This window comes from Oncorhynchus gorbuscha, linkage group LG10 (assembly GCF_021184085.1).
Source record: "Oncorhynchus gorbuscha isolate QuinsamMale2020 ecotype Even-year linkage group LG10, OgorEven_v1.0, whole genome shotgun sequence".
NCBI classification, from domain to species: domain Eukaryota; kingdom Metazoa; phylum Chordata; class Actinopteri; order Salmoniformes; family Salmonidae; genus Oncorhynchus; species Oncorhynchus gorbuscha.
Genome location: NC_060182.1, coordinates 75,707,209 through 75,995,566, shown reverse-complemented (window position 1 = coordinate 75,995,566; position 288,358 = coordinate 75,707,209). Strand labels below are relative to the sequence as shown.

The window sequence follows — 288,358 nt, the reverse complement described above, 5'->3', positions numbered from 1 at the left end:
GATGTCTTCACTATTATTCTACAATGTAGAAAATAGTAAAAGTAAATAAAAATCATTGAATGAGTAGGTCTGTCCAAACTTTTGAATGGTACTGTATTTTGACATTGTGATTGAATGTACAGTATGGCACTGAATGCCCATGTCACTTGTTTTTGCCCTGCAGCCCTTGCCTACAAAGAGGACCAGAATGGAAACAAGTTTTTTTTTTTACCACTTTGTGCTTTTATCCTCAACAGTTTGTATTTTGTGTGTCTGTTGCAGGGAGTTCATGTATTAAATGTATTTTAAATAGTAAAATAAAATAAAATGAAATCCTTGCTTAATTAACTGATAGAAGGTGCTGTGGCTAGAGCAAGCGCATAGGCTTTGATAATAAGTGCCCCTGCTTACAGTGAGGGTTGATATGTACAGTATGCTGTTAAAGAACACAAGAGACCAAACCCACGTCAACCCCCCCAAGTGTGATGAGTGGGTGAGCAGAATACTGACTGACCAATCCCCCAGTGTAACTCCACTCTGACATCAATGGGTGTGTTTGGGGTGTGTAATTTGAGCCAGTTTTCTACAGGTGGAAAATAATCCTGCAACATCAGGAAAGTTAAAGTTAAATGAAAGTTTAATTTACATTTTTTGTAGGGGTTGATACATTTATCTTAAGTAAAAATTTCAAAGAGGAAGTTACACATTTCAGAGGCCTTTTTAAACCTCAACTACATTAGTTTTAAATTTCATGCATTGCATGACAGTTCTCCTGCAACAGGGTGATCAAATTAAGATCCTACATCTGTATGTCCCTGCGTACTGTACATGCATGCAATTGTGAGAGTGTGTGAGTGTGTTTATTTATTTGTGTGTTTGTGTGTGTCTTTTTGAGTGTGTGATGAGCAGTTTGTTTCATGCTTAATTTCCCCAGTGGGCAAAGTGGGTTCTCATAGAGATGTACCTTCCCACTGATAGGTGAGCTGATCAGTAAACAGGGACAAGATAAATGCACGAAGCACTCATGCCCACATGGGATCCCTTTTAAACTTAAAGCCAGGATAGGGGAATGGCTGTTCCCCCCTCAGCGGTCAGCCAGGGAGTGTGTTCAACAGAATGAGGACAGCACAACCTAACATTACAGCTTAGCAACAGCCTCCAACACAGATATTTGACATGCTATGACTTTCTTGTGTTCTGTACACCTTGAATAAGGTCAATTTCATCTGTCTATCGGTATATTTTGGGGTGGCAGGTAACCTAGTGGTTAGAACATTGGGCCAGTAACTGAAAGGTTGTTGGATTGAATCCATGAGCTGACAAGGTAAGAAATCTGTCATTCTGCCCCTGAACAAGGCTGTTGCCCAGTAGGTGTCAACTGACTTGCCTAGTTGAATAAAAAAATAAAAAAACATATCTCCCTAAGAGAAGGTACTGTAAAAGAATGCCAGTCTGTCCTAAATGAAGTGGTGCTGACCTTCGTGTCATTGTGTGATCTGTCACATAAGTAGGTAATACCCTATGCGGCAAGAAGGGGGGACAGGCGCTCTCCCAGCAGGCACACCTTGGGAAGTACAGTCCCCGCTGTCTGGAGAATAATGTTGAGGTCAGCGTTTGGGAACTGTGAGTGTGAGCATGGCATCAGGGGAAACCTCTGCTTGCTCTGGTCCACTGGCATTCCAGAGGACTGGCGGTAGACACACAGTACAGTAGATAACAGGATACGGACAGTGGCTTCTGTTTTTATCGGAGCATGCTGAGGCGGCCCCCTGGCTCAGTGCTGAGACCGACCTTACTCTGCCTCTTCTTCCAGTGCTCGGGCTGGGGCTGGAGCCCGGCCAACTCCCCCATTCCTCCCCCACTCCTCCCTGCTGTCTCCTGCCAGAACAGCCCCATCACTCTGGTCTGAATTATTGCACTAGGGGAGAAGGAGCAGCATATGAGGGCCAAAACCCATCGTTAGTGCCCAATGAACTCATAAATAGGGCAACAAATGGTGCATTGCTTACAGTGTTGCTGGACCGGCCCCAAATCACCTGAGATCAGAGGCCAATAACCCACAGTGTTGCATTAGCAGATTATCAGATACTGCTGGCAAGCAGAATGGTTATGCTGCTTTTTTGTCTCAGAACATGTTGTGTTATTTTATGAGACAGATACCGCCTCTATATTTGTCTGTGTTTATTTTGTAAAACACAGGTGTTTAGGTACAGACAAGTAAAAGGTGTGTTTTAGCCATGTAGAATAATGTGGTAGACACGCATTCTTTTTGCATGCAGCTACATTACTAAATGCAGCGTACCATTGCGATATTCAGACTGCAGTAAGTCAAAGTCTCCTCTCTCAAGGGGGACAGAAGAGAACAGAAGAATGTCTCCAAATCACAAACAGAACAGAGCCCATAGTGTTCCCATTTAAGAGATCATACGAATTCAATGTACAGTGCCTTCAGAAACTAGTCACACCCCTTGACTTTTCCACATTTTGTTGTGTTACAGTCTGAATTGAAAATGGATTAAATAGAGATTTTGTGTCACTGGCCTACACACAATACCATATTGTCGAAGTGGAATGATGTTTTTAGACATGTTTATAAATGCATTAAAAATGAAAAGCTGAAATGTCTTCAGTCAATAAATATTCAACCTCTTTGTTATGGCATGCCTGTCACGCCTTGGTCATAGTATCTTGTGTTTTCCTTAATTATTTGTTCAGGCCAGGGTGTGACATGGGTTTATTGTGTTGTCTTATTGTTTTTTTTGTAGGCATTGGGATTGTGGTTGATTAGGGGTGTGTCTAGCATAGGCTTGGCTGCCTGAGGCGGTTCTCAATCAGAGTCAGGTGATTCTCGTTGTCTCTGATTGTGAACCATATTTAGGTAGCCTGGGTTTCACTGTGTATTTCGTGGGTGATTGTGTTATGCAGGTGAATGAGGACCCAAAAGCGACTTGGCGAAAACAGAGTCTTTAATCCAGTTTAAGGAAATAGCAATACTCCTAGACAAATCGGAGCGGTAAATAAAGCATAGAAAACAATTCCACTCGTAATCACGAGAACTGACTGGAGACTCGATAATAAACTGCAGGTTGCCTCGGGAAGGCACGTGACCGTAGCAGACTCAGACATCTGCTCACCACGCAGCATCTGAGGGAAACACGACACGACAGGGCGATACAAAGACACAGCACGGTGAACAATATACAAGGATCCGACAGGGCAGAAACGGAAAACAAGGGGAGAAATAGGGACTCTAATCAGGGGAAAAGATAGGGAACAGGTGTGGGAAGACTAAATGATTGATTAGGGGAATAGGAACAGCTGGGAGCAGGAACGGAACGATAGAGAGAAGAGAGAGAGAGAGGGAGAGAGAAAAAGGGGAACGAACCTAAAAAGACCAGCAGGGGGAAAACGAACAGAAGGAAAAGCAAAATGACAAGACAATATAAGACAAAACATGACAGATTGTTTCTGTCTCTGTGTAGTTTCACCAGATAGGCTGTAATAGGTTTCACGTTCCGTTTGTTGTTTTCGTATTTGAATAGTTATTTCATGTATCGCTTTTTTCCTTCATTAAAGACATGAGTAACCACTACACTGCATTTCGGTCCGACTCTCTTTCGACAAACGAAGAACGCCGTTACAATGCCTAGATGTAACATAAACCCATGTCACACCCTGGCCTGACCAAATATATAACGAAAACACAAAATACAATGACCAAGGCGTGACACTAGATAAGTTCAGGAGTATCCATTTGCTTAACAAGTCACATAATAAGTTGCAGGGACTCACTCTGTGTGCAATAACATGTTGAATGACTACCTCATCTCTGTATCAAAAACATACAATTATCTGTAAGGTCCCTCAGTCAAGCACTGATTCAACCACAAAGACCAGGAAGGTTTTCCAATGCTTCGCAAAGAAGGGCACCTTATTGTAGATTTTAAAAAATTAAAATCACACATTGAATATCCCTTTGATCGTGGTGAAGTTATTAATTACACTTTGGATGGTGTATCACTACAAAGATACAGGCATCCCTTCCTAACTCAGTTATTGGAGAGGAAGGAAGCCGGTCTGGGATTTCACCATGAGGCCAATGTTGACTTTAAAAAAGTTGTAGAGTTGAATGGCTGTGATAGGAGAAAACTGAGGATGGATCAACAACAACTGTTTGCAATAAGGCACTAAAGTAACAATTTCAAAAAAAGGTTGCAAAAAAATTTACTTTATGTCCTGAATACAAAGCGTTATGTTTGGGGGAAATCCAACACAACACATCACTGAGTACCACTCTTAATATTTTCAAGCATGGTGGTGGCTGCATCATGTTATGTGTATGCTTGTCATAGGCAACGACTAGGGAGTTTTTAGGATGAAAATAAACAGAGTAGAGTTAAGCACAGGAAAAATCCTAGTAGAGGAAACCTGGTTCTGTCTGCTTTCAAACAGACACTGGGAGAAAAATGTGTCTTTAAAGCAGAACAATAATCTAAAACACAAGGCCAAATATACAATGGAGTTGCATACCAAGATGACATTGTATGTTCCTGAGGAGCCTATTTACAGTTTTTACTTAAATCAGCTTGAAAATATATGTCAAAACTTCAAAATGGCTGTCTAACTGTGCAGCGTGGTAGTCGTACATTTTTCTTTATTTTAAATGACACCGAAAATACAACAAAATACAAAAACGAACATAAAGCTACATGCAGTGCAGAAAGCAACTACACACAAACAAGATCCCACAAACTAAAGGTGGAAAAAAGGCTGCCTAAGTATGATCCCCAATCAGAGACAACGATAGACAGCTGCCTCTGTTTGGGAACCATACCCGGCCAACAAAGAAATAGAAAAACTAGAATGCCCACCCAAATTACACCCCGACCTATCTAAATAGAGAAATAAAAAGGCTCTCTAAGGTCAAGGCGTGACACTAGCAATGATCAACAACCAACTTGACAAAGCTTGAAGAGTAACACATACATAAATGCCTTAAATCATATGACACTGTACTTACTATGAAGTCAGACACCTTTGCTCATTCATAAAAAATACATAAAGGCTTAATGTAAACAAATATTAGTTAAGACTTAGGGAATAATCACTAACAGCTAAAACAAATAAAAGTAAAGACAAGTTCAAACCGCACATTTCCTTTTATTTTGACCTTTTTAAAATAATACAAATACATTAAGTTTCAAAAAGTCAAGCGATGCAATTACAATGAGCACTACACAGGGCCGTGAGTAGTTGTAAGGGGTGCTTAACTGGTGGCAGGGAAGTCAGACGCAGGAGAGTAGAACTGGGTAATAACCGGAGCAGTTTAATTATCAAAACCAACGACATCCAGAAATACAAAATATGGGTACAATACCCATCGTGCACATGTCAAAATGTGCACAAGAACTTACAACAAACAATTTCACACACAGACATGGACACGGGAACAGAGGGTTAAATACACGACAAGTAATGAGGGTAATGTAAACCAGGTGTGTGGGGAAACAAGACAAAACAAATGGATAATGAAAGGTGGATCGGCGATGGATAGAAGACTTGTGACGTCGACCGCCAAACGCCGCCCGAACAAGGAGAGGAACCGACTTCGGTGGAAGTCGTGACAATAGTGTAGCTTGTCCCTGAGCTGGTTGACAAATGGTTCTTACCTCTCTACCTGCTGGAGGTACTGCATGTTGGTTCCAACCTTAAAAGTAACAACAAAGAAAGTTAGCAGGTTTGTTAGGAAATGCCTTTGTCCCACCATTTGGACAAGGGTATTTCTGTTCTGCACCAGAAATACTCTAAATGGGCATATGGGGAAATCTTTTCGATTCGTGTTATTATATTAATTTACAAATCTTATGAAGTGACTATGAGACGTGGCAATATCTAGGGGGATTTTTATTTAGTTGAGCCTGCTAGCTAGCAAAATGTCATATTGATATACTTAGCTATACTAATTTAACTAGGCAAGTCAGTTAAGAACAAATACTTATTTACAATAATGGCCTACACCGGCCTAACACGGACGACGCTGGGTCAATGGTGTACCGCCCTATGGGACTCCCAATCACGACTGGTTGTGATACAGCCTGGATTATCTAGCTATTTAATGTTAGCTGGCTAGCAGTTGCTGTGAAGTCACTGAAATTATTTAAAATAACGATTGAGATAGCTGTGTAATCCAACTCAACGGTTAATTCCTACAAACTAATATAAATGATAAGTTATTAATTTCCGCTGACCAGTGCCACCACAAGTGGGCATTCGATTTTCTTCGATTTTTTCCAGCCCTCAATGCTGTTTAAGCATTGTTGAGAACACAGAACATCTAATGTTGTTGTTTTTCTATTTTAAAAAGTGTGAAAAGAACGGGGGGGAAACCAGGAAAAAACTGGGGGAAATCTGAAACCTGGAAAAACAAAACCAAGAAAATTGAAAACAGAATTAGTAAAAAATTAAAAAAAATAAAAAAATGATTTTGCTGAACATGACTAACTGTACTTTAGAGGGTGTGTCATCCTGCCGCACAGCATTTTGGGGAAGGTTAAGGTCAGGTCTAATATTGGCTATGCACCCATGAGGGAAAGAGGTTGGGCTATCCTAGAAATGATTTAGTTATATCCAAAGTAACTTATATTCATGTGTGCATGTTATGCTGGTGAATGAGGACCCAAAAGCGACTTAACGAAAACAGAGTCTTTATTCCAGTATATGACAAAAGTAATAATCCTGGAAAAATCAAGAAGAAAACAAAACAGGAAAAAACTTAAATCCACTCGTAGTAACGAGGACAGACTGGAGACTCGACCATTGACTGCAGGTTGCTTCGGGAAGGCACCGACCGTAGCAGACTAAGACACCTGCTCACACGCAGCATCTGAAGGAGACAAAACACGACAGGGCGAGACAAGGACACAGCACAGCGAACATCATACAAGGATCCGACAAGGACAGAAGCGGAAAACAAGGGGGAGAAATAGGGACTCTAATCAGAGGGCAAAATAGGGGACAGGTGTGAAAAGAGTAAATGAGTGAGTTAGGAGAATGAGGAACAGCTGGGAGCAGGAACGGAACGATAGAGAGAAGAGAGAGAGGGAGGGGGAGAGAGAGAGGGATAGAAAAAGGGAACGAACCTAATAAGACCAGCAGGGGGAAACGAACAGAAGGGAAAGCACAAGGACAAGACAATATATGACAAAACATGACAGTGCATACATTTTTACGTATGGGTGGTCCTGAGAATCAAATCCACTATCCTGGCATTACAGTGTCCTACCAATATGCATAACAAGGTTATAAATGCTTTGTGAAACTGAATTTAATATGATTTATAAATCCTTAATGATCGAGATTAGGTGTAATGTGATGAACATGACTTCACATTTGAGGTGTGCCATCCTTCAGCACAACATGCCACCCTTTATAAAGCACAAGTTTATGTCATAGTTGACATTGCTGGTTATGTCACAAAGTTATGCCACATTGATAGAGCATGAAATACAGTTATAGATGATTTGTGACACATTTATGTAGTGTTTATGAAGGCTTTCTGTAGTAGCATTTAATAAACATTTCCTTTAATATAGCATCACACTAAGGACAAATTGCTCAGCATACATGAAGCACTAATAACACTGACATTACTACAGAATTTGAAGAGACAAATCATATTTTTTGTTTTTCTCTCGCTCTTACTGTTGCATTTGTAAATCTTTTTAAAATCTATGTAAATCTCCTATTAAACGTGCCACAAAACATTAGGAACACTATGTATGTCTCTTACATGACATAGACTGACCAGGTGAATCCAGGTGAAGCTATGGTCACTTGTTAAATTCACAATCAGTGAAGGAACCATTCTAAAACCTTGGTGCATGTGTGTTATCTTGTCATCCTTTATTCCTCTCCCTCCTTCCGCTATAAATCCTCTCTCCCCAGCCAGCTTCTCAGATGACAGGCCAGCCAGTGACAAGCTCCCAGGCCATTCTGTGGATCTCTCTCTCTCTCTCTCTCTCTCTCTCTCTCTCTCTCTCTCTCTCTCTCTCTCTCTCTCTCTCTCTCTCTCAGCTTGCACAATTAACATATATATATGTGGACCTAAAAGAGACAGCGTCAAACTAAATCCACTCTGTGGTGTCGCCAGCACAACATCAGGACAAACACTTCCCGGAGAGAGAGATGGAATAGACATTGAGGATTGTTTTAGGATGCACATTTTTGTTTGTTAACATACTGTACAGATTAGCATTAGCAATGTTGAGTGGAAAACAATGGAAGTAGTAGGTGTAGCTACAGATACATTTCTACCTCCAATGAAGTACATTAACCCAAGTCCGAAGACTGTCTAGTTATCCATAAGATGAGGTACATTTATAATTTGGTTGAACTAGATTAGATTTAATGAGTGCTAGAGTGAATTATCCAAGGGAGGATAATTGTTGCACTACTGTGACTACAGTATGTGGCTCTCAGGGTGTTTGAGTTCAAAGAGCTTTCAAGCTCTCAGTCTGTCAGGTTGGCACCACCGGGCCTTCAGAAGCACATCCAGTCAGTGATCAATCACAAACGGGCAAATTTCTCTAACAAAGCCTCTCAAAGACAGACTGGGATACACTGTATTTTATTTTATTTTTATTTCACCTTTATTTAACCTGTTAAGGCTACCACGGTTTAATGGCCCTTCTGGAGGATTTGGGTACCCATATAAAACAGGATACATTTTTTTCAAAAGTTGCTAATATATGCATATAAAAAATATTATCGAATAGAAAACACTCTAACGCTTCTAAAACCGTTTAAATTTTGTCTCTATGTAAAGCAGAAGTGTCAGGGCATGCATTCTCCCAAAATCTCTCTTGTCATGGAAAAAGTTGCCCCAACTTTGACGTCATCTTAAACACACTTCCCAAAAGGCTACCGCTCTGAGAACAGTTTCTACGTGTTCAGCGCGAAGCCTGCTTTCTATGGGGCTTGTCATTGTGTGAATCGCGCGCTCACGAGACGTTGAGCGTGCCGAAAGGTCTTGGTCACGCCAAAAAAAAGTGCACCTGTATGCGCGCTCTGCTCCCGCTCTCTCTTTTCTTCAGGATCAATGACAAGACGTGTGTGTTTAGCTTCGTCCTCAAAATTGCTGTACACCTTTATAACATGTTAAAGCTTAATTATGAACATAGTTTGACAAGTTTACTCGACATATAATATATATTTTCGACGTTTTGGTGCGCATCCACTTGAAATTTGCCTACATTTTGACCAAAATGAGGCTATTTTGAGAACCGAAAGACGCAGACTTGAAAACTAAAGGCTGTTTTTGGTAAGTATAATTCCTTCCAGGTCTTTTGATGGAAGAACAGCAAAGGTAAGGGAATATTTATGTGTTAATTTTGGGTTTCTGTCGACTCCAAGATAGAGGAGCCAGAATGCTACATTTTGGAGCTCCGACTCCCTATTATAGCCTAGTAAACGCAAAATGTAATGTTAGAAATAAATGTAACACAGCGTTTGCATTTAGAAAAAATAAAAATAATATATGCCATTTAGCAGACGCTTTTATCCAAAGCGACTTACAGTCTTGTGTGCATACATTCTACGTATGGGTGGTCCCGGGAATCGAACCCACTACCCTGGCGTTACAAGCGCCATGCTCTACCAACTGAGCTACTAGAAGAAGTGTATCTTCCTATACATATGTAAAACATGCATATTTAGTCAAAGTTTATGATGTGTATTCCTTGTTAGCTGACGTTATCTGCCGGAGCTATCGTCATTTCTCCGGACATTTTAGTAGCATTTTTTGAACGATGCATCATTGTAAACAGAGATTTATGGATATATATAGCATATTATTGAAAGAAAAATGAATGTACTGTGTAACATGTTATATTACTGTCATCTGATGAAGATTTCAAAAGGTTAGTGAAATGATTTTTCTTTTAATCCTGCGTTTGTTGATTGCATATTTTTTCCTACTTGGCTATGCTAATGAGCTATGTCTGCGGTGGTGGTTTGACATAAATATGTGCTATGTTTTCGCCGTAAAACATTTTAGAAATCTGACTTGCTGGCTAGATAAACAACTTGTTTATCTTTCATTTGAGCTATTTTACTTGTTAATGTGTGGAGGTTAAATCTTTTTAGGAATATTTTTGCGCATTGTGCGTTATGGTAATGAGCTTGAGCTGTAGTCACGCTACCCGCACAGGAATGGGAGTCTTACCAGGTAGGCTAGTTGAGAACAAGTTCTCATTTACAGCTGCAACCTGGCCAAGATAAAGCAAAGCAGTGCGATACAAACAACAACACAGAGTTACACATGGAATAAACAAACATACAGTCAATAACACAATAGAAAAAGTATATATACAATGTGTGCAAATGAGGTAAGATAAGGGAGGTAAAGCAATAAATAGGCCATAGCTGAGAAATAATTACAATTTAGCAATTAACACTGGAGTGATAGATGTGCAGAATATGAATGTGCAAGTAGAGATCATGTATGGGTCAAGATTCTGAAGCTCTTTCAGGACATCAGCTATCTGCATTTGGGTGAAGGAGAAATGGGGAGGCTTGCGCAAGTTGCTGAGGGGGGTGCGGGGGTAGACGGGTGGAAAGCATGGCCAGCCATAGAAAAATGCTTATTGAAATTCTCAATTATCGTGGATTTATCGGTGGTGACAATGTTTCCTAGCCTCAGTGCAGTGGGCAGCTGGGAGGAGGTGCTCTTATTCTCCATGGACTTTATAGTTTCCCAGAAGGCAGTGATTCCTGAGGCAGTGAGGCAGTGATCGCTGAGATCCGGGTTTGAAGACAGCAGAGGTGTATTTGCAGGTCAGGTTGGTTAGGATGATATCTATGAGGGTGCTTATGGATTTGGGGTTGTACCTCATAGGTTCGTTGATAATTTGTGTGAGATTGAGGGCATCAAGCTTAGATTGTAGGATGTGTTAAAAACGTCTTGATGCACCCATTCCGTTAGCGGGATCATTTTCGTCAACATCCGCTGAATTGCAGAGCGCCAAATTCAAATTAAATTACAAAAAAATATTTAATTTTCATGAAATCACAAGTGCAATATCGCAAAACACAGTTTAGCTCGTTGATAATCCACCTGGCATGTCAGATTTCAAAAAAGCTTATCGTTGAAAGCATACCAAGCGTTTATGTAAGGACATCTCTCTCAGCAGACAAAACATTACAAACAGCTAGCAGCAAAGTAGATTGGTCACGAAAAGTAGAAAAGCAATAAAATGAATCGCTTACCTTTGATGATCTTCGGATGTTTGCACTCGTGAGACTCCCAGTTACACAATAAATGTTATTTTTGTTCCAGAAAGATTATTTTTATATCCAAAATACCTCCATTTGGTTGGCGCGTTATGTTCAGAAATCCACAGGCTCGAGCGGTCATGCCAAAAATTCCAAATAGTATCCGTAAAGTTTGTAGAAACATGTCAAATGTTTTTTATAGTCAATCCTCAGGTTGTTTTTACAATATATAATCGATAATATTTCAACCGGACTGTAGCTTCTTCAATAGGAGAGAGAGAGAAAATGTCTGCTCCACTCTGTTGGCGCATGCAAGACGCTGCTGGCACTCAGCCAACCAGTGACGCGAAGTGATCTTTCTCACTCATTTTTCAAAATAAAAGCCTGAAACTATGTCTAAAGACTGTTCACACCATGTGGAAGCCATAGGAAAAGGAATCTGGTTGATATCCCTTTAAATGGAATGAAGGCATGCAATGGAACAGAGATTTCAGGAAAAACCTTCACTTCCTGGTTGGATTTTCCCTCTGTTAACCCTCTTTTCCCCTCATGTCTTTGTGTGGTATTGTCTATTCTGTTTCATGTTATGTGCACGTTAGTCTGTTGCGCTGGGTTATGTTAACCCATATTGTTATTTTGTGTTCACTTTGCCGTGTGCTTTTGGTTCGCTTAAATAAAAGGCTTGGTTTGCTACCCAATATCTGCTCTTCTGCACCTGACTCCCTTACAGCCATTTACGCATTCCTGACAGAATACCACACCCATTATGGAGTCAGCACATGCAGGTACCTATGGTAGCGGAGTCGAGGATCCCGTCCAGGGGCACATAGAGTTAATTGACCATCTCGGCACCGCCATGGACCGCATCTGTCAGACGATGGATCGCTGGGAGAGACAGGGAGGTCCTCTAGTACCTCCTCCAGCACAAGAGGGGTCCTCACTACCCGTCCCTCCTGAACCCAGTTCCAGTGGGATTCGTCTCACCCTTCCCGGAAAGTATGATGGGACGGCGTCCCGGTGCCAAGGCTTCCTACTACAGCTGGACCTCTACCTGGGCACCGTTTATCCAGCTCCTTCGGAAGGGAGAGGGTGTCCGCCCTCGTCTTATGCCTCCGCTCTGGAGTGGGCCAACGCCGGCGTTGGATGACTTCAAGGGCAGTCCTCGACCACCTGCCAGAGGGTAGAGCGGGTGAATGTCTGTTCCACCTTATGCAGGGGACTAGGAGCGCCTAGGAGTTCGCACTGGAATTTCGGACCTTGGCCGCCGGAGCGGGATATAGCGACAGGGCCCTCATCGACCACTTCCGTTGCAGCCTGCGTGAGGATGTCCGTCGGGAGTTGGCCTGCAGGGATACCACTCTTACCTTCGACCAGCTGGTGGTGCATTCTGCTGGATAATCTGTTGGTCACCCGCGGATGTCCAGAGAGGGCTCTGTCGATTCCATTTCCCAGCACCACCTCTCCGGTGCCTATAAAGCTGGGAGGTGCTGCGCACAGAGAGACCGGAATAGGGGCTTTCATGTGTATCATCTGTGGCCGCAGAGGTCACACTGCCAGTCGGTGCCGGTGCCGTTCCTCACTGCTGAAGGGGGGCCTGGTGTGCTTGTAGTGGACAGCTGAGGCGGACAGGGCTTTTAGTCACCTGAGGGCTCTGTTTACCTCGGCTCCTGTGCTGGCTCATCTGGATCCCACTTTGGCGTTCATTGTGGAGTCGGACGCATCCGAGGCTGGGATAGGAGCTGTGCTCTCTCAGCACTCGGGTACGCCACCGAAGCTCCGCCCCTGTGCTTTCTTCTCGAGGGAGCTCAGCCCGGCGGAACGAAACTATGACGTGGGGGACCAGGAGTTGTTGGCTGTTGTCAAGGCTTTGAAGGCGTGAAGACATTGGCTTGAGGGGGCTGAACACCCCCTTCTCATCTGGACTGACCACCGCAATTTGGAGTACATCCCGGTGGCGAGGAGACTGAACCCTCGCCAGGCAAGGTGTTCCCCCGTTTTCCCCCATTTTGTTTTCACCCTCATTTACAGACCAGGTTCCCAGAATGTGAAGGCAGACACACTGCCCTGGCTGTATGACACAGAGGAGCGGCCCATGGATCCCACTCCCATACTCCCGGCCTCCTGCCTAGTGTCGCCGGTAGTGTGGGAGCTGGACGCGGACACTGGAGGGGAGCAGGCGCTGCACGCAACTAGGCAGGAGTTGCTGATCTATTGGGCCGGCTGATCTATTGGGCCCACATGTCACCCTCCTCTGGGCATCCAGGTATTGGTCGGACGGTGCGCTGTCTGAGCGGGAAGTACTGGTGTCCCACTTTGGCTAAGGACGTGAGGGTTTATATTTCCTCCTGTTCGGTGTGTGCCCCTTACCCGTTCCACAGTGGCCATGGTCACACCTGTCGATCGATTTCCTGACCAATCTTCCCCCATCACAGGGAAACACCACGATCATGGTCGTTGTGGATCGTTTCTCTAAGTCCTGCCGTCTCTTCCCTCTACCCGGTCTCCCTACGGCCTTACAGACTGTGGAGGCCTTGTTTACGCACGTCTTCCAGCACTACGGGGTGCCTGAGGATATAGTGTCTGATCGGGGTCCCCAGTTCACGTCGAGGAGGGAGGGCGTTCATGGCACGCCTGGGGGTCTCTATCAGCCTTACCTCACATTTTCACCTCAAGAGTAATGGGCAGGTGGAGAGAGTTAACCAGGATGTGGGTAGATTTCTGAGGTTTTATTGCCAGGACCGGCCGGGGGAGTGGGCAGCGTTCGTGCCCTGGGCAGAGATGGCCCAGAACTCGCTACACCACTCCTCCACTAACCTCTCTCCCTTCCAGTGTGTGTTGGGGTATCAGCCGTTTCTGGCTCCTTGGCATCAGAGTCAGACCGAAGCTCCTGCAGTGGATGACTGGTTCTGGCGTGCGGAGGAGACATGGGATGCCGCCCATGTCCATCTTCAGCGTGCCGTGCTGCGCCAGAAAGGAGACGCAGACCGTCATCGCAGTGAGGGCCCAGTGTTCGCACCGGGGGACCGGGTCTGGCTCTCGACCCGGAACCTGCCCCTCCACCTGCCTTGCCGGAAGCTGGGTCCGCGGTTTGTGGGGCCATTTAAAGAGGAGAGTGAACGAGGTATGTTATAGGTTACAGCTTCCCCCCGATTACCGCATTAACCCCTCTTTCAATGTGTCTCTCCTCAGGCCGGTGGTGGCTGGCCCGCTCCAGGAGTCTGTGGTGCGGGAGGTTCCTCCGCCACCTCTGGACATTGAGGGGGCCCTGGCGTACTCTGTTCGATCCAGCATGGATTCGAGACGTCGGGCGATGGGCCTTCATTACCTCGTGGACTGGGAGGGGTATGGTCCAGAGGAGAGATGCTGGGTTCCGGTGGAGGACATGTTAGATCCTTCACTGCTGCGAGAGTTCCATTGTCTCCATCCGGATCGCCCTGCGCCTCGTCCCCGAGGCCGGTGTCGACACGCTTCTGGAGCCGCGCGTCAGGGGTGGGGTACTGTCACGTCTTCTGCCGAAGTCGATTCCTCTCCTTGTTCGGTGGTGGTCGGCGGTCAACATAGACGATCTTCTAGCCATCGCTGATCCATTTTTTATTTTCTATTTGCCTTGTCTTGTTTTCCCACACACCTGGTTCTCATTTCTCTCATTATGTGTTGTGTATTTAACCATCTGTTTTCCTCATGTCTTTGTGTGGTATTGTTTATTCTGTTTCATGTTATGCGCAAGTTAGTCTGTTGCGCTGGGTTATGTTAACCCATATTGTTATTCATTTTTACTTTGCCGTGTGCTTTTGGGTTTCCTAAATAAAAGGCTCCGTTGGCTACCCAATATCTGCTCTCCTGCACCTGACTCCCTTACAGCCATTTACGCATACCTGACACAGATGTACCTCTGATGGACCTATTCAGCTAACATTTGCCCCTGACAGCTAGTGGGCCATGGCTAGCAGGCTAAAAGATGGGCGTTCAGGGGAGGAGCCTGTTGGAAAAAAACCCTCAGGCTGATTACGTCAGCAGTCCAGTCGTGATGAATCAGCAGGGCTCCGTATTGGCAGTAAAAGGGGTCCAGGACAATTGGCAAAATAGGTTTTGTAGCCCAATGAGTGGCTGTTGGACCTCTTCAGCTAGCCGGGAGATGGGCCTAGCATAGGCTAATTGGTGCTTGCTTCGGGACAGAGACCGTAGCCAGGTGGAGCCACTCGGATAGCAGCTAGCTAGCTAGCTGCGATGATCAAGGTGAAAAGGTTCAGCAGCTTGTGGTAGGAATCCAGAGATATGGAGAAGGAGATGTCCGATATGCTCTGGATTGAATCGCGTTGTGCAGACTAGCAGGAGTTGTCCGGACTAAAGGTTAGCTGATGACCGCTAGCAGTGGCTAGCTGACTACTAGCTAGTAGCAAGTTAGCTGGCTAGCTCCTGTTGGTGGTTCCAGTTCTAAAGTAAAGAAAATAGCAGATCCAGACCACATTGGGTGAGGCTGGTTGCAGGAGAGTATGTTGAAGTTGAGGGAAAATATAAAAAAATATATGCAAAGAAAAAATACATAAAAAGATATATACACAGGACATGACAAGACGAAGACAAAGAAACCTGACTGCTATACCATCTACATCTCACACACATACAGTTTATGCAAAACGTTTACGTTTCCAAATGCCTTCCTTGAAACAAAATAAAAGGGATTTTTTTGCGTGAGAATTGCAATTTTATGGAAGAGGTAGAATCCATGGTGATAGGTGGATGAGTAAGGAAAAGAGGTGTAACCAGCAACTCACCTGTATAGTGTAAGATTGCTCGATTAACTCACCTCAAAGTGCTGGGGTCAGGCTGAAATGAGGACAGTGGAGGAAGCTGATCTCTTGTCCTAACCTCTTGTTAAAACATAAATGGCTTAATTGTTTCCCCACTCTCTTCTTCAGTATCTCTGTGGTTTGGAGCAGCGGCTGTGATAGCATGTATACTGCATTGAGTCATGGCTGTTACTCTATTATCTATTATTGAGCAGGCTGTGCATTGGCCAAGTTGTGGACAATGAATAAATAAACACAGACACCTCTGGGGTGGAGACAAACCTTATGTAAATGACAAGAGATTGCTTCATTTAGAGGGGAATTAATTACTTTAACCTTGTTGAACATTCTATTGAGAGCCATGCTGGTAAACTTAAGCTTTTGTTAGTCTTGAAAACTATTGTTAAAGACTTTTTAGATATTCACATTCATTCAGGTTACAGACAATGTAACTATGCTTAGGACCCCTAGAAAAAGTGAGTACAACAATAGCCGTAGGCTAGTTATGGGATTCGTGACAAATTATGCTATCAGGCTATAATAACTATAATGTCTTACGGTACAGTACCTACTCTGAGTTGATACAAATCAACCTGTGTATCAATCAATTAGTTGGATGGATGGATATCCACCCACCACTATTCATCAAACAAAATCATGCTAAAAGCTATTATTTTTTCCCGAAAATCCTCCTCCAGTTTGTCAGTTCCGATAATTCAAGGACTCCCCCTGTGTGTTTCAGTGTTTGTGTAAATGATCACAGTATGTAGTATGTACTAGTTCAGAGTGTCCCAGCTGTGGAGCTACTTAACTACCTATTTATCTGCCCCCTATGTGAGATCTGTCCTTCTCATTCCCCTGATCTGCTATCAGAACAGCATCAACCTGGGCCTGATCTAATCTGCACTAATCAATCCCACTTTACTTCCTGCAGGCGCCTCTTTTTTACATCCCTCACAGGGTTGTCATTAGTTACCACAACCACAAAATCAAAACGGGCTATATAATAAACATTTACAAAAAATTGATTTTAGCTTTTAATTTAAGGTTAGGGTTAGGCATAAGGTTAGGGTTTGAGAAATAGGCGGATTTAGCCATTTGTAGCCACACCAGCGCGTTGGAGTGTGCTACGCTGATTTACTTACCCCTGCCTCACCTCCCTAAGGGAACTACAATTAACCACGAGGTGTGAGTATGATCCACTGCTGACAAAGCCATGTTAACACAGGGCTGACCTGCCCTTTGATTCTGGCGGTGTGATTATGTGCTGACACCCTCACACACTGTAATCCTGCAAGATGGCGCCGGCAGACATGGCAGCTCTGCTTCTTGCTCCTAAGCAACTTTGCAGTAAAAAAACATTTTTCTGTGTGTTATTTCTTACACTATTAGCCCAGAACGTTTTCTTTGTGTATCAGAGCGGTGGTAACTCACAGCACTTCGACCAGGATTATTCCTTTCCCGAATTTAATCATTTACATTTACATTTAAGTCATTTAGCAGACGCTCTTATCCAGAGTACTAATCCTTTGTTCACACCACCCAAGGCAATTTAACTTATCCCAGAGGCTGCTCCAAGACGCCGCTGGGGGAGAGAGGTATTCGGAGTGGACTTCTAGTGGACTTCTAGTGGACTTCGATGATAAGAACTCTCCGGAAAGGAGAAGGACGGTGGTGTAAGTTTGATGATTAACCACTCATGGTGTGATTGTGATAATGTACAGAAACTCAAGTCCTTTTGTTCACCCGACCTAGAATACCTCTCTATCAATTGCAGACCGTATTACCTTCCAAGAGAATTCTCTTCGGTTATAGTCACAGCCGTGTATATTCTCCCTCATGCTGATACCACAAAGGCCCTCAAGGATCAAGACAGGACTTTGTGCAAACTGGAAACCACATATCCTGAGGCCACTTTTCTTGTAGCTGGGGATATTAACAAAGCAAATTTGAGGAAAACTCAACCGAAGTTCTATCAATAAATTGACTGTAATACTTGCGCTGGGAAAACACTCGAACACTGCTATCCTCTCTTCCGGGATGCCTACAAGACCCTTCCCCGCCATCCCTTCAGGAAATCAGATCACGACTCCATTTTGCTCCTCCCTTCCATTTGGCAGAAACTCAAACAGGAAGTACCCGTGCTAAGGTCTATTGAACGTTGGTCTGACCAATCAGAATCTATGCTTCAATATTGTTTTGATCACACGGACTGGGATATGTTCCAAGTAGCCTTGGATAATAACATTAATGTATACACGGACACGTTGACTAAGTTCATCAGGAAGTGTATAGGGGATGTTATTCCCACTGTGACTATTAATTAAAACCTACCAAAACCAGAAACCGTGATTAGATGGCAGCCTTCGCGCTAAACTGAAAGTGAAAACTACCACATTTAACCATGGCAAGATGACTGGGAATATTGTCGAATGCAAACAGTTAAGTTATTCCCTCCGTAAGGCAATCAAACAGGCAAAACGTCAGTGCAGAGAAAAGTGTAGTCGCAATTCAATGGCTCAAACACGAGACGTATGTGGCAGGGTCTACAGACAATCATGGATTACAGGGAAAACCAGCCACATCATGGACACCGATGTCTTGCTCCCAGAGAAGCTAAACACATTCTTCGCCTGCTTTGAGGATAACACAGTGCCATCGGCGCAACCCGCTCCCGCTCCCAAGGAATGGGGACTCTCCTTCTCTGTGGCTGACGTGAGAAAGACATTTATGCGTGTTCACCCTTGCAAGGCTGCTGGCCCAGATGGCGTTCCTAGCTTTCGTCCTTAGAGCAGAACAGCTGGCTGGAGTGTTTGCGGACATGTTTATTCTCTCCCTATCCCACCATTGTTCTTGTACCAAAGAAAGCAAAGGGAACTGAACTAAACGACTATCGCTCCGTAGCACTCACTTATGTCATCATGAAGTGCTTTGAGAGGCCAGTTAAAACTTCTCTAGGGTAGGGGGCAGCATTCTGAATTTTTGATGAAAAGCATGCCCAAATTAAACTGCATATAAGGATATGCATATAATTGGTAGATCTGGATATAAAACACTCTAAAGTTTCCAAAACTGTTAAAATAGTGTATGTGAGTATAACAGAACTGGTTTGGCAGGCGAAAAAATTAATTCAGGAAGTAGGATTTTTTTTTGTTTAGTAGTTTTCTATTCAATGCCATTACAGTATCCATTGACGTAGGACTCAAATTGCAGTTCCCATGCCTTCCACTAGATGTCAACAGTCTTTAGAAATAGTTTCAGGCTTGTATTTTGAAAAATGAGCGAGTAAGAGCAGTCTGAATGAGTGGACCCTGCAGTGTCACAGAGCTTTTTCATGCGTGCGACCGAGAGAGTGCCTTTCTTGTTTACCTTTTATATGACATAATTGTCCGGTTAAAATTTTATCGATTATTTTTGGATAAAAACAACCTGAGGATTGAATATAAACATCGTTTGACATGTTTCTATGAACTTTACGGATACAATTTGGATTTTTTTGTCTGCCTGTTCTGACTGCTTTTGAGTCTGTGGATTACAGAAGAAAACGCACAAACAAAACTAAGGTTTTTGGATATAAAAACGCTAGCGTCCCACATACCCTAGTGGGGTTTTAAGGATCATATCACCTCTACCTTACCTGACACCCTAGACCCACTTCAATTTGCTTACCGCCACAAAATATCTAATAGCCATTGCACTGTGCACTGCCCTATCCCACGTGGACAAGAGGAATACCTATGTAAGAATGCGCTTCATTGACTATAGCTCAGCCTTCAAAACCATGGTATCCTCTAAGTTCATTATCAAGCTCGGGGCCCTGGGTCCGAACCCCGCCATGTGCAACTGAGTCCTGGACTTCCTGATGGGCCGCCCCCAGGTGGTGAAAGTAGGAAACAACACCTCCACTTCACTGTTCCTCAACTCAGGGGCCCGACAAGAGTGCGTACTTAGCCCCCTCCTGTACTCCCTGTTAACCCATAACTGCGTGGCCACATGCCTCCAACTCAATCATCAAGGTTGCCAATGACACAACCATAGTAGGCCTGATTACCAACAATGACGAGACAGCCTACAGGGAGGAGGTGAGGGCCCTGGCGAAGTGGTGCCAGGAAAATAACCTCTCCCTCAATGTCAACCAAACAAAGGAGCTGATCGTGGATTTCAGGAAAAAGCAGTGGGAGCACACCCCTATCCACATTGACGGGACCGCAGTGAAGAAGCTGGAAAGCTTCAAGTTCCTCGGCGTACACATCACTGACGATCTGAAATGGTCCACCCACCCAGACAATGTGGTGAAGAAGGCAAACCAGCGCCTCTTCAACCTCAGGAGGCTGAAGAAATTTGGTTAGGCACCTAAGTGTCATGTTTTGTCATTAATTATCATGTCTTGTCCCTGTGCTTCCCCTTCTATTCGTTTCCCTCTGCTGGTCTTATTAGGTTCTTTCCCTCTTTTTATCCCTCTCTCTCCCCCTCCCTCTCTCACTCTCTCGCTCTCTCTTCTCTCTATCGTTCCGTTCCTGCTCCCAGCTGTTCCTATTCCCCTAATCATCATTTAGTCTTCCCACACCTGTTCCCGATCCTTTTCCCTGATTAGAGTCCCTATTTCTCTCCTTGTTTTCCGTACCTGCCCTGTCGGATCCTCATCTATAATTCACCGTGCTGTGTCTATGTTTTGCCCTGTCGTGTCGTGTTTCCCTCAGATGCTGCGTGGTGAGCAGGTGTCTGAGTCTGCTAGGTTCAAGTGCCTTCCCGAGGCAACCTGCAGTTCTCGATCAAGTCTCCAGTCTGTTCTCGTCTTTACGAGTAGTATTATGCTTTTTGTTTTGTAAGGTTTCTTACTGGATTAAAAACTCTGTTTTCGCCAAGTCGCTTTTGGGTCCTCATTCACCTGCATAACAGAAGGATCCGACCAAGGAATGGACCCAGCGACTACAGACGCTCGTAACACTGCCGTCGAGATCCAAGGAGCCATGCTCGGCAGACACGAGCAGGAATTGTCTGCTGCTCGCCATGCCGTGGAGAACCTGGCCGCTCAGGTTTCCGACCTCTCTGGACAGTTCCAGAGTCTTCGTCTCGTGCCACCTGTTACTTCCTGGCCTGCCGAGCCTCCAGAACCTAGGGTTAATAACCCACCTTGCTACTCCGGGCAGCCCACTGAGTGCCGCTCCTTTCTCACCCAGTGTGAGATTGTGTTCTCTCTCCAACCCAACACATACTCTAGAGAGAGAGCTCGGGTTGCTTACGTCATTTCACTCCTTACTGGCCGGGCCCGAGAGTGGGGCACAACTATCTGGGAGGCAAGGGCTGATTGTTCTAACAATTACCAGAACTTTAAAGAGGAGATGATTCGGGTTTTTGACCGTTCAGTTTTTGGTGGGGAGGCTTCTAGGGCCCTGGCTTCCCTATGCCAAGGTGATCGATCCATAACGGATTACTCTATAGAGTTTCGTACTCTTGCTGCCTCTAGTGACTGGAACGAGCCGGCGCTGCTCGCTCGTTTTCTGGAGGGACTCCACACAGTGGTCAAAGATGAGATTCTCTCTCGGGAGGTTCCTTCCAGTGTGGACTCTTTGATTGCTCTCGCCATCCGCATAGAACGACGGGTAGATCTTCGTCACCAGGCTCGTGGAAGAGAGCTCGCATCAACAGTGTTTCCCTGCTCCGCATCGCAACCATCTCCCTCCTCTGGCTCTGAGACTGAGCCCATGCAGCTGGGAGGGATTCGCATCTCGACTAAGGAGAGGGAACGGAGGATCACCAACCGCCTGTGCCTCTATTGCGGATTTGATGGACATTTTGTTAATTCATGTCCAGTAAGAGGCCATTTGAGCCCATCAGTAAAGCGGAGGGCTACTGGTGAGCGCTACTACTCAGGTCTCTTCATCTAGATCCTGTACTACTATGTCGGTCCATCTACGCTGGACCGGTTCGGGTGCTACATGCAGTGCCTTGATTGACTCTGGGGCTGAGGGTTGTTTCATGGACGAAGCATGGGTTCGGAAACATAACATTCCTTTCAGACAGTTAGACAAGCCTACGCCCATGTTTGCCTTAGATGGTAGTCATCTTCCCAGTATCAGATTTGAGACACTACCTTTAACTCTCACAGTATCTGGTAACCACAGTGAGACTATTTCTTTTTTGATTTTTCGTTCACCTTTCACACCTGTTGTTTTGGGTCATCCCTGGCTAGTATGTCATAATCCTTCTATTAATTGGTCTTGTAATTCTATCCTATCCTGGAACGTATCTTGTCATGTGAAGTGCTTAATGTCTGCCATCCCTCCCATTTCTTCTGTCCCCACTTCTCAGGAGGAACCTGGCGATTTGACAGGAGTGCCGGAGGAATATCATGATCTGCGCACGGTCTTCAGTCGGTCCCGAGTCAACTCCCTTCCTCCTCACCGGTCGTATGATTGTAGTATTGATCTCCTTCCGGGGACCACTCCTCCTCGGGGTAGACTATACTCTCTGTCGGCTCCCGAACGTAAGGCTCTCGAGGATTATTTATCTGTGTCTCTTGACGCCGGTACCATAGTGCCTTCTTCCTCTCCGGCCGGGGCGGGGTTCTTTTTGTTAAGAAGAAGGACGGTACTCTGCGCCCCTGCGTGGATTATCGAGGGCTGAATGACATAACGGTTAAGAATCGTTATCCGCTTCCCCTTATGTCATCAGCCTTCGAGATTCTGCAGGGAGCCAGGTGCTTTACTAAGTTGGACCTTCGTAACGCTTACCATCTCGTGCGCATCAGAGAGGGGGGACGAGTGGAAAACGGCGTTTAACACTCCGTTAGGGCATTTTGAGTACCGGGTTCTGCCGTTTGGTCTCGCCAATGCGCCAGCTGTTTTTCAGGCATTAGTTAATGATGTTCTGAGAGACATGCTGAACATCTTTGTTTTTGTCTATCTTGACGATATCCTGATTTTTTCACCGTCACTCGAGATTCATGTTCAGCACGTTCGACGTGTTCTACAGCGCCTTTTAGAGAATTGTCTCTACGTAAAGGCTGAGAAGTGCTCTTTTCATGTCTCCTCCGTTACTTTTCTCGGTTCCGTTATTTCCGCTGAAGGCATTCAGATGGATTCCGCTAAGGTCCAAGCTGTCAGTGATTGGCCCGTTCCAAGGTCACGTGTCGAGTTGCAGCGCTTTTTAGGTTTCGCTAATTTCTATCGGCGTTTCATTCGTAATTTCGGTCAAGTTGCTGCCCCTCTCACAGCTCTTACTTCTGTCAAGACGTGTTTTAAGTGGTCCGGTTCCGCCCAGGAGCTTTTGATCTTCTAAAAGAACGTTTTACGTCCGCTCCTATCCTCGTTACTCCTGACGTCACTAGACAATTCATTGTCGAGGTTGACGCTTCAGAGGTAGGCGTGGGAGCCATTCTATCCCAGCGCTTCCAGTCTGACGATAAGGTTCATCCTTGCGCTTATTTTTCTCATCGCCTGTCGCCATCTGAGCGCAACTATGATGTGGGTAACCGTGAACTGCTCGCCATCCGCTTAGCCCTAGGCGAATGGCGACAGTGGTTGGAGGGGGCGACCGTTCCTTTTGTCGTTTGGACAGACCATAAGAACCTTGAGTACATCTGTTCTGCCAAACGACTTAATGCCCGTCAAGCTCGTTGGGCGTTGTTTTTCGCTCGTTTCGAGTTTGTGATTTCTTACCGTCCGGGTAGCAAGAACACCAAGCCTGATGCCTTATCCCGTCTGTTTAGTTCTTCTGTGGCTTCTACTGATCCCGAGGGGATTCTTCCTTATGGGCGTGTTGTCGGGTTGACAGTCTGGGGAATTGAAAGACAGGTTAAGCAAGCACTCACGCACACTGCGTCGCCGCGCGCTTGTCCTAGTAACCTCCTTTTCGTTCCTGTTTCCACTCGTCTGGCTGTTCTTCAGTGGGCTCACTCTGCCAAGTTAGCTGGTCATCCCGGTGTTCGAGGCACTCTTGCGTCTATTCGCCAGCGCTTTTGGTGGCCGACTCAGGAGCGTGACACGCGCCGTTTCGTGGCTGCTTGTTCGGACTGCGCGCAGACTAAGTCGGGTAACTCTCCTCCTGCCGGTCGTCTCAGACCGCTCCCCATTCCTTCTCGACCATGGTCTCACATCGCCCTAGACTTCATTCATTACCGGTCTGCCTTTGTCTGCGGGGAAGACTGTGATTCTTACGGTTGTCGATAGGTTCTCTAAGGCGGCACATTTCATTCCCCTCGCTAAACTTCCTTCCGCTAAGGAGACGGCACAAATCATTATCGAGAATGTGTTCAGAATTCATGGCCTCCCGTTAGACGCCGTTTCAGACAGAGGCCCGCAATTCACGTCACAGTTTTGGAGGGAGTTCTGTCGTTTGATTGGTGCGTCCGTCAGTCTCTCTTCCGGGTTTCATCCCCAGTCTAACGGTCAAGCAGAGAGGGCCAATCAGACGATTGGTCGCATACTACGCAGCCTTTCTTTCAGAAACCCTGCGTCTTGGGCAGAACAGCTCCCCTGGGCAGAATACGCTCACAACTCGCTTCCTTCGTCTGCTACCGGGTTATCTCCGTTTCAGAGTAGTCTGGGTTACCAGCCTCCTCTGTTCTCATCCCAGCTTGCCGAGTCCAGCGTTCCCTCCGCTCAAGCGTTTGTCCAACGTTGTGAGCGCACCTGGAGGAGGGTGAGGTCTGCACTTTGCCGCTACAGGGCACAGACTGTGAGAGCCGCCAATAAACGCAGGATTAAGAGTCCAAGGTATTGTTGCGGCCAGAGAGTGTGGCTTTCCACTCGCAACCTTCCTCTTACGACAGCTTCTCGTAAGTTGACTCCGCGGTTCATTGGTCCGTTCCGTGTCTCCCAGGTCGTCAATCCTGTCGCTGTGCGACTGCTTCTTCCGCGACATCTTCGTCGCGTCCATCCTGTCTTCCATGTCTCCTGTGTCAAGCCCTTTCTTCGCACCCCGTTCGTCTTCCCTCCCCCTCCCGTCCTTGTCGAGAGCACACCTATTTACAAGGTACATAAGATCATGGACATGCGTTCTCGGGACGGGGTCACCAATACTTAGTGGATTGGGAGGGTTACGGTCCTGAGGAGAGGAGTTGGGTTCCGTCTCGGGACGTGCTGGACCGTTCACTCATTGATGATTTCCTCCGTTGCCGCCAGGATTCCTCCTCGAGTGCGCCAGGAGGCGCTCGGTGAGTGGGGGGTACTGTCATGTTTTGTCATTAATTATCATGTCTTGTCCCTGTGCTTCCCCTTCTATTCGTTTCCCTCTGCTGGTCTTATTAGGTTCTTTCCCTCTTTTTATCCCTCTCTCTCCCCCTCCCTCTCTCACTCTCTCGCTCTCTCTTCTCTCTATCGTTCCGTTCCTGCTCCCAGCTGTTCCTATTCCCCTAATCATCATTTAGTCTTCCCACACCTGTTCCCGATCCTTTTCCCTGATTAGAGTCCCTATTTCTCTCCTTGTTTTCCGTACCTGCCCTGTCGGATCCTCATCTATAATTCACCGTGCTGTGTCTATGTTTTGCCCTGTCGTGTCGTGTTTCCCTCAGATGCTGCGTGGTGAGCAGGTGTCTGAGTCTGCTAGGTTCAAGTGCCTTCCCGAGGCAACCTGCAGTTCTCGATCAAGTCTCCAGTCTGTTCTCGTCTTTACGAGTAGTATTATGCTTTTTGTTTTGTAAGGTTTCTTACTGGATTAAAAACTCTGTTTTCGCCAAGTCGCTTTTGGGTCCTCATTCACCTGCATAACACTAAGACCCTCACAAACCTTCCCAGATGCACATTCCTGTCGGAATGTTTCACCTCCTGGCACGACAACTGCACCGCTCACAACTACAGTGCCTCCAGTGGGTGGTGTGTTCTGCCCAACGCATCACCGGGGGCACACTGCCTACCCACCAGGACACCTATAGCACCCGATGTCACAGGAAGGCCAAAAAGATTATCAAGGACATCAACCACCCGAACCACGGCCTGTTGTCATCCAGAAGGCAAGGTCAGTACATGTGCATCAAAGCTGGGACTGAGAAACTGAAAAACAGCTTGTATCTCCAGGCCATCAGACTGTTAAATAGCCATCACTAGCCGGCTACCACATGGTTACTCAACCCTGCACCTTACAGGCTGCTGCCCTTTATCCATAGACATGGGATCACTGGTCACTTTAATAATGGAACACTAGTCACCTTAATAACATTTACATACTGCTTTACTAATTTCTTATGTATATTGTCATGTTTGTCATTTATTATCATGTCTTGTCCCTGTGCTCCCCATGCTATTCGTTTCCCTCTGCTGGTCTTATTTGGTTCTTTCCCTCCTTCTATCCCTCTCTCTCCCCCTCCCTCTCTCACTCTCTCGCTCTCTCTTCTCTCTATCGTTCCGTTCCTGCTCCCAGCTGTTCCTATTCCCCTAATCATCATTTAGTCTTCCAGCACCTGTTCCCGATCCTTTCCCCTGATTAGAGTCCCTATTTATTCCTTTGTGATCCGTTCCTGTCCCGTCGGTTCCTTGTTTTGTATTCACCATGCTGTGATTGTGTTTCGCCCTGTCCTGTCGTGTTTTTTGCCTTCATCAGATGCTGCGTGTGAGCAGGTGGCTCTATCAACTACGGCCTGCGCCTACCCGAAGCGACCTGCAGTCTGTGGCCGCTTCTCTAGTTATTCCCCTCTACAGACTAGAGGATTTTTGTTATTCCCTGTTTGGATTTAAATAAACTCTGTTTCTGTTAAGTCGCTTTTGGGTCCTCTTTCACCTGCATGACAGAAGGAACCGACCAAGGAATGGACCCAGCGACTTCAGACGCTCGTTACACTGCCGTCGAGATCAAGGAGCCATGCTCGGCAGACACGAGCAGGAATTGTCTGCTGCTCGCCATGCCGTGGAGAACCTGGCCGCTCAGGTTTCCGACCTCTCTGGACAGTTCCAGAGTCTACGTCTCGTGCCACCTGTTACTTCCTGGCCTGCCGAGCCTCCAGAACCTAGGGTTAATAACCCACCTTGCTACTCCGGGCAGCCCACTGAGTGCCGCTCCTTTCTCACGCAGTGTGAGATTGTGTTCTCTCTCCAACCCAACACATACTCTAGAGAGAGAGCTCGGGTTGCTTACGTCATTTCACTCCTTACTGGCCGGGCTCGAGAATGGGGCACAGCTATCTGGGAGGCAAGGGCTGATTGCTCTAACAAATTCCAGAACTTTAAAGAGGAGATGATTCGGGTTTTTGACCGTTCAGTTTTTGGTGGGGAGGCTTCTAGGGCCCTGGCTTCCTTATGCCAAGGTGAACGGTCCATAACGGATTATTCCATTGAGTTTCGCACTCTTGCTGCCTCTAGTGAGTGGAACGAGCCGGCGCTGCTCGCTCGTTTTCTGGAGGGACTCCACGCAGTGGTTAAGGATGAGATTCTCTCCCGGGAGGTTCCTTCAGATGTGGACTCTTTGATTGCTCTCGCCATCCGCATAGAACGACGGGTAGATCTTCGTCACCGGGCTCGTGGAAGAGAGCTCGCATCAACGGTGTTTCCCTGCTCCGCATCGCAACCATCTCCCTCCTCTGGCTTTGAAACTGAGCCCATGCAGCTGGGAGGGATTCGCATCTCGAATAAGGAGAGGGAACGGAGGATCACCAACCGCCTGTGCCTCTATTGCGGAGTTGCTGGACATTTGTTAATTCATGTCCAGTAAAAGCCAGAGCTCATCTGTAAGCGGAGGGCTACAGGTGAGCGCAACTACTCAAGTCTCTCCATCAAGGTCCTGTACTACTTTGTCGGTCCACCTACGCTGGACCGGTTCGGTGCTACATGTAGTGCCTTGATAGACTCTGGGGCTGAGGGTTGTTTCATGGACGAAGCATGGGTTCGGAAACATGACATTCCTTTCAGAGAGTTAGATAAGCCTACGCCCATGTTCGCCTTAGATGGTAGTCATCTTCCCAGTATCAGATTTGAGACACTACCTTTAACCCTCACAGTATCTGGTAACCACAGTGAGACTATTTCTTTTTGATTTTCCGTTCACCGTTTACACCTGTTGTTTTGGGTCATCCCTGGCTAGTATGTCATAATCCTTCTATTAATTGGTCTAGTAATTCTATCCTATCCTGGAACGTTTCTTGTCATGTGAAGTGTTTAATGTCTGCCATCCCTCCCGTTTCTTCTGTCCCTACTTCTCAGGAGGAACCTGGCGATTTGACAGGAGTGCCGGAGGAATATCATGATCTGCGCACGGTCTTCAGTCGGTCCCGAGCCAACTCCCTTCCTCCTCACCGGTCGTATGATTGTAGTATTGATCTCCTTCCGGGGACCACTCCTCCTCGAGGTAGACTATACTCTCTGTCGGCTCCCGAACGTAAGGCTCTCGAGGATTATTTGTCTGTGTCTCTTGACGCCGGTACCATAGTGCCTTCTTCTTCTCCGGCCGGGGCGGGGTTCTTTTTGTTAAGAAGAAGGACGGTACTCTGCGCCCCTGCGTGGATTATCGAGGGCTGAATGACATAACGGTTAAGAATCGTTATCCGCTTCCCCTTATGTCATCAGCCTTCGAGATTCTGCAGGGAGCCAGGTGCTTTACTAAGTTGGACCTTCGTAACGCTTACCATCTCGTGCGCATCAGAGAGGGGGACGAGTGGAAAACGGCGTTTAACACTCCGTTAGGGCATTTTGAGTACCGGGTTCTGCTGTTCGGTCTCGCCAATGCGCCAGCTGTTTTTCAGGCATTAGTTAATGATGTTCTGAGAGACATGCTGAACATTTTTGTTTTTGTCTATCTTGACGATATCCTGATTTTTTCTCCGTCACTCGAGATTCATGTTCAGCACGTTCGACGTGTTCTACAGCGCTTTTAGAGAATTGTCTCTACGTAAAGGCTGAGAAGTGCTCTTTTCATGTCTCCTCCGTTACTTTTCTCGGTTCCGTTATTTCCGCTGAAGGCATTCAGATGGATTCCGCTAAGGTCCAAGCTGTCAGTGATTGGCCCGTTCCAAGGTCACGTGTCGAGTTGCAGCGCTTTTTAGGTTTCGCTAATTTCTATCGGCGTTTCATTCGTAATTTCGGTCAAGTTGCTGCCCCTCTCACAGCTCTTACTTCTGTCAAGACGTGTTTTAAGTGGTCCGGTTCCGCCCAGGAGCTTTTGATCTTCTAAAAGAACGTTTTACGTCCGCTCCTATCCTCGTTACTCCTGACGTCACTAGACAATTCATTGTCGAGGTTGACGCTTCAGAGGTAGGCGTGGGAGCCATTCTATCCCAGCGCTTCCAGTCTGACGATAAGGTTCATCCTTGCGCTTATTTTTCTCATCGCCTGTCGCCATCTGAGCGCAACTATGATGTGGGTAACCGTGAACTGCTCGCCATCCGCTAGCCCTAGGCGAATGGCGACAGTGGTTGAGGGGGCGACCGTTCCTTTTGTCGTTTGGACAGACCATAAGAACCTTGAGTACATCCGTTCTGCCAAACGACTTAATGCCCGTCAAGCTCGTTGGGCGTTGTTTTTCGCTCGTTTCGAGTTTGTGATTTCTTACCGTCCGGGTAGCAAGAACACCAAGCCTGATGCCTTATCCCGTCTGTTTAGTTCTTCTGTGGCTTCTACTGATCCCGAGGGGATTCTTCCTTATGGGCGTGTTGTCGGGTTAACAGTCTGGGAATTGAAAGACAGGTTAAGCAAGCACTCACGCACACTGCGTCGCCGCGCGCTTGTCCTAGTAACCTCCTTTTCGTTCCTGTTTCCACTCGTCTGGCTGTTCTTCAGTGGGCTCACTCTGCCAAGTTAGCTGGTCATCCCGGTGTTCGAGGCACTCTTGCGTCTATTCGCCAGCGCTTTTGGTGGCCGACTCAGGAGCGTGACACGCGCCCGTTTCGTGGCTGCTTGTTCGGACTGCGCGCAGACTAAGTCGGGTAACTCTCCTCCTGCCGGTCGTCTCAGACCGCTCCCCATTCCTTCTCGACCATGGTCTCACATTGCCTTAGACTTCATTACCGGTCTGCCTTTGTCTGCGGGGAAGACTGTGATTCTGACGGTTGTCGATAGGTTCTCTAAGGCGGCACATTTCATTCCCCTCGCTAAACTTCCTTCCGCTAAGGAGACGGCACAAATCATTATTGAGAATGTATTCAGAATTCATGGCCTCCCGTTAGACGCCGTTTCAGACAGAGGCCCGCAATTCACGTCACAGTTTTGGAGGGAGTTCTGTCGTTTGATTGGTGCGTCCGTCAGTCTCTCTTCCGGGTTTCATCCCCAGTCTAACGGTCAAGCAGAGAGGGCCAATCAGACGATTGGTCGCATACTACGCAGCCTTTCTTTCAGAAACCCTGCGTCTTGGGCAGAACAGCTCCCCTGGGCAGAATACGCTCACAATTCGCTTCCTTCGTCTGCTACCGGGTTATCTCCGTTTCAGAGTAGTCTGGGTTACCAGCCTCCTCTGTTCTCATCCCAGCTTGCCGAGTCCAGCGTTCCCTCCGCTCAAGCGTTTGTCCAACGTTGTGAGCGCACCTGGAGGAGGGTGAGGTCTGCACTTTGCCGTTACAGGGCACAGACGGTGAGAGCCGCCAATAAACGCAGGATTAAGAGTCCAAGGTATTGTTGCGGCCAGAGAGTGTGGCTTTCCACTGCAACCTTCCTCTTACGACAGCTTCTCGTAAGTTGACTCGCGGTTCATTGGTCCGTTCCGTGTCTCCCAGGTCGTCAATCCTGTCGCTGTGCGACTGCTTCTTCCGCGACATCTTCGTCGCGTCCATCCTGTCTTCCATGTCTCCTGTGTTAAGCCCTTTCTTCGCACCCCTGTTCGTCTTCCCTCCCCCCCTCCCGTCCTTGTCGAGAGCGCACCTATTTACAAGGTACATAAGATCATGGACATGCGTTCTCGGGACGGGGTCACCAATACCTAGTGGATTGGGAGGGTTACGGTCCTGAGGAGAGGAGTTGGGTTCCGTCTCGGGACGTGCTGGACCGTTCACTCATCGATGATTTCCTCCGTTGCCGCCAGGATTCCTCCTCGAGTGCGCCAGGAGGCGCCGGTGAGTGGGGGTACTGTCATGTTTGTCATTTATTATCATGTCTTGTCCCTGTGCTCCCCATGCTATTCGTTTCCCTCTGCTGGTCTTATTTGGTTCTTTCCTCCTTCTATCCCCTCTCTCCCCCTCCCTCTCTCACTCTCTCGCTCTCTCTTCTCTCTATCGTTCCGTTCCTGCTCCCAGCTGTTCCTATTCCCCTAATCATCATTTAGTCTTCCCACACCTGTTCCCGATCCTTTCCCCTGATTAGAGTCCCTATTTATTCCTTTGTGATCCGTTCCTGTCCCGTCGGTTCCTTGTTTTGTATTCACCATGCTGTGATTGTGTTTCGCCCTGTCCTGTCGTGTTTTTTGCCTTCATCAGATGCTGCGTGTGAGCAGGTGGCTCTATCAACTACGGCCTGCGCCTACCCGGCGACCTGCAGTCTGTGGCCGCTTCTCTAGTTATTCCCCTCTACAGACTAGAGGATTTTTGTTATTCCCTGTTTGGATTTAAATAAACTCTGTTTCTGTTAAGTCGCTTTTGGGTCCTCTTTCACCTGCATGACATATATGCTGTATTATATTCTACTCTATTTTAGTCAACGCACTCCGACATTGCTCGTCCTAATATTTATATACTTCTTAATTCTTAATTATTTTACTCTGGATTTGTGTGTATTGTGAATTGTTAAATATTACTGCATTGTTGCAGCTAGGAACACCAGCATTTCACTACACTCGCAATAACATCTGCTAAATATGTGTATGTCACCAATAAAATTTGATTTGATTTGAGGAAATCATGGGCGTCATGGCAACAGCCCTAAAAACCTGGCTTAGGCAAGGGGTGAGATGTCCTGTTGCCTGCCGCGCGGAGTGGCATCCTTGTGGAGACACCGGGACCAGGGGTGTTGAGTCATTATGTCGTGGAGGTGTTTGGATGTGGAGGGGCAAGAAGTAAGGAAGTCAAGGGAGGAGGGGGATCTGGGGACTGATGGATAGCTAGATAGATAAGGAGTGCCTAGGCCTCAGTAACTGACTGTTTAGTTACTGATTAGTTTTACACTGTGGGTGAACTGGAGAGCAGGAGGAGACCTGAACATCTCCCAGTCGGCATTGCTTAGCACTGATGAGCTCATTACAATTTGGTGCAAGATGTTTAGTCTGGACCATGGGTATCAGATAGCCACCCTATGTGTGCATGTGTGGTGCACACGTGCTAGTATATTTCTCTACACGTGTCTATGCTTGTATATATGTGTCAAAACACGTGTAGGCTTTTATACGTGTTTCTAAACGTATGTAGGCTTGTGTATGTGTTTGTCGAAACACGTGTAGGCTTGTATATGTGTGTCTGAACGGGTGTAGGCTTGTGAATGTGTTTGTAAACGTGTGTAGGCTTGTATATATGTGTCGGAACATGTGAAGGCTCGTAAGTGTGTCTAATCGTGTGTAGGGTTGTATACAGTATGTGTGTCTAAACTTGTGGAGGCTTGTAGATGTGTGTCTAATCGTGCGTAGGCTTGTATATGTATGTCTAAACTTGTGTAGGCTTGGAGATGTGCGTCTAATCGTGTGTAGGCTTGTAGATGTGTGTCTAATCGGGTGTAGGCTTGTATGTGTGTAGGCTTGTATATGTGGCTTAAAGTGTGGGCTACAGAAAGCCCTCAGGTCTCGTAATTCTCCACATACAGCCACTAAGTCAATATCCTTCTCATACAGCTTTAGTGTAGCTTTAGCAGTCAGTGCCTGTCTGTCTGTCTCCCTGTCTGCTTGCACTAAACTCAACACATGAAGGGGATTGGAGTATCTAATGATGGCCGTATGCTCTCCAGTCTTGCATCAGCTTGTAGCCTGACTGCAAATTGATACAGAGAGAGAGAGAGAGAGAATCTAGAGAGAGAGAGAGTGAGGAAGAGAAAGGGAAAGAGGGATAGAGAGAGAGGAGAGAGAGGGTAGAGAAAGAGTGAGGAAGAGAGAGAGAGAACGAGAGAGAGAGGGAGCGAGGGAAGCTGGTAAAAGAGAGAAGAGAGAGAGCTTCAGGATCCTCAGTATGGCTCCTGATGATATGTGTGGTAATGAACCTGTAGACTTTGTACATCAGAGGCTTTACGCTCTGCATCGGCTTGACGTTCTGCATTGGCTTGACTGTCAGCCATTTCAGCCACCGCCTTGTATTACCTGCCATGCAGCAGAACAAAAGGCCTAATCGCTATTCATCCAACCCAAACAGACTTTAAAGGCTCCCTCCTCAAGTTAAACCCTGCATTTGTCAGCCTAATGGCAAAATGTGTAAGGAGTTTAAATTCACTCTTCCCTGAGACATGGTGGGCAACATGTGAAGTTGCTGCAACAGAGGAGGGATTTGACTCACTTTACATAACATATTGTAGGGATCAGCTCAAATTAAGCTAGTTAGATATCCCTGCTGAGATTATGGAATTTTGTGTGAATAATTGTGAGCAATAATACACTGGTAGTCAATGTGCTTATAAATGAGGTAAAGAGGTCAATGGAACTCGACCAAAACAATGGAAAGGCCATGTAAACACTACTAAAGGACACCAATAAGAAGAAGAGACCTGATTGGGCCAAGAAACACAAGAAATGGACATTAGACCGGTTTAAATCTCCAGTCTCCAAACTCCAGATTTCTGGTTCCAACCGCCATGTCTTTGTGAGACTCAGACAAGGGGTGCTTTGCTGGTGACACTGTCAGGGATGTATTTAAAATTCAAGGCACACTTAACCAGCATGGCTACCACAGCATTCTGCAACGATACGCCATCCCATCTGATTTGCTCTTAGTGGCACTATCATATATTTTTCAACAAGACAATGACCCAAAACACATCTCCAGGCTGTGTAAGGGCTATTTTACTAAGAAGGAGAGTGATGAAGTGCTGCATCAGATGACCTGGCCTCCACAATGCCCCCAACCTCAACCAAACTGAGATGATTTGGGATGACTTGGACCGCAAAGTGAAGGAAAAGCAGCTAACAAGCGCTCAGCATATGTGGGAACTCCTTCAAGACTGTTGGAAAAGCATTCCTCATGGAGCTGGTTGAAAGAATGCCAAGAGTGTGCAAAGCTGTCATCAAGGTAAAGGGTGGCTACTTTGAAGAATAAAAAAACATTAGTTTAACACTTTTTTGATTTACTACATGATTCCATATGCGTTATTTCATTTAATCTTCACTATTATTCAACAATGTAGAAAATGGTACAAATAAAGAAAAAAACCTTGAGTGAGTAGGTGTGTCCATACTTTTGACTGGTACTGTATATCATGGTGAATTGGTCGACACTAACAATAAAAGGGCAATCAATTCACACAATGAAGTGAAACAATGAATGTGAATACATTGGCGGCAGAGAATACGTTCTGGAGATGCACCTTGTGCATTTAAGCCAAATTCCCATTTAAGCCAAACTCAACATCATCTTCCTACATACTGTAGGCCTAAGGAATACTCTCAGAAACTGTGTCAGGTCCAAAGCAGTAGCCATTTATTGAAAACCAATGCAATTTCAAAACAAATCTAATTTCACTTATTTTCTTATTTTCATTCAATTAAATACCGTGACTGCACACGTGCTTTACCTTGCCGATGCCATCCCCACGGCCTCCGCAATGGATTAGTCCACGGTGTTTGATGTGCCATGAACATTTTTAAAATGCGACAGCTTTACAAACAAAATCTGAGTCCTCTAACAGCCAATTGACCAAACAATCGACCAGTCGACTAAATGGGCTCAGCACTAATGGGTTTACACCTGGCCTGTGGCTACTCACATCTCACCTTTAACCACTTATTCTGTACCGTTGCCAGGGATATGCAACACACAGTACACTATAGTTGTAACGGCGTTCTTCGTTTGTCGAAAGAGAGTCGGACCGAAATGCAGCGTGGTGGTTACTCATGTCTTTAATAAAGAAACGACGATACATGAAATAACTTAATACAAATACAAAACAACAAACGGAACGTGAAACCTAATTACAGCCTATCTGGTGAACACTAAAGGGGAACAATCACCCACGAAATACAAAGTGAAACCCAGGCTACCTAAATACGGTTCCCAATCAGAGACAAAGAGAATCACCTGACTCTGATTGAGAACCGCCTCAGGCAGCCAAGCCTATGCAACACCCCTACTCAGCCGCAAATCCCAATAACTACAAAACCCCAATACGAAATACAACAAAATAAACCCTTGTCACACCCTGGCCTGACCAAATAATAAACGAAAACACAAAATACTAAGACCAAGGCGTGACAATAGTACAGTAGAGGTTAGCAGGCATGGGATGTGAGCACATGCATGCAAGGGCGACTAATCACATTTTGCTTTGTTATCCAAACTCTTGGTAGCCTGGCCTTATACCTTTTCCTGGTTTTAATGTCTACACATCCATACTATCACATTGCAGTAACATGTACAGACTTCAAGCACTTAGTTTGCAATTCATGATCTCCTTGTATCCTTTTATCCTTCTCCCATGATTCTTCTCCATTGTTTTAGCTTTTACATCATCCAATAGCATCTTTGGCCTACTTTCTGCAGTCGGTCACCAGAGGCCAATATCCACTGAAGTGTCCCCTGTTCCCTGGGTTTAGAGGTGGTGAATCAGAGTGTATGATATCTTTGGCCTTCCTTTCCACTGTGGCAGGATAGATGCAGTAATTAGTGCTAGAGCCAATGTCCAGGGTGGACCCTCTCTCTCACACTGGTTTTCACAGGGACTGGGAGACACTGCTGGGGGGCAAAAGGCTGAGAGGTCAAAATACATCCATTCTGATGAAGATAATGAGCTAGCTACTGCTTCTGGGCCTCACTGCGAAAATACGTCTCTTTTTTCTTTTTTCCTCCTCTCTGCAGACTTGTGCCATTGCATCAGGGTGCTCCATGGTGTAATGTCCTTTTAAGTTCATTTAAGTGTCTGTTTTGACTATGTGGAGAGGCAGAAGGGAGAATTAAAGAGTGTCACTGAGCCCTGTGCCGGGACACATTACAAGGACATACAGTTTCTCATGTATAATATATGCCGATTCAGCATATTCAGGTTAGATAATGGGGCATGAGCTGAGGCAGCTACTTATGGCAGCCCACTCACTTGGAAGCACTGATTGCATGTGCAGCTAATGTCATTTAAGAGATTATTCTCAGTGTCATGTCTAAAAAGATTCACAACACAAGCTTGCACTGATTTGAGAAAAGGCTGAACATTTTCATCTGAGAAATGACATCTTCCACAGAAGACAGTAATTCAAAGTCTCAAGGATGGTTGGCCATTAAAACACACATGCAATGTTTTAAGGGTCACGTTTTATTAGTCGTATGTACTGGATACACAAGGTACACACTGTCCAATTAAATGCTTTTGTCTCCGATCTAAATCAGGGCCTAACAACAGTGAAGTATGCCACATTACAATAAGTACCTCTATATCTATGTACTAACACGGTAGTTAGGTACAGTATTGCACAGGGGAGACCTTTGCCCATCTTTTGAAAACGTCTGTAACCCTACCTCTTTGAAGATTATTTTAAAAGGAAATTCCATCGCTGCTCTTTCACTGTATATGTCCATTAATATGTCATTATAAACTGGGTGGTTCGAGCCGATTGCTGATTGGCTGACAGTCGTGGTATATTAGAACGTATACCATGGTTATGACAAAACATTTATTTTTACTGCTCTGATTTACGTTAGTAATCATTTTATAATAGCAATATGACACCTCTGGGTTTTGTGGTATGTGAACAATATACCACAGCCAAGGTCTGTATCCAGGCACTCTGTGTTGCATCGTGCGTATGAACAGCCCTCAGCCATAGGTATATTGACCATATACCACACCCCCTCGGGCATTATTGCTTAATTATACAACGGGTGGTTCTAATCGTGAATGCTGATGGGTTAAAACCGCATTCCAGCCTGTGTTTATTTAAGCAATAATGTACGAGGGTTGTGGTATATGGTCAATATACCACGGCTAAGGGCTGTTCTTAGGCATGACACAACGCTAAACTGGTTACCTACGTAATTAGAGTAGTAAAAATAAATGTTTCGTCATATCCGTGGTATACGGTCTGATATACCATGCCTGTCAGCCAATTAGCATACAGGGCTCGACCCACCCAGTTTATAATCCACAAGTTACCACCGGCTAAATCTATGAAGTTAAAATGCCTATTGACTCTGACACGTCAATTGAAAAAAGGTCAAATGAAACAGAGTGCAGCTAGTTGGCAGTCTTTCCAGCTTCAGCTTGAAGTGATTGTGTTATCTGTGTTATTGGCTAGCTCCTCTGAATAACACAGTGTCCTGATGAGTGTGCACATTTGCTATGCCAGGTGAAATCGCGCCTCATTAACTCATTGTTAAGGATGTGTTCTATTACAGAGTCCGATCCCATCAACATTCGCAACGGTATCAACATCAAGCTCAGCACCAGGAACTAGTGATTTGTCACCTTTGCTAAATTCTCCGTGACTCCATGAGGAGCAAATAAATATACTGGAGCTAGACATTAATATCTTATCATAGTTGGTGTGTTTATAAGTAGGCTACAACTTCTACTGTAGTTTTCTCTGTGTTATGGAGGCTGAGTTGATTGTTTATGCAAAGCTTGAAGTCTAAATTGGAGAAAATCTGAGTTATTAGTAAGGCTGGGATGGTATGGGTGACTGACTGGTGTCGGTTGGGGGAGGGTATAGTGTGTAAAGGTTAATATGCATGATCTATTGACACGAGGGGGGATGAGTGGATATAGTACATTTTTTGAGTGTGTATTGATGGGGACAAAGTAGTAAAATGTTGGCAAATCACTGACTAGTGTACAGTGCTGTGAGAAAGTATTTGCCCCTTCCTGATTTCTTTTTTTTTTTCACATTTGCCACACTTAAATGTTGCAGATCATCAAACACATTTTAATATTACACAGAGATAACACAAGTAAACACAAAATGAGGTTTTTAAGTGGTACTTTTATTTATTAAGGGAAAAAAGCTATCCGAACCTTCATGGCCCTATGTGACAAAATAATTACTCCCCCCCCCCCCTTGTTAAATCATGAATTTACTCTGGTTAAATAGAACCTGTCTGACAAAGTGAGGTAGGCAAAGATCTCAAAAAGGCATCATGCCGCGATCCAAAGAAATTCAGGAACAGATGAGAAACAAAGTAATTGACATCTATCAGTCTGGGAAGGGTTACAAAGCCAGTTCTAAAGTTTGGGACTCCAGCGAACCACGGTGAGAGCCATTATCCACAAATGGAGAACATTTGGTACCGTGGTGAACCTTCCCAGGAGTGGCCGGCCTACCAAAATTACCCCAAGAGCGCAGCGACGACTCAACCAAGAGGTCACAAAAAAACCAACAACAACATCTAAAGAACTGCAGGCCTCACTTGCCTCAGTTAAGGTCAGTGTTCATGACTCAACCATAAGAAAGAGTCTGGGCAAAAATGGCATCCATGGCAGAGTTCCAAGGCGAAAACCACTGCTGGCCAAAAATAACATAAAGGCTCGTCTCACTTTCGGCAAAAAAACATCTTGATGATCCCCAAGACTTTTGGGAAAATATTCTGTGACTGACGAGACAAAAGTTGAACTTTTTGGAAAGTGTGCGTCCCGTTACATCTGGTGTAAAAGTAACACAGCATTTCAGACAAAGAACATCATACCAACAGTCAAATATGGTGGTGGTAGTGTGATGGTCTGGGGCTGCTTTGCTGCTTCAGGACCTGGACGACTTGTTGTGATTGATGGAACCATGAATTCTGATCTCTACCGAAGAATCCTGAAGGAGAATGTCCGGCCATCAGTTTGTGACCTCAAGCTGAAGCGTACTTGGGTTCTGCAGCAGGACGATGATCCAAAACACACCAGCAAGTCCACCTCTGAATGGCTTAAATAACACAATGAAGGTTTTGAAGTGGCCTAGTCAAAGTCCGGACTCGAATCCGATTGAGATGCTGTGGTATGACCTTAAAACGGCAGTTCATGCTCAAAAACCCTCCAATGTGGCTGAATTAAAACAATTCTGCAAAGAAGAGTGGGCCAAAATTCTTCCACAGCGATGTGAAAGACTCATTGCCAGTTATTGCAAATACTAGATTGCAGTTGTTGCTGCTGAGGGTGGCACAACCAGTTATTGGGTTTAGGGGTCAATTACTTTGTCACATAGGGCCATTAATGTTCGGATAGCTTTTTTCACTTAATAAATACAATTATCACTTAACTGCATTTTGTGTTTACTTGGGTTACTTGGGTTGTGTAATATTGACGATCTGAAATATTGAAGTGTGACAAATGTGCAAAAAAATATGAAATCAGGCAAATACTTTTTCACAGCAACGTATGTCCTACAGACTAATCCTGCTGCTGATGATGATGACTTTAACACCAGCTTCAGTAATACAGATCCTGTAGACCCTTTGCATGAACACTTTTAGCTGGGAACAAGATCAACATCATCTGACTCGTAAGAGGAAAAGACTGCACAGTGCTGGCAAGAGCCAAAGTGTATAGTCTGAATCCAAGGTCATGGAGGTCATGAAGTAGTGCCAGACAAGCTGCCATTGCCCAACACAAGACGAGGTTCCCCAGCTGAAGAACATTCAGGACCCTGCTTGGAACATTCAGCCAACACAACATCTGTATTCAGTTCGACTGATGTTGTAGCGTAATACTGAATGCCTAGAATGCTCACAACTGCATTGTGGTATTGATATGTCTAGCTCTTGTACATGTGTATTTAATGGAGCTTGATAAAAAATTATAATCTTTTGTACAAGTGTACAGACAAGTGACTAAATGACTCCAGCTGAATCAGAAACCAATAGTATTGACTTCAACTCCTGGATCAATTAATTGTGATATTCATGAAATGTGTTTGGAAGTAAATACTGTAGCTACAATCTTACTGCTAAAAAAGGTATGCAGGGAGTTGGTGTATTATTAACTAATTTGTTGGCAAGTAAACATGTTTCAATAAAATAGTAGATTAGTCTGTCAATGTAGCAAAGAAGTAGACATGGCTTGTAGTCAAGACAAGGTGTCACGAATCCCGCCGAAGATGGTTCACCATCCTGTTCGGGCGGCGCTCGGTGGTCCTCGGCCTACTAGCTGCCACCGATCCCCTTTTCTGTTTCAGTTAATTTTGTCTGATTAGTTTCACCTGTTTGTTGTTTGGGTTTTGTTTTGGGCTATTTAAACCCGGTAGGCCTGCCTGCTTTTGTGTGGGCTTGTGTTTCTGTTCATGGTGTGTGGATTTAAGTGGATTCCTTTAACCTGACAGTTTCGTCCTGTTTGTTGGACTTGGTATTTTATGCACTCTTGTGTTTGGTGTGACCGTTACTCTGTTTTATTAAGACCCATGTTTGAACTAACCCTGCTCTCTGCGCCTGACTCCTCCACCCACTACTCCTAGAAGCCGTGACACAAGGTTTATTTGCTCTTGAGACTGAGGTGTTTACACAGCAGAACGCAGGAACAGTAATGGAAATGTATGACATATAGTAGAAGAAAAATATACTAACAACGCCTATAATAAGTATTGAAGTTCTACAAAAGGAATACTTGCATATGGGGTATTTGTAGGGTGCAGTGAGGTGTTCGTTTGATATAAGGGGAGATTGTTGTTATGGGACCTTTCACATCTCCTCGACCCAACTTCTTTGAATCGAACATACTGTCCATTGAGTGAGGGATAAATTGCTCGAATGGCCCCAACAACACACACAGGCAAGGGATTCGGTGTACTTTAACTTCTCCCTACGTAGAAAAACTCCAAAAATAATCTGTAGGACACCAAGCGGTATTGTCTGTACGAGAAGGACAAAAATGCTATTCGATTTTCATGGGCAATTGATGTGTACGGTCTTTATTCCTACTGTAGCAGCACGATGCAGAATATTACATATATCACAGACACACATTAACTAGTGTTCTAGCTACAACCAGTGGTGAAAAAAATACCACATTTTCATACTTGAGTAAAAGTAAAAAATACCTTAATAGAAAATGACTCAAGTAAAAGTGAAAGTCACCCAGTAAAATACTACTTGAGTAAATCATTTTGAGGGGTAAATATACTTATGTCCCAAAAGTAAAGTAATTGCTAAAATATACTTAAGTAACAAAAGTAGAAATCTCATCATTTGAATTTCCTTATATTAAGCAAACCAGACGACACTATTTTGTTTTATATTCTATTTACTGAAAGACAGGAGAAGACATAATTTACAAATGGAGGATTTGCTTTAGTTAGTCCACCAGATCTTGGTAAGTGTGTGAACTGGACCATTTTCCTGTCCTTCTAAGCATTCAAAATGTAACTTTTGGGTGCCAGGTAAAATGTATGGAGTAAAAAGTACATTATTTCCTTTAGGAATGTTTTGAAGTAAAAGTAAAAGTTGTCAAAAAATATAAATAGTAAAGTACAGATACCCCCCAAAAAACGACTTAAGTAGTACTTTAAAGTATTTTTACTTAAGTACTTTACACCACTGGCTACAACACACAGGTATAGTTACTCAAAGACTAATATGGGTCATAAAGGCAAAGTTATTCCTTTACTCTTCATCATCATCATCAAATCATTTATCTAGTTTTGCTCCTAATGAGATGCACTGAGGCTAGCTAGGCTAGCTAGTTAACATTAGCAAGCTAGTTATAACGTTAGGCTACAGTACATTTTGGGCATAGCAAACAAAGCTATCTCAACTTGGCTAACTTGACTTGTAGTAGCACTAACAAGCCCTGTTATGGCCAAATGGATCCCACAATTATACTGTACTGAACAACTCTGCCTTGTGTAAAAATATAACTTAGATTGCTAGCTAGCTACCGAGGGCAAAACAACTTTTGCCACCCTGGTCAAGATGATCTAGGCTGCCTCCGCCAGTTGATCTTGGAGGTTCTAAAGAACATTTTCACAATCAATCTATCCATATGTGTGTTGAAACTTTGATGGCCTGTCACACACACACACAATCCATGGAGTCTGCAGTGGTCCTCTCCAGTAAGAACTGTCTGCGACCAAATTCCTTGCAGCACAAACATTACTTTTCTGTCGGCATGGCTGGACTGCACCAGCACCAGCATAGGCGCCACCAGTTGGAGTCTGACAGTGGCTTCCCAGTTGGAGTCTGACAGTGGCTTGCTTTTCTCGTAATTCCTGTTCTCGCTGTCTCAACTCTTCTTCAGTGTATTCCGGCTCAAATTACTAGGGCTGTATGTCCCTAGTAATAACATCAATAACCTGTGTTTAAATAACATAAAAAAGGGTTGTCGTCATCAAGCTCATCTTAGAAAGAGGAATCATCAGAAGCAGCCTTTGCAATTATTTAGCAATCTCTGATTGACAGTGCACAGTAAAATGCTGCCGTGAACAGGTGGAAAGCAGTACCGTCCCCTTTTGAAAACCCCGCCTTCGAGGTTGGGAACACAATTGTACAAGGAAGTAGGGCTGCCGTCAGGCTGTAGTGTTTACAAAGCCAGGGAAAATCAGTCAACCTAGATATCCTGTAATGTTGTGGCAGATAGGATAATTCTTAGCTGTTCAAAGGCTCTATTGAACAAGAATAACCATATCTACTCGCTGCTAGCGTCATCGTGCAATCAGTAAAACACAAAGGCCACAATAATTGCTAAAAAACTTAATTCATATTTAGATCAGAGAGCAGGCTCAATCAACCAATGATGTCATCAAATCAATTTTTATTTGTCATACACATGGCTAGCAGATGTTAATGCGAGCGTAGCGAAATGCTTGTGCTTCTAGTTCCGAACATGCAGTAATATCTAACAAGTAATCTAACATTGGTTGAACTCTCCCGGTGTGAAAATAGAAACATATCGCTTTAGTGCATAGCACCTCTTCTTCACTCATAATTATGTGGGGAGACTGAAAAACCACCCAAAATGTGTCTAGTGGTGACATTTCCCTTTAAATAACTCTCACGGTTCTCCTGACGGGTGGGTGGGCATGATAGCTCCCAGGTTGTTTAAACAGCGCAGCCTGATTACCTTGTCAGTCTGGCAGTATTAAGGTCATCACTCCAATCCCCCACATATCCATCATGGGCCTGGATTTATGATGCTATCCCCAGCCTGCCATGTTAAGGCTGGGATGCAGGCCAAAGACGGGCCCCTATCGTGGCTGACTTATGGCTTTGCCTTGATGCTATTTGGCATAAGATTCATGCTTCCTTCCCTTGGACTCTTCAATAACTGGGCCTGATGAAAATCTGCGATCAATAAGCAAATAGCAACTAAAAGAGTGGGACTGGGTCTTAATCTATTGACGTGCGAGTGGTAGATTGTGCGGTGTGAAAATCTACGTCTGGGTGTTACACTAATCCTTGTGTCCAACTGGCCTCCTGTTGTCAGAGCTGCAGACCAACTGACCGTAGCATAGCAGCTTGGCCACCCTAAAACAACTAATCCTGCACTAACCTTCAAGGACAATTTCACCCCATAACTATATTTTGTTTTTTGTTTTATTAGTCCATTGTTGAAATCGTCCCAAAATGTTTTGCATATCAACAATCAAGTTTTAAAGATATCTAACTTTCAAAATACAGACAGTATGATGTATTTTGTCAATTATTCTCATTAATGCCTCAAAGTCCCACCCCTAAAACTTAAACACCATTTGCCCAGAGTGCAATTCTATCCCTATTTTGAGATTCCTGTCCTAGAGTGGAAACTTTAATTTAGTTCCACCTCCAAGTGGAGTGGAGATAAACAACAAGAAATAGGGAATGCACTGACAGCTGTCAGTAGACCTGTTTATACGTGGTTCTAACATGCGTCTGTTGTCCTGATCGTGTCCACATTCAGATCCACATTTGCCGACGAGTGTAGACAATCAAAAGTCGCGTTGCGATCTGATTGCGATAAGAACTTCCTGACCACTTCCGGAGGTAGTCGAAGAAGCATCTTTGTACGGATATCCTTCAAGTGTGATCTTGAAAACAAACCATCCCACCATCCCACCCACCGTCCATTCTGGACAGTGCTGTGGCAATATTGAGGGAAAGCTGCTGAGCGCTTTATCAACTTTTTTTGTAATGTGAATAGTGTAATTCAGTTGTTATATCCAATATGAAAATACTACATTGGTATTATCCCACTGGGCACAGAGGTCAGTTCAATATCTCGTTTTGCTTTACATTTGGTTGAGTTGTCACCTAATGTGAATTCAACGTGAAATCAACAACAAAAAATTACCATGTCATTGGATTTTAGGTTAAAAGTTGGGTGAAAAAATATGAAATGCCCTTATGTTGATGACTTTTTGCTAATCCAATTAGTTTTCTACGTTGATTCAATGTCATCACCTAGACTGTTGGGGTTGAAATGATGTAGAAACAACATTCATTCAATGGAAATGTTAGGAAAGTTCACTCTGGCTAAATCTAAAGGAACAGGTGGAAAATGAGGCCGACACATTACACCTTGGTGGTAGTTAATTACTTTTTTGACCATGTAGCAGTGTACTGTAGCTAACTACTTACTACTTTTTTTACAAACATTTTATACAATTTGGGTGAGGTACGCAGTAATTTCCATTCTTTTTCAGCATCAGACACACCTAATTCTCATTTGAAACATTGTTTTTGTGTAAGCTAAATTACACATTCTGTTAACATATGACCCCAAAGTGATCTGTTCATGCAATTTATAGTCTATGACAGTGGTTCTTAACCTTGTTGGAGGTACTGAACCCCACCAGTTTCATATGCACATTCACCGAACCCTTCTTAATTGGAAAAATGAAATGATTTTTTCAAATTCAAAACATAGGTATATATTTGGCTGGTGCACAAAATGAACCGTGCATCAACATCACTGTGTTCAAAGAACAAAATCATCAAAACATGATTTTCACACAAAAACATAATAATGAATATTTACTGCAAATCGGTGTGACTTCTGCTGTTGCCTTTCAGAGACCAGTTCAGAAATGCGCGGCTTCAATTTGGCAAGTCATTTTCGCAACAAAGTCTGTTCCTTTTCTTCATTTTTATGTCCAGCATCCTCGAAAATGATTGCTCGCAAAGATATGTTGTAACAAACGGTATGAAAATCTCCAGAGCTTTCTTAGCAATAACAGGGTACATTACCATTTGTTGACACCAAAACGTTGAAAGCGTTGTTGTTCTGAAGTGTTGCTGTTGAACCTGGCTCTGCTGAATTTCAATGATTGCATCGAGGTATTCATCATTGACATCTGTTGTCTCAACACTAAACGTGAACGGCTGTCTCACCCATGCTGGATATGACTCTCTTGTAGGGCAGTATCCGTTGAGAGACTTTGCAAGCTCATCTAAGTGCGTGGCAATTGCTTGCTTCAGTTCCGCGGGTAAAGAAATGTCTCCGATTCCAAATACATCTTCGATCTTACTTACACAGTCGTCCAGCAGGGGAAAGTTTGCGAAGTTATTGTTCTCTGTTCGTCGTTTCCATAACGGTAGCTTTTTTTGAAAAGCCTTTTTGAAAAGCCGCTTCGATGATGTTGACTCCACCGCCCTGCATCTTTGGATTGAGATGATTGAGAGCTGCGAAGATATCGGCCATGTACGCTAAAATGAGAATGAACTCAGAATTTTTGAAGCAATCTGCATGACCATGTTGGTGCTCTTGCAAAAACAAGGCAAATTCCACATGCACGGCAAAAACACGATTCAGCACCTGTCCCCGGGATAACCACCGAACGTTAGAATGGTACAGAAGTACCTCGAGAGCCCATTTCTTTACACAGATCACTGAAGATGCGATGCCGCATAGCACTAGTTTGCACATAGTTCACACATTCCACTCCAATTTTTAATACTTCTGCCAGTTTTGGAGGCAAGGTTTTTGTTGCCAACGCATGCCTGTGCAGAATACAATGCGTAACAATGATGTGTGGTGCATCGGCTTTCACTAGCGCACCAAAACCAGACTTTCTTCCCAGCATGACTGGAGCTCTGTCCGAACAAACTGCAGAAACCATATCCCACTAAATATTGTTGTCTTTGAAGAAGTCATCCACAAGTTTCTTCACATCGGCTGCCTTAGTTGTTGTTGTAAGAGGCTTACAAAATAAAAACATATTCTTTCACATAGCGCACGAATACAGCAAGCTGGCTTAGATTGAAAACGTCTGTGGTCTCGTCGAGTTGAAGGCTGAATTTTGCCGGGCTTGAAATCAGATCTGCAACTACTTGAGCCAAGATATCTTTGCTCATGTCCTCTATTCTGTCGCTGATGGTGTCATTTGAAAGAGGAATTTGGGATAACTTAACTTCAGCTTCTTTTCCCAGCATGATATGTGCCATCTTCAACACAGCTGGTTTTATGAGTGTTTCACCAATGGTGTGTGGTTTGCCCTGCTTTGCGATCAGTTAAGCAACTTCGTACGATGCTGTGAGGATCGGTTTGTTGATGGGTACAAAGCCGAGAACAGGCAGAGTAGCCTTTTCAACAAATCTGGCTCTCTTCACCTTGAATTCAGCGAGCATTGTGTTCTTGTATTTTCCATCTCCATGCAGCTTAAGGAAGTGTTCTCTTAGTTTTTCCGGTGCTAGACTAGAATTGCTCAACTTGGCATTGCAAATCATGCAGTTAGGACACTGACTCCCAGCACGTTCCGTTATACATGTGAATCGATATTGTACATATTCTTCCGACCACTTTCTTTTTTGCTAGACATAGTAAGTATGAAGGGATTAAAATATTAAGAAAGAAGTCACAAGACGTACCATCACGACAGTCACAAGTCGACTACTGAGCGCACCAAATTCCCTGCAACACAGATAGGCCAAGCGATGTAGCGTGATCACCTCCAGCCAATGATGGCCAAGCGGAGCGTGTCATCACATCACGAATCATATGAATCGGATGTGTGTCTTGACCTCCGCCGAACCCCTGGAGTTCGATCGAACCCAGGTTAAGAACCACTGGTCTATGACATTACAGGTTTACATATAATCATTTTTCAATAAGTAGTTTGTATGTAGTGAACTAGTTTTTCAAACTAACTTTAGTTAAACCTCTACAGGATCGGTAACGGCATCCAATAACGGTGCCACCTTGAATGTCACTGAGCTCTTCAGTAAGGCCATTCTACTGCCAATGTTAGGCTATGGAGATTGCATGGATGTGTGCTCGATTGTATACACCTGTCAGCAACGGGTGTGGCTGACATAGTCGAATCCACAAATTTGAAGATGTGTCCACATACTTTTGTATACCTATTGTAATTTTACCTTAATTGCATTTTACCTTCCTTATACATTTCCTCCAAGAAAATGGGTCTTTCCTCTATCAGTACATTGGAGTTTAGCCATATTATTTGCTGTACTATTTGTTCTGCCTCTGACTCATTGACTTAAATCGTTGTGCAACATCATGGCTAAGTTCTGGGCATCGTCTTTCAGATAAAAAATGTCAAATAAATATGCTGTTGTGGTATTCTTTAAAACAGCACCGATGTAGCAACTAGTGATATTCTGTGATATTTGTGTGCGGTAAATGTTTGCCACATAGGCAGTATATAAAATATAAAAGGAGTGTAGGCAGTAAAGTATTTTAATGGCCTACTTCAAATAAAACACGTTTGTAAATGATGAAGCCTACAGTATCAGGGTAGTACCACAGCCTGCAGTATACCCACAGGTTAACGAAACAGGAAGGGAAAGCAGCCCTGTGTAGCCTATAGAAGCAATGAATATCAAACAGAAAAGATTCTACCCCATGTCTATATGGACAACATTGATTAAAACAAATAATTGGGTTCAATCATGGTTCTTAAATCAGTGTGGGGTAAAATATTCATATACAGGCATTGGCCTGATCCCCATCACAGCAAATCACTATCTGCTCACTCTCTGAAAGGAAGGAGGGAGTAGCGCCAATGTGCCGTGTGGCTCAGTTGGTAGGTAGAGTATGGCACTAGCTATGCCAGGGTTGTGGGTTCAATTCCCACGGGGCACAGTATAAAGAGCATTTGCTAAAGGATGTAAATGCTGTGCTGCAGTGCATGATTGACACACACTCAGAGAGAGATAAGATCTTAGCTGTTTTGATGTGACATATTGGTTTGATCTTTTAAATATGTGCCCTGGTCTAAACCCCTTTTCCCACTGCAGGGAGGATTCTGTTTTTGTTCACCCAGTCGCAGCATGAAAAACCCCAAATCCATACTTGTGAAATTGCAAATTGGCACACGATAAGAAGCAGGGATTTGTATGCATCTAAACAAGCATTGTGTTACTGAAGCCGGGGGAATATCAGGCAGCGGCTTGCTTCCACACCACCTATTAAGTCCCATTAATATAAAACCATCTTAACATAACAGAGGAAAACATTTGAACAAAAACACTAGATCCACTGATTAATTCACAAACTGGCTGTGTGTGTGTGTTTGAGTATGTGTGTGTTCAGACCCGCTCCTATGAAAGAGCCCTAAAATAACACCAGAATAATAATTGGAATGAACTGAAAGACTGAAAGCTCCAGAGTCCTCACCATTTTATTGGTTATGTGGGGGTGGGGGATTGATTAAAAGTAAAACAAACTGTGACAGGATTGTGTCCCTGAGAGTGACGGGTGTGGGGAATTCAGGCCCGCTATCAGTTCTCGTTATGCTATTAACTAATGTGCTGCTTCCGGGAGATCCTCACATTAAAGCTGGAGAAATGCATCACTCATGTATTCCTCTCCCTCCCTTCTGCGAGAAGCAACAAGAGCTCTCTTTCAGGTACTTCCCCTTCCCTGATCCTGTAGAACTATTCCAAAAAGTTAATGTGAGTGTGATTAAGGTTAATCGCAGGAAGGTTTGTTTCAGATCCGGCCGCAATAAAAGCATTGTAACTAACTATCATATATTTTTGAAGACTAAGAAATCTTTAGTTTTGGTGTATAAAAAATATTATAAGACCAAAACGATGCTCTTTACTTCAAAGTAATAAGTGAATTGTTCCGAGGGAAGCGGTGGGGCTGATAAAGTGAGGGTGAACAGCATGGCCTACATGACGAGATAAAGGTTATCTGAGAGTCTTTGTTACGAGGGAAGCGGAGGGGCTGAAATAGTGAGGGTGAACAGCATGGCCTACATGACGAGATAAAGGTTATCTGAGAGTCTTTGTTACGAGGGAAGCGGAGGGGCTGAAATAGTGAGGGTGAACAGCATGGCCTACATGACGAGATAAAGGTTATCTGAGAGTCTTTGTTACGAGGGAGCGGAGGGGCTGATAAAGTGAGGGGAACAGCATGGCCTACATGACGAGATAAAGGGGCTGAAATAGTGAGGGTGAACAGCATGGCCTACATGACGAGATAAAGTTTATCTGAGAGTCTTTGTTACGAGGGAAGCGGAGGGGCTGATAAAGTGAGGGTGAACAGCATGGCCTACATGATGAGATAAAGTTTATCTGAGAGTCTTTGTTACGAGGGAAGCGGTGGGGCTGATAAAGTCCACCTGGCCATGCTGCTGCTCCAGTTTCAACTGGCCTGGGCCCTAGGACCATGTCCCAGGACTACCTGACATGAGGACTCCTTGCTGTCCCCAGTCCACCTGGCCATGCTCCTGCTCCAGTTTCAACTGTTCTGCCTTACTATTATTCAACCATGCTGGTCATTTATGAACATTTGAACATCTTGGCCACGTTCTGTTATAATCTCCACCCGGCACAGCCAGAAGAGGACTGGCCACCCCACATATGCTCTCTCTAATTCTCTCTTTCTTTCTCTCTCTCGGAGGACCTGAGCCCTAGGACCGTGCCCCAGGACTACCTGACATGATGGCTCCTTGCTGTCCCCAGTCCACCTGACTGTGCTGCTGCTCCAGTTTCAACTGTTCTGCCTTATTATTATTTGACCATGCTGGTCATTTATGAACATTTGAACATCTTGGTCATGTTCTGTTATAATCTCTACCCAGCACAGCCAGAAGAGGACTGGCCACCCCACATAGCCCGGTTCCTCTCTAGGTTTCTTCCTAGGTTTTGGCCTTTCTAGGGAGTTTTTCCTAGCCACCGTGCTTTTACACCTGCATTGTTTGCTGTTTGGGGATTTAGGCTGGGTTTCTGTACAGCACTTTGAGATATCAGCTGATGTACGAAGGGCTATATAAATAAATTTGATTTGATTTGATTTGATAAAGTGAGGGTGAACAGCATGGCCTACATGACGAGATAAAGTTTATCTGAGAGTCTTTTTTACGGGGGAAGTGGAGGGGCTGATAAAGTGAGGGTGAACAGCATGGCCTACATGACGAGATAAAGTTTATCTGAGAGTCTTTGTTACGAGGGAAGCGGAGGGGCTGATAAAGTGAGGGTGAACAGCATGGCCTACATGACGAGATAAAGGTTATCTGAGAGTCTTTGTTACGAGGGAAGCGGAGGGGCTGATAAAGTGAGGGTGAACAGAATGGCCTACATGACAAAGATAAAGGCCTAGTAGGCCCTGGGTATCTCTCTTCCTTTCTCTCTCCTTCTGTTTTCTGTCCTCCCTCCCTCTCTCTCTCTCTCTAGGCTTCCATTCCTACACCCTGGGGGATTGGAGACACATCTGAAAGTGCACTCATCTCTTCCACTGAGTGCCTCCCAAACCCAGCACATCCTTCAGGCACTGACACTTCTCCGAGGAGGAAAAAGAGGAGGAGAGATAAGAGAGTAGCGGGGTAATGGCGGGGTTCCCTCCACCTAGGTAAGTGACTCACCTAGCTCCATGGGACTGATGGAGGTGGATGGACGAGCAGGTGATAAAATCAGCAGTATGTCACCCCTGGGACCGATGGAGGTGGATGGACAAACATGATAGAAACAGCAGGATGTCACCACTGGGACTGATGGAGGTGGATGGACAAACATGTGATAGAAACAGCAGGATGTCACCACTGGGACCGATAGAGGTGGATGGACAAACATGTGATAGAAACAGCAGGATGTCACCACTGGGACCGATAGAGGTGGATGGACAAACATGTGATAGAAACAGCAATGTCACCAGACAGGATGTCACCACTGGGACCGATGGAGGTGGATGGACAAACATGATAGAAACAGCAGGATGTCACCACTGGGACTGATGGAGGTGGATGGACAAACATGTGATAGAAACAGCAGGATGTCACCACTGGGACCGATGGAGGTGGATGGACAAACATGTGATAGAAACAGCAGGATGTCACCACTGGGACCGATGGAGGTGGATGGACAAACATGTGATAGAAACAGCAGGATGTCACCACTGGGACTGATGGAGGTGGATGGACAAACATGTGATAGAAACAGCAGGATGTCACCCCTGGGACCGATGGAGGTGGATGGACAAACATGATAGAAACAGCAGGATGTCACCACTGGGACTGATGGAGGTGGATGGACAAACATGATAGAAACAGCAGGATGTCACCCCTGGGACCGATGGAGGTGGATGGACAAACATGATAGAAACAGCAGGATGTCACCCCTGGGACCGATGGAGGTGGATGGACAAACATGATAGAAACAGCAGGATGTCACCACTGGGACTGATGGAGGTGGATGGACAAACATGTGATAGAAACAGCAGGATGTCACCACTGGGACCGATAGAGGTGGATGGACAAACATGTGATAGAAACAGCAGGATGTCACCACTGGGACCGATGGAGGTGGATGGACAAACATGTGATAGAAACAGCAGGATGTCACCCCTGGGACCGATGGAGGTGGATGGACAAACATGTGATAGAAACAGCAGGATGTCACCACTGGGGCCGATGGAGGTGGATGGACAAACGTGATAGAAACAGCAGGATGTCACCACTGGGACCGATGGAGGTGGATGGACAAAAGTGATAGAAACAGCAGGATGTCACCACTGGGACTGATGGAGGTGGATGGACAAACATGTGATAGAAACAGCAGGATGTCACCACTGGAACTGATGGAGGTGGATGGACAAACGTGTGATAGAAACAGCAGGATGTCACCCCTGGGACTGATGGAGGTACATGGACAAACATGTGATAGAAACAGCAGGATGTCACCACTGGGACTGATGTAGGTGGATGGACAAACATGTGATAGAAACAGCAGGATGTCACCCCTGGGACCGATGGAGGTGGATGGACAAACATGTGATAGAAACAGCAGGATGTCACCACTGGGACTGATGGAGGTGGATGGACAAACATGTGATAGAAACAGCAGGATGTCACCTCTGGGACTGATGGAGGTGGATGGACAAACGTGTGATAGAAAAAGCAGGATGTCACCACTGGGACTGATGGAGGTGGATGGACAAACGTGTGATAGAAAAAGCAGGATGTCACCCCTGGGACTGATGGAGGTGGATGGACAAACATGTGATAGAACCAACAGGATGTCACCCATGGGACTGATGGAGGTGGATGGACAAACATGTGATAGAAACAGCAGGATGTCACGACTGGGACTGATGGAGGTGGATGGACAAACGTGTGATAGAAAAAGCAGGATGTCACCACTGGGACTGATGGAGGTGGATGGACAAACATGTGATAGAACCAACAGGATGTCACCCATGGGACTGATGGAGGTGGATGGACAAACATGTGATAGAAACAGCAGGATGTCACGACTGGGACTGATGGAGGTGGATGGACAAACGTGTGATAGAAAAAGCAGGATGTCACCCCTGGGACTGATGGAGGTGGATGGACAAACATGTGATAGAAACAGCAGGATGTCACCACTGGGACCGATAGAGGTGGATGGACAAACATGTGATAGAAACAGCAGGATGTCACCACTGGGACTGATGGAGGTGGATGGACAAACATGTGATAGAAACAGCAGGATGTCACCCCTGGGACCGATGGAGGTGGATGGACAAACATGATAGAAACAGCAGGATGTCACCACTGGGACTGATGGAGGTGGATGGACAAACATGATAGAAAAGCAGGATGTCACCCCTGGGACCGATGGAGGTGGATGGACAAACATGATAGAAACAGCAGGATGTCACCCCTGGGACCGATGGAGGTGGATGGACAAAAGTGATAGAAACAGCAGGATGTCACCACTGGGACTGATGGAGGTGGATGGACAAACATGTGATAGAAACAGCAGGATGTCACCACTGGGACCGATAGAGGTGGATGGACAAACATGTGATAGAAACAGCAGGATGTCACCACTGGGACCGATGGAGGTGGATGGACAAACATGTGATAGAAACAGCAGGATGTCACCCCTGGGACCGATGGAGGTGGATGGACAAACATGTGATAGAAACAGCAGGATGTCACCACTGGGGCCGATGGAGGTGGATGGACAAACGTGATAGAAACAGCAGGATGTCACCCCTGGGACCGATGGAGGTGGATGGACAAAAGTGATAGAAACAGCAGGATGTCACCACTGGGACTGATGGAGGTGGATGGACAAACATGTGATAGAAACAGCAGGATGTCACCACTGGAACTGATGGAGGTGGATGGACAAACGTGTGATAGAAACAGCAGGATGTCACCCCTGGGACTGATGGAGGTACATGGACAAACATGTGATAGAAACAGCAGGATGTCACCACTGGGACTGATGTAGGTGGATGGACAAACATGTGATAGAAACAGCAGGATGTCACCCCTGGGACCGATGGAGGTGGATGGACAAACATGTGATAGAAACAGCAGGATGTCACCACTGGGACTGATGGAGGTGGATGGACAAACATGTGATAGAAACAGCAGGATGTCACCTCTGGGACTGATGGAGGTGGATGGACAAACGTGTGATAGAAAAAGCAGGATGTCACCACTGGGACTGATGGAGGTGGATGGACAAACGTGTGATAGAAAAAGCAGGATGTCACCCCTGGGACTGATGGAGGTGGATGGACAAACATGTGATAGAACCAACAGGATGTCACCCATGGGACTGATGGAGGTGGATGGACAAACATGTGATAGAAACAGCAGGATGTCACGACTGGGACTGATGGAGGTGGATGGACAAACGTGTGATAGAAAAAGCAGGATGTCACCACTGGGACTGATGGAGGTGGATGGACAAACATGTGATAGAACCAACAGGATGTCACCCATGGGACTGATGGAGGTGGATGGACAAACATGTGATAGAAACAGCAGGATGTCACGACTGGGACTGATGGAGGTGGATGGACAAACGTGTGATAGAAAAAGCAGGATGTCACCCCTGGGACTGATGGAGGTGGATGGACAAACATGTGATAGAAACAGCAGGATGTCACCTCTGGGACTGATGGAGGTGGATGGACAAACGTGTGATAGAAAAAGCAGGATGTCACGACTGGGACTGATGGAGGTGGATGGACAAACGTGTGATAGAAAAAGCAGGATGTCACCACTGGGACTGATGGAGGTGGATGGACAAACATGTGATAGAACCAACAGGATGTCACCCATGGGACTGATGGAGGTGGATGGACAAACATGTGATAGAAACAGCAGGATGTCACGACTGGGACCGATGGAGGTGGATGGACAAACATGTGATAGAAACAGCAGGATGTCACCCCTGTGACCGATGGAGGTGGATGGACAAACATGTGATAGAAACAGCAGGATGTCACCCCTGGGACCGATGGAGGTGGATGGACAAACATATGATAGAAACAGCAGGATGTCACCCCTAGGACCGATGGAGGTGGATGGACAAACATGTGATAGAAACAGCAGGATGTCACCACTGGGACTGATGGAGGTGGATGGACAAACGTGTGATAGAAAAAGCAGGATGTCACCACTGGGACTGATGGAGGTGGATGGACAAACGTGTGATAGAAAAAGCAGGATGTCACCCCTGGGACTGATGGAGGTGGATGGACAAACGTGTGATAGAAAAAGCAGGATGTCACCACTGGGACTGATGGAGGTGGATGGACAAACATGTGATAGAAACAGCAAGATGTCACGACTGGGACTGATGGAGGTGGATGGACAAACGTGTGATAGAACCAACAGGATGTCACCCCTGGGACTGATGGAGGTGGATGGACAAACATGTGATAGAAACAGCAGGATGTCACGACTGGGACTGATGGAAGTGGATGGACAAACATGTGATAGAAACAGCAGGATGTCACCACTGGGACCGATGGAGGTGGATGGACAAACATGTGATAGAAACAGCAGGATGTCACCGCTGGGACCGATGGAGGTGGATGGACAAACATGTGATAGAAACAGCAGGATGTCACGACTGGGACTGATGGAGGTGGATGGACAAACATGTGATAGAAACAGCAGGATGTCACCCCTGGGACCGATGGAGGTGGATGGACAAACATATGATAGAAACAGCAGGATGTCACCCCTGGGACCGATGGAGGTGGATGGACAAACATATGATAGAAACAGCAGGATGTCACCCCTAGGACCGATGGAGGTGGATGGACAAACATGTGATAGAAACAGCAGGATGTCACCCCTGGGACCGATGGAGGTGGATGGACAAACATGTGATAGAAACAGCAGGATGTCACCACTGGGACTGATGGAGGTGGATGGACAAAAGTGATAGAAACAGCAGGATGTCACCACTGGGAGATGTATCCTTAAAGCCTCTCTTATACCCTTCCACATATCACAGTTCTGCAGGTAGTGTCCTACACAGCCCTGAAACAAAACACCAGCCCAAAGGGAGGGACTACAGTACTGCAATCTGAAGAAACGGCAGCGAGAATCAGGTTTACCAAGACCAGGACTACTATGGTAACAGGAACTACGCTTACGATAGTTACCGTTACCAGGGTTACTGTTAAACATCTAAAGAGATCAGCAAATTCTGCAGGTGGTTTTATAAAGATTTACTATACAGGTTATATCTTACATTATCTTACAGCATTTGTATGCAAAGTTGGGAAATATTGTGCATAAGTGTCAAACATCAAGCAACGTTTGTATGGAGTTTGTAAGTCGCTCTGGATAAGAGCGTCTGCTAAATGACTTAAATGTAAATGTAAATGAAACACAACAATCTGAAAATGTCCCTAATTCAGCAAAATTGCTTAAACCCGCATATGTGAATAGTGATCAACATTCCGTTGTCTGTATGTAGAGCTGCTGGAACACCATGGTACTCACTTCCACAACAGACCTTGGTAACGATTGTAAGTCAATTTGGGGTCTGTTCCTGGAATTGTTTTAAGACGATCATGCAATGGATCATTTAGTTATTTTGATTTTTAATTTTAGGACCCCTTTAAATCATATCAAATCTAATCAAATGTCATTTGTCACATGCGCCGAATACAACACAAGCATTTAGGAAAGCTAAGGCTAGCTTTTTCGAAACAGAAATTTGCATTCTGTCACACTGTAAAGTCCACATAGAATAAGAGCACCTCCTCCCAGCTGCCCACTGCACTTAGGCTAGGAAACACAGTCACCACCGATAAATCCACGATAATTGAGAATGTCAATAACCATTTTTCTACGGCTGACCATGCTTTCCACCTGGCTACCCCTACCCAGTCAACTGCCCTGCACCCTCCACAGTAACTCGCCCAAGCCTCCCCATTTCTCCATCACCCAAATCCAGATAGCTGATGTTCTGAAAGAGCTGCAAAATCTGGAACCCTACAAATCAGCCGGGCTAGAATATCTGGACCCTCTCTTTCTAAAATGATCTGCTGAAATTGTTGCAACCCCTATTACTAGCCTATTTATCGTCTGAGATCCACAAAGATTGGAAATCTGCCATGGTCATCCCCCTCTTCAAATGGGGAGACACCCTAGACCCAAACTGCTACAGACCTATATCTATCCTACCCTGCCTTTCTTAGGTCTTCGAAAGCTAAGTTAACAAACAGATTACAGACCATTTCGAATCCAACCGTGCCTTCTCCGCTATGCAATCTGGCTTCCGAGCTTGTCATGGGTTTACCTCCGCCACGCTCAAGGTCCTAATCAAAATCATAACTGGCATCGATAAGAGACAATATTGTGCGGCCATATTCATCAACATAGGCAATCACCACATTCTTATCGGCAGACTCAACAGCCTTGGTTTCTCAAATGACTACCTCGCCTGGTTCACCAACTACTTCTCTGATAGAGTTCAGTGTGTCAAATCGGAGGGCCTGTTGTCCGGACCACTGGCAGTCTCTATTGGGGTGCCACAGGGTTCCATTCTCAGGCCAACTCTCTTCTCTGTTACATCAATGATGTCTCTCTTGCTGCTGGTGATTCTCTGATCCACCTCTACGCAGACGACACCATTCTGTATACTTCTGGCCCTTCTTTGGACACTGTGCTAACCTCCAGTCGAGCTTCAACGCCATACAACTCTCCTTCCGTGGCCTCCGACTGCTATTAAACGCAAGTAAAACTAAATGCATGCTCTTCAACCGATCGGTGCTCCCACCTGCCCGCACGTCCAGCGTCACTACTCTGGACGGTTCTGATCTAGAATATGTGGACTACAACTACAACTACACCTAGGTGTCTGGTTAGACTGTAAACTCTCCTTCCAGACTCACATTAAGCATCTCCAATCACAAATTAAATCTAGAATCAGCTTCCTATTTCGCAACAAAGCATCCTTCACTCATGCTGCCAAACATACCCTCGTAAAACTGACCATCCTACCAATCCTCGACTTCGGTGATGTCATTTACAAAATAGCCTCCAACACTCTCCTCAACAAATTGGATGCAGTCTATCACAGTGCCATCCATTTTGTCACCAAAGCCCCATATACTACCCACCACTGCGACATGTACGCTCTCGTTGGCTGGCCCTCGCTTCATACTCCTTGCCAAACCCACTAGCTCCAGGTCATCTACAAGTCTTTGCTATGTAATGCCCCACCTTATCTCATTTACATTTACATTTAAGTCATTTAGCAGACGCTCTTATCCAGAGCGACTTACAAATTGGTGCATTCACCTTATGACATCCAGTAGAACAGTCACTTTACAATAGTGCATCTAAATCTTAAAGGGGGGAGGGGTGAGAAGGATGACTTATCCTATCCTAGGTATTCCTTAAAGAGGTGGGGTTTCAGGTGTCTCCGGAAGGTGGTGATTGACTCCGCTGTCCTGGCGTCGTGAGGGAGTTTGTTCCACCATTGGGGGGCCAGAGCAGCGAACAGTTTTGACTGGGCTGAGCGGGAACTGTACTTCCTCAGTGGTAGGGAGGCGAGCAGGCCTCAGTTTCCTGGTCACCATAGCAGCACCCACCTGCAGCACACGCTCCAGCAGGTATATTTCACTGGTCACCCCCAAAGCCAATTCCTCATTTGGCCGCCTTTCCTTACAGTTCTCTGCTGCCAATGACTGGAACAAACTGCAAAAATCGCTGAGGCTGGAGTCTCTTATCTCCCTCACTAACTACAAGCACCAGCTGTCAGAGCAGCTCACAGTCATTGCACCTGTGCATAGCTCATCTGTAAATAGCCCATCCAACTACCTCATCCCCATACTGTATTTATTTTGCTCCTTTGCACTCCAGTATCTCTACTTGCACATTCATCTTCTGCACATCTATCACTCCAGTGTTAATTGCTATATTGTAATTACCTCACCACTATGGCCTATTTTATTTCATTTCCTCCCTTATCTTACCTCATTTGCACAAACTGTATATTTACTTTTTATCTACTGTATTATTGACTGTATGTTTGTTTATTCCATGTGTAACTCTGTGTTGTTGTATGTGTCGAACTGCTTTGCTTTATCTTGGCCAGGTTGCAGCTGTAAATGAGAACTTGTTCTCTACTAGCCTACCTGGTTAAATAAGAGTGAAATAAAATTAAAAATTAAAAAACAACAGGTAGACCTTACAGTGAAATGCTTACTTGCAAGGCCTTAACCAACAATGCAGTTGAAGAAATAGACTTAAGAAAATATTTACTAAATAAACTAAAGTAAAAAAAATCAAGTCATAAAGTAACACAATCAAATTACATAACAATAACGAGGCTATATACAGGGGGTACAGGTACCAAGTCAATGGACAGGTTAGTCAAAAGGGTAATTTGTAAAGTGAAATAGTCCGGGTGGCCAATTGGCATGGCATTGCATGCGAGGGTGTGGCCTTTCACCATCATGTCAGGTTGCACCCTCCTCAGCCTTACCGTCACACAGGAATTTGCATATTTTCACAAAATGCCGTGGGTACCGGAATAATAATAACAGCGCCAAAAGTTTTGTTGAGCTTAACCTAATGAGCTTAACTATCCTTCACACAAGGAACTAGTCAGTGAAAGATCAAAGCCCACACATCATGCACAGGAATGATTCACCAAGGGGTGCCGGAGAGGAAAAGAGAGGACAAAGGGGAAGGAGTTCAGATAGAAGAAGCTTTTAGAATGTAGCAGACCTTCCCTTACACACCTGGCCTGATCTCTATCAAATCAAATCAAATCAAATTTATTTATATAGCCCTTCGTACATCAGCTGATATCTCAAAGTGCTGTACAGAAACCCAGCCTAAAACCCCAAACAGCAAACAATGCAGGTGTAAAAGCACGGTGGCTAGGAAAAACTCCCTAGAAAGGCCAAAACCTAGGAAGAAACCTAGAGAGGAACCGGGCTATGTGGGGTGGCCAGTCCTCTTCTGGCTGTGCCGGGTAGAGATTATAACAGAACATGACCAAGATGTTCAAATGTTCATAAATGACCAGCATGGTCAAATAATAATAAGGCAGAACAGTTGAAACTGGAGCAGCAGCACAGTCAGATGGACTGGGGACAGCAAGGAGCCATCATGTCAGGTAGTCCTGGGGCACGGTCCTAGGGCTCAGGTCCTCCGAGAGAGAGAAAGAAAGAGAGAATTAGAGAGAGCATATGTGGGGTGGCCAGTCCTCTTCTGGCTGTGCCAGGTGGAGATTATAACAGAACGTGGCCAAGATGTTCAAATGTTCATAAATGACCAGCATGGTTGAATAATAGTAAGGCAGAACAGTTGAAACTGGAGCAGGAGCATGGCCAGGTGGACTGGGGACAGCAAGGAGTCCTCATGTCAGGTAGTCCTGGGACATGGTCCTAGGGCCCAGGCCAGTTGAAACTGGAGCAGCAGCATGGCCAGGTGGACTGGGGACAGCAAGGAGTCATCATGTCAGGTAGTCCTGGGGCATGGTTCTAGGGCTCAGGTCCTCCGAGAGAGAGAAAGAAAGAGAGAAGGAGAGAATTAGAGAACGCACACTTAGATTTACACAGGACACCGAATAGGACAGGAGAAGTACTCCAGATAAACAAACTGACCCTAGCCCCCGACACATAAACTACTGCAGCATAAATACTGGAGGCTGAGACAGGAGGGGTCAGGAGACACTGTGGCCCCATCCGAGGACACCCCGGACAGGGCCAAACAGGAAGGATATAACCCCACCCACTTTGCCAAAGCACAGCCCCCACACCACTAGAGGGAAATCTTCAACCACCAACTTACCATCCTGAGACAAGGCCGAGTATAGCCCACAAAGATCTCCGACACGGTACAACCCAAGGGGTGGGGGGAACCCAGACAGGCCGACCACAACAGTGAATCAACCCACCCAGGTGACGCATCCCCCCAGGGACGGCACGAGAGAGCCCCAGCAAGCCAGTGACTCAGCCCCGTAACAGGGTTAGAGGCAGAGAATCCCAGTGGAAAACGGGGAACCGGCCAGGCAGAGACAGCAAGGGCGGTTCGTTGCTCCAGAGCCTTTCCGTTCACCTTCCCACTCCTGGGCCAGACTACACTCAATCATATGACCCACTGAAGAGATGAGTCTTCAGTAAAGACTTAAAGGTTGAGACCGAGTTTGCGTCTCTGACATGGGTAGGCAGACCGTTCCATAAAAATGGAGCTCTATAGGAGAAAGCCCTGCCTCCAGCTGTTTGCTTAGAAATTCTAGGGACAATTAGGAGGCCTGCGTCTTGTGACCGTAGCGTACGTATAGGTATGTACGGCAGGACCAAATCAGAGAGGTAGGTAGGAGCAAGCCCATGTAATGCTTTGTAGGTTAGCAGTAAAACCTTGAAATCAGCCCTTGCTTTGACAGGAAGCCAGTGTAGAGAGGCTAGCACTGGAGTAATATGATCAAATTTTTTGGTTCTAGTCAGGATTCTAGCAGCCGTATTTAGCACTAACTGAAGTTTATTTAGTGCTTTATCCGGGTAGCCGGAAAATAGAGCATTGCAGCATCTCTATCTCACTCCACACTGCCCTTTCCAACCTGGACACCGGCCTGATCACTGACAATGATGAAACAGTCTAGAGGGAGGAGGTCAGAGATCTGGCAGTGTGATTCTTGTACAACAACCTCTACCACAAAGTCAGCAAGACAAAGGAGCTGTAAGGGAACAGGCTGAGCGTTTCAATTTCCTCGGTGTCCACATCACTAAGAAATGATCATGGTCCTCGTCAAGAGACTGAAAAGATTCAGCAAGGGCCCTAAGATCCTCAAAAAGTTATTCAGCTACACCACTGACTGGCTGAATCACTGTTTGGTATGGAAAACGCCCTTAACAGCAAAGCGTTACAGAGGTTGGTGTGGACAGCCCAGTATATCACTGGGGCAGAGCATCCTGCCATCCATGAACTCTATACCAGGCTGAGTCAGAGAAAGGCCCTAAAAGTTGTCAAAGACTCCAGCCACCCAAGTCCATAGACTGTTCTCTCTGCTACCGCACGGCAAGCTGTACTGATGCACCAAGTCTGGAACCAACCGGACCCTGAACAGCTTCTACCCCCAAGCCATAAGACTGCTAAATAGTTTGTTAAATAGTTAGTCAGGTTAAAACTTCTTACCGCTAGGGGGCACTATTTTCACGTCCGGATGAACAGTATGCCCAAAGTAAACGGCCTGCTACTCAGGATATGCATATTGGCAGAAGTTTCTAAAACTGTTAAAATTATGCGTGTGAGTATAACAGAACTTATTTGGCAGGCGAAACCCTGAGGACAACCCATCCAGGAAATTTTTATTTTGAGGTCACTCTCTTTTCAATGGGCTTCCCATGGGGCTCTAGAGTTCTAAGGCACTTGCTTGCAGTTCCTATCGCTTCCACTGGATGTCAACTGTCTTTAGAAATTGGTTGATGTTTTTCCTTTGAGAAATTAAGTAGGGCAGTTCAGAACGAGGGTCAAGTGAAGTGTACTATTGTGGTTGTGGAGCGTGACCTGAAAGCTCGCTCCACTTTGTTTTTATCCACTATTGAACACAGTTTATTCTGTCATAAATTTTATAGATTATTTACGTTAAAAAAATACCTCAAGTTGTATTAGGAAAGTTGTTTGAAATGTCTGGATCAAGTTTACAGGTAACTTATTAGATACTTTGTAGTAATGTTGCACGAGTTGGAACCGGTATATTTTCAGAATCAAACGCGACAAATAAATTGACATTTTGGGGATATAACGACAGAATTAATCAAACAAGATGACCATTTGTGATGTTTAATGGACATATTGTAGTGCCAACAGAAAAAGATCTTCAAAGGTAAGGCATGAATTATATGTTATTTCTGACTTTTGTGTCGTGCCTGGCGAATTGAATTATGATTTTCATGTGTATGTTTGACGGGGTGCTGTCTTTTTAAAACTCTGACACTGTGGTCGGATTAACAAGAAGTTAATCTTTAAACCGGTGTATAACACTTGTATGATTTATTAATTATTATTACGTTAACGGGATTGGCGCGCGAAGGGATCATTAAGAGGTTTTAACTATTGGTTATCTGCATTGACTCTTTTTGCACTAACTCTTTTGACTAATCACAAATGCTGCTGTTACTGTTAATCTATCCTGTTGCCTAGTCCCTTTTCCCTACCGATATGCACATACAGTTGAAGTCGGAATAGTTTTGGCAAGTCGGTTTTGACATCTACTGTATGCATGACACAAGTCATTTTTCCAACAATTTGTCACGTTCTGACATTAGTTCTTTTTTTTATGTCTTTGTGTTAGGTTGGTCAGGGCGTGAGTTGGGGTGGGTAGTCTATGTTCCTTTTTCTAGGTTGTTATATTTCTATGTGTTTGGCCTAGTATTGTTCTCAATCAGAGGCAGGTGTCGTTCGTTGTCTCTGATTGAGAACCATACTTAGGTAGCCTGTTTTCCCCATTTTGGTTGTGGGTGTTTAATTTATGTTTAGTGTCTGTTCAACTGGCAGAACTGTTTCGTTTTCTCTTCGTTATTATTTTGTGTAGTGTTCAGTTTGTTAAAATAAAAAATGATGAACACTTACCACGCTGCATTTTGGGCCTCCTCCCGTTCCACCAACGAGAAGCGTTACACAATTGTTTACAGACAGATTATTTCACTTATAATTCACTGTATCACAATTCCAATGGGACAAAAGTTTACCTACACTAAGTTGACTGTGCCTTTAAACAGCTTGGAAAATTCCAGAAAATGATTTCATGGCTTTAGAAGCTTCTGATAGGCTAATTGACGTCATTTGAGTCAATTGGAGGTGTACCTGTGGATGTATTTCAAGGCCAACCTTCGAACTTAGTGCCTCCTTGTGTGACATCATGGGAAAATCTAAAGAAATCAGCCAAGACCCCAGAAATGTTTTTTAGACCTCCACAAGTCTTGTTCATCCTTGGGAGCAATTTCTAAGGTACCACGTTCATCTGTACAAACATAGTACAAAGTATAAACACCATGGGACCACGCAGCCGCCATACCGCCGCTTAGGAAGGAGACACATTCTGTCTCCTAGAGATCAACATACTTTGGTGCAAAAAGTGCAAATCAATCCCAGAACAACAGCAAAGGACCTTTTGAAGATGCTTGAGGAAACAGGTACAAAAGTATCTATATCCACAGTAAAATGAGTCCAATATCAACATAACATGAAAGGCGGCTCAGCAAGGAAGAAGCCACTGCTCCAAACCACCATTAAAAAAGCCAGACTACGGTTTGCATCTGCACATGGGGACAAAAAAATCTTCTCTGGTCTGATGAAACAAAAATAGTTTGGAGGAACAAGGGGGAGGCTTGCACGCCGAAGAACATCATCTCAACCATGAAGCACGTGGGTGGCAGCATCATGTTGTGGAGGTGCATTGCTGCAGGGGGGACTGGTGCACTTCAAAAAATAGATGGCATCGTGAGGAAGGGAAATTATGTGGATATATTGAAGCAACATCTCAAGACATCAGTCAGGGAGTTAAAGCTTGGTCGCAAATGGGTCTTCCAAATGGACAATGACCCCAAGCATACTTCCAAAGTTGTGGCAAAATGGCTTAAGGACAGAAAAGTCAAGGTATTGGAATGGCCATCACAAAGCCCTGACCTCAATCCTATGGAAAATGTGTGGGCAGAACTGAAAAAGCATGTGCAAACAAGGAGGCCTACAAACCTGACTCAGTTACACCAGTTCTGTCAGGAGGAATGGGACAAAATTCACCCAACTTATTGCTGAAAGTTTGTGGAAGGCTACCCAAAACATTTGACCCAAGTTAAACAATTTAAAGGCAATGCTACCAAATACTAATTGAGTGTATGGAAACTTCTGACCCACTGGGAATATGATTAAAGAAATAAAAGCTGAAATAAATCATTCTCTCTACTATTATTCTGACATTTCACATTCTTAAAATAAAGTGGTGATCCAAACTGACCTAAGACAGGGAATTTCTACTAAGATTAAATGTCAGGAATTGTGAAAAACTGAGTTTAAATGTATCTGGCTAAGGTGTATGTACATTTCGGACTTATACTCAAATCAAATAAAATTGTATTGGTCACATACACATGGTTAGCAGATGTTAATGCGAGTGTAGCGAAAAGCTTGTGCTTCTAGTTCAGACCATGCAGTAATATTTAACAAGCAATCTAACAATTTCACAACAACTACCTTATACACACAAGTGTAAAGGAATTAATAAGAATATGTACATAGAAATGTATGGATGAGCGATGGCAGAATGGCATAGGCAAGATGCAATAGATGGTATAGAGTACAGTATATACATATGAGATGAGTAATGTAGGGTGTGTAAACATTATATAAAGTGGCATTGTTTAAAATGAGTTAGTGATACATTTATTACATCCAATTTTTAATCGTCAAGTGGCTAGAGATTTGAGTCAGTATGTTGGCAGCAGCCACTCAATGTTAGTGATGGCTGTTTATAAACAGTCTGATTGGCCTTGAGATACAAGCTGTTTTTAAGTCTCTCGGTCCCCGCTTTGATGCACCTGTACTGACCTCGCCTTCTGGATGATAGCGGGGTGAACAGGCAATGGCTCGGGTGGTTGTTGTCCTCGATGATCTTTTTGTCCTTCCTGTGAGATCGAGTAGTGTAGGTGTCCTGGAGGGCAGGTAGTTTGCCCCCGGTGATGCGTTGTGCAGACCTCCCTACCCTCTGGAGAGCCTTACGGTTGTGGGCGGAGCAATTGCCATACCAGGTGGTGATACAGCCTGACAGGATGCTCTCAATTGTGCATCTGTAAAAGTTTGTGAGTGTTTTCTTTTGCTGTTTCCTGAAGTCCACGATCATCTCCTTTGTTTTGTTGACGTTGAGTGTGAGGTTATTTTCCTGACACAACACTCCAAGGGCCCTCACCTCCTCCCTGTAGGCTGTCTAGTCGTTGTTGGTAATCAAGCCTACCACTGTAGTGTTGTCTGCAAACTTGATGATTGAGTTGGAGGTGTGCATGGCCACGCAGTCGTGGGTGAACAGGGAGTACAGGAGAGGGCTCAGAACGCACCACCTGGGGGAAGCCCGTCAGAAAGTCCAGGACCCAGTTGCACAGGGCTGGGTCGAGACCCAGGTTCTCGAGCTTAATGAAGAGTTTGGAGGGTACTATGGTGTTGAATGCTGAGCTGTAGTCGATGAACAGCATTCTTACATAGGTATTCCTCTTTTCCAGATGGGTTAGGGCAGTGTGCAGTGTGATTGTGATTGCGTAGTCTGTGGACCTATTGGGGCGGTATGCAAATTGGAGGGGGTCTAGGGTGTCAGGTAGGGTGGAGGTGGTATGATCCTTGACTAGTCTCTCAAAGAACTTCATGATGACGGAAGTGAGTGCTACGGGGCAATAGTCGTTTAGCTCAGTTACCTTAGATTTCTTGGAAACAGAAACAATGGTGGCCCTCTTGAAGCATGTGGGAACAGCAGACTGGGATAAGGATTAATTGAATATGTCCGTAAACATACTAGCCAGCTGATCTGCCCATGCTCTGAGGACGCTGCTGGGGATGCCGTCTGGGCCGGCAGCCCTGCGAGGGTTAACACGTTTAAATGTTTTACTCACGTAGGCTGCGGTGAATGTAGAGCCCGCAAGATTTGGTAGCATGGCCGTGTCAGTGGCACTGTATTGTCCTCAAAGCGATCAAAGAAGTTGGTTAGCTTGTTTGGGAGCAACAAAATGGAGTCGTGGTCAGATTTGCCGAAAGGATGGTGAGGGAGGGCTTTGTAACAATGATCCAGAACTGTATCTGCCCCAATTACTTCGTACCGCTGCACATCGACTTGGTACGGGTACCCTGTGTATATAGCCAAGTTATCGTTCTCGTTTGTAATTATTTTTGTCTTTTTTTTCTCTTACTGCATTTTTGGGAAGGGCCCGTAAGTAAGCATTTCACTGTTAGTCTACACCTGTTGTTTACGAAAGCATGTGACAATTTAAGAATTTGATTTGATTATTAGAATCACACACCATCCCTTATACTGTCACTATTCTCATACTGACCTTTTTCACTACCTAATACAGATATCAATATTTGAGACAAATAGAATATAGCCAGAGCTGAAAGGATATGAATTATATAAATGTGACTTGTATTGTGACACCTCATTGGGATATAATATGGTATAGGTATAATATAGCCATCCTTATAGCCAGTTCAAAGTGGCTGGCGGAGCAGATACTGTGTTTGTATCTCTGCAGGGACCATTTCTCAGCCGTTTGGAACTGGATGGGGTTGACTCAGTCCTAATTCTGAATGCACTAGCCATGTGGGGTGACAGGCTATCACGCTGAAGTAGGAGTTTTTAGAGGTTAGGGCGCGAAAGGACTTGAAATATCTGCTGTGACATCCCACAGAGGTGGATTTCATAAACAAGTCTGCTGACACCTGAGAAACGTCCACCTCTATAAACCAGCATCCATCAGGACAGACGTCTTAATTTGGAAGTCTCCCTACATCCAGGACTTTGATATCCTCTCTCTCTCCATCTCTCTATTCAATGGGCTTTATTGGCATGGGAAACATATGTTTACATAGCCAAAGCAAGTGGAATAGACAATAAACAAAAGGGAAATAAACAAAGGAAATAAACAATTAGAAATTAACAGTAAACATTACACTACCAAAAGTTTAGAAAAACATTTCAAATGCCATACGATTGGCTATGTACAGCATTGTAATAATGTGCCATAGTTTTTTATATTTTACCAGGTAAGTTGACTGAGAACACATTCTCATTTACAGCAACGAACTGGGGAATTAGTTACAGGGGTGAAGGAGCCAATCATAAACTGGGGATTATTAGGTGACCGTGATGGTTTGAGGGACAGATTGGGAATTTAGCCAGGACACCAGGGTTAACACCACTACTCTTACAATAAGTGCCATGGGATCTTTAATGACCTCAGAGAATCAGGACAACTGTTTAAAGTACCATCTGAAAGACAGCACCCTACACAGGGCATTCGGAAAATATTCAGCCTTATTCTAAAATGGATTATATTGTTTTTTTCCCTCATCAATCTACACACAATACCCCATAATGACAAAGCAAAAACAGTTTTTTATACATTTTAAATATAAAACCCCGAAATATAACATTTATATAAGTATTCAGACCCTTTACTCAGTACTTTGTTGAAGCACCTTTGGCAGTGATTACATCCTTGAGTCTTGGGTATGATGCTACAAGCTCGGCACACCTGTATTTAGGGAGTTTTTCCTGTTCTTCTCTGCAGATCCTCTCAGACTCTGTCAGTTTGGATGGGGAGCGTTGCTGCACCGCTATCTTCAGGTCTCTCCAGATATGTTTGATCGGGTTCAGGGGCCACTCAAGGACATTCAGAAACCTGTCCCAAAGAGACTCCTACGTTGTCTTGGCTGGGTGCTTAGGGTCATTGTCCTGAGGTCCTGAGCGCTTTGGAGCAGGTTTTCATCAAGGATCTCTCTGTACTTTGCTTCGTTCATCTTTCCCTGACTAGTCTCCCAGTCCCTGCCACTGAAATTCCCACAGCATGAAGCTGCCACCACCATTCTTCACCGTAGGGAGGTGCCAGGTTTCCTCCAGACGTGATGCTTGGCATTCAGGCCAAAGTTCAATCTTTGTTTCATTAGGCCAGAGAATCTTCTTTCTCATGGTCTGCGTTCTTTAGGTGCCTTTTGGCAAACTCCAAGTGGGCTATCATGTGGCTTTTACTGAGTAGTGGCTTCCGTCTGGCCACTCTACCATAAAGGCCTGATTGGTAAGGTCTATTACTTCTGTTGTTTTCGGCGCATGTGAGAAATACATTTGATTTGGTGAAGTGCTTCAGAGATGGTTCTCCTTCTGGAAGGTTCTCCCATCTCTACAGAGGAACTCTGGAGCTCTGTCAGAGTGACCATCGGGTTCTTGGTCACCTCCCTGACAAAGGCCCTTCTCCCCCGATTACTCAGTTTGGCCGGGCGGCCAGCTCTAGGTATAGTCTTGGTGGTTCCAAACTTCTTCCATTTAAGAATGATGGAGGCCACTGTGTTCTTGGAGACCTTCAATGTTGCAGAAATGTTTTTGTACCCTTCCCCAGATCTCTTCCTCGACACAATCCTGTCTCGGAACTCTACAAACAATTCCTTCGACTTCATGGCTTGGTTTTTGCTCTGACATGCGCTGTCAAATGTATAGACAGGTGTGTGCCTTTCCAAATCATGACCAATCAATTGAGTTTACTACAGGTGGACTCCAATCAAATTGTAGAAAAACATCTCAAGGAGGATAAATGGAAACAGGATGCACCTGAACTCAATTCCGAGTCTCATAGCAAAGTGTCTGAATAGTTATGTAAATAAGTTATTTCTGTTTTTTATTTTTAGTAAATGTGCAAAAATGTTTAAAAAAAAAAAGTTTTTCGCATTGTCATTACGGGGTATTATGTGCAGATTGATGGGGAAATGTTTCTATCTAATAAATGTTAAGACTGTAACATAACAAACTGTGGAAAAAGGTCCCTTTACCTTTGAATACTTTCAGTCGTCTGAATACATTCAGAATGCACTGTACATGCCTGACACAATATATAAGACAGATCCAGTGTGATTTAAACATACCTCGTAAATTATCCTTGATGAAACCCCAAAAAATATATGTGCACTTTGCATATTCAAATGTTTAAAAAACAACAGAGGTACAGATACTGTATTTCACAATCACCAATAACACATATCATAAATATAATTCATTATTAAGATGATATACTGTCTTGGCTACACAACCGTTCTCGTCAATAATTACGTTGTCCCTGGTCGTACCGACAGAGTCAATGTGAGAGGCCATGCTTTTATTCCAAATACAGATCCTGTATTTTTGCCACTGACCACAAGGATAGTGAGACAAATGCAACCACAGCGAGAAGAAATAGGATCGTATGAAATAGGATCGTCTGCGATATTAGTCTCAGCGAGGCCTTGAAAGATTCTCTTCCTGACCTGACACCAAGGAGGGGGTGGATACAGCACTCAGAGAGGGGCCATTATCTTCACCTATCCTGGGTTAGAGTTAAAAGGGGGGTAGGGTGGGTTATCACGGTGCTGCATCTTTCCATCCTTAGTACTCATTAAACACCTGAATTATTGACATGTAAAAAAAACACTGTTAGACAGGAAAATGTAGAGAGGGAATCTGCAGTGCGGTAGATATAACAAGGATCTGTTTGTGCGCCATTGCGTGCATGTGTGTGAGAGTGTGTGCCTACTGTACTTAGTTCCTCTGGGTGAATGCAGGTGTGGTCTGTGCTTGTCTGTGTGTCCCCATAGACAAGATTACAGTGAATGTCACATGGTTAGAAGGTTTCATACATAAATATCACAACCACTCATTAATTCAACCTTGAGGGCCAATGAGAGAAGTATAGCATAGGATATTTACAGTGTTTAAAATGGCATGCTCAGTGGAGCGCTGCAGGGATAAGCTAATACAACAGACGTTTTATATTTAGATGGCATTTTCCCTCCTCTACGGTTGTGTGGTGTGCCTGGTGTTGACAAGCTCAGGCGCTGTATCAAACACCACAGTGAACCAGCCAGTATTGAGCTGTCTTTTATTACATTGCCTAGGCTCCTATAGGCAGGTCCGGCAAGCCCATTAGGCAGGATTAGGCAGCCACCTAGGGTCAGCAGATTGAAGAGAGCGTCATTTTCCGAGTTAAACTGACCAAGATGCACCTCCAACAAAACATAACCCCTCACATAATTCTGCTCCAAAACAATTTAAACATATCTCACCCAGCGGCATATGGGCTATTGAAACTTATTATGGCTGCAGGGGCTGTATTGAGTAGCTTGGATGAAAGGTGTCCAGAGGTGCCCAGAGTAAACGGCCTGCTCCTCAGTCCCTGAGAACAAAACCTGAGAAGAAATCCAGGAACAGGAAGTGAGAAATCTGTGGTCGGTCGATTTTCCACCCAGCCACTATTGAATTCACAGTGGGATAAGGATGAAGTTGCACTTCCCAGGGCTTCCACTTGATGTCAATTGTCTTTAGAAACTTGAATGAGGCTTCTACTGTGATGTTGGGCTGAATGGGAGCTGAATGAGCCAGGTGTCTGGCAGAGAGCCAAGGGCTGATCATGCGCAATTCACATGATTAGTGACCTGCGTTCCAAGGCTTCTCTACAGACAAAGGAACTCTCCAGTTGGAACTTTATTGAAGATTTATGATAACAACATCCTAAAGATTGATTCTATACTTAGTTTGACAATTTTCTTCGACCTGTAATATAACTTTTTGAAGTTTTCGTCCGACGTTCGGATGGACCTGCATGAGCGTTTGGATTTGTGTACTAAACACGCTAACAAAAGTAGCTACTTGGACATAAATAATGGACATTATCGAACAAATCAAGCATTTATTGTGGAACTAGGATTCCTAGGAGTGCATTCTTATGAAGATCATCAACGGTAAGGGAATATTTATAATGTGATTTCTGATTACTGTTGACTCCAACATGGCGGATAATTGTATTTTTTTACTGAGCGCCGTCTCAGATTATTGCATAGTTTGCTTTTTCCGTAAAGGTTTTTTGAAATCTGACACAGCGGTTGCATTAAGGAGAGGTAGATCAATAATTCCATGTGTATAACTTGTATTTTCATCTACATTTATGATGAGTATTTCTGTAAATTGATGTGGCTATGCAAAATCACTGGATATTTTTGGAACTAGTGAACGTAACGCGCCAATTTAAAGTCAGATTTTTTTATATAAATATGAACTTTATCAAACAAAACATACATGAATTGTGTAACAAGAAGTCCTATGAGTGTCATCTGATGAAGATCATCAAAGATTAGTGATTCATTTTATCTCTATTTGTGCTTTTTGTGGCTCCTCTCTTTGGCTGGAAAAATGGCTGGTCACCTAACATAATTGTTTGTGATGCTTTTGCTGTAAAGCCTTTTTGAAATTGGACACTGTGGTGGGATTAATAACAAGTTTATCTTTAAAATGGTATATAATACGTGTCTGTTTAAAAAATTGAAAAATAGATTTCTGTTGTTTTGAATTTGGCGCCCTGCACTTTCACTGGCTGTTATCATATCATTCCGTTAACGGGATTGCAGCCCTAATAAGTTTTTAAGGTGAGCGCTGATGCCACCCCATGATAAGCAGTGCCCACTTTGCCAAAGGTTTATTTGGATAGTCCGGATTTTCCATCTGTAGATGCTCTACTGATTGTTATAATATCAACAAACTATCTGTTGATAAGCACCTTGGGTTAAGTTTAGAATAAGGGTTAGGGCAAGGGTTAAGGTTAGGGTTAGGGTTAGTAGATAGTTGAAATGTTACTGATAGTCCGTAGAGCATCTTCAGAGGGACTATCCAAATAAAGTGGAGATAGGAGGAGGGCAGCAATTGTTTTGTCCTGTCTAGGGCGTGATATCGGCCAGGACCGGGTCTGGCTATAGGCATTAGGGCTACCCAACTTTCTCTTTATCCCTATCACTCCACCCTCTCTCTCTGTATGCCTCTTTCCCTTCCTCCTTATACACTACATCTCCCTTTTCATAATTTCACTCCAGCTTCTCTCAGCCGCTCTACATTCTTTACCTGTTTTCTTTCCATCCCTTCTCTGCCTTTCTCAATACCCCTTCTCTCTACTGCTCTCTCACTTTTTGCAGCTCATGACTTTTGTTACCAACCGGCTCGTAGCCCGTAACAAAGAGGGAGATAACACGGAGATAAAGAAATAACAAGCATATTTATTTTTTAAAACTATATCCAAGTAACAATGGTGTGTAGTCAGTAGTGTAACTGAGTGGATGTGTGGATAGGTGGTGATAATGAGGGGTATTGAGAGGTGCCAAAACAAATTAACACAAAGTAGCCCCAAAATGCCACAACCAAAAACAGCCTGTCTGAGTGGAGAGAGTCTCCTCAATGTATGGAAGAAAGGTGTAGTTATCCCCGGGACACCCATGAGCCCAAGTGTTCCATTTCGCTGACGACCTTCCCGGCTCCGCCCACCGACATCCTATTAAACCATGAGATGGGGAGATGTCATGGAAAATTGCAAGATTATGTTATAGTGCTTGTAAGATTATTTTATAATATTTGTATTGCATTAGAATGGTTGTTTTATTCAACAGAATATAATCTGTCAAATATTGTGTGTGTGTGTGTTCCACTGAGGATGGGCCTCTATGAGATAGCACTGACAGAGGAGATTTATGATGTCTTTGGCCAATATAAACTAAAGAGCATTCCAGATAGTGAGGTAATGTTTTGGTACTATGAAGTACAAGGAACAAGATTAGAATCTCATTTTAGAGACCAAACTGAATGATAATTTATAGCTAATGCTATCTGGCTATGGGATACTCCTTTTTTAAGTAAAAGGCCCTTTGTGAAAAGTTCCTGAGAGCTGTGGTTCGTCATGTGAGTTGAGAGGGGTGTATCTTGGCTATAAAAGATACTATAATTATTTTGTAAGGACTCTCAGAGACTTCATTTATAGACACTGAATTGATCTGAGAGTCAAAGGGCTATGGTGAAGCTCATATGATTAAAGATGGACTTTAAAATATAACTCTGACTTGTGTGTGGTTTGTAAACTCTCCTCATTGAGAAATACAGGAAATTACCACGACAGGACGGAAGCTAGCTGTCCTCCGGCTGCACCATGGCGCTACACCAGACAGTGCTGTTGAAGTTGCTGTAGACCTTTATTGTAAAAAAGTGTCATTTAATCAATTACTTGGTGACATATGTATTTATTTAATATAGTTCGATCTAAAAAGGCTAACTTCTTTAATGTTTCACTATTTTTAGGAAATTACACTGAGGAGGATGGTCCTCCCCTTGGTCTGCCTCCAGTGACACACACCTGTGTTTGCATGACATTTCTGGAATTCTTGGAGTGTAAAAATGTTTCACCATTAAAAAACCTATTTCCCGAACGCTAAACCTAATCCTTAACCTAACCTTAACAACAAAACTCTCATTGTAACCCTTAACCTAACCTTAACAACAAATCCCTAATTGTAACCCTAAACCTAACCCTTAAGCTTAAAAATTGCATTTGAATAAAGGAAAACAAGTGCACGTACACAAACGTATACTACACGCACACCACTCCTGTAGCTCTATAGTTGTGACTGCGAAGAGCTGTCCAGGATTATCTAGTGTCTTAAATACTGGGAAGGGCACACTCTCTGTGAAGGGCACACTCTCTGTGTATTTAATGAGAAGACTCAGAGTTTTAAGTCAAAGCCCAGGCAGCAGCAATACGTAAAGCTCGGTCCCTAGAGGAGATGAAAGGTGAAGGTTTATTTCTACAGAAAGGTCATCATGTTCTCCTTTCTCTCTGTACTGGCCCAGGAGATGCCTCTTCTTTCCTTTCCTCCTCACGTGGGTCTCGGTAAGTAGAGATACAGGGAAGAGGGGGGGGGGAAGAGTGAGCGAGAGAGAGAGTGAGAGACAGGACAGGACCGGACAGGAGTGCAGTTTCAAGACCAAGTTAGCATACCATTGTTTTCCATTAGTCCCCTGGAAAGGACATGTCCCCCCTCGTGTCTCTCTCTTTTCCCCAGGCAGCAGCTCTCTTCTTCTCTCTGACAGTGCTATTTCAGGTGCGGTTCAGAGAGGAGCTGCCTCAGCCAGATCAATATACCCAAAGCGAACATAGAGCCTCACATTCAGCATCAGCCTCCCCACCCTGCTGCAGTGCGGAGAAATGAGAGGGACGCAAACTTCCCTTTGTCTTTTTAGAACGGTGTTGTTTTAGAAAAAAAGAAAAGGATTTCTGGTGGAGAGAGATGGGCGAGTCATGCAGCAGGAATATGATTCAGAGCTAAATATATGAGAGCTCACTATGCCCCCCCTCCCTCCACCATTATCCCTCTATCTATCCCTCCATCTATCCCTATCTCCCTCCCTCGCTCACTCCCTCATCTCAATAAGAGTGATGTTGACAGATATGCCATAGAAGCCTCTAGACTCCCAAACATGGGGGAGGCTATAGAAAAGCACACATCGAACATCCTAAGTGTAGCTGAAGAGAGAGTGGATTTTTTTAAACGGATCAGTCATCAAATGTTTTCTACAACAGTGTCTTCTCAGAGCTAGCATTGACAGCAGTGTCACTCATGCACTCACAGATAAGCTTGCTGGCGCTGTCAGCTAAGATCAGCACACAGACTCTGAGGCTGCCCGTCTGATTTTTCCTGCTCTAAGGCTTATAGCAGAGCACAGTGCAGGTGCAGCTACAGTGGACAGGAGGAGAGACCGAGAGAGAGAACGCTAAAAGGCTATGAGTCAGACAGCATAATGTGATGTGCAAGGCCTCTGAATGTACTTATAAACTCAGCAAAAAAAAAACGTCCTCTCACTGTCAACTGCGTTTATTTTCAGCAAACTTAACGTGTAAATAGTTGTACGAACATAAGATTCAACAACTGAGACATAAACTGAACAAGTTCCACAGTTCCACAAATCTAATAATGTGTCCCTGTACAAAGGGGGGGGGGGGTCAAAATCAAAATCAAAAGTAACAGTCAGTATCTGGTGTGGCCACCAGCTGCATTAAGTAGTGCATCTCCTCATGGATTGCACCAGATTTGCCAGTTCTTGCTGTGAGATATTACCCCACTCTTCCACCAAGGCACCTGCAAGTTCCTGGACATTTCTGGGGGGAATGGCCCTAGTCCTCACCCCACGCTGGCCATTGTAGAACACGGACATTCCTGTCTTGTAGGAAATCATGCACAGAACGAGCAGTATGGCTGGTGGCATTGTCATGCTGGAGGGTCATGTCAGGATGAGCCTGCAGGATGAGTACAACATGAGGGAGGAGGATGCCTTCCCTGTAACGCTCTGCATTGAGATTGCCTGCAATGACAACAAGCTCAGTCCGATGATGTTGTGGTACACCGCCCCAGACCATGATGGACCCTCCATCTCCAAACCGATCCCACTCCAGAGTACAGGCCTTGGTGTAACGCTCATTCCTCATTGTAACGCTCATAAATGCAAATCCGACCATCACCCCTGGTGAGACAAAACCGTGACTTGTCAGTGAAGAGCACTTTTTGCCAGTCCTGTCTGGTCCAGCTACGGTGGGTTTGTGCCCATAGGTGACGTTGTTGACGGTGATGTCTGGTGAGGACCTGCTTTACAACAGGCCTCCAAGCCCTCAGTCCAGCCTCTCTCAGCCTATTGCGGATAGTCTGTGCACTGATGGAGGGATTGTGTGTTCCTGATGTAACTTGGGCAGTTGTTGTTGCCATCCTGTACCTGTTCTGCAGGTGTGATGTGCGGATGTACCAATCCTGTGCAGATGTTGTTACACGTGGTCTGCTACTGTGAGGATGATTAGCTGTCCGTCCTGTCTCCCTGTAACACTGTCTTAGGCGTCTCACAGTACGGACATTACAATTATTGCCCAGGCCACATCTGAAGTCCTCATGCCTCCTTGCAGCATGTCTAAGGCACGTTCACGCAGATGAGCAGGGACCCTGGGCATCTTTCTTTTGGTTTTTCAGTGTTAGTAGAAAGGCCTCTTTAGTGTCCTAAGTTTTCATAACTGTGACCTTAATTGCCTACCGTCTGTAAGCTTTTAGTGTCTTAACGACCATTCCACAGGTGCATGTTCATTAATTGTTTATGGTTCATTGAACAAGCATGGGAAACAATGTTTAAGCCCTTTACAATGAAGATCTGTGAAGTTATTTGAATTTGTACTAATTATCTTTGAAAGACAGGGTCCTGAAATAGGGACATTTCTTTTGTTGCCGAGTTTATGACTGGAAGTTGTAAAGTTGAATGTTGGTAGCATGTAGCTACAGTATTTGGAAGTTGCTCTCAAAACTCATTGTGCTATGACTAATTAGCAACAGATTTGTATTGTGGTAGTGGGGGGGTCCTTTGGCCCTTTATAGATAATTTTAGTATCCCATGAGGCTATCTTCCTGGAGAGGCATCCGCTACAGCTTTGACTAGAGGATGGACAATGGTCACTCCTCTCCATGATTCTCCATGATTTTCACCCGAGCCAAGAAAACGCATTTTGTCTACACCTGGTTTAAACTCTGCTTCCAGCTGTCTTCTCATTCAGGTCCCATGGCGCCAGATTTAGACTGTAACGCTATTACCAGGGGAGCCTGCCTGGGTCTAATTGTGTTGTTTTCATATGCTGCCTGGCATCTTGAGGTGGACACCTGCAAAGATAAGAGATCTGTTGATAAGAGGTAATACAAGTAAAGATGAAGGTTTGACATGATTAAAGATTAAGATACATATCTATAGACTGAGAAAGATACAGTACAGTCATTGGATTAGTCCGCTGTTACAAATCAATGACAATAACGTTCATGATCAGTTTCGAGGTAATTCGTATGGCATAGTATCCAACGTGTCTTTTTTTAATCAAGCAATGTAATTAAATGGCAAATCAGAGCAATAGTGCTGTGAATTTGCATCTCTACTGAACATACTGCACCTTTTCTTATCCAGACAGTTTTTAAGCAGCAGGTGAAGATAAACAGCGAAGATACAGTTGATGATATCAGACTGGTGAATATATCTCAGAAGATGTATCTCAGGAATCTATGTAATCTCTCTGACAGGAAAGGTCCTTGTGTGGGATGACATTTCCCTGTGGAACCTGCGGGGCCTTCACGGGTCCTGTATCACTGGGCATCTCCTGATGACCTCACATGAGGTCATGACAAAGGGAATAGCTACAGGGCCCACCACCCCACCGTTTAAGGAATATCCCCCTTTCCTCTGGACACAATCATGCTGGAAACACAAAGATGGATCCTCCGTCAAGAGTTTTATCACATCCTACTATATTACAAGGTTATCCTGAAATGTCAGCTTTAATCTCACAGCACACAGTTTTATGACTACATCTCAGCTTGGACTGAAAATGTCTCCCCCCACCACAGTAAAAAAAAAACTGCCTTTTCTTTATCCTGGGGCAAATCTAGTTGGAGCAGACATAATAGCATGCAAAGCTTTGTTTATAGATTAGTCTATATTGTTCCTAAATACCACAATTACCAGCCGTAATTGATGGTTGATATGGGTGCATGCCACCGATATTAAACACCACCAAACCAATACATGGGTCACAGCCCAGACTATCAATTGTGTTTTGCTTTCTATGGGGTCATTTTCCAATGGGCTCTATCAATATCTAATTACTATAAACTGTGAGGGAAGAGTGGTGACTCATGAATGCAGTACTGGCATCACAGTGAGAGAGACGCTAATGGAGAAAAAGTTCCAGCGCCTGCTACTGCATTGCACATATGATTACAGATACATTATGTGTGAAGACATAGGTTATTTTATAGAGGACTTGATAACAAGAATATAAAGTCTGGCTCGGGGTAAATATCAATACCATTTATCTCAATAAGAGCGGCTTTGGTGAGGTTTTCATGTAGCCATAAAAAGCAGAAGATTGAGTTACACACGTGCAGTAACCTGCCCTTTCTTTGTAGTGGTGGCCTTATGTGGGAGGATGGAGTGGGTGCTTGTAGGGTGGATGGATGGGTGGGGTTGTTTGTATAGGGGGTGGGTGGAGAGATGCTGGGGGTCAAGGTTTCCTGGAGGGGGTTGGATGGTAATGTGGACACACAACGTATTTAATCTCCGGGCCCCCCCTCTCCACCACCTCCACTCCACCAACCCCTGCTCAAAGCTCCCGGGGTCGTCCTTTATTCTTATTTATGAGCATCCAATCGGACACTCTTCCTGCACTACCGCAACCACATCGATCCCTCAAGGTCAAAGACGAGCTGAGCTGTTGTCGTTTGTGTGTACAGTACTGTATGCATGAGCAACCGGTTCCGGTTGGAGCGAGTGGTCGCATCTGCACTTCGCTCCCGCGGGTAGTATAACTTTTTCATTATATTTCATTATAGCACAACGGTTTGATTTGTCTAATCTTAGCAATTTCTTCTCAGCTACTACATAGCCGTCTTTGTATCAAAGATAATTGCGTAATTATCGTATTTCGCCGTCCTAACGTAGTCTTCACTAGCCAGCTAGCTAACGTCCACTGATTAGCTGCACTGGAGAAAATATTACACTCAACTGAACGACTTGATTAGTGTAGTGTTAGCTAGCTACATAGCTGTCTTTGCTGTCTTCGTATCATCGTATCCAAGATAATTGTGTTGTTTAGGTTTAGAGTGTGTAGTCCTAGAGTGATTATCTTAATTTACCGAGGTTAGCTAGCCAGCTATTTGTCGTCCTTAACGTAGGTGACTCTGCTAGCTAGCCAACGCTAGCCAACGTCTTCTGTATAGAACTCAACATCCCGGTCGCATTCACAGGTAGTATCACATTTTCACTTCATTTCATTACAGTACAACGGTTTGATTTGTTTGATCGTAGCTAGCTACATAGCTAGCTACATAGCCGTCTTTGTATCAAAGATAATTGTGTAGTCTAGAGCGATTTTCTAGGTTCGCTAGCCAGCTATTGTCGTTCTTTTAACGCAACGTAACGTAAACAACACTGCTAGCTAGCCAGCTAGCCCCGAATAGCAACACTGCAGAAACTATTACACTCAACGGAACGACTTGATTAGTGTAGTGTCAACAACGCACCCACTGCCAGCTGGCCTACTTCAGCAGTACTGTATCATTTTAATCATTTTAGTCAATAAGATTCTTGCTACGTAGCTTAACTTTCTGAACATTCGAGACGTGTAGTCCACTTGTCATTCCAATCTCCTTTGCATTAGCGTAGCCTCTTCTGTAGCCTGTCAACTATGTGTCTGTTTATCCCTGTTCTCTCCTCTCTGCACAGACCATACAAACGCTCCACTCCGCGTGGCCGCGGCCACCCTACTCTGGTGGTCCCAGCGCGCACGACCCACGTGGAGTTCCAGGTCTCCGGTAGCCTCTGGAACTGCCAATCTGCGGTCAACAAGGCAGAGTTCATCTCAGCATATGCCTCCCTCCAGTCCCTCGACTTCTTGGCACTGACGGAAACATGGATCACCACAGACAACACTGCTACTCCTACTGCTCTCTCTTCGTCCGCCCACGTGTTCTCGCACACCCCAAGAGCGTCTGGTCAGCGGGGTGGTGGCACCGGGATCCTCATCTCTCCCAAGTGGTCATTCTCTCTTTCTCCCCTTACCCATCTGTCTATCGCCTCCTTTGAATTCCATGCTGTCACAGTTACTAGCCCTTTCAAGCTTAACATCCTTATCATTTATCGCCCTCCAGGTTCCCTCGGAGAGTTCATCAATGAGCTTGATGCCTTGATAAGCTCCTTTCCCGAGGACGGCTCACCTCTCACAGTTCTGGGCGACTTTAACCTCCCCACGTCTACCTTTGACTCTTTCCTCTCTGCCTCCTTCTTTCCACTCCTCTCCTCTTTTGACCTCACCCTCTCACCTTCCCCCTACTCACAAGGCAGGCAATACGCTCGACCTCATCTTTACTAGATGCTGTTCTTCCACTAACCTCATTGCAACTCCCCTCCAAGTCTCCGACCACTGCCTTGTATCCTTTTCACTCTCGCTCTCATCCAACACCTCCCACACTGCCCCTACTCGGATGGTATCGCGCCGTCCCAACCTTCGCTCTCTCTCCCCCGCTACTCTCTCCTCTTCCATCCTATCATCTCTTCCCTCCGCTCAAACCTTCTCCCACCTATCTCCTGATTCTGCCTCCTCAACCCTCCTCTCCTCCCTCTCTGCATCCCTTGACTCTCTATGTCCCCTATCCTCCAGGCCGGCTCGGTCCTCCCCTCCCGCTCCGTGGCTCGATGACTCATTGCGAGCTCACAGAACAGGGCTCCGGGCAGCCGAGCGGAAATGGAGGAAAACTCGCCTCCCTGCGGACCTGGCATCTTTTCACTCCCTCCTCTCTACATTTTCCCCCTCTGTCTCTGCTGCTAAAGCGACTTTCTACCACGCTAAATTCCAAGCATCTGCCTCTAACCCTAGGAAGCTCTTTGCCACCTTCTCCTCCCTCCTGAATCCTCCTCCCCCTCCCCCCCCTCCTCCCTCTCTGCAGATGACTTCGTCAACCATTTTGAAAAGAAGGTCGACGACATCCGATCCTCGTTTGCTAAGTCAAACGACACCGCTGGTTCTGCTCACACTGCCCTACCCTGTGCTCTGACCTCTTTCTCCCCTCTCTCTCCAGATGAAATCTCGCGTCTTGTGACGGCCGGCCGCCCAACAACCTGCCCGCTTGACCCTATCCCCTCCTCTCTTCTCCAGACCATTTCCGGAGACCTTCTCCCTTACCTCACCTCGCTCATCAACTCATCCCTGACCGCTGGCTACGTCCCTTCCGTCTTCAAGAGAGCGAGAGTTGCACCCCTTCTGAAAAAACCTACACTCGATCCCTCCAATGTCAACAATTACAGACCAGTATCCCTTCTTTCTTTTCTCTCCAAAACTCTTGAACGTGCCGTCCTTGGCCAGCTCTCCCGCTATCTCTCTCTGAATGACCTTCTTGATCCAAATCAGTCAGGTTTCAAGACTAGTCATTCAACTGAGACTGCTCTCCTCTGTATCACGGAGGCGCTCCGCACTGCTAAAGCTAACTCTCTCTCCTCTGCTCTCATCCTTCTAGATCTATCGGCTGCCTTCGATACTGTGAACCATCAGATCCTCCTCTCCACCCTCTCCGAGTTGGGCATCTCCGGCGCGGCCCACGCTTGGATTGCGTCCTACCTGACAGGTCGCTCCTACCAGGTGGCGTGGCGAGAATCTGTCTCCTCACCACGCGCTCTCACCACTGGTGTCCCCCAGGGCTCTGTTCTTGGCCCTCTCCTATTCTCGCTATACACCAAGTCACTTGGCTCTGTCATAACCTCACATGGACTCTCTTATCATTGCTATGCAGACGACACACAATTAATCTTCTCCTTTCCCCCTTCTGATGACCAGGTGGCGAATCGCATCTCTGCATGTCTGGCAGACATATCAGTGTGGATGACGGATCACCACCTCAAGCTGAACCTCGGCAAGACGGAGCTGCTCTTCCTCCCGGGGAAGGACTGCCCGTTCCATGATCTCGCCATCACGGTTGACAACTCCATTGTGTCCTCCTCCCAGAGCGCCAAGAACCTTGGCGTGATCCTGGACAACACCCTGTCGTTCTCAACCAACATCAAGGCGGTGGCCCTTTCCTGTAGGTTCATGCTCTACAACATCCGCAGAGTACGACCCTGCCTCACACAGGAAGCGGCGCAGGTCCTAATCCAGGCACTTGTCATCTCCCGTCTGGATTACTGCAACTCGCTGTTGGCTGGGCTCCCTGCCTGTGCCATTAAACCCCTTCAAGTCATCCAGAACGCCGCAGCCCGTCTGGTGTTCAACCTTCCCAAGTTCTCTCACGTCACCCCGCTCCTCCGTTCTCTCCACTGGCTTCCAGTTGAAGCTCGCATCCGCTACAAGACCATGGTGCTTGCCTACGGAGCTGTGAGGGGAACGGCACCTCAGTACCTCCAGGCTCTGATCAGGCCCTACACCCAAACAAGGGCACTGCGTTCATCCACCTCTGGCCTGCTCGCCTCCCTACCACTGAGGAAGTACAGCTCCCGCTCAGCCCAGTCAAAACTGTTCGCTGCCCTGGCCCCCCAATGGTGGAACAAACTCCCCCCCCCCCCCGTTAAGTTTTAGATGCACTATTGTAAAGTGACTGTTCCACTGGATGTCATAAGGTGAATGCACCAATTTGTAAGTCGCTCTGGATAAGAGCGTCTGCTAAATGACTTAAATGTTAAATGTAGCACACGGGAAAGGGGATGGGAGGGGGATGGACCTGCTAGGTGCCAGGTTGAGGGGGGTGCCGTGACTTATTTCTGTACACTAAGGGTGACAACTCATGGTGGGGGAATGTGGAATATGGCAGATGGAGTCCAGGACGAGGCTTTCCCCGCAGGCTGCAGAGGCACAGAGATACACCCCGCCTGGAGTGAACTTCTGCCAGGTTCTCTCTTTCTATCCTTTTTCTGGTGCAGATTCTCCTGCTGAACTCATTCTTCTGACCTCTTTCTGGTGCAGATAGGTCAGAGGGAGACTCTTTCTGGTGCAGATTCTCTTCCTTCTGACCTCTTTCAGGTGCAGATTCTCCCCCTAACCTCTTTCTGGTACAAATTATCCTCCATCTGATTTCATTCTGGTGCAATTTTCATTCTTCTGATGTCTTTCGGGTGCAGATTTTGTCCTTCTGACCTCTTTCTGGTAAAGATTCTCCTTACCTCTTTCTGGTTCAGATTCTCTTCCTTCTAACCTCTTTCTGGTGCAGATTCTCTCTTTCTGACCACTTTCTGGTGCAGATTCTCCTCCTAACCTCTTTCTGGTGGAGTTCCTCCTCCTGACTTCTTTCTGGTGCTGTTTCTCCTTTTTCTAACCTCTTTCTGGTGCAGATTCCCCTAGTTCTGACCTCTTTCTGGTGCAGATTCTCCTACAAACCTCTTTCTGCTGTAGAATCTCTCTTTCAGACCTCTCACTGGTGCAGATTCTTCTGACGTCTTTCTGTTGCATATTATCCTCCTTCTGACTTCTTTCTGGTGCATATTATCCTCCTAACGTCTGTCTGGTGCAGATTCTCCTCCTGACCTCATTCTGGTGCAGATTATCTTCCTTCTGACCTCTTTCTGGTGCAGATTCTCTTCCTTCTGACCCCTTCCAGGTGTAGATTCTCCTCCTAACCTCTTTCTGGTATAGATTCTCCTCCGTCTGATTTCATTCTGGTGCATATTATCTCCTTCTGACCTCTTTCTGATGCAGATTCTCCTCCCAAACTATTTCTGGTGCAGTGTCTCCTCCTTCTAAAGTCTTTTTGGTGCATATTACCATCCTTCTGACTTCTTTCTGGTGAAGATTTCCCCTTCTGACCTCTTTTTCGCGCAAATTCTCTTCCTTTTGAACTCTTTCTGGTGCAGAATCTCCTCCTTCTGACCTCTTTCTGAGGCAGATGATCCTCTTTCTGTTGCAGATTCTCCTCTTAACCTCTTTCTGGCGCAGATACTCCTCCTGACCTCGTTCTGAGGCAGATTCTCCTCTTTCTGTTGCAGATTCAATTCTCCTCCTAGCGTCTTTCTGGTGCTGATCTCTCCATTTTACCTCTTTCTGGTGCAGAATCTCCTGCTTCTGACCTCTTTCTGATTCAAATTGTCTTCCTTCTGACCACTTTCTGGTGCAGATTTCTGCATATGACCTTGTTCTGGTGCAGATTCTCCTTCTTCTGACTTCTTTCTAGTGCAGATAGTCTCCTTCTGACCTCTTTCTGGTGCAGATTATCCTCCTAACTTCTTTTTGGTGCAGATCATCTCCTTCTGACCTCTTTCTGGTGCAGATTCTCTCCATCTGACCTCTTTCTGGTGCAGATCTTCTCCATCTGACCTCTTTCTGGTGCAGATTCTCCACCTTCTGACCTCTTTCTTGAGCATATTGTCTCCTTCCAACCTCTTTCTTGTGCAGATTCTCCTCCCCCTGACATCTTTCTGCTGCGGATTCTCCACCCCCTGACATCTTTCTGGTGCAGACTATCCTCCTTCTGACTGCTTTCTGGTGCAGATTCTCTCTTTCTGACCTCTTTATGGTGCAGATTCTCCTTCTTCTGACATCTTTCTGGTGCAGAATCCCGTCCTTCTGATCTCTTTCCGGTGCAGATTATGTGTGTGTGTGTGTATATATGAATCTGTGCACAGTGCACACACCCATCATGATTGTGTGTGTGTTGTCTGTATCTTGTTTTGTGCATAATGTTTCTGCTATCGTCTCTTATGACCGAAAAGAGCTTCTGGACATAGGAACTGCAATTAGTCAATTCAGATTAGACAAAGATTTTTCAATGAGTTGGACGTGAGCGATATACTACAGACACCCGACCAGGCCCAGATCCCCGTCATTCACTGGAGAAGGAAACAGAGATTTCGCTGAAAAAGATCAGGGTGCCTTGTAAGGATCAGCCGACAAGTGGCTAATCTGCATTTGCCTCCGTCCTGCTAGCTAAAGTTCAATCGCTTGAAAATAAATGGGACGAACTGAAAGTAGGTATATCCTACCAACAGGACATAAAAACTGTAATATCTTATGTTTCATCAAGTCGTGGCTGAACGACGACATTAATTTCTTAAAAGAACATACAGCTGGTGGGTTACATACTATCGGCGGGTTAGAACAGCAGCCTCTGTAAACAACAGCTGGTGCACGATATCGAAGCAAGTCTCAAGTTTTGCTCACCTGAGGTAGAGTATCTCATGATAAGCTGTAGAACACACTATTTACTTAGTGTTGTCATATGTATTTTCATAGCTGTCTACAAACCCCCACAGACCGATGCTGGCACTAAAACCGCACCCATTGAGCTGTATACCGTAAATGCTCATCCAGAGGCGGAGTACCTAGTGGCCGGGGTCATTAATGCAGGGATAGAAAACACTGTCCAGTTTCCAAAACTGTTAAAAAGTGAAAATGTCTGTGAGTATAACTGAACTGATATGGCAGGTGAAAAACTGAGGAAAGTCCATCCAGGAAGTACTATTATTTTGAAAGGCTGTTTTTCCATTGAAAGCCTATCCACCACTTAGGACCCAATTCACGCTCTATGGCTTCTTCTATATGTGGCCAGTATTTAGGCATAGTTTCAGGCTTTTTACTCTGAAAATGAGGGAGATACAGCACTTTCAATGAGAGGCCAGTGAAAATTTCCAGACATGAGTCCAGCGCATGATCGGGAGGGCGCAATTCTTTTTTTCTCCTTTTCTATTGACGAAGCTTTTGTCCGATTGAAATATTATTTATTATTTTTGACAAAAACTTACTGAGGATTGATTTTAAACATCGTTTGACATGTTTCTATGAACTTTTATTGTACTTTTTAGATTTTTTTGTCTGGATGAGAGCTCTTTGTGCCTTTGGATTACTGAACTAAACGCACCAACACAACTGAGGTTTTTGAACATAAAGAGGGACATTATCGAACATGTATTGTCTAACATGGAGACCTGGTAGTGCCACCAGATGAAGATCTTCAAAGGTAAGTTAAGTTAATTGTAACGCTATTTCTGACTTTTGTGACACCTCTCCTTGGTTGGAAAATGGCTGTATGGTTTTCTGTGGCTAGGCGCTGACCTAACATAATCGCATGGTGTGCTTTTGCCGTAAAGCCTTTTTGAAATCTGACACAGCGGCTGGATTAACAAGACGTTTATCTTTAATCCTATGTATAAAACTTGTATTTTTCATCAATATTTATAATGAATATCTCTGTAATTTGACGTGGCTCTGAAATTTCACCGGATGTTTGTTTGAGACAATGATTACTGTGCATAATTTATTATTTTTTGAAATTGGACACCGTGGTTGGATTTACAAGAAGTTTATCTTTAAAAGGGTGTATAATAATTGTAGATTTGAGGAATTCTGTTGTTTTGAATTTGGCGCCCTGCAATTTCACTGGCTGTTGTCGAGGTGGGACACTGCCATCTGGTACCAGGGAGGTTAAATATGCAACCAGAGCTCTCCCTCGCCCTCCATTTGGCAAATCTGACCATAACTCTATCCTTCTGATTCCTGCTTACAAACAAAAATTAAAGCAGGAAGCACCAGTGACTCGGTGTATAAAAAAGTGGTCAGATGAAGCAGAGTCTAAACTACAGGACTGTTTTTCTAACACAGACTGGAATATGTTCCGGGATTCTTCCCATGGTATTGAGGAGCACACCACATCAGTCACTGGCTTTATCAATAAGTGCATTGAGGACATCGTTCCCACAGTGACTGTACATACATACCCCAACCAGAAGCCATGGATTACAGGCAACATTCACACTGAGCTAAAGGGCAGAGCTGCTGCTTTCAAGAAGCGGGTCTCTAATCTGAAAGCTGATGTGAAATCCCGCTATGCCCTCCGACAAACCATCAAACAGGCAAAGCATCAATACAGGACTAGGACCAAATTGTACTACACAGGATCCAATGCTTGTCGGATGTGGCAGGGCTTGCAAACTATTACAGACTACAAAGGGAAGCACAGCCACGAGCTGCCCAGTGACACGAGCCTACCAGACGAGCTAAATAACTTCTATGCTCGCTTCGAGGCAATTAACACTGAAATGTGCATGAGAGCATCAGCTGTTCTGGACAACTGTGTGATCACGCTCTCCGAAGCAAATGTGAGTAAGACCTTTAACAAGTGCTATTAGCATTTAGTGTAGCGCATTTGCATTTCCAGATGGCTAGATGGGGCGCCTGCGTGTCGGGTGGGCTTAAGAGGTTAAGAGGTTTTTAATTATCCGAACATACCCCAACCAAAAACACTGGATGAACTGAGATATCCGTAGAATGCTGAGTGCCCGTACGGCAGCATTAAGTGTCAGCAGAACAAACCCCGATGACTCGGTGTTCCGCGACACGTCCATGGCAAGCAGGTACAAGCTCCGAAAAACAATTAGGAATGCAAAAGACAATACAGACTTAAACTTTAATTGAACTTTGAGAACTCAGACTTGCGGACCATGTGGCAAGGAATACAGACTATCACAGACTACAAAGGCAAATCCAGCTGTGTGGTGCCCACTGAAGCCTCCCTCCCAGATGAGCTTAACACATTATATGCTCACTTTGAGGCAGACAATACCAAGCGATCCAAGAAGACTCTCACTGCTCTGCACAACCAGATGCTTTCGCTCTCTGTGGCTGGCATGAGGAAAATAGTGAATACACACAAAGCCTATATGGCATCCATGGCCGCGTCCTTAGAGTGTGTGCTGATCACCTGGTGGCCGTCTTCTCTGACATCTTCAACCAGTCCCTGTCCCAGGCTGTAATCTACACCTGCTTTAAGAAGACAGTGCACAAGGAAAACAAGGTGACATGCCCAAATGACTACCCCCGTCACGCTCACCTCAGTCATCATGAAGTGCTTTGAGAGGCTGGTCATGACTCACACCGCGGTACACTGGATCCACTCCAATTTGTCTACCACTTCAACAGATCCATGGGAGATACGATTTCCATTGCTATTCACACATCCGCAACACATCTGAACAGGAGGAACACCTACAATATCTGAGAATGCTGTTCATTGACTACAGCTCAGCATTCAACACTATTGTTCCGTCTAAGCTTGACACCGAGCTCAATGCCCTGGGTCTGGACACCACCCTCTGCAACTGGATCCTGGACTTCCTGATGGGCAGACCACAGGCTGTGAGGATTGGGAACAATACCTCGTCAACACCTCATCAGTCCTCTGCTGTATTCTCTGTTCACCCACAAATGCGTGACTTTGCACGACAGCAACTCTATCATCAGGTTTGCTAATGACACCACGGTTGTAGGCCTGATAACCAACAACGACGAGTCAGCCTATAGGGAGGAGGTGAGTGAACTGGCATTGTGGTGTCATGACAACAACTTCTTCCTCAATGTCTGCAAAATAAAAGAGTTGATTGGTGACTCCAGGAAGCAGTGGAGGGAACATGCCATGATCCACATCAACAGGACTGCAGTAGAGAGAATCAGCAGTTATACGTTCCTCTGCGTCCACATAACAGAGGGCTTGAAATGGACCAACAACACCACCACTCTTGTCAAGAGGGCGCAACAGTGTCTCTACTTTCTAAGGCAGCTGAAGAAATTCAATATGCCGCCCCGGGTCATCTCCAAATACTACCACTGCAACATTGAGAGCGTCCTGACCAGTTGCATCACGGCCTGGTATGGAAATTTCTCTGCCCACGACCTCAAGGCCCTCCAGCAGGTGTTGAAGATGGCCAAGCACATCACTGGGACCTTGCTCCCACCCATCCAGGGTTCTATGAACATTTCATGGAAAGACAAAGTAATTAAATTATATATGATGGAATATCAACAGGGGTACAGTGTTTCGGAGTCTACAATAAAAAGACGTTTAGGGATAGGATAGCAATTTCAGTACTTAAAAGTTTAGCTAGCTAGTTTTAGTGACAGCAATAACAATGATAAATAACTTAGTCACAGTTCAGGACTTGTAATGTGAGGACAACGACTATAAATACACGGACGTGTAATTACACTGACGTGTAATCTATAAACCTGTGTGTAATTGGATTTTTAATCCGCTGTGTAAGCGCTCAATAAAGGTGTGTTATGAAAACGATGTTGAATATAAATATGTCATGGAAAGAATCAAGTCTTTCTGCTTTATGTAAAGGTAAGTAATGCTGGCACAACAATAGCTCTGCCGGGTGGTGGGAAAATCAGGCTCACAACCCCAGTTTATGTTCTGAATTTAAACAACTAATTAGTGGTGTTTTAGAAGGAAAAATCCCAAAAAGAAGACATCAAGAGCCTTGTTACTCTCTTTTCAGCTGTGTGTAACACATACATTGTCCTGGACATGTATTGATCTTTGGAGACATTATGAGAAAATAAATCAATAGCTTTTACATGAATGCACAACAAGAAGTTTCAGCGCATGGAGGAGAGGGTCTGAGAGAACTATCTCCCCCACCAATGGAGTCCAGAGTAGCAGTAACCTGCTATGCCAGTTATAGGGTTGAAACACTTAAACCAACCATTCCCAATAGTAGTAGACTGACATTAAAAGTGCTCCACTCTGTTCAGAATTAAGAACCAGGGATTAAACTGCAGCGATTTGATTTCTTTGTGAGAATTAGAGTTGACAGTGATTTAGGTTCACTGTGATACAGAAACAATAAAACGATCAAAATGCATTCTCTCTCTGCCACACCCTGATCTGTTTCACCTGTTCCTGTGATAGTCTCCACCCCCCCCCCCCCCCAGGTGTCACTTATTTTTCCCAGTGTATTTATCTCTGTGTTTACTGTCTCTCTGCGCCAGTTTGTCTTGTATGTTTAGTCAAGTCAAGCAGCGTTTTTCCCCGTACTCCTTTTGCTATTCTCCTGTTTCTAGTCCTTTTTCTAGTCCCGCTGTTTTCCAGGCTTTGGTCAATGATGTGCTTCGGGACATGCTAAACCGGTTTGTGTACCTTGACGACATCCTGGTTTTCCCCCGATCTGCACAAGAACATGTTCTTTATGTCAGACAGGTCCTTCAGCACCTCCTGGAGAACCAACTGTCCGTGAAAGGATATGGGATATGTCATTGCTGAGGGCAATGTTCAGATGGATCCTGGAAAGGTGAAATCAGTGGTCGATTGGCCTCAACCAACGTCCAGGGTGCAGTTGCAATGGTTTCTTGGATTTGCAAACTTCTACCACTGTATCATTCGGGACTACAGCACCCTGACGGCCCCCCTCTCGGCACTCACATCTCCCAAGGTACCGTTCAAATGGTCTAAGCTTTCGAGAAAGCCTTTGTGGACCTGATGTCATGCAGGTGAAAGAGGACCCAAAAGCGACTTAACAGAAACAGAGTTTATTTAAGTCCAACAGGGAATAACAGAAATCCTCTAGTCTGTAGAGGGGAATAACTGGAGAAGCGGCCACAGACTGCAGGTCGCTTCGGGTAGGCGCAGGCCGTAGTAGACAGAGACACCTGCTCACACGCAGCATCTGATGAAGGCAAAAAACACGACAGGACAGGGCGAAACACAATCACAGCATGGTGAATACAAAACAAGGAACCGACGGGACAGGAACGGAACACAAAGGAATAAATAGGGACTCTAATCAGGGGAAAGGATCGGGAACAGGTGTGGGAAGACTAAATGATGATTAGGGGAATAGGAACAGCTGGGAGCAGGAACGGAACGATAGAGAGAAGAGAGAGCGAGAGAGTGAGAGGGGGAGGGGGAGAGAGAGGGATAGAAAGAGGGAAAGAACCCAATAAGACCAGCAGAGGGAAACGAACAGAATGGGGAGCACAGGGACAAGACATGATAATAAATGACAAACATGACAGTACCCCCACTCACCGAGCGCCTCCTGGCGCACTCGAGGAGGAATCCTGGCGGCAACGGAGGAAATCATCGATGAGTGAACGGTCCAGCACGTCCCGAGACGGAACCCAACTCCTCTCCTCAGGACCGTAACCCTCCCAATCCACTAAGTATTGGTGACCCCGTCCCCGAGAACGCATGTCCATGATCTTATGTACCTTGTAAATAGGTGCGCTCTCGACAAGGACGGGAGGGGGGAGGGAAGACGAACGGGGGGTGCGAAGAAAGGGCTTAACACAGGAGACATGGAAGACAGGATGGACGCGACGAAGATGTCGCGGAAGAAGCAGTCGCACAGCGACAGGATTGACGACCTGGGAGACACGGAACGGACCAATGAACCGCGGAGTCAACTTACGAGAAGCTGTCGTAAGAGGAAGGTTGCGAGTGGAAAGCCACACTCTCTGGCCGCAACAATACCTTGGACTCTTAATCCTGCGTTTATTGGCGGCTCTCACCGTCTGTGCCCTGTAACGGCAAAGTGCAGACCTCACCCTCCTCCAGGTGCGCTCACAACGTTGGACAAACGCTTGAGCGGAGGGAACGCTGGACTCGGCAAGCTGGGATGAGAACAGAGGAGGCTGGTAACCCAGACTACTCTGAAACGGAGATAACCCGGTAGCAGACGAAGGAAGCGAATTGTGAGCGTATTCTGCCCAGGGGAGCTGTTCTGCCCAAGACGCAGGGTTTCTGAAAGAAAGGCTGCGTAGTATGCGACCAATCGTCTGATTGGCCCTCTCTGCTTGACCGTTAGACTGGGGATGAAACCCGGAAGAGAGACTGACGGACGCACCAATCAAACGACAGAACTCCCTCCAAAACTGTGACGTGAATTGCGGGCCTCTGTCTGAAACGGCGTCTAACGGAAGGCCATGAATTCTGAATACATTCTCAATAATGATTTGTGCCGTCTCCTTAGCGGAAGGAAGTTTAGCGAGGGGAATGAAATGTGCCGCCTTAGAGAACCTATCGACAACCGTAAGAATCACAGTCTTCCCCGCAGACAAAGGCAGACCGGTAATGAAGTCTAAGGCGATGTGAGACCATGGTCGAGAAGGAATGGGAGCGGTCTGAGACGACCGGCAGGAGGAGAGTTACCCGACTTAGTCTGCGCGCAGTCCGAACAAGCAGCCACGAAACGGCGCGTGTCACGCTCCTGAGTCGGCCACCAAAAGCGCTGGCGAATAGACGCAAGAGTGCCTCGAACACCGGGATGACCAGCTAACTTGGCAGAGTGAGCCCACTGAAGAACAGCCAGACGAGTGGAAACAGGAACGAAAAGGAGGTTACTAGGACAAGCGCGCGGCGACGCAGTGTGCGTGAGTGCTTGCTTAACCTGTCTTTCAATTCCCCAGACTGTTAACCCGACAACACGCCCATAAGGAAGAATCCCCTCGGGATCAGTAGAAGCCACAGAAGAACTAAACAGACGGGATAAGGCATCAGGCTTGGTGTTCTTGCTACCCGGACGGTAAGAAATCACAAACTCGAAACGAGCGAAAAACAACGCCCAACGAGCTTGACGGGCATTAAGTCGTTTGGCAGAACGGATGTACTCAAGGTTCTTATGGTCTGTCCAAACGACAAAAGGAACGGTCGCCCCCTCCAACCACTGTCGCCATTCGCCTAGGGCTAAGCGGATGGCGAGCAGTTCACGGTTACCCACATCATAGTTGCGCTCAGATGGCGACAGGCGATGAGAAAAATAAGCGCAAGGATGAACCTTATCGTCAGACTGGAAGCGCTGGGATAGGATGGCTCCCACGCCTACCTCTGAAGCGTCAACCTCGACAATGAATTGTCTAGTGACGTCAGGAGTAACGAGGATAGGAGCGGACGTAAAACGTTCTTTAAGAAGATCAAAAGCTCCTGGGCGGAACCGGACCACTTAAAACACGTCTTGACAGAAGTAAGAGCTGTGAGAGGGGCAGCAACTTGACCGAAATTACGAATGAAACGCCGATAGAAATTAGCGAAACCTAAAAAGCGCTGCAACTCGACACGTGACCTTGGAACGGGCCAATCACTGACAGCTTGGACCTTAGCGGAATCCATCTGAATGCCTTCAGCGGAAATAACGGAACCGAGAAAAGTAACGGAGGAGACATGAAAAGAGCACTTCTCAGCCTTTACGTAGAGACAATTCTCTAAAAGGCGCTGTAGAACACGTCGAACGTGCTGAACATGAATCTCGAGTGACGGAGAAAAAATCAGGATATCGTCAAGATAGACAAAAACAAAGATGTTCAGCATGTCTCTCAGAACATCATTAACTAATGCCTGAAAAACAGCTGGCGCATTGGCGAGACCGAACGGCAGAACCCGGTACTCAAAATGCCCTAACGGAGTGTTAAACGCCGTTTTCCACTCGTCCCCCTCTCTGATGCGCACGAGATGGTAAGCGTTACGAAGGTCCAACTTAGTAAAGCACCTGGCTCCCTGCAGAATCTCGAAGGCTGATGACATAAGGGGAAGCGGATAACGATTCTTAACCGTTATGTCATTCAGCCCTCGATAATCACGCAGGGGCGCAGAGTACCGTCCTTCTTCTTAACAAAAAGAACCCCGCCCCGGCCGGAGAAGAAGAAGGCACTATGGTACCGGCGTCAAGAGACACAGACAAATAATCCTCGAGAGCCTTACGTTCGGGAGCCGACAGAGAGTATAGTCTACCTCGAGGAGGAGTGGTCCCCGGAAGGAGATCAATACTACAATCATACGACCGGTGAGGAGGAAGGGAGTTGGCTCGGGACCGACTGAAGACCGTGCGCAGATCATGATATTCCTCCGGCACTCCTGTCAAATCGCCAGGTTCCTCCTGAGAAGTAGGGACAGAAGAAACGGGAGGGATGGCAGACATTAAACACTTCACATGACAAGAAACGTTCCAGGATAGGATAGAATTACTAGACCAATTAATAGAAGGATTATGACATACTAGCCAGGGATGACCCAAAACAACAGGTGTAAACGGTGAACGGAAAATCAAAAAGAAATAGTCTCACTGTGGTTACCAGATACTGTGAGAGTTAAAGGTAGTGTCTCAAATTTGATACTGGGAAGATGACTACCATCTAAGGCAAACATGGGCGTAGGCCTGTCTAACGGTCTGAAAGGAATGTTATGTTTCCGAACCCATGCTTCGTCCATGAAACAACCCTCAGCCCCAGAGTCAATCAAGGCACTGCATGTAGCACCGAACCGGTCCAGCGTAGATGGACCGACATAGTAGTACAAGATCTAGATGAAGGGACCTGAGTAGTAGCGCTCACCAGTAGCCCACCGCTTACTGATGGGCTCTGGCCTCTTACTGGACATGAATTAACAAAATGTCCAGCAACTCCGCAATAGAGGCACAGGCGGTTGGTGATCCTCCGTTCCCTCTCCTTAGTCGAGATGCGAATCCCTCCCAGCTGCATGGGCTCAGTCTCAAAGCCAGAGGAGGGAGATGGTTGCGATGCGGAGCAGGGAAACACCGTTGATGCGAGCTCTCTTCCACGAGCCCGGTGACGAAGATCTACCCGTCGTTCTATGCGGATGGCGAGAGCAATCAAAGAGTCCACATCTGATGGAACCTCCCGGGAGAGAATCTCATCCTTAACCACTGCGTGGAGTCCCTCCAGAAAACGAGCGAGCAGCGCCGGCTCGTTCCACTCACTAGAGGCAGCAAGAGTGCGAAACTCAATAGAATAATCCGTTATGGACCGTTCACCTTGGCATAAGGAAGCCAGGGCCCTAGAAGCCTCCCTACCAAAACTGAACGGTCAAAAACCCGAATCATCTCCTCTTTAAAGTTCTGGAACTTGTTAGAGCAATCAGCCCTTGCCTCCCAGATAGCTGTGCCCCATTCTCGAGCCCGGCCAGTAAGGAGTGAAATGACGTAAGCAACCCGAGCTCTCTCTCTAGAGTATGTGTTGGGTTGGAGAGAGAACACAATCTCACACTGCGTGAGAAAGGAGCGGCACTCAGTGGGCTGCCCGGAGTAGCAAGGTGGGTTATTAACCCTAGGTTCTGGAGGCTCGGCAGGCCAGGAAGTAACAGGTGGCACGAGACGTAAACTCTGGAACTGTCCAGAGAGGTCGGAAACCTGAGCGGCCAGGTTCTCCACGGCATGGCGAGCAGCAGACAATTCCTGCTCGTGTCTGCCGAGCATGGCTCCTTGGATCTCGACGGCAGTGTAACGAGCGTCTGAAGTCGCTGGGTCCATTCCTTGGTCGGTTCCTTCTGTCATGCAGGTGAAAGAGGACCCAAAAGCGACTTAACAGAAACAGAGTTTATTTAAGTCCAACAGGGAATAACAGAAATCCTCTAGTCTGTAGAGGGAATAACTGGAGAAGCGGCCACAGACTGCAGGTCGCCGGGTAGGCGCAGGCCGTAGTAGACAGAGACACCTGCTCACACGCAGCATCTGATGAAGGCAAAAAACACGACAGGACAGGGCGAAACACAATCACAGCATGGTGAATACAAAACAAGGAACCGACGGGACAGGAACGGAACACAAAGGAATAAATAGGGACTCTAATCAGGGGAAAGGATCGGGAACAGGTGTGGGAAGACTAAATGATGATTAGGGGAATAGGAACAGCTGGGAGCAGGAACGGAACGATAGAGAGAAGAGAGAGCGAGAGAGTGAGAGGGGGAGGGGGAGAGAGAGGGATAGAAAGAGGGAAAGAACCCAATAAGACCAGCAGAGGGAAACGAACAGAATGGGGAGCACAGGGACAAGACATGATAATAAATGACAAACATGACACCTGAAGCATCGGTTCACAACAGCACCCATCTTCATCCATCCGGACCCCTCGCGTCAATTTGTGATGGAAGTGGATGCTTCAGATGTTGGAGTGGGGGCCATCCTATCCCAGCGATCTGCCCAGGACCAGAAGCTTCATACCTGTGCATCCCTGTCCCATCGTCTCAATCCTGCTGAAAGGAACTACGATGTTGGCAACCAAAAACTCCTGGTGGTGAAGATGGCGTTGGAAGAGTGGAGGCACTGGCTGGAAGGAGCAGAACAGCCATTCGTGGTCTGGACCTACCATACAAATCTGGAATATCTCTGTACAGCCAAGTGCCTCAACTCCAGATTTAACTTCACCATCTCCTACCGCCCAGGGTCAAAGAATGTGAAGCCTGACCCACTCTCCCACCAATACAGTTCCTCTGCCAAACCCTCATCCTCTTGAAACCATTCTCCCTACCTCATGCTTTGCTGCCACTGTGGATTGGGGTATTGAGAACCTGGTCCGCGAGGCACAACGCTCCCAGCCTGGACCTGAAGGGGGCCCGGCTAACCGGCTGTTTGTCCCTAATCCAGTCCAGTCCCGGCTCATTCCTACACGCTGACCTGTCATCCAGGGTCCCATCGTACACTAGCCTTCCTCCGACAACGTGTCTGTTGGCCCACAATGTTCCCTGACGTCTCTGCCTTCGTTGCTGCATGCACAGTGTGTGCCCAGAACAAGACTCCACGGCAAGCTCCTTCTGGCCTCCATCAGTCACTACCGGTCCCTCATCTTCCCTGGTCTCATATATCTCTGGACTTCGTCACTGGGCTCCCTCCATCTGATGGTAACACTGTCATTCTGACGGTAGTCAATTGGTTCTCCAAGGTTCTCTACGGCCAAGCTTATGCAGCATGTCTCCCGGATCCATGGACTCCCAGTAGATATGGTCTCCGATCAGGGTCCTCAGTTCTCATCTCAGTTCTGGAAGGCATTCTGCACCCTTATTGGGTTGCCGGACAGCCTGTCATCTGGATTTCATCACCAGACTAACGGTCAGTTGGTGCAAGCCATCCAAGACCTGGAGACCACCTTAAGGTGCCTGGTCTCAACCAACCCCGCTACCTGGAGCCGTCAACTGGTCTGGGTGGAGTATGCCCGGAACACCCTTCCCAGTTCTGCCACGGGACTCCCCCCTTTCGAGTGCTCCATGGGGTATCAGCCTCCACTCTTCCCAGAACAAGAGCAGGAGGTCAGAGTACCCTCGGCCCAGATGTTTGTCCGCTGCTGTTGACGTACCTGGAGGAGAGCTAGGGCGGCTATTCTCAAGACCAACTCCAGGTATCGTCGACAAGCGGACCGCTGCCAGACCCCAGCTGCCCCGCATTGGGCAGAGGGTATGGCTTTCCACTCGGGATCTGCCCCTTCGGGTAGAGTCCCACAAGCTGTCTCACCGGTTCATTGGTCATTTTCCGATCTCCAGAATCCCACTGCTGTCCATCTTGTGTTACTCTGAACCCTACATTTTCACCCTAACTTCCATGTGTCTAGGATTAAGCTGTATTGGACTTGTTAATGTGTGAAAGTGACATATTTCTAAAAAATTATTTTTGAATTTCGCGAGCTACCTTTCAGCGGAATGTTTTTGAGGGGTTCCGCAATAGGATGTGAGTGTATAAGGGTGGACAATGTGACAAGGCCTTGGGCATGGGAATGGGCACTACCACCAGGATGGCACGTCAAAGCCTCCACAAACAGTAATTATATAGTGTGTGCATGCATCTACCCAGGTTTGCTCTGCTAATACCAGCTTTGAGAGGGAGACACACACAGCTGCCTATTAGTCAGTCCACTAAGGCCTGGTAGCCTGGTAGAAGCTGTCATAGGGAACCAATGTCAAAGCCCAGCTCAAAATCCAGGAGGTAAGTCACAGTGAGCCATGGGGCAGTCAGACATAAAGAAGAGAGGAGGGGGTGGTACAGAACAAGTGTCCCAGAAGGAGAGAGGGGAGGATGAAAAAGAGTCAGAAGGAGAGATGGACAGAGATCATGACCCTTTGTAGGGCTTGGGGTCAGGGCTGAGGGCCAGAGGTGAGCCAGCATGACATGTCCTGTGCACAGGGGGAATGAACGTCTCTGTCTCAGCCTTCACTAAGACTGACAACCGACATGGCTGGGTTATGTAACAGTTGAATTCATATATGCTCATTATTTGCTTGTGTTTATGAAGGTCTTGGGTAAAATCAGAGTAATTCATGGAATTGTGTTTATTTTTGGAAAAGTTATATTTTGAAATAGAGCTCATCTCTTCCATTTAGAAAGTAATTTGTCAATTATAAGGTTTTTGGAAACCTCAGAATCTTTAAGTTTTGTTTTTTCTTTTACTTTCAGTTTTGTACACCAACTTCAACAGCTGAAAATATAATATTTTTGGTTATAGAGAATATATTTCACAGCCATTTAGATGGTACAATGATTCTCTACACTATACTTGCTCTATGCTATATTTTTGCAACCAGGAAATATCGGAGCATATTCTTTAAAACTGCTAATAACACAAATTCTTACACCCGTGTGTTAAATAGTCGTATTTAGTCAGAGAAGGAGGGGGGCATGATTTTAAAAATATCTTATTCATATTGAGTCAAAATGACTTTCTCTGCTCTTCTAGTGTTAATACATTTGGTTAGTAAAACACTAACCCCTGACATAACCTGCCACACCAGCATTCCCCTCATATCTTAATAGAACTCTAACCTATTCCTAACTACCGTGGTGGAAAAGGTAGCCAATTGTCATACTTGAGAAAAAGTATAGATACCTTAATAGAAAGTTACTCAAGTAAAATACTACTTGAGTAAAAGTCTAAAAGGCAAAGGGTGGCTATTTGAAGATTCTCAAAACTGAAATATATTTAGAATTTTTTAACACTTTTTTGGTTACTGCATGATTCCATGTGTTATTTCATCGTTTTGATGTCTTCACTATTATTCTACAATGTAGAAAATAGTACAAATAAAGAAAAACCCTTGAATGAGTAGGTGTGTCCAAACCAGTAGTGACCAGTAGTGTATCTTGCCAACCAAGCTCTCTCTTGCATGTAACTGTTTCCCACTCTGTGAGCTCTGCTACAGTGAACCACGTCGAAACACACACACATCAAAGCCTCTTATGTCTGTGTGGCAGGCAGGGTCAGGCACCAAGGTCATCCACTCACACACACACACCACTCACACACACACACACACACACACACACACACACACACACACACACACACACACACACACACACACACACACACACACACACACACACACACACACACACACACACACACACACACACACACACACACACACACACACACACACACACACACACAAGCTGCACCTCACATACAGGAGGACTGGACAGTTCAGAGGAGTGTACCTGGCAACCGTTGTCAAGGAAAAACCACAGTTACTGTTTGTTGTTGTCTTGCGAGGGGCCAATCTCCGCCTGAGAGAGAGAAAATAAAGAACAATGAGCTTTACCCCATAATGGCTAGCCTATCACCCCCCCCCGTTCTTCATTAGATCAATCTATCCTCATTAAAAGCGTCAAATCTCTCACTTCACCTCACCTGCTGCCATTATTACATGGACATAGGATACCAGCATGTAATCTATCCATCATACAGTGTGTGCCTGTGTCTCTCAGACAGCCGACCAGTGAGCAGCTCAAGGACTCCAACAGAGGTGATGCACGGCTAGCAGTCTCAAGGAACACATCAGCTACATGTACATCACCTCTGGGAAGATTGGTGGCCCCTACTGCCCCTGCACATGAAGTGTGTGTGAGGTGTTCTTCATGAGGATCTCTTACTATAACCAGCCTGCTGGTATGCAGTCAATCTGATGAGCCAACACCCTGTCCTGCTGTGTTCACACTACTCTCGCTCTTCCCCCGTATCTCTTCCTTCCACTCCCCTCCCTCCCTCTCCCCACCATCTCTTTTTCTCCATCTCTCTCCCTCTCTTACCCTTTTCCTGCAGCTCCTCCCAACCTCTCCCTCTCTCATCACCTTGTTCACTTAGAGAGGTCCTCCTCCCCCTCTATCTCACCCTGTGAGAAATAGATATTCCTTTTTGGAGCCAAGCACACATAGACATAGAGCTAAAGTGATACCTCTACTCTGAGGTTACTGCAGTAATCTGATAGCGTGTACGTGTGTGTGTCATCTTGCAAGTGCACAGCATGCGTGTCGTTGTCAACAGTGTGTGCATGTATGTTGACAGGGCCAGGTTGCAGGGGAGAATGATGATTAACAGCTTAATGGTAGATGCAGGCCAGTCAAAAAGTTGTTAGGCTCTACAGGGAAACACTTTCTCTATGGATCCTCTATGACAGGTAGCTAGATACATGATGATGGGGCTGCAGAGGTTGGAATGGCTGCTTTAGATCATTTTATACAGTGTGTACAAATAAATAAAAACATTTTGTCTGCTAAATGACTTAAATGTAATGTAATGTAATGTAAGAAAGAAGGTGCAGTATATGAAGGTTTTTTGTGATATTTGTTGTGATATTTTGCTGCAGCAATTCTGGCAATGCGCGTGGTAATATGCAATGATTTTGTCAAATTTGTTGCTAAAATGCACAGATGAGGGAAAAAGTTTGTTGACATGTGGCTTGATTCAACCATATAATGCGGAAATAGTGCTGTGATTGTTCAAATTTGCTAGCCCTCATAATATGCAGGGAATTGTTGATTTTGCAAAAAAAATTGCAATCGCGGATGCCTGGAGGGACTGGATATTGATGCTTTTGCGAATAGAATACATGGTTCTCTTCAGGTTGGTGGATAGTGATGTAAAGCCACTCTCTTCTTTGTTCTTTCATGTTTTCTTATGTTACTGAGAAACTGATGAGACCGTTGACACACACCCTCTAATCCCAGCAACAGGGAATTGGATACAATTCTGTACACTAGTACAATATGTCAGATCTAAGCCCTTGTTTTACTAATAGGGCTATGCTAATTAATCCATGACACAACCCTAAACCATATTAAACCGTTGACATAAAGCTAGAGCCCTAATGCACTAATTTCCTACTCCTCCTCTCTAACCCATGGCTACTGGGAGTCTTGACTTGAAATTAATAGTACCAAATCTGTGTTAATGACCCTAAAACCGCTAATAGGCTAGCATTAATCCTCTCTAACTGGCCTCAGAGAAGCACTTCTCATATCTGGGAAGCTCTGAAAAATCTCTGTGAATATTTTCTACATTACTGTAATCAAAACTTTGGGGAAGATTTCAAGGATGCAATACAGTCAATAAATTCACTCATTTTAATAATACTTCTCATATTTCCTCAGAGAAATCAAGTTGACCAACTCTGATAATGTAGCTGGCTTTCCTCAGACTTCCTGTCACTAATCCAATAGACGTACCCCTACAAATCAGCCGGGCTAGACAATCTGGACCCTTTCTTTCTAAAATTATCTGCCTAAATTGTTGCCACCCCTATTACTAGCCTGTTCAACCTCTCTTTCGTGTCGCCTGAGATTCCCAAATATTGGAAAGCAGCTGCGGTCATCCCCCTCTTCAAAGGGGGGGACACTCTTGACCCAAACTGCTACAGACCTATATCTATCCTACCATGCCTTTCTAAGGTCTTCGAAAGCCAAGTCAACAAACAGATTACCGAACATTTCGAATCTCACCATACCTTCTCTGCTATGCAATCTGGTTTCAGAGCTGGTCATGGGTACACCTCAGCCACGCTCAAGGTCCTAAACGATATCTTAACCGCCATCGATAGGAAACATTACTGTGCAGCCGTATTCATTGATCTGGCCAAGGCTTTCGACTCTGTCAATCACCACATCCTCATCGGCAGACTCGACAGCCTTGGTTTCTCAAATGATTGCCTCGCCTGGTTCACCAACTACTTCTCTGATAGAGTTCAGTGTGTCAAATCAGAGGGTCTGCTGCCCGGACCTCTGGCAGTCTCTATGGGGGTGCCACAGGGTTCAATTCTTGGGCCGACTCTCTTCTCTTGCTGCTGGTGATTCTCTGATCCACCTCTACGCAGACGACACCATTCTGTATACTTCTGGCCCTTCTTTGGACACTGTGTTAACAACCCTCCAGGCAAGCTTCAATGCCATACAACTCTCCTTCCGTGGCCTCCAATTGCTCTTAAATACAAGTAAAACTAAATGCATGCTCCTCAACCGATCGCTACCTGCACCTACCCGCCTGTCCAACATCACTACTCTGGACGGCTCTGACTTAGAATACGTGGACAACTACAAATACTTAGGTGTCTGGTTAGACTGTAAACTCTCCTTCCAGACCCATATCAAACACCTCCAATCCAAAGTTAAATCTAGAATTGGCTTCCTATTTTGCAACAAAGCATCCTTCTCTCATGCTGCCAAACATACCCTTGTAAAACTGACCATCCTATCAATTCTCGACTTTGGCGATGTCATTTACAAAATAGCCTCCAATACCCTACTCAACAAATTGGATGCAGTCTATCACAGTGCAATCTGTTTTGTCACCAAAGCCCCATATATTACCCACCATTGCGACCTGTAAGCTCTCGTTGGCTGGCCCTCGCTTCATACTCGTCACCAAACCCACTGGCTCCATGTCATCTACGAGACCCTGCTAGGTAAAGTCCCCCCTTATCTCAGCTCTCTGGTCACCATAGCATCTCCCACCTGTAGCACACGCTCCAGCAGGTATATCTCTCTAGTCACCCCCAAAACCAATTTTTTCTTTTGCCGCCTCTCCTTCCAGTTCTCTGCTGCCAATGACTGGAACGAACTACAAAAATCTCTGAAACTGGAAACACTTAACTCTCTTACTAGCTTTAAGCACCAACTGTCAGAGCAGCTCACAGATTACTGCACCTGTACATAGCCCACCTATAATTTAGCCCAAACAACTACCTCTTTCCCAACTGTATTTAATTTATTTATTTATTTTGCTCCTTTGCACCCCATTACTTTTATTTCTACTTTGCACATTCTTCCATTGCAAAACTACCACTTCAGTTTTTTACTTGCTATATTGTATTTACTTTGCCACCATGGCCTTTTTTGCCTTTACCTCCCTTCTCACCTCATTTGTTCACATTGTATATAGACTTGTTTATACTGTATTATTGACTGTATGTTTGTTTTACTCCATGTGTAACTCTGTGTCGTTGTATCTGTCGAACTGCTTTGCTTTATCTTGGCCAGGTCGCAATTGTAAATGAGAACTTGTTCTCAACTTGCCTACCTAGTTAAAACCTGTTATGTTAAGGCTATGCACAATACTGCCCCCTTTGGAGGAATTGCGTGCCCATAGTAAACAGAAAACAAATCTGTCCAAAATTGCTAATATATGCATATAATAATTATTATTGAATATAAAACACTCTAAAGCTTCTAAAACCGTTCAAATTATGTCTGTATGTAAAGCAGAACTCACAGGGCAGCCATTCTCCCAAACTCTCTCTGTCATCAGGAAAGTTGGGCCAACTTTGACGTCATCGCCCCCACCCTTCCCAACCAGCTACGGATCTGGGAACAGTTTCTATGTCTTCGGCGAGATGTCTCCTTTCAATAGGGGGTTTCGTTGTGAAAATCCCGCGCACTCTCACCCTTTGGCGGGCAAAAACCTTTGGGTCATGCGAAAATACATGGACTATCATGCGCACGTCGCTCCTGGAGTTCCCTTTGTTCCAGGAGTCACCACACAATGTCAGTTTGTCTGTTCGAGTTGAGAATTGTTTGCACGTTTAGAACATCCTAAAGCTTGATTCTGCACTTAGTTTGACCAGTTTATCGACATATAATATGTAATTTTGAAGTTTTGATGCGCAACCCCTCGAATTTTGGCTGCATTTCAGCCGGAATTTGTCGCATTTGATAACCCAAAGACACAGACTTGAAAGCCAAACGCTGTTTTTGGTAAGTGACTACTTCCACGACTTCTGATCGAAGACCATCAAAGGTAAGGGAATATTTATGTGGTAATTTTGTGTTTCTGTTGACTCCAACATAGCGGAGAAATATTGCTAATGTCTGAGCGCCGTCTCAGATTATTGCCTAGTGAACGAATTCTGTAACGTTAAAAATAAATGTAACACAGCGGTTGCATTAAGAAGCAGTGTATCTTTCTAACTATATGTAGAACATGTATATTTAGTAAAAGTTTATGATGTGTATTTCTGTTATCTGGTGGAGTTATCATAATTTCTCCGGACATTTTAGTAGCATTTTTTGAACATGTCGTCATTGTAAACAGAGATTTATGGATATAAATATTATTGAAAAAAACATAAATGTACTGTGTAACATGTCCAATTACTGTCTGATGAAGATTTTCAAAAGGTTAGTGAATTATTTTTCTTTTAATCCTGCGTTTGTGATTGCATCTTTTGTTCGACAAAATGGCTATTTAAATTAGCAGTGTCTTTGGTGGTGGTTTGACATAAATATGTGCTATGTTTTCGCCGTAAAACATTTTAGAAATCTGACTTGCTGGGTAGATGAACAAGGTGTTTATCTTTCACTTGAGCTATTGGACGTGTTAATGTGTGGAGGTTAAATATTTCTAAGAATATTTTTGCATTCTGTGCGCCACCTTTTGAGTTGAGTGTGGGGGGGGGGCCCTTGGGGAACGTGGTAGCGTGATGTCGTTAAATCAAGGTGAAATAAATAAATAAATAAAATGTACAGTTGAAGTCAGAAGTTGACATACACTTAGGTTTGAGTCATTAAAACTCGCTTTTCAACCACCCCACAAATTTCTTGCTAACAAACTATAGTTTTGGCAAGTCGGTTAGGACATCTATTTTGTGCATGACACAAGTCATTTTTCCAACAATTGTTAACAGACTGATTATTTCACTTATAATTCACTGTATCTCAATTCCAGTGGGTCAGAAGTTTACATACACTAAGTTGACTGTGCCTTTAAACAGATTGAAAAATTCCAGAAAATGATGTCATGGCTTTAGAAGCTTCTGATAGGCTAATTGACATAATTTGAGTAAATTGGAGGTGTACCTGTGGATGTATTTAAAGCCTACCTTCAAACTCAGTGCCTCTTTGATTGGCATGATGGGAAAATCAAAAGAAATCAACCAAAAAGAATTGTAGACCTCCATACGTCTGGTTCATCCTTGGGAGCAATTTCCAAATGCCTGAAGGTACCACGTTCATCTGTACAAAGGCCATGGGACCATGCAACCGTCATACCACTCAGGAAGGAGACACATTCTGTCTCCTAGGGATGAACATACTTTGGTGTGAAAAGTGCAAATCAATCCCAGAACAACAGCAAAGGACCTTGTGAAGATGCTGGAGGAAACAGGTACAAAAGTATCTATATCCACAGTAAAACGAGTCCTTTATCGACATAACTTGAAAGGCTGCTCAGCATGGAAGAAGCCACTGCTCCAAAACAGCCATAAAAATCCAGACTACAGTTTGCAACTGCACATGGGGACAAAGATCATACTTTTTAGAGAAATGTCCTCTGGTCTGATGACCACTTTTATGATAGGAGGAAAAAGGGGGACGCTTGCAAGCCGAAGAACACCATCCCAACCATGAAGCACGGGGGTGGCAGCATCATGTTGTGGGGGTGCTTTGCTACAGGAGGGACAGGCGCACTTCACAAAAGAGATGGCATCGTGAGGGAGGAAAATTATGTGGATATATTAAAGCAACATTCAAGACATCAGTCAGGAAGTTAAAGTTTGAAAATGTGTGGGCAGACCTGACAAAGCTGGTTCGAGCAAGGAGGCCTACAAACCTGACACAGTTACACCAGCTCTGTCAGGAGGAATGGGCCAAAAATCATCCAACTTATTTTGGGAAGCTTGTTGAAGGCTACCCAAAACATTTGACCCAATTTAAACTATTTAAATGCAATGCTCCCAAATACTAATTGAGTGTATGTAAACTACTGACCCACTGGGAATGTGATGAAAGAAATGAAAACTGAAATAAATCTCTACTATTATTCTGAGATGTCAAGAATTGTGAATAACTGAGTTTAAATGTATTTGGCTAAGGTGTATGTAAACTGACTGCACCACTGACTGGCTGCATCACCGCGTGGTATCGCAAATGCACTGGCCTTGACCGCAAAGCACTACAGAGGGTGGTGCGGACAGCCCAGTACATCACTGGGTCCGAGCTCCCTGCCACTTGGCTATGACCTAACATAATCATATGTTGTGCTTTCGCTGTAAAGATTTTTTGAAATCGGAAATCGGACATTTGCTCTATTGGACTTGTTAATGTGTGAAAGTGACATATTTCTAAAAAATATATTAATATTTTTTCAACTCTTTGTCATTCCAATATACAGTGTAAATGGGGTCGTATTGCACTTCCTAAGGCTTCCACTAGATCAACAGTCAACAGTCTTTAGAACGTTGTTTGAGGCTTCTACTGTGAAGTGGGGGCAAATGAGAGGGGATTGAGCCAGGAGTCTGGCATAGTGCTACAGGCTCTGACGCGCGGTCATGAGAGAGTTAGCTCTCGTTCCATTGCTTTTCTACTGACATGGGAATTCTCCAGTTGGAACAGTATTTAAGATTTATGTTAAAGATTGATTCTATACTTAGTTTGACAAGTTTCTGCGGGCTGGAACGGAACTTTTTGAACTTTACGTCTGGCTGGACCAGAACGCAAGTTTGGATTTGTTCACCAAAGGCCCTAACAAAAGAAGCCATTTGGACATAAATGAGGAACTTTATCGAACAAATCAAACATTTATTGTGGAACTGGGATTCCTGGGAGTGCATTCTGATGAAGATCATCAAAGGTAAGTGAATATTTATATTTATATATACTCTATTTCTGACTAATGTTCACTACACAATATGACGGATATCTTTTTGGCTGCTTTGTTGTCTGAACGCTGTACTCAGATTATTCCATAGTTTTCTTTTTTCTGTAAAGTTTTTTTGAAATCGGACACCGCGGTTGAATTAAGGAGAACTATATCTCTAATTCCATGTATAACACTTGTATTTTCATCAACATTTATGATGAGTATTTCTGTAAATTGATGTGGCTCTCTGCAAAATCACTGGATGTTTTAGAACTACTGAACGTAATGCGCCAATGTAAAATGAGATTTTTTAAAATATAAATATGCACTTTAGCAAACAAAATATACATGTATTGTGTAACATGAAGTCCTAACATAATCAAAGCATTTTTTAAATCAGACAGTGGCTGGATTAACGAGAATTGTATCTTTACAATGGTGTAAAATACTTGTATGCTTGAGGAATTTTAATTATGAAATTGTTGTTGTTTTGAATTTGGCGCCCTGCACTTTCACATGCTGTTTGGCGAGGTGAGACGCTATCGTCCCACATATCCCAGAGAGGGGCATCAAGTACTGCTGGAATGTCTACCAATGGCATGTCCATCTTTTGTGAGAAATTACACCGGTCACTCAAACATTTCTAAAGTAAAATAGCCCACACTTGTCACGCCTTGGTCATTGTATCTTGTGTTTTTGTTATATGTTTGGGTAGGCCAGGGTGTGACATGGGTTTATATGTTGTTATTTCGTATTGGGTTTGTATTAATTGGGAGTGTGTATTATTAGGGGTGTGTCTAGTTAGGCTTGGCTGCCTGAGGCGATTCCTAATTGGAGTCAGCTGATTCTAGTTGTCTCGGATTGGGAACCGTATTTAGGTAGCTTGAGTGCGCGTTGTATTTCGTGGGTGATTGTACCTGTCTTAGTGTTAGTCACCAGATAGGCTGTATTAGTTTCACTCGTTTGTTGTTTTGTATTCCGTTATGTCATGTACCATATTAGCTTCATTAAAAGTCATGAGTAACCTACACGCTGCTTTTCGGTCTGACTCTCTTCAAACAGCAGACAAACGACATTACAGAATCACCCACCACGATTCACAGACCGAGCAGCGTGTGAACTGGCAGGATCTAAAGGAGGATGCTATAGACGGCAGAAGAAGGGATTATACGACGTGGGAAGAAATCGACAGGTGGGCAGCCGACCCAGAGCGAGTGCAAGAGCCCGCCTGGGATTCCCTACAGCAATGCGAAGAGGGCTATACACGGATGGAATCGAGAAGGAAAGCATTGCTATACAGAGCGAAAACTGAAGGTAACAGGGGAAAGCGCAGAGAGAGAGTGGCTGAGTCAGGAAACAGACCTGAGCCTACTCTCCCTGTTAATCGTGAAGAGCAGTTGCAATGGGAGAGAATGCATCATTTGGAGATTTGGACATGGGAGGAGGAATTAGACGGTCAAGGACCCTGGGAGCAGCCGGGAGAATATCGCCATCCCAAGGAGGAAATAGAGGCAGCTAAAGCGGAGAGGCGTATGTATGAGGAGGCAGCACGGCGACGTGGTTGGAAACCGGAAAGTCACCCACAAAAAAATATTGGGGGGGTGCTAAAAGGGAGAATAGTTATGCCAGGTAGGAAACCTGCGCATACTCCCTGTGCTCACCGTTGGGCTAGAGAGACCGGGCAGGCACCGTGTTATGCTATGGAGCGCACGGTGTTTCCAGTGCGGGTGCAGAGCCAGCTGCGACACATACCAGCCCTTCCTATTGGCCGGGCTAGAGTGGGCATCGAGCCAGGTAAGCTTGGGCAGGCTCGGTGCTCTAGAGCTCCAGTGTGCCTGCACGGTCCGGTCTATCCAGAGCCACCTCTACACACCAGTCCTCCGGTAGCAGCACCCCGCACCAGGCTTCCTGTGCGTGTCCTCGCGCCAGTACCACCAGTTCCAGCACCACGCACCAGGCCTCCAGTGCGCCTCGCCTGTTTAGCGCAGCCAGAGCTTTTCTCCTCTCCTGCACTGCCAGAGTCTCCTGTCTGTCCAGCGCCACCAGTGCTCCCAGTCGGCCCAGCGCGTCCAGTGCGCATCGCCTGTTCAGCACAGTCAGTGCTTTTCTCCCCTCCTGCGCTGCCGGAGTCTCCCGCTTGTTTAGCGCAACCAGAGCTGTTCTCCTCTCCTGCGCTGCCGGAGTCTCCTGTCTGTTCAGCGCCACCAGTGCTCCCAGTCGGCCCAGCGCGTCCAGTGCGCCTCGCCTGTTCAGCGCAGCCAGAGCCTTTCTCCTCTCCTGCGCTGCCGGAGTCTCCTGTCTGCCCAGCGCCGCCAATCGGCCCAGCGTCACCAGTCTGCCAGGATCCGCCAGAAGTGCCAGTCTGCCAGGATCCGCCAGAAGTGCCAGTCTACCAAAATCTTCTAGATCGGCCAGACAACCTTAATCATCCAGGTCCACCAGCCAGCCAGGATTTACCGGAGCCTACTACCTGCCTGAGCTTCCTCTCAGTACTGAGCTTCCTCTCAGTACTAGGCTCCCTCTCTGTACTGGGCTCCCTTTCAGTATCGAGCTTCCTCTCAGTACCGAGCTTCCTCTCAGTACCGAGCTTCCTCTCAGTACCGGGCTTCCCCTCAGTACCGGGCTTCCCCTCAGTACCGGGCTTCCCCTCAGTACCGGGCTTCCCCTCAGTACCGGGCTGCTTCTGTCCCGGGCTGCCCCTCTGTCCCGGGCTGCCCCGCTGTCCCGAGTTGCCCCTCTATCCCGAGTTGCCCCTCTATCCTGAGTTGCCCCTCTATCCTGAGTTGCCCCTCTATCCTGAGTTGCCCCTCTATCCCGAGTTGCCCCTCTATCCCGAGTTGCCCCTCTGTCCCGAGCTGCCCCTCTGTCCCGATCTGCCCCTCTGTCCCGAGCTGCCCCTCTGTCCCGAGCTGCCCCTCTGTCCCGAGCTGCCCCTCTGTCCCGAGCTGCCCCTCGGTCCCGAGCTGCCCCTCAGTTATGTGGGGATCAGGGTGAGGACTATTAGGCCATGGTCGGCGGAGAAGGTGGATTATCCTAGGACGCGTAGGGGAGGAACTAGGACATTTATGGAGTGGGGTCCACGTCCCGAGCCAGAACCGCCACCATGGACAGACGCCCACTCGGACCCTCCCTATGCTCTTGAGGTGCGTCCTGGAGTCCGCACCTTAGGGGGGGAGGGGGTTCTGTCACGCCTTGGTCATTGTATCTTGTGTTTTTGTTATATGTTTGGGTAGGCCAGGGTGTGACATGGGTTTATATGTTGTTATTTCGTATTGGGTTTGTATTAATTGGGAGTGTGTATTATTAGGGGTGTGTCTAGTTAGGCTTGGCTGCCTGAGGCGATTCCTAATTGGAGTCAGCTGATTCTAGTTGTCTCGGATTGGGAACCGTATTTAGGTAGCTTGAGTGCGCGTTGTATTTCGTGGGTGATTGTACCTGTCTTAGTGTTAGTCACCAGATAGGCTGTATTAGTTTCACTCGTTTGTTGTTTTGTATTCCGTTATTTCATGTACCATATTAGCTTCATTAAAAGTCATGAGTAACCTACACGCTGCTTTTCGGTCTGACTCTCTTCAAACAGCAGACGAACGACATTACAACACTTCAGATGAGGCCACACAACAAGACTTAACTAATGGTTAGTAAATGGTTTATACTTTAAGGACCTGTACCTAACATCTTATGAATAATAGAGTCATGATTAATAAATGATAAATAAACTATTTACTAATCCATTATACATTATTTATTTTAGGAGTTGCTATAAATTGCTACTGCTGAGACTACCTTTAATTTAACGTGATTTCATAGTGGTATAAAGACCTAAGGTCTTAAATGATACACCATTAAATAGCCAGAAATGAAATGTGCTATAAACCTGGTGGGTAGTTGGGTAGGGCTTGACACACTACAATGATCACTTTCTCCAGTACTGAATTCTTCTGAGAATATATATTTGAAAATATATTCAAAGACCCAATTAAATTGTTAAAGGATAATAACGAGGTCAGGTATTGATCTGTATTTTAATATCATGAGGTCAAGTATTGCTGTTTTCCTCCTAACCGAGAACAATCACTTCAATTTAAAATGCTCATTACAAACTGGGTGATTTGAGCCCTGAATGCTGATTGGCTGATAGTCGTGGTATATCAGACCGTATACCACGGGAATAACAAAACATTTATTTTTACTGCTATAATTATGTTGTTAATTGTTAATTATATCAGTTTATAATAGCAATAAGAGAGAATTGAGAGAATGCCAAGAGTGTGCAAAGCTGTCATCAAGGCAAAGGGTGGCTACTTCGAAGAATCTAAAATCTAAAATATATTTTGATTTATTTTAACACTTTTTTGGTTACATGATTCCATATGTGTTATTTCATAGTTTTGATGTTTTCACTATTATTATACAATGTAGACAATAGTAAAAATACAGAAAAACCCTGGAATGATTAGGTGTACAAACATTTGACTGGTACTGTGTATATTTCTTTACTGATATCTGAGGGAGTAGAAAATAAAAGAGAAACATTTGTGATAAAAATAGAATTATGGCTCTCTTATTTATGATCCACTAATTCCCTTTATTTCAGATAAATGTGCATACTTGCATACTGTGATCCCCCTACCTTTATACACAAACAGACCCTCTTCTGAAAGTTATCTAATACAGTGGGATCACAGGTCCACCACCCAGACATTCCTCTGCACAAGTTCCACGTTAGATAAAGCACTGTAATTAAAGTAATTAAACAGTCATTTCCCACTCATTGGTGTTTGTGCCTGTGAATGAGAACAGCCATGAGCCATCTCCTCTGAAGAGAGACAAGGGTGATTGCCCATCACCAACGTCCTTATTTACAACCACAGAGACTTTCTAACCCTTCACCTTTAATGAGAGTCAGTGGGAAATTAAAAACAAACACAATGTAGGTATACTACCATGCTCATGACTATTTCAATGAGATATAGTGGGCTATTTCAGTCAGAGGAGGACAATGCAGACAGGCCCATATTGATATATATATATATATATATATATATATATATATATATATATATATATATATATATATATATATATATATATATATATATATAGGGCATCCACAATACTTGTAAAATAATTGTTTCTAATTCAACGGAATGCAATGGAGCCTGGAGGGTAAGCCTGCATAAACACTTGCTACTTTCTTGCTAATTGGAGATGGGGATTCTGATAGTGGTTAGCACTCCACTTCACTTAGCTCGTCTCTGGTACTGAGAGGAGGAGAGGAGGAGAGGAAAAGGGCAATGTGTAATCCTTCCAATCTTGACTTTAACTTGTCCTGAAAATAGTTCATATTGTTTGCTGATAGAAGTAAACATATACAGGTCTCAACAATGTTAAAGCTTTAGTCTCAATGTTCTCATCTCCTCTGGTTCATCTGCAGTGATCAGATTTGAGGTTAAAACCAGCCGAATGATACGCTTCTGCCGTATTGCTTACATCTGAAAATGCAGCTGGTTTTCATCCTCTCAGCCTTAACTCTTTAATTAAACAACAACTAATTTAGATTATAGATCAATGGAGTGTCAATCTGCCTGCGTATGTATGACTTACAAGAACATAGGTAAAAGCATGGAAAAAGGTATCTGTGTTTTTAAGGGCAGACCTTCACCTGTTAAGCACAAACTCAACTTATCCTCCACTCTGACTATTGAAAAAGCAACTAGGGACTCAACCCAAACAGACCTCATCCTCATATGAATAAATCTCTGAGACAGGCACTGACAGAGACTTGGCAGGGATCAGTGCTGTCTAAGCACTGACAGCAGCAGTCATGTCTCAAGGGCCTGCCTAAATCCTGGAGCACAGAATTGCATAATGACTGATCTAAAGTCAGCACTCTCCACCCTACAGCGCAGAGCTGCTAACACCCTGTAGGTGATCTGAAACTCACTGACTGATCTCAAATCAGTGCCTAGTGTGTCTGAAACCCTATCCAACTCCAAACTGACTCACTGGGGCTGTCACAGCAGTCTGTACACTAGCACTGCTCTGCCAAGGACACAGGGGCATGCAAACACACACACACACACACACACACACACACACACACACACACACACACACACACACACACACACACACACACACACACACACACACACACACACACACACACACACACACACACACACACACACACACACACACACACACGATCATGCACACAAACCCACACATGCAAACACAGATGGGCTCTACGCAGGGCACTCCAGAGGGTGGTGCGATCTACACAACGCATCACTGGGGGCAAACTACCTGCCCTCCAGGACACATACAGCACCCGATGTCACAGGAAGGCCAAAAACATCATCAAGGAAAACAACCACCTGAGCCACTGCCAGTTCACCCCGCTACCATCCAGAAGGTGAGGTCAGTACAGGTGCATCAAAGCTTGAACAGAGACTGAAAAACAGCTTGTATCTCAAGGAGTTCAGACTGTTAAACAGTCATCACTAACACAGAGGCTGCTGCCTACATAGAGACTTTATATCATTGGCCACTTTAATAAATGGATCACTAGTCACTTTAATAACGCTACTTTAATAACGTTTACATATCTTGCATCACTCATCTCATATCTATATACTGTATTCTATACTATCTACTGTATCTTAGTCTATGCTGCTCTAACATTGCTCGTCCATATATTTATATTTATATATTGTTTTTGTATTCCTTTACTTAGATTTGTGTGTACTAGGTAGTTGCTGTGGAGTTGTTAGATATCACTTGTTAGATATTGCTGCACTGTCGGAACTAAAAGCACAAGCATTTTGCTGCACTGATCTGTTTTACCTGTTCCTGTGATGTCTCCACCCCCTCCAGGTGTCGCTTATTTTCCTCAATGTATTTATCTCTGTGTTTCCTGTCTCTGTACCAATTCGTCTTGTATGTTAGTCAAGTCAACCAGCTTGTTTTTTCCGTACTCCTTTTGCTATTCGCATTTTGATAGTCTTCCTGGTTTTGATCCCTGCCTGACTCTGGACTATTTTCCTGCCTGTTTGATCATCCTTCCTGCCCGGACCTTGATTCTGCCTGCCCTTCGGTACCTTTTGGATTCTGATCTGGTTGTGACCTTTTTGCCTGTCCACGGCCATTCTCTTGCCTACCCCTTTGGATTAATAAATATTGTAAGACTCCAACCATCTGACTCCTGTGTCTGCATCTGGGTCTCGCCTTGTGTCATGATACACAACAACATCTGCTAACCATGTGTATATGACCAATTTGATTTGGTGCGCGCACACACACACAAATACACATCAGCAAGGAGAGAACACTAAATGACCGCGGCAGTAAGTGCAGACACACTAACGTAGATAAACACACACACTGGTGAGAATGCCCTATATGTGTAGAGTCAGATGTACACACATATTACCTCCTAGAAACATGACCAAGGGGAAAACACTCATCAGTATGCACGCACGCACGCACACACACACACACACACACACACACACACACACACACACACACACACACACACACACACACACACACACACACACACACACACACACACACACACACACACACACACACACACACACACACACACACACACACACACACACACACACACGCACGCACGTACAAGTATACACACAGATAAACAAACACCACCTCACAGACCCATTAAGGGGAAGTCACAAACAAACTGTGACATTGACCACCCACCCTCTACCCTGGTCAGCAGTATAACCGGGTCATCATGGTTCCCTCGAAAACACACATTTTTACACAACCCACCTCTTCCCTCAAAAAGAGCGTGATTCGCTCGGGGCGTATACAGCTCACATGTGCCAATGTGTTGTTGACCCATGACCCAGAATTCTTTTGACACCTTCCATCTCCGTAGGGTGCCAGGTTAGGTTTGGTATTTGGTGTATGTGACGACTCGTCCTGTCCTGCCACCCTGCCCTGCGTCAACACATCGTCAAGGTCACGAATCAGAGGGAGACATTTTGAAAGATTAAGGACTTGTTGGTAAAATATACTTATTTTTTAATCTCTCCAAGCTGTCTCCTGGCCACGGCAAAAGTTACAAGGGCATAAGGAAATTTGAGGCTGGATACTGTTCCTTTGATCGATAGAGACCAAACAGCCATCAGCCAGACTCATCATCTGTCTTCAACTCTACACGTTTCTCCCCAAAATTACAGAGCAGAGGGGCGTGAAAAAGGGAGGGACAGCTGAACAAGGGATTGAAAGAGAAAGAAAAATAGTTACAGAGAGAAAGAGACCACACTGGTCTTGTCTGACAGATGCCCACTCAGGCACGTTCCAGGGAGGCGCAGTCTTAAGGTGACAGGGGTTGCCATGGTGAGCAAAATTGATAATGCCATTTGGCTACTCAGTGGTGGAATTCCAGTCACGGAGTGATAAACCAGGAATAATCTGCCTGCCGGCTTTGTAGGACATTGTTTTACTGCCATACTAGATTGTTTTCTAGGAGGAGGGGAGGGAGAGTGAGAGAGGGAGAGAGAGAGAGTGAGAGAGAGAGAGACAGAGAAAGAGAGGGAGAGAAGGGGCGGCACTGCAGGCATGGCTGCAGTACTGATGATTCCTCTCCTCCCTCTTCTTCTCCCCTCGTCTGGCACATCCCTCACTCCCTTAGCAGAGATTTTACAAAAACACACAGTCCAAAGTGGCGACATTGGCTCTAGTGTTAGGCATTCAAAGTATAAACAGGTTTACAGGTACAGTGCATTCGGAACATGTCCCGACCCATTGAATTTTTCCACATTTTGTTACGTTACAGCCTTATTCTAAAATGTATTGAATTATACCTCATAATGACAAAGCCAAAACAGGTTTTTAGAAAATGTTCTACCTGAAACATAACATTTCAATAAGTATTCAGACCCTTTACTCAGTACTTTGTTGAAGCACCTTTGGCAGTGATTACAGCCTTGAGTCTTCTTGGGTATGGCACTACAAGCTTGGCACACCTGTGTTTGGGGAGTTTCTCCCATTTTTCTCCACAGATCCTCTCAAACTCTGTCAGGTTGGATGGGGAGCATCGCTGCATAGGTATTTTCAGGTCTCTCCAGAGATGTTCGATCGGGTTCAAGTCTGAGCTCTGGCTGGGCCACTCAAGGACGTTCAGAGACTTGTCCCAAAGCCACTCCTGCACTGTCTTGGTTGTGTGCTTAGGGTCATTGTCCTGTTGGACGGTGAACCTTCACCCTGAGCACTCTGGAGCAAGTTTTCATCATGCATCTCTCTGTACTTTGATCCGTTCATTTCCCCCCGATCTTGCTAGTCTCCCAGTCACTGACACTGAAAAACATCCCCACAGCAAAGATGCTGTCACCACCATGCTTCACCGTAGGGATGGTGCCAGGTTTCCTCTAGACGTGACGCTTGGCATTCAGGCCAAAGAGTTCAATCTTGGTTTCATCAGACCAGAGAATCTTGTTTCTCATGGTCTGAGAGTCTTTAGGTGCCTTTAGGCGAACTCCAAGCGGCCTGTGATGGGCCTTTTACTGAGGAGTGTGTCTTCTGTCTGGCCACTCTACCATAAAGGCCTGATTGGTGGAGTGCTGCAGAGATGGTTGTCCTTCTGGAAGGTTTTGCCATCTCCACAGAGGAATTCTAGAGCTCTGTCCGAGTGACCATTGGGTTCTTGGTCACTTCCATGGCCAAGGCCCCTCTCCCCCGATTGCTCAGGTTAGCCGGGCGGCCAGCTCTAGGACGAGTCTTGGTCGTTCCAAACTTCTTCCAGTGAACAATGATGGAGGCCACTGTGTTCTTGGGGACCTTCAATGCTGCAGAATATTTTTGGTACATTTTCCCAGATATGTGCCTTGACACAGTCCTGTTTCGGAGATCTATGGACAATTCCTTCGACCTCATGGCTTGTTTTTTGCTCTGAAATGCGCTGTCAACTGTGGGACCTTATATAGACAGGTGTGTCCCTTTTCAAATCATGTCCAATCAACTGAATTTACTACAGGTGGACTCCAATCAAGTTGTAGAAACACCTCAGGGTTGATCAATGGAAACAGGATGCACCTGAGCTCAATTTCGAGTCTCAAGGGTCTGAACACTTATGTAAAATAAGCTACATTTACATTTACATTTACATTTACAAGCTACATTTACATTTACAAGCTACTTCTGTTGATTTATTCATTTATTTTCTGTTTTCTTTTTGTCATTTGGGCTATTGTGTATAGATTGTGGAGAAGTTTTTTACATTTTAGAATAAGGTTGTAACGTAACAAAATGTGGAAAAAGTCAGGGGGTCTGAATACTCTCCGAAGGCACTCTAAAATTGGGGACTCTATTCCCTCAGTAGTGGAAGGAGGAGCAGGCAGGCTGGTGGGGTGCAGTGCAGTAAGAAGTTATTAATTTAGGGCTTTCAGCAGCAGTCGTCTGCGGAGGTTAGACTTAAATGGAGAGAGGCTGGGCTACAGGGAGAGGCTTAATTGTTCGATTGATTGGCTTAAGCTGCAAGGCACATTTCTGAAGCCCTCCGCGCCGATTAGTGAGTGCCTTGCCAAACCCAGCAGCCTCCTTATTAGATTGGTAACATATATTACATACAGTATCGGCCACAAATCGAGTTACCCCCCTAATCTGTCATTAAAACAAATTATTCCAGGCTGTGATGCATCAGCAGTATCACTCCAGTAGCGGGAGGAAGGGAGAGAGGGAGGGAGGGGGATGCTAATAGAGACACAGGCGAGACTGACACATTGGCAGGGGAATGAGGGAGAGAGGGGGAGGGATGGAGGTCGGGAATTGGAATATGTGACAGCGAAGGCAGGGAGGAGGAGAAGGAGGAGATGGAGGAGGAGGAGAAGGAGGAGCAAGTGGAGCAGAGGGAGGGGTACACTCAGGGTTTTAATGGAAGACAAGAGAGGGAACAACAATGCAGATAGGAAATCAATGGTCCTCTCTCAGCAACTCACTGACTTGACCCCGAGAGAAGAAGAGTAGGAGAGAGAGGGGGAATGAGGGAGGAAAGCGAAAGAGAAGGGGGAGAACTGAGAAGAGAAAGAGAGACTGATTTAGAGAGAGTAGGGAGATGGGGGGGGTTGGGGAGAGGGATGGGCAGAGGAAAAAAAGACGGGACAGTAGGAAATGTGACAAGAGAGGAAAAGGGAAGTGAATGATCGGGATGGTTGAGAAAGAGCGATAGAGGGGGTAAGGAATAAAGGAGGGGAGGAAGAAGGAAGGGAGTAGTGTGTGAAAATAGAGAGAGGGATGTAAGAGAGATGTGAGATTCACGGCAGCCATATAAATGTACCAGCTGGACTAGATGCAGGAAACATTGTAAAATGGACAGAGACAAATTGAGGCAGGTGATTGGTTAAGGTCAGGATCACAGCTATACGCTACATTACTGTAGATTTACTGTGGAATCTGCTGGAAGCCATACAGGAAACAAAGACACTGAGACACACATACCATATACAGTCCATATGGGCCAACATAAATATACGGTAGTCTTCTTCAGTTTTAATAATAATTACATTTCTTTGATCATACTTTTGAAATGCACAACAGCTCAATATAGGACAGAATTTCTGTGAAACTGGCTCCCAAAAACAGGAAAGATTGTAAGGATTAAGTGTATGTTTTTATGCTGATAGAATGTCTTCTAGTTGTGAATGAGTGACCCTGCTGTTCCTGGTGTTCTAGAAGGTATTCTTCTCTACAGCCTGGTGTTCTAGGTATTCTTCTCTACAGCCTGGTGTTCTAGAAGGTCTTCTTCTTTTTGCAGCCTAGTGTTCTAGAATGTATTTTTCTCTACAGCCTGGTGTTCTAGAAGGTATTTTTCTCTACGGCCTGGTGTTCTAGAAGGTCTTCTTCTCTACAGCCTGGTGTTCTAGAAGGTCTTCTTCTCTACAGCCTGGTGTTCTAGAAGGTCTTCTTCTCTACAGCCTGGTGTTCTAGAAGGTCTTCTTCTCTACAGCCTGGTGTTCTAGAAGGTCTTCTTCTCTACAGCCTGGTGTTCTAGAAGGTCTTCTTCTCTACAGCCTGGTGTTCTAGAAGGTCTTCTTCTCTACAGCCTGGTGTTCTAGAAGGTCTTCTTCTCTACAGCCTGGTGTTCTAGAAGGTCTTCTTCTCTACAGCCTGGTGTTCTAGAAGGTCTTCTTCTCTACAGCCTGGTGTTCTAGAAGGTCTTCTTCTCTACAGCCTTGTGTTCTAGAAGGTCGTCTTCTCTACAGCCTGGTGTTCTAGAAGGTCTTCTTCTCTACAGCCTTGTGTTCTAGAAGGTCGTCTTCTCTACAGCCTGGTGTTCTAGAATGTCTTCTTCTCTACAGCCTAGTGTTCTATGTGCTGGGTGAGAACCCCACACAGGAGCTTCGCCCTCATTAAGGTCTTACATACATGCTAATTGGCCCCTTTCATAGACTTTTATCCCCAGACTCACTGCTGGCTTTGAAGTCTGGCGATGAAGGTAAACCCACAAAAACATTGTTCTTCAGAAATCACGACCAGGAGCGAGCACGCACACACGCAACCGCACACACACACGCAACCGCACACACACACACACGCAACCGCACGCACGCACACATGCAACCGCACACACACACGCAACCGCACACACGCAACCGCACACACACACACCAGTGCCACCCGCTGTTTAATGCCTCCCTTTTCCACCTGCACACCAGTAATCACTGTGCGTCCCCTAACATTACCGGCACACGCCCTCAATCCATCTCCTTAACCATGGCTGAGTCACTGGTGAAACATCAGAGGTGGAGCACACACCTCTACAACCCAGTCATTACTCTGTTGCGTGCCTTGTGGGGTACAGAATTTCACAACCTAGTTTCAGAGGAGGGGAAATAAAAAGAACTTGGTTCAAACTCTTCACCCTGACCGAAAGAAGCATGGCTTTTAAAAAATCATCCACTTTTCAGCGGAGAGAGAAACATTATCTCCCCACACAAACACATACTGTAAATCTCATTTATCTTAATTGCTGAAGACTATTGCACGCAATAACTAAAACCTGTCATAGACTGCTATTCTCTGTGTCACGGCACTGCGGCAGACCATCTTTACTTAACAGACAGCTCAGAAAGCCCCGCTAAGTACTTACAAGCTCTGACTGGGGTACAAAGCCATTCAGTAACATGCAAAATAAGCCACAACTTTGTGGATATGAGGATATTTGTATGCTTGTGTGAGAGTGTTTGACAGACATTGTACAGTATGTGTTCTGTTACAGTATAGGCATATTCAATATATATATATTATGTTCCATCCAACCAATCTATCCAGCCATCCCAATAGCCTCTAGATAAATATCTGTTGAAATATGTTGTCAAAGACTGACCAGCCTGGCCATACTGCCGTGGCGCTCCAGTGGTCACAATGTTATTAGGATGGGCTGTGACATGGGGAGAGGTGAGGGATTAGGACTCCAACGACAGACAGCAATTAAAAACACCACTAACGACCTGTCATCCTGGCCTGGGTGGCAGCACAGTGCAGCTTGTGTGTGTGCATGCGTGTGTGACAGGCAGGGGTAATGGCCAACGAGGACCCGTGGTGGCCTGACCAGACGTCCTCTGTCGAGCTGCCTGATTAAAAACACAGTCTGGATTTCCCAAACACATCCATATCACCAGGGTGTACAATTGTTTCTGTTCTGGTCAGCTGAAGTGTCAGTGAGACAGGGCTAGCTGGTACGGAGACAGGAAGCTTCCATACAGGCTGACAGTACATTAGGACATCTAGCTTCTAAGACCCTCTCTGGCCTCTCTCTGTTGACCCAATAACACAACATAGTGGATATTACCACACTGCTCTTAGATTAAAACGCTTCAACAGTCACTGTTATATTTACTGACGCACAGAAGGCTTTGGATGACATTTGTTCACCTGCTGCCCCGGGCCTCATGCTAAAGTCATGTGTGAGAGTGAGGAGAGCTTTCAGGGCTAATGCCCAATGGAAAGCACCTGTTAGATCTGTATAAAGGGGATAAAGCTGCCTGGATGTACAGGACACTACCATTGGGTATAGAGTGAACCGGCAGGATGGAAATGAATTCATTTCTTTGTGTTTGCATGCCGCAGTATGTCACTGCATTATGTAATCTCCACCTAGTGGTATGCCTGTAGGCTATGTTGTGTTCTGTAGATGTGTGGGTATTCTGTATAATCCATACGGGTGAATATTTGTGTACATATGCAGGCTAGTATATGAGTGTTAGTATATACTGCATCTAAAGTGCCTTCAGAAAGTATTTACACCAATTGACTTTTTCCACATTTTACGGACTGGATTTTTGTCACAGGTCTATACACAAGACCCCACCATTTTCTCAAAGGAATTACATTTTTGCAAATGAATCACAAATGAAATGCTGAAATGTCTTCAGTCAGTAAGTATTCAAGCCCTTTGTCATGGCAAGCCTAGATAAGTTCAGGAGTAAAAATGTGCTTAACACGCGACATAATAAGTGGCATGGACTCACTCTTTGTGCAATAATAATGTTTAACATAATTTTTTTAATGACGACCTCATCTCTGTACCCCAAACCTACAATTATCTGTAAGGTCCCTCAGTCGAGCAGTGAATTTCAAACACAGATTCAAACACAAAGACCTGGGAGGGTTGGATAAAAAAAACAGACATTGAATATCCCTTTGAGCATGGTGAAGTTATTCATTACACTTGGATGGTGTATCAATACACACAGTCACTACACAGATACAGGTGTCCTTCCTCACTCAGTTGCTGGAGAGGAAGGAAACTGCTCATGGATTCACCATGAGGTCAATGGTGACATTAACACATTTACAGAGTTTAATCTCTGTGATAGGAGAAAACTGAGAATAGATCAACAACATTGGAGTTACTCCACAATACTAACCCAATTGACAGAGCGAAAAGAAGGAATACAGAATACAAATATTCCAAAACATGGATCCTGTTTGCAACAAGACAGTAAAGTAATACTGCAAAAAATGTGGTAAAGCAATTCACATTTTGTCATGAATACAAAGTGTACAATTCAAATACAATACACACATTACTGAGTACCACTCTCCATATTTTCAAGAATATGGGTATGCTTGTAATCATTAAGGACTGGGGAGTTTTTCAGGATAAAAAATTTACTGAATGGAGCTAAGCACAGGCAAAATCCTAGAGGAAAACATGGTTCAGTCTGCTTTCCACCAGACACTGGGAGATGAATTCACCTTTTAGCAGGACAATAACCTAAAACTCAAGGCCAAATCTACACTGGAGTTGCTTACCAAGAAGTCAATGAGTGGCCGGGTTACAGTTTTGACTTAAATCTGCTTGAAAATCTATGGCAAGACCTGAAAATGTCTGTCTAGCATAGTTCAACAAATAATTTGACAGAGTTTGAAGAATTTTGAAAAGAATAATGGGCAAATGTTGCACAATCCAGGTGTGGAAAGCTCTTAGAGACTTACCCAGAAAGCCTCACAGCTGTAATCACTGCCAAAGGTGATTCTAACATGGGGGGATTGAAAATGTATCTAATCAAGATACACTACATTACCAACAGTATGTGAACACCTGCTTATCGCACATATCCTTCCACAATCATGGGCATTAATATGGAGTTGGTACCCCTTTGTTGCTATAACAGTCTCCACTCGTCTGGCAAGGCTTTACACTCGATGTTGGAACATTGCTGCTTGGACTTGCTTTCATTCAGCCACAAGAATATCAGTGAGGTCGGGCACTGATGTTGGGCAATTAGGCCTGGCTCGCAGTCGGCGTTCCAATTCATCACAAAGGTGTTCGATGGAGTTGAGGCCAGGGCTCTGTGCAGGCCATTCAAGTTCTTCCACACCGATCTCGACAAACCATTTCTGTATGGACCTCGCTTTGTGCATGGGGGAATTGTCAATCTGAAACAGGATAGGGCCTTCCCCAAACCGTTCCCACAAAGTTGAAAGCACAGAATCGTCTACAATGTCATTGTATGCAGTAGCGTTAAGATTTCCCTTCACCACCCCCCCACCCCAACTCGTCTCGAAGCTGTCTGAAGAAGCCCAGTGTTCAGTGTCTGCTGTCTGGCCTCATCTCATTCATGACAACAGAGAAACACTTTCAACTGTCGCACAGTCATGTCTATGTGACAAGACACGACCTATAGCAAGTAGAAACCCTTTCAGACTTATCTCAAACTTATCCAAACGTTCGTTGTTTTAGCAGCATTGCAGTCATCCCATGCAGAACCCATATCACTGGGGAAGTTAAGATTAAAGGAGGCAACTGAGGACACTGTTAGAGCCAAGAAACAGACTAAAAGAAAAGGAAAACCCTGTTAAGTTGTGTCTAACAAGACCCTATCATTACAATGGCTTCATTAGGAAGACAGAGAGGGAACGAGGTGTGATGATTAGTCCAAACTGCCATGAAATAGAATGGACCACCACAAGCAGATGTCACAATGGCCTGGATCAATTAGACCTCATTACCAATTAGCCCTAGACACTTCCTTGTTACCCAACAATATATAACACCTCAGGACTTCATAGATCTCATTCTAGTCAGACTCCATTTCATGGAAAGTCACTTCTCTGAATGCCTCAGGAAGTAATTATACTGGTGAACATTGGGGGGGGAATTAAATCAGATGAAACCATTGGTGTATGGGAGTTGACCTATAAATCTACAAGTGGGCTGCGCTTGAGCAGGGGAGTTGGAGGTGAAAATAACGGTGGCTAGGCAAGAAAAGAAAATAAAGCTAGAAAGAGGAAGGGATCAAGAGGATACAAGAGAAAGACGGATAAAGAAACGAGGTCAAACAAACTCTCCCAGACGGTGAGGTCTCACACTACGTTTGCCCCCTGGCCCAGTTTTACCCAGGATCACATGAGAGGGGGAATAATCCACTTCCTGACACTGACATCATTTCTGTTCCTCCCCTGCCCCATGCAAATTGGATTTTATATTTCAATATCATGACAGGTTGAAGGGGAACCACAGTCAGAGATGATCTCTCACGGCAGGATGTTCCGTGCATTCCATAGTTATTTTTGTTTCGTTTTTTCCCAATATAGCTTTTAAGTAACTAGTTAGAGACAAAGAGAGGGCAAATTAGAGGGAGAGAGAGACAGTTAATAGAGCTCAATAATCCCATAGACACACATAACTGGATGGCTTCAGCAGAACACAGAATGAGAGAAAGTCTTGTTGGAAACCTTTCTACCAGTTTTGCTCAGACTAGCCCTCCCACTGCTAGTCACCGGTTAGGTATTGGTTTTTGATTGGTTCTCCAGGGGTTCAAATATACAGTTGAAGTCGGAAGTTTACATACACTTAGGGTGGAGGCATTAAAACTCGTTTTTCAACCACTCCACAAATTTCTTGTTAACAAACTATAGTTTTGGCAAGTCTGTTAGGACATCTACTTTGTGCATAACACAATACATTTTTCCAACAATTGTTTACAGACAGATTATTTCACTAATAACTCACTGTATCACAATCCAGTGGGTCAGAAGTTTACATACACTAAGTTGACTGTGCCTTTAAACAGCTTGGAAAATTCCATAAAATTATGTCATGGCTTTAGAAGCTTCTGATAGTCTAATTGACATCACTTGAGTCAGTATGAGGTGTACCTGTGGATGTATTTCAAGGCCTACATTCAAACTCAGTGCCTCTTTGCGTGACATCATGGGAAATCAAAAGAAATCAGCCAAGACCTCAGAAAAAAATGTAGACCTTCACAAGTCTGGTTCATCCTTGGGAGCAATTTTCAAACACCTGAAGGTACCATGTTCGTCGGTACAAACAATAGTAAGCAAGTATAAACACCATAGGACAACGCAGCCGTCATATCGCTCAGGAAGGAGACGCGTTCTGTCTCCTAGATGAGCGTGCATTAGTGTGAAAAGTGTAAATCAATCCCAGGACAACAGTAAAGGACCTTGTGAAGATGCTGGAGGAAACAGCTACAAAAGTATCTATATCCACAGTCCTATATCAACATAACCTGAAAGGCCGCTCAGCAAGGAAGAAGCCACTGCTCCAAAACCCCCATAAATCAGCCAGACTACGGTTTGCAACTGCACATGGGTCGACAAAGATCATACTTTTTGGAGAAATGTCCTCTGGTCTGATGAAACAAAAAGAAAACTGTTTGGTCATAATGACCATTGTTATGTTTGGAGGAAAAAGGTTGAGGCTTGCAAGCCGAAGAACACCATCCCAACCGTGAAGCACGGGGGTGGGCAGCATCATGTTGTGGGGGTGCTTTGCTGCAGGAGGGACTGGTGCACGTCACAAAATAGATGGCATAATGAGGGAGGAAAATTATGAGGATATATTAAAGCAACATCTCAAGACATCAGTCAGGAAGTTAAAGCTTGGTCGCAAATGAGTCTTCCAAATGGAGAATGACCCCAAGCATACTTCCAAAGTTGTGGCAAAATAGCTTAAGGACAACAAAGTCAAGGTATTGGAGTGGCCATCACAAAGCCCTGACCTCAATCCTATAGAAAATGTGTGGGCAGAACATAAAATTGTGTGCGAGCAAGGAGGCCTACAAACCTGACTCGGTTACACCAGCTCTGTCAGGAGGAATGGGACAAAATTCACCCAACTTATTAGTGTAGGAAGCTTGTGGACGGCTATCTGAAACATTTGAAACATGTTAAAGGCAATGCTACCAAATACTAATTGAGTGTATGTAAACTTTTGACCCACTGGGAATGTGATGAAAGAAACAAAAGCTGAAATAAATCATTATCTCTACTATTATTCTGACATTTAATATTTTTACAATAAAAGTGGTGATCCTAACTAACCTAAGAGATGGAATTTTTACTTGGATTAAATGTCAGGAATTGTGAAAAACTGAGTTCAAATGTATTTGTCTAAGGTGTATGTAAACTTTCAACTTCAACTGTAGGTTTAGCATAGCATAAATTCATAAACTCCACTCTTACATGATGTTGCTGTTGCTGTTACTCCATTAAGGAGATTGACAGACTTGCCTTTCCTCTCTAAATATCACAGAGAGAATACATGAATCATAGCCTGGTTGCCAGTCTGTTTAGCTAACATTCCATTCCTTGTACTCCATGTCATGTGTTATCTCTTCCCTTTCTCGCCCTGTGTGCAGTGTCCCACCTCTCCATCCATATCCCAGGAGCATTTATGAATAGTCTAAAGTCCAATAGTCTCCATCTTCTTTCCCTGCACTGATGTGAAAGAACCAGACTGATGAAAGCAGCTTCTGTAGGGATCCACCATACTGTTTACACCTACCCCATACTTTGAGCTCAGTACACATGAAGGAGATGATAATATATAATAATATATGACATTTAGCAGATGCCTTAACCCAAAGGAATTTGTGATCATACATTTTACATATTGGTGGCTTCGGGAATTGAACCCACTACCCTGGCACTACGAGCGCCATGCTCTACCAACTGAGCGACAAACGACCACATGATGAGGAGAGGATGTACATTAGAAAATGGAGATGCACCCCAGGGCTCTGACTCCCTGCCTGGGACACCACTGTTTCCATGAGCATGAGTGAACTGTATTACCCAGGGAGCATGAAGACAGCAAAGCACCAGGGACCCTACTGTACTACAGCCTACTAACCAACCAACCACAGCTCCACCAACCAGACACCAGCTTAGAGAGAGCAGACAGGCACATGTCAAGGATTTAATTTTTCAATGGTACTTTGTTGGGGAGTGCACCCAGATGGTTTCATTGGTTGAAACCAGTCTCAGGTTAAAAAAACAAGGGGAAATCAGCAAACTGTAAACTGTGGCCGTAGAGCATAGTTGTGTTTCTCTGCTGCCATAGAGATAGACCATACCGCTGCCATAGAGAGACCATATTGCTGCCATAGAGAGAGACCATACTGCTGCCATAGAGAGAGACAATACTGCTGCCACAGAGTGAGACCATACTGCTACCATAGAGAGAGACAATACTGCTACCATAGAGAGAGACAATACTGCTGCCATAGAGAGAGACCATACTGCTGCCATAGAGATAGACCATACCGCTGCCATAGAGAGACCATACTGCTGCCATAGAGAGAGACCATACTGCTGCCATAGAGAGAGACCATACTGCTGCCATAGAGAGACAATACTGCTGCCACAGAGAGAGGTAATACTGCTACCATAGAGAGAGACAATACTGCTGCCATAGAGAGACAATACTGCTGCCATAGAGAGAGACCATACTGCTGCCATAGAGAGACAATACTGCTGCCACAGAGAGAGGTAATACTGCTACCATAGAGAGAGACAATACTGCTGCCATAGAGAGTGAGACCATACTGCTGCCATAGAGAGAGACAATCCTGCTGCCATAGAGAGACCATACTGCTTCCATAGAGAGAGACCATACTGCTTCAATAGAGAGAAACCATACTGCTGCCATAGAGAGAGACAATCCTGCTGCCATAGAGAGAGACAATACTGCTGCCATAGAAAGACCATACTGCTGCCATAGAGAGAGACCATACTGCTGCCATAAAGAGACCACACTTCTGCCATAGAGAAAGACCATACTGCTGCCATAGAGAGTGAGACCATACTGATTCCGTAGAGAGAGACAATACTGCTACCATAGAGAGAGACAATACTGCTGCCATAGAGAGAGACCATACTGCTGCCATAGAGAGACCATACTGCTGCCACAGAGAGAGGCCATTCTGCTACCACAGACAGAAACAATCCAGCTGCCATAGAGAGAGACCATACTGCTGCCATAGAGACCATTCTGCTGCCATAGAGACCATTCTGCTGCCATAGAGACCATTCTGCTGCCATAGAGACCATTCTGCTGCCATAGAGACCATTCTGCACTCCCATGTGCAAGAAGGTATGTCAAATACATATGCAGTGCTAAAAAGAGACATAAATTCTCACTGGCCAATGATGATAAATGACCATTGTGAACACGTCCGGAAATTGGATTAACAAAATAAGAGGGATTAGTTTATATTGGACCACAGATCGATAGTACACATGGTTTAACCCTCAACAGTGAGACTAGAAAGATAGAGAGAGAGAGAAAAAGTTTAGATTGGGGAGTTTGGGTTAATAAGTCGTACTGCAGTGGGTTGAAGAAGAGACAGCTCAGCAGATCTCGCCACCCCGGGTAACTTTTAGATGCTGGCACCGAAGTGAGCAGCTGACGCTGTCTCCGGTCCGATCCAGAAGTTCAAGTGGGTTTCTCTGCCAGGGCTGAGGTTGAGCGACAGCGCCTCTCGGTGGTGGCTGGCGGAAGTGCTACCTCATCCACACGGCCACTGTCGTACTTGTAGTCCCTATGTGTAGGACAAGAGACGAGGAGAGCAGTAAAGGAGGAGAGGAGGAGGGCTGGGGTCCTACTGCAGCAAAACGTGTTTGTATAAGAAGAGTATGACGAAAGCAGGCTTTATAGTTCCCTATTGCAGGTGGATCAAGTAGTGTTGCAGTTGGAACTAAAGCTGCAGTCTGAATACTCAGAAGGCCAACCTGGTCATTAATGAACGAATGCAAGGATCTTCACCTGTCTTCACCTTGTAACCTGTAGGACAGAGATGAGAGAAGGCAATTAAGACCCTATTAATGAGGTTTAGCCCAAGGTCAATCTGTGCATCACAGGTAGAGAGGCAGAGAGAGGGAGAGAGGTAGAGGAAGAGAAGAATAGAACATGAGCTAAGAGACAGAGATGGGTCTTAATCAATGTGATTCATCCGTGCTACATGTTGCCTGGAAGCAGCAGTTATACAGCAATCATTAATTGTTGATTCACCTGGTTTGGCAGTCACCTATCTGCCCACAGATACATCTCCATTGTCAGTACAGAGACAGATGTAGAGACAAGACACACTCTGCTACTGCAAACTCCTGTGACCTCAGGGCCTGGTGCATCCATCCCTCCCATAGCTTAATCCTCCAGTGATATTTTGAAATATTAACCAGGCTGTGGTTGATGCATCAAAGACAAATGGCAAGTGACAGATTTAACTTAGGAATTCTCCCTCTGCATATTCCAGCTCAATTTAGTCTGTTCACGTTGCCTGCACTGCAAAACTGTGGGGTGTCGACTGAATATCAAGTATCCAGGCAGCTCATACTTAGAGTTGATCGATTTAGAGGCATTTTTCTTTTAGTTTGAATATCCTTTACAAAGAAATAGGTATTCAAAGGCACTGTCTGAGCATACGGTCAGGAACACACACAAGCATGGAAACGCACACATAGCACTGTGAAACCCACAAAGTTGATGAGACACACATGCAAGCACTTATGCAACCCACACGGCTGGCCAATTGTAATCAGTGCTCTCACCTCTGGCCGTGGATCAATGTAAACAGAGGCTGACTGAGGCAGGCCGATCTATGCGAGGACGACTAATGACCAGCCATCCGTCACACACCACCACAAGCTATTGAGAGGTGTGTGTGTAGACAAGGGGCCAATCAGTAGCCGTTTGTCCATACTGCGGGTACCACAGAGGCCCATGTCTGTCCACACAGACACACACACTCAACAGCTTGTGGTGGTGTGTGACGGTTTGACTGGTCATTAGTCATCCTTACATAGACAGTGGTCCATATTTAAAGGATCAGCTGGACTGAATCTCCACTGCTTTTTTATGACCAATTAATTTATAACGGGGACACACACTACGTGTGAATATACACCCCTTCAAATTAGTGGATTTGGCTATATTTCAGCCACACCCGTTACTGACAGGTGTACAAAATCGAGCACACAGCCATGCAATCTTCATAAACAGACATTGGCAGTAGATTGCCTTACTGAAGAGCTCAATGACTTTCAACGTGGCACCGTTATAAGATGCCACCTTTCTAACACGTCAGTTTATCAGACTTCTGCCCTGCTAGAGCCGCCCCGGTCAACTGGAAGTGCTGTTATTGTGAAGTGGAAACGCCTAGGAGCAACAACGGCTCGGCCGATAAGTGGAAGGCCACACAAGCTCACAGAACGGAACCGCCGAGTGCTGAAGCAAGTAGCGCGTAAAAATCTTATGTCCTCAGTTGCAAAACTCACTACTTCTGCTGTCAGCAGAAGAACTGTTTGTCGGAAGCTTGATGAAATGGGTTTCCACGGCCGATTAGCCTCACACAAGCCTAAGATCACCATGTGCAATGACAAGCATTGGCTGGAGTGGTATAAAGCTCACCGCCATTAGACTCTGGAGCAGTGGAAACGCGTTCTCTTGAGTGATGAATCACGCTTCACCATCTGGCAGTCCGACGGACTAATCTGGGTTTGGCGGATGCCAGGAGAACGCTACCTGAACGAAAGCATAGTCCCAACAGTAAAGTTTGGAAGAGGAGGAATAATGGTCTGGGGCTGTTTTTCATGGTTCGGGCTCAGCCCCTTAGTTCCAGTGAAGGGAAAACTTAGCGCTACAGCATACAATGACATTCTAGACGCTTCCAACTTTGTGACAACAGTTTGGCGAAGGCCCTTTCCTATTTCAGCATGATCATGTCCCCGTGCACAAAGCGAGGTCCACACAGAAATGGTTTGTCGGGAGAAATGCGAAAGAACTTGACTAGCCTGCACAGAGCCCTGACCTCAACCCCACTGAACACCTTTGGGATGAATTGGAACGCTGTCTGCGAGGCAGGCCTAATTACCCAATGCTCTTGTGGCTGAATGGAAGCAAGTCCCCTCAGCAATATTCCAACATCTAGTGGAAAGCCTTCCCAGAAGAGTGTGGGCTGTTCTAGCAGCAAAGGGGGGACCAACTCCCATGATTTTGGAATGAGATGATGGACGAGCAGATGTCCACATACTTTTTGAACATGTAGTGTACCTTGTTATAGCCAATGCAGCAGAGCCCAAGAAAGGGTAATTTACTACAGTACTATGGCAACTCTGGACCAGGTCAGGGCCGTGTGTCACAGTTTGTAAACCACTTCACAGGCATCAAGGAACCCAAGGTCACAGTGCAATTTACACCAGCACTAACATAATCTGTAGTAACACCCTATTTGACATGCGGCAATGGAAGAGCCCACTGGTTCTTGTAATGAAGTTGTGACTGGTATCTCTGTTGGGGGTTCCTCTACTCTGTTATGAGGGAGAGATTGGCTGTTGTCGCTTGTTTGGAGGCAATCTGTATCCTTCCCTGCAAGTCAATATGGAGCGCTGGCATAGCTGTATTCCCAGGAACAATGTCCTGGGAATATGATATCAAATCATAGCTAGGACATTCTGGAGAGGGGGAGCTGGGATGGAGTATGGTGATTTTAGTGAGGGAAATTTGAAGCATACATTCAAACATGCAAGTCCACATACACAGGAAGACATAATGCTTCAACTTGCACACACACTCTTCCTCATACACACAGTGTACACATGCATACACACACACACACACACACACACACACACACACACACACACACACACACACACACACACACACACACACACACACACACACACACACACACACACACACACACACACACACACACACACACACACACACACACACACACACACACACACACACACACACGCACACACACACACAGAGAGGTCCATAAGGAGTAGAAGTGGGTCACTGTGGCTCTTCTTTTTCCCTCTCAAAGCCTCTCAAATCCCATCTATCTCAAAGCCCATCTCCCTTCTTCTTTCCCCCTCTATCCCCGTCTCCTCCTTCCTTCCCCCTCTATCCCCATCTCCTTCTTTCCCCCTCTATCCCCCATCTCCATCTTTCCCCCTCTATCCCCCATCTCCCTTCTTCTTTCCCCCTCTATCCCCCGTGTCCATCTTTCCCCCTCTATCCCTAGTCTCCTTCTTCTATCCCCCTCTATCCCCGTCTCCTTCTTTCCCCCTCTAACCCCCGTCTCCTTCTTTCCCCCTCTATCCCCCATCTCCTTCTTTCCCCCTCTATCCCATCTCCTTCTTCTTTCCCCCTCTATCCCCCGTCTCCCTTCTTCTTTCCCCCTCTACCCCATCTCCTTCTTCTTTTCCCCCTCTATCACCATCTCCTTTTTCTGTCCCTCTCTATCCCCATCTCCTTCTTCTGTTCCCCCTCTATCACCGTCTCCCTTCTTTCCCCCTCTATCCCCATCTCCTTCTTCTTTCCCCCTCTATCCCCCATCTCCCTTCTTCTTTCCCCCTCTATCCCCCATGTCCTTCTTTCCCCCTCTATCCCTAGTCTCCTTCTTCTTTCCCCCTCTGTCCCCCGTCTCCTTCTTCCCCCTCTATCCCCCGTCTCCTTCTTTCCCCCTCTATCCCCCATCTCCTTCTTTCCCCCTCTATCCCATCTCCTTCTTCTTTCCCCCTCTATCCCCCGTCTCCCTTCTTCTTTCCCCCTCTATCCCCCATCTCCTTCCTCTTTCCGCCTCTATCACCGTCTCCCTTCTTCTTTCCCCCTCTACCCCCATCTCCTTCTTCTTTTCCCCCTCTATCACAGTCTCCTTCTTCTTTCCCCCTCTATCCCCATCTCCTTCTTCTTTTCCCCTCTATCACTGTCTCCCTTTTTCTGTCCCTCTCTATCCCCATCTCCTTCTTCTGTTCCCCCTCTATCACCGTCTCCCTTCTTCTTTCCCCCTCTATCACCGTCTCCTTCTTCTTTCCCCCTCTATCCCCATCTCCTTCTATCCCCTCTATCCCCATATCCTTCTTCTTTCCCCCTCTATCCCCCGTCTCCTTCTTTCCCCCTCTATCCCCCGTCTCCTTCTTTCCCCCTCTATCTCCCGTCTCCTTCTTTCCCCGTCTCCTTCTTTCCCCTCTATCCCCCATCTCCTTCTTTCCCCCTCTATCCCCCGTCTCCTTCTTTCCCCCTCTATACCCCGTCTCCTTCTTTCCCCCTTTCCCCGTCCCTCTTTCCCCCCTATCCCCCATCTCCTTCTTTCCCCCCCTTCTTAACCACTATATCCCCGTCTCCTTCTTTCCCCTCTATCCCCCCTCTTTCTTTCCCCCTCTATCCCCGTCTCCTTCTTTCCCCCTCTATCCCCCGTCTCCTTCTTTCCCCCACTATCCCCGTCTCCTTCTTTCCCCCTCTATCCCCCATCTCCCTTCTTTCCCCGTCTTCTTCTTTCCCCCTATATCCCCCGTCTCCTTCTTTCCCCCTCTATCCCCGTCTCTTTCTTTCCCCCTCTATCCCCCATCTCCTTCTTTCCCCCTCTATCCCCGTCTCCCTTCTTCTTTCCCCCTCTATCCCCGTCTCCTTCTTCTTTCGCCCTCTATCCCCGTCTCCTTCTTTCCCCCTCTATCCCCGTCTACCTTCTTATTTCCCCCTCTATCCCCATCTCCTTCTTCTTTCCCCCTCTATCCCCCATCTCATTCTTTCCCCTCTCTATCCCCATCTCCTTCTTCTTTCCCCTCTATCCCCCGTCTCCTTCTTTCCCCCTCTATCCCCCATCTCATTCTTTCCCCCTCTATCCCCATCTCCTTCTTTCCCCCTTTATCCCCATCTCCTTCTTCTTTCCCTCTCTATCCCCATCTCCTTCTTCTTTTCCCCCTCTAACCCCGGCTCCTTCTTTCCCCCTTTTTCCCCCGTCTCCTTCTTTCCCCCTCTATCCCCATCTCCTTCTTCTTTCCCCCTCTATCCCCCATCTCCTTCTTTCCCCCTCTATCCCCCGTCTCCTTCTTTCCCCCTCTATCCCCATCTCCTTCTTCTTTCCCCCTCTGTCCCCCGTCTCCTTCTTTCCCCCTCTATCACCGTCTCCTTCTTTCCCCCTCTATCCCCCGTCTCCTTCCTTCCCCCTCTATCCCCCATCTACCTTCTTTCCCCGTCTCCTTCTTTCCCCCTATATCCCCCGTCTCCTTCTTTCCCCCTCTATCCCCCGTCTCCTTCTTTCCCCCTCTATCCCCCGTCTCCTTCTTTCCCCCTCTATCCCCCGTCTCCTTCTTTCCCCTCTATCCCCCGTCTCCTTTCTTCTTTCCCCCTCTATCCCCGTCTCCTTCTTTCCCCCTCTATCCCCCGTCTCCTTCTTTCCCCTCTATCCCCCGTCTCCTTCTTTCCCCCTCTATCCCCGTCTCCTTCTTTCTCCCTCTATCCCCGTCTACCTTCTTCTTTTCCACTCTATCACCATCTCCTTTCTTCTTTCCCCCATCTCCTTCTTCTTTCCCCCTCTATCCCCATCTCCTTCTTCTTTCCCCCTCTATCCCCATCTCCTTCTTCTTTTCCCTCTCTATCCCCCGTCTCCTTCTTTCCCCCTCTATCCCCCGTCTCCTTCTACTCTCCCCCTCTATCCCCCTTCTTTTTCTTTCCCCCTCTATCCCCCATCTCCTTCTTTCCCCCTCTATCCCCCGTCTCCTTTTTCCCCCTCTCCCTTCTTTCCCCCTCTATCCCCCATCTATTTCTTTCCCCCTCTATCCCCGTCTCCTTCTTTCCCCCTCTATCCCCCGTCTCCTTCTTTCCCCCTCTATCCCCCGTCTCCTTCTTTCCCCCTCTATCCCCCATCTCCCTTCTTTCCCCGTCTTCTTCTTTCCCCCTATATCCCCCGTCTCCTTCTTTCCCCCTCTATCCCCCGTCTCTTTCTTTCCCCCTCTATCCCCCATCTCCTTCTTTCCCCCTCTATCCCCATCTCCCTTCTTCTTTGCCCCTCTATCCCCCATCTACCTTCTTTCCCCGTCTCCTTCTTTCCCCCTATATCCCCCGTCTCCTTCTTTCCCCCTCTATCCCCCGTCTCCTTCTTTCCCCCTCTATCCCCCGTCTCCTTCTTTCCCCCTCTATCCCCCATCTCATTCTTTCCCCCTCTATCCCCATCTCCTTCTTTCCCCCTTTATCCCCATCTCCTTCTTCTTTCCCTCTCTATCCCCATCTCCTTCTTCTTTTCCCCCTCTAACCCCGGCTCCTTCTTTCCCCCTCTATCCCCCGTCTCCTTCTTTCCCCCTCTATCCCCCGTCTCCTTCTTTCCCCCTCTATCCCCCGTCTCCTTCTTTCCCCTCTATCCCCATCTCCTTCTTCTTTCCCCCTCTATCCCCCCCCGTCTCCTTCTTTCCCCCTCTATCACCGTCTCCCTTCTTTCCCCCTCTATCCCCCGTCTCCTTCTTTCCCCCTCTATCCCCATCTACCTTCTTTCCCCGTCTCCTTCTTTCCCCCCTATATCTCCCCGTCTTCCTTCTTTCCCCCTCTATCCCCCGTCTCCTTCTTTCCCCCTCTATCCCCCGTCTCCTTCTTTCCCCCTCTATCCCCGTCTCCTTCTTTCCCCCTCTATCCCCCATCTCCTTCTTTCCCCTCTATCCCTAGTCTCCTTCTTCTTTCCCCCTCTCCTTCTTTTCCCCCTCTATCCCCCGTCTCCTTCTTTCCCCCTCTATCCCCCGTCTCCTTCTTTCCCCCTCTATCCCCGTCTCCTTCTTTCTCCCTCTATCCCCGTCTATCCCCCTTCTTCTTTTCCACTCTATCACCGTCTCCTTTCTTCTTTCCCCCATCTCCTTCTTCTTTCCCCCTCTATCCCCATCTCCTTCTTCTTTCCCCCTCTATCCCCATCTCCTTCTTCTTTTCCCTCTCTATCCCCGTCTCCTCTCTTTCCCCCTCTATCCCCGTCTCCTTCTTCTCTCCCCCTCTATCCCCCTTCTTTTTCTTTCCCCCTCTATCCCCCATCTCCTTCTTTCCCCCTCTATCCCCCGTCTCCTTCTTTTCCCCATCTCCCTTCTTTCCCCCTCTATCCCCCATCTCTTTCTTTCCCCCTCTATCCCCGTCTCCTTCTTTCCCCCTCTATCCCCGTCTCCTTCTTTCTCTTTCTTTCCCCCTCTATCCCCCGTCTCCTTCTTTCCCCCTCTATCCCCCATCTCCTTCTTTCCCCGTCTTCTTCTTTCCCCCTATATCCCCCGTCTCCTTCTTTCCCCCTCTATCCCCCGTCTCTTTCTTTCCCCCTCTATCCCCATCTCCTTCTTTCCCCCTCTATCCCCGTCTCCCTTCTTCTTTCCCCCTCTATCCCCCATCTACCTTCTTTCCCCGTCTCCTTCTTTCCCCCTATATCCCCCGTCTCCTTCTTTCCCCCTCTATCCCCCGTCTCCTTCTTTCCCCCTCTATCCCCCGTCTCCTTCTTTCCCCCTCTATCCCCCATCTCATTCTTTCCCCCTCTATCCGAATCTCCTTCTTTCCCCCTTTATCCCCATCTCCTTCTTCTTTCCCTCTCTATCCCCATCTCCTTCTTCTTTACCCCCTCTAACCCCGGCTCCTTCTTTCCCCCTTTTTCCCCCGTCTCCTTCTTTCCCCCTCTATCCCCATCTCCTTCTTCTTTCCCCCTCTATCCCCCGTCTCCTTCTTTCCCCCTCTATCTCCCTTCTTTCCCCCTCTATCCCCCGTCTCCTTCTTTCCCCCTCTATCCCCGTCTCCTTCTTTCCCCCTCTATCCCCATCTCCTTCTTCTTTCCCCCTCTATCCCCCGTCTCCTTCTTTCCCCCTCTATCACCGTCTCCTTCTTTCCCCCTCTATCCCCCGTCTCCTTCTTTCCCCCTCTATCCCCCATCTACCTTCTTTCCCCGTCTCCTTCTTTCCCCCTATATCCCCCGTCTCCTTCTTTCCCCCTCTATCCCCCATCTCCTTCTTTTCTATCCCCCCGTCTCCTTCTTTCCCCCTCTATCCCCCGTCTCCTTCTTTCCCCCTCTATCCCCCGTCTCCTTTCTTCTTTCCCCCTCTATCCCCGTCTCCTTCTTTCCCCCTCTATCCCCCGTCTCCTTCTTTCCCCCTCTATCCCCTGTCTCCTTCTTTCCCCCTCTATCCCCGTCTCCTTCTTTCTCCCTCTATCCCCGTCTACCTTCTTCTTTTCCACTCTATCACCGTCTCCTTCTTCTTTTCCCTCTCTATCCCCAATCTCCTTCTTCTTTCCCCCTCTATCCCCATCTCCTTCTTCTTTTCCCTCTCTATCCCCGTCTCCTTCTTTCCCCCTCTATCCCCCGTCTCCTTCTTCTCTCCCCCTCTATCCCCCTTTTTTTCTTTCCCCCTCTATCCCCCATCTCCTTCTTTCCCCCTCTATCCCCCGTCTCCTTCTTTTCCCCCATCTCCCTTCTTTCCCGCTCTATCCCCCCCGTCTCCTTTTTTCCCCTCTATCCCCCGTCTCCTTCTTTCCCCCTCTCTCCCCATCACCTTCTTTTCCCCTCTATCCCCCGTCTCCTTCTTTATCCCTCTATCCCCCGTCTCCTTCTTTCCCCCTCTATCCCCCGTCTCCCTTCTTCATTCCCCCTCTATCACCGTCTCTTCTTCTTTCCCCCTCTATCCCCGTCTCCTTCTTTCCCCCTCTATCCCCGTCTCCTTCTTTCCCCCTCTATCCCCTGTCTCCTTCTTTCCCCCTCTATCCCCGTCTCCTTCTTTCCCCCTCTATCCCCCCGTCTCCTTCTTTCCCCCTCTATCCCCCGTCTCCTTCTTTCCCCCCTCTATCCCCCGTCTCCTTCTTTCCCCCTCTATCCCGTCTCCTTCTTCTTCCCCCTCTATCCCTGTCTCCTTCTTTCCCCCTTTATCCCCCGTCTCCTTCTTTCCCCTCTATCCCCGTCTCCCTTCTTCTTTCCCCCTCTATCCCCATCTCCTTCTTCTTTCCCCCTCTATCCCCGTCTCCTTCTTTCCCCCTCTATCCCCCGTCTCCTTCTTTCCCCCTCTATCCCCCGTCTCCTTCTTTCCCCCTCTATCCCCCGTCTCCTTTCTTCTTTCCCCCTCTATCCCCGTCTCCTTCTTTCCCCCTCTATCCCCCGTCTCCTTCTTTCCCCCTCTATCCCCCGTATCCTTCTTTCCCCCTCTATCCCCCCGTCTCCTTCTTTCCCCCTCTATCCCCATCTCCTTCTTCTTTCCCCCTCTATCCCCCGTCTCCTTAATTCCCCTCTATCACCGTCTCCTTCTTTCCCCCTCTATCCCCGTCTCCTTCTTTCCCCCTCTATCCCCATCTACCTTCTTTCCCTGTCTCCTTCTTTCCCCTATATCCCCCGTCTCCTTCTTTCCCCCTCTATCCACCGTCTCCTTCTTTCCCCCTCTATCCCCGTCTCCTTTCTTCTTTCCCCTCTATCCCCGTCTCCTTCTTTCCCCCTCTATCCCCCATCTCCTTCTTCTCTCCCCTCTATCCCCCTTATTTTTCTTTCCCCTCTATCCCCCATCTCCTTCTTTCCCCCTCTAACCCCCATCTCCTTCTTTTCCCCCATCTCCCTTCTTTCCCGCTCTATCCCCCGTCTCTTTCTTTTCCCCTCTATCCCCCGTCTCCTTCTTTCCCCCTCTATCCCCGTCTCCTTCTTTTCCCCTCTATCCCCCGTCTCCTTCTTTATCCCTCTATCCCCGTCTCCTTCTTTCCCCCTCTATCCCCCGTCTCCTTCTTCATTCCCCCTCTATCCCGTCTCCCTTCTTCTTCCCCTCTATCCCCGTCTCCTTCTTCTTTCCCCCTTTATCCCCCGTCTCCTTCTTTCCCCCTCTATCCCCATCTCCTTCTTCTTTCCCCCTCTATCCCCGTCTCCTTCTTTCCCCCTCTATCCCCCGTCTCCTTCTTTCCCCCTCTATCCCCGTCTCCTTCTTTCCCCCTCTATCCCCGTCTCCTTCTTTCCCCCTCTATCCCCGTCTCCTTCTTTCCCCCTCTATCCCCGTCTCCCTTCTTTCCCCCTCTATCCCCGTCTCCTTCTTTCCCCCTCTATCCCCCGTCTCCTTCTTTCCCCCTCTATCCCCGTCTCCTTCTTCTTTCCCCCTCTATCCCCCATCTCCTTCTTCTTTCCCCCTCTATCACCATCTCCTTCTTCTTTCCCCCTCTATCCCCATCTCCTTCTTCTTTTCCCCCTCTATCACCGTCTCCCTTCTTCTTTCCGTCTCTATCCCCATCTCCTTCTTCTGTTCCCCCTCTATCACCGTCTCCCTTCTTTTCCCCCTCTATCCCCATCTCCTTCTTCTTTTCCCCCTCTATCCCCCGTCCCCCGTCTCCTTCTTTCCCCCTCTATCCCCATCTCCTTCTTCTATCGCCCTCTATCCCCCGTCTCCTTCTTTCCCCCTCTATCCCCATCTCCTTCTTTCCCCCTCTATCCCCGTCTCCTTCTTTCCCCCTCTATCCCCATCTCCTTCTTTCCCCCTCTATCCCCCGTCTCCTTCTTTCCCCTCTATCCCCCGTCTCCTTCTTTCCCCCTCTATCCCCATCTCCTTCTTTTCCCCTCTATCCCCCGTCTCCTTCTTTCCCCCTCTATCCCCCGTCTCCTTCTTTCCCCCTCTATCCCCGTCTCCTTCTTTCCCCTCTATCCCCCGTCTCCTTCTTTCCCCCTCTATCCCCCGTCTCCTTCTTTTCCCCTCTATCCCCGTCTCCTTCATTCCCCCTCTATCCCCCCGTCTCCTTCTTTTCCCCTCTATCCCCCGTCTCCTTATTTCCCCCTCTATCCCCCGTCTCCTTCTTTCCCCCTCTATCCCCCGTCTCCTTCTTTTCCCCTCTATCCCCCGTCTCCTTCTTTCCCCCTCTATCCCCCGTCTCCTTCTTTCCCCCTCTATCCCCTGTCTCCTTCTTTCCCCCTCTATCCCCATCTCCTTCTTCATTCCCCCTCTATCACCGTCTCCTTCTTTCCCCCTCTATCCCCGTCTCCTTCTTTCCCCCTCTATCCCCGTCTCCTTCTTTCCCCCTCTATCCCCTGTCTCCTTCTTTCCCCCTCTATCCCCGTCTCCTTCTTTCCCCCTCTATCCCCCGTCTCCTTCTTTCCCCCTCTATCCCCCGTCTCCTTCTTTCCCCCTCTATCCCCCGTCTCCTTCTTTCCCCCTCTATCCCGTCTCCTTCTTCTTCCCCCTCTATCCCTGTCTCCCTTCTTTCCCCCTTTATCCCCGTCTCCTTCTTTCCCCCTCTATCCCCGTCTCCTTCTTCTTTCCCCCTCTATCCCCATCTCCTTCTTCTTTCCCCCTCTATCCCCGTCTCCTTCTTTCCCCCTCTATCCCCCGTCTCCTTCTTTCCCCCTCTATCCCCCCGTCTCCTTCTTTCCCCCTCTATCCCCCGTCTCCTTTCTTCTTTCCCCCTCTATCCCCGTCTCCTTCTTTCCCCCTCTATCCCCCCGTCTCCTTCTTTCCCCCTCTATCCCCCGTATCCTTCTTTCCCCCTCTATCCCCCGTCTCCTTTCTTTCCCCCTCTATCCCCATCTCCTTCTTCTTTCCCCCTCTATCCCCCGTCTCCTTAATTCCCCCTCTATCACCGTCTCCTTCTTTCCCCCTCTATCCCCGTCTCCTTCTTTCCCCCTCTATCCCCCATCTTTCCCCCTTCTTCTTTCCCTGTCTCCTTCTTTCCCCCTATATCCCCGTCTCCTCTTCTTTCCCCCTCTATCCACCGTCTCCTTCTTTCCCCCTCTATCCCCGTCTCCTTTCTTCTTTCCCCCTCTATCCCCGTCTCCTTCTTTCCCCCTCTATCCCCCATCTCCTTCTTCTCTCCCCCTCTATCCCCTTATTTTTCTTTCCCCCTCTATCCCCCATCTCCTTCTTTTCCCCTCTAACCCCCATCTCCTTCTTTTCCCCCATCTCCCTTCTTTCCCGCTCTATCCCCCGTCTCCTTCTTTTCCCCTCTATCCCCCGTCTCCTTCTTTCCCCCTCTATCCCCCGTCTCCTTCTTTTCCCCTCTATCCCCCGTCTCCTTCTTTATCCCTCTATCCCCCGTCTCCTTCTTTCCCCCTCTATCCCCGTCTCCCTTCTTCATTCCCCCTCTATCCCGTCTCCCTTCTTCTTCCCCCTCTATCCCCGTCTCCTTCTTCTTTCCCCCTTTATCCCCCGTCTCCTTCTTTCCCCCTCTATCCCCATCTCCTTCTTCTTTCCCCCTCTATCCCCGTCTCCTTCTTTCCCCCTCTATCCCCCGTCTCCTTCTTTCCCCCTCTATCCCCGTCTCCCTTCTTTCCCCCTCTATCCCCGTCTCCTTCTTTCCCCCTCTATCCCCGTCTCCTTCTTTCCCCCTCTATCCCCGTCTCCCTTCTTTCCCCCTCTATCCCCGTCTCCTTCTTTCCCCCTCTATCCCCCGTCTCCTTCTTTCCCCCTCTATCCCCGTCTCCCTTCTTCTTTCCCCCTCTATCCCCCATCTCCTTCTTCTTTCCCCTCTATCACCATCTCCCTTCTTCTTTCCCACTCTATCCCCATCTCCTTCTTCTTTTCCCCCTCTATCACCGTCTCCTTCTTCTTTCCGTCTCTATCCCCATCTCCTTCTTCTGTTCCCCCTCTATCACCGTCTCCTTCTTCTTTCCCCTCTATCCCCATCTCCTTCTTCTTTTCCCCCTCTATCCCCCGTCTCCTTCTTTCCCCCTCTATCCCCATCTCCTTCTTCTATCGCCCTCTATCCCCCGTCTCCTTCTTTCCCCCTCTATCCCCATCTCCTTCTTTCCCCCTCTATCCCCCGTCTCCTTCTTTCCCCCTCTATCCCCATCTCCTTCTTTCCCCCTCTATCCCCCGTCTCCTTCTTTCCCCCTCTATCCCCATCTCCTTCTTTCCCCCTCTATCCCCGTCTCCTTCTTTCCCCCTCTATCCCCCGTCTCCTTCTTTCTATCCCCCCCTCTATCCTATCCCCTCCTTCTTTCCCCCTCTATCCCCCGTCTCCTTCTTTCCCCCTCTATCCCCCGTCTCCTTCTTTTCCCCTCTATCCCCCGTCTCCTTCATTCCCCCTCTATCCCCCGTCTCCTTCTTTTCCCCTCTATCCCCCGTCTCCTTATTTCCCCCTCTATCCCCCGTCTCCTTCTTTCCCCCTCTATCCCCCGTCTCCTTCTTTTCCCCTCTATCCCCCGTCTCCTTCTTTCCCCCTCTATCCCCCGTCTCCTTCTTTCCCCCTCTATCCCCTGTCTCCTTCTTTCCCCCTCTATCCCCATCTCCTTCTTCTGTTCCCCCTCTATCACCGTCTCCCTTCTTCTTTCCCCCTCTATCCCCCGTCTCCTTCTTTCCCCCTCTATCCCCATCTCCCTTCCCCCATCTCCATCCCCTTCAGTGGATTTTCCCTTCAAAACATTCTCATCTCCACCAGGGTTTTAAGCTGTCATTAACAGTCAATCAAATGAGTGACTAACCCCTCCACATGTTGGCCCACCAGCTCCCAAATAACTCACACCACTTGTTCCTAGACATAGAACTGCCTGTTGTGGGTGGCCACACCCTATCCTGTGTAGGTGTGTACAAACACACGTATAAACAGGTTTTCCACTCCCACACACAGACACTGACCCAGATTCCCTCACACACAGGTTCACAGACATACACATGCACAGTTGCAAACACAGACCATTGCATTATTTTTTTTACCTTCTGTAGGCGGGGACAGAGTAGAGAGGGATGAATGGAGAACTGCAGAAAGAGAGCGAGAGATGGAGAAAAAGAGAGAGCGAGGGATGCATGCTGGCTGTGTATAATGAATGATTACTCCAGCGTGGCTGACATTGCACACCACAGGAACCCAAAGGCAGAGAAGGGGGGATGAGAGGATGAGAGGAGGATGGGAGGGGCGATTTAGAGTTGAGCAGCTGTTCTGCACCTCACCTCACATCTGCCAAGTCGCTGTGGGCAGGGCGCCGAGGTGACTTCTACACTACAGTACACCTTCCTCAATCACACACATACATATACTTACGCATTCACGAACGCACTGGTGACAACCACTAATCATTTATCAGAGAAGTCATGGAGCTCAAACCTAACATCTAAAGTTATTTTTATCTCGTGTTCTTAGACATAACAAAACTACTAACCAGGAATACTACATTAGCATGAAACCTGATTGTAAAATTATTATGGTGTAGTTGGTATAGTTATAGCATAGCATAAGATGTACAGGCTGTTCACCACTCTGTATAACATTATCACTTAGAGTACACAGACAACCAAAATAATGACCAGCCCCCCAAAACATTATCCATCAAAGCGAAAATCCCTGAACCTAAAAACCCAGATGGAAAGCATTAGGAAACCACGTGACAAAAACACCTCTGAGGCACAGGCAGATAATATCCTCCTGCCGTTAGGAACAATAATTTGGGTCAAATTCCTCTCCCAGGAAACAGAAATACCATTACTGAGAAAGGTGAATAGCCGTAATGAGAGAGAAAGAGGTACAACCCCTCACCTGTAGGTGTTAGGTGTAATCGCGTTGGTGGAACATTGGGCAGGTTGCCAGATTAGAAAGTGGCCTGCGGGCAGGGTTGCCACCCATCTCTGAACTAAATGACGTCCTCAACTGGCTGACTGGAATTCTAAATGCATCATAGCTGATGACTCAACTTGCGTCTCCCTCAAGTGCTTAATATCGTACCTCGTATGGTATATTTATTTTTTAACTCCCTCAAGTGCTTAATATCGTACCTTGTATGGTATATTTATTTTTTAACACACACATAATCCCACACATGCCAAAAGAAACTACATGACTTTAGGGGGGAAACTTCATTGCTTTCATAAAATCCGTATAGAATGAAATGACAACAGCTGAGTTATAAGTTTAGCTATATTTCACTATATTTGTCCAAAAAGAACAATGTTTTTTTTATCTTGGGCAAAATAGGACAATGCTAGTCTACAGCTGAAGTCGGTAGTTTGCATACACTGAGGTTGAAGTCATTCAAATTCATTTTTCAACCACTCCACAAATTTGTTGTTAACAAACTATAGTTTTTGGCAAGTCGGTTAGGACATCTACTATGTGCATGACACAAGTCATTTTTCCAACAATTGTTTACAGAAAGATTATTTCACTTATAATTCACTGTATCACAATTCCAGTGGGTCAGAAGTTTACATGCACAAAGTTGACTGTGCCTTTAAACAGCTTGGAAGATTCCATAAAATTATATCACGGCTTTAGAAGCTTCTGATAGGCTAATTGACAACAATTGAGACAACTGGAGATATACCTGTGGATGTATTTCAAGGCCTACCTTCACACTCAGTGCCTCTTCGCTTGACATCATGGGAAAATCAAAAGAAATCAACCAAGAGCTCAGAAAAACAATTGTAGACAAACCCAAGTCTGGTTCATCCTTGGGAGCAATTTCCAAATACCTGAAGGTACCACGTTCATCTGTACAAACAATAGTACACAAGTATAAACACCACGGGACCATGCAGCCGTCATACCGCTCAGGAAGGAGACGCGTTCTGTCTCATAGAGATGAACGTACTTTGGTGCGAAAAGTGCAAATCAATCCCAGAACAACAGCAAAGGACCGTGTGAAGATGCTGGAGGAAACAGGTACAAAAGTATATTTTTCCACAGTATAACGAGTCCTATATCAACATAACCTGAAAGGCCGCTCAGCAAGGAAGATGCCACTGCTCCAAAACCACCATAAAAAAGCCAGACTACATTTTGCAACTGCACATGGGGACAAGGATCGTACTTTTTGGAGAAATGTCCTCTGTTCTGATGAAACAAAAATAGAACTGTTTGGAAATAATGACATTGTTATATTTGGAGGGAAAATGGGGAGGCTTGCAAGCCGAAGAACACCATCCCAACTGTGAAGCACAGGGGTGGCAGCATCATGTTGTGGGGGTGCTTTGCTGCAGGAGGGACTAGTACAAGACACAAAATAGTTTGCATTATAAGTTAGGAAAATTATGTGGATGTATTGAAGCAACATCTCAAGACATCAGTCAGGAATTTAAAGCTTGGTCGCAAATAGGTCTTCCAAATGGACAATGACCCCAAGCATACTTCCAAAGTTGTGGCTTGGATGAAAGGTGCCCAGAGTAAACAGACTGCTCCTCAGTCTCAGTTGCTAATATATGCATATTATTATTAGCATTGGATAGAAAACAGTCTGAAGTTTCTAAAAGTGTTTGAATGATGTCTGTGAGTATAAAAGAACTCATATGGCAGGCAAAAACCTGAGAAAAAATCCAAACAGGAAGTGAGAAATCTGAGGTTGGTATACAGTATATTCAACCCATTCCCTATTGAAATCCCCTTGGTATATGAATGAAGAGTCACTTCCTAGGCCTTCCACTAGATGTCAGCCGTCTATAGCAATTTGAATGAGGCTTCTACTGTGTTGTGGGACTGAAGGAGAGGGGAATGAGTCAGACTACTGGCAGAGAGCCAGTTCCAGATCAAGCACATACCGCGTGATATCTTCCTGCGTTCCGTTCCTCCTCAAGACACAAAGGAATTCTCCGGTTGGAACGTTATTGAAGAGTTATGATAAAAACATCCTAATGATTGATTCTGTACTTAGTTTGAAATGTTTCTTCAACCTGTAATATAACTTTTTGAAGATGTTGTCCAAAAAAAGCACCAGTGTTTGGATAGGTGTACCAAACTCGCTAACAACAGTAGCTAATTGGACATAAATAATGGACATTATCGAACAAATCAAGCATTTATTGTTGACCTGGGATTCCTGGGAGTGCATTATGATGAAGATAATCAAAGGTAAGGGAATGTTTAGCATGTAATTTATGGTTTATGTTGACTACAACATGGCGGCTAATCGAAATCTGACACAGCGATTGGACAGGTATATCTATATGTCCATGTGTATAACTTGTATTATCATCTACATTTATGATGAGTATTTCTGTTGAATCGATGTGGCTATGCAAAATCACTGGATGTTTTTGGAACTAGTGAATGTAACGCGCCAATGTAAACTCAGATTGTTTTATATAAATATGAACTTTATCAAACAAAACATACATGTATTGTGTAACTATGAGTCCTATGAGTGTCATCTGATGAAGATCATCAAAGGTTAGTGATTCATTTTATCTCTATTTGTGCTTTTGTGACTCCTCTCTTTGGCTGGGAAAATGGCTGTTTTTATTGTGGTTTGGTGGTGACCTAACATAATCGTTTGTGGTGCTTTCGCCGTAAAGCCTATTTGAAATCGGACACTGTGGTGGGATTAACAACAAGACTACCTTTAAAACGGTATATGATACGTGTATGTTTGAGGAATTTTAATTATGAGATTTCTGTTGTTTTGAATTTGGCACCCTGCACTTTCACTGGCTGTTGTCATATCATCCCTTGAACGGGATTGCAGCCCAAAGAGGTTTTTAAGGACAACAAAGTCAAGGTATTGGAGTGACCATCACAAAGCCCTGACCTCAAGTAAATGGTCATTGTATCCACCAAAGACAAATCACACACAAATGTTTGTCTGTTGAGCGGTCCTTCTGTAGCTCAGTTGGTAGAGCATGGCGCTTGTAACGCCAGGGTAGTGGGTTCGATCCCCGGGACCACCCATACGTAGAATGTATGCACACATGACTGTAAGTCGCTTTGGATAATAGCGTCTGCTAAATGGCATATATATATAAAGTGAAAAGAGTTAGCGTACTGTATGCCTGGGGACTGGAACATTTCTGACAGGGCTTTACTCCCTCTAGTGGTAAACTATTGAAGTACAATACAACTCTCCTCCAGCCCGTGGGCATACAGTATAATAAATCAACCCCCAAGGTTCTCTGCACTGGGTTTGAAATTCCTTTTTCCTCAGAGACCAAATTTGATCTGGAGAAACCAGGTACAGATGGGTGCCCATATCCAAATAGTCTCCTGACACCCTGGTTAGTAGCTCAAATCTAGCAGGCGATCAAAGAGCAGCTGAGATGAGGACAGGGTCAGGTTTAGCTTGAGCATCGTTGTGAACTACCTGAAGTAAAATGTGCTAGTGTGCATTGGGAGAGGAGAGGCTGCAGCAGACCCATCAGCTTTGAAACACGCTTAGGCTCCATCATGACAAGGCAGGGATCAGGTGGGTTATTGGGAGGTTTTTAGGAAGGATGGAATGGAGGAGAGAGGATGATTCAGTGGCTGTAGAAAATACACACAGTACAATACAATCAATGCCACTGTCATAATGTCCCTATGGAGGGATTCCAGGGTCAGAGGCTGGTGGGAGGAGCTTCAGGAGAACCCATTCATTGTAATGGCTGGAATGGTATAAATGGAACGGTATCAAACATATGGAAACCACGTTTGACTCAGTTCCATTTATTCCATTCTAGCCATTACAATGAGCCCGCCCTCATATAGCTCCTCCCACTAGCCTCCATTGTTCAGGCTTTAGGAATGCTTCTATATAGGGATATACACTGCTCAAATAAATTAAGGTAACACTAAAATAACACATACTAGATCTGAATGAATGAAATATTCTTATTAAATACATTTTTCTTTACATAGTTGAATGTGCTGACAACAAAAACACACAAAAATTATCAATGGAAATCAAATGTATCAACCCATGGAGGTCTGGATTTGGAGTCACACTCAAAATCAAAGTGGAAAACCACACTACAGGCTGATCCAACTTTGATGTAATGTCCTTAAAACAAGTCAAAATGAGGCTCAGTAGTGTGTGTGGCCTCCACATGCCTGTATGACCTCCCTACAACGCCTGGGCATGCTCCTGATGAGGTGGAGGGATCTCCTCCCAGACCTGGACTAAAGCATCCGCCAACTCCTGGACAGTCTGTGGTGCAACGTGGCATTGGTGGATGGAGCGAGACATGATGTCCCAGATGTGATCAATTGGATTCAGGTCTGGGGAAGGGCGGGCCACTCCATAGCATCAATGCCTTCCTCTTGCAGGAACTGCTGACACACATTGTCTTGCATTAGGAGGAACCCAGGGCCAACCGCACCAGCATATGGTCTCACAAGGGGTCTGAGGATCTCATCTCAGTACCTAATGGCAGTGCTCTGGCGAGCACATGGAGGGCTGTTTGGCCCCCCAAAGAAATGCCACCCCACACCATGACTGAACCACTGCCAAACCGGTCATGCTGAAGGATGTTGCAGGCAGCAGAACGTTCTCCACGGCGTCTCCAGACTGTCACGTCTGTCACATGTGCTCAGTGTGAACCTGCTTTCATCTGTGAAGAACACAGGGTGCCAGTGGCGAATTTGCCAATCTTGGTGTTCTCTGGCAAATGCCAAATGTCCTGCACGGTGTTGGGCTGTAAGCACAACCCCCACCTGTGGACATCGGACCCTCATACCACCCTCATGGAGTCCCACCTGTGACCGTTTGAGCAGACACATGCACATTTGTGGCCTGCTGGAGGTCATTTTGCAGGGCTCTGGCAGTGCTCCTTCTTGCACAAAGGTGGAGGTAGCGGTCCTGCTGCTGGGTTGTTGCCCTCCTACGGCCTCCTCCACATCTCCTGATGTTCTGGCCTGTCTTCTGGTAGCGCCTCCATGCTCTGGACACTACGCTGACAGACACAGCAAACCTTCTTGCCACATCTCGCATTGATGTGCCATCCTGGATGAGCTGCACTACCTGAGCCACTTGTGTGGGTTGTAGACTCCATCTCATGCTACCACTAGAGTGAAAGCACCGCCAGCATTCAAAAGTGACCAAAACATCAGCCAGGAAGCATAGGAACTGAGAAGTGGTCTGTGATCCCCACCTGCAGAACCACTCCTTTATTGAGGGTGTCTTGCCTGTAATTTCAACCTGTTGTCTTTTCCATTTGCACAACAGCATGTGAAATGTATTGTCAATCAGTGTTGCTTCCTAAGTGGACAGTTTTGATTTCACAGAAGTGTGATTGACTTGGAGTTACATTGTGTTGTTGAAGGGTTCCCTTTATTTTATTGAGCAGTGTACAAAAAAATGAAGGGAGGAATGAAGGGGAGAGGAGGAGGATTCAGTGGCTGTTGGAGGAGAGAGTTACAACAGGAGAGCCCCGCTCTGGAGATGTTTTATGGGGTACTTAGTTACCCTCTCGGGCAGTAAAGGTATATCATGTATTTCTACATCACTACCGTTCCCTGCTCCCCTGCTTGTCAAAAAGACGGCATCATTCATTTAGGATTTAAAGCACTATTAGTGGGTGGGTGAGAACGGGAGGATCATTTTGATGCAGATCCAATTCCGCTCGCTTGTGCCTGACACACAAATGTAAGACTTAATCTGGGAGTCTGGATTAGAGTTCCGTCCGCATTGCTGTTCCATTGTTGAGAGATTTAATTACTATATACACTTCTCCAGATGTGGTCTGTGGAATAACATGGATAATTCATGTGAATAGCATCATTAGAAACTTCCTCAATAGTTGAATCATGTTAATTATATTTGTCCAAAATCTGAGTATTACATTTCAGTAATTTAGTACTCTCTTATTGAGAGCGACTTACAGTTAGTGCATTACTTTTAAGATCGATATGGGGTTGTCCCACCTAGCTAAGGCATAGTAAGTGCAGCAGAGCTTGAAAGGGGGAAATTAATAAAAGTCACATTTGGGGCTAACTGCTGAGGGACCGAACAAAAATATAAATGCAACATGCAAGAATTCATTTCAAGGAAATAAATCAACTGAAATAAATGAATTCGGCCCTAATCTATAGATTTCACATTGGGCAGGAGCACACCCAATTTAGAGCCAGGCCCAGCCAATCAATTCATTTTTCCCTGCAAAAGGCCTTCAGTTTCATCAGCTATCCAGGCGGCTGGACTCAGATGATCCCGCAGGTGAAGAAGCCGGATGTGGAGGTCGTGGTTACATGTGGTCTACAGTTGGGAAGCTGGTTGGAATTACAGACCAATTCTCTAGAAGTTAGAGTTGGCTTATGGTAGAGAAATTAACATTCAATTATCTGGAGGACATTCCTGCAAGCCAATTGCATGCTGCCTCAAAACCTGAGACATCTGTAGCATTGTGTTGTGTGACAAACTGCACATTTTAGAGTGGCCTTTTATTGTCCACAGAACAAGGTGCATCTGTGTAATGACCATGCTGTTTAATCATCTTCTTGACATGCCACACCTGTCAGGTGGATGGATTATCTTGGCAAGTGATAAATGCTCACTAACAGAGATGTAAACAAATGTGTGCACAAAATCTGAGAAATAAGCTTTCTGTGCTTATGGAACATTTCTGGGATCTTATTTCAGCTCATGAAACATGGGACCAACACTTTACATGTTGCGTTTATATTTTTGTTCAGTATAGACACTTAGACATAGAAGCCTGCACAAATTCTGTGTCACTGTGGTAAGAATGTTCGCTCTACAACAGAGACCCCAGTAGTGGATAACTAGGTGATACACAAACTTCAATGACCTAAACAGTATACATGCTCCTCCCATTATTTTTTTTCTAGTTTTAACTGCAAAATTTCACATCCAAAAAAGCAAACATCGGCAACAATTTACAGACAGACTTGAGACTGTGTTTATTTAGATGTTATGTAATCTGATATATAGGTCTGATATACAATATCCAATTTGTAAGTCGCTCTGGATAAGAGCGTCTGCTAAATGACTTAAATGTAAATGTATATAGAGGTTTTCGAATAATTTTAAAAAGCATTGGTCTGATGTTTCATTGAAAAGAATGGTATAAGTCTGTATTACATGTGCCTAGTATTGAGACCATCTATAATAACTACCTTTTCATTCCATTAGCCTATTCTACATACAGTACTGTGGCCTTCTGTATTCGCCACACAATCCACTTCCAACAAGCACCATACATCTTAAGGAACAACCCCCTCTTTCAATCCTGGTGCCACACATTCTTGATCTTCTCCTTTTGGTTATCAATCTAGCAAGGCAGTGTTACCTTGGGATACCATGAGTGTTATCATAACACATTCATACTGCTCAAGTCAAACGACATGCTGTTGAAGTACTTATGAAAGTGTACGTTTAAAAACACCGATATAGAAGCATTGCACTTGGATTGTTCTGGACCGTAGCTAGTCAAAAAGATGCTGACTTGTTCACTGACCAATGGAGTGTAGACAAAATGACTTGCAATAATAGCTTGCAATGGCTACAAAAACATCTCATAACCATCAGACAAATTACTTTCAATATTTTTTTATTAAAACAATGAACATCCAAAATGTAAGGATGAAGCGGATTAGAATTTGAGGCACCTAGAAATTCAGTAAGAACTTAACGGTGCTCGCTGCAAGGTAAGCTTGTCAGTGCATTGTGACAGTTGGACAAATCCAAAATATAAGCATAATAAACAAGACATATCCACACTGCGGGTGGTTTAGTTGCTTCAAATTGCTTGTAAGGAAGCCACGGTTACACAGTGAATGCAGACCAATATTGTACAATGCTGCTAGTGATGATGTGTCAATATGCTGTTTTACATATCAGAACAAAAAACTTTATATAAACACAAGTTAAACTATAAGTACAAGATGTGACCAAGGTTGGAGTTGAAAGGGTTACAATCAAAATTATATTTACAGGGATGATTCGACACCAATTACATTGCAAATGGTGGTAGAATGATCTGATTACAGTCTTATAAGCTTGTTACACTAGCTAATTTACAACGATACAGTAGTCTATTACCTTACAATAAACCGTCTGATCTCGTCTATACAGCCAAGCGCTTCAATAACACTTAAGAAATACCAACAGTGAAGCCTAAATACTTGTTTTTTTCTGTGTGGGTTTTATTCAACCTTTTACAATGAAAGTGGATTTTGGTAGACCATGCACCTGAACCCTGGGTCATTTTAATGAATAGCTCACAGACTGTTTTGCGGAATATTAAACTTGGAAAACATACCATATTGGTTGAAATGTAAGCTTGCAGCAGTAGCTTTTAGAAGCCACATGAAAGTCCTCCACACATTTGGCTAATATTACATCTGAAATGAATGTATGCACCAATGAGCTTTTCAAAACAATATGATGCCAAATAGTCAAACGACAAAAGAGAGTGAAGAGCTCATCTCCTTTTGACAAGTTGATGTTCACATACTGGGGTGTACATTGCTGACTCTGTACAGTAAAATAGCCATCATATGATATGCATGTGTCATGTCATACACTCTGCTGCAGTTATATTCTCCTCTTCCAGCACCGTATGTAAAGTCACTTCTTTGAGGGAGTTGAAGACCTGTTCCTTTTAGGGGGATTTGGACGGTGGTGTGTGTGTGTTGGGGTGGGGAGGGCAGTGACCATAGTCATTTCCATGGTTTGTCACAGTAAGGTCAAGGAGTACTTTGGGAGCAATGGAGGGAGTAAAAGAAGAGTTAGCCGTGAAACATTTGCTCTCAACCGTCCCATCTGTGTTCCGTCCCTCTTTCTCTCCCCCCTCCTCGTCATCAGATCTTCGTTAGAAACAAATAAATGTTACCTTCGTTACAAGAAATACAAACAATACAATCTGAAACCTGCCCTATGGCGTCTGGCACGCTTGGTGGACCCCTCTCCTCAAAGTTTAACATTTATGCTTCATGGCCAGCTGTGGAGAGGAAAAAGAGAGGGGAAGGGACAAAACGAGAGCACGTCAGCCATGTGGAGATATATAAACATCATGCAGTGACTAAGTGAAATGAGAAATACATTTAAGTGAACATTTCTTCAACACCCCCTATGGGGTTGCCAAAAATAACTGAAACAAAACACAATAACATTACAAATCTATTCATTTCTGGAAACTGCAAAAACAAAAATAAATTCCAAAGTTAACAAGCACATTAAAATCCGACCACCAACAAATGCAAGTAAAAGAACCTCTGATACTACTTTGTTTCCCACCTGGTGGAGGCTAACATGCTTGGCATTGTGAGTAGTAGAACAAGGACAAGCAGGGTCTATTCTCTAGGCAGAAAGGAATAATAGCTATGAGGGTGGTGTTATTCGTAAGCGGCCCACGCCCCAGTGTTTTCATCAGGCAGTGACTGGTCACTCAGACTTCATCTCTTAAAAAGAGAGTTCTAGCGGGCTTGTCTGGAGGCTCATTAAGGAGAAGGCCAGAGCCACCAATCTAAATCTCTCGCACACACACACACACACACACACACACACACACACACACACACACACACACACACACACACACACACACACACACACACACACACACACACACACACACACACACACACACACACACACACACACCTAGGTTTCAAAATAGAGGTGGGTGAAATCTCCAGACCTAACAAGTGGGGGCAGCAGAACTGCAGCACAGACCAGACGGCCATAGCTCCTTCTGTGGGGATGGTGAGAGCTCAACAGTGGTGCTAATGGACTGATGTCACACAGAGCCTCAGCAGAGACACTGCAGAGACAGACTGACTGAATCTGCAGTGTTGTTTCCCGCTACAGGTCACCTTAACACTTATGGAGTCCACTACAAGATACCATATGTTCTCAACTTGAACTAAAGTATACTGAATCACAGGTAGAAAGAGGGAGATGTGGTGTCTTGTTCAATGGCATTACAGGGGGGGGGGGGGAGTAGCGCAGTTGGCAGATACAGGATGTTCCCAACGTTTATATAACATCAAAAACTGAAGAGGGGGAAAGATACAACTTTCAAAACATTAACTAAATATTGTTCAACGTTATGACCAGTCAGAGAAGATGTTGCAGAATATATTTACTGTAGCTAGCTAACATCACCTTCCTACCCGTGGTTATCCATGTACATTATAGGGTTGCATCTTTTAACAAACGGACACAAACATGCTTTAGTGAGTGCAAGACTAACACTGCAAGACAACTAATTGGTTAAATGGTTCACAAAATGGAGCATCTAATTGAAGGAGCTCAATGTGGAAGTGGATGGAGTGTCTTATCTGTATGGGGAGTTAGTGCCTTCAGAAAGAATTCATACCCCTTGACTTATTCCACATTTTGTTGCGTTAAACCCAGAATTCATATTTGATTTAAAATTTACAAAAAATCTCACCCATCTACAATACTCCATAATGACAAAGTGAAAACATGTTTTTAGAAATGTTTATTGAAAATAAAATACATAAATATCTAATTTACATAAGTATTCACACCCCTGAGTCAATCATTTGTAGAAGCACCATTGGCAGCAATTACAGCTGTGAGTCTTTGTGTAAGTCTCTAGGAGCTTTGCACACCTGGATTGTACTATATTTGCCCATTATTCCATTCAAAATTCTTCAAGCTCTGTCAAGTTGATTGTTGATCCTTGCTAGACTGCCATTTTCAAGTCTGGGCCATAGATTTTCAAGCCGTTTTAGGTCGAATCTGTAATTAGGCCACTCAGGAACATTGTCATGGTAAGCAACTCCAGTGTAGATTTGGCCCTGTGTTTTAGTTTATTGTTTACTGCTAAAAGGTGAATTCATCTCCAAGTGTCTAGTGGAAAACAGATATGCAGAGTGGTACTCAGTGATGTGCTGGACTTGACCCAAACATAACACTTTGTTTTCATGACAAAAAGTTAATATCCTTGCCACATATTTGGCAGTATTACTTAAGTGCCTTGTTGCAAACAGGATCCATGTTTTGGAATATTTTTATTCTGTACAGGCTTCCTTCTTTTCACTCTGTCAATTAGGTTACTATTGTGGAGTAACTACAATGTTGCTGATCCATCCTCAATATACTCATATCACAACCATTAAACTCTAACTGATTTAAAATCACCACTGGGCTCATGGTGAAATCCCTGAGCAGTTTCCTTTCTCTCCAGCAACTGAGTTAGGAAGGACACCTGTATAATTGTAGTGACTGGGTTTATTGATACACCATCCAAAGTGAAATTATGAACTTCCCCATGCTCAAAAAGGATATTCAGCATTTGCCTTTTTATTTTATTACCAATCGATGTCCTTCTTTGAGAGGCATTGAAAAACCCCCTTGGTCTTTCTGGTTTAATCTTCGCTCGAAATTCAATACTGGATAATGAAGAGACTTCACAGATAATTGTATGCATGGGGTAAAGAGATGCGGTAGTCATTCAGAAATCATGTTAAGCACTATTATTGAACACGGAATGAGTCCATGCAACTTATGTGATTTGTTAAGCACATTTCTACTCCTGAACTTATTTAGGCTTGCATTACAAAGGGGTTGAATACTTACAGTATTGACTCAAGAAATGTCAGCTTTAAATGTTTTATTCATTTCCTAAATGTTCAACAAATAAATTCCACTCTGACATTATCGGGTATTGTGTGTAGATCAGTGACACAAAATCTAAATTGAACAACAAAATGTGGAAAGATTATGCGCTCTATCTGGAACAGTGGGTCACCAAAGTTGGGTGATCTTGTTTTTACAGGAGGTGCAAGAAGCCAAGTCAAAGACAATTATAGTTACTTTAAAAGTTATTGGAATTGATCACAGTCGTGAGTTAGAAGCGGAGTACGATTCGTATTTTTACAAACTATGTCCTTTACAATTTATTTCCTGCTTTTGCAGCAAAATCATATTATGATAATGGTATGGTTAAGCAGCGGGTGATTAGTTCCCCTTGTGTGACGGATACAGTTGGATTGAGAGGAGAGAAGCCCATGGAGAATAGCTGCGATAGAGAGAATAGATGGAGGAATAAACTATGAATAGGAGGGATTCCTAACAAGAACATCTAGCTAGTGAAACACCCTGCTGTGCAGCCAGAAGCAACAAACTAACCACTTAGACTGAATCACCTGAGGATGGAGAACAGTGTTTGATATTTATGCTGAGTTTAGAGCTCAAACTTAGTTTACAGAAACTCCGTTTGGGATGAATTGTTAGTCTAAGACAATGGGGAAATGTGGGTTACATAGTACCATTATGTGGTATAGCCTATACCCTCGGTAACATGTACTACTAGTAAGGTTATTCATTATGTGGTATAGCCTATACCCTTGGTAACATGTACTACTAGTAAGGTTATTCATTATGTGGTATAGCCTATATCCTTGGTAACATGTACTACTAGTAAGGTTATTCATTATGTGGTATAGCCTATACCCTTGGTAACATGTACTACTAGTAAGATTATTCATTATGTGGTATAGCCTATACCCTTGGTAACATGTACTACTAGTAAGGTTATTCATTATGTGGTATAGCCTATACCCTTGGTACAATGTACTACTCGTAAGGTTATTCTGTTCTGTTCGTGTGGTTATGAAAAACTCCTCCAGCCCTTGTAATGTGATATGATACACTACATGATACACAAAGGTATGTGGACACCTGCTTGTTCAATATCACATTACAAAATCATGGGGATTAATATGGAGTTGGTCCCCCTTTGCTGCTATAACAGGCTCCACTTTTCTGGGAAGGCTTTCCAATAGATATTGGAACATTGTTGCTGGAAATTGCTTCCAATTCAGCAACAAGAGCATTAGTGAAGTCAGGCATTGATGTTGGGCGATTAGGCCTGGCTCGCGGGTCAGCGGTCCAATTCATCCCAAAGCTGTTCGATGGGATTGAGGTCAGGGCTCTAGCCCAAACCATGAAAAACAACCCCAGACCATTATTCCTCCTCCACCAAACTTTACAGTTGGCACTATGCATTCGGGCAGGTAGTGCTCTCCTTGCATCCGCCAAACCCAGATTAGTCTGTCAGACAGTGAAATGTGATTCATCACTCCAAAGAGTTTCCACTGCTCTAGAGTCCAATGGCAGTGAGCTTTATGACACTCCAGCCGATGCTTGGCATTACATTACGCATGGTGATCTTAGGCTTGTGTGCAATTGCTCGGTCATGGAAACCCATTTCATGAAGCTCCAGATGAAAAGTTATTGTGCTGACGTTGCTTCCAGAGGCTGTTTGAAACTCTGTCGTGTGTGTTGCAACCGAGAACAGGCCATATTTACATGCTTTAGCACTTGGTGGTCCCATTCTGTGAGCTTGTGTGGCCTACCACTTCACTGCTGAGCCGTTGTTGCGCCTAGGCATTTCCACTTCACAATACAGCACTTACAGTTGACCAGGGCAGCTCTAGCATTGACGAACTGACGTGTTGGAAAGGTGGCATCATATGACATGCCAAGTTGAAAGTCATTGAGCTCATCAGTAAGGCCATTCTACTGCCAGTGTTTGTCTATGGAGATTGCATGGCTGTGTGAGCAACTTTTACACCTGTCAGCAAAGGGTGTGGCTGAAATAGCCAAAAGTTTGGGGTCACTTAGAAATGTCCTTGTTTTTGAAAGAAACACTTTTTCGTCCATTAAAATGTCAAATTGATCAGAACTACAGTGTAGACATTGTTAATGTTGTAAATGACTATCGTAGCTGGAAACAGCTGATTTTTAATAGAATATCTACATAGGCATACCGAGGCCCATTATCAAGCAACCACCAGTTTATCATTTTAAAAGACTAATTGATCATTAGAAAATCCTTTCGCAATTATGTTAGCACAGCTGAAAACTGTTGTGCTCATTAAAAAAAACAATAAAACTGGCCTTCTTTAGACTAAATGAGTATCTGGAGTATCTGGAACATCAGCATGGGTTCGATTAAAGGCTCAAAATGACCAGAAACAAATAACTATCTTCCGAAACTCATCAGTCTATTCTTGTTCTGAGAAATTAAGGCTATTCCATGTGAGAAAATGCAAAGAAACTGAAGATCTCGTAACACGCTGTGTACTACTCCCTTCACAGAACAGAGCAAACTGGGTCTAACCAGAATAGAAAGAGGAGTGGGAGGCCCCGGTGCACAACTGAGCAAGAGGACAAGTACATTAGTGTGTCTAGTTTGAGAAACAGACGTCTCAAGTCCTCAACTGGCAGCTTCATTATATAGTACCCACAAAACATCAGTCTCAAAGTCAACAGTGAAGAGGTTGATTCCGGGATGTTGGCCTTCTAGGCAGAGTTCCTCTCTCCAGTGTCTGTGTTCTTTTGCCCATCTTAATCTTTTATTTTTATTGGCAAAGCTGAGATATGGCTTTTTCTTTGCAACTCTGCCTAAAAGGCCAGCATCCCGGAGTCGCTTCTTCACTGTTAACGTTGAAACTGGTGTGTTGCGGGTACTATTTAATGAAGCTGCCAGTTGAGGACTTGTGAGGCGTCTGTTTGTGCTTTTCTTTCAAAAACAAGGACATTTCTAAGTGACCCCAAACTTTTGAACGGTAGTGTGTGTGTGTGTGTGTGTGTGTGTGTGTGTGTGTGTGTGTGTGTGTGTGTGTGTGTGTGTGTGTGTGTGTGTGTGTGTGTGTGTGTGTGTGTGTGTGTGTGTGTGTGTGTGTGTGTGTGTGTGTGTTTCACCTTGTGTGCAGTGACAGCGAACTGCTCAGCACTGTTCTTCATCTCCCCTGTTTTCTCCTCAGCCCTGCCTAAGCGCTCCCCTCGCTCGTTCAGCGCCTGGCTGGCTTTCTGTACAGCGCTGGTCACACTGTCTGCTGCTGAGTGGAGTATACTGTTACCTGGAGAGGAGGGCAATATAGAAAGAGACAGAGAGAAAGAGTAAAATGAGAGAAGGCGGGAGGGGATGGGATAAATATAATAAATTGAACATTGCCTTCTATCTCATCACTATCAACAAAATAACTCCATGCAGCACTACTGATATGGGTTTGGTAAAAATCCCCTGCTTTATAAGATAATGCTGATATTTCATTCAGCAACCTTGGCCGGATGTTGATTATTGACAAGGAACAGGTCAAAAATAAGGTTACTCCAAATCAGGAATGCCAAGGAAGCCAGCTAATGAGGTTTTCTACAGAGATTGGATTCCTGTGAGAAACAAGCCAATGAAATTAAAAACCACATCACACTCCTCATTTACAAAGCTTAGACTGATGAAGTCTATCACACCATTTCTCTCAAATTGAACTGAAACAACCTCCTCACTACTTGAAAGTGTACCAAATAGCTTTAGGTGTTCCTCTTTTCTTTAGTAAAACTTTAGTGCTCATTCTCTTTTCTTCCTCTCAGACTGAAGTGAGATAATGGCGGAGAGGGGAGGGAGTGTGTCTGACGATCCCTGGCGGCACAACTGTGTGGATGAGAGGAAAGAACTGAACAGTCTTCCTCCGATAGCCCCGACCCTGCGGATGGTTCAAACTGGCAAGCTATTAATCTACGCTCTGGACAGCGAGGCCTGCCGTCGACCCACAACGCTAACAATCGTTGCGTGTTCATAAATCCAAGGGAGGCACCAATATAAACAGTTTTGAGCAGTGTTTTTGCAATGAAGTTTCTTCTATTGTTGACCTTGCCTGGGATATTTTGTTGTCTGGGAAGGCGGACAATGAAATATTTTTTCATCAGTTGTTCCAAAGTTGTGAACGAGCCATTCTTCATCAGAACCGGAGACTGGTACTGCAATGTTCTGTATGCACAATGGACAAAAACACCAACAAAAAAAAGAAACAAAAGGCCAGCTCTAACAATGTGCTCTTAACTTGCTGACTGTGGAAGGAATATAAATACAACGGAACTCAAAGTAACTGATGCTTTCACTGTTAGAAGAGGATGGCCTCTTGGGGTTACAGTTCAGGACCAAACATCCCACGCAATGACACTTACATACGTAGATCCTTTGAACACTCCCAAACAGGGAAACAGATCCCAATCAAAGGTTTATTCACATGCTCCACTAAGGCTGTTATTTATCTTATAACTTGTCCTTATGTGGGAAAAAAAACTAAGCGTGAATTAAAAGAAAGAATCTCGGACAGTCAATTTAACATGTCTTCCCAAACGGAATCCACACTGTAGAGTGTATACAGAGAGGCTGACTGACTGATAACTGGCAGAGTTGTGGTGCAGCGGGGTAGGTGACAGCACAAAGCAGATGGGATGCCAGCTGGTCTTACTCTCCTCTGCTTTCCTTCAAAGGAAGTTAACTTGATAAAGTCAAAGCCGTCCGCTCACACAGAACTACTGGGAGGAAGAAAAGCTTTCCCCGGTTTCTCTCCCAGACCGGCTAAATCACAAATAGATAGATAGCGGATTTGCCCTTCCCTCAAGGCTCTGGATTTCATGACAGTCCAGGGAAGGAGAAGTGTTTATTTAGCATCTTCCTCACAGTAGTAAAAAACAAAAGTACTTGTATTGGGACACAGGTGTCAAGTTTCCTCGATGTCTCCCTCCAATCCCTTAAAAAAACTCCTCTTCACCTGAAAACAGAGAAGGGTGAGAGCTCTTTACCTCCATCCAGATCCCTTTTTACCCCCCCCCCCCTTCTACTGAGAGAGCCCAGAGACATCCCACACACACTCTTCAGTCTCTTTCTTGCTTCTCACTTGTTTCCCTGGGCAGGGTGATTCCGGCCTGGCTGCTGGTGGAGTCGCCTCCTATGGTGAATGTCATTAAAGAGAATAGCAGGGAGGCAGGTTGTGTGGTGACTGTATGGCCCTGGGTCTTTACTCTGTAGAGTTGATTTAGGTGCCGTCATGCTGTAAGGGTGATTTGTAGGAGTGAGGCATGGCATGGTGATTCAACATTGTCCTCGGATTCTGTTGAGATTTCTCTTCACAAGAACATGGGGGAGTGATACCTTGCCTTTAACAAACACCTCTGGGTTTTTTTTGTGGGGGGGGGGGGGACCAAGGCTCATTGAAAAATGCCACTTCAGTGTTAGTCAGGTGAGAGAGCTGGCAAAACAAATGTGGGCAAAGTGTTGCTTTGACATTTGGTATGATAATGTACTTCTGCTTTTCTGAAGTGGGGCTTTCGTAAAGAATTAACGGTCTATCCCTGTGAAGGAACCTGACCTTCTTGAGTCTGTGTTCTATGTCTCAGGGAACTCCTACTTCAACAATGCAGGAAGAATGTGTTTCTACACTCCGATGATATCAACATAATCAGGGCTCGCCTGTAAAACAAAAGGGGACAGAACAAAAGACAAAACCCTTTTCCCGCAACAAAAGTGAAAGAAAAGTCAAATGCCCCATCAAGTGATCTCAGATCAGGCCAACACAATGTAATGTTGTGATTGTGATGATGAGGACTGTCAACCGCCATTTACTGCCAAAGCCTGCTTGATTGGTTCTGTAACTCACCCAGTTCAGACACTCACACCAATGCACGCACACACTCAGTCATATATTCTAACAGGGACACACATGCTTGCAAGCTCAAACACACTCTTGCATAAGCCTACATATTTGCTGTATCTCCAAAATGCAAGCTCAAGCAGAGTCAATTACCATCCATTATGAATTGTGTGCCAGTACGCTGCCTTGAAGTCCCAGTGGGTATTTTAAGAGAAATGGGGCTAAGAGACACCCTGCTGTAGAGTAGCAACACCATCTACTTATCTGTACATTATACATTTTATCAAACACTTTCCATAATATTATGACTAAAGGCCTTTGTTGTTGTTCACCTTAAACTAGTGCTACTTGAAAATGTAACAGTTGTAGCATTGTGCACAGTAGGGATGTCTTGGCTGTGTGCTTAGGGTTGTTGTCCTGTTGGAAGGTGAACCTTCACCCCAGTCTGAGGTCCTGAGTACTCTGGAGCAGGTTTTCATCAAGGATCTCTGTACTTTGTTCCGTTCATCCTTCCCTCAATCCTGACTAGTCTCCCAGTCCTTGCCACTGGAAAACATCCCCACAGCATGAATATGCCACCACCATGCTTCACCGTAGGGATGGTATTCTGCCAGGTGATAAGTGTTGCCTGGTTATCTCCAGTTGTGACGATTGGCATTCAGGCCAAAGATTTCAGACTTGTTTCTCATGGTCTGAGAGTCTTTAGGTGCCTTTTGGCAAACTCCAAGCAGCCTGTCATGTGCCTTCCACTGAGGAGTGGCTTCTGTCTGGCCACTCTACCATAAAGGCCTGATTGGTAGAGTGCTGCAGAGATGGTTGTCCTTCTGGAAGGTTCTCCCATCGCCACAGAGGAACTCTGGAGCTCTGTCAGAGTGACGAACGGGTTCTTGGTCACCTCCTTGACCAAGGCCTTTCTCCACCGATTGCTCAGTTTGGCTGGGCGGCCAGCTCTAGGAAAAGTATTGGTGGTTCCAAACTTCTTCCATTTAAGAATGAGGGAGGATAATTTGTTCTTCCTGTCAGTGAAGCCTGTGCTTCCGTTACTGACAGGAGATCTGCTGAAGCCCGACCTCTCCAAAGACACCGACCTAACGCAAAGCCTCTAAAAGATGATGTCCAGTGTCCTCGAGTACAGCCTACTGACAATAACATAACTTCTGCCCATCTCTTTCCTCTTCGACCTAAAATACAGAGGCGAAGGGGATGATTTGCATGAGATGAGAGAAGGACTCCTGAAAGAGATGGTGGCGGGGGGCGGAGGCAGGGGTGGTGGTGCTACTGGTACTGGGGGAGATGATGACTCGAACGATGGCAAGAAGATTCATTTAGAGTGATCTCCTCCAGAAGCGAAGGGCCCAAACCACAGCCAATGTACCCCTCACAGTCTGTGAAGACACCAAACTGACTCGCTACCTACAGGAACAGCCTGACCCAAAGGATAATCCCCTGACCTGGTGGCGTGACAACCAGACTTGCTATCCTTTGATGTGGAAGCTGGCACGCAGATACATGAGCACCGCATTAGAGTAAATGTTCAGCACTGCAGGGAACATTGTCACCCCTGTCCACTCATGCCTCAAGCTGGACAAAGTCAATAAGCTCACTTTACTGGCACAAAACCGGGAGCTAGAGGTAGAAGATGATGTGTAGTTTGCATTTTACTAGCCGTCGCCGTTTGCAATAACATAAAGATTTTTATTCTATATTTAATGATTTTTGTGTTATTATAGGCCTATAGATCTACTGTTAATATGTGCTCTTACCTATGTATGTTGCTGCTGTTAGTAGTAAGTTATTGTAGAAGTGCTAGCACATGGCACTTTAGTAACCTGGACTTGATCTTTAATACAATGCACATTTTTATTGCTTTATGTTAAATAAATAAATGGTTCTTCTTAAAAAAAGATCGTATGTGTCTGAGAGTCCCATATGCGACACATCCATTAGGCTAGTAAACTGAACTAAATTGCAAAAATTCTAGAGTTAATTAGCCTACTCCTGTCTATACAGAAATGCATCAAATCATTTCAAATAGGCTACTACACCAGAAAGCAAGATTTGGAAGGTCAGAGGATCATTAGCTTATTTAAATAAAAACATGAGCTGTTGATTGTTTTAAGGTCCAATGCAGCTGTTTTTTATCTCAAAATCAAATCACTTTGGGGTAATAACGGCAGCGCGTTCAGAAAGTATCCATACCCTTGACTTATTCCACATGTTGTGTTCCAGTACGAATTCAACATTTATACATATTTCTCTCTCACCCATCTACATACCCATAATGACAAAGTGAAAACTTGCTTTTAGACATTTTTACAAATGTATTGATAATGAAATACAGAAATCTAATTTGCATAAATATTCACACCCCTGAGTCAATACATGTTAGAATCACCTTTGGCAGTGATTACAGCTGTCTTTTTATAGTCTTTCTGGCTAAGAACTTTGTGCACCAGGATTATATTTGCACATTATTCTTTAAAACATTTGTCAAGCTTTGTCAAGTTGGTTGTTGATCGTTGCTAGTAAAATAAAGGTAAAAAAATATATATATAATATATATATAAAAAATTTAAAAAATACACAGCAGTGACAGCTATGCATCGATATGAATTGAACCGTGTCATTCTCACCTCTGGATTTCTCCCTGTCATTCCTACATTCCTAGATAGCCATTTTTAATTATTTTAGGTCATTTAGGTTAGTATTGTGAAGTAACTACAATGTTGCTGATCCATCCTCATTTTTCCTCCTATCACAGCCATTAAACAAACTGTTTTAAAGTCACCATTGGCCTCATGGTGAAATCCTTAAGCATTTTCCTTCCTCTCTGGAAACGTAGTTTGGAAGGACGTCTGTATCTTTGTAGTAACTGGGTGTATTGATACACCATCCAAAGTGTAATTCATAACTTCACCGTTCTCAAAGGGATATTCAATGTCAGTTTTTATTATTATTATTTTTTACACATCTACCAATAGGTGCCCCTCTTTGCGAGGCATTGGAAAAGCTCCTTGGTCTTTGTGATTGAATCTGTGTTTGAAATGCACTGCTCGACTGAGGGCCCTTACAGATAATTGCATGTGTGGGGTACAGCGATGAGGTAGTCATTAAAAAAATCATGTTAGACACATTATTGCACACAGAGTGAGTCCATGCAACTTATGTGACTTGTTAATCAAATGTTTACTCCTGAATGTATTTAGTCTTGCCATAACAAAGGGGTTGAATACTTAGACTCAAGACATTTTAGCTTTCTTTTAATAAAAAAATGAAATACAGTTTGACATTATGGGGTATTTATTGTGTGTAGGCCAGTGACATAACATTTGAATTGAATCCATTTTAAATTCAGGCTGTAACAACAAAATATGGAAGGTGTGAATACTTTCTGGAGGCACTAAGCACCTTGCTGTGGCTGTTTCCATTCAAATAAAGAAACAAAAATAGCTTCTTAGAAAAGTATAATTTCTCAAGATAAATATTCTTAGAACTGTCTGAACATTAAAAAAGATCTGTTTATTGGCAAAGGTTTGGAACTCATTTACCACCTAGTGATGTTACCAGGCAGGCCAAAACTCCATCCCACCAATTTCAGGCAGTCTTTTCAAACAGCTCTTACACTAAAAGGTCCTCGTCATAATTTTCACAAGTTCACAGTATTATTTCAACCTCATAGTGTGGAAATGTATATAGAAAACATAGAAACATCTCGTTTTTGACTGCACTGGGCCTGTCGGATAGGCGCACAATTTGGGGCAGTGCGCACAGCAAATAGACAATTGTTGAGTTGTGAAAGAGGCATTTTGCAATATTTCCAAATACAATCACAGGAAAACCTAGTTTAGAAAGCAAATGGCTATTGCTGTAAAGAGAGGACAATGAAAAGACTGTCTTTTAGTTGTCGAAAAAAAACAACTGTAGCCTATCTTATTGGCACCAGTGGAGCATCGGCCATATGCCCACTGAGTGTGCATATTCAATGTCTTTAAAGTCGTGTTGCCACTTGAAAGTCGTGTTAAAAAAAGATTCTGCTAATCTTTCCATTCATAAAAAGTGTAGTAAAATTGAATGCAATGTGTTGCCCCCCTATCCACATCGATGGAACAGTAGTGGAGAGGGTAGTAAGTTTTAAGTTCCTCGGCATACACATCACAGACAAACTGAATTGGTCCACTCACACAGACAACATCGTGAAGGCAGCGCAGCAGCGCCTCTTCAACCTCAGGAGGCTGAAGAAATTTGGCTTGTCACCAAAAGCACTCACAAACTTCTACAGATGCACAATCGAGAGCATCCTGGTGGGCTGTATCACCGCCTGGTACGGCAACTGCTCCGCCCACAACCGTAAGGCTCTCCAGAGGGTAGTGAGGTCTGCACAACGCATCACCGGGGGCAAACTACCTGCCCTCCAGGACACCTACACCACCCGATGTTACAGGAAGGCCATAAAGATCATCAAGGACAACAACCACCTGAGCCACTGCCTGTTCACCCCGCTATCATCCAGAAGGCGAGGTCAGTACATGTGCATCAAAGCTGGGACTGAGAGACTGAAAAACAGCTTCTATCTCAAGGCCATCAGACTGTTAAACAGCCACCACTAACATTGAGTGGCTGCTGCCAACACACTGACACTGACTCAACTCCAGCCACTTTAATAATGGGAATTGATGGGAAATGATGTAAAATATATCACTAGCCACTTTAAACAATGCTACCTAATATAATGTTACTTACCCTACATTATTCATCTCATATGCATACGTATATACTGTATTCTATATCATCGACTGCATCCTTATGTAATACATGTATCACTAGCCACTTTAACTATGCCACTTTGTTTACATACTCATCTCATATGTATATACTGTACTCAATACCATCTACTGTATCTTGCCTATGCTGCTCTGTACCATCACTCATTCATATATCTTTATGTACATATTCTTTATCCCCTTACACTGTGTATAAGACAGTAGTTTTGGAATTGTTAGTTAGATTACTTGTTGGTTATTACTGCATTGTCGGAACTAGAAGCACAAGCATTTTGCTACACTCGCATTAACATCTGCTAACCATGTGTATGTGACAAATAAAATTTGATTTGATTTGATAAGCCACATTTTTCCCTTGCAAAAAAAGAAAATGTATATGATATAGCCTAGCCTACTCCATTACTTGCTGCATGTCCTTTTTTGCTAACAGTGATCCAATTATAGTATTAGCCTTCATTATCCAATTTCTCATCACATTCGGGATAGTAGTATCTTACATAAGTCTGCAAATGTGATGATGCATGCAATGCTTTATAATAAAGGTTAATTTTTATGGTGAAAATTTGCTTCCCCAAACTGACCGCGTACATATGACACGCCAATCACCGACACCAGAAATTCCATGACCGTCCCAACCCGAATGTTACTGTCCTTGTCAGATTTCAGATTGAGGGACTTAACTGCCTTGTTAGTAAAAGTATATATAATTTGAGTTGAATATATAATTTTTTCTGTGCTTACCTTGTAAAAGTAGATGCCGACCTTGCCGTCGACCGTTTATAACAACTTCTTTCCTCATTCTGTTCAAAAAGACCTTGCAACGGAAAACGACTGAATCTACAGTTTCATCGTCTGTGACAAGAAAATGGAAAAGGAATGTCTCAATTTTGTTTTGTTTTTTTGTTATTTTATGTTGGACCCAAGAGATTACTACATTTTGGATATTACTTGTTAATCCACAGTACAGTTTGTTCTAATATGGTCATTTTGGTTCACTTTGGTTAACGAATGTAATGTACTTGTTATGTTATTGAAAGGGTTTCATTCTAACAAAAGGTATTTTGAAAAAAAAATACATATTTCAATTTAGGGTAACTGGAATTAATTGGGGAAGTAAGTGGACAGTTTAAATATAAATTAAGCTCTGTTAGTTATTAATTTGATGAAAAGATAGCCAATATTGTAACAAGTTTCACTTGAGGTTCATTTGACTGCATAATGTATTAGTTCTGTATCCCAAAAGATATCTCACAACAGTTTACAATGGAGCAAAGATGTCTGCTTGAAGTGCCAAACTGACAGAGGGCATTTGCAGGACAGTTTACAAAATGGTTCAATGGCAAGAAAATACGACTAGATTTACCATTTAGCATCCTAGAATTCAAAAAGTGATAAAAGAAGCAGGCAACATTTTAAACTCCCTCTCACCATTCCAAGACAAGATCTGCCACTGCAGCAAAGAGGCCTGGGAGAATCACGGGGATGAGTGTGCGCTGCAGCTTGGCAGTCTAGCCTGATAACGAGACGATTACCAAATTAGTCCAGCAATGCTGTTTTATTTCAGGCCCTATTACACGGACCATCAAGTATCCCTAAACAGGTGCCTGGCTGCACATCTCCTCTACACAGATCTAAAAAGGGACTATGCCTCTGCCTCGGAAGTTGAGGGAAACACCAACACAACACTGATGAGGACAGAGTCAAGCCATGACACGTGACCGTGATGGAAGTCTGATGAGATAAATATGCATGTCTTTATTCAATCAATCTTTAGTTTCAATTTCCAGTCAATGAATAATAGAAACCGTTATTAGGTGTATTTCATGCACTTTTTTTGTTGTCTCACTCAACATCCATTGTATATGTAGTTCATCCCGCCACCACAAGGCGAAGCAACGGAGTGTGTTTTAGAGCACCCCCTCTTAAAGCCCACCTATATATTATGATTCCAGACCTTTCTTCAGATTAAGTACATCTGCCAGAATGAATCAGGCCTAAAATGTCTCTTAGATAAAGGGTGAACAAGGTTCCTCATAAACTAGCAGAATCCACAATAAGCCTGTCGACCTTTTCCTGTCCTATCAAGCCTTTACAATCTCCTCTCAGCCCCTAACAACTGTCCCGGAGATCAGACCAGCCAATTAACATCATGTTCACTAAGACATAAGACTCTGCCGCATACAAACGGTGGCAAAGTGACAAGCCATTTCTTTGTGTTTTCACTGCTAACAAAGAGGACAAGATATGGAGTGGAGATCTTGTGTAGAATAGATAATTGCCTGTCAGGATGATCCAGTGTAGAGTAAGTGTCTCTGTTCTGTTCATAGTTCAGTGTTAATAAAGGCAAATCTAATCAGCATGAAACGGCAATATTCCAGAATCCTCCAGTGGGTCATTAGCCCCTGTGTGTTCTAGCTGAGAAGTAATACGATGTTATCGAAGGCATCTTAATCACAACAAGTAATCTATACAAGCCTTCAACACACAACAACAGGCACCATTATAGTGACCATGTCAACCCCAACAAGGTAGTGCATAAACGACAACATGGTGCCTCTGACCCGTTGACCCGATTTGTGTTCTTTGTGACAATCAGGTCAGGTTCAATGGAACGAACCTTGTTCATTGTTACATTGACTGATGGAATGTTCTTGTTATCTGGGAAGGTACAAGTCCAGTGTAGCTAAATTGATTTTACTACAGTAGAGTCCTGTGCAATACAATACTGTAGTTGCACTAAAGGGTTGAGCTAGACCTATAGAAAACTTTTAATATATTACTGCATATGTGTATGAATCTTGACTGTGGTCCTGTTCCACGAAACTGAGAACTTTGTAGTTGGGTTTCTGTCATCCCCAGGTAGGTGAGTCAGACGAGAGGCGTCCCACACAGTTATTGTCCCACACCTGAGCAGCGTCATGATTTTTGTTTTGCACTGGTGTGAGACTTAAACTGGAGGGGACAGTGGTGGCAGCACTCGGGCATCCTCTCCTCCTGTCACTAGTTCTCTGGCTAGAGTACCAGTCAGAAGTTTGGACACACCTACTCATTCCAGGGTTTTTCTTTATTTGTACTATTTTCTACATTTTAGAACACTATGAAAAAACACATACGGAATAATTTAAGCTGGTTGAGAGAATGCCAAAACTGTGCAAAGCTGTCAACAAGGCAAAGGGTGGCTACTTTAAAGAATCCCCCCCCCCCCCTTTTTGCCCTCAGAACCACCTCAAGTTGTCGGGGAATTGACTCGACAAGTGTCAAAAGCATTCCACAGGGCTGATGGCCCATGTTGACTCCAATGCTTCCCACAATGCCAAGTTGGCTGGATGTCCTTTGGGTATGGGATTACTCTTGATACACACGGGAAACTGTTGAGCGTGAAAAACCCAGCAGCCTTGCAGTTCTTGGCACCTACTATCTTCACCTGTACAAAGGCACTTAAATCTTTTGTCTTGCCCATTCACCCTTAGGAATGGCACACCTACACCATCCATGTCTCAAGCCTTAAAAATTGTTTATCCCGTCTCCTCCCCTTTATCTACACTGACACACAAGTGTATATAACAATAAGGGTTCCCCTCCTACATCTATGTTATGGAACGAGCATAACATAATGTTTCGTATACTCAGTGTATATATTCATTTTATACAACGGGTGGGTCTAATCCTGAATGCTGATTGGTTAAAAGCGCAATCCAGTCGGTGTCTATTCCACAAGTTACCACCGGATAAATCTATGATGTTAAAATGCCAATTTACTCTGTTCCATCTGACTGCGCAATCCACTGTCTCATCAATATTCAAATTCGATCTCCAACTGTCCCATAGTAAAGAACTTGTAGGGGTCGGGAGGAGAGAGAGGGAGAGGCAGGCAGTTTTTCTCAGCCCGTCAAAATCATGAATCATTTTTATGGCTATATACAAAGAAATGTCAATTGCAAAAAATGTCAAACGAAACAAAGTGCAGCTAGTTTGCAGTCTTAACAGCTTCAGTGTTTGAAGTGTTTGTGTTAGCTGTGTTGTTGGCTAGCTCCTCTGAACAACAATGTCTTAACGAGAGACCACATTTTCTATGCCAGGCAAAATCGTGCCTCATTAGCTCATTGTTATGGATGAATACAAATAAATGTCAAACAGCTTAAACAAATGCCATTACTGTTGTTATTATTTCTGCATCGTTTTACATGGCTGTAGGTTAGCGGTCGTTTGCTAGGTAGCAAGAAAGAGATAAGAATGTTGCCAGGCAGTATGGCAATCGAACATTTAGAAGAATGACTGGGTCTCTGGCAACCGAATCAGTAGAACGAACGACCAGCCAGCTTGGGTAGCAACCCTAGATTTGTTTCAGGACAATATCTTGTGGAAGGATGAATTAGTATGGATAAATTAATCAAATTAACATTTTTAATGAAAATATGTCAATCATTATTTGAGTATGTTGGTAACCCGAAGTATAAAAGTGATAATGCCCTCGAAGCTGGTGTTTGGAGGATATATTAGCACAGTTTGGGTAGAGTCCATGGAGCTAGAGACCACTGGGGAGAGACCATGGAGCTAGAGACCACTGGGGAGAGACCATGGAGCTAGAGACCACTGGGGAGAGACCATGGAGCTAGAGACCACTGGGGAGAGACCATGGAGCTAGAGACCACTGGGGAGAGACCATGGAGCTAGAGACCACTGGGGAGAGACCATGGAGGTAGAGACCACTGGGCAGAGACCATGGAGGTAGAGACCACTGGGCAGAGACCATGGAGGTAGAGACCACTGGGCAGAGACCATGGGGCTAGAGACCACTGGGGAGAGACCATGGGGCTAGAGACCACTGGGCAGAGACCATGGGCCTAGAGACCACTGGGCAGAGACCATGGAGGTAGAGACCACTGGGGAGAGACCATGGGGCTAGAGACCACTGGGGAGAGACCATGGGGCTAGAGAACACTGGGGAGAGACCATGGGGCTAGAGACTACTGGGGAGAGACCATGGGGCTAGAGACCACTGGGGAGAGAAAATGGGGCTAGAAACCACTGGGGAGAGAAAATGGGGCTAGAGACTACTGGGCAGAGACCATGGGCTAGAGACCACTGGGGAGAGACCACAGAGCAAGAGATCATTGGGCAGAGGCCACAGAGCTAGAGGCCATGGGTTCTGAGGATCAGGATGTGTTACCATTAATACCACCATGAATAATAAAAGAGCCTCAGTGTTGTTGAAAGATGAGGCTAGAGGTTAAACAGATCAATAGCTGATTAAGAAGAGAAGCAGGGTCTTACACAAATCCTTGGAACACAGAGGAAACATTCCACCTCAACCAGTACCTTCTGCCTGTAACTCTAACATGCTACACCCCGGAAATGACTACATATGACTTGTGTAGGTTTCCAAATCACAAGGGAATTGAATGCGTTGTTAACTTAGGAATGTGAAGTATGTTTTTTAATAAGCTTGTGTTTATGTTTAGTAATTAGAGGATGTGGGAGTGTGTTTTTATTTCTTGGGACAAAAGGTTAGTTCTCAGTGGACTGGCTTTTCCATCGTCTCAGGATAAATGATCCTCAAAATGAATATTCTGCAAAGCCAATGGGAATAATTACTCAGTGTCGTTATATAAATCAGAACTGAACATTCTCTACATACAGAATGAAGTACTTGCCAGTAGAATGCCTTAAAATGCAAGTTTTCCTTTTTAGAAGTCGAAAAACCAGTCCACAAACCTTTGAGTGAGAACACTAGCTCTGACACTTGCATACAGATAGCGAAAGCCAGAGAGAGCACGAGAGAGAGATGGAGTGTCTTGTCACTGTGTCTCTTACCTCCCAGCAGTTTGGGCTGACAGTTGACAAACTCTGGCTTGCTCTGAGAGCTGTAGCGCTGGCAGGTGTGGTGGAGGATCTGGATAAAGGTGCACTTCTCGCCGGCCGAACCAGCCACCCACTGGTCAAAGGCATTGTCGAACGCCAAGTCAAACTCCGGACAGTCCTTGGGAAAAAAGAGACTTTATAGAAACAAAGAGAGATAGAAAAAGACTGCACGCATGAACCATTCTATAGGGGGTGATTTGGAATTTGTCCTGCTGAAACAGTCAGGTCATGTGGTCAGGAAAAATGAATCCCTGGAGATAGAAGTTCAGTGTACTGTAAACTCACTCGGTTGGGGTCACAGCCGTTGACCTGTCTCAGCTGGTCGATGGTCCACATTGACCTCTTACTGAAGGACAAGGAGCCCTGGAACTGCTTCACCTTGGTGATGGACACATGGGACGGCTTCTTATTCGTCACTGTGGATAGAAAATGATGTAATATTTCGGATAAGAATTCATATGTAATGGAGAAAGTAGGCTGTTGATGGACTAAAGTTAGATGCCAAATGTTCCTAAAAAGGTGCCGTTTTGGACATATTAAGTGACAAGTTTACTCCATAGCAGCTGTGTTCAGGAATACAGACTATAGTTCAATAACAATAGCCATTGGCTGCTTGTGCCAAAAACAGCATAGGCTTATCAGGAAAAGTAATAGAATATAACAACAAGCACTTTTTTTTCCTGAGAGAAAGCCCTGCCTAATGTGGAGTGGGCATTCTTGTGGTCGGGCCTTGGACATTATCATAGGTTACCCAATCAAAATATGTCCTCTTATCTTTCATTGACTTCCAATGGGGGCCATCTTCTTTAACCCAACCACACAGTGTCTGACAGTATGATAAGCTGCAGTGTAAATAAAAAGCTGACTTAATTGGTCTTGTCAGTGTCTGCATCCACTCATCCAAGTGCCGATGTATTTGTGCCATGATGTGAACAGTACGAATGTGTGTCACTACCAAAGTCTAAATGGTTTTAAATTACTGTTTTGTATTGTCTGGAAACTCACTTGTAGAATTCGCTTGCAGAAGGTCTCTTAAAAAAGAGAAGCAGTGCAAGGTTATTAAACAGAGGTGCCTAGTTATCCTTCTATTGTTGATATCAGGTAACAACCTAACCCTGGCTCTGATATGCAATGTCTCCAAAACCCCTCGGATTTTAAATCAAGATCTGGTTTTGGTATTTTTCATTTAAATGTATGCAGCCTGTTGTCCAAAATTGGTGGGATTAGGATTTGGGCTAAATCAACTGATGCTGATGTAATGGTGTTTTCTGAAACCTGGCTCAGCAAGTCTGTTTTTGATAAGGATATTTGTATAAGTGGTTACAATGTTTATCGCACTGATCGAGTTAAGAAAAGTTGGGGTGTGGCTATATATGTAAGAACTAAATTCCCTGTAAGTGTGGCAAAGTCTGACACTATTTGTAAACAGTTGGAATTTCTTGCTTTGAATATTGAGGTTTCAAAGGGTCTCTCTATAACTGTGATTGGCTGTTATAGACCCCCCTCTGCTCTCTATAACTGTGATTGGCTGTTATAGACCCCCTTCTGCTCTCAGTGATTCATTTTCTTCTTTGACGAACCCTATATCTAAACTTCTTTACAGTGAAATGATCTTGATTGGTGATCTCAACTGGTGTTGGTTGAAGCCGGTGTCTGGTGTTTTAAAAATGTTTTGTAATTCTATGAATCTTACTCAGTTGATTAATTCACCCACTCACCCAAATCTTAAATGCTCAGATAAATCTACCCTGATTGATTTGATATTGACCAATGTTCCACATAAATATTCTGCGGTTGGTGTTTTTTTGTAATTTAAGTGACCATTGTGTTGTTGTTGCTGTTAGAAATACTAAGGTTCCTAAGACAAACCCACATTTTATTCGTAAGATAAATTTGAAGTGTTTTAATGAGCAGGCTTTCTTTTATGATTTGTTTTATTTTGACTGGAGCCAGATTGAGTTTATCCCTGATGTGGAAACTGCCTGGAAATTGTTTCATGATGTTTTTTTTTCCAAATAGTAAACAAACATGCCCCATTCCACAGGTTCAGGGTTAAAGGGCGGGATGATCCATGATTTTCTTCTGAGCTGTTTGTATTATTCACGACCGTAATCTAGCCGGGGCTAAAGCAAGGAAATCATGTTCTGATGCTGATTGGCTTATTTTTAGGCAGTTATGTAACAAGTGTTCTTATCTTCTCAGGAAGGCCAAGTCTGAATATTTTATGTCTGTTACCACTGATAACCTGAATGACCCTAGAACGTTTTGGAAGGCTATTAAGTCTATGTCTGGTAACAGTAATGTTAATGAATTACCGTCATGTGTTTTGAAGGACTCTGTTGCTGTATATGACAAAACTGAAATGCTGAATTGTTTCAATGAGCACATTGTATCATCTGGTAGGCTGTTTGATTCAGTGTCCTCTGTCTCTGTACAACCCTGTGTGGATGAACCAGTGAGAGCTGGTCAAACTTTTAGCTTTTTGCCATTCTCAGTGCAGGTGGTACATAAAGCCCTGAAATCCTTAGATCAGAGAAAACCTGCAGGTCCTGATCTTTTGGATCCCTGTTTTTTAAATCTGGCTGCTGATTTCATAGCTTAACCATTTACATATCTGTTCAATCTAACCCTGGAATGTAATGAAATTTTGAAAATATGGAAATCAGTATTTGTCCTACCACTTTTAAAAGGGGGAGATCCAACTCTTTCAAATAATTATAGGCCAATCTCAAAGCTGTCACACCTGGTGAAAATACTTTAAACCCTTGTGAGTGAACAGCTAAGAGAGTTTTTATTTACTAACTCAATTTTATCAATGTACCAATTGGGCTTCAGGAAGAAGCATTGCACAATTACAGCAGCCATGAAGGTTTTAAATGATATCACTGAAGCCATTGACAAAAAACAGCACTGTGTCTCACTTTTTATTGATCTCTCTAAGGCTTTTGATACAGTTGATCATGCTATACTAAGGCAAAGATTGTCGAGTGTAGGTCTTTACATGGTTTGCTAACTATCTGTCTAATGGAACTCAGTGCACTCAATTTGATGGGCTTATGTCTGTTAAATTGTCTGTCTTTAATGGTGTACCCCAAGGCTCTGTACTTGGTCCTCTCTTATTCAATATTTATCTAAATGATTTAGACAAAAATGTACAAAATGCGCAACTTAAATTGTTATGCTGATGATACTGTAATTTACTGTTGTGCCTCATCTCTTAAAAAAGCTTTCCAGAACTTGCAAACAGCTTTTTATACTGTTCAACATACCTTGTGTCAATTGAAGCTTATCCTCAATACTGACAAAACGTCAGTGGCGTTTTCTAAAGCAAGAAATATACCTCTGAACCTTTCACCTATTACTACCTGTCAGGGCAAGGAGATTGAGGTTGTAACCTCATAAATATCTTGGAATTTTAATTGATGACGGCCTCTCTTTTAAATTGCATATTCAACAATTTACAAAAAATTGAAGCTGAAATTAGGATTTTATTTTAGGAATACGGCCTGTTTTTATTTTGAAGCCAGAAGGATGCTAGTATCAACTACATGTATGCCATTACTAGACTATGGAGATATTTTATATATGAATGCTTCTGCTCAGTGTTTGAGATCAATTGACACCCTTTATCATGGCACTTTGCGATTTATTTTAAACTGCAAATCCCTTACCCACCACTGCACTTTGTATACCAGCATTGTCTGGCCTTCTCTAGTCACTCGTAGCCTCAGGCACTGGTATACTTTTATTTACAAAGCCATTTGGGCTTTACTACCTTTTTATTTGGGCATTTATATTGTTCAGAAATGTGGTGGGTCGTCTCTTCGTACGCTGGACTTTATCCTGCTAACTGTTCCAAATGTCCCAACTGAATTTGGTAAAAGGGCTTTTATGTACTCTGCGCCATCATCTTGGAATGCCTTACAAATTATTTTTTAAACTGGAAGAACTTGTCCCGATTGGTATTTTTAAATCACTGATGAATGATCTTGAGTCTGATTCCCTGACCTGTCTATGTTTTTAATTTGCTGTTTTTGATTTTGTTATACTCTATGTGGATTCTATGGTTTTTACTAGATTACTTGTAGTTTTTCATGTTCTTTGTCTGTCATTTTTGTAATGACTTGGTGCTGCCTATCTTGGCCAGGACACTCTTGAAAAATATATTTTAAATCTCAAATCAGCCCTTCATGGTTAAATAAAGGTTAAATAAAATAAATAAAATAGATTGATGACACCTTTTACAATACGCCAGATGAAATTTGCACAAAAAAAGCAAAATAATTTCTTGATAAAGTGATATATTGCTTCCAGTCCTAAATTAAAGTGGATATCAAAAATGACTAAAACCTTGTGGTAGATAATCTTCTCTTAAATGACTATATAGAGAAAGAGGGAAAGTATAAATCAACTCAGATGTGGTTGAGCCAAAGAGGAACTCACTCATGGTATGGGACGGGGCCAACTATCCCGTATCCATATCCTGCCCTGGGACACCACCACAATGTTCTGGGCTATTCCCCTCACCCCCCTACATTCCAGATGTGAGTCTTTCCAGGGATCAAAGCCCTGTGTTTACAGATCATCCTGCTCAGAGTTCCGTCATGTGTCCGGACCACTGCATGCGTGCATAGCTGGATCCTAGCGGCCAGATATCTTACGGAAGGGCCAACGTGCTCCTTTGTTGTTTTTGCAAGCCAAAGCACCAGGCCCCTGTTTCCACTCTCCCCATCTGTCGCTGTGTCATCCTGGATAATTAGGCCCCGTTTAGGTCACTCCGCTGTTCTGAGTTTCGTTTCCATAGTACCATCTGGATAGGTAGCTATCGGTTACTGACAGGTCTTTGTGGCCTTTTCGTGGAATCGTCTAAAGTCGGACCAAGCCCTCTTGTTTTTCACAATATCTTTTCAATAACACAGGTAGGGCTAGATCCTTGTATTTTCTTTGAATCATCCTGTTTGTTGTGATAGTATCTCTCTGGTGAGGGGAGATGTTTGGATATATTGTACATTATAGTGAAAATAGTGGCCTTTGGTCTCAGTTTGTGACAGACAGTCAGGGACTGGGGTGGACATGAAGAGTCCTTTTTCTACCAGAGCCCTGTGATGCTTCTGGTTAGACATCCTCTGTTCATTTTGATATTACAAGATTTCCAGTGAGCACTGGAAGCACTGCCTGTTCACCCAGCAACAGTATGCTTCTACAAAGTGGAACTTCTCTTAAAAATGGTTCTTCTTGACTAGCAACGCCTACTAACAACGCATTCGGAAAGAATTCAGACCTCTTGACTTTCTCAATTTTGTTACATTACAGCCTTTTTACTAAAATGGATTAAATAACTTTTTCTCCCATCAAAATACACACAATACCCATAATGACAAAGCGACAAGGTTTTTAGAAATGTTTGCAAATGGATAAATAAAAAATAATAAAAACAGGAATATCATATTTACATAAGTATTCAGACCCTCTGTTCTGTTTCTATTGATCATCCTTGAAATGTTACTACAACAGGGTTGATATCTACCTGTAGTAAATTCAACTGATTGGACAGGAATTGGAAAGGCACTTCTGTCTACATAAGTTCCAGAGTTGACAGTGTATGTCTGAGCAAAAACCAAGCCATGAGGTTGAAGGAATTGTCCGTAGAGGTCCGGATTGTATCGAGGCACAGATCTGGGGAAGGGTACCAAAACATTTATGCATCACTGAAAGTCCCCAAGAACACAGGGGCTCCATCATTCTTAAATGGTTTGGAACCACCAAGACTCTTCCTAGACCTGGCCGCCCAGCCAAACTGACCAATTGGGGGAGAGGGGCCTTGGTCAGGGAGGTGAAAAAGAACTCATTGTCACTCTGAACCTTCCAGAAGGACAACCATCTCTGCAGCACTCCACCCATCAGGCCTTTATGGTAGCGTGGCCAGACGGAAGCAACTCCTCAGTAAAAGGCACATGACAGCCCGCTTGGAGTTCTTTTTATATATATTTTTTTTCTTATTATTTTCTTCATTATCATTTAATATTAAAACATAAAATCTACTTGCAATGAAGCTGCTCAACGTCTACACAGAAGCAACCAAATCTACAGATCTCCCACAAGGTCAAAAACAGGGACCCAAACCAGCAATCTATCAGCCACCGGCCCAAGCTCCCAACCACCAGCCCTCCAAGATCCCCCCCCACAGTTCCCCAAGAGCTGCCCCTCATGTCTCGGAGGACGCATGACTCAATCTTCACCTCCCGAGCCCATTGGAGAGTTGCAGCATTGAGACACGATCGAAATTGGGGAAATAGGGTATAAATGTGCCACAACTGTTTCATCTTTGTTATTATGGGGTATTGTGTGTAGAGTAATGAGGGAATCTAAAAATATATATATATTTTAGAATAAGGCTGTAACGTAACAAAATATAGAAAATGTCAAGGGGTCTGAATACTTCCCGAATGCACTGTATATAGAGCAGAGAGTGAAATAGTCAACCAGCCATGACAGGCATGAAGAAATCCAATCCTATATCATGGATTACACAGGGGTCAATTCAACTTCTTCACATCAAAAGATATCTGAAAACAATCACTGATAATAAAAGAGAAGTGATGAGCCAATTCAGAAAGGTCAGAGGGTACAAGGAGACGTTATACAGTACCAGCGAAGATGCTCTTCATCCAGTTCACTCATCCAACAGTCATACTGTACCTACAGCAAAGCAATTCTCCCAAAATGTATTAAAGAGCTAAGTGGTTCTACTGCGTCACCTGGTAAGTGGGGAGGGGAGGTGGAGAGTCTCATAGAAAAGACTAAAATCATAGAAAGTTGGGATGGGAATTGCCAATAAAATATGACCTGCCGATAAGATATGATGATACTTAAGGACCTGCCGATAAGATATGATGATACTTAAGGACCTGCCGATAAGATATGATGATACTTAAGGACCTGCCGATACGATAATATGACTATACTTAAGTGCCGATACAGAATTTATTGTGATTCTCACGATTCAATATATATTGCAATTCGATACTGTGATTCTATCACAATCTGATGTTTCAAACATGTTGCTCACTATACTGTCAGTCTGCTGCAGAGAGATGAGAGAACATGAGGAAAGCTAGTTGTCAGTCAGGGAAAATAAAAGTGTTGAAAACATGTTGGCTCATTATTTTAAAAGATGCAGAACAAGCTATAGGATTAAAAATACCAGAGTTTTGGCGCAGGTACAGCAGACTAGCGCTGTAGTAAAAAAAACTGTAGCAAAAAAAAAGATACTTGGTTGTCAAATATCAGTATAATATTGTCCCAAAATAAAGTCATATGTAACTATACATTTTTCCCCATCACTAATAGAATAAGAGACACCAGACTACTCTCTGCTGAGACCATAATATATCTTCCACCCCTATTCCCCCACCCCCTGACTCTTTGGCACTGATGCCGTCAAACCAAATTAAAAGTGTGAGCTGCTTGCTGATCAGGGGACAATCCCAAATTGTACACAGAAAGGAAGAGGAATAAATAAATGGAGCTGAAAGTAAAGTAAGCGCTCTAAAAGACAAGGTACTGGAGTTAAGCTGAAATAGCAGACTTACACTACATGGCCAAAGGTATGTGGATATCTGCTCATCAAACATCTCATTCCAAAATAATGGGCATTAATATAGAGTTGGTCCCCCCTTTGCTGCTATAACAGCATCCACTCTTCTGAGAAGGCTTTCCACTAGATGTTGGAACATTGCTGAGGGGACTTTACTCCATTCAGTCACAAAATCATTGGTGAAATCGGGCAATGGTGTAGGGCGATTAGGTCAATCAAATTCATCCCAAATGTGTTCGATGGGGTTGAGGTCAGGGCTCTGTGCTGGCCAGTTAAGTTCGTCCGATCTCAACAAACCATTTCTGTATGGACCTCGCTCTGTGCACAGGGGCATTGTCATGCAGAAACAGGAAAGAGCCTTCCCCAAACTGTTGCCACAAAGTTGGAAGCACAGAATTGTCTAGGATGTCATTGTATGCTGTAGCGTTACGATTTCCCTTCACTGGAACTAAGGGGCCTAGCCCAAACCATGAAAAGCAGCCCCAGCCAATTATTTCTCCTCCACCAAACTTTATAGTTGCCACTATTCATTGGGGCAGGTAGTGTTCTCCTGGAATCTGCCAAACCCAGATTCGTCTGTTGGACTGCCAGATGGTGAAGCATGATTCATCACTCCAGAGAACGTGTTTCCCCTGCTCAAGAGTCCAATGGTGGCAAGCTTTACACCAGTCCAGCCGACGCTTGGCTTTGCGCATCGTGATCTCTGGATTGTAAGCATCTGCTCGGCCATGGAAACCCATTTCAGAAAGCTTCCAACGAACAGTTCTTGTGCTGACGTTGCTTCCAGAGGCGGTTTGGAACTCAGTAGTGAGTGTTGCAACCGAGGACAGACAATTTTTTACGCAATACATCACTCGGCGGTCCCGTTCTGTGATCTTGTGTGGCCTACCACTTCAAGCTTAGCCGTTGTTGCGCCTATATGTTTCCACTTCACAATAAAAGCACTTACAGTTGACCGGGGCAGCACTATCAGGGCAGATATTTGACGAAGTGACTTGTTAGAACATCCTACGACGGTGCCACATTGAAAGTCACTGAGCTCTTCAGTAAGGTAATTCTACTGCCATTGTTTGTCTACAGAGATTGCATGGCCGTGTGCTCGATTTTATACACCTGTCAGCAATGGGTGCGGCTGAAATAGCGAAATCCACTCATTTCAAGGGGTGTCCACTTTCGTATGTATAGTGCATATTGTGGAACGAACAGCTGACTGAAGATGGGGCGTCTGAGCATTTGTGCAGTCGAGTCCACTTCTGCTGTAATTTAATTTAACTTTGTTTCTCCTTGCTGCAAAGAGTCTTAGGTTGTCTAATCAATGCCCGCCTACCTGCAGCAGCAGCACACAGATAAATAATTCATCCTATTTCTACGGCAACACATGCAGTCAGGTGCGGAAGAGAAAATGTGCTATTTAAACGTTTTTTACGGTGACCATGGTCATTTGGTTGGCTCATTACTATCATTCAAAATTCCATGACCGCCACAGCTCTTCTCTGTGCATACACATTTGAGAACATCTCTCCACTACTGCAAACCCAGTCAGCCCTTCAGCCAAGTGTGACGACCATGTACAGTTCTCCTGCTTTCTCCTCACTACTTTGACCATTAATACAGTTTCACCATTAGGATGCGATCTGGAGGGATGTAGAGGACAAAATGTTTATTTTTCTTATTTTTTATTTTTTAACATTTAAAAAACATAATATACTTGCAGTGAAGCCTCTCAACAACTACATCACATTAGTCATCTAACAGCCTCCCACCCAGAGCGACACAGAGAAGCAACCAGGGTCAATGCCTTGCTTAAGGGCACGTTGACAAATGATGCAGTGTTGTTTGATCCAACCTGCAAGCCTTTTCATCTGTAAACGACTTCAGCTTGCTTGTCCCTAAATGAAGCAGCAACAGACAGCAACCCTCCAGCGAAATCAGGTGTTGTTTTGGTACCATGCATATTGGATTACCATGGTAACCCTCTCTCTCTCTCCAAAGTGGCACCCTGGAAAGTAGATCTGACTGGGGGACTGAACCGTCTGATTTCTCAAGAGGATCTCACCCACCTGGTCCGGCGAAAGCTTTTGAAATGCATCGTATAGAGTAGGAGAAAGAAAGTGTGCGAGAGAAAGAGTCAAACAGTGCATATCAAAAATCCCTTTCATCTTCCAAGCCTGACAAGCACTTTTTTTCCTCCTCTACCTTTGTGCTTTATGGAAAGAGGGTTAACAAATTCAGAGCTACAGAAGTGTGTTCATGCGCAAAATGTGGGGAGATTTTGAGTTCTGAAGTTGATCCAAGCACGAGGGTTAATCATGCTGTTTCAGAACCTCCTTATTGGGTCCAAGTAATGTGTAAACGAAACTGCCCTGTACCATTCAGAGTTTGTTTTGCATCTCGATGAGGACTCCTTTAAGTCAATTTTCTCTTTTACTTTAAACCAAATTACTGAGGTGAGATACTGTAGGAAGTCCTTCATGATGTAGGTTGTTAACATAAGGACTCTGTAATGTTATGCAACGGAGAATATTATCAGTCTTGGTCACACTTGTGGGTGGTCCATCACATTCAACAAACCTTCATTGTCATTGGCTGGATCAGAACTCTCATTACGCATCCATAAACTAACCATTTGGATTGGCCCACTGTAGATTACCATGGATCATATTCGTTTTCTAAGGCTCTGTTAATTTCAATTCAAATGTTGTTCCAATGGAATGTTTTCCTAGCTATCCTCATACAATGGGAATTGTAGCGAAGGGGTATTGAAAACCTCAAACCTGCACACTTCTCACATGATTATTTGTGCATCTTGGCAATGTATGTTTTCGCTAGCATTAGTAGCGTCACTCCTGTTGCCATCTCAGCAACCACAACAATATTTTCCTTAAGAGTAAGCTAAGTCTGGGAAATGTGCCTCTCGTGTCGCCTGTCTGCGTGTGGTAGATGAGTTTCCTTCTGGCCACAGGACTGTACACAGCTAAGAACAATAAGCCCCTGACCCACTGGAGGGAATTAGATTGTGTCATTAGCAAGAGCATGTGAGAATAGGAACTCCTACTTGGTGCTTCCTCTCACATTGACTTTGGTTTGACATTTGGCCTTACACATGGACTACCTTTAGCTGTGTCTCCATGATGGTCGAATGGTATTTGGAAGGTTTCTCACTGAAAATGACGAAATCTGCCATTGACATCGATTCATGATTTACGTGCTGTTCAATTCACTCTGAGTTTCATGATTGTTTGTAAAAACCCTTATCTCAAATATGAATTATCTGGTGGAACACTCTAGAGTCTCAAGTGAATGAGAACATAATCATGATAACAACAGAGACATTTGTTTTATCACAATGTTTTGTTTACTTTAACAATGGAGCCAAGGTCTCCGATGGCATGTAATAATGTTAGGAGGGGGGGTTGCAACTTAACCCCCAGGGTATTAATGTAGAGCAGGGTTCACTATATACGTATGTCAAAATACCCAGGAGGCCATCTTTGGATTTGAATTGCATGTTAAGCTAAATTCTGCAGAGAGTTTGCTCACTTGGCACCAACCCAGGTTCTTGAAGGCGTGTTAACAGAATTAAAAAGTGAACATTCAGAAACACTGTGGTGAGTGTGGTCAAATTATTTTCAAAAAGCTGTATGCCCAAACACAGCTTAAAAGTAGGCTAATGTTTTGAAGACTCAAAAAGCTCTCTTGCTGCCCTTGAATCTATGTACAAACAGGGGTAAACGAACAATCGAACTGGCTGGGTTCTGAGACAGGGAGGTGGAGCCGTCTTCACCGTGCTCTAACTTGTTATTATAAGGCTGGAACAGCCCATCTAAAACCGCTCTCTGTCTGGGCCTACTGTATCATTACTGGTCTATTTAAAAACTTGCCCCGCTCCGGCTAATCTGGAACACGTTGTTATACTCCAACAGAGCCTGTCACTGTAACACACATTAGGCTAGCCCTGGAGACAGCCCACAACAATCCCCTCCGCAGTCAATGCATCAGCTCAGGGACAAGGACCTGCTGTGTGACCCGTGATAGTACAGGATGGAGGCCATGCCATGGCACGAGGGGCCACACCATGGTACACAACGACTGGGGAATGCAGAGCAGCTTTGCGATGTGAAACTCAGAAAATCAGACAACCAGCAGATGCAGAGGACATCGTTCATTTACACATCATGTGGAAGAAACAATACAGAAGTGTTTGTCTGTGTCATCAGAGAGGAATCATGTGCTTTCTGTTCAACAGTTAATAGCAAAGACAATATTATAGTGGTTATTGTGCACGTTCTGTAGGCTTATGTCCACAAAGTTTGAATATATGCAACTCCTGTCCTGTGAGAATTCACATCCTTCCAATTCTACAGGGCCTTGAGAAAGTATTCACACCTTGATTTTTTTTCTCCACATTGTCGTTACAGCCTGAATTTAAAATTAATTCATTTGAGATTTTTTTTGGCCTACACACAATACAAAATTGCATTTTTGTTTTTAGAAATGTTTACAGATTAACCAAAAACGGAAAGGTGAAATGTCTTGAGTCAATAACCCCATTGTTTTGTCAAGCCTAAATATGTTCAGGAGTAAACATTTGCTTAACAAGTGACATAATATGTTGCATGGACTTACTCGGTGTGCAATGATGTGTTTAACATGAGGTTTTAAAAATGGACTGCCTCATCTCTGTAAGAAGTTTCTGTAAATCATGTTGGTAGCATTTCTATAGATATATATATATATAGAGATATAGATATATATATATATATAGATATATATATATATATATATATATATATATATAAAATAGTATATTACTCTTGCTCTTTCTTGAATAACTTCCTCCAGTTATTTTGTTTTTTCCTTTAACTTATTCTGTGCCTCTATGGTCCAGTTTGTATTGCTATCTATCTGTACTGTTAATTCCTCTATTTGCTTTGTTAATAACAACTATTTGGACCTAAATAGTTTTTCTTTGAAAGATGAGTATTGAATTGCATGTCCTCTAAACGCAAATTTGAAAGTGTCCCATACAATAAGGAGATCTGCTGTACCTAAGTTATGTAGGAAGAGTGAATAATAAATCATTCTTTCTTGGTTAAAAACAAGTTGTCATCCATTAGGCTTTGATTCATTTTACAATATACTGGCCCACATGGTAATTCTGTAAGATTAATGTGTATGCCATTATTTTGATGGTCCAACGGCATTCTGTCCCCTATCAACACTTTTTAAGTGAAAGAAGTCAAGATTACTAGCTTGATTGAGTCTCCACCACATATATCTCACTTGGTCAGTATATTAAAGCATCAATATACAGTGCCAGTCAAAGTTTTGGAAAAACTCACTCATTCAAGGGTTGTTGTTTTTTTCATACAATTTCTACCTTGTAGAATAATGTAATAGTGAACACATCAAAACTATGAAATAACACAAGGCAGACAGATTTGCACACACTTGGCATTCTCTCAAACAGCTTTTTGAGGTAGTCACCTGGAATGCATTTTAATTAACAGGTGTGCCTTGTTAAAAGTTCATATGTGGAATTTCTTTCCTTCTTAATGCGTTTGAGTCAATCAGTTGTGTAGTGACACCAAGCGCTATGATGAAACAGGCTCTCATGAGGACCGCCACAGGAAAGGAAGACCCAAGTTCATTAGAGCCTTAGCAGGCTCAGAAATTGCAGGCCAAATAAATGCTTCAAAGAGTTCAAGTAACAGACACATCAACATCAACTTTTCAGAGGAGACTATGTGAATCAGGCCTTCATGGTTGAATAACTGCAAAGAAACCACTACTAAAGGACACCAATACGATGAAGAGACTTGCTTGGGCCAAGAAACACAAGCAATGGACATTAGACCAGTGGAAATCTCTCTTTTGGTTTGATGAGTCCAATATTGAGATTTTTGGTACCAGCTGTCTTTGTGAGACGGAGAGTAGGTCAACGGTGTGTTGACTTCTCAGTCGACCCCCACTTCCCTTTTGTCCACCAAGTCGCGATGCCGGTTCATCCCAATAAGGAAACTCCGTTATCATTTCTTTGTAACTATCTACTGTTTGTTTATGCATTTCTGTGAATTACTTAGTTAGTACATCAATGATTTAAGACAATTGATGTATGGATGACTCATAGTGAAGACTAGGTTCGTGCAGATAACCAACAATTTACAACGTTTGGAATGAGACTAACGTGAGGTAAAGAAGAATTCATTAATCAGAAGACTATTGATCAGATATGAAAATATCTGAAAAGTTATATTAGGAAATTATAAGTTTGTAATCTGAATATTTTCCTTGGTGCCCTGACTTCCTAGTTAATTACAGTTACATGATTAATCAGTTTAATCACGTAATAATAATTACAGAGAGTAATTTGATAAAGATTAATCTTCAGTTTAATGATGCCAAAGACACGACACCGCTTTGAGGATAACACAGTGCCACCAACGCGGCCACCTACCAATTGGGTCCTGAACTTGCTGACTAGTTTCTTGGCCCATGGCCTCCAGGTGGTGAAAATAGGAAACAACACCTCCACTTTGCAGATCCTCAAAACTGGGGCACCACAATGGTGCGTGCTCAGCCCACTCTTGTACTTCCTGTTCACCCACGACTGCTTGGCCATGCACGCCTCCAACTCAATCATCAGGTTTGCAAACGACAACAGTAGTAGGCTTGATTACCAATGACAACAGTAGTAGGCTTGATTACCAACAACAATGAGACAGTGAGGGCTCTGGGAGTATGGTATCAGGAAAATAACCTCTCACTCAACGTCAACAAAACAAAAGAGATGATTATGGACTTCAGGAAACAGCAGAGGGAGCACGCCCCGATCCACATCAACGGGACACCAGTTGAGAAGGTGGAAACTTTTAAGTTCCTCAGCATACAGATCACAGACAAACTGAAATCGACCTCAGGAAGCTGAGGAAGCTGAAGAAATTGGTCTTGTCACCTAAAACCCTCACAAATGTTTATAGATGCACAATTGAGAGCATCCAGTCATGCTGTATCACCGCCTGGTAGGGCAACTGCACCGCCCACAACCACAGGGCTCTTCAGAGGGTGGTGGGGTCTGCACAACACATCACCGGGGGCAAACTACCTGCCCTTCATGACACCTACACCAGCCGATGTCACAGCAAGGCCAAAAAGATCATCAAGAATAACAACCACCCAAGCCACTGCCTGTTCACCCCGCTATCATCCAGAAGGCGAGGTCAGTACAGGTGCATCAAAGCTGGGACTGAGAGACTGAAAAACAGCTTCTATCTCAAGGCCATCAGACTGTTAAACAGCCATCAGTAGCACAGAGAGGCTGCGGCCCACTTTAAATAATGTCACTTTAATAATGTTTACATCTCTTGTATTACTCATCTCATATGTATATACTGTATTCTCTACTATATCTCAGTCTATGCCGCTCTAACATTGCCGTCCATATATTTTTACATTCTTAATTCCATTCCTTCACTTAGTTGTGTGTATTAGGTATTTGTGGAATTATTAGATATTCCTTGTTAGATATCACTGCGGAAACTGGAGGCACAAGCATTTTGCTACACCCGCAATAACATCAGCTAAACACGTGTATGTGACAAATAACATTTGATTTGATCAAGGACTACTTGACCAAGAAGGAGAGTGATGGAGGGCTGCATCAGATGACCTGGACTCCACAATCACCCGACTTCAACCCAATTGAGGTGGTTTGGGATGAGTTGGACCGCAGAGTGAAGGAAGAAGCAGCTAACAAGTGCTGTGTTTGATCGAACATCTCTGCAGAGATCTGAAAATAGCTGTCTGGCGACATTCCCATCCAACCTGACAGAGCTTGAGAGGATCTGCAGGGGAGAATGGGCAAAAACTCAACAAAATGCTGAGTAAATGGTCTGAATACTTACATAAATGTGATATCAGTTATTTATTTTTAATACATTTTCACACATTTCTAACAACCTATTTTTGCTTTGTCATTATGGAGTATTGTGTGTAAATTGACGAGGGGAAAAAAATATTTGATCCATTTTAGAATAAGGCTGTGACGTAACAAAATGTGGAAAAAGTCAAAGGGTCTAAATACTTTCCGAATACACACAATATTTTCACTGTTAATAAGCATACTGTAGATGCAACTGAGTAAATATTCCACCTGCTAAAACATCCCCTCATCCCAAGTTGGGTTATCGTCCCAGTGACTAGCAGACCACCCCTGTACACATGGATCCTAGGTCCTTTAATTGTTTGGGACCCATCCCTTGAAAAGAGCACAAAGTGCCACCTATGGAACTGAACCAAATTAGCAGCCAACAGCATTTCCAATGAATCTTGTTTGCAAGAAGGCACTAAAGTAATATTGCAATTCACTTTTTATCCTGAATACATAGTGTTATGTCTTGTATTGTATTTTCCCCAAACATTACCGAGTACCACTCTCCCTATTTTCAAGCAAAGAGGTGGCTGCATCATGTTATGGGTATGCCTGTAAATGGTAAGGCCTTTTTCCGGATAAAAAAAGTACAGGTTCAGTCTGTTTTCCACCAGACACTGGGAGAATTCCCTTTTCAGCAGGACAATAACCTAAATAAAGTTTGTGAATTTTCCTGAGTGTCCGAGTTACAATTTTGACTTAAATCTACGGCAAGACTTGAAAATGGTTATCTACTAATGATTAACAACCAATTTGACAGAGCTTGAAGAATATAAATAATAATAAATAGGCAAATGTTGCACAATCCAGTGGTGGAAAGCTCTTAGAGACTTATCCCCAAAAGCTGTAATCACTGCCAAAGGTGCTTCTACAAAGTATTCACTCAGAAGTGTAAATACTTATGTAAATTTCATATTCCTGTATTTAATTTTCAATAAATTAGCAAAAATATCTAAAAATATATTTTCAATTTGTCATTATGGGGTATCGTGTGTAGATGGGTGAGAGAGACAAAAAATATTTCATCCATTTTGAATTCAGGCAGTAACACAACAACATGTGGAAAAAGGATATACTTTCTGAAGGCACTGTATATTCCAATGACCGGGATATATCCCAGACAGGGTCTTTCATGGATGTTATCTATTTTTAATCCTCCTATAATGATATATTCAGAGAGTATGTTCACAATATGAAAGGGTCTTAGCTGTGGAGATAAACAGAACCGTCTGATCCGTAAAAATGGAGAAGAACTAACAGAAGCTGACCAAAATGCCCTTTTCATCTCTGACAGTGATGTTCCCTTTGTTGTTTAAAAGCAGGGCACAACACAACCCAATACAAGATAGGCCTGTGAGTTTGTTAAAGAGAGATAAAATAATTATATTTTTCAATATTTGAACAGCTCCAACTGTCTGAGTGGATAAGGAAGATATTAAACCCTTTTAAAACAGGAGAGTAGAGAGAAAAAAGAGAACATGTTATTCAAGTAAGTTTGATAGATGGTTAACAAAATATCGACATACTATTTTCTTTACAGTCAGTTTTTCAGGTGTTTTTAGACTATTTTTGTCTAGCTATATTTCAAATCAAATCAATTTATATAGCCCTTCTTACATCAGCTGAAATCTCAAAGTGCTGTACAGAAACCCAGCCTAAAACCCCAAACAGCAAGCAATGCAGGTGTAGAAGCATATTTGAATGTATTTTGAATGTAACGTCCCATTACCCTCAAGCACTACATCAATTATGCCTCGATGCTAATGGCTCTGAAAGTGTGTAGCGTACGCATGGGGTAACCCTAATGATCATTACAATGACAACACCACCACAAGACAGATTGTCCAAGCATGTTTACTAGAACTGTGAGATGTAATAATACATTCCGTTTGTAGAGTGCTTTCATTGACAGATGTAAATCAAAAGGTTCGTTAAAATGAAAGCAAGCATTACAATTAAAAACTGCTTTAATAAAAGGGCTAAAAACATTAGCCGACAAATTCAAAGATAGCTAGCAGTCTAGTACTATCCAAGATACACAAAATAATAAAAGGTGACAAGGACAAGACAATAGAACTTGAAACTAACATAAGGTAGATGGGTAGATGGTACAACGAAAGCCTCCGGGATAAAGATCAAGTGCAGCAAGTAAGGCAGGACATCGCCGACGGTCTTGAGAACATCAACAAGACCCTACTGCCTGGGAGGCTCAAGCTCTGGTGCCTACAGTTTGGACTTCTCCCCCGGATAATGTGGCCACTCACCGTCTATGAGGTCCCAATAACAACAGTGGAGAAGATGGAGCGAACCATTACCTCATACGTGAAGAAATGGCTGGGTGTCCCACGATGCCTGAGTAACATCGGCCTCTATGGCAAAGGGGTCCTTGAACTACCTCTTACAAGTCTAACGGAGGAGTACAAGTGCTCTAAAGTAAGACTTCAGATGACATTGAAGGACTCCAAAGACCAGACCATTAGCAAGGCTGCACCTCCCCTACAAACTGGACGGAAATGGACATCATCCAATGCTGTGCAGCAAGCAACATCAGCCCTGAGACACCAAGACATTGTGGGGAATATCCAGCATGGAAGAGGAGGCTTTGGCCTGGCAGCAAGCAAACCAACGTTCCATAAGGCAACAACATCTGAACGCAGGAAGCTGGTGGTCGAGGAGGTGCGCAGACAGGAGGAGACTGCAAGAAGTGCAAAGGCTGTCTCTCTTGCTAAACAAGGGCAATGGACGCGGTGGGAAGGCCTGGAGAGGAGAAAGATCAACTGGAGTGAGCTTTGGCAAATGGAGGCAAGCAACATCAGCTTCATCATAAGAGCTGTTTATGATGTGCTTCCATCACCAAAAAATCTACATCAATGGTATGGCGAGGACTCGACCTGCCCCCTCTGCCCAGCTCCAGCGACTCTCAGGCATATAATGACAGGTTGCAAGACCAGCCTCTCACAAGGCCGCTACACCTGGAGGCACAATCAGGTCCTCAAGAGCCTGGCTGCAGCACTTGAGACCAAGAGGAGTGCAACCAATTCATTACCTCCAAAAACAAGCAATCCCGTCAAAACAACAACATTCATCCGGGAGGGACAGAAAAGGCCCAAGTATCCTCCTACAAAGCCAGAAACTGGACACCTAGCTATGGCCCGGGACTGGAAGATGCTTGTCGATATTGGCCAGCAACTCATTTTTCCACCTGAGATTGCTTCTACCAACCTTAGGCCAGACATGGTACTCTGGTCCCCTTCACGAAAGGCTGTGTACATCATAGAGCTCACAGTCCCGTGGGAAAACTCTGTTGAAGAGGCCTACGAACGTAAGAAACTGCGTTACACAGAGTTGGCAGCAGACGCAACTCAGCGTGGCTGGAATGCAAAAGTCTGGCCAGTTGAAGTGGGATGCAGAGGATTCGTGGCTTCTTCCATCATCAGGTTGCTGAAAGAACTTGGAATCCATGGACAGGCTCTGCGGCAGACCGTCAGAGCAGTTTCTCAAGCAGCTGAAAGAGGTAGCCAGTGGATCTGGATCAAACGGAAGGACCCTTGCTGGGCTATAACTTCATGACCCCTCACCCCCACCTGAGAACTCAATTCAGATCCCTCCAACTTGAGGAGGGCATATGAGGTATGCGGTCAGCTGTATGGCTGGCTCAGAGAAGAGGACGCCCCTGCCTTGCACAGTCCTGTGGGACATCTTAATTGGGCATGGAACACAAGCTAAGGCTTGATCACCCTTTAGCTGGCCACCTTTGATGAGGGTGTTTAGTGATTAAAGGCCGAAACACCCACTGATTCGAAGGCACACTACTGAGGATGTGTCCCAAAAATTGACATCTTACCCCAGTCTAAGAAATAAACCTCCCATGCCACTCTGTCAACATCACGGCAAATCTCATGCGAGTGCATTCCATCTATTGGCACAATGGACAGTTTTTTAACATCTCGTCCCGTGTTTTATGATTCTAAGACCAACTAAAAACACCTAAACATAGAAGACATTAAGTGAAAGCCAGTTTGAATAAGTATTTTCAGCTCAGATTTAAAAGGCAGTGGTCTGGGGCAAGCGGAGGTTGGAGGGGAAGCTCAGACAGAATGTTCAGTCACTTACTGTTTTTAGACGTGTTTTTGGAACTGCAAGAAGTCTTTGATCATATGATACGAGTGAACGCGAAGGCTGTTTGGGGCTGAGGAGTTCACTGAGGTATTGGGAACCAGAGGCATTGGCAGTTTTTAAAGATGAACAGGAGGATTTTGAAGTTGATTCTGAATTGGAAGGGTAGCCAATGGAGGGACTAGAATGGGGGTGATGTCAGCAGATCTCTGGGTTTCTGTGAAGAGCTGCAGCCTGTGGATGCTTTTTGAGGGCAGGACACCAAGGAGGGCAATGCAGTAATTGAGTTGGGAGGGGCCGAGAAAGTTGACCAGCTTTTCCTGATCAGGTTTGCAGAGAACAGAACAGGTGATGTTTCTCAGGTGAAATTATTATTTTTTGCAGACAAATTTGATGTGGTTGGAGAAACTGAGGGAGGGGTCCAGTAACACTCCATAGAGGAGGAAAATGGGACGGAGTGGCCGCCAAGAGTAGGGCTGGTGATCGGAGTGATTTTGACGTGATGGGGAGGATTGCTCCTGTTTTAGTATTGTTGAGTTGTAGTAGGCTGTTTGACATCCAGGCCTTAAAGTCATCCAGAAAGCTGGTGAGGGTATTTATGGAAGAGAGGGAGTCCAGGGATGTTTTTATGAAGATCTGTGTTTCGCCAGCGTAGCGGTGGAATTGAATGGTGCATTTCCTGATTAGGAGACCAGGATGGGGCCTAAGACAGAGCCTTTAGGAACACCATAGGTGATTGTGATGGGTTCTGACATGGCATTTCCCATGGCAACATATCGCATGCGGTTGGAAAGGTATGAGATGAACTAGAAGGAGAGTGATGGAGTGCTGCATCAGATGACCTGGCCTCCACAATCACCCTACCTCAACTCAATTGAGATGGTTTGGGATGAGTTGGACCGCAGAGTGAAGGAAAGCAGCAAACAAGTGCTCAGAATGTGTGGGATCTCCTTCAAGACTGTTAGAAAAGCATTCCTGATGAAGCTGGTAGAGAGAATGCCAAGAGTGTGCAAAGCTGTCATCAAGGCAAAGACTGGCTACTTTGAAGAATCATGAAAATAAAATATATTTAGATTTGTTTAACACTTTTTGGTTACTACATGATTCTATATGTGTTATTTCACAGTTTTGACGTTTTCACTATTATTCAACGTAGAAAACAGTAAAAAATAAATAAAAACCCTGGAAGGAGTAGGTGTGTCCACATTTTTGACTGGTACTATATGTGTTCATTCAATCGACCCAGGATGATGCTGTGGTCAACCGTGTTGAAGGCGGCACTGAGGTCAAGAAGGACGACAGCAGCTGAAAATAGGTTGTTTACCACTTTGATGAGGGACGTTTCTGTTCTGTGGTTAGGCCTGAAACCAGACTGGAAAGTCTTAGAGGCCATTTGATGTCAAATGTTACTGTAGTTGTTTAGCCAAAACCTTTTCCTTGAACTTTTGACACAATGTAACATCTGCTTCCAACTCACACCCTCAAACACGTGGATCCCCTGAACGCAGCTCACTTTCCAGCCCACTTTCTAGCTCACACTCTCAAACACATAGATCCCCTGAATGCAGCCCACTCTCCAGTTCCCAATCACCTGAATTCTAAATCACCTGTTCACACACCTGCATTTCATTATCACACACCATTTAGTTCAGTTCTTTGCACCCCTTCGCTGTGAGGTATTGTTTGTTTTGTGACACACGTCTTTCGGGCACTCTGTTTTTCCCGTGATTTACTCCTCCCATGCATGATGGTGAGGCATGCAAAAACTAACGACACCTTTTGCCTATTCCCTGCCTGTACTTCAGCCTTTCCTGTTATCTACCTATTGCCTGATCTCCCGGACTACGTTACTAGACTTTCCCCTGCCTGTACTTCAGCCTTTCCTGTTATCTACCTATTGCCTGATCTCCCGGACTACGTTACTAGACTTTCCCCTGCCTGTACTTCGGCCTTTCCTGTTATCTACCTATTGCCTGATCTCCCGGACTACGTTACTAGACTTTCCCCTGCCTGTACTATTTCCCTTTTGGACCCCCTGTGTATGACCTTCTACCTGCCCCTGGACCCAGCTACCTGTCTCCTCCTGTGGTTCCATTATAAAAGGGCTGAGAGTGGAGGAACATGATTTCAGTATGGTTGTGGGGATGGGAGTCAAGGGCACAACTTGTGGCCTTCATTTTTTAGATTTGGCAGAACACTACACAATAGACTTGATCATAGAGACTTTTGGATTATGATAGCATGCTGTTTTCTACCTTATCAATTAGCTCAAGGAATTGCCAGGGACCTCACAATACCTGATTATCATAATACTTAGGTGCCGATACGATATGTATTGTGATTATCATGTTTCTATATGGATTTTTAAGGATCGACGCTGGTAGACAAGAAGCAGATACAGGAGTGAACATTTAATTACCAACAGACATGGAACAGGACCGGAAAGCTTTTAGACATGAACACATAACGACATTAATGTGGACACCAGGAACAAACGGGGGAGCAGACAGAAACAGGGAAGGCAATCAACTAAGTGAAGGAGCCCAGGTGAGTCCAGTGAACGCTTACGCACGTAATGATGGTGACAGGTGTGCGTAATGAAGGGCAGCCTGGCACCCTCGAGCGCCAGAGAGGGAGAGCGGGAGCAGGCGTGACAGTATTGCGATTCAATCCTGGGATTTTATTGAGATTCCATGTTCAACATATGCTGACCATATGTCTGCTGCAGAGGGACAAGAAGGAGCCATGAGAAAACGAGTTTTGATCAGTCATGTAAATAAAAGTGCTGATATCAAATTGGCTCCCTATTTAAAAATACATTTGTGAAGGTAAAAATTCAGGAGTTTAGCGCAAAACTAATAATTGTCTAAATGATACGATATCTTAAAAAATAATATCCAACATGTAACTGTATCAATGTTTTCCCTCATCACTATATCAATGGGTGTTCTAAGCATATCACATTGGCAAATTATTGCAATCAACTTTAAACTAGGCTAATCCTACTTGTCAAACTAGGCCAGCCTATTAAACTTCCATGTTCTGAAGGTCATTTCTAGCCTCTTCCTCCATGTGATACTGAATGTTTTACACCATAAATGAGCTGTTTAAATACAGTTCTTCTTGCCTCCTGTCACTTCTGTAATCCGTTCCAATTAAAACACTCTGCCACGGGCGGCACATTAAAGCGATTTAAAGGGCTTAGAGAATCATGTGTGTCTACCATGTAAAACCAATGGGAGAGCTGCTAAGTAGAGGCGGTACAATTTTTTTCGCCTTTGACGGACTAGGAACAGTGGGTTAACTGCCTTCTTCAGGGGCAGAACAACATATTTTTTTTTTAACTTGTCAGCTCAGGGATTCGACCTAGCAACCTTTCGGTTACTAGTCCAACGCTCTACGCACTAGGCTACCTGCCGCCACAGAATGTAGGATGTGTTAAGAAAACAAGCAGGTCCCGTTGACAGGTTGTAATAGTCGCAGTGAGATGTTGCTGACCACTGGCTAATGAGAGATGAAGGTGGTGGGAGTCAGTATGCTGTTCCCAACAGACAAAGACACATCTGAGGAGTTCGCTAGGGCTGATGAGGGTTGTGAGTGACGAGCGGAGAAATGCCTGAAAAACGCCTGAAGAAGTAGAACCGATGCAATGAGGGACGTTTGGCCGAGCAAAGTTGTTGAGAGAGAGAGAGAGGAGATGAAGTGAAGGAGTCCAGGTGAGTCCTGTGAGCGCTTACGCACGTAATGATGGTGACATGTGTGCGTAATGAAGGGCAGCCAGTTTACGATTGGCTCATTCATCCCCCTCCTCTCCCCTGTAACCTTTCCCCAGGTCGTTGCTGTAAATGAGAACGTGTTCTCAGTCAACTTACTTGGTAAAATAACGGATAAATAAAAATAAATAAAATTAAAGGCTGCCCAAATCAAGGAGAAAAGATAAAAGGCAAAGCAAAGAAAGGAAGCAGATTAACTCTATTACATTGTCATGTATATAATATCCCCAAAAAAACAAAACAAGGAAAAGCAATTTCCACGACAAGCCAGATTGCATTGAGGCTTAATGTTCCTTGTCTGACAGGAATCATTGTACATTTACATTACATTACATTTAAGTCATTTAGCAGACGCTCTTATCCAGAGCGACTTACAAATTGGTGCATTCACCTTATGACATCCAGTGGGACAGTCACTTAACAATAGTGCATCTAAAACTTAGGGGGGGGGTGGGGTGAGAGGGATTACTTAACCTATCCTAGGTATTCCTTAAAGAGGTGGGGTTTCAGGTGTCTCCGGAAGGTGGTGATTGACTCCGCTGTCCTGGCGTCGTGAGGGAGTTTGTTCCACCATTGGGGGGGCCAGGGCAGCGAACAGTTTTGACTGGGCTGAGCGGGAGCTGTACTTCCTCAGTGGTAGGGAGGCGAGCAGGCCAGAGGTGGATGAACGCAGTGCCCTTGTTTGGGTGTAGGGCCTGATCAGAGCCTGGAGGTACTGAGGTGCCGTTCCCTCACAGCTCCGTAGGCAAGCACCATGGTCTTGTAGCGGATGCGAGCTTCAACTGGAAGCCAGTGGAGAGAACGGAGGAGCGGGGTGACGTGAGAGAACTTGGGAAGGTTGAACACCAGACGGGCTGCGGCGTTCTGGATGAGTTGAAGGGTTTAATGGCACAGGCAGGGAGCCCAGCCAACAGCGAGTTGCAGTAATCCAGACGGGAGATGACAAGTGCCTGGAATAGGACCTGCGCCGCTTCCTGTGTGAGGCAGGGTCGTACTCTGCGGATGTTGTAGAGCATGAACCTACAGGAACGGGCCACCGCCTTGATGTTAGTTGAGAACGACAGGGTGTTGTCCAGGATCACGCCAAGGTTCTTGGCGCTCTGGGAGGAGGACACAATGGAGTTGTCGACCGTGATGGCGAGATCATGGAACGGGCAGTCCTTCCCCGGGAGGAAGAGCAGCTCCGTCTTGCCGAGGTTCAGCTTGAGGTGGTGATCCGTCATCCACACTGATATGTCTGCCAGACATGCAGAGATGCGATTCGCCACCTGGTCATCAGAAGGGGGAAAGGAGAAGATTAATTGTGTGTCGTCTGCATAGCAATGATAAGAGAGACCATGTGAGGTTATGACAGAGCCAAGTGACTTGGTGTATAGCGAGAATAGGAGAGGGCCAAGAACAGAGCCCTGGGGGACACCAGTGGTGAGAGCGCGTGGTGAGGAGACAGATTCTCGCCACGCCACCTGGTAGGAGCGACCTGTCAGGTAGGACGCAATCCAAGCGTGGGCCGCGCCGGAGATGCCCAACTCGGAGAGGGTGGAGAGGAGGATCTGATGGTTCGGTCAGGGGAAATGTCCCTCTCAGTCGTAAATGTGCTTTAAGTCAGGTGGGCCAAGATTTGGTAAGGTAAGCGCTTAGCTGTAGTGTACTTAGCTGGAGGGGCAGGGTGATTAAAATAATGATTCAATTGGGCAGTTTCATTCCACTATAGCTTATTGTGACCCTGAGGAAGTCTGGATTTGCACTTCAGACGGCCTCCTCTCATGTGCAATATGAGTTTGAGAAGACCAAGAGAACAATTGGACTGCTGCTTTTCAAAAGCAAAATTGCCATATTCTTACTCCCCTATCAACGAGGTGGCAGCGTAGCCTAGTGGTTAGAGCGTTGGACTAGTAACTGGAAGGTTGCGAGTTCAAACCCCCGAGCTGACAAGGTACAAATCTGTCACTCTGCCCCTGAACAGGCAGTTAACCCACTGTTCCCAGGCCGTCATTGAAAATAAGAATGTGTTCTTAACTGACTTGCCTGGTTAAATAAAGGTTTAAAAAAATATATATAAAAAATAAAACGATAGTTCTGCAGAGGGAATCAGTGAGACTGAAAAATAAAAGAGGGGGTTGCTCAGCGAGACTGTTCTGTTTTTTTTCTTAGGGTCGACAGATCAGGTCAATGATAAAGAACACTATTCTGCATGGTATTTTTGCATAGAATAGGAGAAGGGTTTCAGAGTTGTAACCGGTTACATAGAAGAGAGGGAGATTCAGAGGGAGTGGGGCGAAGTCACATTATCTCTCTACTAGAGAAGTAGGGATGGGATTTCTGCATAGAATAGGAGAAGGGTTTCAGAGTTGTAACCGGTTACATAGAAGAGAGGGAGATTCAGAGGGAGTGGGGCAAAGTCACATTATCTCTCTACTAGAGAAGTAGGGATGGGATTTCTGCATAGAATAGGAGAAGGGTTTCAGAGTTGTAACCGGTTACATAGAAGAGAGGGACATTCAGAGGGAGTGGGGCAAAGTCACATTATCTCTCTACTAGAGAAGTAGGGATGGGATTTCTGCATAGAATAGGAGAAGGGTTTCAGAGTTGTAACCGGTTACATAGAAGAGAGGGAGATTCAGAGGGAGTGGGGCGAAGTCACATTATCTCTCTACTAGAGAAGTAGGGATGGGATTTCTGCATAGAATAGGAGAAGGGTTTCAGAGTTGTAACCGGTTACATAGAAGAGAGGGACATTCAGAGGGAGTGGGGCGAAGTCACATTATCTCTCTCTACTAGAGAAGTAGGGATGGGATTTCTGCATAGAATAGGAGAAGGGTTTCAGAGTTGTAACCGGTTACATAGAAGAGAGGGACATTCAGAGGGAGTGGGGCAAAGTCACATTATCTCTCTACTAGAGAAGTAGGGATGGGATTTCTGCATAGAATAGGAGAAGGGTTTCAGAGTTGTAACCGGTTACATAGAAGAGAGGGAGATTCAGAGGGAGTGGGGCGAAGTCACATTATCTCTCTACTAGAGAAGTAGGGATGGGATTTCTGCATAGAATAGGAGAAGGGTTTCAGAGTTGTAACCGGTTACATAGAAGAGAGGGACATTCAGAGGGAGTGGGGCGAAGTCACATTATCTCTCTACTAGAGAAGTAGGGATGGGATTTCTGCATAGAATAGGAGAAGGGTTTCAGAGTTGTAACCGGTTACATAGAAGAGAGGGACATTCAGAGGGAGTGGGGCAAAGTCACATTATCTCTCTACTAGAGAAGTAGGGATGGGATTTCTGCATAGAATAGGAGAAGGGTTTCAGAGTTGTAACCGGTTACATAGAAGAGAGGGAGATTCAGAGGGAGTGGGGCGAAGTCACATTATCTCTCTACTAGAGAAGTAGGGATGGGATTTCTGCATAGAATAGGAGAAGGGTTTCAGAGTTGTAACCGGTTACATAGAAGAGAGGGACATTCAGAGGGAGTGGGGCGAAGTCACATTATCTCTCTACTAGAGAAGTAGGGATGGGATTTCTGCATAGAATAGGAGAAGGGTTTCAGAGTTGTAACCGGTTACATAGAAAGAGAGGACATTCAGAGGGAGTGGGGCGAAGTCACATTATCTCTCTACTAGAGAAGTAGGGATGGGATTTTTTTTTTTACTCAAGTACTTGAGTGGGGGTAAAATGTGTGCATTTATCTCCTGTACATGCCAACAGATCAGCAACAATGGCTAATTTATAATAATCATTACAGATAACAAATCTTAATAGCTGTATTTCCCCATATAAATATATAGAAAATAAAAAAGCAAATGTCATTAAAGATGAATTTATTGAAACTATTATCAGCTGGTTATATTATATTGTGGAACACAATCTTCAAAAATGCAGTAACCTCAGTGGTGCTTGCTTGTACAAGACTATGGCTGTGCAACAGCATTGTTTTGTCAATTTAGGCGACAAGACACTTCTTTACAGAGCCCTTATCACAGTCAAGACACAGCTATTGTATAGTAAAAACAAACAAACACACAATATAACAGAAACAAATATTACTTTGTTTGTTTATGCATTTCTGTGATTGTTTAGTAAAAAAAAAATATTTAAGACAATTGATGTATGACTCATAGTGACGACTGGGTTCGTGCAGATAACCAACAATTTACAAAGTTTGGAATGAGACTAACAAGAGGTAAAATAAATCATTCATTAATTCGAAGACTAATTGATCAGATATAAAATATCTGAAAAGTTATATTAGGAGAATTATAACTTTGTAATCCAAATATTTTCCTTGGTGCCCCGACTTCCTAGTTAATTACAGTTACTGTACATGATTAATCAGTTTAATCGCGTAATAATAAGTAGAGAATCTTTGATAAAAACGAAAAGTCTTCATTTAATGATAGTAAAGACACGACAATGTCCACATCTATCATGATCCAAACAAACCAAGAAAATTGTGAAGAGGAACGACAATGCCTTTCCCCCTCAGGGGACTGAAAAGACTTGTCATGGGTCCCGGGATCCTCAAAAAGTTATACAGCTGCACCATCAAGAGCATCCTGGTTGCATCACCGCCTGGTATGGCAACTGCTTGAGCATCAAGTAAGGCGCTACAGAGGGAGTGCATCCAGCCCAGTACATCACTGGGGCCAAGCTTCCTACCATCCAGGACCTATATACTAGGTGGTGTCAGAGGAAGGCCCAAAAAATTGTCAAAACACTCCAGTCACCCAAGTCACAGACTGTTCTCTCTGCTACCACACGGCAAGTTGTGCCGGAGCGCCAAAAGGCTCCTTCTACCGCCAAGCCAAAATACTGCTGAACTATTAATAAAATGGTCACCGCACATATATAAAACAATTAAAACAGAAATAACTTATGTACATAAGTATTAAGACCCTTTGTTATGAGACTTGAAATTGAGCTCAGGTGCATTCTGTTTCCATTGATCATCCTTGAGATGTTTCTACAACTTTGAGTCCACCTGTGGTAAATTCAGTTGATTAGACATTATTTGGAAAGGCACACACCTGTCTATATAAAAGGTCCCACAGTTGACAGTGCATGTTAGAGCAAAAACCAAGCCACGAGGTCAAAGGAATTGACCGCAGAGCTCCGAGACAGGATTGTGTTGAGGCACAGGTCTGGGGAGGGGTACACAAACATTTTGCAGCATTGAAAGTCCAAGAACACAGTGGCTTCCATCTTCCATAAATGGAAGAGGTTTGGAACCCCCAAGACTCTTCCTAGAGCTGGCCGCCCAGCCAAACTGAGCAATAGGGGGGAGAAGGGCCTTGTTCAGGGAGGTGACCAAGAACCTGATGGTCACTGACAGAGCTCCAGAGTTCCTCTGTGGAGATGGTTGTCCTTCTGGAAGGTTCTTCCATCTCTGCAGTACTCCACCAGACGGAAGCCACCCATCAGTAAAAGGCACATGACAGCCCACTTGAAGTTTGCCAAATGGCACGTAAAGGACTCAGACCATGAGAAAAAGATTCTCTGGTCTGATGAAACCAAGACTTAACTCTTTGGGCCGAATGCCAAGTGTCACATCTGGAGGGAAACTGTTACCATCCCTACGGTGAAGCATGATGGTGGCAGCATAATGCTGTGGGGATGTTTTTCAGCGGCAGGGACTGGAAGACTAGTCAGGATCAAGGGAAAGATGAATGAAGCAATGTACAGAGATATCCTTGATGAAAACCTGCTCCAGAGCGCTCAGGATCTCAGACTGGGACAAAGGTTCACCTTCTAACAACGACCCTAAGCACACAGCCAAGACAACACAAGAGTGGCTTCAGGACAAAAAAAACCCGATCGAACATCTCCAGAGAGACCTGAAAATAGCTGTGCAGCGACGCTCCCCATCCAACCTGACAGAGCTTGAGAGAATCTGCAAAGAAGAATGGGAGAAACTCCTTAAATATAGGTGTGCCAAGCTTGTAGCGTTATACAAGACTTGAGGCTGTAATCGCTGCCAAATGTGCTTCAACAAAGTACTGAGTAAATGGTTTGAATAATTATGTAAATTTGACATTTGTTTTTTAAATAAATTTGCAAACATTTCTAAGAACCTGTTTTTGCTTTGTCATTATGGGGTATTGTGTGTAGATTTTTGAATCCATTTTAGAATAAAGGCTGTAACGTAACAAAATGTGGAAAAAGTCAAGAGGTCTGAATACTTCCCGAATATGTGCACGTGTCAGTTTACTGCCAATAACCTAATATTCCCCACTGTGGGAATAGCCTAAAATGTAAAACATAATTTAAGCAGCTCAACTATACAGAGAGTAATGAGATACCAAACATCCAACCTCTCTGGATAGCGTCAAGTAATACTGCTTAGGCACTTCAAACAAGACATTCCTTACCACTTAATCTGACCCAACCTGGTGTGCATGGATAAATTACGCACAGATGCCTCTCTCCCCCAAAACAACCTCTCCACACAGTCAGGTCAGTTTACAGTTCATAAGAAAAAATACACACTATTGGGGAATATTCCATCAAATTCAGTGCTCAAGAAGTCCAGATTCAAGTCCAGATTCAAGATAAATCAACATCTGTCAAAGCAGTGGTATTAGATGTCAAACCTATTTTCTTTAATTCAACTGATATCATTCTTAAACAATCTGGAATGTTTCCGATCACGTTGAAACAGGTTCAAGTAGTAGGTGAAGCACTGACTGTATCCTATATCAGAGGAGTTTGATATACATACTGTACAACTGCCCATACTACTGGCCAGACATTGTAGCCAGTAATACTCTGAGATATTGCACGTTTCTAAGAAAATCCAATTGTGATGAGATACATCTCCCAACTCAATATTTGGCAATATTCAGAAGAAAACATTAATTATTTTAAGGAGAAAAGGTCTTTGAAAATGACAGAACCATTCTGATCACCATGACCAAGCTGCGGGGGGCTAGGGTTAGTCTGTTATATCTGCAGTATTTCTCCTGTCTTATCTGGTGTACTGTGTGAATTTAAGTATGCTCTCTTTCGCTATTTCTTTTTATTATTTTTCACTTTCTCTCAGAGGACCTGAGCCCTAGGACCATGCCTCAGGACTACCTGGAATGATGACTCCTTGCTGTCCCCAGTAATCCTGGCCGTGCTGCTGCTCCAGTTTCAACTGTTCTGCCTGCGGCTATGGAACCCTGACCTGTTCACCGGAAGTGCTACCTGTCCCAGACCTGCTGTTTTCAACTCTCTAGAGACAGCAGGAGCGGTAGAGATACTCCGAATGATCAGCTATGAAAAGCCAACTGACATTTACTCCTGAGGTGCTGTCCATTGCACCCTCGACAACCACTGTGATTTTAATTATTTGACCCTGCTGGTCATCTATGAACATTTAAACATCTTGGCCATGTTCTGTTATAATCTCCACCCGGAACAGCCAGAAGAGGACTGGCTACCCCTCATAGCCTGGTTCCTCTCTAGGTTTCTTCCTAGGTTCTGGCCTTTCTAGGGAGTTTTTCCTAGCCCCCGTGCTGCTACACACACACCTGCATTGCTTGCTGTTTGGGGTTTTAGGCTGGGGTTCTGTACACCACTTTGAGATATCAGCTAATGTAAGAAGGGCCTTATAAATAAATGAGATTTGACCATTAATATGCTGTCACTCCGCTCTTGCCAACTCTGGAGACAGTCTCCTTTTTCCTAAAAACAAAATCTATTGACGAGGCCTACTCCGGCATTAGCAATCATGTGTCATTGTTGTTTTGTCTCTAGTGTGGACAAGGATTACTTGACTTTTGTCTGAGAGGATGCATTATGTTGTATGTTGTTATACAGTGTATTCACATTTCCTTTTGAGACTGCGGGGGCATGAAGACAAATCTCTCTCGCGCTCACCAAGTAGGCATTGTTTCCAGGTCTAGAAATTATTTCAGGTGAGGATAATATAACTATCAGACAAAATAAAAACAACAACTAGGCTCTATGGGGTCTTGAGCGCATTTTGTGCAACTTGATATGGATGAATCAACATAGTCTAATCTTCCAAATCAGTACACAATTCACTAATGTTCAAGTAAGATTAGGCTAACAGATACAGTGCCTTGCGAAAGTATTCGGCCCCCTTGAACTTTGCGACCTTTTGCCACATTTCAGGCTTCAAACATAAAGATATAAAACTGTATTTTTTTGTGACGAATCAACAACAAGTGGGACACAATCATGAAGTGGAACGACATTTATTGGATATTTCAAACTTTTTTAACAAATCAAAAACTGAAAAATTGGGCGTGCAAAATTATTCAGTTAAGTTAATACTTTGTAGCGCCACCTTTTGATGCGATTACAGCTGTAAGTCGCTTGGGGTATGTCTATCAGTTTTGCACATCGAGAGACTGAAATTTTTTCCCATTCCTCCTTGCAAAACAGCTCGAGCTCAGTGAGGTTGGATGGAGAGCATTTGTGAACAGCATTTCAGTTCTTTCCACAGATTCTCGATTGGATTCAGGTCTGGACTTTGACTTGGCCATTCTAACACCTGGATATGTTTATTTTTTAACCATTCCATTGTAGATTTTGCTTTATGTTTTGGATCATTGTCTTGTTGGAAGACAAATCTCCGTCCCAGTCTCAGGTCTTTTGCAGACTCCATCAGGTTTTCTTCCAGAATGGTCCTGTATTTGGGCTCCATCCATCTTCCCATCAATTTTAACCATATTCCCTGTCCCTGCTGAAGAAAAGCAGGCCCAAACCATGATGCTGCCACCACCATGTTTGACAGTGGGGATGGTGTGTTCAGGGTGATGAGCTGTGTTGCTTTTACGCCAAACATAACGTTTTGCATTGTTGCCAAAAAGTTCAATTTTGGTTTCATCTGACCAGAGCACCTTCTTCCACATGTTTGGTGCGTCTCCCAGGTGGCTTGTGGCAAACTTTAAACAACACTTTTTATGGATATCTTTAAGAAATGGCTTTCTTCTTGCCACTCTTCCATAAAGGCCAGATTTGTGCAATATACGACTGATTGTTGTCCTAAGGACAGAGTCTCCCTCCTCAGCTGTAGATCTCTGCAGTTCATCCAGAGTGATCATGGGCCTCTTGGCTGCATCTCTGATCAGTCTTCTCCTTGTATGAGCTGAAAGTTTAGAGGGATGGCCAGGTCTTGGTAGATTTGCAGTGGTCTGATACTCCTTCCATTTCAATATTATCACTTGCACAGTGCTCCTTGGGATGTTTAAAGCTTTAAACTTCTTCACAACAGTATCTCGGACCTGCCTGGTGTGTTCCTTGTTCTTCATGATACTCTCTGCGCTTTTAACGGATCTCTGAGACTATCACAGAGCAGGTGCATTTATACGGAGACTTGATTACACACAGGTGGATTGTATTTATCATCATTAGTCATTCTAGGTCAACATTGGATCATTCAGAGATCCTCACTGAACTTCTGGAGAGAGTTTGCTGCACTGAAAGTAAAGGGGCTGAATAAATTTGCACGCCCAATTTTTCAGTTTTTGATTTGTTAAAAAAGTTTGAAATATCCAATAAATGTCCTTCCACTTCAAGATTGTGTCCCACTTGTTGATTCTTCACAAAAAAATACAGTTTTATATCTTTATGTTTGAAGCCTGAAATGTGGCAAAAGGTCGCAAAGTTCAAGGGGCCCGAATACTTTCGCAAGGCACTGTATATAGAGATGTTAAACATTTAGGTACAAATGTATCACGCAGTCATTCAGGTGGCATTGTGTCTTGCATCATTAAACATAATCACTCATTCCAGTCAGGTTGACTTGCATGTTAGTATACAGATGTCATCTTTCAGATCATTAATAATTAATCACATGCATGGCACCCGAAACGCTTCAACCTTTGACCAGTCCCCCCTTCCCAAAGAGTAAATGATGGATGTTGTGTCTGTTCTGAGATGCAAGGTAAATAGCAGCGATCCGTCTTCCTTCCTCACATCTGCCAAATTTAGTCAAGAATGCAGCCCAGTGAGAACCAGAACCTCCCTCTGCAGTCTAAACCAGTGATCAAGATCGTGCTTACCAGTTAAGTTCCTCTGATAAAGCCACAAATGGCCTCAATATGCCACACTGTCCTGTTGAACAGAAGGCTTCAAATGTACGTAAGGAACAGAAACGGATCCTAGGAGTTGTTAAAAGCATTTTGAATAAAGTCTCAGATTGGTTCTCCTATACGAGAGATAAAGCGGACTATACTAGGGACCCTAAGGGCAGTCATTTCAGAGAATCTCCTGCATGAAATCCCTCTATCATCTCCATCAGTTTCACGGTTTATATTAGCGCTTACGAGCAGAGCCTATACAAAATGGTTACAAGTTAATACCTTAAATGATGTAAGGGATATGATGATGCAATCCATTTTGTAAGCGGACAGCTTTTCAAACACCAAATGTTACATTGGAAGTAGCCATACGTGTACTGTAGGGAAAGTTGCAAATTCCATTTAATTCAATAAACTTTATTTGTCCCAGAGGGGAAATTGTAGACATGGTAGACCCTGGAAATGAGAACAACGTCTTCTTCTAATGTCTGTAGCAGTGACACTGACAACCTTATAAAAAGTCGACAGGTCTCTCATCTTCTTCCATGAACTATGCCTCTCAATCCTTCCATCCTTTTTTCCTCTCCTCTTCACTTCACTAGGGGGCATCATTTGGAATTTTGGATGAAAAGCATGCCCAAATTAAACTGTCTGCTACTCAGTCCCAGAATATAGGATGTGCATATAATTAGATTTGGATAGAAAACCCTCTAAAGTTTCCAAGACTGTTAATATAATGTCTGTGAGTATAACAAAACTGATATTGCAGGTGAAAACCCAACCAGGAAGTACTATTATTTTTCCATTGAGAGCCTATCCACCATCCAAAGACTTAGGACCCAGTTCATGAGCTCTGTGGCTTTCTCTACATGTGACCAGTCTTTAGGCATTGTTTCAGGCTTTTACTCTGAAAAATGAGAGAGATACAGCACTTTCAAATCAGTGACCAGTGGAAATTTCCATTCATCAGCTATGCGCCCTGATCGTGAACGCGCCTTTCTTGTTTCTCCTGAGGATTGATTTTAAACATCGTTTGGCATGTTTCTACTAATTTTTTAAATTTGTATTTAAACTTTTCATCCTGGAATTAGTGTACATGCCTTGGGATCTGGGATGACTCGATGACAAAGACAGAGAGGGTGATGTAGACTCAAACAGGGGTCTATATATTGAAAATGTTTGTAAAGGGAAATATAAAAATATGTAGAGGTTGTGACATGTGGCGACCCATCCCAGGCCTGCGTCGGGGAGTTTATGACCACTGTCAAAGCAGAGCCAGTCTGATGAACGAAAGTGGGCGGCACACCAGCAGCCGCTTCTGGTGTCTATATTTCATCCGTGTTTTTTTAATGTTATTTGACATATTGAAATGCTATTTCAGCTTCATTTGATTGGGGAGGGTTTTTAAAAGAAGAGACAGAGTGAACATGCAAGAAAAGTAGCTTAGATAGGAGGAGGAGAGGGAGGAAGAGGCACTGACAGGAATCATCCTGGAGCGCTGAAACATCGGCAAAACTCCCTCATGTATATGCTGACAAACCCAGAAGCAAATCAATACTCCTTAAAGTCTCCAATTAAGAAGTCTAGTTCACTCACTGGGTATTTATCCCCCCTTACAGTCCATTCATGGACTACAATGTCTGCTTGAGCCTGCCGTTCTCAACACAATACACAGACACACCAGTGGCGGTCGGTGCCGTTTAAGATAACCATGGCCTTATTTCTATTACAGCATATTGAATGACTGTCAATCATATTCCATTACCCAGTTCAGTGTAACATCGATAGGTTTAGGCTACTACATGATAACAACATTTTCCCTATACCCATCATGAGGTTCCTACAACCAAGCCTATGAATGAAAGTTCACAACGTAGGTGCACACAGGTTAAGAGAAGAATTTGAGGCAACACAGTGACACATGGACAGACAGTGACACTTTGCACACTCTTGCCTGTATCTAGCTGACCTAGAGTGCAGTCATTAGTCCAACAGTTGCAAACAAGTTTCTATTGGACAAATTCAGGTATGTTTATCCCCGTTTCGTTCAGTTTGCTTCAGTTTAAGAAATGTTTTTCTAACAGAATCGGCAGAATGAATACACCCCTGATCAGTCTCAGCCTCCAGTATTTCTGCTGCGAAGGTTTGTGTCGGGGGGCTAGGGTCAGTGTTATATCTCAGTATTTTTCCGGTGTCCTGTGTGAATTTCAGTATTCTCCCTCTGATAATAATATATATCTCTCCCTCTGAGCCCTAGGACCATGCCTCAGGACTACCTGGCCTGATGACTCTTTGCTGTCCCCAGTCCACCTGGTCGTGCTGCTGCTCCAGTTTCAACTGTTCTGCCTGCGGCTATGGAACCCTGACCTGTTCACCGGACGTGCTACCTGTCCCAGACATAGAGATACTCTGAATGATCGGCAATGAAAAGCCAACTGACATTTACTCCTGAGGTGCTGACCTGTTGAACCCTCTACAACCACTGTGATTATTATAATTTGACCCTGCTGGTCATCTATGAACATTTTAACATCTTGAGCATGTTCTGTTATAATCTCCACCCGGCACAGTCAGAAAAGGACTGGCTACCCCTCATAGCCTGGTTCCCCTATAGGTTTCATCCTAGGTTCTGGCCTTTCATTGCTTGCTGTTTGGGGTTTTAGGCTGGGTCTCTGTACAGCACTTTGTGACAGCTGATGTAAGGGCTTTATAAATACATTTGATTGACCTTTATAGCAGCTACGTTGTACTCATTCTATGCACTCTCCTCCTCTCACCTTTTTCCTTCACTTGTGGACTTCAATGGACAACACAAAGGCAAAAAATGAAAAATAAATAAAAACTTTCCAAGCCAAACTGCTACACACAGCCTACATCATTGTCGCCATATAAGCTAAAGTAACATCATAGTCAACATAGCTAATATAACGTTACAGTCAGTAAGCAGTTTTGCACTTACAATAAATTAGTAAAACCAAAAGCTTACCATGACTTTGAAGAGTTCCAGTGTTGTGTTGGATATTCATAGCCAGCTAGCTAACACAGCATCACTATGTTTGAGTAGGGTCTTTGTGTAGGCTAAACTAGCTAGCTGCATTTGCTTGTGAAGTACTGTAAGTGAAACTGAAAGTTCTTTTTTTAAACTAAATATCTCTCTCGCTCTTATAGCTCTCTTTCTTTCCTTCATTTTGGGAGAAATGAATGTGTTCAAAACGGTTCAACTACTGTCTCTCGGAGTCAACTACTTACCACATTTTATGCACTGCAGTGCTCGATAGCTGTAGCTTATGCGTTTAGTACTAGATGAATTATCTGATCCTTTGATTGGGTGGACAACATGTCAGTTCATGCTGCAAGAGACCTGTAGGGTACTGTTGAGGCGACTGTGGAACTTCAATGCAAAACAAAGTGTGTTTTTATCAATTATGTGGTGACGTGAATGTATTTAGTATAGTTTTATCTAAAAAGGAGAATTTAAAAAAGTTTATTTGTATGAAATTCACTGAGGAGGATGGTCCTCCCCTTCCTCCCCTGAGGAGACTCCACTGACACATACGTGTGACAGGCGTTAAAAAAGTCACTTATCACCGAGGTTAGAAGTAAAGTTTTATTCTGTCACTCAAACAGTCTGGCATGTCTAACTGAATCTCACAAATACAGACTATGGACAGGACACCAACTCAGTCTAGCAATCACACAAAGAAGACACATAATTCAGCATCTACTCAGCAAACTCAATCTCTTTTTTCCCCCTCAGACATTCCCTGGCGTGGCTCAGCTCACCTCAGCCTAGCTCCTGTAGATCATACTGCATTCCAGTGTAATAATTCACGAGGGAGAGCCAGCGGGTAGACTCAGAGCACTGACTGGGCCGACATAGCTAATATGTCCCTGATGTCCTTCCCTGGCCTGCCAGCATACACACACACACCTTCTACAGAATTCATTTCCATATGGCTTTCCAATGAGTGATGTTGATGTTCCAGAGTACTGGAACAACAGTGGGCTATTTGAATGATATAAAGCAATACTTTCGTCCTTCCCGGGATTGAAACCAAACCTCACAGATGAGAACATACAAAGACTGTACAAAACATTAGGAACACCTTCCAAATATTGAGTTCCACCCCCTTTTGCCCTCAATGCGTTGGGGTATGGACTCTACAAGGTGTCGAAAGCGTTCTACAGGGATGCTGGCCCACGTTGACTCCAATGCTTCCTACTGTTGTGTCATGTTGGCTGGATGTCCTTCGGATGGTGGACCATTCTTGATACACACGGGAAACTGTTGTGCTGAAAAAAACTCAGCAGCATTGTATTTATTGACTCACTCAAACGGGCACGCCTGGCACCTACTACCTTAGTCGGTTCAAAGCACAAATATTTTGTCTTGCCCATTCACCCTCAATAGATTTAGAAGGTGATATCAATAAAGGATCATAGAGCCACACAGTGGAGGTGTCAAAATACCCATAAAACCTAGCAGTCAAACAGGGAAATGGTTCCAATAGTTTTTCCACAATTCATTTTTCCCATGGGGGATATTAGAAACGCTTAAAATAAGGGCTGTGTTTCATGTAGTTTTACCCTGGCGTGCCGTTTTGATAACCAATTAAGTCACCTTGACCGAGAGATATTTATCAATATTTTCAGGCTCCATTTAGCATTTGAAAATGCTAATTAGCATCAATAATATATGCCATTTAGCAGACGCTTTTATCCAAAGCGACTTACAGTCATGTGTGCATACATTCTACGTATGGGTGGTCCCGGGGATCGAACCCACTACCCTGGCGTTACAAGCGCCATGCTCTACCAACTGAGCTACAGAAGGACCATAGTAGACATCATGCAAGACTACAAATCCCTACAAGCTCCTGCAAGTATTCTCTAGCTGACACCTTTGCTAACAGGTATTGGGTAAATTTATAACATGCACAAGACAGTTCACATAATTATCCATTTAAAGAAATGTAGCCAATTTATTAATGAAATCAAATCAATGTTTATTTGTCAAGTGCGCCGGATACAACAGGTGTAAACCTTACAGTGAAATGCTTACTTACAGGCTCTAACCAATAGTGCGAAAGAAAAAGGTGTGTGCATAGGTAAAACTATAACAGTTGCAAGGCTATATACAGATACCTGTTAGTCAGGCTTATTGTAATATGTCCATGTGGGTATGGTTAAAGTGACTATGCATATATGATGAACAGAGAGTAGCAGTAGTGTAAAAGAGGGGTTGGCTGGTGGTGGGACACAATGCAGATAGCCCGGTTAGACAATGTGCAGGAGCACAGGTTGGTCGGGCAAATTGAGGTAGTATGTACATGAATGTATAGTTAAAGTGACTATGAATATAAGATAAACAGAGAGCAGCAGCAGCGAAAAAGAGTGGTTGGGTGGCGGGACACACATTGCAAATAGACCGGGTAGCCATTTGATTACCTGTTCAGGAGTCTTAAGGCTTGGGTGTAAAAACTGTTGAGAAGCCTTTTTGTCCTAGACTTGGCACTCCGGTACCGCTTGCCATGCGGTAGTAGAGAGAACAGTCTATGACTGGGGTGGCTGGGGTCTTTGACAATTTTTGCGCCTTCCTCTGAAACTGCCTGGTGTAGAGGTCCTGCATGGCAGGCAGCTTTGCCCCAGTGATGTACTGGGCCGTACGCACTATCCTCTGAAGTGCCTTGCGGTCGGAGGCTGAGCAATTGCCGTACCAGGCAGTGATGCAACTGGTCAGGAAGCTCTCGATGTTACAGCTGTTGAACCTTTTGAGGATCTCAGGACCCAAGCCAATTACTACATTTATCTAACGTTAGATCGTTTACACAGAGAGTCTTACCATTGCCTCGATTCGGCAATCTAATTAGCAGCTACCATTTCATTTTGGGGGGTAAATACAGGCGAATATATTGATAAAAGTAATCTTGTCCTAGAGAGATTTAAACGGTTATCAAAACGTCATGCCAGGGTGGCCTACACCAAACACAGCCCTTAGTTTAAGTGTTTCTAAACAACACAATGGGAAAAATTCATGGTGAATGGTGGGAAAACGTTTGGAACCATTTCCCTGTTTGACCGCTAGGTTTTATGGGTATGACGACTCATACCGTGGTACTCTATAGCTTTCACCTGGATTCACCTGGTCAGTCTATGTCATGGAAAGAGCGAGTGTTTCTAATGTTTTGTATATTTAGTGTAAATTCTTCTTTGGAGTGTTAGACGAAACAAATTACATTTTCTACAGTAACTTCAAAATAGTCAAATTAATCTCAAAATTATTGAAAAGGCAATAATCTCTTCCAGTTTGTGTTCTATATGAATCAGAACGAAATTGCAAGGGCTTTGTGTGTGACAGTGTGTGGGTGGGTGTGTGCTGTCAGGCAGTCCGCAGGGGTGCCCGTCCATGCCCTTAAGAGAGAAATACCACAGCGGAACCCACACAGGGACCCTAAGAGGAACCCCTTACCTGCTCCCACCAAAAGGCCCAGCGGAGCCCTGTCGCCAAGTCCATTCAGAGCGGAGCCGCCTGGAGAGAGACATGCCAAGATGTCAGTCCTCATCCTGTCTAACCTTTACAGTCCCTGGCCCTGTCTCACTCATCAGCTGGCTGTATGTGTCAGTCTATCCTGAACACTTAGTAGAGGAGACTGGAAAGGGGGGGTATGCATGCTGTGTGGCAACTCTAGTGTTGATGATGATCCACCACATATTTAGGGCCCTATAAAATCTGCGATTACAAATTCAGAAATTATCACAATTTTAGCATAAGACATAAACAGAAAGCATCAGTGATTCATATTTCCTGCAATTTTCTGAGGGGTAACGTCTGTGTAGGTTTTTGTGTATGTGCGATGCGCGTGTCTACCATTTTGTGTAGCCATTAGCAAAAGTTGTCTGGTAGATGGAAAAGCTTTCCAAAAAACCTTCTCAATTAAATATTACCTACAAAGTAGCCTATGCCTACCTGGCAGAATGATGTCATGATCATTTGTATCAATCAGTGGTCCTTCTGTAGCTCAGTTGGTAGAGCATGGCCTACCTGGGCATCCCCGGGAATGAATTTGCACACATGACTGTAAGTTCATTTGTAAATCATATATATATATAATCCAGTGGGTATTTGTTTTGCAAACTCTACTATCACATGTGCGCTTCAAAAACACAGCTAAACGACAGCCCCTTGCAATTTTGCTCTGGAATTAAATGGCAACTACACCCAAAATAAAGATGTGAACAACAAGTGGTCCCCTGATGTGGTTCAAACCGTCTGTATATCTAGATTTTGAAAGTTATATATGTTGAAAACTTGATAGCTGACATGCAAAACATTTTGGGACTATATCAGCAATGGACTAATGAAACAAATTATTTTAAGCATTGTTGTGGACTTAACATTCAATTTAGTAGTTTTTATAAATAAAATAAACTGATTTTGAGACGAAAACTTGACAACTGGGGGAAACAGAAACCTGGAAAAACAAAAGAAAAGAGAAAAGGAATCAAGTAACTTAAAAAAAAAACGATTTTACAGGACCATACATTTGGTTGGCTTTCATTGTAAATGTACCGTCACTATAAGATTAGTAGTCTATTGTGCTTACTCTATAGGCATAGGTCCCCATGGCCAGAGTTGAGAAACCATGTATTCAGGGTTGGGATCAGGGCTGCTGTAATGCAGACATACAGTGTAGGTAGGGTGATGGGTGGGGGTGAGTGAGGAGTGAGGGATGGGATCATTCCATCTCTATTCCATTCCACCCCAATATTGACTTTACCTTTCCTTCACCCAAAAGGAGGGCTGTGTGACTTGCAGTTTCATAACAGATCCATACACCTCTGGGTGCTTTGTGTGAAAGGTCTTTGATGTCATACCAACATACTATAATAGAATCCTTGTTTGTATCTTGATGATTCAGTCAATGGGAAAAAAAGAACAAGGTTATCTATTTAGGTGAATAATGCTGTTTCCAGGGGACTGTAACTACTTGCCGAGCTATGGTAATGAGTATTCAAACTAATCCTTGTTTTGCGATGGAGTATTTTCTACGAGCCCGGGGTGTACCATGGGGTTGTGTGTTCACTCCTCACACTTTGCCAGGGCCTCAGAGCCTGGACTGTTTTTCAAAGAAGCAGTGCTGTGAGATGTGTTAGGTGGTGGGTGGGGAGCATATGGTGATTTGTGGGGCCTGGTGAGACCCATACAGCAGGTCCCGGTGCTCCTGCAGGGTGTGTTGTGGGAACAGAGCGAGGGACTCCAGCTGCTCCTCGGGGTGACCTTCATTAGCACAATTAGCATGTGTGTCACTCAGACTGACTATGCTGGGTATGACAACATACTGCATCTAGATAGGGGAAGACTAGAGCTGGGCAATGGGAATGAAACAGCAGGCAAAACTGGGAGAGCAGTGTCATATCAGAGTGTAAACTCAGCACTCATGAGTGACAATTTTGATATAGGCTTCATTTGCTGGTCTATGGAATTTCCCTGCTCATATAACTACTCATATACTAATACATTATTACCATTATGTTGCTATTTAGTTAGATAGGTTTTTATCAAAGTAAAATTAATTGTATATTTGTATAATTGATTTGTTAATGTCTATTTATTATTTTTTATATTAAAATGTAATGATACTGAATTTGAAAGATCTGTCTGGATTAAGTGCCATTCTGTAACTTTGGCTAAAATGCCTTTTTTTTGTTGGTGTGGTATCGTTTTGGTATCGAGTATCGTGATACTAAACCGGTTAGCGGTAAAAATTCTGGTATCATGCCAACACTACTACAGACTTTCAGTAACATTTCAACTAACTATCCACTAACTAATCCTAAACCTAGTTGTAACCCTAACCCGTATTCTAAACATAACCTTAGTTTGTTAATAGTATGGCCATCTAGAGTATCTAGAGATTTATTTTTAGACCTTTATTTAACTAGGCAAGTCAGTTAATTAAGAACAAATTCTTATTTACAATGACGGGCTACCACGACGCTGGGCCAATTGTGCGCCACCCTATGGGACTCCCAATCACGGCCGGATGTGATGCAGCCTGGATTCAAACCAGGGACTGCCTCTTACACTGAGAGTGCCTTAGACCACTGTGCCACTCAGGAGCCCAACTATCCAGACTTTCCAAATAAAGTGACCAAATGCAATTCCACCTCAATGCACTGAACAAGGTGTAATAATCCTCAACCCACTGTCTGAATAGAGCCAACCTCCATCTTCTAGTAATCTCCTCCCACAACAGTAACCCCTGATAGGAAAACTATCACACTGCGGACCACATTACAGCTAATGAGCACTTTTTCAGTCCCTTTGTTTAGAGATTAGTCTGGGGAAGAATTGATTCCTCTCCATGCTAGAAAGAAAAGACAAACAAAGAGGCCAGGCAAGGTGAACAAGACTGAGACCATCTCCCTGCTCTATTCTGGTTCAGTAGACCACAGTCGGTGTCATCTGCATCTAAACAGGTCCCTGGGTAGGGAGCAGTGAGAACACAGAAACACTGGCCAGCCTAATTGGGCAGTGAAAGGTGTCTGATTTGTAATGACAGATCAGAGCGGAGAAGTATTGGCCGAGGGTTGTTTGGCCGGCAGATAGAAGGCATCCAACGCTGTGCATCGACCTGCCTGTCCCTGGAGCACAGATTACGGAGGTGGCTAATGAGGATTACTTTATCGCCACTGGGTGGTCATATGATAGGAGAGAGGAGAGATCTTCGAAGTGGAAATCCCTTTATTAGGGCTGTGGGAGTCATTAAATGTTGTCAGCCGGTTATTGCCATGCAAAAGACTGCTGGTCTCACAGTAATTGTCCGTTAATTAACGTAAATATGTTTAGCATCTCCAGGCCTCCACACATACAAGCTGCATCCAAGCCGCTGATGCACACTTTTGGTACATCTACATTTAAAAAAGCATAATAAATCAATGAATGTAATATACATCACAATACATCCATTATCTATTTTAGTCAGGTGTAAAGAAACAAGATATGAAGTAAATGTATTTCAGAAGAACAGAATATGAGTTGGCCTACTGTATGTTATCTGGCTGTACTCCATTTTTTTTTTATATATATATATATATATATATATATATGCCATTTAGCAGACGCTTTTATCCAAAGCGACTTACAGTCATGTGTGCATACATTCTACGTATGGGTGGTCCCGGGGATCGAACCCACTACCCTGGCGTTACAAGCGCCATGCTCTACCAACTGAGCTACAGAAGGACCACAAAACATGACATAGGCTGTATGCTTGTTCATTTAGCAGACAAGATATACTTATAAGTCCTGTGCCATTATTTTATATTATGTCATTTTATAGAAAGAAGAATATAATTTAACTTAGCGGAATAATATATAAAGGATATTTTCAGGAGGGGGCATATGAAGTGCCTCGTGATCAATTGAAACAGGTTGAAGTCGGAAGTTTACATACACTTACGCTGGAGTCATTAAAGCTCGGTTTTCAAGCACTCCACAAATTTCTTGTTAAGAAACTATAGTTTTGGCAAGTTGGTTAGGACATGCACTTTGTGCATGACTCAAGTCATTCTTCCAACAATTTTTTATATACAGACTTTTTCACTGTATCACAAGTCCAGTGGGTCAGAAGTTTACATTCAATAAGTTGACTGTGCTTTTAAAGAACTTGGAACATTTCAGAAAATTACATCATGCTTTAGAAACTTCTGATAGGCTAATTGACATAATTTGAGTTAATTGGAGGTCTACCTGTGGATGTATTTCAAGGCCTACCTTCAAACTCTGTGCCTCTTTGCTTGACATCATGGGAAAATCAAATGAAATCAGTCAAGACCTCAGAAAAAGAATGGTAGACCTCCACAAGTCTGGTTCATCCTTGGGAGCAATTACCAAACGCCTGAAGGTACCACGTTCATCTGTACAAACAATAGTACATAAGTATAAACACCATGGGACCACGCAGCCGTCATACCGCTCAGGAAGGAGACATGTTCCGTCTCCTAGAGATGAACGTACTTTGGTGCGAAAAGTGTAAATCAATCCCAGAAGAGCAAACAACCTTGTGAAGATGTTGGAAACAGGTACAAAGGTATCTATATCCACAGTAAAACAAGTCCTTTATCGACATAACCTGAAAGGCCGCTCAGCAAGGAAGAAGCCACTGCTCTAAAACTGCCATAAAAAAGCCAGACTACTGTGGACAAAGATCGTACTTTTTGGAGAAATGTCCTCTGGTCTGATGAAACAAAAAGAAAACTGTTTGGTCATAATGACCATTGTTATGTTTGGAGGAAAAAGGTTGATGCTTGCAAGCCAAAGAACACCATCCCAACCGTGAAGCACGGGGATGGCAGCATCATGTTGTGGGGGTGTTTTGCTGCAGGAGGGACTGGGGCACTTCACAAAATAGATGGCATCATGAGGGAGGAAAATTACGAGGATATTTTAAAGCAACATCTCAAGCCATCAGTCAGGAAGTTAAAGCTTGGTCGCAAATGGTCGCATACTTCCAAAGTTGTGGAAAAATGGCTTAAGGACAACAAAGTCAAAGTAATGGAGTGGTCATCAAAAAGCCCTGACCTCAATTCTGTAGAAGATTTGTGGGCAGAACTCAAAAAGTGTGTGCAAGCAAGGAAGCCTACAAACCTGACTCAGTTACACCAGCTCTGTCAGGAGGAATGGGACAAAATTCACCCAACTTATTGTGGGAAGCTTGTGGAAGGCTACCCAAAATGTTTGACCCAAGGTAAACAATTTAAAGGCAATGCTACCAAATACTAATTGAGTGTATGTAAATTTCTGACCCACTGGGAATGTGATGAAAGAAATAAAAGCTGAAATGACCTAAGACAGGACTTTTTATTGGGGTTAAATGTCAGGAATTGTGAAAAACTGAGTTGAAATGTATTTGGCTATAGTGTATGTAAACTTCCAAATTAATTGGCAACTTTAGTTGTGAACCACTGTTTGACCTTATGGTCGTTAGCAAGTTGGGAACTGAAGAAAGCATGTAGAGTGCATAAGGAGATTACCATGACTCAACGGTCAAGAGGAATTTCTCTCTGGTGTTCTGTGTTTGCCTTGTTTGGTGAGATAGCTGCTGGCATTTCACAGTATTGTACGCAAATGACAATGGATTTCTTAGTGGACTAAATTATTGAAATGGTCTGCCACAAGGTCAGACAATTGTCCGTCTCCACATAGTGTACATTGTTCATATTCCACAATGTCTTGACCTGCACCGAGCTTAATTGGCATGCACTTGGACGCAGAGTTGTGCAGAAGTGTTTGCCATAGAGAGTAGCTTGACATCCTGACAAATAGAGGATGTAAAAGCCTTAAGTGGAAGGATTAATTCTGCCATGTGTTCAGAGGGAGAGTGTAGCTAAGGAAAATGCACTGACGGCTCAGGTCAAATATTCACAGAAAGTTAATTCCATAAACATTGGGAATGCAATTAGAAAATGACAAGTAATATGAATAGAACTGAAGCGGTAACACTGTAGCATGGCAAGGTGAAACAAATGGATTAGGTCATTTCTAATCATTCTCCTACTTGTCAAAGAATGTGGCAAGTATATTTGGCAAATATTTGAGAAATGTGTATTCAGTCCTTTACAATTCCTTTCCCCAAAGTCATACGAGCTGTGAAGAGAAGCCAATCAGAGAGTGATCGGGAGCATTTCATAACTTGTTCTACTTAAACTATGTCTGCTTGATAACACACCCCCACTCCCCACACTGACACACACACTTTCACTCCCACACACTGACACACCAACAGCGTCCCTTTCTCCGGCCCTCGTCCAGAGCTGCACTTCCTGTAACGGAAGCAGCATTTCTCTTCCTCAGCTTTCATCTCATCCTGCCCCTGCCATGTATCGCTCTGTAGCAGCCTGGCACTGAAGAGACGAGGAAGGAAGAGAAGAAAATTAGTTTTTTACATTTTTATTTCTCATGTGTCCCACTTAAAGCAGTGGATGTTCACATGTAAGAAAGAGGAACGGAAAACTGAGGAACACCGGCCATCTTCAATTCCATCAAAGTTGTCAATGGTCACAGAGCAGGACAACTGAGGTCAGAGTGAGGGGCATCCATAGCAAGAAGACGAACGGCCATATCAGGTCAGCAAATACCATGCAATGAGTAGAAACACTGCAGTATACCAGGTTATCCAAACTCGGTCCTGGGCCTCCCCCAAGGTGCACGTATTGGTTTTTGCCCTAGCACTACATTATTTTTGATTAAAATAATCAACTTATCATCAGCTTTGATTATTTGAATCAGCGGTGTAGTGCTTGGGCAAGAACAAAACGAGCACCCATGGCGGGCCCGTGTTTGGGATACTGTATAGTATGATTACTGAGGAGCCTCAGACATCTAGTAGTAAGGTGCAATACCTTGGAAAATCCTCCCAGGCCAGTTCATATCAGTGTGATGACATAAGACATGATTAGAACACGTTCTTCACATCATCTCTCTCTTTTGATCAATCCAGTGGACAGGATATAAGTATCATATAAAACAGTGTGATGAGAGAACATCCAGTACAGGAAAATAACACATACTAGAACATCTACAGGCCCATATTTTGTTCCCACCATGCTGAGCCATATTGCCAATGTAAGCCAATTATTATGAGAGGTAACAGTATGTTTTCTACTAAATCAAATGCCTCATGAGGACGCAACTGGAGGGAGATTGTTGTTCGAGTCTGAATCCTATCTGAATATTACTCATTATTTTAGAAATAAACAGACTTCCCTAGGTACCAGTGGGAGTAGTGATGAACGGTTTGACTATATAGTCTGTAAATCATCTTTCACTGATCTGTGGTCAGCTAATATTCACATTCTCTACATAGTGGAGATGCTAGGGGCAAGAGAGGTCACCATCAAGTAAATATATTACACACATGGCCTATATCTGCACACACTTACGTTGATAGAGAGACTTTCACGCTCACACACGCATAGAACACATTCTATAAATAGTAAGGTAAATATGATTGATACAATGGAGGGAAGTCAGAAGTCAGTCTCTCACACACACACACACACACACACACACACACACACACACACACACACACACACACACACACACACACACACACACACACACACACACACACACACACACACACACACACACACACACACACACACACACACACACACAGTAGTAGTCCTTCAAAATGGAATAGAATTAGTACCTCGATCTATCTAACATTTGACGTTGATCATGAATGAGACAAACTTCTGTTTCTAATGAGGTTTTTCTCAACATGTACTCTACACTTGGGCTGTGCTCCTCACTTAGAGAGCAGCTGTCAAAATGGCAACAGATAAGAGGTAAAAGAGAACAATTGAGAAAAACAAGCAAGATATACAGGGTTAACTCAGGTGAAACCAGAATAACCACAAGAGGCAAACGTGTCGTAAAAACATGAGCTGAGACAATAGGCTATAGACCAAGAAACGTAATGTTCACATTTTTGTCCAGACAAAGTGTCCACCTGTGACATCAGAGTGCTGTCTAGCGCGAGCTTAACCTCTTCATTTTATAGTTAGATTAAGCACTTTAATCGGAATCTAACTTTTCACCTTGACACTGCTCACCATTTCCAAAAGATAATCTTCCATAAAATCTAAGAAAAATCATAATGAAAACATTGACCCAAAAAGCCATTCATCAATAGAAGCCTGTAAGTGGGCTTTTTTCTGATAACCATAACAATGAGTAATGTGATGCAATCCTCTTTTTCCTGGAATGGCCTGAGATTCCCCATAAGGTCCAATTACTAAAGCCCTGGACATCCTGAGCTGTCCTTTTCCATCAGTACTGATCCATCACTCCAAGGCAGAGACAGAAAAACGCACATATACAAACATACTGTGGCACTTCACACACACACACTTCTTAGAGGAAGATGACGGTCAATGGAGTGAGCCCCTGATGGTGTGCAAACGCCACACAAGCGACCAGCAAGAGTCTGGTCCCGTCCCTCAGAGCGTCTCCCCCACAGCTGAGAGTGATTGTGATCCAGCTGCCAGACTCAACACCAAAACTCAAGCCAGGGCCAATCCAGGACAGCTGTCCACACTTCTACTTCTTCCCCAGTTCTAACACAACGGCAGTTATCTACAGATGCTTAGGTCTAAAAAGTATCAAGTCAGGGATCTATAGAGGCTTGTTTGGACCGCTGGCCTAGCTCCAAATGTAAGCACTCTGCAGGTTTAGGAGGGAATAAAATATATAGGGCTCCTGTAGGTATCTCAGAGTGCAGGTTTCAATGGGAACAATTCTATGCCTTCCAAGGTAAGTGCATTGCGCTGTAAAGTATTGGTTTAATAAAACATTTATCTTAGCTTTCCATAGGGAGAAATCTACTAAAATCAGTAGGCCTACTTAGAAATGCAAAGTAAACATGGTATGTAAATAGTACTGTTCTTTGCTACATTTTAGGTCCCTGCAGGCTGCAGGTCTTTGTAAGCTTTGAAATATACAATTTACTAGACTGTAGCACTTCAAAACAGCCTGCAGTGAAGTGTTGCTCCAATCGAATGCCTACAAGCCTGGCTGAATACAAACATGCAAAGAAAAAGCTGAACACATCTTTATCCAAGGCTGTGAAAATCTTGATTAATTCACTCTCTTACAATTGATAGTTAACTCCAGAAGCACTGGAATCCGCTAAATCCGTGAACTTTCAAAATCAATACGGCTTTAAAATGATATAAGAATCATCTGCTAGTGCGCTGGCACATCAGGCTGGAATCAGGTACTGTTATGAATTCATTACATCTATAGATACTGTATCAAACGTTGTGCAGCTTGTAAGAACATTCCCTCTGAAGCCGGTTCTATCTGGCGCTCCTAGTCCTAAATTTACGTCATCTCAGAAACAGCTGCACTCTGGCAGCCGGTCCACAGGGAAGGAGAGGGAACGACATCTACTCGACAGCCAGGGAAGGAGGACGGTTCTGGGAAGCTGGATAAAGATGTAATACGACCACTGAAATTAATCTACCTTTATTTCAACAAGGAACTCAGACTGAGACCAAGGTCTCTTTTACAGCTGGTCCCTGCTTATACATGTTTACACATACAGTTTAGGTACAATGATTATGGAACTACACAAGACAAACAAAAAGATCACAGAAAACACATAAAAATACAGAAGCATATTGATACATTTACACACAGGTGATTCCCCTAACAGCACAAGAACGTGCATTACCCAAAACAGTTACAAGCAATACAAAAATAAAAGTCCTCCAATAAATGTTTAAAATGGGCAAGGGGGACAAGAGTCTCAAGTTTAAGTTTAGTCTGCAGGCTATTCCAAAAGCAAGGTGCGTAATAGGAACATACCCAACTCTGTGGAGATCGCAGGGGCCTCAAGTGTAATCCATGCTTGAGACCTGGTTTTATGAATTAAAATTCTAATGTTGATGAGTGATGATAAATAAGAAGGTAGTTTATTCAGAGTGCTTTATAGACAAATTGCTAGTGATATATCAACGCTAGAGGAGAAAGGCTAATCTTAGTGATGAAGCGATAGGGCTAAACACAGGTGCAGGAATCTAGAGTTGAGCCACCAGGACAGGTATGTTACAGTGCATTCAGAAAGCATCAGGCTTTTCCCAGATTATTTTACTTTGCATCCTTACTCTAAAATGTATTAAATAAATAATGTCCATCAATCTACACACAATATCCCAAAATGACAAAGCGAAAACAGGTTGAGAAATGCTTGCAAATTTCTTAGGAATGAAAAAATGAAATACCATATTTACATAAGTATTAAGACCCTTTGCTATGAGACTCTAAATTAAGCTCAGGTACATCCTGTTTCCATTGATCATCGTTGAGATATTTCTACAACTTGGAGTCCACCTGTTGCATATTCAATTGATTTGACATGATTTAGAAAGGCACACAACTGTCTACATAAAAGGTCCCACAGTTGCCAGCGCATTTCAGAGCAAAAACCAAGCCATGAGGTCAAAGGAATTGTCCATAGAGCTCCGAGACAGAAATGTGTCGAGGCACAAATCTGAGGAAGAAAACCAAACATTTCTGCAGCATTGAAGATCCCCGAGAACACAGTGGCCTCCATCATTCTTAAATGGAAGAAGTTTGGAAAAAGCAAGACTCTTCCTAGAGCTGGCTCCCCGGACAAACTGAGCAATCGCTGGAGAAGGGCCTTGGTCAGGAAGGTGACCAAGAACCCAATGGTCACTCTGACAGAGCTCCAGAGTTTCTCTGTGGATATGGGAGAACCTTCCAGAAGGACGAGGATCTCTGCCGCACTCCACCAATCAGGCCTTTATGGTAGAGTGGTCAGAAGGAAGCCACTCCTCAGTAAAACGCACATCACAGCCAGCTTGGAGTTTCCCAAAAGGCACCTAAAGACTCTCAGACCATGAAAAACAAGATTATCTGGTCTGACGAAATCAAGATTTAACTCCTCGGCCTTAATGCCAAGCGTCACATCTGGAGGAAACATGGCACCATCCCTACGGTGAAGCATGGTGGTGGTAGATTCATGCTGTGGGGATGTTTTTCAGCGGCAGGGACTGAGAGAACAGTCAGGATTGAGGAAAAGATTAACAAAGCAAAGTACAGAGAGATCTTTGATGAAAACCTTCTCCAAAGAGCTTAGAACCTCAGACTGGAGCGAAGGTTCAACTTCCAACAGGACAACGACCCTAAGCACACAGCCACGACAACGCAGGAGTGGCTTTGGGACAAGTTTCTGAATGTCCTTGAGTGGCCCAGCCAAAGCCCAGACTTGAACGCTCCACATCCAACGAGCTTGAGAGGAACTGTAGAGAAGAATGGGAGAAACTGGGGCGGCATGTTGGGCCAGAAAGGTTGCTAGATCGAATTCCCGAGCTGACAATGTAAACAATCTGTGGTTCTTCCCCTGAACAAGGCAGTTAACCCATTGTTCCTAGGTCGTCATTGTAAATAAGAATTTTTTCTTAACTGACTTGCTTAGTTAAATAAAGGTAAAATAAAACACTCCCCAAACAACACGTGTGCAAGCTTGTAGTGTCATACCCAAAACTTGGTTGTAATCGCTGCCAAAAGATTCTTCAACAAAGTACTGAGTAAAGTGTCTGAATACTTATTTAATATTTCAGTTTCACATTTCTAAAAACATGTTATTGCTTTGTCATTGTGGGGTATTGTGTGTGTAGATAAATGAAGAGAACAAACAATTTAATACATTTCAAAATAACAAAATGTGGAAAAATTCAAGGGGTCTGAATACTTTCCGAATGAACTCTATATGAACTATTTTGTATGCATGAATGTAGCCAATGTGGTGTATGTAACTACAGGGTTTTCACACAAAGTAAGGTTCCTGGTTAATATCATAAGATGATACGCTAAGTAAAATAGACTCCGTGGGAAACAAATAGGCTATGTCAAACTTTTCTCACCACAGAATTAATGATTCATGAACATTTACATGTTTCCCACTGAGTACTTACTGACTCATTGTTTGCCTTTTGTATTCAATACATCGGAATTGTAACTATTGACTGAAAGATAAGATGAACGTTTCCATGTTTAATCACAGCTACTGTAGATGCTGTTGCAAAGATGACCTTTCAAATTACATGTTAGTATTCCTCCTCCAGTGATCAGCTTTGTGAAGATGGAAATTGCATAAAAGCCTATTGTCAGACAGCAGTATCTCCCCACCCTCACTGAAATTAATTGTTGACTCTGTCCATGCATGTTTGTGTGTGTGTGTTCATGGCAATGTGAGTGTAAGTGTGCATACAGTTTACATTCAATTAGTATTTGGTAGCATTGCCTTTGTTTTGGGTAGCCTTTCACAAGCTTCCCACGATACGTTGGGTGATTTTTGGCCCATTCCTCCTGACAGAGAGACAGGAGAGGAGGGAAGGAAGGAGAGGAGGGAAGGAGCCCAGAGAGACGGGAGAGGAGGGAAGGAGCCCCCGGAGAGACGGGAGAGGAGGGAAGGAGCCCCCGGAGAGACGGGAGAGGAGGGAAGGAGCCCCCGGAGAGACGGGAGAGGAGGGAAGGAGCCCCCGGAGAGACGGGAGAGGAGGGAAGGAGCCCAGAGAGACGGGAGAGGAGGGAAGGAGCCCAGAGAGACGGGAGAGGAGGGAAGGAGCCCAGAGAGACGGGAGAGGAGGGAAGGAGCCCAGAGAGACGGGAGAGGAGGGAAGGAGCCCAGAGAGACGGGAGAGGAGGGAAGGAGCCCAGAGAGACGGGAGAGGAGGGAAGGAGCCCAGAGAGACGGGAGAGGAGGGAAGGAGCCCAGAGAGACGGGAGAGGAGGGAAGGAGCCCAGAGAGACGGGAGAGGAGGGAAGGAGCCCAGAGAGACGGGAGAGGAGGGAAGGAGCCCAGAGAGACGGGAGAGGAGGGAAGGAGCCCAGAGAGACGGGAGAGGAGGGAAGGAGCCCAGAGAGACGGGAGAGGAGGGAAGGAGCCCAGAGAGACGGGAGAGGAGGGAAGGAGCCCAGAGAGACGGGAGAGGAGGGAAGGAGCCCAGAGAGAGACGGGAGAGGAGGGAAGGAGCCCAGAGAGAGACGGGAGAGGAGGGAAGGAGCCCAGAGAGAGACGGGAGAGGAGGGAAGGAGCCCAGAGAGAGACGGGAGAGGAGGGAAGGAGCCCAGAGAGACGGGAGAGGAGGGAAGGAGCCCAGAGAGACGGGAGAGGAGGGAAGGAGCCCAGAGAGACGGGAGAGGAGGAAAGGAGCCCAGAGAGACGGGAGAGGAGGAAAGGAGCCCAGAGCGACAGGGGAGGAAGGAAGGAGCCCAGAGACAGGGGAGGAAGGAAGGAGCCCAGAGAGACAGGGGAGGAAGGAAGGAGCCCAGAGAGACCGGAGAGGAGGGAAGGAGTCCAGAGCGACAGGAGAGGAGGGAAGGAGTCCAGAGAGGAGGGAAGGAGCTCAGAGCAACAGGAGAGGAGGGAAGGAGCCCAGAGCAACAGGAGAGGAGGGAAGGAGCCCAGAGCGACAGGAGAGGAGGGAAGGAGCCCAGAGCGACAGGAGAGGAGGGAAGGAGCCCAGAGCGACAGGAGAGGAAGGAGAGGAGGGAAGGAGCCCAGAGAGACGGGAGAGGAGGAAAGGAGCCCAGAGAGACGGGAGAGGAGGAAAGGAGCCCAGAGCGACAGGGGAGGAAGGAAGGAGCCCAGAGCGACGGTAGAGGAGGGAAGGAGCCCAGAGCGACAGGAGAGGAGGGAAGGAGCCCAGAGCGACAGGGGAGGAAGGAAGGAGCCCAGAGACAGGGGAGGAAGGAAGGAGCCCAGAGAGACAGGGGAGGAAGGAAGGAGCCCAGAGAGACCGGAGAGGAGGGAAGGAGTCCAGAGCGACAGGAGAGGAGGGAAGGAGTCCAGAGAGGAGGGAAGGAGCTCAGAGCAACAGGAGAGGAGGGAAGGAGCCCAGAGCAACAGGAGAGGAGGGAAGGAGCCCAGAGCGACAGGAGAGGAGGGAAGGAGCCCAGAGCGACAGGAGAGGAGGGAAGGAGCCCAGAGCGACAGGAGAGGAAGGAGAGGGGGGAAGGAGCACAGAGCGACAGAGAGGAAGGAAGGAGCCCAGAGCAACAGAGAGGAAGGAAGGAGCACAGAGCGACAGGAGAGGAAGGAGAGGAGGGAAGGAGCCCAGAGCGACAGAGAGGAAGGAAGGAGCCCAGAGCGACAGGAGAGGAAGGAGAGGAGGGAAGGAGCACAGAGCGAAGGGAAGGAGCACAGAGCGACAGAGAGGAGGGAAGGAGCACAGAGCGAAGGGAAGGAGCACAGAGCGACAGAGAGGAAGGAAGGAGCCCAGAGCAACAGAGAGGAAGGAGAGGAGGGAAGGAGAACAGAGCGACAGAGAGGAAGGAGAGGAGGGAAGGAGAACAGAGCAACAGAGAGGAAGGAGAGGAGGGAAGGAGAACAGAGCGACAGAGAGGAAGGAGAGGAGGGAAGGAGCACAGAGCAACAGAGAGGAAGGAGAGGAGGGAAGGAGCCCAGAGCAACAGAGAGGAAGGAGAGGAGGGAAGGAGCACAGAGCAACAGAGAGGAAGGAGAGGAGGGAAGGAGAACAGAGCAACAGAGAGGAAGGAGAGGAGGGAAGGAGCCCAGAGCAACAGAGAGGAAGGAAGGAGCCCAGAGCAACAGAGAGGAAGGAGAGGAGGGAAGGAGCCCAGAGCAACAGAGAGGAAGGAGAGGAGGGAAGGAGCCCAGAGCAACAGAGAGGAAGGAGAGGAGGGAAGGAGCCCAGAGCAACAGAGAGGAAGGAGAGGAGGGAAGGAGCACAGAGCAACAGAGAGGAAGGAGAGGAGGGAAGGAGAACAGAGCAACAGAGAGGAAGGAGAGGAGGGAAGGAGAACAGAGCGACAGAGAGGAAGGAGAGGAGGGAAGGAGAACAGAGCGACAGAGAGGAAGGAGAGGAGGGAAGGAGCACAGAGCGAGAGAGAGGAGGGATGGAGCCCAGCGAAATGGAGAGGAAGACAGAGCCATGACCTCTTCACCTCCCTTCTCCTTCTCAGTCTCTCTTTCTCTCCACTCCCTCTGTCACCATTTCCATGTGTTGAGAGAGCGGGAGAGTGATTGTTAATGTTTTATCTGTGCCCCTGCAACTGCAGAACGAGCATGAGGAAGTCTATTGCTGGTGGGGTAAGCTTGTCAAAACAAATTGAAATCAAATAAATAAACATCTGGACGTGTATAACATGCCTTTTTACAAAAAAGTTTACGTCCTTTAAGGCAAACGTTGTGATTTACTGCTATCTACCATCTCTGTTTTGCACTGTTCCTCGCATGGCATATTCCTGCACAGCATGGCTTAAAAAAATAAACAACAGGAGTACATTAAATGCCATTGTGGCAGCAGTTCGGTTCCTACTGGATATAAATTGAATCACTGCTAATGCCTACACTAAGAAATACAAAATGAAATTGGGAACATACTGCCAAGTTGGCTTTGTTTGGAAAGGTAGAAGACATGGCATTGCCCTTTACTGTGGAGCAAACTACAGAACACCGAAATCTGGATCAGTATTTGGTGAGTAACATTATATACTTAACAATAAATGCAACATGCAACAATTTCAAAGATTTTATTGAGTAACAGTTCATAAAGGAAATCAGTCAATTTAAATACATTTATTAGGCCCTAATCTATGGATTTCACAGGACTTGAGATACAGATACCATAAAAGAAAGTGGGGGCGTGGATTAGAATACAAATCAGTATCTGGTGTAACCACCATTTGCCTCATGCAGCGTGACATCTCCTTCACATAGAGTTGATCAGGCTTTTGATTGTGGCCTGTGGAATGTGGTCCCACTCCTCTTCAATGGCTGTGCAAAGTTGCTGGATATTGGCAGGAACTGGAACAAGTCAATTCAGAGCATCCCAAACATGCTCAATGGGTGACATGTCTGGTGTGTATGGAGGCTAAGATGAACTTGGACATTTTCAGCTTCCAGAAATTGTGTACAGATCTTTGCGACATCCGTCATGCTGAAATATGAGGTGATGGTGGCAGATGAATGGCGCGACAATGATCATGGTATCTATGCGCATTCAAATTGTAATCGATAAAATGCAATGGGGTTTGATGTCCATAGCTTATGCTTGCCCATACCATAACCCCACCTCCATTATGGGGCACTCTGTTCACAACGTTGACATCAGCAAACCTCTCGCCCACACAACGCCATATACATAGTCTGTGTTTGTGAGGCCGGCTTGACATACTGCCAAATTCTCTAAAACAACGTTGGAGGCGGCTTATGGTAAAGAAATGAATATTTAATTCTCTGGCAACAGCTCTGGTGGACATTCCTGCAGTCAGCATGCCAAATGCACACTCCCTCAAAACTTGAGACATGTGTGGCGTGGCCTTTTATTATACCCAGCACAAGATGCACCTCTGTAATGACCATGCTGTTTAATAAGCTTCTTGATATGCCACAACTGTCAGGTGGATGGATGATCTTGGAAAAGGAGAAATGCTCACTAACTTGGAGGTAATACATTTGTACTCAGAATTTGAGAGAAATAAGCTTTTTGTGGGTATGGAACATTTCTGTGATCTTTTGTTTCAGCTCATGAAACATGGAACCAACACTACATGTTGCATTAATATTTTTGTTCAGTGTATATTCTCTCCTCAGGGTTTTGGAAAACCACAGACCTATTAAAACGCATTTGGGTAAAAATACCCCACTCATATTTTCTGCATCTGCAGCCTCTTTTCCAGTAAGGCCCATCAGATGCCGAGTCCCTGGAGAACATCCTCCATTCCCCAGTCTTCCTCCTATCCGGTCCAAGCCTGGACTTACCCTACAGGTTTCCATCAATATCCACACAGACCAAGGAGGGCATTAAATTATGTGTTTCCCAACATACAGTACCAGTCAAAGTTTGTACACACCTACTCATTCCGGGGTTTTTCATTTTTTACATTGTAGAATAATATTGAAGACGTCAAAACTATTATATAACACATGTGGAATCACGTAGTAACCAAATAAAAAGAAAGTGTTAAACAAATCAAAATATATTTTAAATTCTTCCTAGTAGCCACCCTTTTGCCTTGACACATTTTGCACACTCTTGGCATTCTCTCAACCAGCAGGTTTACCTTTTGTGGAATTTCTTTCCTTCTTAATGGGTTTGCGCCAATCGATTGTGTTGTGACAAGGTAGGTGTTTTTATACAGAAGATAGCCCTATTTGGTTAAAGACCACGTCCATATCATGGTAAGAACAGCTCAAATAAGCAAAGAGAAATGGACTGTCCATTTTTTAAAGACATGAAGGTCAGTCAATATGGAACATTTCAAGAACTTGGAACATTTCTTCAAGTGCAGTCGCAAAAACCATCAAGCACTATGATGAAACTGGCTCTCATGAAGACCGCCACAGGAAAGGAAGACCCAGTTACCTCTGCTGTAGAGGATCATTTCATTAGAGTTCACTGCACCTCAGATTGCAGCCCAAATAAATGCAGCACAGAATTCAAGTAACAGACATCTCAACCTCAACTGATCAGAGGAGACGGCAGGAATCAGGCCTTCATGGTCGAATTGCTGCAAAGGAACCATTACTAAAGGAAACCAAGGAGACTTGCCTGGCCCAAAAAAACACGAGCAATGGACATTAGACTGGTGGAAATTGTCCTTTGGTCTGATGGGTCCAAACTGGTGAGGGCCCAAAAAGGTGACTAGTTTGTTGTTGCTAATTTCTAGTGCCTTTCAGGCTGTATCCCTTCTTGAAATGCAGGTTTTAACTCTTTACTAATTAAACAAATAATAATTTCTACATGATCAGTCTCTGTGTGTAAAATAAAAACTAATAGATAAACATTTTAAGGAAAGAAATCAATGTTATTTGTTGCCTAGACTTTACTGCAAACGACACTCAAGTTCACAGCGTAAACTATTCACTAATAATGCAGTTGGCCATGACAGCCTTTATAATAGAACGGTGTTAGGCCCGAGACGCCTATTGGCACGGGTGTTAGGCCCGAGACGCCTATTGGCACGGGTGTTAGGCCCGAGACGCCTATTGGCACGGGTGTTAGGCCCGAGACGCCTATTGGCACGGGTGTTAGGCCCGAGACGCCTATTGGCACGGGTGTTAGGCCCGAGACGCCTATTGGCACGGGTGTTAGGCCCGAGACGCCTATTGGCACGGGTGTTAGGCCCGAGACGCCTATTGGCACGGGTGTTAGGCCCGAGACGCCTATTGGCACGGGTGTTAGGCCCGAGACGCCTATTGGCACGGGTGTTAGGCCCGAGACGCCTATTGGCACGGGTGTTAGGCCCGAGACGCCTATTGGCACGGGCGTTAGGCCCGAGACGCCTATTGGCACGGGCGTTAGGCCCGAGACGCCTATTGGCACGGGCGTTAGGCCCGAGACGCCTATTGGCACGGGCGTTAGGCCCGAGACGCCTATTGGCACGGGCGTTAGGCCCGAGACGCCTATTGGCACGGGTGTTAGGCCCGAGACGCCTATTGGCACGGGTGTTAGGCCCGAGACGCCTATTGGCACGGGTGTTAGGCCCGAGGGTTACCAACATACTCAAATAATGATTGACAGATTTTCATTAACATTATTTTTATGAATTTAAAATCATACCATGTCATCCTTCCACAAGTATAGTCCCGACACAAATCTAGGCTTGCTACCCAAGCTGGCTGATCGTTCAATCTATTGGTTCTGTTGACAGAGACGCAACAAAGTCGTTCAGTCTTTTTGTTCTGTATCTATGGACGCGACCCAGTCATTTGTTCTAATTGTTCCATTGCCATACTGGCTGGCAAAGTTCTTATCCCTTGTTTGCTAGCTAGCCAACTCACATCAAACAGTACAATAGCAAAATAGCTGCAAAGTAGCTGCATTTGCATAAGCTGTTTTCTAGAGACATTTATTTGGACACATCCATAACAACGAGCTAATAAGGCGCGACTTTGCCTGGCATAGAAAATGTGCTCACTTATCAGGACACTGCTGTTCAGAGGACCTAGCGAACACCACAGCTAACAACACAATCACTTCAAACTGAAGCTGGAAAGACGGAAAACCATATGCACTTTGTGTCTAGATACTTCTTATAGTGGAGATCAAGGCTGGGCTGATGAGACAGTGGATTGTGGAATCAGATGGAACAGAGTAAATAGCAAAAATAAAAATAGCCTGGTTTTAACCAATCAGCATTCTGGAATAGACCTACCCATTGTTTAAATCGATTTAAACTGGTTGGTTTAAGTGCTGGTTGGCTGACAGCCACGGTATATCAGACTGTATACCATTGTACGACAAAACATGTATTTTAACTGCTGTAATTACATTGGTAGCCAGCCTATAATAGCAATAAGGCACCTCGGGGGCTTGTGATATATGGCCAATATACCATGGCTAAGGGCTGTGTCCAGACACTACTAGTTGCGTCGCACATAAGAACTGCCCTTAGCCTGGTAAATTGGCTAAATACCACTCGGGCCTTATTGCTTAAATATAGCACTTGGGGAAAAAACATCTTAAAGTAGAAGTAAAATGAAACAAACATGCATTCTATATTGCTCTATTGTAGTGGCTACGGTTATAGTGCCCACTATAGTAGACATTGATCAAGTGCACAAGTTTACATGTGTGCAAAAGTAACGTAACGTCTTTGAGTTGTGGGAGTTTCGTGTCGCGTAATGCTTGCTCCGTTTCTACCAAACAATAGGAGAAAACTTCCTGAGGATGGCTGCTGTATATCATTTTCAAATGCAAAGAGGGAATTGACGTTTGTTTCAACTGCGGTCACGATACAGTACGTTAACATGGCTGAAGAAGCCTAGACAGTGGGAGACCAATGCACTTTGAGCAGTGCACTTTGAGGAGTGTTCATTTTGTAACTAATTACCTCATTGTTACTAGGGATGTGAAGAAACCAGTATCGCAATATTTTTTCCATTGTAAAAATGAAAACAAAAAGCAGACCAAACTGTTTGGTCCTTTAAAAACCAGCTGTATGTAAAATGTTGTGTGGTACAGTTTGGAAAACAAACAGCATTAGGGATTTTTCCTAAAATACTTTAATCCACTTTGTGTTTGGTTTCCTGGCCACGATACTAACGAGAATAGTGATACTGGTATCCAGATGTAAATCTTGGTGGGGCAAAACAGTTCATTCAACCTCATGGCTGACTTGCTTCAACAAATGTGGTTTCTACTGACAATTGAGATGTACCATCTATGGCATAAGGGGACGACAAGCGGATAAGAGGCAAGCCGTCATTTCGATTAAGACATGAATGAGCGAGCTAGGATGGATGTAGTCAATATAACTATTTGTTCAGCACTTCTGAAATGAACAGCGACATAATTCAGAACATGGGCCGTTCTTACTGTGTTCTCCCTGTACACAAAGTCAGAACAGTCGGGTGAACAAGGGGGCATATAAGCAGACAATGAAAGCTCTTACAATAATCCATTATTGCATTTCTCAAAAACAGGTTATAGGCTAAATGTGCACCACCAAGTCAGAACAGTAGGCAAAATTAAGGGGAAAATAGACCCGTGTTCCCGATTTACAATTCCGAGTTGGATGAAAAGGTCTAAACATATCTTACCCAGTCGTAGCTAGCTCCCAGATGAGCACCGATACGGTTTATCTATATATTTTCTCTTCATTATTTCTCTTCATTTGACAAAGATTAAAAAGGAGTTGCCAGTAGATTGTCGACTTGATTCATGATGACTGCTAGCTAAGATTTTGAATGTATGATGTTGACATGATGATCAGTCCAATCAAAGCTACTGTAAATGTGACGTGATTTGACGTCATTTTATCTGACTTGGCGGGGACATAGTGTCCCCGAGTGACAGAACACTGAGCCAATCACGGCGCAAAGCTCCTTATTTTCTGCCGGCTTGCAACCACCACCACAGAAAGCACTGAGCTAGACTAATAATATAGCCCTAATCATTCATTTTTATTCCTTCTTAGGCTACCTACCTGGCTTCTGACCTACTTAGTCTTTAGATGCTGTTTAATAAGACATGTAGCCTATTTGAAATCAGTGCTTCTTAGTCACCTTTTGTTGTTTATTAACATACTTTTCATTCAAATCACATGGTTTACTTTCAATACTTTAAAACCAAATATGACCCGTTTCAGGAAGCGGAGCATTTGAACATTTATTTTTGAAAATATTTTAAATCAAAACGTGTTTGTTATTTAGGTCAGAAATTCCTTCTGGAACATGTGAACTTAAGTGCCTTAATAACAAACTTGTACGCCATCTGTATATACAAATACAATTGTTAACATCTTGTGGGCAGGTGGGACGGTAGCGTCCAAATCAACCAATTATATGCAGATCCTAGCTTCTGGAATGAGTAACAGGCATAACAAAATCACCTTTGAGGTAGTTATCCTTTAACTCCAGTGTGCATCTGCCAAGATGCTGTTATTTAGCAGTGTTTTTGTAGCACACATGATGGTAGAATTTCCTAAACAAATACACTGGATTGATGCAAATAATCCTGATATTATTCTGCCAGGTAAGCATATGCTACTTTGTAGTTAACATTTAATTGAGAAGGTTTTGTAAAAAGTCTTTCCATCTACCAGAAGACTTTATGAGCATCATCACTAACGACTACACAAAGTGATAGACACACAAACTGCACATTCACAGACGGGGAAAGTTTGTTGCCTCTTCCGAAAGATGCAGGAAATACGAATCACTGATGCATTCTGTTCCTGTTTTATGAACTTGGGCAGATTAATAAAATAAACAAATATTCTCTACTAGGTTCAATACATTTCTGAATATTGTTGAAGTCCGTTTTAATGTTTGGATTCCATCCAGGTTCTCCACATTGCGGATTTTATAGACCCCTACACATACCTCAGTCCAATACCACACACCTGAGCCTTTCAACCTTTCATCTTTCCAGCTCCACCCGCTTTGTGTGTGTGTGGGTGTCTGTGTGAGTGTCTGTGTGCGTGCGCGCGCGCGCATATGAGTGTGTACTATATAGTGACACTTGCTAAGACAGAAGAGGACGACGTTGGGTGACATGGATCCTGTCACTTTTCACCTTCCTTCTCTCCCTCCCTCCTTGAGGATTATCCATCTTCCATCTATCAGTATCATCCTCCCACCCAGGTCTCTTAACTAAAGCTCCCTGCATGACAGAGGGATGAGAACGATAGGGCCTGAGAGGAGCTGCATGATCTACAGCCAGGCTGGTTAATTACAGCCAGGCTGGTTAATTACAGCTGGGTCTGGGTGCATACAAATCTAACTAATGTCCCAATTACTGGCATTGACGCACAAACGTGAACACACAGGCAGACACATACATAGTCCTACACAGACAGCCATGCCCACAGAGACACATTCACAGACACACAGTCACCCACCCACCCACCCACCCACCTACAACAGTAAACAGTCTCACAGAGGGCCTAGTTTGTAATATATTGCTTTGTCTCCTGCTGATGTGGCTGAGGGAGTAAAGTGGGCTGCATTATATTTCTATCGTCTCTGTAAATACTGAAAGTACAGCATGAATCCTCAGTCTCTGCTCTGCTGCATCACCAGCCTTGAGAGAAGAATAAGAAACATTCCACAACACCAACACCAGACCACCCACACCTGACGTCCACAAACCTGCATCTGTCAATACATTGAGAACACCAACATTTTCAAATGAGCTAACTTTTAAATATTAGGCTTGGGCAGTTTACCATATATAGATTATACCGGAGTATTTAGAAAAAGCCACAGGAGGGTACTGTCAATAAAGAATATTGCATTCTTAATTTCACCGGTCACATTATTAGGAAGCTTAAGGTAGTCCCAAGTCATGTGTCACGTGGTGTTTGTGTACAAGCACACAACGATGAGAGACCGGAGCCTTGTGAGTCACTCACTGTTGTGCAGCATGTGCCAGGTGATCTACAGTACGGAACTCACAACTAATTCAAAAGAGAATTCAGAGAATACCCACCTGGATCAAGAGCCTTGCTGGCTAATATTTGTTTTGTGCGTGCAGAAAACTGTGAGTGGCATTTTTGAGTGTCATAAATCCATTCATGTTTGAATGGATATCGTCAATCGTCATATAAGTCAGCTCCCATGACCCACGCACTAGCTCCGCTTCTGGCTACTTGGTAACATTTTGTGCCCAAGTATTCCAAAACAGAGCACTAGAGCAGTGTCCATCTTGCCTAGGGTCACTGGAAGTAGTAGTACACCATGTTCAGTGGTCAGAAAGAGTGAAGTACAGGAGAGCCCTCTGGGAACACGGATCCTAGGTCCGAACAAGGGCACATCGCGCACCACTCCCCACCACTCCCCACCATTCTTCTTGCCAATGTCCAGTCTCGACAACAAGGTTGACGAAATCCGAGCAAGGGTGGCATTCCAGAGGGACATCAGAGACTGCAACGTTCTCTGCTTCACGGAAACATGGCTTACTGGGAAGACGCTATCCGATGCGGTGCAGCCAAGGGGTTTCTCCACGCATCGCGCCGACAGAAACAAATATCTTTCTGGTAAGAAGAGTGGCGGGGCGTATGCCTCATGACTAACGAGACATGGTGTGATGAAGGAAACATACAGGAACTCAAATCCTTCTGTTCACCTGATTTAGAATTCCTCACAATCAAATGTAGACCGCATTATCTTCCAAGAGAATTCTCTTCGATTATAATCACAGCCGTATATATCCCCCCCAAGCAGACACATCGATGGCTCTGAACGAACTTTATTTAACTCTTTGCAAACTGGAAACCATTTATCCGGAGGCTGCATTCATTGTAGCTGGGGATTTTAACAAAGCTAATCTGAAAACAAGACCACCCTAAATTTTATCAGCATATTGATTGCGCAACCAGGGGTGGTAAAACCTTGGATCATTGTTACTCTAACTTCCGCGACGCATATAAGGCCCTGCCCCGCCCCCCTTTCGGAAAAGCTGACCACGACTCCATTTTGTTGATCCCTGCCTACAGGCAGAAACTAAAACAAGAGGCTCCCACGCTGAGGTCTGTCCAACGCTGGTCAGACCAAGCTGACTCCACACTCCAAGACTGCTTCCATCACGTGGACTGGGACATGTTTCGTATTGCGTCAGATAAAAATATTGACGAATACGCTGATTCGGTGTGCGAGTTCATTAGAACGTGCGTCGAAGATGTCGTTCCCATAGCAACGATAAAAACATTCCCTAACCAGAAACCGTGGATTGATGGCAGCATTCGCGTGAAACTGAAAGCGCGAACCACTGCTTTTAATCAGGGCAAGGTGTCTGGCAACATGACCGAATACAAACAGTGCAGCTATTCCCTTCGCAAGGCTATTAAACAAGCTAAGCGTCAGTACAGAGACAAAGTGGAATCTCAATTCAACGGCTCAGACACAAGAGGCATGTGGCAGGGCCTACAGTCAATCACGGACTACAAGAAGAAACCCAGCCCAGTCACGGACCAGGATGTCTTGCTCCCAGGCAGACTAAATAACTTTTTTGCCGGCTTTGAGGACAATACAGTGCCACTGAAACGGCCTGCAACGAAAACATGAGGTCTCTCCTTCACTGCAGCCAAGGTGAGTAAGACATTTAAACGTGTTAACCCTCGCAAGGCTGCAGGCCCAGACGGCATCCCCAGCCGCGCCCTCAGAGCATGCGCAGACCAGCTGGCCGGTGTGTTTACGGACATATTCAATCAATCCCTATACCAGTCTGCTGTTCCCACATGCTTCAAGAGGGCCACCATTGTTCCTGTTCCAAAGAAAGCTAAGGTAACTGAGCTAAACGACTACCGCCCCGTTGCACTCACTTCCGTCATCATGAAGTGCTTTGAGAGACTAGTCAAGGACCATATCACCTCCACCCTACCAGACACCCTAGACCCACTCCAATTTGCTTACCGCCCAAATAGGTCCACAGACGATGCAATCTCAACCACACTGCACACTGCCCTAACCCACCTGGACAAGAGGAATACCTATGTGAGAATGCTGTTCATCGACTACAGCTCGGCATTCAACACCATAGTGTCATCAAGCTCGAGACCCTGGGTCTCTACCCCGCCCTGTGCAACTGGGTACTGGACTTCCTGATGGGCCGCCCCCAGGTGGTGAGGGTAGGCAACAACATCTCCTCCCCACTGATCCTCAACACGGGGGCCCCACAAGGGTGCGTTCTGAGCCCTCTCCTGTACTCCCTGTTCACCCACGACTGCGTGGCCACGCACGCCTCCAACTCAATCATCAAGTTTGCGGACGACACAACAGTGGTAGGCTTGATTACCAACAATGACGAGACGGCCTACAGGGAGGAGGTGAGGGCCCTCGGAGTGTGGTGTCAGGAAAATAACCTCACACTCAACGTCAACAAAACTAAGGAGATGATTGTGGACTTCAGGAAACAACAGAGGGAACACCCCCCTATCCACATCGATGGAACAGTAGTGGAGAGGGTAGCAAGTTTTAAGTTCCTCGGCATACACATCACAGACAAACTGAATTGGTCCACTCACACTGACAGCGTCGTGAAGAAGGCGCAGCAGCGCCTCTTCAACCCCAGGAGGCTGAAGAAATTCGGCTTGTCACCAAAAGCACTCACAAACTTCTACAGATGCACAATCGAAAGCATCCTGGCGGGCTGTATCACCGCCTGGTACGGCAACTGCTCCGCCCTCAACCGTAAGGCTCTCCAGAGGGTAGTGAGGTCTGCACAACGCATCACCGGGGGCAAACTACCTGCCCTTCAGGACACCACCCGATGTTACAGGAAGGCCATAAAGATCATCAAGGACATCAACCACCCGAACCACTGCCTGTTCACCCCGCTATCATCCAGAAGGCGACGTCAGTACAGGTGCATCAAAGCTGGGACCGAGAGACTGAAAAACAGCTTCTATCTCAAGGCCATCAGACTGTTAAACAGCCACCACTAACATTGAGTGGCTGCTGCCAACACACTGTCATTGACACTGACCCAACTCCAGCCACTTTAATAATGGGAGTTGATGGGAAATGTAAATATATCACTAGCCACTTTAAACAATGCTAACTTAAATAATGTTACTTACCCTACATTATTCATCTCATATGCATACGTATATACTGTACTCTACATCATCAACTGCATCCTTATGTAATACATGTATCACTAGCCACTTTAACTATGCCACTTTGTTTACTTTGTCTACATACTCATCTCATATGTATATACTGTACTCGATACCATCTACTGTATGCTGCTCTGTACCATCACTCATTCATATATCCTTATGTACATATTCTTTATCCCCTTACACTGTGTATAAGACAGTAGTTTTGGAATTGTTAGTTAGATTACTTGTTGGTTATCACTGCATTGTCGGAACTAGAAGCACAAGCATTTCGCTACACTCGCATTAACATCTGCTAACCATGTGTATGTGACAAATAAAATTTGATTTGATTTGTTTTATGGTGGCCATGTCAACACAGCAGCCTTACTGTAGCAAAGATTTTTCTCCATGGCCATCCCCATCCTTGGGGACTTCCCCCACACAGAAGTGTACAAATCACACACACACACACACACACCGAGAGAGAAGTAAGGCAAAGCTGGCTAGCTTCAAGGGCATCCTTGGGCAAAATCAAACCCCCACCCCGCAAACAACTTACCCAGCATATTGCTGGCTGACTTCATGGTCGCAACATACTCAAACTACGGTCGCTCCATGTCTTTTGCCTTTTCTCAACAAGCCCCACGCAACGCAAATCAAAGTCAAAGGCTCTGCTACTAGGCAGAACAGTGTAGAGTTATAGAACAGTAGGTAGTGAAGCTCCTACAGACTAATAAGCCATATAGAGGGACAGCATCTGTGACGCTCCACAAAGCACAATCCTGACAAGACGTAGTAGTAGACCTACTTAGTGCTTTCAGAAAGTATTCAAACCCCTTGACCTTTTCCACATTGTCACGTTACAGCCTTATTCTAAAATTGATTTTGTTAAATCCTCAGCAAACTACACAAAATAGTTCACAATGACAAAAATCGGTATAAGGTTTTATGGTCCTCCAATAATCGGTATCGGCGTTGAAAAATCATAATCGGTCGACCTCTAATTCAGACCCTTTGCTATGAGACTCGAAATTGAGCTCAGGTGCATCTTTTTTCAATTGATTAACCTTGGAGTCCACCTGTGGTAAATTCAATTGTTTGGACATGATTTTCAAAAAGGCACACACCTGTCTATATAAAAGGTTCCACAGTTGACAGTACATGTCAGAGCAAAAACCAAGCCATGGGGTCGAAGGAATTGTCCGGAGAGCTCCGAGACAGGACTGTGTCGAGGCACAGATCTACCAAAAAACATCAGCAGCATTGAAGGTCCCCAAAAACACAGTGGCCTCTGTCATTCTTAAATGGAAGAAGTTTGGAACCACCTAGACTATGCCTAGAGCTGACTGCCCAGCCAAACTGAGCAATCGTGGGAGAGTCGCCTTGGTCAGGGAGGTGACCACTAATTTGATGGTCACTCTGACAGAGCTCCAGAGTTTCTCTGTGGAGATGGGAGAACCTTCCAGAACTAAACCTGATCAAACATCTCTGGAGAGACATGAAAACAGCTGTGCAGCAAACACTCCAATCCAACCTGACAGAGCTTGAGAGGATCTGCAGAGAAGAATGTGAGAAGCTCCCCAAATACAGGTGTGCCAAGCTTGTAGCGTCATACCCAAGAAGACTTGATGCTTTTAATCACTGCCAAAGAAGCTTCAAAGTACTAAGGGTGTGAATACTTATGTAAATGAGATTTCCATTTATTATAAAATTGCAAAAATGTATAAAACCTGTTTTTGTTTTGTCATTATGGGTATTGTGTGTAGATTGATGAGGGGGGTGGGGGACGATTTAATACAGTTTAGAATACGGCTGTAATGTAACGTGGAAAAAGTCTAGGGGTCTGAATACTTTCCGAAGGCAAGTTTACTGCCATGAGTCTTTCTGGTCTAAGTCTAAGAGCTTTGCAGACCCGGATTGCACAATATTTGCCCATTATTATTTAAAAAGTTATTCAAGTTTTGTCAAGTTGGTTGTTGATCATTGCTAGTCAACCATTTTCATGTTTTGCCATAGATTGTCAAGCAGATTTAAGTCAAAACTGTTACTCTGCCATTCAGGAAAATTCACTGTCTTCTTGGTAAGCAACTCCAGTGTAGATTTTGCCTTGTGTTTTAGGTTATTGTTCTGCTGAAAGGTGAATTCATCTCCCAGTGTCTGGTGGAAAGCAGACAACCACGTTTTCCTCTAGGATTTTGCCTGTGCTTAGCTCCATTCCCCAGTCCTTAAAACCTGTTCCCCTCAGGGAACTCAACCCCCCCATTCAGCTAAAAAGGTGGCGCAGGGAATTCAAAAATATTATTTAGAAATATTTAACTTTCACACATTAACAAGTCCAATACCTCAAATGGAAGATAAACATCGTGTTCATCTACCCACTTCTAAAATGTTTTACAGTGAAAACACAACATATATTTATGTTAGACCACCACCAAATCAAAGGGAAAACGCAGCCATTTTTTCCAGCCAAAGATAGTCACAAAAGCAGGATTAGAGATAAAATGAATCACTAACCTTTTGAAAATCTTAATCAGATGATACTCATATGACATGTTACACAGCACATTTATGTTTTGTTCGATAATATGCATATTTATATCCACAAATCTCGGTTTACATTGACGCCATGTTCAGAACTACCTCCAAAATATCCGGAGGAATTATAGAAAGCTACGCCAGATAACAGAAATACTCATCATAAACTTTGACTAAAGATACATATTCCCTTACCTTTGATGACCTTTCATCAGAATGTAGTGCAAGGAGTCCTAGTTACACAATAAATCGTTGTCTTGTTCCATAAATGTCCAATACTAGTGTCCAGTTAGCTGCATTTGCTATCACTTTCAGCTCACGTGCCCAAAAACTGACTGCTGGTCCAGGACAACTCACACAAAAACTTCAAAAAGATATATTCCAGGTCGAATAAACTGGTCAAACTAAGTAGAGAATCATTCTTCAGGATGTTATTATCATATATATCCAATAACGTTCCAACCGGATCATACGTTTTCAGCTGCAGCCAAATGGAACGACGGTGGCACCCAAGGAGAAATGCGCCACAGGAAAATGGCATTCTGTCGGGACACTGACTATTTCCCCTTCCATTCGGTCAAAGTTCACAGTAAATGCTCCATTTCATTTTCTACTGAATGAGGACATCTAGTGGAAGGTGTAGGAAGTGCTACCAGATCCATATCTTTTGGGGAAAGGAGGGGGCGATGACGTCAAAGTTGCCCCACATTCAGAATTTCACTTCTTGTTTGGAAGATTGCCTGCCCTATGAGTTCTGTTATACTCACAGACATAATTTAAACAGTTTTAGAAACTTCAGAGTGTTTTCTATCCAATAGTAATAATAATAATAATATGCATATATTAGCAATCTAGGACAGAGTAGGATGCAGTTCACTATGGGCACGCAATTCATCCAAAGTGAAAATACTGCCCCCTATCCTCAACAAGTTTTAACAATGGCAAGCATACCCGTAACATGATGCAGCCACCACTATGCTTGAAAATATGGAGAGGGGTACTCAATAGGTACTCAATAATGTGTTGTATCAGATTTGCCCCAAACATAACTGCATTGCTTTGCCACATTTATTGCAGTACTACTTTAGTGCATTGTTGCAAACAGAATGCATGTTTAGGAATATTTGTATTCATGGTGAAATCCCAAAGCGGTTTTCTTCACTCCGGCAATAGAGTTAGGAAGGATGCCTGTATCTTTGTAGTAACTGGGTATATTTATACACTATCCAAAGTGTAATTAATAACTTCATCATGTTGAAAGGGATATTCAAATGTGAATGTTTTTTAACATCTACCCTTCTTTGTAAGGCATTGGAAAACTTCCCTGGTCGTTGTGGTTGAATCTGGGTTTCAAATTCACTGATCGACCTTGCAGATTGTATGTGTGGGTACAGAGAGGAGGTAGTCATTCAAAAATCATGTTAACCACTATTATTGCACACAGAGTCCATGCAACTTTTTATGTGACTTCTTAAGCATTACTCCTGAACCTATTTAGGCTTGCCAAAACAAATGGGTTGAACATTTATACTCAAGACATTTCATATTTAATTCATTGTAAAAATGCCCACCTACATTATGGTATGGTATTGTGTGTAGGCCCGTGACAAAAGAAAATGTACATTTAATCCATTTTAAATTCAGGCTGTAACACAAATTGTGTAAAAAAGTAAACAGGTGTGAATACCTTCTGAAGGCACTGTTGGTTGTTACAGTGAAAGTAAATGAATGAATGACACAGAAGATAGCAAGCATCCATGCCCACAACGACATTGTCTCTAGAGGAGAGCAGAAGACGCTACAGTACCTCAGAATGGTTATGTAAAATGTAAATGAAGACAGGGAATCAAGTGTATTCAGATGAGTTTCTTCCCAGTGCTCACTTGGGGCCTATTCCCACAACGAGATATGAAGGAGAGACTGGGGAGGGGGGTGGTAAAAGAAAGGTACAGTAGGCCTACATTACAATAAACCAGGCTTTATTCTTTTATCAATATCATACAAAACATTACGTGGTAAAAGCAAATAAAGTATAAGTGAATTCATTGCGATGATATGTTTTATATGGAAGACCATACCCACCACCCAAAATGTTTTATTAAATAAAATGCCTCAATGTGATGATTTGTCACAATTAGTCTGTGCTTCAGTCTGATCAACTGTAGCCTACTGATAACAACCACAGATGCAGGTAGCCAAAAGACGCCTATGTGCTCTGATCCCATTTGGGCCTGGCCAGGGGAAACGTAATGTTTTTAAAACCTAAACTAGGTTTTCCCAACCCTCTCCTCAGACCCCCCCTAGACGTTTCACATTTTTTGTCTTAACCCTAAAACTGGCACACCTGATTCAGTTAGTAAAAGGCTTGATAAGTGAACTAAAATAAATCACCTATGCCAGTTTAGGGTTAAGACAAAAAATGAAACGTCTAGGGGGGGTCTGAGGAGAGGGTTAGGAAACCCTGGTAACCTATGCATTTATAACCTAAAATAGGCCCATTTCTTTGTGCGACAGCGGGCCCTCGATTGGTCAACCTTGAACTTGAAACATTGCATCAACTGGGACCAGCTCACAGCTAGATGGCAAACTTGCAACATTGTGTTAACTATTCTGATCCCTCAGAGTTTCCTGTGAAAGTGAGCTCAGGACAGACAACTGTATTTGTGCAAGGGATACAAAGTAATCAGGTATTTTATGATGTTTCCACTGGATCAGAGCATAACATTTTTTCCTTTCACATCAAGGCTTGTGGTTTACAAAAACGGAGAGAGCTGGAAAGTTTTTTCAAATAAATTAAGGAACCATTATCATTCTCGATGGATGTGTGAACTTGTTCACTTGCTGTTTGAGGTGAAGAAAAACACCCTTTGAGAAGCTCCACAGCTCATTAGTGGCAAGTTCAGGAGCGTAATGGCAGAATCTACAAAGGCCAATGAATCAATCAACACAATAGTGATGACATAGTGTATGAGTGTCTTTTTAAATTACAGGCGCAAAGGCCTACATGATGCAACCCAGCATACCGCGAACTCAGCCCTGTTCGTTTTTGTCCAATTACAGTTGTCTGTCTAAAGGGGTTTTAATATCTTCATCCTCCCTAGGGTCAGGTTCTCTTCTAGGGGGGGGGATCTGTTCCAAAGTATTCCCACAAATAAAAAAAAGAGACGTGATTGTGTCAAGGTATGATATCATTTTAATTGAAAATAAACTCTTTTTGGGCTTAGTTGTGATCAATTGTCAGTGTGAAAATTATTATAATTATGTTACGGCCCCCCCAACATCTGCTCAAAAATCAGCCCACGACTGAATCTAGTTGCCTACCTCTGCTTTAGCTTGTTCTCCATCTTCTTTTTCCATTGTGAACAAACATATTTTCAGCACTTTTATTTCCATCAATGCACAAAACTAATTTACTCATGCTCGCTTGTCTCTCTTCAGCAAACATATAGTGAGCAATATGTTTGGAACATCAAATTGCAATAAAATCAGTATCGAATCTCCATACATATTGGCACCTAGGTATCGTGATAACGAATCGTGAGGTTCCTGGTAATTGCTAGCCCTAGCAGGCATGCACACACAAAATCAATACCTTTAGGGATTCTATTACAGATACATTTCTACATGCAAGAGATGCAGATCTAGTCTAGTGGTGAATACTGATAAAAATCACACTTGTTCCAAACCTTCCTCACATAAAACCATTGTACAATATTGGCTCATAAACACATCAATATAAACAAACCACTTCAGTCCAGTACATGGTCTGTCACAGCATATTGCTGCTTGATGAAAGCCGTTCACTTGAAGCTAAAAGAATAAGATGATTTATGGATTTCAATTATGCCAGGTAGAATGAACTGTTGGCACGTACACCACTCTGAAGAGACTTAAACCAGCAGGGTAGTTCTAGTCTTCAAGGTTGTGTGTAACTGATACATTAATTCCTACACTGCACTTATTAAATGAGTTGAGACCTTGAGATGGCATGATTTGCTGCCAAATAATGGTTAAATAAGATTGCAGAATGGGTTAAAGTGCCACTCAGCAGCAAAGGGAAAGTGGTCTGTACCCATTATTCTCAGTGTCTCCTAAATTAGAATGCATGAATGATTGAGTGCAATATTTCAGAGGAGAAACAAATATTTCATTAACAATTTAAAACCCAATTTGAGTTTTTTTCAAATGATTAAATTCCAAAGCAAATGTAATCCATGTAAATGGATTTGACACTAAACCAAGCCCTATATTGGTTTAGTGTGCCACTATATTGGCTCAGCAACACTAAACAGGCTCTTCAGAGAATGAATTACAGTGGCAAGAAAAAGTATGTGAACCCTTGGGAATTACCTGGATTTCTGCATAAATTGGTCATCAAATTTGATCTGATCTTCATCTAAGTCACAACAATAGATATACATAGTGTGCTTAAACTAACACACACATTATTGTATTTTTCTTGTCTATATTGAATACATCATTTAAACATTCACATGATAGGTTGGGAAAAGTATGTGAACCCCTAGGCTAATGACTTCTCCAAAAGCTAATTGGAGTCAGGAGTCAGCTAACCTGGAGTCCAATCAATGAGACAAGATTGGAGATGTTGGTTAGAGCCCTATAAAAACAAATTAAAATTCCCAAAATTTGAGTTTGCTATTGACAAGAAGCATTGCCTGATGTGAACCATACCTTGAAAAAAGGAGATCTCTAAAAGCCTTGATGTTCATCAGTCCACAGTAAGACAAATAGTCTATAAATGGAGAAAGTTCAGCACTGTTTTTACTCTTCCTAGGAGTGGCTGACCTGCAAAGAGGACTGCAAGAGCACAGCGCAGAATGCTCAATAAGGTTAAGAATAGTCCTAGAGTGTCAACTACAGGTCGACGATCAGAATGGCCGATTAATTTTTCATAACAATCAGAAATTGATATTTTTGGGCACAGATTTTTTAAATACCTTTATTTAACTAGGCAAGTCAGTTAAGAACACATTCTTATTTTCAATGATGGCCTAGGAACAGTGTTTGCCAGCAGCTCTTCGCAAGCACAGCGCTGTTTTATGACTTCAAGCCTATCAGCCTAATGGCTGGCTAGTTAGCTGGGTGTGCGCTAATAGCATTTCAAACGTCACTCGCTCTGAGACTTGGAGTAGTTATTCCCCTTACTCTGCAAGGGCCGCGGATTTTGTGGATTTTGTGGAGCGATGGGTAACGCTGCTTCGAGGGTGGCTGTTGTTGATGTGGGGGGAAGCTACACGGTTACACTGGCAATACTATAGTGCCTATTAGAACATCCAATAGTCAAAGGTATATGAAATACAAATGGTACAGAGAGAAATAGTCCTATAAATACTATATTAACTACAACCTAAAACCTCTTAGCTTGGAATATTGAAGTCTCATGTTAAAAGGAACAGCCAACTTTCATACGTTCTCATGTTCTGGGCAAGGAACTCAAACATTAGCTCTTTTACATGGCACTTCTATTTCTCCTACACTTTGTTTTTGCATGATTTAAACCAAATTTAACATGTTTCATTGTTTATTTGAGGCTAAATTGATTTTTATTGATGTATTATATTAAGTTAAAATAAGTGTTCATTCAGTATTGTTGTAAATGTCATTATTACAAATAAAATAATATTTATTATTTTTAAAAAACACATTTTTATTTTTTATTATTATTATTTTTTTTTAATCGGTATCAGCTTTTTGGTCCTCCAATAATCGGTATCGGCATTGAAAAATAATAATCGGTCGACCTCTAGTGTCAACTAAAAACGTACAGAAATCTCTGGAACATGCAAACATCTCTGTTGAGTCTACAATACATAAAACACTAAAAGAATAGTGTTCATGGGAGGACCCCACAAAAGAAGCCACGTTGCTTCCTCAGCTTGCTGTCATCGACGGAAAAATTAATTCAAGACATTTTCAGGAGAATGATAGGCTATCTGTCCACCAATTGAAGCGCAACAGAAGTTGGGTGATGCAACAGGACAACGACCCAAAACACAGAAGTAAATCTACAACAGAATGGCTTCAACAGAAGAAAATACGCCTTCTGGAGTGGCCCAGTCAGGGTCCTGACCTCAACCTGATTGAGATGCTGTGGCATGACGTGAAGAGTGCAGTTTACACCAGACCTCCCAAGAATATTGCTGAACTGAAACTGTTTTGTAAAGAGGAATGGTCTAAAATTCCTCCTGACTGTTGTGCAGGTCTGATCCACAACTACAGAAAACATTTGGTTGAGGTTATTGCTGCCAAAGTAGGGTCAACCAATTATTAAAACCAAGGGTTCACATACTTTTCCCACCCTGCACTATGAATGTTTACACAGTGTTCAATAAAGACATGAAAACAATTGTTTGTGTTTTATTAGTTTAAGCAGACTGTTTGTCTATTGTTGTGACCTAGATGAAGATGAGATCAAATTTTATGGACAATTTATACAGAAATCCAGGTATTTCCAAAGGGCTCACACTTTTTCTTGCCACTGTAGATCGTGAATTTAAGAGGACGTGTGTTGAAATGTGACTGGGGTCGTTAGCATGTTACATCAATTCCAGGCTAATAAGACTGACAGTGAAGATAACTGCTCTGGGCATGCCTCGCACAGCACACCCTACTCAGGCCAGCAAAACATATCCATACAAAAATACACAACAAACACACCACTGCCCTCAGGAAGCTTGTCACTTGAAGGGATATTATGACCACATGCAACAGCCATGAAACCTGTCAGTTTAGAGCAGGTCATCGTCAGCACAGGAGCCAGAGGCCCAGTCATAGCAGTGGTTATCAGAATACTCAGCAGGCACATGAAGGGGAAGACTGAATAGAGGATAAGAAAACCAGAGGGGAGGAAAGGATAGGGCAGGAATGGAGGAGAGGAAAATGCCAGGAGAATAACAGGAAAGAGGAAGGTAGAGGAGGTTGTAGTACCTGAGAGGCAGATGAAGGTCATGTAGTCTCCCTGTCCTCCAGTAGCCAGGAAGGGGATCTTCTTCTTGGTCCTCCTCTTCACCTGCACAGCCACCAGCATCTTCTCATCGTGGGGTGTGAACAGCTCTTTGTTGATGGCTGACTTGGCACTCATCTCAGGGGAGGTAAAAGTCGTAGAGAGAGGGGGATAGGGGAGGTCGTTAGCTCTTCTCTGTGGATGGGAAGAGATAAGAGCTCATTAGTGAGTGTTAGAGGTTAGACATTGCTGAAATGGGTAAGTTATCCCAACAGACAACTTAAAGCCCTTTACATTTCAGTGTCACGTTGGTATGAGGAGGGGGGTCGGGAGACAGACGCAGGAATGCGTAACAGTTCTTATTACACCCAAATTACAGCGTGCCATGTAAAGGCATGGGAACGAAAACCAAACAAACACTATACAAAACACAGGGTTGAAACCCAAACAAAAGTGAGGAGTACCTTGAATAAATAACACACATGCACAATGATTAACACACAGGACGAGACCCGTAATCATCTGTAAAATCCACAATGGAAAGAAAGCCAAAACACAGGTACTCACACGAACCAACAGACATTGTAACAATAGTCTACAGGACAATGGTAAACCAAGGACACACTTATATAAATACTAATCACTGGGAATAGGGGCCAGGTGTGTGTAATGAATGTTCCGGAGGGATCCGTGAAATTCAGAAAAGAGTTGTGCAATTAATTGAGGCATATGCCATTCATTTTGACTTACGCACACACAGAGCTCAAACTTTCACATAAATGGTAAGTTTCTCAGGAACTTTCTAGCCTAAAATCAACAGCAGTCTGGCCAATATCACTGAATACTTATTGTGAAGGTGAGAAAGACACTGGTAGAAACAATACGGTTACATGCACATTATAATGTGATTATTGTGGATAGTCAGATTAATTTAATAGCTTGATTAAAATGTTGACATGCTTTGCAAGAAGAATGATTTCCCTAATAATCCTGTTTACATTGGCATCTGATATCAGGCTACCTGATGGCACTCTAATAAGCACAGAAAATACCCAATCAAAATAAACGTTCTACCAAAGCGAACATGTTGTTTTTGGGATGCATATTTGATTGAGTTTGGACATATAAAGTTTGTATGTGAAAACTTTAGGTTACGACTGTAACCCCGGTTCTCTGATAGTATGAGTGGTATTTCACTTATGGGATATACTGAGTCCCACATTGCCAGACAAGCTGCCCTGTGCGATATATCACACAAATGGGCCTTACTCGCAGAAGATCCTACATGTAAAACAGTATGCACCATGGAACCTATAAAACTTTGCAAATGTATGAGGCGAAGCCCAACTCGCTGGATAGATATGCCCTTACATAAAGCCTAGGACATAGCCATTCCTCTAGTGGAATGAGCCCGTAACCAGCAGGAGACTGAAAACCCTTACTTGTGTTGGCAAAAGCGATAGCCCCCACTATCCAGTGGGAGAGGCATTGTTTAGTGTGCGCTTTACCTGTGTGTGGTTTCACCCAGGAAACAAACAACTGATCACATTTTCTAAATCCCTTAGTCCTGTCCATGTAGAAGCGCAGAGCGCGTACTGGGCACAACATATTCAACCGATGATGTACCGGCGAAGAAAACAGTGGGGGATAAAAAGCTATCAGTTCAAGGGGAAGACACATTTCAAAGATGGGTTAATAATCTTAGGGGAAAAGGCGGGGTTAGGCCGCAATGATACCCTATTGTTACCAGGTGCAAATGGTGCACATGACGAGTGCACTGACAGTGCGTGAATGACACTTACTCCAGGGGCTCAAAAGGCTGTTGGCATAGAGCAGTGGTCACCAAACTACGGCCCGCGGGCCGGATACGGCCCGTCAGCACATTTGGCCCGGCCCTCTGAACAATACCAGAGACGCTATCGAATTATTTTCCTATTTGGCCTCCAGAAAAAAAATCCTAGGCCCGGCCCTGTCAAAGAGAGAACGGAATAATGGCGAAAAGGTTAGGTAAGAGAAAAATTGATTCAGAATGCAGGGTATTTAACCTGCAGTGGACAAACTATTATTTTTTTGTTCAATGCAAAGAAAAGGCCGTTTGTCTCATCTGTCAAGAGACGGTGGCGGTATTCAAAGAATACAATCTTCGCCGACACTATGAATCCCGTCACAAAGACAAGTACGATAGCTTGCAAGGCCAAATACGAGCAGACAAACTCTCAAAGCTAAAAAGTGGACTACTATCTCAGCAGAATACATTTGTACGCCAAGCTCAGCTGAACCAGGCATCCGTTCGGGCCAGCTTTCGGGTTGCTAAACTGATAGCAAGAAGCGGTAAGCCTTTCACTGACGGAGAGTTTGTTAAGAAATGTATGGATGCTGTCGCGGAGGAGGTGTGTCCCGAGAAGAAAGATGCATTTAATGCCGTAAGTCTGTCGGCGAGTACAATCACCAGACGCGTTGAAGAAATCGGGAGTAATGTATATGCCCAGCTGCAGCAGAAGACGAAAGAATTGGACTTTTTTTCATTAGCACTGGATGAGAGCACGGACGTGCAAGACACAGCGCAACTGCTCATTTTTATTCGTGGAGTTAGCGCAAACTTTGAGATATGCGAGGAGCTGGCAGCCCTCCAAAGTCTCAAAGGGACTACAACGGGAGAGGATATTTTTGACAAAGTGTGCCAAACCATGGAGAAGTTGGACCTGGACTGGTCAAAGCTAGCTAGCATCACGGCTGACGGGGCTCCTAGCATGGTGGGCGAAACTCGCGGTCTAATAGGACGCATGAACCGGGAGTTGGAAAAAGGGGTCTCACCGCCCCGCTACGAGTCCACTGCCTAATTCACCAGCAAGCACTGTGCTGCAAAGTGTTGACGTGGGATTCTGTAATGAAGGTTGTGGTGTCGTGCATAAACTTCATCAGAGCAAAGGGACTTAAACACAGGCAGTTCCTAGAATTCCTGTCTGAACTGGAGTCTACGCACGGAGATGTGCTGTACTACACAGAGGTCCGATGGCTGAGCCGGGGCAGAGTTTTGAGGCGTTTTACGAGCTGCTACCCGAAATTAACGCATTTCTTCATTTAAAAGACAAAACGGTCCCAGAGCTGATTGACCCAGAATGGAAATGGCACCTCGCATTTTTAACAGACGTGACAGAAATACTTAACAGCCTTAACTTGCAGCTACAAGGCGAGGGGAAACTCATTTGCGACATGTATTCACACATAAAAGCATTTGAGGTGAAATTAGCGCTGCTTTTGGAACAAGTGAAAAAGCGCAACTTCGTCCATCTTCCTGCTACCCAAAACCTGTCGACAGAGAACCCAGCGGTCCCGTTCCCAGCTGAAAAGTGCGTGGAAGCACTGGAAATGCTGAAGGCGGAGTTCGGTGTGCGATTCAGTGAACTACATGTTCATGCAAAAGAAATCCGTCTTTTTCAGAACCCCTTTGTTGCCGACTTTGATGAAGCCCAGCCTTCATATCAGTTTGAGTTGGCTGAGTTACAGAACTGTGATGTTCTGAAAGACGCATTCAAGCCCAGCAGTCTCATTGACTTCTATGCCGCCCTCCCAAACGACACATATCCAAACATCAAAAAACACGCAATGAAAATGTCCACAGTTTTTGGCAGCACGTATATCTGCGAGAAAACCTTTTCTCGCATGAAACTGCTGAAAACCCCGATGAGATCAAGATTGACAGATGAACATTTGCATCAGTGCTTGAGACTGGCTGTAACTAGAATGGAACCTGATATTCAACTTCTCACCAGCCAGATGCAGGCCCACAGTTCACACTGATGAACATACATAGGTAAGCTCACTTTTCTGACTTGAATGAGTCATTCTGAGCATAAACAAATATAATCATAATAAAATCTACTGGGATAAAATCCATCTTTACAACCATACTGGTAGTGAAATGTATTGTGCTGTGTAGGTGCTGTATCACTTAGTTCAGTTTCTCAACCTGCTTCTTTTGTGGTTTTCACAGGGAAGTTGATGAGCGAGAGCTGCAAACAGCGGTGTCTACAAGCCTACTGGAACCTACAAAAGGATTATAAGGAAGGAACACAAGAACTTTAAGAGACTGCTCATATGTGTCAGAGAGATTCTGCTCTGACAACTGAGCTGAACTTTTATCTGTTAAGATTGTGCATGGCACGACAGAAAGTTAATGTTCCATGGCTTTTTTTTCTATGAAGAACCCAGAGAGAGTTATTTAGTTATTATTTATTTCCTGTTTTTTCTGTGAAGAACTCAGAGAGGGTTATTTAGTTATTATTTATTTCATTAATAGTGTTATTATTTGTTTCCTGACTTTTTTTCTGTAAAGAACCTGGAAAGGGTTATTTGGTTATGTGTGGCTTTCTGGAAAACAATACATTTTTTAAGCTCCCCTACGATCGTCACACTTTTTCTGTTACAAACTGACACTGGCCCCCCATCAGAGAAGGGAAAAGTTATGTGGCCCTCACAGGAAAAAGTTTGGGGACCCCTGGCATAGAGCATCCAAAACAATTGATAAATCCCATGACTGGGCAAGCTGTTTGGATACTGGGAAGCAAACGACGTGTCCCCTTCATAAAATGGGCAACAAGGGGGTGTTGCCCCACTGTCGTGCTCCCAAAACCCACATGACAAACCGAAATAGATACAAGATATACTTGTAATAATAGAAAAAGCATTTCCTTTTTCTACTAATTCCTGTAGAAACGACAGGATTACAGGGACAGAGCACTGGAACGGCACTCTGTGATTTAGTGCACCATTCCTCAAATAGGCGCCATTAACAATTATAAAGGGACCTGGTGGATGAGGCTCTAGCACTCTGAATAGTTGAAATTACATTTTGGAGGAAGCCCGGCAGTGTTCAAGTTGAACCATTGGGCAGCAAGGGAAAAAGGAAAGGCTTTTTCTATTATTAAAGGGCAACACCCCCTTGTAGCTCTCAGTGACTGGAGATGCACACTGCTCCACATAATTAGTATGTGTGCCCGTGTGTGTAAGTGAGGGGATAGCAGTCCCCCTTGTCTGTTTATGTACTCCACAACAGTGGTATTGTCTGTTCTGACTAGAACATAACGCACCTCCAGAAATGGGAGGAACAACTTTAATGCTAAGGACTCTAAGGAGCTCCAGGCAGTTTATGTGAGTAGATCGGAGATGGGGTCCCCACACCCCATTGACTGTTCTGCCCTCATGAGTCACACCCCAACCCAAGAGAGATGAGTGCGTCGTGACTACTTTTCTGGATAAAACAGTGCCCATCTGGGCACCCTGTGACAGAAATGTCTGGTGTCTCCAGGATTGCAGTGCTACCATGCAGTCTATGGAGATCTGTACAAGGTGATGTTTGTGACGTATTAGGCTAAGACCTAGAGAAGAGACCCAGCGTTGAAAGCTTCTCATATTCAAACATCCTAATGGGATGACTACTAAAGTTGATTCCATCAAACCTAGCAGCCTCAGGCATGTTTTGAATGAGACCAGGTTCCCTCTGTGAAACAGTGCTAGGCCATCTTGGAATGTTCTTATACATTCCACTGAAAGGCGAGCTTTGAATGCTACCGAATCTAATACTAAACCTAGAAAAGAGATCGTCTGCGTGGGAAACAGAACACTCTTTACTGTGTTTATTCTGAAACCTAGAAATGTCAGGCGTTCCAATAGTAGCGGACTGTGTTCTAGGACCTCCTCTCGATTGAGCGCACAACAGCCAATCGTCTATGTACGTCATCGGCCGAATGCATCGGTACACTTCATAAAAACACGAGGTGACAGTGAGAGGCCGAAAGGGAGTACCAGAAATCCATAGACTATGCCTTGATTATTGAATCTGATACATTTCTTGTGAGGGTATTTTGAGATGTGAAAGTAAGCGTTCTTGATGTCGATGTATACGGACCAATCGCCTGGGTGCACAGAATGTAGCAGAGCAGTGTGTTTCAACATTCTGAATGTGTACTTTCTTAGTGTGAAGTGACACTGGGGAGTTTTTGTGAGACAAGAAGGGGGCCTTGTAGGAGCATCTACCTGAACATGGTCTCTTCTCTTTGGGCTGTACCCTGTGACCCACCAACTTGGACCAGGTACACCGGAAGAACTGGGAACTTGCACCATGGAACAGGCTCAGCAGAGGAGATAGAACTGTGCTTGGGGGAGGCCGTTCTCACCTCTCTGGCGATGGGGACATCACTAAGCCATCCGCTTCTTTCTCCTCATCCCTTGGGTGGGGTTAGGGGCAGGTGCCATGGGTGGGAAGGGAGGCTTCTTAGACCAGTGACCGCTAGCTCCTCCTGTAGCTCAGCCTGGTATACAAAGAGCATGGAGGCGGTGCTGAGAGCCCTCACTGCTGTGGCGACCGACCTGTAGTACTTCTCTGTCACAGAGGACTGGAAGCACTCGTACTTGGTTGGTAAGCTGGGGAGAGTCAAGATCATGGAGGACTTCTCGCTGGGGTGTAGATGGGAAGCCACCAGGGGTTCAATGGGGGCCAGCCCAATCCCTGTCATGTCAAAGCAGTCCAATACTCACCCACCATGGACAGCGTTCTCTGAGAAGAAAGGTGTACTCCAGTTACAGGTAACCTCCTCCAGACATACTGGGAAGACTGGTTGCATGTTTGGCTTTGGGTAGCCTCTTACCCTCATAGCGGGATGTGTTGGTCTCTGCTACTGCATTGGGCCAGGGAATCACCAGTTTATTCACAGCGCGTTTGCACACATCCTGCAGGTCCACACCGAGAACTGGTGGGGATGGCACCTCACCTGCCTGTCCGGTTTCAGATTCCCTGACAGGAGGCTTGGTGGCCTGGCCTGAGGGGATGAAGGAGTCTTCTTTTCCATTCGATGATTCTGAAAGGAGGCTGTCAGAAAACCCTGTGGAGTAATTATCGTCTCCAATCAGGAATCCAGACAGAGAGGCCGCGAGGTCGTTGCTGAAGTTCTCCAACGGCGGGGAAATGGCGTCGAGCTGGTTGCCCCAGCTAGCACTAGCCATCGCTCCACGATTCCCTGTGGGGATATCCATTGCCTCTGGTGACACATCGGGGGTGCTGGCCCCCCATGTTAGCATCATGTTGATTCAGGCTAGCTTGGCGTGCTTCCCTTTGAAGAGGGCACAATGTGGACAGGAGCCACCGGAGGCTTCCTGGGCATGTTGCAGCACACCGAGTGGGTGTCTTTGGCCGATATTGTGTTTCCACAGGAGCAGATTCTTCACAGATGCTTTTGTCACCATAGCTTGGATGCTATGCTTTTAGCTGCCAGAAAAAAACTAGAATGGTCCGATAGCCCACTAATCGCTAGCTATCTCCGACAGTGGCACTTGGTGTGATGGCTGGATACCGTTTCCGAAACAACAGATTAGACAGGATAGATTGGTGTAGCTAGTAAAAGCTTTTCTTGTTGAAGTAAAGCCAAAAAAGCTAGCTAACTTGCTAACAACTAATCACGGTTTGCATACAGCTAACTAGGTCGTGAACAAGTTAGCCGTGTCACAGCTGTACCTGTTCCTCCCTCAAATACTTTTCCTCTAACTATGGTGAAGGAAAAGGAAAATTGTCACCACTGCACAGTCCAGAGAATAGGACCTGGCGAGTGAGTTTTAAGCTCACGCCTGTGGACAGTTTAGCTAGTTCTGGAAGATGGGAGTCGTGTCGAGGTAAGCTTTCTGATGAAAAGTCGAGAAGAGGTGTTTGAATGACTCAGATGCTGTGTTGTACCGTTTATACGGTTGAAGGGACACCCTTCTCCGACACACGTCACCACGTCCAGCCAATCATGGCTCGTGTAATAAAGGCTTCTGACGAATACGCTGGGGACGTATCCCAATAGTGAAATACCGAAACGAATACTTGAAAGAGAACTACTTCTAAGATGCATATATTCAGTTGTTCCGGACACACTTCACTCACACTAAAGAGGGAGGCTCGCTCAGCTGGTGCTAGCACATGTGCAGATCAAATACACAGCTGGAACCCTGATTAAGGGCGTTTAGATGTCCTAATAATTCAAAAGATGACTGAGAAACCCAGGCATTTTAATTGGCGTATGCTTACGTCAATTTTGACATTGAGCCGATTAAGAAAAGCAGAGTAAAGGTATTTACATAACTATTGCATAATCTGCCTACTGCCATAATCAGTTTAATTATTAGTGAACATGTAAACATACTCAATGTCTTTGTTACATATCAGGAGAAATCACATGCACCCATAAATCACATTGAGAAAGCAGTGAGACATTAGTGCCGGAAGAAATAAAAGCAAAATAGCCCTGACATCTACTGACTGCTCTGTGCTTTCCAGTCCCCTCCACTGCAATCTCATTTCAGAAACATTCTACTCTCCAAAAGAAACAGCCCCATAAAATAATGTAATGCCACAGTGAGCAACTGCCTCCAATATCAAAAATGCGCTGTCATCTCTGTGTGGGGCAAATAATGGTGGCAGGTAGCCTAGTGGTTAGAGCGTTGGGCCAGTAACCGAAAGGTTGCTTGATCGAATCCCTGAGCTGACAAGGTAAAAATCTGCCGTTCTGCCCCTGAACAAATCAGTTAACCCACTGTTCCTAGGCCGTCATTGTAAATAAGAATTTGTTCTTAACTGACTTGCCTAGTTAAATAAAGGTTAAGTTTTTTGTTTTTTTTACATCTCTTTTACTACGCAGGCAATATTCCTTCCCAGATCTGCTGCAAAATGTAAATGACTTCAGTTAGAAACTTAAAAAATACAAATACATCTCAAAGTGAACAGCCATTACATTTTCCATTATTGCAAACATCTTTTCAAATGTTACTTTGTTCACATTATGCACGGACAGTTCCTCAGACAATGGAATCGGGACACCCAGGTTCCAAACACTGTGTGCTTTGCTGATAGTGTCAGAGAAAGCAGTGCTGAGGCAGTGCAATTGTGGCTGCAATAAATGCAGGATGTGGTTATAAACAATAGTGTTTTATTGGGTCCAAATGCTCTGCGGAGAACTATGGATGGAGTTTAATCATTGTCTCAACCACAGACAGAGCAGTGGTGATACACCAATCTGTCACTCACGACAAATGCTGAATGAATTACAGAGGAACAGCACACTGAAAAACAATGCCCTCATCAATTTGGATTGCCAATAAGCAGGCCAAATATACTTGTTTTTCACAGTGCAGTGAGATTCAAAAAAGTAATTGGCTGTTGAGGAGGAGAAGTACGGAAACTATAGTTTCACAGAAACATAGCCCGCAGTATTTGACGATTAATCTTGCTATACATAAGTCTGCTTATACAAGTCTGCTTATACTTTAAACTTGAAAAAGCTGTTAGTGTTTCCCCTACTATTAATTAGTCTTGGCGGAGCCCAAACCTAGCCGAGCGCTGTAAAACACTGAACGGCTATCAGTCTTTGTCCTCAACAGTCCAGCTTTCAAAAACAGGCTACTGTATGTGGCCAGGAAAATATTCTGGGTGTTCTTGAAAACAATACATAGACAAATATTTCTGAAACGTCTAGAGACCTCATGATTTGGTCCACAAAAGCTAGTTGTTTCAGACATTTGAAATGCTGAATCATGAATGGTGCAGCATCTGGTGAGAGTTAGTTAGTTCTAAGCATTGGCTCAGAGTCTGTTTCTAGGTACTCCTATCCACAGGGTAAAGTTAGGTAACAGTGAACACTATGGTAGTACACACTCACTTACACCACGGCGACTCAACTGGCCATAAAAAACAAATAGTAGCAAAACAATCCATCTCATTCAATGACAACATCTCCAGATGATAAAGCTCTTAACAAAATGGGACTGAGTAAAAACACAAGCAAATATTTATTTGAAGAGCAACTAGCCAACAAAAATGTCTTTACTTGGAATGTTTAAAACATCCAACCCCTAAATCTACTGACTCTAGACATACCTACTCATTCAGGGGTTTTTCCTTTACTTTTACTATGTTCTACATTATAGAATAATAGTGAAGACATCAAAACTATGAAATAACATCTATGGAATCACATACTAACCAAAAAGTGTTAAATAAAAATATATATTTTAGATTCTTAAAAGAAGCCACCCTTAGACATGATTACCGCTTTGCACACTTTGGCGTTCTCTCAACCAGTTTCATGAGGTAATCACCTGGAATGCATTTCAATTAACAGGTGTGCCTTGTTAAAAGTACTTTTCTTTCCTCTTAATGCATCCGAGACAAGGTAGGGGGGGTTATATAAAAGGTAACCCTATTTGGTAAAAGACCAAGTCCATATTATGGCAAGAACAGAGGCGGCAGGGTAGCCTAGTGGTTAGAGCTCTAATCCCCATCTGTCGTTCTGCCCCTGAACAGGCAGTTAACCCACTGTTCCTAGGCAGTCATTGAAAATAAGAAGTTAAATAGTTAAAAAGGTAAAATAAAAAATAAAAATTAACAGCTCAAATGAGCAAAAGGAAAAGACAGTCCATCCTCCTCAAGTGTAAAAAAAAACATCAAGCACTTTGATGAAACTTATGACCGCGAAGGAAAGAAAGACCAAGAGTTACCTCTACTGCAGAGGATAAGTTCATTAGAGTTACCAGCCTCAGAAATTGCAGCCCAAATAAATGCTTCAGAGTTCAAGTAACAGACATCAACATCAACTGTTCAGAGTAGACTGCGTGAAATCAGGCCTTCATGGTCGAATAGCTGCATAGAAACCACTACTAAAAGACCCCAATAAGAAGAAGAGACTTGCTTGGGCCAAGAAACACAAGCAATGTACATTAGAGTGGTGGAAATCTGTCATTTGGTCTGATGAGTCAGAATTTGCGATTTTTGGTTCCAACCACCGTGTCTTTGAGAAAGAGTAGGTGAACGGATGATATCCGCATGTGTGGTTCCCACCATGAAGCATGGATGAGGAGGTGTGATGGTGTGGGGCTGCTTTGCTGGTGACAGTCTGATTTATTTAGAATTCAAGGCACACTTAACCAGCATGGCTTCCACAGCATTCTGCAGCGATACGCCACCCCAACTGGTTTACGCATATTGGGACTATCATTTGTTTTTCAACAGGACACTGACCCAAAACACACCTCCAGGTTGTGTAAGAGATATTTGACCAAGAAGGATAATGATGGAGTGCTGCATCAGATGACCTGGCCTCCATAATCACCCAACCTCAACCCAATTGAGATGGTTTGGGATGAGTTGGACTGCAGAGTGAAGGAAAAGCAGCCAAGTGCTCAGCATATGTGGGAGCTCCTTCAAGACTGTTGGAAAAGCATTCCAGCTAAACCTGGTTGAGAGAATGCCAAGAGTGTGCAAAGCTGTCATCAAGGCAAAGGGTGGCTACTTTGAAGAATCTAAAATATATTTTGATTTGTTTAACACTTTCCTGGTTACTACATGATTCCATGCGTGTTATTTCATAGTTTTGATGTCTTCACTATTATTCTACAATGTAGAAAATAGTAAAAATAAAGGAAAACCCTTGAATGAGTAGGTGTGTCCAAACTTTTGACTGGTACTATAAGTGTACACATGCCCTGAAATGGCTGTGCAGAAAGTTGTTTTTCCTTGTTCAGCTTCCAATAAAAAACAGAAACAGCTTTGTTCTACCGCCATCTCAGTCCACTGGTGCACTACCAATCTCTGTACAAAGGATTCTTCTGATACAAGGTGCTGGATCAGTAATTCAATCAATTGAAGTGAGGACAATGCTCTTCATTACTCCTCTTTTCAAATGAATAAAACCTATGAAAACCCTGATTTCTTTTGAGTGGGCCTCAATCATATGAAGACAATAGGAAACCTGAATGCAAATAGTCACTAAGACGGGGGTAGATAGTCGAAGAAAGTGAGAGAGAAAAAAAGTTAGAGAGCTTCCTAGCAGTGAATCTCTCCAATAGCTGAAATCCTGGGAGTCCACTACAGTCCTCCAGCTGAGATAGAAGGTTCCCCCTGTGTCTCTCCAAGCTGTCGACAGACAGTGGGGAGTCCATATCCTGCTTCTGGTGGGAGACTGAAGCGTGAGGGATGGAAGATGGGTGGATTTCACTTTTCAGGAATGGCGGTGAATTGACCGTCTGATGTTTTGAATTACGTCAGCCTCATGTCCCGGCACTGCTTGGCTATGGTGAAAATGACACTCACGCTGTAGCACATTTTTCAATGCCAATCACCCCCTTTCCCAGCAACACTTCATTCACTGTACCTTGCTAAGCAGTGAAAGGAGGGAGCAGTGCAGAGCGCAGTCTTTACTCTCGCCCAGCGTGTTAATGCAAAATCTGCTCACAAACTCTCCAGAGGCCACTTCAGAAAGGGGGATTTGACTTAGCGCCACAGCCAAGACTTTACGCACTCCCCTCGAACCTTTTCCCCATATAAACCAGGCACAACAGCCAGGCTAAGGAGAGAGCGTCACAATGACAGGACAGGACTTTCTGCCACTCAAAGCCAGTTGAGTGGCAGCATCTTATATAATTGCCCAACACTGATAAAAACTACCAGAAACAACTCATTCCCTTCCAAGTGTAATCTTATGTATAGAGAGAAAAGGAAAGCTGTTACAGCTACTTTGCTCAGAAATGTATAGTAAATGTAGAAAGGTTAGGGTTAAACAGCCCATTGAATAAACCTTCAGAAACGGGAAGGATCTGAAGTGCTGGATGCAAGTGTGAGCTAATCAACCCACAATGGGAGCGTACGCTGCCTGCTGGGACGCCATGATGTTGGGATTCTCGCTCTCTGGGCCGTGTCCAGTGTTGTTTTCAGTTGGCAGTTTGTGGATCGAGCCAACGAGACGGTGATAAGAGGGGGAGTCACATTCCTGGGGCTTATCTTCCATTCATATTCCTTAGAGAACACCCAACACAGGAATTAACAGCTACACTTTAGCTCAACTAGAGTATGGGGTGAGCGTGTGTGTGTGTGTGTGTGTGTGTGTGTGTGTGTGTGTGTGTGTGTGTGTGTGTGTGTGTGTGTGTGTGTGTGTGTGTGTGTGTGTGTGTGTGTGTGTGTGTGTGTGTGTGTGTGTGTGTGTGTGTGTGTGTGTGTGTGTGTGTGTGTGTGTGTGTGTGTGTGTGTGTGTGTATAGAGGGGGTGCCTCTAACAGAGTAGAGTGCAGACAGGATGTTGAGAGCTTCAAAACAGTTGCCTTTCAGAGGAATGAGAATTTTAAATGATGGAAAATAGGATTTATTCCAAAAATAATAGACATTTTTCAGTGGGCTAGCATATGGCAGGGAACACATTGCTCAAAACGGTTGCAGTATGTAGAAGATAGTGTAGGCCTAGAGTTGAAATGTTCCACAACAGGTTTGGGATAGAAATGCAACAAATGGAACATTTTGCTTAACGTTTAAACTGCCATTTTGTTTTTACCAGTTTACCATTAAAACGATAAATAAATCCATGTCATTTCACAATGCAGATAAATAGTTATTACATACGTAATGTAGGCTATGACCGCTAGCACCGGGCAATGAAGTGATACAGACCCCTCAACTTTTTCTACATTTTGTTACGTTACAACCTTATTCTAAAATGTATTCAATTGTTTGTTTTCCTTCTCATCAATCTACACAAAAAACCCTTAACGACAAAGCAAAAACAGGTTTTTAGATACGTTTGCTGATTTATTATCATTTTTTATTTTTTTCATTTACATAAGTATTCAGACTCTTTACTAAGAATTTTGCGAAAGCACCTTTGGCAGCGATTACAGCCTAGTCTTCTTGGGTATGACGCCACAAGCTTGGCACACCTGTATTTGGGGAGTTTCTCCCATTCTTCTCTGCAGATACTCTCAAGCTCTGTCAGGTTGGATGGGGAGCGTTTTTCAGGTCTCTCCAGAGATGTATGATTGGGTTCAAGCCCGGGATCTGTCTGGGCCACTCAAGGACATTCAGAGACTCCTGCATTGTCGTGGCTGTGTGCTTAGGGTTGTTGTCCTCAGTTGTCCTCAGAGGTCCTGAGAGCTCTGGAGCAGGTTTATCATCAATGATATCTCTGTACTTTACTTCGTTAATCCTTCCCTCGATCCTGACTAGTTACCCAGTCCCTGCCGCTGAAAAACATCCCCACAGCATGATGCTGCCACCGCCATGCTTCACGGTAGGGATGGTGCCAGGTGTCCTCCAGATGTGACGCTTGGTCACACTTGGTCTTGGTTTCATCAGACCAGAGGATCTTGTTTCTCATGGTCAGAGTCCTTAAAGTGCCTTTTGGCAAACTCCAAGCGGACTGTCATGTGCCTTTTACTGAGGAGCGGCTACCATTCATGCCTAATTGGTGGAGTGCTGCAATGGTTGTCCTTCTGTGGAGATGGGAGAACATTCCAGAGGAACTCTGGAGCTCTGCCAGTGACCATCGGGTTCTTGGTCACCTCCCTGACCAAGGCCCTTATCCCCCATTGCTCAGTTTGGCTGGGCGACCAGCTCTAGGAAGAGTCTTGGTGGTTCCAAACTTCTTCCATTTAAGAATGATGGAGGCCACTGTATTCTTAGGGACCTTCAATGCTGCAGAAATATGTTGGTACCCTTCCCCAGATCTGTGCCTCGACACAACCCTGTCTCGGAGCTCTACGGACAATTACTTCGACCCCATGGCTTGGTTTTTGCTCTGACATGCATTGTCAACTCTGTGACCTTAAATAGACAGATGTGCGTCTTTCCAAATCATGTCCAACCAATTGAAATTACCACAGGTGGATGCCAATCAAGTTGAAACATCTCAGGTAGGGTCAATGGAAACAGAATGCACCGGAGCTCAATTTCGAGTCTCATAGCAATGGGTCTGAATACTTAGGAGAAACTCCCCAAAATCAGGTGTGCAATCTTGTAGTCATACCCAAGAAGACTTGAGGCTGTAATCACTGCCAAAGGTTCTTCAACAAAGTACTGAGTAAAGGGTCTGAATACTTATGTAAATGTGATCAGTTTTTTATTTTTAATACATTTGCAAAAATGTCTAAACCTTTTTTTTCTTTGTCATTATTGTGTATAGATTGATGAGGACTTAAATGGGGTTTTTTAAATCCATTTTTTAATAAGGCTGTATGGCATGTCATAATAATTTTGTCCAGACAGCGACAGATACGTAGGCTACATAAAGTAAGGCAGAGGTGCACTGCTTCGCTCGCTCAGATGCCTTCTCCGGTGAGATACTGTAGTTTCAGCCACTTGTGTATCGAAGGAAAGTTTGCAGTGCACTGTTCAGATGCTGAAATTATTTTTGATGAACGTGCGAAGGTAACATATCTGAAGTGATTTGTTTGACAAATCAGATGAACTGGTTGTGTTCATGGCACATTAAAAAGGTAATACATTTTTACAGTTTTAAATGACATAAAACTAGCCTCTGCCTGGGGCCTCCAATCACCCAGTCCAAACTGTATCTTGCCATTTCTTGGCTTGAAATGTCTCGCAACTTCAGTAAAGCAGGGCCTATCAACAATGAATAATTTAGGATATTCTACACGCAACAGACTGAACACACCCTTGCATATATTATTATTATTATATTATCATTAGCAAAGAGAAAGAACAGGTGAGCTAGTTTCACAGTAATTAAGATTTTATGGGGAGGGGGGGGGGGTTTCCTTTTGGGATTTTTCTTAATGTTAAGAAATGTGTTCCAGGTGATTTCTTACAGTAACTGACGGTTTACACAATGGTGATGTACAATGTAAAAAATATAAAATAAATTTTTAAAAAGTGTAAATGTTCTCCATGCTAGAGATGTATTGATGGATCTAGGCCTACGGTGAGAAATAAATAAGTGATGAGTGTTCACTGTAAACAGAGGTGGCATAGATTTATCTGGAATAGTGAGAACTATCACTATTTCATACCTAGTCCCATATATACAAAACACGCAAGGTGAGAAACACTACAAATCTTAACTGAATAGTTTGGGTCAGGGTACAGCTGGGACGATAAAGTGACAATTATAGACACCAAACATACCGATCACTTATCGCAGGCGTTTTTTGTTGAGTAGCCTGTCCTAGAGAAATTTGAAATGAAATAAGTTTGCTAATATTGGTGATTGTGAATGGGGCAATTGCTGGCTACAACAATCAAACTAGTAGTAGTAGTTTACAGGGTAAAACAAAATGCAGTGCACAATAGATTTGGGCAATGACAGTAGCCAGCCAGAAGAAAAAGTAACCAGTAAGGCTCCCCTGGGTGAAGACATTTTTGCCAAACAAGCTATATTTTGGTGGCCTCTGGTACATTCCAAGGATTGTATTTCCAACAAGGAACTATCAGGAAATAACACTGAAAACAAATGCACACTGACAGTGTTAGCTTCATCAGCTGTATGATATAAAACACAGGAAAAAAATATTTGGACTGCACTGGGCCTTTTAAAAAATCCTGTAAGACTGCTATCTTCCACAGGCTTCAAGTTTATTTTTAGGAGACTCTTTCTTAGCTATCTCCATTGCAGGTATTATTTTAGCTCTTACACAGGTGTTGAACATGAGCCTTGATACACAGAACGCAGCTGTTTTAACCTTTGAACCCAGATGTAATTTATTTTACCTCTTTCATATGAGCCCATACGTTTTGTATATAAATTTTGGGGTCCCCCGTCAACCAAAGTTTCACTTTAAAATTTCCATATCATGAAACTCATGTTATATACAGTGTCAGTGTCTCTGATCACAATGTTTGATGTACAGTTACAAGATGACATGGCATCACACTCTAGGTTGATCTGAACAGAATGAACATATGTTTGTCTATTGTGAAGAAAATTAGTAGCAAAACACGCATCTGAATCCACTTTTCTATGCGCACAATAATTGTGATCCATTTGTCGGAATTTCCCTGTGAAAGCCGAACACTAAGATTGTATTTTATACCTTATTAATGTGGGCAATAGAAGAACAAGCTTTCAAATGATGCCCACCTGCCCAGATTGCGATTTATAAATGGGCAATTTTTAGATTGCGTAAACAACAACAGTAATTGTATGATGGTGGGGATGAAGTGCTATGTTCCAAACAAAACAACTACATGTGTGCTTGCTCTGGTTCCTCGACTGCACAGCTAGGAGAGATAACAAAAAGCACCATATAGTTGAAGACTCTTCTTTGAGTCATAAATGTGCATTGAAATGACTTAGGAACTGTGCGTGTGTGGTCACCAGTTAGTCCTCTCATTCAAACACTTGTCGTTGTGTTGTCTTATGTTGCACCTACCCCACATTTTCTTTTTTGGATCCAGTCGTGTCAGGTGAACGGTTGTGTCCCAAACTTTGGAATAATAATTTTGCCATAATCGCCAAACTGTTCCCTTTCAATTGTTACCATGCTTATGTGTATGTTTTCATATTTCTTCTGTAAGAAACATTCAAATGTATCCCTATACATATAGCCAATTCCCACGAGTGTAAAAGGTTAAGAGTGAGACCACACTAACACTTTGAAGAGCGATCCCTCATCAACACAGATTGTGCTTGTTACCGCACATAAAATTATAGAGTGACCGCACCATCTACCCTGCTGGCTAGGGGCTGTCAGTGCCAGCTAATGATGCATCAACGTTTACCTCAGGGGAACAGGGTGATGGTAAAGATGCCAAAACCACAAAGAAAAAACCACTCATCCTCAGTAAATTATTATTAGCTTGGGTCTCTATATTGGTTTATAATGTGTACTGTTTAGATGTTGACAAAAGCTATCCGTCTTATTTTGGGAAGTAGACATGTTGTGAAAAGATCTCACTGACACACTTGGGGATATATTTTAAAGCAGAAGGATGATGTGAATAATACAGAACATGGTTGCTTTGAACTCTGAACCTGAACACATCTATGTGACTTGAAGACCTTTTGTAGCCATACATACTGTCATGTATGCACAGTAGTTCTGTTTCACACACCTTCTCCTCCTGAGCTCGCAAATAAACAAGCAACATCATAAGACTGGGCTGCTGAGTCCATTTGGAAACAATACAGAAGGATTCTTCTTTGGCAACAATTCACTTGTTGGGCCAAATCCCTTGTGGAACACCAATCTAAGGGCATAAAATGCTACATTTCCTTAAAGGTTTTCTTCAATTACTGAAGCCTGTATACTTTAGAGCTGCCACTGCAACTAATTTTGTTATGGCATATCTCTGCCACTGTACACTGAACAGAAGCACATAAACCTCTCCCCTCTCTGCACAGCGAGGACGGACAGGAGGATTAATCTATTTTACTGGGTGACTCAGCTGCAGTTGAGATGGGGGCTGCATGATGCCAGCCAGACATGGGGAAGCCATGAATCACACAGCAGAAAGCCCCCAAAATGATCTCATTCTTTATAGCCTGGCACCCTGTGACAATAAACCACTTTGGAGAGGGAGCAGTAGGCTAGACAAGGCCGGGCTGAATGAATAACCAGAAAAACAACAGTCAACAGAACTTTCTAAATGGTCTGAAGAAGAGCTGCCATTAGTTTTAGCCTACAAGTAAGACAAATATGAATATTACAAGCAGTGTTTACATAGCTTCTATGAGTCTTTCCCTTTAAAACTAACAAGTATCCAAACCTGCTGACATAAGCTAATTATTCAGGCAATGGATCACCTAAAATGGCCCTAGCTGTTTTGGTTCTGCATGAATATGCAGAACCAATGATGATGTATACACCATGTGTAAATTAATAGGTTATTGGAGATGATTAGGCAAAATGTTGTGGTGTACTCCAGTAGCCTAAATTATACAATAAACTACTTCATGGGAGTGTGGTGTGCATTTGTAGTTATTTGGGTTGGTGAACAGTGATGCAATAAGGAGTAGTATTAAGGAAAGCAAGATCTGAGGTGAATGAGGTTGAGGCAGCAGCCCTGCAAGGCCCCAACCTGTCAGACGGACTCCGCACTACAGAGATGGGTGGTAATTGCTCATTGCAGATAAATCCTAAATGCATTGTTTTCCAAAGGGCTTTTTCCACCTTTGGCTCAAATACAAACTCCAGCTCAAGGCCTTTACAGACTGTATGTGGCATTCAGTCTTTTAAGATTATCACGCCACCAAATAAAAATCTTGATATCAACTTGGCCAGATTGTACAATTTGATTCAGTTCGGTCACCACATTCTGCAATTGGCTTATGAGGCTTCGTCAGCAAACGTAGACGACATCAACTGCAGGATGTATTTGATCTGTGCATGTGCTAGCACCAGCAGGAGCAAGCCTCACTCTACGCTTATGAGCGGCTGAAGTGTGTTTGGAAAAACTAAAAGTATGCCTCTTGGAAATAGTTTTCACGTATAAAAATGTCTGAATTCAGAATCAAAATAGGCTTTTGCAAAATAACACTGTCGCTGTGGTAGAATACTTTGACGATTTTGTGCATTGATCAAACTCCTATCAGGTAGCCTGATTTCAGATGTGTCTAGTAAACAAGATTAGAGAAATTGTTCTTGCAAAGCATGTAAATGTTTAAATCAAATTTATATTAATCTGACTAGTCACAATAATCGGATTATTGTGTGCATACTCAAGAAGGCCAAGTTCCTATTGGTCAGTCACCAGGATTGACTCGTAACACCAGCCACACACTACACGATAAAGACCAAAAAATTGACAATACCAGAACTTTGACGGAGCCTAAGACTGCACGTAGTGGTACTTAAAAGCGGTAGACCTAGACCCTGTCATAATGAACGAGTCAAGATGTCCGACAAGACCTAAGAATTCCCCCACAAGTTGGACATTGTGACACCAAAATCGTGGCATAAGAGTATGGGCACTATGGAACTAGGCAAACAAGGATTTTCAGAGGGAAATTATTTTGTATCCATCTATGTAGACTTGCTACATAATAATTTGACTTAAAATTGAGCATTGTTTTTTATATTTTACCAAATCCAAAACGCTAGGCTTTAAGTGGTGACATTCTAATATTCTGCCGAAGTCGTTGCCTCTCCTTGTTCGGGCGGTGCTCGGCGTTCGACGTCACCGGTCTTCTAGCCATCATTGATCCTTTTTTCATTTTCCATTGGTTTTGTCTGGTCTTCCCACACACCTGTTTTCTATCCCATTCATTACCTGTTGTGTATTTAACCCTCTGTTTCCCCTCATGTCTTTGTCAGAGATTGTTTTATTGTCCGTGTAGTGTGTTTGTTGTATTAGGTGAGCGTCGGGTCCTCGTACCCATGTTTGTTTGTTTATGTACGTTTAGTGTTATGGAGCATACTCCGTGGACTTTATTAAAAGACTCCATTTTACACTCCATTTGACTCTCCTGCGCCTGACTTCCCTGCCACCTATTACACCTATGCATGACAGAATCTCTGACCAATATATGAAGTCAGCAGGAGAGGACACTATGCCCATGGAGCTGGAGGAACGCGTTCAGGAACAAGCGAGGGAGCTTGACGTTATCAGCTCCGTCATGGATCAAATTATCATGAAAATGGATCGCTGGGAGAGACGGGGAGTTTCTCCAGCGCCACCGCCACCACAACAGGAATCTCCAGTGAACGTTTTTTCCTCTCCGGAATCGAGGATCCATTTATCCCTACCCACGGGATACAACGGAGATGCTGCCGGCTGCCAGGGTTTCCTCCTTAAACTGAACTTGTATCTAGCCACGGCCTCCCCAGTACCATCTGACCGTGAGAAGAGTTACGCCCTCATCTCATGCCTCACCGGGAGAGCCCTGGAATGGGCCAGCGCTGTGTGTAGTAGGGAGAATGCGGCGCTGGACCATTTTGAGGAGTTCACCCACCAATTCCGGATAGTATTCGACCACCCACCTGAAGGCAAAGCAGCGGGTGAGCTTCTCTATCATCTGAGGCAGGAGACGAGGAGTGCACAGGATTTTGCTTTGGAGTTTAGGACCTTGGCTGCCGGCGCTGGATGGAGCGACAGGGCCCTGATCGACCATTACCGTTGTAGTCTACGCGAGGATGTCCGTCGGGAGCTGGCCTGTAGAGACACCACCCTCACCTTCGACCAGCTGGTGGAAATGTCCATCAAGCTGGACAACATGCTGGCTAGTCGTGGACGTCTAGATCGGGGTCTGGTTGTTCCATCCTCCCGCACCCTCTCTCCCGAACCTATGGAATTGGGAGGGATGGTGCGCAGGGAGACCGGAGGGGGTTCCCGCTCGAGCACCATTCAAGGTCGCAGAGAGCACACTGCTGGTCGGTGCCGGGTTGGTTCCTCTGGGAATAGAGAGGGCAGGCAGGGCATTCTGGCGTCACCCCAGGTGAGTAGGCACCATTCTCATCCAGAGCCCTCTGCTGCACTAATGTTTGTCTCTGTCTCTTTTTCTGATTTTTCACTGCATTCCCAGTATAAGGCGCTAATAGATTCCGGTGCGGCTGGGAATTTCATTAATAAAAATCTAGCTCATAGTTTAGGGATCCCTATTGTTCCTGTGGATATGCCTTTCCCTATTCATGCCTTAGATAGTCGCCCATTAGGGTCAGGGTTTATCAGGAAGCTAACCGCACCATTGTGTATGATAACGCAGGAGGGTCACAAGGAGAAGATTAGTCTTTTCCTTATTGATTCTCCTGCGTATTCTGTGGTGCTAGGCCTACCTTGGTTAGTTTGTCATAACCCCACTGTTTCTTGGCCACAGAGGGCTCTCACGGGGTGGTCGCGAGAATGCTCAGGTAGGTGTTTAGGGGTTTCCGTTGGTGCTACTACGGTGGAAAGTCCAGACCAGGTCTCCACCGTGCGCATTCCCCCCGAATATGTCGATTTGGCTCTCACCTTCTGTAAAAAGAAGGCGACTCAATTACCACCCCATCGACGGGGGGGATTGTGCGATAGATCTCCTGGTAGACGCTGCATATCCCAAGATTCACGTGTATCCCGTCGCAAGCGGAGACGGAGGCTATGGAGACATATGTCTCTGAATCCCTGCATCAGGGGTTCATTCAGCCATCCATTTCACCCGTCTCTTCGAGTTTCTTTTTTGTGAAAAAATGGATGGCGGTTTACGCCCGTGCGTTGATTATCGGGGTCTTAATAAAATCACAGTGAAATATAGTTACCCGCTACCTCTGATCAATAAGATTGAGTTAATGCACGGGGCATGTTTTTTTTACAAAATTGGATCTCAGGAGTGCGTACAATCTGGTGCGTACTAAGAAGGGTGATGAGTGGAAGACGGCATTTAGCACCACCTCAGGTCATTATGAGTACCTGGTCATGCCATATGGGTTGATGAATGCTCCATCAGTTTTCCAATCATTTGTAGATGAGATCTTCAGGGACCTGCACGGGCAGGGTGTAGTGGTGTATATTGATGATATTCTGATATACTCTGCTACACGCGCCGAGCATGTGTCCCTGTTGCGCAGGGTGCTTGGTCGCCTGTTGGAGCATGATCTATATGTCAAGTCTGAGAAATGCTTGTTTTTCCAACAATCCATCTCCTTCCTAGGGCATCGGATTTCCACTTCAGGATTGGATATGGAGTTTGACCGCATTACAGCCGTGCGTAATTGGCCGACTCCAACCACGGTAAAGGAGTTGCAGTGTTTTTGGGGGTTTTCCAATTACTACAGGAGGTTTATCCGGGGTTTTGGTCAGTTGGCAGCTCCCATTACCTCACTGCTAAAGGGGGGCCCGGTGCGCCTGCAGTGGTCGGCTGAGGCGAACAGGGCTTTTGAGCACCTGAAGACTGTATACCTCGGTGCCTGTGCTGGCTCATCCGGATCCCTCTTTGCCATTCATAGTGGAGGTGGATGCATCTGAAGCTGGGATAGGAGCAGTGCTCTCTCAGCGTTCGGGTACGCCACTGAAGCTTCGCCCCTGTGCTTTCTTTTCAAAGAAGCTCAGCCCGGCGGAGCGAAACTATGATGTGGGGAACCGAGATCTGTTAGCTGTCGTAGAAGCTTTGAAGGTGTGGAGGCATTGGCTTGAGGGGGCTAAACACCCTTTTCTCATCTGGACTGACCTCCGCAATCTGGAGTATATCCGGCAGACGAAGAGATTGAATCCTCGCCAGGCAAGGTGGGCCATGTTTTTCACTTGTTTTGTGTTTACTCTTTCTTACAGACCAGGCTCCCAGAACGTTAAGGCAGACGCATTGTCTCGGCTGTATGACACAGAGGAGCGGTCCATGGATCCCACTCCCATACTCCCAGCTTCATGTCTGGTGGCGCCTGTAGTGTGGGAGCTGGACGTTCCGTCTGCTGTCCGCGACCGATTGATATATTGGGATCACACGTCACCCTCCTCTGGTCATCCTGGGATAGGTCGGACGACGCGCTGTCTTGACGGGAGATACTGGTGGCCCACTTTAGCTAAGGGCGTGAGGATTTATGTTTCTTCCTGCTCGGTGTGCGCCCAGTGCAAGGCTCCTAGACACCTACCCAGAGGTAAGCTACAACCTCTACCCGTTCCTCAACGGCCGTGGTCGCACCTGTCGGTGGATTTTTGACTGATCTTCCACCTTCACAGGGTTACACCACGATCCTGGTCGTTGTGGATCGGTTTTCATAGTCCTGTCGTCTCCTCCCTTTACCTGGTCTCCCTACGGCCTTACAAACTGCAGAGGCCCTGTTTACACACGTTTTCCGGCACTATGGGGTGCCTGAGGATATAGTGTTTGATCGGGGTCCCCAGTTCACATCAAGGGTCTGGAAGGCGTTCATGGAGCGTCTGGGGATTTCGGTTAGCCTTACCTCAGGTTTTCACCCCGAGAGTAATGGGCAGGTGGAGAGAGTTAACCAGGATGTGGGTAGGTTTCTGCGGTCTTATTGCCAGGATCGGCGGGGGGAGTGGGCGAAGTTCGTGCCCTGGGCAGAGATGGCTCAGAACTCGCTACGTCACTCCTCCACTAACCTTACTCCCTTTCAATGTGTATTGGGGTATCAGCCGGTTCTGGCTCCTTGGCATCAGAGCCAGACAGAGGCCCCTGCGTTGGACAATTGGTTTCAGCGTGCCATAAGGCGCCAGAAAATTGGCGCAGACCGTCGCCGCAGTGAGGCCCCAGTGTTCGCACCAGGGGACAGGGTCTGGCTCTCGACCCGAAACCTGCCCCTTCGCCTGCTCTGCCGGAAGCTGGGTCCGCGGGTTGTGGGGCAGTTTAAAGTCCTGAGGAGAGTGAACGAGGTATGTTATAGGTTACAACTACCCACTCATTACCGTATTAACCCCTCGTTCCATGTGTCTCTCCTCAGGCCGATGGTGGCTGGCCCACTCCAGGAGGCTGAAGTGCGTAATGTTCCTCCGCCTCCTCTAGACATCGAGGGGAGTTCCGGCGTACTCTGTTCGATCCATTTTGGATTGAGACGTCGGGCGAGGGGCCTTCAGTACCTCGTGGACTGGGAGGGGTACGGGCCGGAGGAGAGATGCTGGGTTCCGGTGGAGGACGTGTTAGATCCTTCCATGTTATCTGAATTCCACCGTCTCCATCCGGATTACCCTGCACCTCGCCCTCCGGGTCGTCCCAGAGGCCGGTGTCGACGCGCAGCTGGAGCCGCGCGTCAGGGGGGGTGGGGGTGGGGGGGGGGGGGTACTGTCACGACTTCTGCCGAAGTCTTTGCCTCTCCTTGTTCGGGTGGTGCTCGGCGTTCGACGTCACCGGTCTTCTAGCCATCATTGATCCTTTTTTCATTTTCCATTGGTTTTGTCTGGTCTTCCCACACACCTGTTTTCTATCCCATTCATTACCTGTTGTGTATTTAACCCTCTGTTTCCCCTCATGTCTTTGTCAGAGATTGTTTTATTGTCAGTGTAGTGTGTTTGTTGTATTAGGTGAGCGTCGGGTCCTCGTACCCATGTTTGTTTGTTTATGTACGTTTAGTGTTATGGAGCATACTCCGTGGACTTTATTAAAAGACTCCATTTTACACTCCATTTGACTCTCCTGCGCCTGACTTCCATGCCACCTATTACACCTATGTATGACAAACATGCACATCTGCATGAACTAATGACCAGTAAATTGCAACACACTGGGTTATTTGGTTTTGGAGAGGGGCCAACAAGCCCTGCCAAACAAGGTTTCCAGGGCTCCTGGGTATCCCAGTGCTAGCTGTGCCACCAGAGACTCTAGGTTCCAGCCCAGGCTCTGTCGCAGCCGGCCGCGACAGGGTTGCCCATGGGGCGACACACAATTGGCCTAGCGTCGTCCGGGTTAGGAAGGGTTTGGCCAGCAGGGATATCCTTGTCTCATCGCGCACTCGCGACTCCTGTGGCGGGCCGGGCGCAGTGCACACTGACCAGTTCGCCAGGTGTACGGTGTTTCCTCCAACACATTGGTGCGGCTAGCTTCCGGGTTGTATGTGCATTGTGTCAGGAAGCAGTGCGGCGAGGTTGGGTTGTATTTCAGAGGATGTATGGCTCTCGATCTTCGCCTCTCCCGAGTCCGTACGGGAGTTGCCGCAATGAGACAAGACTACCAAGAGGATACCACGAAATTGGGGAGAAAAAAAGGGTAAAAAGAAGGTTTCAACAAGTGCTTCAATATCGTAGACTCAGAGATGTTAGCATGTTCCAGAGATTTCTTGAAGTCTTTAGCTGACGATAAGATTCTTCTTAACCTCATTGAGCATTCTGCGCTGTGCTCCTGCAGTCACCTTTGCAGGACGGCCACTCCTAGGGAGAGTAGCAATAGTGCTGAACTTTCTCCATGTAGACAATTTATCTTACCGTGGAAGAGATACTTTTGTAACCCTTTCCAGCTTTATGCAAGTCAACAATTCTTAATCTTAGGTATTTTGAGATCTTTTGTTCGAGGCATAGTTCACATCGGGCAATGCTTATGAATAGCAAACTCAAACTTAATAGGGCAAGGCAGCTCTAACCAACATCTCCAATCTCTCATACTTTTTCCAACCTACCATGTGAATGTTTAAATGATGTATTCAATATAGACAAGAAAAATACTATAATTTGTGTGTGTTATTAGTTTAAGCACGCTGTGTTTGTCAATTGTTGGGACGTGAAGATCAGATCAAATTTATGCAGAAATCCAGGTAATTCCAAAGGGTTCAATGTTTTTTGCAAAACTACAGTGGCAAGAAAAAAGTATTGCTTTTTCATTGTAAGCTCATGTACTTGTGTAGCTGCACTTTTGTTGTCATTTGTTAAATGAAGCTATTTTCTGCCGAATGAGTTGCACTAATGTATTTTCTGTGAAAGAAAACTATAGTCGCACGTCCCTGATCACTATGGAAGCAGGTGAAATGAAGAACGTGATCTGCTTTATCGCCCAACGTATTGCACAAGTTGACGGCAGGTATCTACTTAAAAAGTAGCTACAAATATTAAAATGTATTGATAAACATTAAAGAAATAGTTAACAGAATTGACGGTATTAAAAAATAAATCCCGTGGCTATTTCCAAATACCCTGGTGTATACCGTCCAAGCCTACTATGTTTTACATTCTCCTTATTGTAATGTTCCATAGGGTCATCCTGTGTGGTGGTACCCTATTGTATTTGAAGTGAAAATATCTCTGTGTGCATGCGTGAGAGAGAGAGCGAGAAGAAGCAGTCAAGGTACAGAAGCACACTGCACTACCTACTCCCTTTTCAAATCAGCTGTCAGAGTTGCATTGTTACTCCTACACAATAGCATCTGGCCATCAGCTCTGTAAATATTATGTTTTTCCTTGTGGAAAAGCAAACCGCCTCCCATTACTGCTTTCAACACAATAATATCATATGAACAGGACATCCTGGGTTTTAAAATTTTTCATAGTCAAATACAAAACATACAATGAAGACTCAAATGGCTTTCCCTTTGTTTGTTGTGGGTGGTATGAACCAACTGTCATACACATCAAATCCCACACATATGAATAGCTTTATCAATAGCCTGACTTTGATATTTGATAGTATGACAGTTAATTTCTTAATATACAGATGAGCACATAACAATGAGCTTCAGTTTATATGAAAATATAGTTTTTATTATAAAGCATCTGTATATGAAACTAGCATGATGCACATGTATGACAATTATTTGCGGGTAAACAATCAATAAGAGAAACATGTTTTAATGAGATATCGTCCCTTTGTACAATACAGGTGCATGCAGCTGCATAATATGTGCATTATGCAGTATAGCCTAATTGAAATATTGTCCATGCTATTTCATATACACACAAAAGTATGTGGACACCCCTTCAAATTATTGGATTAGGCTATTTCAGCAACACCCGTTGCTGACAGGTGTATAAAATCAAGCACACAGCCATGAAATCGACAAACATTGGCAGTAGAATGGCCTGTACTGTAGAACTCAGTGACTTTTAACCTGGCACTATCATAGGATGCCACCTCTCCAAAAGGTCAGTTCGTCAAATTTCTGCCCTGCTAAAGCTGCTCCGGTGAACTGTAAGTGCTGTTACTGTGAGGTGGAAGTCTAAGAGCACCAGCTGCACAGCCACACAAGCTCACAGAACTGGACCGCTGAGTGCTGAAGCGGTAGCACTAAAAATCGTCTGTCCTCGGTTGCAACACTCACTACTGAGTTCCAAACTACCTCTGGAAGCAAAGTCAGCACTATTTGTGCTTTTATTTCCTTTTTCAGCATGTCAATGCCCCCCTGAACAAAGCGTGGTCCATACAGAAATGGTTTGTCGAGATCAGTGTGGACGAACTTGACTGGCCTGCACAAAGCCCTGACCTCAACCCCAAACAACTTTGGGATGAATCGGAACGCTGACTGAAAGCCTGGCCTAATCAACCAACATCAGTGCCCGACCTCACTAATGCTCTTGTGGCTGAATGGAAGCAAGTCCCGGCTACAATGTTCCAACATCTAGTGGAAAGCCTTCCCAGAAGAGTGGAGCCTATTATAGCAGAAAAAGGGAGGACCAACTCCATAATTAATGCCCATGATTTTGGAATGAGATGTTCTACGAGCAGGTGTCCACACACTTTTGGTCATGTAGTGTAGTTTATGACAAAAGACTCCGTTTCAGATAATGAAATAAGATCGCAGGCTACTTGAAGGTTTAACAATTATGTATTCTAGCTAGTGTTCAAAACACCAGCTCAAGCTTCATCTTCAAAACTGTTAGGAAGGCTTCAGACTTCAAAATTAGGAAGTTCGAAGCCGTATTTTGCAAGACTCTATAGTTACTGCTATGTATAATTTGAACAGACTTCACTCTGACAGCGAGACGTTCAATGAAATACAATTAGTCTCAGCCTTCATAAAACCCTAAATACCATTTACCATAATACAGCTATTTATATTTGAATGAATATATCCATTGAATGAATCATTTGACGTGCGCAATAGTTAGTAAATGTTGAGCCTTTAACTGTAGCAAGTTCTGGGATATATTTAGATGATTGTTGTAACAGACACGGTGGAGACGGAGCAACACGCGCACCCTGTCACACACAGGACTCCGCGCTCGAATGTCAATAGTTGGACGAATGTAAATCTAAAACGTAGATAAATTATGACAGCATTTGAACTTGCATTGCATTTGATATACATGTGTATATCAAATTCGTATCCTATGAAAACCCGAGAGTAAATAGAACAGATCAAAGTAATTCTCAAGTAACTCACCACTTCTCGTTTGACACTGTTCCAAGTGTCAAAGCCTCAGCAAATGTTATTACCGTGAGTCAATGTACTTTTACTTGACAATTCGTTCCTGTTATCTAATCAAATTGAAAGGTAGCATTTCGTTTTTGACATGGAAGTAGCCTAATTTCGCTCAACAGTCGTATTTCAAGGAAAGATAGAGCGTCTCTATCGCTCGCGGAGCAACAACTGCAGTCTCGATAGAAAAGCAGCAGCAGGTTCTCAACAAGTCTTCCAAACCGCTAGTCACGTGGAGTAGACGCTAAGTAAATGCAATGTGCATTTTATTTGAGTCTCTAACATAAGTAAACAAATGATTGCCATGATAGGGAATTAAAGTTGTTGAATTTTGAATTAGATTCCTTGCTATTCCTTAATATGTCCTTCCATATTTCCTTGCTTTGCTTAATATCAAATCTGATATTTTTATTGGATTTATTTAACCTTTATTTAACTAGGCAAGTCAGTTAAGAACTAATTCTTATTTACAATGAGGTTTACCAAAATGCATCCTGCTGGAATGGGGCTGGGATTAAAAATAAATAAAAAATAAAATATAAATTAGGACAAAACACATATATTGACAAGAGATATAACACTACATAAAGAGAGACCTAAGACAACAACATAACACAGCACAACATGGTAGCAGCACAAAACATGGTACAAACATTATTGGGCACAGACAACAGCACAAGGGAAAAGAAGGTAGAGGCAACAATGCATCATGCAAAGCAGTCACACTGTCAGTAACAGTGTCCATGATTGAGTCTTTGAATGAAGAGATTGAGATAAAACTGTCCGGTTTGAGTGTTTGTTGCAGCTCATTCCAGTTAGCTGCACGAACTGAAAGGAGGATCGACCCAGGGATGTGTGCTTTGGGGACCTTTAACAGAATGTGACTGGCAGAACAGGAGTTGTACGAGGGCTGCAGTAGATATCTCAGATAGGGGGGTTTCTTTTAATTGTTGGCTATAAACTTTAATGAAGCCAACACTTCAACACTTTTCGCCTGGATTACTTCTTGGAAACTTTTGTATTTTTCCTTGAGCAACTGCACAAAGTTCTGCACAAATTCACATTTCCCCTTTTGACTGGTAGCCTAGAAGGCTATATAAATGTTGTCAATGTGCACACCACATGCCCTCTTTCCCCAAATGCCAGCTGTTACCACCCTGCCTGCTGGTGGAGAAGGTGGAAAGCTTCAAGTTCCTCAGCGTACACATCACTGACAATCTGAAATGGTCCACCCACACAGACAGTGTGGTGAAAAGGCACAACAGCACCTCTTCAACCTCAGGAGGCCGAAGAAATGTGGCTTGGCCCCTAAGATCCTCACAAACTTTTACAGATGCACAATTGAGAGCCTGTTGTCGGGCTGTATCACCGCCTGGTACGGCAACTGCACTGCCTGCAACTGCAGGGCTTTCCAGAGGGTGGTGAGGTCTGCCCAACGCAGCACCGGGGGCACACTGCCTGCCCTCCAGAACAACAACAGCACTCAATGTCATAGGAAGGCCAAAACGATCATCAAGGACATGAGCCACGGCCTGTTCACCTCGCTACCATCCAGAAAAAGCGTATATCTCAAGGCCATCAGACTCTTAAATAGCCATCACTAGCCGGCTACCACCCAGTTACTCAAGCCTGCACCTTAGAGGCTGCTGCCCTATATACATAGACATGGAATCACTGGCCACTTTAATAATGGAACACTAGTCACTTTAATAATGTTTACATACTGCTTTACTAATCTCATATGTAATAAGTGTATTCTATTCTACTGTATTTTAGTTAATGCCACTCCGACATTGCTCATACTAATATTTATATATTTCTTAATTCCATTATATTACTTTTAGATTTGTGTATTGTTTTCAATTGTTAGATACCACTGTACTGTTGGAGCTAGGAACACAAGCATTTCGCTACACCTGCAATAACATCTGCTAAATATGTGTTTGTGACCAATACAATTTTACTTGATATGGTGCGTTCATTCCCATAGCCATGCCGACAGCATGCTGTTCTATAGGATTTCCCACACAATGTGCTGTGTGTCAGATTTTCTGCTTGGCTAAGTGAGTCGCCAGATTCCTTAGAGACCTCTAACTAATAACTATTTTCCTGACAGTTTTTCTTTTATACACTGAAGACAGGGAGAACCGGCTTACAGTGTTTTCACTCACTTTGGTGCAATTTTCACAAGTGTGTGGTACATTTTGACAACTCTAGGCATAAGAATCTAAACAGATGACCAAAATGACTCATGTTTCAAAACTCACGTTTTTAATTGACTGAGTACAACAAACAAATTCACAAAGTAATTTGTTCACTGCACCAAATCCTCTTTGAATTTGGATCTTGGTATCTGCTTGTCAAAATGTAATATTCACGTTATGATTTTCGTGTCATTTGTAAACAGTACAACTAATTAGAATTGTAAGTCGGGAACTCTTTCTAGAGCTACGACCTGCTGATCACTGACGATATCATGATTCAACCTTGTTTTTCTTCCAGAGTTCCCAGTTGCCTTGAAACCACCATAAATCCAGAAAATGCCAGACTTTGATGACAAAATTTGCCCATGAAGGACCGCCGCACCACCTTCCTGTTCAAGTGAGCACAGCACAACAAGGTGAATCCAAAAATGTCTTGTATGTTGCTGAATACATGACGTAATATGCCAGGGAGATATGTACACTGCAGCTAAGAAAGTAATACTAAGTGTATGTTGTGTAGTAAGCTGTTAGCACTATACATTTCAAAAGTGCTGAACAAATAGTTATATTGACTACGTCCGTCCTAGCTCGCTCATTAATGTCTTCATCAAAATTACGGATTTCCTCTTATAAGCTTGTCGTCCCTTTATGCCATTGAAGAAGAAACCAGATTTGTTTAAGCAAGTCAGCCATATCCGCTATGTTTTCTTTAAAGGCAGTAAACCAGGAAGCCTGTGGGAGGAGGCTCTGTCCAATCTCAACATGGAGAAAGCCATGCAATTGTTGTGGGTAGTGGCGACCTGTCATTCAGGGCCGTTTCCCTGATTGCCAGGTGTAGCAGTGGTAAGTTGTTGGGACTGCTGTTGGGACTTTGCTGTTGGGACAGCTTTACGTAGGCCCTAACAGCTTGTGGGCATCATTGTCACCGTTCTAGTGCAATTCATGTATTGTTTAGTGTTGTGTTGTGGCTTTGCTGGCATGCACGCCCCCCCCAAAAAAAAAAAAAATGTATTTGCCCCACCAAGATGTACATGCTAAAATCACCACTGGTTGTGGGGATGACATGAGAGCAGTGATGCACTCATGTCGCTAGACCTCGAAGTCCAAGTCGTGTCCTGAGTCCTTTGGTAACGCTAAAGCTGTGGTTTAATAATTGAATATACAATTCAACTCTAGCTAGCTAACATTTGCCGTTGTAGCCACCATGTTGAATTATACAGGAAACAGCGACTTTCTGACAAGTCACCGCTGGTCCAGGCAAGGTACCAGAGCTCCAGTAGGGCACCACGTTGGACTGGCCAAGTTGCACTTCAGTCAATGAGCCGAGTCATCCATGCGACCTGGTTGAAGTTTTGCTTGTAGAAATGCAAGAGTGGAGCACATCGGGTGGCAGGTGGTGTGGTTAGCACTGAGAAGGCGAAAAGAGCCGAAGAGAGTGGAAGGAGCGAGAAGGTAGTGTAAGGAAGGTCCATCCGCCAGTCCTGGACCAAGGTTGTGCTGGACTGGCCAGTGCAGGGAAAGGTGGAAGTGGAGAGGGAGGCATGGCAGTTCTTCTCTTATTGTAGTTCTTCCAGGAGCCATATCCGCAAAGCCTTTAGCCAAATTATCATTTGGAGCTCTGTCATCACCATCTTTAGCATCATCTTGCTCTGAGGTTGCCTTCGTAACTGTGGGCTTGTTTTCCCAGTTTGGTGCATGTTTCGATGGATTACCATGTTGGTCGATTGAGTGTTAAGACTCACACAAAGGTTTAAAAAATTTAAGTTGGTTGCCCCCAAAATAGTCCAGGCAGACATCAAATCAAATCTTATTTGTCACATGGACCGAATACAACAGATGTAAACCTTTCAGGGAAATGCTTACTTACAAGCCGTAACCAACAATGCAGTTAAAAATATATATTAAAAAATACCTAAAAAAAATGCAAGAATAAAATATAAAAGTAACAAATAATTCAAGAGCAACAGTAAAATAACAATAGAGAGGCTAAATACACAGGGTACCGGTACAGAGTCAATTTGCAGGGGCAGCTGTTAGTCGAGATAATTGAGGTAATATGTACATGTAGGCAGAGTTATTAAAGTGACTATGCATAGATAATAACAGAGAGTAGCAGCAGTGAGCAGTGTAAAAGAGGAGGAGGGGGGGGCAATGCAAATAGTCTGTGTAGCCATTTGATTAGATGTTCAGGAGTCTGTTTAGAAGCCTCTTGGATCTAGACTTGGCGATGCCATGCGGTAGCAGAGAGAACAGTCTATGACTAGGGTGGCTGGAGTCTTTGATAATTTTGACACCGCCTGGTATAGAGGTCCTGGATGACAGGAAGATTGGCCCCAGTGATGTACTGGGGCGTACGCACTACCCTCTGTAGTGCCTTGCGGTCGGAAGCCGAGTAGTTGCCATAACAGTGATGCAACCAGTCAGAATGCTCTTGATGGTGCAGCTGTAGTACCTTTTGAGGAACTGAGGACCCATGCCAAATCTTTTCAGCACCACACGGCCAGGTCTCTATGGCTGCCGGAATGGCTCATCTGGAGGAGTCGAGAACTATCAGAAGGGGTCGCAGGGAAGACAGGAGGTGCACCGTGAAGGCAGGGTGTGCTGTGGTGGCGGGAGGTATATCATGGAGTTGCGCTGTGGAGAACACATTTCAAACATGACTTTCATTTTCACTCCGTGACAAGAGTCATTATAAACAAAGCCACAAGAGGGTAGAACACATTTCAATGTTGCATGATAGAGGGAGGTAGCTGCAGAAACAATGGAATGGTTTAGTCGACTTCCTCACTGGTAGTCATGGGAGTGGCGAGGGAGTGATGAGGGAGGGGTGATGGTGACCGAAAAGGAGAGAGGTGCGGTGAGAGGGGTGATGGTGGACAAGAAGGTGAGAGGAGCCGCGAGGGAGGATTGAAGGGGGAAAGTGTCTGAGAAGGCGAGAGGAGCGGCGAACGGAGGGGTGATAGTGGGCGAGAAAGAGAGAGGCACAGTGAGGGAGGAGTGGTGTTATTGGCCGAGAGGACTGGCGAGGGAGGAGGGGTGTTAGTGGCCGAGAAGGCAAGAGGAGTGGCGAGGGAGGAAGAAAAGAAGATAGTGGCTGAGAAGGCAAGAGAAGCCATCATAAAGGCGAGAGGAGCCGCCGATAGCGGTGTTTTGCTATGTCTTCCGTTTCTCCTAAATGAAAGGGAGAGAAGAACAAGTCTGGGTAAGCCAAGGGCGGAACCACAGTAATGGACCCAGGCAGTGAGGCAGCATGCTGGGCCAGTCACAGGTGCCATCGTGCGTGGTGAGGTGACGGACATGGAAACCAGTTCGAGAACAAATCTACAGGGTTATCATAGGCACATCTGCTTTTCAATGGCTCAGCATGAACTTGCAGTACGGGCTGTTTGTTAGGCAGGTTTTGCTGGCAGCGCCACTTCAGTAAGTCAAATTCCGGGTATGTGTAAATGTACTGAGCGAAATAACGGTGATTCAGATATAAAGTGCTGAGCACAAGCACTTATAGTCCTAGATATGTAATATATTTTTATCGTTTGCAGTCATAGAACTGAACTAAGGCAGGTCAAGATCAATATATTACTTATTTGGATCTGTAGTAGGATTATGTTAAACTGGAAACCACAGAGAAGAAAAGTGCAAACTGGTACCAATACACTGACCCAAAGGAATAACAGACTTGAAATTAAATCTTGCCTGGCATACCACAACAAAATAATAAAATAAGAATGCTCCATATTTCTCTGGCCTGCAAAGCTTCCCCTGGACCAATTTCCAATAGTTCACATGGTTTTGTGTTGCGTTCGTTGAATAAATTCACATTTTGACCCAGTGAGTCTTGGGAGTCTACTGAGACCCACTTTATTATTGTTCATGCCTCTGCAATATGATTTACTGTGGCTTTATTATTGCTAGTACATTTTAAGCTGTATGTTGTATAGTAAAGGTTTGATGCTCTATCCCTGAGCCAACTGGGACAGTACAATGTAACGACAGGGATATAGTAGAGTTACTGTATGTCTCTATGGTACTCCACTCTGACAGACTCAAACTAAGGAATCATATTTTCTCCCATGTGGAATAAGTGTGTGTGTGTGTGAGTGTGATAGAGAGAGAGAGAGTCTAGGGCAGGGGTATTCAACTCTTATCATACGAGGTCCAGAGCCTGCTGGTTTTCTGGTCTACCTGATAATGAATGTCTAGGGGGTTAGAGAGGGGCATTAGGTATTTCTGCCGGCGAGACTGGCATTTGGGCAGCTGTGTGTCTCTGGGGAGAGACTGGGATTTGGGCAGCTGTGTGTCTCTGGGGAGAGACTGGGATTTGGGCAGCTGTGTGTTTCTGGGAAGAGACTGGGATTTGGGCAGCTGTGTGTCTCTGGGGAGAGACTGGGATTTGGGCAGCTGTATGTCTCTGGGGAGAGACTGGCATTTGGGCAGCTGTGTGTCTCTGGGGAGAGACTGGGATTTGGGCAGCTGTATGTCTCTGGGGAGAGACTGGGATTTGGGCAGTGGAGTCGATGAAAGAAACAAAACACAAAAGCTCAACTTATCACTCAAACTGTAGGAGAGGATTTCTCAATAAGTTGAAAAACAGAGAGCGGTTATTGCTCAATTCTGTAAGATATTGTTAATAGGTGTTTTGGACACCACACCACAGAGACCAAACTGATCTTCAGTTGGGCAGAGGCTATGTGGACGTGTCAAATGGAACAAAAAGAAATTGCCATGGTTGTTGTAATCTATCTATCTATCTATCTATCTATCTATCTATCTATCTATCTATCTATCTATCTATCTATCTATCTATCTATCTATCTATCTATCTATCTATCTATCCACTGTAGGCCTGGAATTACATGGTTTTAGGGGCAAGGCCATTTGGCCTTCAAGGGCTGTCCAATCTGTCAGGGCACCAAGGCCATCTGCTAGGGCACTAAGGCCATTAACCAAAATAGCCAATTAAATGTATTTGAAAAGAAAAACTTGTGTATGTAAATTATCTTTTTCAGGACCCTGTCTTTCAAAGATAATTCGTAAAAATCCACAGATCTTCATTGTAAAGGGTTTAAATACTGTTTCCCATGCTTGTTCAATGAACCATAAACAATGATGTTAAGCCTCGGAGGAGGCTACACCTGTGGACCAGGCGTTAAGACACAAAGAGCTTACAGACAGTAGACAATTAAGGTCACAGTTATGAAAACTTAGGACACTAAAGATGCCTTTCTACTGACTCTGAAAAACACCAAAAGAAAGATGACCAGGGTCCCTGCTCATCTGTGTGAACGTGCCTTAGGCATGCTGCAAGGAGGTATGAGGACTGCAGATGGGGCCAGGGCAATAAATTGCAATGTCCGTACTGTGAGACGCCTAAGACAGCGCTACAAGGAGACAGGATGGACAACTGATCATCCTTGCCGAGGCAGAGCATGTGTAACAACACCTGCACAGGATCGGTACATGCGAACATCACACCTACGGGACAGGTACAGGATGGCAACAAGAACTGCCCGAGTTACACCAGGAACGCACAATCCCTCCATCAGTGCTCAGACTGTCTGCAATAGGCTGAGAGAGGCTGGACTGAAGGACCTGTTGCAAGGCAGGTCCTCACCAGACATCACCAGCAAGAACGTTGCCTATGGGCACAAACCCACCATCGCTGGACCAGACAGGACTGGCAAGCCACGGTTTTGTCTCACCATGGGTGATGGTCGGATTCGCGTTTATCGTTGAAGGAATAAGCGTTACACCGAGGTATGTACTCTGGAGCAGGGTCGATTTGGAGGTGGAGGGTCCGTCATGGTCTGGGGCGGTGTGTCACAGCATCATCGGACTGAGCGTGTTGTCATTGCAGGCAATCTCAACACTGTCCCTCATGTGGTACCCTTCCTGTAGGCTCATCCTGACATGACCCTCCAGCATGACAATGCCACCAGCCATACTGCTCATTCTCTGCATGAGTCCCTGCAGGACAGGAATGTCAGTGTTCTGCCATGGCCAGCAAAGAGCCCGGACCTCAATCCCATTGAGCACGTCTGGGACCTGTTGGATCGGGGGGTGAGCGCTAGGGCCATTCCCACCATAAATGTCCGGGAACTTGCAGGTGCCTTGGTGGAAGAGTGGGGTAACATCTCACAGCAAGAACTGGCAAATCTAGTGCAGTCCATGAGGAGGAAATCGACTGCACTACTTAATGCAGCTGGTGGCCACACCAGATACTGACTGTTATTTTAGTTTTTGACCTCCCCTTTGTTCAGGGACACATTCTAGATTTCTGTTAGTCACATGTCAGTGGAATTTGTTCATTTCATGTCTCAGTTGTTGAGTCTGACGTTCATACAAATATTTACACATGTTAAGTTTGCTGAAAATAAACACAGTTGACATTGAGAGGACATTTCTTTTTTTGCTGTGTTCACATGTACATACATAATTAGCCTACAGGTTGAAGTGTTAGGTGATAGGTGATTACAACCTGTAATGTCCAGAACGATTCTGACATGTGGGGGGGGTGTCTACTTTGGAGAATCTCAAATATAAAATATTTGGATTCGTTTTTTTTTGGTTACTACATGATTCCATATGTGTTATTTCATAGTTTTGATGTCTTCGCTATTGTTCTACAATGTAGAAAATAGTAAAAATAAAGAAAAACCTTGGAATGAGTACAGGTGTGTCCAAACTTTTGACTGGTACTGTATATATATTGGCTAAATGCCAGTCATGTCTGACAAATATAATGTAGGATCATTAATAATATGTAAAGGCTTGATTAAGTCAACATACTTGAAACACTGTTTGTTCTCATAGGAGAGAAAGGCCAGTACTTGATGTGCACTGCAACATCACCCACCTTGCAATCTGAGTGGAGTCAGTCAACATTTTGAAACTATTTAACCAACCATAAACGTAATTGTTTAAAACCTGGGCGTTTGACATTTTATGAGGCATATCGTACCATGTTCCAACTACAGGAATGGTAAGGGGATTATTTCATAAACACTTCCTCATATGCCATTGAAACCATTAGGGCCTATTTCTCTCATGTCACGCTTGTTGCTTCTTTAGATCTTCCCTCTATCTACATTTCTGAAGGATATTTTCCATCTCTGTCATATGAAACCGCTCTCTACTTCGGAGCTGTGATGCCTGTGAGAAGGATCCGATCACATCATGGGCATTGGCTAATAAGAATTGAGATATCGGAGTGAGAGACATGTGAGTGAGAGGTGCTTCGGAGGAGGCTACGCCGATTGGCAGCCGGGAGAAGGGAATTATAATTATTATATTCAGCACAAGGGCCACTTTTTTTAGAGGGCCACACAAGGGGTCATTGACGGCCACAGCTGCCGATACCACAGGGAAATTCTAATCCTAATCCACTGTATCCATCTGTTTTATATAACTTTGTGAGAGGTTAAGGAGCAGTATTGCAGACCCTATCACTCCCTCTCTCTGGGTTCCATCACCCTGAGCCTGCTTTTGCCCCTCCCACACACACACCCCATGACATCACTGTGTTGGAGCTGGGCTCAAGGAGAGTAGGGTGTGGAGGGAGAACAAGGCACCCCAGTCCCTGTTGAGCAGGGTAAAAAGGGAGTGGGGTAGCAGAATGGCCGGACCCTCTGCTCTGCTCCTAGCATCTCATGTCCCCATGCAGCCAGATGGCTGCCCGCACATCCTCTCAACACACACACACACACACACACACACACACACACACAGCGCTCAGTCATCTGACTGATCAAACGCTCCATTCAAGCAGGGCATTCATGTGGCTTGTTGTTTATTCAATCAGTATGACGAGTTGAAATTGTGGTCATTGCAGTGAAATATGATTACATCAGATGCATGAGAACATAGGTATTTTATGATCTGATGGGTGGGAGAGTAAAACATCAGATCTACATGTAAGATTCACATATATAGTTTACAGCGGATGACGGTTTTATTTCCACTGTGTGTTTGGTTGTGTACCTCTTTGAACTAAACAGTGGGAGTACATCAAACAACACCATGCTTTATTTGATTTCACCAGAGTGCTTTACTGGCTCTGGTTAGAGATGGAGTTTGTTCAAGAAGTCACTCTGCATTTCCAACAGAACTGGGAGATGTGTTATGGTGTGTGACGGTGTGTGTGTGTGTGTGTGTGTGTGTGTGTGCATACGCAAATCAATTTCTTACGATTCAAGTCAACCTATGTGAAGTGAACAGTAAGCTGGTGTGTGAAGCCATTAATCTCCCAACCATTTAATGACTTTAAAAAGGAGAGAGCCAGGCTCACCAACTTGTGACCTGACTTGCATGATGAAAAACCAAAAGGTGACAAAAACATTGTTTTCAGAGACCTTTTCCTGTATTCTGCATGTTGTCGACCCATTTCCATGCTTCCCTGCTCGAGGACGTCTCAGTTTAATGCCCAATCATAATATTTTTAGAAAACACCACACTCACTTGAAGTAATTAAGCTCTGTTGAAGCTTGCAGAATTGGATCATATTCAGTATGGCAATACGACTGTGCATTCCTCAAGAAAACAATGTTCAGAGTGAAAGTCCAGTATGCTTTACAACTACATTAGGTGTAAATGCATACATTAGGAAGAAATACTCTGTCCTATGTGCACATACATACATACTGGCTATGTACAGGTGCTAGATATCCCACTATGTTATAGAAATCATGTTTATCAGAAAGAATCTGCACTCAAACATAATGTTCAAACTCATTTGTGAGTTTATCACAATAAAACACATCTGGGAGAATGTCTATGTATTGCAGAGGAATTACATACAGTATTGGCCTACTGAATAGTGGGGCACCACATTGCAGCGAAGAACTGATGTAAAGCTTTCTTCCAGTTTAACGTTGCCAGTGAGAAACAATTAAAACACTTGTTAAAGTTAATCATCTGTCCCCATTTGATTAGAAAAAACAAGAGTTAATTAAAGAAAGATTGTGGTTGTGGGGAGGAGGAAGTGTTTTGACCAGTGCTGCAATTTGATTCCATTTTAATTGAGCAAAACCAGAAAAACCAGATTTCCCACGTTTTGACCTTCACTACAGTAGGCCTATTGTGACCTAAAGTCAACAAAACACTTCCTTGAGCTTAAAATATGGCAGCTGTGTACTACTATTTGTATTTCTTTCCTTGTATAGCCTACTTTCCTTCATAACGACCATTATGGAGAGTTACACTGGATAGCTGTCCACCATATTACTTCTGCATAACAAGCTCTATTAGATCAGTGGTCCTATAGGAAAGGAAACAAGGAGAGGAAGCTACATACAATGTGGTACATCTCAAATCAAAAGCTGGTTCTCTCCTCCCCTTGATCTAAAAACAAATACAGTAGGTTAAAGCAAATGAAGGAAAGGATATGAGGAGAGGCCTCTTTAGACTAATGAGACGCACCCTCCCAAAGAGTTTCTATCTCCTCATATTCCCTCTCACCTGCAGTGCATAGTGCCAACACTGCGAAAAGCATTCATCGCTCTCGCTTTGCCTGAAGGAAGCAGTTTAACTCAGACGTGAAACCTGGAATTTCAGAGGAATAGTCCTGCCTGTATCAAACACGTCTTGCAGTAGATTATTGCTTCTACAGTGTTAGCTAAATGGGCTACGATGCATCCATCATTAGTTATCACTAGGGACGTGACCAAGAAAACCTCACAACAGTAGACCGTTATAGCCAATGTACTCCTCTAACAATCAAACTGTTCAGGAAGAATGAGATCCTAAGAAGATCTCACTGTCTATACAACACAGTTCTTATGATGGCTTTTCCTCTCCTGTCCCTGTTTCAATGGCAGACACCTAATTGTCAATATGTCACACCAGTCATTCAGCCAAAGGTATAGGCTTTACATCTTCCTGTCCCCAGCAGGCAGCAACCCACTCAGTTCTGCCCCCTTTATTGTTCTGCTGCCAGATAACTGGCCTGCCAGCTAATTTAGCAGACCAATGGCCGGACAGCCCCTGGGTTTAACACAGAGCTGAGGATCCAATGTCCGATTTGGTCTTTATTGCAGGTGTCACATTGAGATGTTCTCATGTCCACACTGCAGGGGACTAACGTGTTTTAATGGAGGGGGCTGTTATAGGTTTCTGGATGTGAAGGGGCAGATCATTCATCATAGATCATTGGAAATAGATGATCTGACACAGGGGAGTGTATAGACCCAGGAGGTGGTCGGCTTTGACAACTAGAATAAATGTTTGAGTCAATGTTTGACTCATTCTCAAAAAATTAAAAGGTGCTTTTTAAGGGGAGTCGTTCTTTAATGATAATGCAATCACTGTATTTACCAAGGCAGCATCTGGACAACAATAAAAACATGTTTCCCCAATATGGGAAGTATTGTAAGATGTGAAATAATTTATCAGTTCCAGAGAATGACTGTTTAATTGATCATTGGTTTGTCTATAATGGTCTGGTGTAGGTCCATTGATGTAGTCATGAGGGAATGCAAGCAGTACACACACATTGGAAACACAACTCAGTGATTGGCAGTGTGTGGAGAAAGCTGAATATCTCCAGCCAGCTGATAACAGAAGTTAAGAATGTTGATCAACTTCTCTAAAGTCAGGTCTGATACGTAGAATAACCTACAAGAAAAACGATGCTATACCTGTAGATGTTTCATAAAAACTAGCTTACCAGTACGATTTGCTTTCTGGGCTAACACATTTAACCATTGATGGTCAGTCTAGTCCCAATGAGTCAACCCTCATGTCCATGACCTTAGCCGCCTTCATACCTGGTTGAGGAGATATGCTTCTTAGAGCGTAAAGAACAGTGGAAGACAGCTGGCACATCGGTGGTTACAAGAGGTGCGAGATGTTCTGTGGGTCATTGAATCCAAGCAGTTTCATTATTTATTTAAAATCACTTCAAACTCAACTGAGTCGTTTCTTTGAGCGTCCTACTCCTTCTGCTCGTATCGTGGTGAACGTCACCCCGTTGTCCCATGAGGTCACGGGAGTTTCTTGACACGAGGTGGAGTGGCGACTGGTTGAGGACAGCCACTTCCCATTCAGCGTCACACACACACAAATGGAAATACTCCCTCTGGAGAAGACCGAGGGAATGTCATCGGGATAGGTGCCTCGTTTTGAGATGAGGACAGATGCATGCAGAAGATTCAACACATGCATATACACAGATAGTAAGCGCACGCTCTCTCATACATGTAAGTGCTTTAGTTAAGTGAGAGACATGCTCGAAACATCTTAAATAAACAATGAAAATGCAAATGTGCATTGAATAGTTCTTGAAATGCTACTGATACATCTATTAGAAGGACAGGATGTTCCTGTAGATTTCATTGTTCCCTGAGCTACTCCAGTAACACCACACACCTCAGCACTGGATTGGCGGGTGGATACCGTACCAGTTGACAAGCAGAGGGATACTGAATCAAATTGCCCAACAGGGCTCTCAACTGTCTCCATAAAGGATTTGACATGCTCAGATCTTACTGTGATGCCATGAACATGCTAGACTACAGAACGCTACACATTTTGTTAACATTACCGCATGATGTGCATGTTGACAAGTTAAAAAACAAAATGTAGAATCAATGTATAAATCAAGAGACATACCCTGACACACCAACCCTCTCACCATGTATCCCCCATGTCACAGCCCACCACCCCTCCCTACAAGATGCCAAGACACCATGGGCACCAGGTGGCCGGGAGTGCCATCTCCATGGCAACCATATCTCCCTGGCGCGGTGGGGATCGGCCACCAAAAGCCTGGGTACAGAGACGGACGCTAACACT

General features: G+C 44.4%; 1 protein-coding gene and 1 non-coding gene across 5 annotated transcripts; one reads left to right on the top strand and one right to left on the bottom strand.

The window, feature by feature from the left end:
• The first annotated feature begins 47,908 nt into the window (after nt 1-47,908).
• Nucleotides 47,909-47,986, top strand: trnaa-agc. Its single transcript has one exon. It is a non-coding gene; the product is annotated as a tRNA-Ala (tRNA).
• Nucleotides 47,987-149,149: 101,163 nt separating this feature from the next.
• Nucleotides 149,150-274,589, bottom strand: LOC124046587 (syntaxin-binding protein 6-like). 4 transcript variants are annotated; one of them, XM_046367123.1, is made up of 7 exons: nt 247,368-247,500; nt 245,844-246,054; nt 210,216-210,275; nt 170,597-170,727; nt 170,264-170,429; nt 156,934-157,091; nt 149,150-151,192 (listed from the first exon to the last, which is right to left on the bottom strand). In XM_046367123.1, the coding sequence occupies exons 2-7, from the start codon at nt 245,995-245,997 to the stop codon at nt 151,169-151,171; spliced, it is 693 nt and encodes a 230-aa protein (XP_046223079.1). In that variant the 5' UTR covers nt 245,998-246,054; nt 247,368-247,500; the 3' UTR covers nt 149,150-151,168. The 4 variants fall into 4 exon arrangements, with proteins under 4 accessions (XP_046223079.1, XP_046223078.1, XP_046223077.1 ...); XM_046367122.1 differs by lacking the exon at nt 247,368-247,500 and adding an exon at nt 246,427-246,484; XM_046367121.1 differs by lacking the exon at nt 247,368-247,500 and adding an exon at nt 274,332-274,589 and having other exon boundaries at nt 149,151-151,192.
• Between the last annotated feature and the right edge of the window lie 13,769 nt (nt 274,590-288,358).

Coding starts and splice junctions, on each gene's coding strand:
- LOC124046587 (XM_046367121.1), bottom strand. CDS start 245,997: ATGAGTGCCAAGTCAGCCATCAACAAAGAGCTGTTCACACCCCACGAT. Junction 210,276..245,843: donor GACCTTCATCTGCCTCTCAG/GTACTACAACCT, acceptor GTCTCTCTCCAG/GCGGCTCCGCTCTGAATGGA. Junction 151,193..156,933: donor TCGCTGTCACTGCACACAAG/GTGAAACACACA, acceptor TCCTCTCCACAG/CTGGCCATGAAGCATAAATG.